The 235,809-nt window shown below is 39.3% G+C and overlaps 4 protein-coding genes and 2 long non-coding RNA genes across 14 annotated transcripts; 1 reads left to right on the forward strand and 5 right to left on the reverse strand.

Annotated features, from left to right (window-relative positions):
- Nucleotides 1–14,145: 14,145 nt before the first annotated feature.
- LOC130905104 (uncharacterized) lies at nucleotides 14,146–52,115 on the reverse strand. Its single transcript, XR_009061033.1, has 5 exons — nucleotides 52,022–52,115; nucleotides 35,215–35,322; nucleotides 35,106–35,156; nucleotides 34,755–34,889; nucleotides 14,146–14,457 (listed from the first exon to the last, which is right to left on the reverse strand). It is a non-coding gene; the product is annotated as an uncharacterized LOC130905104 (long non-coding RNA).
- A 2,615-nt stretch (nucleotides 52,116–54,730) lies between these two features.
- On the reverse strand, nucleotides 54,731–112,765 carry pnpla7a (patatin-like phospholipase domain containing 7a). Of its 8 annotated transcripts, none has more exons than XM_057818875.1 (36): nucleotides 112,648–112,765; nucleotides 112,168–112,222; nucleotides 110,822–110,905; nucleotides 110,659–110,746; nucleotides 110,465–110,547; nucleotides 110,289–110,395; nucleotides 110,072–110,212; nucleotides 109,638–109,797; nucleotides 108,187–108,267; nucleotides 104,715–104,843; nucleotides 104,531–104,611; nucleotides 98,037–98,166; nucleotides 97,883–97,954; nucleotides 97,728–97,801; nucleotides 97,482–97,637; nucleotides 94,687–94,764; nucleotides 91,018–91,223; nucleotides 90,804–90,935; nucleotides 90,552–90,675; nucleotides 85,813–85,926; nucleotides 82,673–82,739; nucleotides 82,444–82,593; nucleotides 81,961–82,024; nucleotides 81,692–81,860; nucleotides 77,866–78,048; nucleotides 77,679–77,797; nucleotides 75,617–75,773; nucleotides 70,549–70,665; nucleotides 70,366–70,435; nucleotides 66,219–66,335; nucleotides 65,978–66,126; nucleotides 65,703–65,855; nucleotides 65,495–65,614; nucleotides 62,614–62,698; nucleotides 61,882–61,997; nucleotides 54,736–59,316 (listed from the first exon to the last, which is right to left on the reverse strand). In XM_057818875.1, the coding sequence occupies exons 2-36, from the start codon at nucleotides 112,219–112,221 to the stop codon at nucleotides 59,203–59,205; spliced, it is 4,044 nt and encodes a 1,347-aa protein (XP_057674858.1). In that variant the 5' UTR covers nucleotide 112,222; nucleotides 112,648–112,765; the 3' UTR covers nucleotides 54,736–59,202. The 8 variants fall into 8 exon arrangements, with proteins under 8 accessions (XP_057674856.1, XP_057674854.1, XP_057674853.1 ...); XM_057818876.1 differs by having other exon boundaries at nucleotides 61,882–61,994; nucleotides 97,883–97,957; XM_057818874.1 differs by having other exon boundaries at nucleotides 97,883–97,957.
- Nucleotides 112,766–118,408: 5,643 nt separating this feature from the next.
- clic3 (chloride intracellular channel 3) lies at nucleotides 118,409–138,081 on the reverse strand. Its single transcript, XM_057819794.1, has 7 exons — nucleotides 137,970–138,081; nucleotides 137,849–137,899; nucleotides 133,215–133,324; nucleotides 128,384–128,509; nucleotides 128,187–128,293; nucleotides 123,918–124,093; nucleotides 118,409–119,999 (listed from the first exon to the last, which is right to left on the reverse strand). The coding sequence occupies exons 2-7, from the start codon at nucleotides 137,888–137,890 to the stop codon at nucleotides 119,829–119,831; spliced, it is 732 nt and encodes a 243-aa protein (XP_057675777.1). The 5' UTR covers nucleotides 137,891–137,899; nucleotides 137,970–138,081; the 3' UTR covers nucleotides 118,409–119,828.
- A 33,174-nt stretch (nucleotides 138,082–171,255) lies between these two features.
- Nucleotides 171,256–194,850, forward strand: fut7 (fucosyltransferase 7 (alpha (1,3) fucosyltransferase)). 2 transcript variants are annotated; one of them, XM_057819662.1, is made up of 3 exons: nucleotides 171,256–171,394; nucleotides 183,875–183,960; nucleotides 188,369–194,850. In XM_057819662.1, the coding sequence occupies exons 2-3, from the start codon at nucleotides 183,937–183,939 to the stop codon at nucleotides 189,422–189,424; spliced, it is 1,080 nt and encodes a 359-aa protein (XP_057675645.1). In that variant the 5' UTR covers nucleotides 171,256–171,394; nucleotides 183,875–183,936; the 3' UTR covers nucleotides 189,425–194,850. The 2 variants fall into 2 exon arrangements, with proteins under 2 accessions (XP_057675645.1, XP_057675644.1); XM_057819661.1 differs by lacking the exon at nucleotides 171,256–171,394 and having other exon boundaries at nucleotides 183,836–183,960.
- An 8,613-nt stretch (nucleotides 194,851–203,463) lies between these two features.
- LOC130905791 (uncharacterized) lies at nucleotides 203,464–204,011 on the reverse strand. Its single transcript, XR_009061152.1, has 2 exons — nucleotides 203,836–204,011; nucleotides 203,464–203,713 (listed from the first exon to the last, which is right to left on the reverse strand). It is a non-coding gene; the product is annotated as an uncharacterized LOC130905791 (long non-coding RNA).
- Nucleotides 204,012–205,473: 1,462 nt separating this feature from the next.
- On the reverse strand, nucleotides 205,474–218,493 carry pou5f3 (POU domain, class 5, transcription factor 3). Its single transcript, XM_057818063.1, has 5 exons — nucleotides 215,596–218,493; nucleotides 215,418–215,529; nucleotides 213,332–213,462; nucleotides 212,955–213,119; nucleotides 205,474–208,340 (listed from the first exon to the last, which is right to left on the reverse strand). The coding sequence occupies exons 1-5, from the start codon at nucleotides 216,343–216,345 to the stop codon at nucleotides 208,077–208,079; spliced, it is 1,422 nt and encodes a 473-aa protein (XP_057674046.1). The 5' UTR covers nucleotides 216,346–218,493; the 3' UTR covers nucleotides 205,474–208,076.
- Between the last annotated feature and the right edge of the window lie 17,316 nt (nucleotides 218,494–235,809).

Below are 235,809 nucleotides of genomic sequence, written 5' to 3' on the forward strand. Positions count from 1 at the left end.
CAGTTGTCATACAATTAATTTACAATTTCACTATTGAGGTCAAAAGCCAAAAAATAAATTCAACTAGGGACAATCTGGAGTAGTGCTATCGCACTTCATATTTATTACATATTATATATGTATGTAGTGAGAGTGCTATCGCTAAACCATATAAACAATAAAAGCCCTAGCTCCGTTGACAAATGACATGAAATACATTAGACTTGACAGTGGATGTTAGCAAGAACAAAAGATTTTGAATTGAAAATTTCGTAACTCACCCTCCCGAGCACAAGATAGATTCCTGCCGAATTTTCGTGGACGAGGACCTGTTTCACCCAACCAGCAACGAAGTATTTATAAGCCTCCAAGCTCTTAAAGTTTTTCAAACTTTCGTGAGAATAGGCTGATTTTGTGTGGACAAGATCAGGGTAGCAGATGTCAGGCTTAAACGGCGAAGACAGCGGGTCGAAAAACATCGATTTAGGCATCAAATATGGATCTGGCGAATGGATAAACTGAAGCTTTTCCACATAACGCCTTTTATGCAACGCATCCAATGAGTTTACAGCGTCAGATAACACCGGGGCTTCCATGAATTGCTCTATAACTTGCACGACTAATTGAATACAATGAGAATAGGTCTAAAAAATACGGACAATATGGCGGCAGGATACAGCGACACGTCATTTTGTGACGTAGGTGAGTAGGGTCTATAATCATTACTTTAACCTTATACACAGCAAAGTCATTCACTTATGCCAGTGCTTCCACATTTTTTTCCCTCATCACTGTCTATATCTCTTTTGAAGGGCAGATTTTTCTTGAGGAAGATCAACTGATCCACATGTTCATGTTTAAGTAGACTGCGTTTTGTGGAAACAATACTGTATCTCCAGCAGATCGTGCTGCCCTTTCCACCATTGTAGTAGGTTATTTTTCAGGGTTAAAAACTCACGATCTCTGTACCGCTTCAAACTTCACACTAGCTCTGTCCCATGCGAACAGATCTGGCTGCCTTCGTCACTTCAAAGTCCGACTTTTGTTTTCCTGGGTGCGTTGAAAATCAATCGCTGCAGGTCGCTGGCGTAGTGCGCAAACTGTCCACTGTTTTAGCATGTTGCTTCGTTCCCACTACTAGTTTCATTTTGGGTTGTGAAGAAAACGCTACGGAGCGTGCGTTACAGTGGTTTTGTTAGCTCTTGCGTTGTTATGACACGCCTGTGACGATCGGGTAATGACGGCGACTACTAGCGGTTCTGCTAAAATGAATGGGAAGTTGAGGCAACCACGACGGCGGTCAAATTCTAAGTGCGCTGTGTGGTGAATGACACAAGCGCAGCATGTGAGGTAAAAGCTAAATTATTATCATATTAAGCAATGGATTGAACTAGGCATTAGAAGCCGATTCTTGTGCTCGCGATAGCCGAATTCTATCTCTACTATCGATTCAATGAATATTTAATGGCTAATTACTGTCGAATGGTAACTTTACTATCGATACAGCTGTATCTCTCACCTTTAAAACCAGATACCCGGTCGTATCGGTTTATCGTTCTCAAGCTTAGTTTTTACATTGGAAAAAATCTCGCGGCACACCACAAATTAAAAATGTTCCAAAATTATTTTCTGTACAGTATATTTAATTATAAAATAATTTCTCAATATGTATACTTACTCAGTGTGAAACTTGAGCCTGTTTGGATGAACAGAGTCGATATCCTTATTCTTCAACCGCTCTCAGTCTATGTTTTTATTTTATTTTTTTATAGCAGTTAGGCTTGAAAAAGCTCCAAATTATCAGAAAGGGGCACTTGAGCAATGTCTTTAACCACATCAGGGCCGAGCATCTCGCAGACATAGGCGGATCTGCTATTCAGGCGAAGTAGGCGATCGTCTTAGGCCCCCAATCAGTAGGGGGCCCCCAACCAGCTGCCCTTGCCCCAACGAGCAAGGGCTTGGGCCACCGGAGCCAGCAGCACCCCCAACTATTCGTCACGTATAATTATGTCAGCATACCAAACAACCAAACAACAAATAAAAAAAGAAAGCCATTTGAATGCTGCATTTATATTAGCTCTCCCCCACACACACGCACGCACTACAATGGACTGTTCCACGACGACGGACTGAGTATCAGTCGCTTAGCTTCATTTAGCACCGTTTAGCTTCGCTTAGCTCCGTTTAGCATCGCTTAGCTCCGTTTAGCATCGCTTAGCTCCGCCTAGCTGTTCGTTAGCTTCACTTAGCTCTCCTGCGTTTTTCACGCCACTAAGCTCACTATTTTTACAGCTCACTTGCTACTTTGCACGTCGGCTATTGTTTATTTCGAACACATGAACGAACATGCTCTCCATGAGAGCCAAAGTGCAGTGAGGGAGAAGTTGAGAACAGACCGCTAATGCCTCTTTTAACTTTCTTCTTCCTCTTCACACCGAACGTAAAATACACGACAGCACGCCCTTAGGCGAAACAATGCAGTACAGTTCCAATCAGTCATACAATAACACTCAACAGCTGGTTAACAGCATTTGCTCACGAAAAAAAAATTAAATCTATTAGTGACACCACAAGCAATGACGAAGAATGTTTTTTTTACGGAGTGTAAAGCTTTCGGTTAGCGGTTTAGCGAACATACCTCTGGTGAACATTTAAAAATAAAAGCACATCATCTTCGTCATATAAATAATGATTTCTGGAGTTAATCCCACATACCTCAGAATTAATATTATAATATGTAGAGTAAATACTACAGAATACAGATTGTACACTAAGAATAGCTTTCAAATGACACTCTTTATGACAAATATGATTGGCAATGAATAATTATTATAATTATTATACTACTATTATATATAGTAGTATACTATAATAATAATAATGCTCAATTTTTTTTTTAAAGAATTGTTATGAATAATGTTGGAAAGGCAAAGTCAGTGTTCTGAATCTGTTTACTTTCCATTCTTTTCCACTAGTAAATGCTATCAGCATTTAACCTCATTGCTTATTTGTGATTAATTATTGTTATTTACATGATTATTTGTACTTTAATAAAAAATGTAAGTGCTCCGAAATGGTTTTGTGAATTAATAAGCGTCAACCAAAATTTCATTGCTAAATTAGTAAAAAAAAAAAAAAAAAAAAAAAGAAGAAGAAAATTATTAGATTAGTCGACTAATCATAAAACTAGTCGGCTGACTAATCAGGAGAAAATTTGTCGTTTAGGACAGCCGTAGTGTACCGGAACATATTTCCTCCACACCCTTCTCACCTTTTTAACCCCTGACTCATGAAGAGGGCCTCTGGATATGTTCGCCTTAGGCCCCAAAATTGCCAAGTCCGCCATTGCTCGCAGACAATGGCTTTGCAGGCAGGTAGCATAAAATGTCTCTGTCACTGTATGGGACTTTTTGGATTCAGCAACAAGGTAACTGGCTTTGAGGGCTTTCTCATTTACCTTTGTACAGTTTTTATCAAAAAGTTGCCTGTTTCTCTGCGTTTTCACAGAGGCAAACAAAATAGTCCATCGACTTGTTTTGAAGTGACAGGTGTTTCGTTTGGAGATGACGTTTAGACTTGCTTGGTACCATGGCGCTGGTTTTGGATTGCTGCTCGTGTCGCGTTAAAGAACTGCTCGGATTTTTAGCCATTAGCTACCTTGCTGTTTTCAACAATGTGTTGGAATAAAACACAGGGGGAGGATTGACGGTCGTCACATATGGAAATAATAGAAAGGACACTTTGGAGTACATCAACACATGAGGAGTCTAACCAAATGATGTGCAGTAGACGTGCTGGGGTGCACTTTGTCGCGGACAGCAAGGTCATTGATGGCTAGAAATCCGAGCAGTTTTTGAACGCGACACGAGCAATACTTTTGCTCATCTGCACACGACCGTGAACTTTCTACCTACTCCTTCCTTCTTTCTGCTGCAACTCCGCTCGACGACGTAAAAAAACAATATTGTAATAGCCCCGAATGGGGAAATAGAAAGGAGAGGAGTCAGTGAGATGTTTTTTTTTTTTCTGTCACAGAAAACATGCACATTTGAACCAATCAGAGCTAACCATCTCTGCTGATCACATGTCAGTATGTCAGCTGATTGAACGGATAAATGAGTCCAGGCGTTTGTGCATTTGCACATTGACGAGACACATCATCGTCAGACTCAGATAACTGCAGCAGCTGGGGAAACCTCCATGCCGTCAGTGGAATAAAATCAATAATAAATATTGGTGGAAAAGGATTACACTACACAAGCACTTTATTATGTTTGTTGTTAACAATTGTGTTTGTAAATCTGATGTTGGTAGATTGTTTTCTTCTTGGAGCTGAAATGCATATGTGGCGGCTTAGCATGTTTTAGTTTTTTTTTTTTTTTTTTACATAGCGTTTTGACGGTTGCCTTCATATTTTCGGAATCGAAGCACCGTGTACCGGAACAGCATTCCGACCCTAAATCTGATACCGGGACAGAATTCCAGCCCTGAATCTTATACCGGAACTGCGTTCTGGCCCTGAATCTGATACCGGAACTGTGTTCCTGACCGTTCTGGCCCACTTTCACCCCTGCTTATATGGTATGTAAAACATTGCTATTGACCCTGAAAATATAGGTGATTATCTCTGCTTTTGGTGATTTTTGCGCATTTAGTGTAAAATTTGAGAATTTTATAGCCATTTTAAGTTTTATTATACTTGTATAAAAAGTAATTAATCCGAATTATATTAATTCAATTCAATTCAATATTATTTGTATAGCCCTAGATCACAACAACATTGTCTCAAAGGGCTTTCCAGAGGCAATATGATACACAATCAGAAACAGCAAATGAAGCAACAAAGATGAATAAATAAATTCAAGTCCTGGGTTTCCCCCATCCTTAGACCCTCCATGTCGGCAAGGAAAAACTCCAAAAACTCCAGTCTTCGGGAGAAAAATGAGAAACCTTGGGGAGTACCACAGTCAGGAGAGATCCACTCCCAGGACGGATAGACAGGAAGCCTCAGGACCGCTAATAGGAATTAGCAGGTTAAGTTACAGTCTGTAAAGATGTAGTGGAGTAAAGGAACAAGAAGCGGTCCATCTAGCCAGATGAGATGGGGGTAGCAACGAGGACGTCCATCCAGCGTGGGGTCCGGAAAGTCAGGAGGCTGCAGCTGAAAAATAGCCCCTCCCCAGTGGGGAGGGGGGAAAGGGGACACCGGGTGACTAGTGATGAAGAGACTAGACAACTAGATATTAACATTGGAAAATAGAAATAAAGAAAGATAAGTGGTAGGTAGAGTGAGAAAAAGGAGATAGAACTCAGTGGCTGTACTTCCCCAGCTTTATAGCTTCTAGTGCAGCTTAGACTAAACTTTGAGTCTACTCCGACTTCAACTAGCCTGACCATAAGCTTTGTTGAATAGGAACGTTTTCAATCTAATCTTAAATGTACAGACTGTCTCGGCTTCTTTTATATTAGCTGGAAGCTGATTCCATAAAATAGGGGCTTGGTGGCTAAGGGCTCTAGCGCCGACAGTACTTTTAGAAACCCTGGGAACTACCAGTAGACCTGCATTCTGAGAGCGGAGTGTTCTGTTGGGGCGGTATGGAACCAGAGCATCGGAGAGATAAGATGGCCCCAACCCATTAATTGTCTTAAATGTAAGAAGGAGGATTTTAAATTTAATTCTAAACTCGACTTTCAACTTTTTGATGTCGCTGCTCATGGTGACTCATATACAGTGCCTTGCAAAAGTATTTGGCCCCCTTGAATCTTGCAACCTTTCGCCACATTTCAGGCTTCAAACATAAAGATATGAAATTTAATTTTTTTGTCAAGAATCAACAACAAGTGGGACACAATCGTGAAGTGGAACAACATTTATTGGATAATTTAAACTTTTTTAACAAATAAAAAACTGAAAAGTGGGGCGTGCAATATTATTCGGGCCCTTTACTTTCAGTGCAGCAAACTCACTCCAGAAGTTCAGTGAGGATTTCTGAATGATCCAATGTTGTCCTAAATGACCGATGATGATAAATAGAATCCACCTGTGTGTAATCAAGTCTCCGTATGAATTCACCTGCTCTGTGATAGTCTCAGGGTTCTGTTTAAAGTGCAGAGAGCATTATGAAAACCAAGGAACACACCAGGCAGGTCCGAGATACTGTTGTGGAGAAGTTTAAAGCCGGATTTGGATACAAAAAGATTTCCCAAGCTTTAAACATCTCAAGGAGCACTGTGCAAGCCATCATATTGAAATGGAAGGAGCATCAGACCACTGCAAATCTACCAAGACCCGGCCGTCCTTCCAAACTTTCTTCTCAAACAAGGAGAAAACTGATCAGAGATGCAGCCAAGAGGCCCATGATCACTCTGGATGAACTGCAGAGATCTACAGCTGAGTTGGGAGAGTCTGTCCATAGGACAACAATCAGTCGTACACTGCACAAATCTGGCCTTTATGGAAGAGTGGCAAGAAGAAAGCCATTTCTCAAAGATATCCATAAAAAGTCTCGTTTAAAGTTTGCCACAAGCCACCTGGGAGACACACCAAACATGTGGAAGAAGGTGCTCTGGTCAGATGAAACCAAAATTGAACTTTTTGGCCACAATGCAAAACGATATGTTTGGCGTAAAAGCAACACAGCTCATCACCCTGAACACACCATCCCCACCGTCAAACATGGTGGTGGCAGCATCATGGTTTGGGCCTGCTTTTCTTCAGCAGGGACAGGGAAGATGGTTAAAATTGACGGGAAGATGGATGCAGCCAAATACAGGAACATTCTGGAAGAAAACCTGTCAGTATCTGCACAAGACCTGAGACTGGGACGGAGATTTATCTTCCAACAGGACAATGAACCAAAACATAAAGCCAAATCTACAATGAATGGTTCAAAAATAAACGTATCCAGGTGTTAGAATGGCCAAGTCAAAGTCCAGACCTGAATCCAATCGAGAATCTGTGGAAAGAGCTGAAGACTGCTGTTCACAAACACTCTCCATCCAACCTCACTGAGCTCGAGCTGTTTTGCAAGGAAGAATGGGCAAGAATGTCACTCTCTCGATGTGCAAAACTGATAGAAACATATCCCAAGCGACTTGCAGCTGTAATTGGAGCAAAAGGTGGCGCTACAAAGTATTAACGCAAGGGGGCCGAATAATATTGCACGCCCCACTTTTCAGTTTTTTATTTGTTAAAAAAGTTTAAATTATCCAATAAATTTTGTTCCACTTCACGATTGTGTCCTACTTCTTGTTGATTCTTGACAAAAAATTAAAATTTTATATCTTTATGTTTGAAGCCTGAAATGTGGCGAAAGGTTGCAAGGTTCAAGGGGGCCGAATACTTTTGCAAGGCACTGTATGTCTAAGGGAGGTGCCTGTTTTGGTTTTAGGTCGCTAGTGACTTTGGTTTTGAAAATATTTAAATTGTAAGTTTTTCAAAATAGGCCCCCTACGGATCGGCCCCGAGCCCAGTGTCCCGTCAACTGATAGTGAAGTCTGTGAAAAAACATTCAGCAGCGTGTCAAGAGCCAATGTTTTTTGTGTCTTAAAAGCATTGTTGAGCTTCTTATTTGGGGGCAGGGTCATTCAAGTTTGAAAATATGTTATTAATTAAATTAGCATGCGCTGTTAATATTGTAAAATTATTTTAGGTAAAAAAAAAGTGAAGTTCACCTGCGTATGATGAATGAGCAGCACTAACGCTAACTCAAGTATCACTTCAGTACTGGAAGCCCACAATAAATATATTCCTGTAATCTAATTCATTCAAGTTAATTTGAGTACTGCCAACTCAACGTAAACAATTTACTATAATCCAATAATTAAAGTTAATTTGAGTCATTAAAACTTGAACTAATTAAGCATCTAAGTAACATAAGGTAACATAAATTATGTTTTCTAAGGCAGCAAATTTGCTTTTTTCTTTTGTCTTTTTTTCTTTGGGATATATAATATTTTACAGTGTACACACACATGCGTGCAGAATCGTCATGCAAACATATAACAGGCTAAGCAGAAGGCAAATTTGACTGTAACGGCCGATTAGCCTTCAAACCTCAGATCAATTGCCCCTTCAACCTGATGCGCAATTGAACAGCATCGCCAATTCATAAGGTGTCCTTGGGTGTCTTATAGACATATATATATAGATATTGATATGTGCACAGCAAGCACGCACACAGAAACGCAGTCATACACAGAGATTTAAAAAAAAAAAAAAAAAAAAAAAAAAAAAGAGGAATGAAAAACAATAAATAAAGCAAGACGCCACTGGGCTGGTGTGACCATTAAGTAATAAATTATTCCAGACGACATTGGCCGAGACTGAGGGAGAGTGTGTGTCGATTGACTGTAGATGAGGGACGCGGACGGGAGAGATGAATGAGGAGTGGAAAAACCTCCCCCCAAAAAGAAAAGGGCACGGGAAATGTGAATGGGCATCAGGGGGACACGGAGGAAATAAAGGACAGGTGTTGTTTTCCTGCTAAAAAAGGGTCACACATGAAAAACGGAAGAAATGGAAGGCTCGTAAAGACATGCTAGTCGTAAATTCACATCTACCAGTGATAGGTATCAATGCCTCCTTTGACCCTGACAAATTGCAAAACAGATCAATGGCAGAGTTGGCAATAGTCAAAATAGGTTTTGTTATGTGTTTTTTAGTGCAGCCGCTTTTAGCTTCATATATATGTAGAAACACACGCATTCTCTCCACCCTGCCCCCTATGGATTGCCCTATCAATCATCCGCCCATGAAAATCTCTCCTCCCACCAGTGCACTTCATTTCTATGCCTCGCTTGTGTCACTTTACGGCCGCCATCCATCTCGCCTAACCCCGTCCCCCCATGGCAGGTGAGCATGCATGGTGCCCTCTCTTTCATATGCCGCGGCTTTTCAGACTCAAAACTATAGTCACCTAATGGTACGCCACTCCTCCTTGTCCCCATATTCGCCAAAACATACATCGCCCTTCAACCTTTTTTAATCTTTATCTCGTCTTTGCAAATGCTTATCATTTCACATCAGTATTCATCACAGCCCTCCTGTATCATTAGAAAGGGCTTTATCGACAAAGTGATAGGCTCTATGTGGAGAATGTTAAAATCAGTGGAACAAATAAAGCGCGGGTGGACAGGTTAGACAGACCTTCATTTTTGAGATGGCAGTCAACTAAGAATGGGAGCACGACTCAACTTTCTTAGAATAAGCAGCTGAAAATAACAATACAATGCCATGTTTTGTTTTCTTATTGTTAATTGCATAAAAAAAACCTTTACAGATGAAAGGAATGAAAATGAATTGAATGATTTAATTTTCCCCATGATTTTATGTGTTTCAGAATAAGAAGGCTGTTTTGATTTGGCATCTATATTGGTATGAAAAAGTATCTGAACATTTTGGAATTTCTCACATTTCTGCATAAAATCACCATCAAATGTGATCTGATCTTTTTCAAAATCACACAGATGAAAAAACAGTATCTGCTTTAACACTAGAAGTCCCATGGGTGTCCCATTTTGGGACACCCTGACTGACTAAACCTGACTGACTGGTTTGGCCCTTCCTAAGTCAGGCTACTTTCTCTTTACTTGCAAATTCAGCCATTAGCTGAGGAGGGGGTTGGGTGAAACCTTCCTGAGTCAGGCTACTTTCAGACACTGTTACTTCTAACTTGACACTAAACTGCTAAACTTCTGAGGATATTCTAATAATAGTATTTTAATAATTCTAGTTTATTCGGATGTATTTGTTTGAATACCCTCTACATGTTAAAAAAAACCATTGTTGAAAAGATCAATTAACAATTTGCTGTGGATATACATTGATATACATAGCTATTTAGAAATACTACAACTAAGCACACCAAGCAACAGTGGTAAAAAGAAAAGCATCTGGCATGAAATTGCTGAAAAAATATGCAAGATTAGGAAATACCATTCTTGGTTCAGAAACAAACCATCATTCAGGTTTCATACAATGGTGTAAATATTACATTTCATTTGAAACCAAATTAAATTAAACTGAAGTAGTGCTCCACATCTATGTGCATGTGTTGTGGACCGTTCCATTAGTTACAAGTGTTTGTTTTGTTTGCTTTGCTTAAATTAAATGAAACAAGCTTGATACAGTACATCCAAATAATATTCTAAGAGCTGATGACCAGTATTATCTACTCTCAATGTGTTTCTTCAGTCAGAAAAGTAATAGTTGAAAAAGATTAATCACGATAAAAAGTGCACTAATTAGCAGGGGTGAAAGTGGCTAGAATTTCTTGCCGGAACTCCCCGACGAGAAGGTCGCCACGGAGCCAGAAATTTTATATATTTATTAGGGCTGTCAAAATTATCGCGTTAACGGGCGTTAATTAATTTTTTAAATTAATCCCGTTAAAATATTTGACGCAATTAACGCACTATACCCGCTCAGACAGATTTAAATGTCAGTACAGTGAAAGGCCAACTTGTTAATTGTGTTTTATGGAGTTTTTCCGCCCTCTGCTGGCGCTTGGGTGTGACTTGCATATGTTATGTGGCGTAATGTCGCCCTCTGCTGGCGATTCAGTGCAGCGGATTATTTGGGTTTTGGCGCGCTTTTCTGACGTGATTATATGTCGACGTGAACTCACACTAATAGACAGTGCTATTCAGACCAGCTAACGTCCGCATCCAGTATTCAGTGACAGTTCTCATAGCCCCATCACACTGTTTGTGTCTAATACATGCATCGCTGAGTCATATTCCTCCTTTGTTTATATTCATGAGCATTAGATAGTTATTGATGATGTGTATTTGAATTTGTTCACATATATGGTGAAATGCAGTTACATTGTTAGATGCTTGTGAGCTAATTGGCTAGTGCTACTGCTCAAATGGACACGTGTGTGTACATTTTATGTTATTTTGTGATTTATGCAAGTTATTGACACATTGCCTTGTTATTTTCAGTTTTACAAAAATACAAGAAACGTGCTCCTGTCAAAAAGAGATGACTTCAGTAAAGCCCATGCAACTTTGCCACACCGTCTGATTTCTTTTTGGAACTTATGTTCGCTATCTGTCAATTTGTGTACTCACACACATTGAGGACAGAATAGGGCTACTAGTTTATTTTTTGATTGAAAATTTTACAAATTTTATTAAAACGAAAACATTAAGAGGCGTTTCAATATAACATTTTATCCATGGATCACTTTAACAGAATGTTAATAATGTTAATGCCATTTTGTTGATTTATTGTTATAATAAACAAATACAGTCCTTATGTACCGTATGTTGAATGTATATATCCATCTTGTCTTATCTTTCCATTCCTACAATAATTTACAGAAAAATATGGCATATTTTATAGATGGTTTGAATTGCGATTAATTGCGATTAATTACGATTAATTAATTTTTAAACTGTAATTAACTCGATTAAAAATTTTAATCGTTTGACAGCCCTAATATTTATTTATTTTTCTTTCATTTTTATTGGTTTTGGCACAGTTATTTCTATAACACATACAAAAACTGATTTTCATTCTAAATTGTATTTTTTTCAATGATTTGCAAAATAAAAGTTAACAAAAACAGCAATAACCCCAACTCCCATCTCCTAATTTTTATTTTCTCTATATTTCGCCTAACATAAATGAACAAATAAAGTGCACATTGACAGCTAAGATCTTCTGAACCTCCCCAACAGAGCAAATAAAACTAAATATGATAAATAAGCCTCCTCATCTCTTTTCTTGCTCTTAAAGATTTGATCCATTTTATGTTGCATTGCCCTTTTTTTGTTGCATCAATTCAACAACTTTTTTATTTATTTATTTATTTATTTATTTATTTTTTGCTGTTCCAGAAAACATGCACATTTGAACCAATCAGAGCTAACTATCTCTGCTGATCACATGTTGTCAATGCACCATGTACCAGTACAGCATTCCGGCCCTGAATCTTATACCAGAACTGCTTTCTGGCCCTGAATCTTATACCGGAACTGCGTTCCTGACCGTTCTGGCCCACTTTCACCCCTGGTAATTAGGGATGTAATAAATAAAAAAAGGACAACACTTATTGTAATGTTAGTTTATTGTTCATTGTGTTTATTCATTTGTAATGTTTGTTTTGTTTTTCAGTTTTGCCAAACACACAAGAGCACTTAGTGCACTTTTTATCGTCGCTTTCGGTTACGTAACAACTGGCCGAACGGACTTATGACGTACGTGAGTGTGAAGGGGTGTTCCAATTCGTAGGGCTGACGCTTCAAGCCCTACCCCTTATTGCTCCGTTTGACGGGCCAAGGGGTAGGGGTAGAAAATAGAAATGGGATTGGGCCGGCGGTGCATCAGTAATGGCCCCATTTACAAAACAAAGGCTACGATAGGCTTGGGGGTGATCCCAAAATGGGACACCCTTGGTAAGATTAGGGAGCACCAAAACCCCTGGTTCTTCTAGTGTTAACTAAAACCACCCAAACATTTATAGGTTTTCATATTTTAATGAGGATAGTATGCAAACAATGACAGAAGGGGGAAAAATGAGTAAGTGAATCATCACATTTAATATATTGTCGCCCCCTCTTTTGGCAGCAACAACCAGACGCTTCCTGTAGCTGCAGATCACTTAAAAGTACAGGCGTGCAAAATTGAGTTGCTAATAATACTACTACTACTACTACTAATAATAATAAAAACACATATCAATTGCATATTAAATACAATTTAAATAAAAATTAAATGCCTCCTTTCTGTTTGCAGCCTTCTGAGATAAATGTCAAAATTAGCTTCGTACACAGGCAAATAAATTTAAAAATAAAAAACAATGATGAATCAACCAAACATTCAGGCCTTGGAGTAGCTAGAAAAAGTGCATAGAAAATGTATTTACTGCTCATTTGGGACGCACTGATCTACTCTGATGTGCCCAAGCCAGACAACTGGCATCTTTTATTGGATGCCAGTTCATCAATGTCAGGGCTCAGGGTTTGAGCTGAGGAAACCTTCATTATCGAACAGAGGTGTTCGTCAATCAGACGTCTCCTGTGAGACGTTTTCGTCATCTTCATTGAGGAGAAAAGTTGCTCACATAAATGCTACCAAACATGAAGAGCAATTGAGCCGTCTCTCACCTGTCCAAAAACGTTCTATTTTCTGCCTTTCTTTTCACCATTTCTTGGTTGGGTAACACAGTGACAGCTGTAGTTTGAGGTCGCAGTGTGGTCCAGGGGAGATGAACGGTGATACAGAGTCCACCAGGGGTTTTAGCCGAAGGAGTGTGCACGACCACCACCTTTTTAATACATCCATGACCGCTAACATAGACTCTACTGACACAGAGGAGGGGGCGTGTCTCCCTCTGTCGCGTTGTTTAAACGTGCCAAAACGACAGCAGAGCATCATGGGATTTGTTGTATAAGTGGTAAATGTGGCATTACAGCGCTGCCGCCGTGTAATACCGGTGGGCCAGCTCTAATATTAATTTGAAATTGCCTCGCGGGCCAAATATAAATACACTGTGGGCCAAATTTAGCCTGTGGGGCAGAGTTTGACACCTATGAATCAATGATTGTAGGTTGTCCAGGCCCCGAGGCAGCAAAACAGCCCCAAATCATGATGCTCCCTCCGCCATGCTTCACACTGGGGATGAGGTGTTGATGTTGGTGAGCTGTTCCATTTTTGCTCCTCCTGATTATTATGCACTGAACTCTTGGCATCATCTTTTGTGGACGGCCACTCCTTGGGATAGAAGCAACAGTGCCAAACTCTCCATTTGTAGACAACTTCTCTGACCATCGTGTGATGAACATCCAGACTTTTAGAGATGGATTTGTATCCTTTCCCAGCTTTATACAACTCAACAATCCTTGATCGCAGAGACAGTTCTTTTGTTTGTTTTATAGTGGGCAGGGCAGCTTTAAACCACTTATCAGTGATTGAGCACACACCTGATTTAAATTGTTTGGTAAAATTGGTTTCAATTGCTCTTCAAGTCTCCTTAGGCAGAGGGTTCACTTACTTATTTTCCCCCCTTCTGTCATTGTTTGCATGCTATCCTCATTGAAATATGAAAACCTATAAATGTTTGGGTTGTTTTATTTAAAGCAGACACTGTTTTCACAACTGTGTGATTTTGACAAAGATTTTAGGCAGAAAAGTGAGGAATTCCAAAAGGTTCAGATACTTTTTCATACAGTACAGTAGGAACCAAGAACAATAGTCTTCACCCAAATGCCAAAGTAAAAGAGCAATTGCATGAATACCACTAGGGGCTAATTATGGCTCTTTCCAGGACGGGGCAGAAAAAAATCAATAAAGTTGGTTTTAATGACATTGTTTGGTCATATCATATAATTAAGTATATAAAAAATACAAAGAACAATGTACAGACCTTAGTTCTTGCAAAAATTAGCCAGCCAGATCTGTCTCCTTCAAGTGAGCATACTTGAACTGTACCGCACCACATATGCTGCTTGGTTAATGGTGAGTCCACCCTGTCATGACAACAAATGTAAGACGTGACAGCAGGGACATCTACATTATTTGCTAGAACAGAGCACACAGTGGAGAAAAATGCAAGTGCCATAAAAACAATACAATAATGAGTTTTTGTCGTTATGCCTCAAGCCCAAACAAATGTACATTTTTCGCCAGGATGAACATGGATGAAAAATGTTTGAGTATATATTTATATATTTTTTACTACAAAAGTTATTTAGCCTATAAGCCCATTAAAGGGAGAGTTATGCTTCCGCGGCAAACCTGCGCCGTCAAGGAAGACCCGATTTACGACCCTCCGCCGTAGCCTCTCTTGTTCCTTCACAATTTTCTGACTTCACATCGCATCAACGCGTACCACGTGGTCGAAATGGAGTGTGATTGGTCCGCTCAGGCTGTTCTTTCCGGTTCAGCGCAAAATCACCGCCATTGTCAAAAATGATTTTTCTGCACGCAAAAATGTACCAAGCCGACGAGAGCGTCAACGAAGAGCAAGTACGACAACTTCTACAATGTCTCGTCAAGACACGATGAAGATTGCCAAATGGCAAGCAATTTGTGGACAGAGATAAGGGGCTAGAGGTCAGCGAATGCATAAAAAAATGGAAGAACCACCGAGACAAGTATGTGTGTGTTCGGAATCGAATGGCCACACAAAGCGGTGACCCAGTTGGCCAAAAACTGCCAGCTTTTTATCACTTAATGTCGTATTTTTGGTTGGTGCACTTCATCATTTATTGTGTACGTATGTTTGCTGTGAGTCTGTGACCTATTTATGTGTCACACTTCAAGCATGTGAAGAATAAAGCACAGGTTTGGTGTCAAATGAATTGTTTTGATGTTTAATTTTCAACTAGACCAGACATGTCCAAAGTCCGGCCCGGGGGCCAAATGCAGCCCTTGGTCAAATTTCATCCGGCCCCCAGCTTCTGTGATAAAATCAATAACGTCTGGCCCGTACTTAATAAATTGGTCAGCAGAACTGTTACCAGCATATGAAGTAGCTTAGACACTAAATGTACCCACTAAAAGGCAGGCAGCACTCTAAGCAACATTACCCTGTGTGACCCTTGACTTCCAATTTTCTAAAATGGCAACAATCAACAACAAAAACGTTGACTGCGACGGCCGACGCTTCAAGGATAGGTGGAAATTTGACTACTACTTCACTAAAATATGTAACAACTGTGTCTCAGAGACACTCGCTGTTTTTAAAGAGTTCAATGTGAGGCGATATTACCAAACAAGACAAGCTGACATGTACGACAAGATTACAGGGAAGATACGCAGCGAGAAATTGAAGCAACTTGAAGCTAGTTTAATTTAACAGCAGCCGTATTTCACAAGAGCCCGATTATCGAAATAGAACGGCACAAAGGCTAGTTGTGAGAATGTTGAAATTATTAATTTAAAAAAATAATAAAGCAAATGTGACACACAGAATGGTTTGCTAAAATTTGCTTAAATATATAAGTAATATAATAATAATATAATACGGAAAGGACGTCAGCCAAGGTCGGCCCCCCTCAATTTTACCACACCAAATACGGCCCCCTTTGCAAAAAGTTTGGACACCCCTGAACTAGACAGTTCACACACTTGATACATCATCACTGATTGAGAGTGCCTTGGTGCTTTTATGATAACGTGTTTACCATCAAGGCTTACAACGCAGTTTGGGAAGTTCCACCGCCACTAGAAATCTGCTTCCCACTGGTTGGTTGTAGGCAAAAAAAAAATCGGGCTGGAGGGCTGTCCACAATTCTTTGCAGACCTTGGACAAAACGCAGCACACAGTGCTAGACGCCAGTTTGAAGCTAGCCGCCACAGCTTGCTGGCTTCCACCCGAGGCATCAACAGACCGCCTCCAAAACGGTCCTCTCAGTCGCCTGTGCCTCAACATTTGTAAGATCAACATTTGTAGCTCAATGTTGATGAGCTAAAGATCCACATTCAAATGTTTTAGCTCCGTTAGCATTTTAGCATAGCAATGTAACCGGAAGAAAACTAGAACTCGTCAATAGTCCCCCAGAATCCTACAAACACAACACCACACCGCTCTAGTGGCTTGGCGGCGAATTATAGAGAAACGCCGCAGAACTATCGAATGCTCATTGACGCCGTAGTCGCTTTGCCGTCACTGCAACGCAGTAGCATAACTCAGGCTTTACAATAGGGGTTGTGCAAATGCTGAGGCCTTAGTCTAACAAGCACACGACCATCTTTGCCTCTATTTATTTTGCCTAGTTCTTTTCCTCCTATCCCGTGACAGTCCAGCTGCAAAGAAAAATCTCAAACAAGGTCAGCCAGCAGACATTTATCCCCTTCGAGGACTCGCGCCGGCATGTCAATTCAACATAAGAAGCATGAGTGCATACAATTACAAAGGCAAACCGTGATGGATAAACGGAGCATGAAAGCGTCTGGAGGCAGGCAGTAAGCAGGCTTGCGATAAAATAAAGTGCCGTACAGGCAGATCCTTATCAAGAGCTGGGAGCGTAGTGTGCTCACACTTCATGTTTAGTAGGGTATCTGCCACCAGAAGCAAAAAAACACCCCAAAAAAAACAACCTACTTTGAGGTGCGTGTAATTTATGTTAACCTTGGAAGTAGGTTGGTGTCTTGTTGCGGGATCCACTCTCTAATTACATGTCTTTGTGATTACTTTATCTACCTGGACTGTTGTCTCATTTGTATTTATTAGTTTTTTATACTATGCCCAAACTGTGTCACATGGCAGCTCTATTTTTCTCAAAACTTGCCTTGTGAGATTTTGAATAAGGAATTCTCGAAGGTGTACGCAGGTTTAGTATAGTTTACTTAAGTGCATATGGCAAAGTAACGGGTAGATATTTCCCAAAAAGCAGTTTCATCACAATTCAATCACATCAGCTGCAGTCGTTCTGCACACTGTGGGTCCTATTATTGTAGACCAGGGTTGCTCAAGTCCAGTCCTAGAGAGCCCCTATCCAGCTTGTTTTCCATTTCTCCCTCCTCCAACACACCTGACTCAAATAAACAGGATCATTATCAGGCTCCTGCAGAGCTTGCTGATGAGCTGATCATTTGATTCATGTGTGTTCAAGGAGGGAGACATGGAAAACAAGCTGGATAGGGGCTCTTGAGGACCGGACTTGGGCACCCCTGCCTTAGACTTATGCCATGTCTACACCTAGCAGCGTGGATCTTGCCCTCATAAGACGTGAAATAATAATTACGTCTACACCACGTTTTTTAGACAAAAAAAAAGAAAAAAAAAAGAAAAGCATCCACAGCCAACCATGTTCATTCGCTTTAAAGTACATTCATGAAAATGCGCGAAAAATAATTGTCCATAAACTCTGTCATAATCCCCTTCACATGTGTTCCTCAAGTTGGAGCAATGCTAGAGTTTGTACATAAATGGTAGCAAAAAACACCAGTTATTTTTTATTTTTAATTTTTTTTTAACCAGTCCTGTTCAGCTGCTCGACACGGAGGTCGGAGATTTGAGTGTCCGATGGATCTAAACAGTTTTAATGTATCACATGGGTGTATGACATACATCCATTGTGATCGTTCAGCGTACCTCGTTCATTAGGAGAAAGCAGCGAACAGGAAAAGGGTTATGGGGGAACAAAAGAAAAGAGGGAGAGAGAGACAGAAAAAGGAGGGAAGTGACGATCGGCCCGCCATGATATTAAAGTCATCAGCCATCGTGCTGTGACCCGGGAATTTAACGCCTGCTTTCACGCACACCGCTCCCCGGGAAAATCCCGGACATGATACTAGGACGCGACCGGTGAAATGTCTGCTGAATCTCCGTGTCAGTCGACACGGGAAATTGTTTATACACACAACTGCTGCACGGTTGAGTCCTGCAATATTCCCGGTGTTTCGGAGTATGTGAAAGGGGCTAATGCCTCCTCTGTCAGCTTTTTCAATGATACCCGGTAGCAAGCAAGGTGTCAGGTGATGATGTTATTAACAACAACAACAACAACAAACTTTTTCAACATACTACATATTTAATCCCCGAAGTTAAATATGCTATAGTTTCAATATGTTTCATTTTTACTTATTTTTAATTCATTTGCTCCCAAATTTTTAATTGTTTCAGTGTCCCAAAGACCTATTAATGCGTCTTTTACGTTTTTTTTTTTTTTTTTTTTTTTAACAAGAGACATCTCTGGGTTCTGATTCAATTTAGCTCCAAAGCACAAAGCTGAAAATCCATTTAAAGCAATAAAACTGGCCACTGGATGGCAGTAGCGCATTTGGTAAGACTCGCAACCCGATTCAACGGTAAAGAATGGCCGGGCTGCTCCAGCGAAAGACGACCGAATGGAGAACAACCTAGAGGAGGCCGGGAATGCTAGGTGCTGGACGAACGAGCAGAACGCCATGGACCACGAGCGCAGCGGATGATGCAGTTGAGTCCGTGCTGCTTGCCGAGCAGACCCCGCAGAGACTCAAAAAAATCCATCTTTATGAGACAGGCGGCGATGAGGGAAAAGTTTACCCGGCTGTCGCGGCGTTGTCTCTCAGTTAGTTTTGTGTAAATAAATAGTTACTTTGCTATCAAAAGCTCTATTTGTCTTGTATGTTATTTTGTGAAAGGAAAACAGTATTCAGATGTTTGGGATGTAACTAAAGCAAAAAAAAGCTGTGTTAAAGTCAAAGTTATGTTTGAAATGTATGCTTTCACAAAAAGCTCAATTTCTTTGTTTTTTCATCAGAAATTGGAAAATTGCTCAAACTAAGCTATTTTCTAATGCAGAAAAAAGATAATAAACTTACTTTTTTCGTGCCGAAAAAAGAGCCTAATCTTTCTTTTGGTGGGTTCCATGTTCATAAAGCAATAGAACAGAATTTTCTGTGGGCCTTGCAAAATCAGTCAAAATCCAGTAAAACGGCCGGGAGCGAAGGGGGTTGCACCGGTTAAAAAGGCTGGGAGTGAATGAGTTAACAACAACAACAAAAAAGAATGTACCAAAACACTTCTTTTTCTCTCCTCAACACTGGGGGTTCTGCAGCACCCCACTTCCCGCGCCCTTGTCTGTGCCTTTTGAGACCAGGCTCTCCACACCACAGACTCAACGCCTCTGGGACAAACTGGTTTAATTCCTACCCTCGCTATCGCACATACCTGTTTTGGGGTTCTCAGCCCACGATCATAACAGAATGTGGGGTGGGGGAAAGTAAACAAGTATTGGTCATGCCTGGGTCTCAGCCAGCCTGAAACGCTGCATGTCTGAAAATGTCCGAGTCAAGTTATGGCTAGCAGCTCTGCGATCACATTACACGTTAATGTTGCAGTATTTTACGTGCAAAAGCGGGTCTTGTTTCATGTACTTCGGAATTTGGTAGACCAGCCAGCACTCTTTTACTATGCCTCCAAAGAGGAGGTAAGTTTGCTTCACAAATTCCCCAAACCCGGTCTAAAACACCCATTCGTTTGGCATAGGCTCCATCTGACAGGAAGTAGATACCTACCAAAATAAAACTGGTAACAACACTTCTGCTTGGTCATCCACATATTTTCTAGTGATCATCGCCTATTAGCATGTAAAATAAACACTCGACTACACCAAAAACACAACACAATTCTAGCTAATAATATATTTAATAGAGGCATAAAAGCTCATGCATGGGTGAAATTTAATAATGAGAAGTAAAAGAATATAATTGGAGCACAGACTCGGTGTCATTGTCTAACACCTCCAAAATGCCTTACTCACACAATCTTCTCCCCTGCAGATTGGGAGCTTATCTCTCAGTATTTAATCATCATGGACAGCTAACCTGAACTCCCTCTCATGATGGTGACTCATCTTTCTCTACCGTTCTCTCTCCTCTGTGCTTACCAAAAGTCGTCTGGATGGTAATTGTCATTCCGCCTGGTTAACGGGAATCCCCGCAGTCACGGAGGCCGCCCACCCCCACCCAGGTGACATTCAGCCAACTGCGATAAATGAGCCTCGGAATCCCACGGTTGATGTGGGGAAAATAAAAGGTTCTAATTGGTCGGCATGATTAGGGCTGGAAAAATGACAATGAATGTACATCCATCCTTGATACTGAGCAATTGAGTTAATACCACTCAGATATTCAAATCAAATTTATTTATAAAGCCCTTTACAAAATCCTGAGATATCTTCAAAGAGCTTTACAAGCAAAATAAAGTACATGATAAATAAAAGGCAGGAAAGTACTACACAGTAAAATTGAGGGGAAAAAAAGAAAACAATGCATCACACTAAAGGCATTACATCAAATAAAACAGATGAAATCCAGTTTTCCGATCATGCACTTTGTTTTCATGAATCTTTTAAATTTCCATTCATAAGATTATCCAAGGCAGTGTTAGCTAATTTATAATGAACCACCTTAGAGTTGAACATACATGTATGGATTACGATCAGAATATTGAACAGGTCATGGTTTTACAATCGTCAACGCAGTCATTTTCTAATGGCTAGTTTATGCTTCTGCGGCAGCCGTACGCCGTCAAGGCGGACCTGATTTATGACCCTCTGCTGTAGCCTGACGTGCACCTCCACAAAATCCTGACTACACGTCACGTCGTGGTGACGTGACACAAATAGACTGTGATTGGTCTGCTCAGATTGTTGTTTTTCATTCAGCGGGAAATCAACGCCATTTACCAACATTCTTGCGCTACACTCAAAAATGGACCAAGCCGACGAGAGGAAGAGCAAGTACGACCATCTGTACAATGTTTCGTCAAGCCATTATAAAGATTGCCAAATGGCAAGCAATTCGTGAAAGGAGATTGCTGAAAATACGGGGCTAGAGGTCAGCGAATGCATGAAAAAATGGGAGAACCTCCGAGACAGGTATGTGTGTGTTCGGAAGCAAACTACTGCCAAAAACTGCCAGCTTTTCATCACGTTGTATTTTTGGTTGGTGCTCTTCATCATTTATTTTGTTCATATGTTTGATTTGAGTCTGTGACTTATTTACATTTTACACTTCAAGTATATGAAGAATAAAGCACAGGTTTGGTGTCAAAAGAGTTGTTTTGATGTGTAATTTTCCACAACAGACAGTTTAAACACTTGATACATAATAGAGTGCCTCGGTGCTTTTATGATAACATGTTTACCATCAAGGTTTCCAACGCAATATGGGAAGTTCCATAGCCCCCAGAAATCTGCTATAGCTTCCCACTGGCTGGTTGGAGGACACGGCAAAGAAATCTGACAAAACGCTGGACACATTGCTCGAAGTCAGTTTGTAGCTAGCTGCCACAGCTTGTGGGCTTACATTCGATGCTAGAATTCGTAATACGACTGCCAGTCTCTGTGCGGCATCAACAGTCAGACAGACCACCTCCGCAACAGTCTTCTATGTCGCCTGCACCTCAACATTTGTGTGATCAACATTTGTTGTTGCATGTTGATGAGCTAAACATCCACATTCAAGCGTTCCATCTCCGTTGCCATTGTTGTCTAAACGGAAGAAAATTTGACAAGAGTCCCCCTAAACCGCACAAACACAACGCAACACCCCCATAGTGGCTTGGCGGTGAATTACAGAGCAACGTGTTCCCTTGACACAGAACTTCAAATGCTTGTTGACGATGTAGGGTTCAAGCCGTCACTACTCCGTCACCGAAACGCAGAAGCACAAATTACGCTTAAGTCAGTTGGGAAAGAAAGAGAAATCCCTCTTAAAGGGACAGAACACCTAGTATGAATAACCATGTGAAAGCTGTTTGCTCAAAGTATTCAAGGATGCAAATTGCGTATTTCCTAGTAATCTGACAATGGAGAAAATAATGCTTCAACACAAAAAAAAAGACACCACCATTGTGTGATGATTGTGACGTTTTACGCGCAACAGGAAGCACATAAAGTCTGATAGACTCGAACACAGGTATAAAGAAGCCAAAAAACAATTGGCACACACTCTTTATTGTAACATTACCAGTTCAATCTGTCTTCATTTTCCTCCATCTGAGACACAGACGAAGACAAAGACTTCTTGGGTCTCTTTACCTCACACAGCAATTTAAGCATACATCCCTCAATGCCCTGTGGGTACATCCAAAGGCCAAATACTGTGGCATACTGACATTGGATTCATCATTTTAAGCAAAATCCATGTACATAATTACTAAAGTGAAGAATCATGTGGAAAAACTGTCATTTTTGAAGTGATAAGGAAGGGCAGCAAAACTGGGATACTTTCATTTGACTGTCTAAACAGTTCTGGCATTTAAAAATGTCTGCCACCATGTATAATGGCCACTCCCAAGAAATAATAGCTTTTACACGCAAAAAGAAATCGTGAGGTGTAAGACCTGGTTACATGAGAGGACAGGGCATGAGGACACGAATGTCTTTTCAATTATACAGTGGAGCAAATAAGTATTTAGTCAACCACTAATTGTGCAAGTTTTCCCACTTGAAAATATTAGCGAGGCTTGTAATTGTCAACATGGGTAAACCTCAACCATGAGAGACAGAATGTTGGAAAAAAAAAAAAGGAAAATCACGTTGTTTGATTTTTAAAGATTTTTTTGCATATCATGGTGGAAAATAAGTATTTGGTCAATACCAAGAGTTCATCTCAATACTCTGTTATGTACCCTTCGTTGGCAATAACGGAGGCCAAATGTTTTCTCTAACTCTTCACAAGCTTTTCACACACTGTTGCTGGTATTTTGGCCCATTCCTCCATGCAGATCTCCTCTAGAGCAGTGATGTTTTGGGGCTGTCATTGGGCAACACGGACTTTCAACTCCCTCCACAGATTTTCTATGGGGTTGAGATCTGGAGACTGGCTAGGCCGGGACCTTGAAATGCTTCTTACGAAGCCACTCCTTTGTTGCCCCGGCTGTGTGTTTGGGATCATTGTCATGCTGAAAGACCCAGCCAAGTCTTATCTTCAATGCCCTTGCTGATGGAAGAAGATTTTCACTCAAAATCTCGATACATGGCCCCATTCATTCTTTCCTTTACACAGATCAGTTGTCCTGGTCCCTTTGCAGAAAAAACAGCCCCAAAGCATGAGGTTTCCATCCCCATGCTTCACAGTGGGTATGGTGTTCTTCGGATGCAATTCAGTATTCTTTCTCCTCCAAACACGAGAACCTGTGTTTCAACCAAAAAGTTCTATTTTGGTTTCATCTGACCATAACACATTCTCCCAGTCCTCTTCTGGATCATCCAAATGCCCTCTAGCGAACCGCAGACGGGCCTGGACGTGTACTGGCTTCAGCAGGGGGACACGTCTGGCAGTGCAGGATTTGAGTCCCTGGTGGCGCATTGTGTTACTGATAGTAGTCTTTGTTACTGGTGTCCCAGCTCTCTGTAGGTCATTCACTAGGTCCCCCTGTGTGGTTCTGGGATTTTTGCTCACCGTTCTTGTTATCATTTTGACGCCACGGGGTGAGATCTTGCATGGAGCCCCAGATCGAGGGAGATTATCAGTGGTCTTGTATGTCGTCCGTTTTCTAATAATTGCTCCCACAGTTGATTTCTTTACACCAAGCGTTTTACCTACTGCAGATTCAGTTTTCCCTGCCTGGTACAGGTCTACAATTGTGTCTCTGGTGTCCTTCGACAGCTCTTTGGTCTTGGCCATAGTGGAGTTTGGAGTGGGACTGACAGAGATTGTGGACAGGTGTCTTTTATACCGATAATGAGTTAAAATAGCTGACATTAAAGGGCAACTGAAGACCTTTCCATATTTTGGTGTAATTTTACGAATATAAACTTTGGACGAGTTCGTCAAAACAACCATGACATTATCAACACGTAATTGCAAGGATAATTTGCGTTTTTTTAGTTTTTTTGCACTCCGTTAATGGTCCCTTCGCAAACCCGGAAGTGTGACGTAGGCAACAGAAGACTACCCACAGCTAGCATAGCAGCAACAACAATGTCAGTGATATTTCCACCAAAGGCAACCATTCAGGATCGCTCTTTCGTGACGCTACCGATGGCAAAGGCTCCCAGGAAAGATGAACTACAATTAATCCCTACATGTTTGAACCTGAGGCGTCAGATGATGGAGATTTACTTGACACAGCAGATGACAGCTCGACACTTCACGAACGGGAGAGTGAGTGGTAAGTCCAGCATCGTGATTTTTTATTAGAGAGAATGCGATTACATGGTTGTATATTTTTCCACGCTCTCCACATAGCTAAAACTGGATATTAGGTAATGGGACAGCTCCTATCGATCTAAATATGGTAAAGCTAGCCCAAATGTGGCTAAATGAATGATATGTTATTGATTTTTCAAAATAAATGACAAAACGATTTTATTTTCCAGGTGTTGCTGTAAACCGTCAAGTAATTACCCTTCCAACATTATGCCTGTGTCGTCAGGAGATCCCAGACGTGAGAGCCAAACTTGAGGAGGCTGAAGCACTGACAGGGGCATGAATTACATTGAAAAAATAAAACCATAAATTGTTAACAACATTGACACATTTTGTTGACTGTTTAATGTATTCTATTGGTATATAATATATTGTAATTATTTTACATTCTGAAAAAATATTCAATAGGCCACAATAATAAATGATACCAGATTTATGTTGAATCAGCATTAGCATTCGTTGTCAGATTGTGACACAACATATAAGTTAAGTTATACCAAGCACACAATGGCACACATCAAAGAGCATAATTTTAGTAAACAACACAAAGTTAGGATAGCAACGGACTAGCGCAACATTGAAAAATGATAATGGCAGTGGGAAATATGTACTTATTCTTTTCTGTAGCATTAAGTGTTCTCTATACAAAGATAATGCATTATCATTAAAATATGAAGGTAACTAGATTTGTCTTTTAAAAAATGTCTACTGTATATATGACTAGTTTATGATTTCATGTCATCAAAATTTGCTACATTTATTTCTCCTAAGTCATCTGATGTCGCAGACAGAAGAAATTCAGCATCTGGCGGGCCTCATAGGATCTCTTCAGTCGTCATCGCTGGACACCGCATCACTTGGGTCATCATATGATTCGACCCACTCTCTCTTGATTTTGGGAAACTGGGTGGTGACTGACTTGCAACGCTTTTTTCATCATGTTGAGGGTTTCTGCCGCTTAATTTTTTATGTTTGGCTTCCTGGAGAAAAAAAAAATCACAGCAGCATGAAAATATTGGATTTTTTAATTTTAATTTAATAATAATTTATTGGTGATCAAATAATAATGCCCTAGTCAAAGCAGCATCTATTTGATGCTATTGTTCCCTCTTCAAATAGGCAGACCTTGATGTTGAAGTCTAATAGTTATTGTTTTATTGAGATGTATTTGATGCATTAGGGCCTGGCAGAGGATTGCTTTATATATAGGCTTTATATTTACCCTGTGACAGGCCAAAAAACAACGAGCCAAGGACCTATTTGGTGCTGGGAACATTTGAGTTTACATAATACCTATTGATATAGTAATAAAATCACATGTGTAGACGACATGGCCGCCAACCTATCTACTTATGACAGGCCAACAGCAACAACAAAAAAATGTCGCACTTCAACAAACAGGCAGTAGGAGTCCCCCTCGTTTATCAAAAAAACCTAGTAATGTTCTACTTACGTCTTTGTAAAACCAAGGTTGCATTGTTGTAGGTTTTCAAAGCTGTCGTCGCTGAAATGAGTAAAACAATGAGCCGATTGGGGACCTGTATGCATACTCACAAAAACGGTCCAAACCTTTGCAGGAGAAGTGTTTTTGGACCACTCCTAGAGTCTCGAGTCTTCCTGTGAGCAATTCATCGCTACACATCGAGATGGCATGACGAATCCCGCGAGTAAAACCCAGAAAATGTTTGCAATATATGGCGAGGATAGCGTAGTGCTATATTTCCGTGTTCAGAGTGGTGGCGAGGCTTCCTGGAAGTTACGTCATGAGGTAGCAGTCGGCAGGACGGCGCATCCCTCATTGCTATGGTGTTGCTATGGCCATAACTCAAAAACTACGCGGTCAGTTATTTTTTTTTTTTTTTAATGTGACTTTTTGAGACAGCGAATGATGCATTTAATACAATTCAACTGAGTAAAAAACTCAAGAGCGAAATCCGAAAAGCTCTTCAGTTGCCCTTTAATACAGGTAACGAGTGGAGCCTTGTTAGACCTCGTTAGAAGAAGTTAGACCTCTTTGACAGCCAGAAATCTTGCTTGTTTGTAGGTGACCAAATACTTATTTTCCACTCTCATTTCGAAATAAATTCTTTAAAAATCAAACAATGTGATTTTCTGTTTTTTTTTTCCCCCACACTCTGTCTCTCATGGTTAAGGTTTACCCATGTTGACAATTACAGGCCTCTTTAATCTTTTCAAGTAGGAGAACTTGCACAATTGGTGGTTGACTAAATACTTATTTGTGACTTCCTGGATAAATAAATGGACCAAAGCCAGCACTGACTGTCCGCCATAAATGGCTTTTCTCCATAATTACACATTAGAAAATGAAAGTTTGTGTTTCTTCAATTTATCAAACAAGATTTTTGTTTATATGCATATGATAAAAGTGTTGTCTTTTCCTTTATCACACCCCATACCAAGGGCTGCAGACAAACACTGAGTTTTCCAGTGGCCCAAAAACTGACAGTTTATGGGTGCTAAATGTCGGTATGTGAGTACTCCACTTAAACAGACATGCATTTAAGGCAGAAAGGCTCAAGCATCTACAGGCGTCGCTTGTCGTTTTCAAGTGGCAAGTAGTAACACACTGTCTCGGTTACACTCTTCAAGTAATTTGCACTTTTTAACAGGGCTCTGCATTCGAACTACAGTAAATCACTTAAGAATATAAGACAAAGAAAAGCCCTCTAATGGGTAACTGTCCTTAAAGTCTATAAACTTCTTATTTTCCCCTGTTTTTGTTTTGATGTAATATAAGGAATGTTTGGCCACTTACTCTCTTTCATCTTACAATGTCCTCAGTTGTGTGTACAGTCGGTCACTTTACTTGCTACGAAAAGCACTCCATCTGTGCATGATCGCTGACAGTGAAGCGATAGATGGCTACAAATACGGCTATTACAGTCTCCTCTGTCATGCGAACACTCCCGGACAAAAGCGAGCTCTGCTCTTCTAAAAAGCTCCTTCGGCTTTAAGGTCAAACAAGCACGTTTCCTCGGGGGTGCTTTTGTGACAGCAGAAGCTCTTAATTCACGCTGACAGCTCCTGGCTTAATGGGAGGTTCACGTAGAACTACCCCCGTATTTTATGTGGTTACAAGTACTGCATTTCATTTTACCATGAAAAATATTATAATCCATTTTACCCCTCTAGCTTTACTTAATCCAATCATAATGGCTGGATTTTACACGATGCCAAAATTGGCAGCACTCAAAAATACTGGGGAGACCCTAACTAGAAAGGCACTCAGCGGAAAGCAGACTTCCACGGGCAAATCAAATAAATATGGTCTTCATACCCAAGAACACCTTCAAAACTTGGCATTGACATTATTTATTTATTCCAGGTTTAAAATACTATTCACAGTAAAACCTAGGGCAGGCTCAATACAAAATGTTCACTGGAAAAGAAAAAAAGGGAATGGAAACATAGTAAACAGGGGCATATGTTTGGTCTCAACATTGCTATATAACAGCATAACCTGCATGTACACTTTTGCTGTGGACAGGACATTAATAAGACCAAAAAGACTGGGTAAATGGGGGTCAGGGCTACATTTACCACGAGTATGCTGATGTATTTCCTACGTAAAAATGGAAAAAGTTAAAAATATTATTTTCGTAGGAAGGGGAAGTCCCCCTTGCTTCATATAAAGGAAATTTGCAGTGGTTGTTTTTTTTTTTTTTTGGGGGGGGGGGGGGGGGGCTGCTGGGGGAGATACTCCTGAACCTAAACATGGAACTACATGTTAGCCTACATTAGGGTTGTTCCGATCATGTTTTTTTGCTCCCGATCCGATCCCGATCGTTTTAGTTTGAGTATCTACCGATCCCGATATTTTTTTTGCTCCCGATTCAGTTCCAATCATTCCCGATAATTTTTCCCGATCATATACATTTTGGGAATGCATTAAGAAAAAAATGAATAAAACTCGGACGAATATATACATTCAACATACAGTACATAAGTACTGTATTTGTTTATTATGACAATAAATCCTCAAGATGGCATTTACATTATTAACATTCTTTCTGTGAGAGGATCCACGGATAGAAAGACTTGTGACTTTGTATATTGTGACTAAATATTGTCATCTAGTGTATTTGTTGAGCTTTCAGTAAATGATACTGTAGCCATGCCCAAATGCATGATGGGAAGTGGAACCATGACTGTGCGTAGTGCTACCAATTAATATATCTTCTCTGCGTTCCCCACATTGCTTCACATGATATTTCTAATCGCAGTGAGAGGGATTGTAAGGCTTTAGCCAATTAAAAAAAGGCTCCAAAGGCTGCCAAAATTCACTCTACTCATTTTACGCTGCCTTTTATCTCTCTATATAGGTAAAACGGCGCCATTACAGATTGAGTGCGACTGCGTGAGTGGGTCGTGCAGCGCATGCATTAATTGCGTTAAATATTTTAACGTGATACATTTTTAAAAAAATTAATTACCGCCGTTATCAGGATAAATTTGATAACCCTACCTTAAGCCTAAACTAAAGACTGGATGAGTGTAACATATTATGTCTGTAACGTTAAATACAATTACAAAACGATTTAACCCTTGAGAGTCGAAGGACGCGCCGGCGCGTCCTCAGCGCACGTCGTCTTTGAAGTGCCCTCACGTTTTAATTACGTCACCCACATGCCGTTGGTTGGTCTCGTTTTAAAGTGCGGAAGTTGCGGTTTACTCTCGTTATTATTTGAAGTCAATCGACCAACTAAAACGTGAGATATTGTCATTTAAGTTTTATAGTTTTATTGTCCTCTCAAAAAACATTAAAACGCTGCATGGATCATTTGTTTATGTCTATATTTCCATCATTTCTTGTCCTTTTTCAAAACGGAAGCTCCATGAAAAAAAACACAAATCAAACGAACCCTTTCGAAGTCACAGTGGAAGCACAAAATGCGTCTTTTTTTTTTATAAATATAACTGCCGTGCGAGGTTCCACCGAACGAGAGGGAGGAGTGTTCTGAAGCAGCGAGGTGACGAGCGACGGCCGTTTGGATCGAGCAGCGACTAAATTTAGCGCAAGCAATTATTGCGCAATTATTAATTTTTGATCAACTTGAGGAAGAGGATGGTCCAAATTCGTCGTCATCGTCTTCTTCGGAAGAGTCCTCGAGTGAAGATAGAGACTGATTTGAACACGTGGGTGACGCCATCGATGAGCGGAGGTAAGCAAACTCACTTTTTTTTTTTTATGCTGAAAAAGTTTCTTTTGAAAGTTTCTTTTGATATTGCAAGACAAAGTTAATTTTGATGCAATATAAGTGTGTGTTTGTGTATATAATAATGTGCATAACAGATCAAAGTCGTAAGTGCACTGTGTGTATCCCAGGCAGGAATTTATCATTTGTGGTGTTCTTCTTTCTATATGAAGATTAGGGATGTAGCACATATTCAGCTATGGTATTTCTTCTATTGTCATACATATAGATTTCCATTATTATTTATTGCTGTATATATTTTTATTTTATACTTTATTATTTTCATAAATACTGACTTTTTTCATGTACATTTATAGTGAAAATAAAAGTAAAGTGAAATGAAAATGGAAGGGTGGAAAGAGGACCGACACCCCATGGAAGTGTGGGCTGTGTGATGTCGCCCTATGTCTAATTCCAGGACGAAACTGCTTTTCGGAGTGGCATGCCTGAACATTTTTTAACTTGTTTATTGTAAATATTTTTGAAAATACTTTTCCCCCCAATGTTATATATATATATATTTTTTCCCCACAATCAGTCTTCTCAATTTGTGTATATAAATGTGTGTTCAAGAAGCTTGATTGTGTGTACATAGTTTTCATCAGGTGATGGGCCGCAATACCTAAACTCATAAAGAGATGGGCTCTAAACACTTTTTGTGTTAGATGCTATACATTTTTTCACTGTTCTTCACTGTTTGGTTTGCTGTATATAACCTGTTTTGACTAGAGCATGAATAAAGGCAAAAAACGCCTATGGCTATACCTGTTGTTTATGTTGAATTGTCAAATATAAGACTATTTGTTCAAAATTTTTTGGGTTGAATTTTCATCCTAACATGTTGAATAAATATTACAAAGTTTCAAAACGGTTCGTTACGCATGTTTGGTTGTCAATTGGACATCAATATTAAAAATTTTGACAAAACGATTTTGGAATTTTTGGTCTTTTTGGGCCCAAAATGATGATTTATAATTGGTCAGTGAAGGACACAACAGTTTGGACATGAAGTTCAAGGTGTCACAAAAAAAGGGACCAAACCAGGCCATTGTAAACAATTCTTTCTTTGAAATATAAAGGCAACTTCAAAGGCATGCAAAATCAGACAAAATAGGCCCAGACCTTAAAGGGTTAATTAAAAAATATATATATATATTAAAAAAAAGGCATGGCCAATATTTTTTTGCCAATTCCGATACTTTGAAAATGACGTGATCGGACCCGATCGATTGGGATCTCTAGCCTACATTGTCCTTCACCACAAGAGTCATAGGTTGCTTTAATTGGTTGTCTTAAATCTTCTTTTCCCTTATTTAAATCTCTAAAGTGCATCAGTGGATTGAAAAAAAATTCTCAATCATGATTCAACTTTTTATCTCGATTATGATTAATGTTTTATTATCTGAAAATAATGTCTGCAGAAGCTGCAAATAAAAATATTTTAAATAAATACAGTAGAAAAAAATGAATACATTTTGATGAATGCACTAACAGGTATTTGGTTTCAAAAGTGTAAAGTCACAACATGCTCTAACCTTCTTTCCTTCTAAACCAGGTCGTTTACAAAAAGAAAAGAAGCAGCATGTGGTTTTTTGACTGTCAACACTTTTCTGTGAAACAGACACTGTGTCCTGGAACCTCTCACTAAGCAGCGTCTTGCTCACGTTTCGCTGGTTCTATAGTTTCCGGCAGAGTTCACTACATTTCTCACAGTTCAATTAAAGATAACAGTAGAAAACACACTGCAAATTTATAATTAGACCATATATAAGTCTGTCAAACTTACTTTCAGCTAGCTATTTTCCTTATTTCAAGAAATATGAGTAAAATTTACTTGAAGCACTGAAAGATAATTTCACTTATTTCTAGAAGATTTACACAGAAAATAAGGGAATATAACTCGTTTTAAGGAGGTGTATTTTTGTTTACACAGTTTAATGCTATGCTAAAATTGATGCAGGTCGAACTGTCAGTAACAAAATTAGTGGCGTGTTCGCCACTGTCCACAACATTGACATCTTTTTACATTACTTACAGTTGCTGCTGCTGGCTGAAAAGGACTTCTAATATCCTTCCTCTTCGAAGGGGGCGGAGGAGGCGGCATGTATTTCTGTAGGAGTTGTGTGTGCGCGTTTGAGTTGGGAGGGGGAGTAAGGTGGGGGTCTAGTCATCAGCCAATCAAACATGTTTGGGGGGGGGGGGGGACCAGCACATTCAGCAAGTGAAAGGGGGTAAATGTAAGTCTGAACATTCACTTAATAATGGTAGGGTCAATTCTATCCATACAACATATGGAAAGACAATCTAAATGACCTATATACAGGGGTGCACATAAGGACTGGACGTAGACAAACGCGCTGGCCCTCAACGGCTTCTATGCGCTTTTGCGTACCGATGGCTGACCGCTGTAATCGCGGCGGACACGAGAAAAGCACTTCTCAAAATGTCAAAGAGGCCGGCCCCACTAAGTAATTATTTCCGTGTTCCTTAACCCCCGTCAAAAGACAGACGACAGAGACGTCACCGGAGCTACCAAAAAAAAAAAAAGGACTTTTGCTGAAAAGTGGCTGCAGGAGGTACCATGGCTAGAAGCAAATGATGCTCGCACGGAAATGTAGTCCAAAATTTGCCGTGAGAATCCCAATTTCACTGATAAGAGCAGCGCATTTTACGCAGGGTCAAAGAATTTCAGCCATCCAAACTTTGAAAAGCACGAAAAAAACAGTATGTGGCAATTAAGCAAACTATCAATGTCGACAGGACCCCACTCGCCCTATGGACAAGTGGCGGAATAAAGTTAAGAACAGCGCCATGCACTGACAAACGTGTTTTTGCTCGCATTTCACAAAGCTAAACATACACGTTCAATGAGCTCTTAGAGGAAGACAGCCCACTTTTACAAAGGCTTGGAGTTAATGTGGGAGCCGCATAATGCCCTTTATTTTGAATTAGTGCTTTTATGTTTATTTCTTTACATTTCACTTCAAAGTAATGGCAATTTTGTTGTGCCAGTTGATAATCAAGCATTAATTGTTACTATAATTAATTCAAGTTAATTGGCTCTAGGTAAAGCTTGTCATAATTTTATCGCATCAGGCGGGTCGGCTCTCAAGCTCAATGAGGACCAAGTCACATCTCCAGGTCCTCCTCTGAGAACCTGCGCAAAAAAAATATGTGCACCCCTGCCTATATAACTGAAGTCATTATTTAATGCAAATAAGATTGCTTTAAAGTTGGTGTGGACAATTTGAGCATCCTGCAAAGTTGGTAGTGTTTTGTCCCGCCAGTCCCTATGCAAACCTACGCCATCGATAGTGAAATAGCTATAAAAATATCCGTAGGTATCTATCGTAAGATTGAGTATAATAAATGCATTAAACTCCACACATCATCAAAAGAACACCAGGTCTAGAGTAAAGTAAAATGACAGAAAAATCCCCCTTTAGGTTCGTTTTTTGCCGTCTAGATATGTAGTCTTTACTCAAGGTAAAGGGAATTATGAATCAGTTAGCATTAGCACAAAACCTTCAGACACTGACTTGAAAGCAAAAAAGGAAAAAAAAAATGGTCAACCGTTTCTGCAATTAACTACACTTATTTCACAGGCTTTTAGTGTGTGCACTTGAATCAATTAAAATGCAAAACATCGATCAACATCGTCAAATTTTATACCGTAATTTTCACACAATAAGGCGCAACTGACTATAAGCTACCCACCAAATTTGACACGAAAACGGCATTTGTTCATAGATCAACCGCATTGAACTATAAGCCGCAGCTGTCCTTACTGTATCATGGGATAGGGTAACACTTTTTTTTTTTGGATAAAAGTGTCATAAAACTGTCATAAGACCAAATGAACCCCATTGGGCTTTGAACCAATTGGCCACAAATCTTCATTGCTTCAAGAAGCTTCATTTGACCATAACTGCTCCCTTGGGGGGGACAGTCAACCTCTGCTGCCACCTGCTGTCAATACTGTTGTTGTCCAACATGCCTCTTAGCATGCATTGCAGCGCTACTGATGTAAATAACAATCAAAATTCATGTTCAGTGTTATTTCTTCAGTTACTGTTCCAGTTGTTTCATTAATTGCTAGTTACGGTATCTAATAACACTTTATTTGACAATTTTTTTTTAATTGTCATTAGACAATCATAATTATGACATGACAATGTCATTAGCATTAATGAATGCTTTTGACGTAAAAGATCCGAGCTGGACATAAATGGAGTTAGTGACAAAATTTGTCAGATGACACTCAGCAATCAGTAATGCCCATGACAGTGTCATGTCATAATTATGATGGTCTTATGACAGTCTTATGACAGCTCTTTTAAATAAAGTGTTACCTACTAACCCAAATAAATCAACAAATAAGCCGCACTACACTACAAGCCGCAGGATTCAAAATGAAGGAAAAAAGTAGCGGCTTTTAGTCCGAAAATTTCGGTATATGATTTTGTGTTTAAAAAATGGTTTTCACTATAATGTCTGAAATGTTTCAGCCACAAAATTGTGAAAAAAAAAAAACATTAAAACTTGTATTTTTCATTGCTTTTGGTGAATGTAACTGTACAATATGTACTCAACGTCGTATTAAATCGATTAAAAGGTTTTAATTGAAATCAAATCGTGGCAGACTCTGTAATGGGAAAATATCGTCAAATATTGTATAATCATCCAAAGAATCGATATTGTACTGCCATGAAATTGGTGATTTACACCCCTAATATACAATAAGTGGTCATGTATGTATGCTGACTGCAGCGTAAGCGAATTGAGCAGGTTGTTAGTGGTGACACAACTCTTCCTAACAGGGCAGCCTTGGAATCTCATTACAGGTTCAGAATCACCTCCGAGACTAACGACATTCGCATTGGCTCTCACTTCAACTTGCTTGTGCACGTGTGTGAGGAAAGGCTTTCCTACTACGTGACATCCATGTCTATCCCCACCTTGGTTCACCTTGTTACTGCAGCAGACCTCGTTCCTTCCAGTTTTCCTCTCCTGACTTCATCGTCCTTGTCCCTCCCTCCCAGGTGACGTACACCCACTGCGAAGCTGAACCAGGTGAGTCAGCCAACTGAGAGCTTCGTGGAAAGAAGGTTATAGAGTGAATGCAAATGACAGAAAAGTGGAAATAACAGGGATAAAGGTTAAGTTTTGCATGGTAACAACATGGGACCAAGTTAAGGTATCAAATAAAAAAAACATAATTGAATTTTGGGCCAAATAGGAGGAGATGCAAACAGATAGCACTTTCGTCATACAGTCAAACAGATACTACCCATCCATCCATTACATACCGGTCTTGCACTTAAGGTCACAGCTGAACTGGAGACTTCCTGGAAACCATCCTTTAGGCAAATACTGGGTTAAAACGTTGTCTAGTCCAGAGTCGGGGCACATACATACTTGTCAGGAAATGCTGGGCAGGCAGGTGTGTGTGGACCCAAACGCAGGAAACAAAAATGCAAGGCAGGAGGCAGATGGCGATGAACTCAAAAAACGTTTGAATGATATCTAACAAAAACACAAAGTACAACCAAAACCACTGGGGATCAAAAGGGCAAGATTCAAACAAAACTTACTTAAATCGGAGGGAGGGATACACGAGGGCTTGGACAGGATCTTGGCTTTTACATGGACATGGACGCTGACATTGACATAGACAATGAGGCAACAAGGAGTGACAAGAAACTGGGTCATTATATACGCAGACAAGGGGTAACGAGACGAAGAACAGCTGGGTAACACAGGTGGATGCAGATTGCAGGATACACTGGGAAAACACACACAGGTGAGAGCAATGGGTAATCACAGGGACAAGTCACACTAGGAGAAACCAACACAAAACCTAACACATACTAGTCAGGGCACATACAGTGCTGCTCAAAAGTTTGTGAACCCCCTCAACATTTTGGAATTTTCTATTATTTCAACCTGATTTCCTAATCAATCAATTCAGTAGTTTTTTTTATGTTTTTTTAACAGTTGTGTTGTCGAGACTAAATTAAAAAGAGTTTTCATCAACTGGTGTAGGTGCAAAATTGAACTGTTTGGTCACAACCAAAACCGCCATGTCTGGCGAAAAGTCAACACTGCATACCACCAAAAGAACCTTCTCCCAACAGTGAAGCATGAAGGTGGGAATGTCAAGATCTGGGCTTGCTTTTCATCCTCAGGACCTGGACAACTCCACATAGTCCAGGGAATCATGAATTCTGAGGAATATTGTCAAATCCTAGAACATAACCTGACGCCATCTGTTTTGAAGTTAAAGCTTGGCAGAAGGTGGATCATGCAACATGATAATGATCCAAAGCATTCCAGCAATACAACCAAGGAATGGCTGAAAAAGAAGAAGATTCGTGTTCTGGACTGGCCCAGTCAAAGTCCTGACCTAAATCCCATTGAAATGCTGTGGCGGGACCTGAAGCGAGCAGTTCATGCCAGACGCCCATCAAACCTCTCTCAACTGACTGCGTTCTGCAAGGAAGAATGGGCAAAAATCCCCCAAAGTAGATGTGAGAGGCTGATTAGTCACTACAGAAACCGTTTGGTTGAGGTAATCTCTGCAAAAGGAGGCGCAATATCCTATTAACTGAAAGGGTTCACATACTTTTGCACACATGATATCTGAGTTTTTCTTAAATCAACCACTTTTGTTAAATAAAGAATGACAATATAACTATTTCTTTTGTTTCAGTCCATTATTTGGAATGTCAGTATTGTGGATTTGGGTATAACTTAACATTTAATAAGGTTATTTTAGTTTTTTTTTACAAAAAATCTGACCATCGCTGTGGGGTTCACAAACTTTCGAGCAGCACTGTACATTGGTATAAAACAGTATCTGAACCTTTTGGAATTTCTCATATTTCTGCTTAAAATCACCATCAAATGTGATCTGATCTTTGTGAAAATCACACAGATGAAAAAACAGTGTCTGTATTAACTAAAACCTTTCCTGGCACGACCAGACTGTTCTCCCTGTATTTTTCAAACACTGAGAGAAAAGTCTGGAACCCAGCCCATTAACAGTCTCTCAAGCAGGTACAAAATCAATCGACAAATCAGATTCATTTATTTGCGTGACGTGTTCTTAACGAGCAACGTCATTCTTGCGTGTCGAAAGTCGTCTCCACAACAACACAGATGGTGAACAGGAGAGCTGAGAATATGTTCCAATCCATGGTAAAATCAGTTTTATATTACCAAAAACACATCGACACGAGTCATTGACAACAGTCTGTCTCGCGCTAGCCATGTTGAATAAACTCCGCTCTCCTCGTATGTTTACTTCTGCGCGCAAGTCCCTCGTCCTGCCCTCGTCGTTTTACTAACGTCATGTCTTCCCGTCACTGGTCCACTCCGCTGTCTGTTTGCTGTGGCTTGCTCCGCCCTGGAAATTGTATCCGCTGAATGGTGGCCAGACTCAATAGCTGGAACAGCGGTGAGTCTGGTGTACCAGGCAAACTAAAACCACCCAAACATATATAGGTTTTCATATTTTAATGAGGATAGTATGCAAACAATTACAGAGAGGGGAAAAATAAGTAAGTGGAACATTACATTTAGTATTTTGTGGCCCCCTCTTTGGCAGCAATAACTTCAACCAGACGCTTCCTGTAGCTGCAGATCAGTCTGGCAAATCAATCAGGGCAAATTTTCGCACATTCTTCTCTACAAAACGGCTGTAGTTCAGTCAGATTCCTGGGATGTCTGGCATGAATCACTGTCTTTAGGTCATGCCACAGCATCTCAATAGGGTTCAAGTCTGGACTTTGACTTGGCCTCTGCAGAACGTGTATTTTTTTCCATTCTGAAGTTCATTTACGTCTGTGTTTTGGATCTTTTTTTTTTTTTTTTTGCTGCAGCATCCATCCTCTTTTTAGCTTCAACTGTGACAGACAAACCTCAGGTTTTACTGCAAAACATCCTGATAAATTTGTCAAAGAATTAATCTATTAATGGTTGCAAGTTATCCAGGCCCTGAGGCAGCAGAACAGCCCCAAATCACGATGCTCCTCCCACCCTGCTTCACGGTGGGGATGAGGTGTTGATGTTGGTGAGCTGTTCCATTTTTCCTCCACACATGACGTTGTGTGTTACTCCCAAACAATTCAACTTTGGTTTCATCAGTCCACAAAACATTTTGACAGAACTTCTGTGGAGTGTCCAAGTGCCTTTTTGCAAACATTAAATGAGCAACAATGGCTTTTAGACAGCAGTGACTTCCTCCACGGAGTCCTCCCATTAACACCATTCTTGGCCATAGTTTTAGATATAGTTTATGTGTGCAAAGAGATATTGGACTGTGCCAGTGATTTCTGTAAGTCTTCAGCAGACACTCTAGGGTTCTTTTTTACCTCTCTGATTATTATGCGCTGAGCTCTTGGCGTCATCTTTGGTGGTAGGCCTCCTTGGGAGAGAAGCAACAGTGCCAAACTCTCTCCATTTGTAGACAACTTCTCTTACTGTCGATTGATGTACATCCAGACTTTTAGAGATGGTTTTGTATCTTTTCCCAGCTTTATACAAATCAACAATCCTTGATCGAGGTCTTCAGACAGCTCTTTTGACCGAGCCATGATACACATTAGACAATGCTTCTCATTAAAGATACACGATAATATCGGTCACCGATAATTATCGGCCGATAATGGCAATTATGACGTCACACAGATAATCCAGATAATAAAAAAATTCAACCGATAATGCAATCCGATAATTATATACTTGATTTAGCCTCCAAATGTGCGCAACCGAAGAATTCAGCACGCCGCCTCCTCAACCCCTCCCCTCTCTGAAGCCCCTGAGGGAGGAGGGATTGAGGAGGTGGAGTTACACGACAAGAAGTCGTTGAATATTATGGCGGCTGTTACTAAAAAAACGACGCTCTCGCCATCTGCGAAACGTGTACCGTAGAAGTTCCACGAGGCAGAAAGAAAGCGTCCTCATTCAAAACCACTAACCCAGCAGCCATTTAAAACTGCATCACAAAGATTTTTGGAACGAATACGAGGCTGCTGCTAGCGGGAATGCTAAAGCTATTGTAAACACTAACTAAGTTAATCTACAGGGCTTGTGACGATACAGAGTCGGGCTGTTTGGGAATGCAGCCCAAGGCGGGTGGTAAATACGCATCTAAGGCTAAACACCGGCACGACTGGAGACCGATAGTCGGCAAGTAGCCGTCTTCCGACGGAGCCCGCCGCTCTGGCCGGTCCAGCAGGCCGCCGCCGCCTCGCCGTAGGCCTCCTTCGGGACCTCCGGCAAACACCCCGGTTTCTCAAGCGTTCCCCCACGGCGTGCGAGCAGAGCCAGGACCCGAATACGCCGCAGCGAACCGGCTGGGGCGGGCGGATTATCCGGTACGAACGTAGCTGCCGCCGCCGCCACCACCACCGCCGCCGAGGCAAGACACGTTTTTTTTTTTTTTTTTACCTAAATGACCCGAGAACCAAAGCCCTGGATAAGAAAAAATAATGCAGTTTATACGACCACCATTCTTCATGAAAAAGTGATGTCCAGTAAGCAAGTTTATCATGACGGCACAGTGGTTAGATGATCATTTAAACATGGAGAAAACGAAGTCAGCCAGTCAATAATGCATTCAGTATGTAAAATGATGAGCGGTCAGATGACTTTGTAACGCTGCCTTTATTTTCGGCTTAACAAAACTCAGGCACAAAACAACACGCACGCGGATGCGAGCTCCAACTCCGTCCAAATAGTACTGCCGTGTATCAGTTTAGCTGCTGTAAAGCAAATGTCGTGAAAGCCGCAAATGTAAACAAAGCGCTGCAGAATGGGTACATGACATCTCGCTCTTTTGAGTTAATTATTTTCACAGTGTGCAACAAAGCATATAACATTAGCAATCACTTTTCAAATTATTTAACTTATTTCTCTGATCAATTATAGTCACAGTAGATAATCAAATTCTTAAATCAATATTCTGTAGCCACAAATATTATTCAAAATCTTTCCTTCTTCCAAGTTTTTTGTTTTTTTTTAGGATTAAGTATAATAATGTATTGCTTAAAGCAAGGCTGTTAAGATTATTTTCAGCTAGCTATTTTTCTTCCAAGAAATCTGAGAGAAATACACTGGAAGCGATGGCAGATAATTTCACTTATTGCCAATAGATTTGCACTTAAAACTAACTAGTTTTAAGGAGGTGTGTTTTGCAGTGTATTAATGTTATATATGTTAGGAATGGCTTACTTTTAAAGGCATTTTTGGGCAACTTAGGTATTTACTCTTTAAGTAATTGTTGCCAAAAGTTTACCATTACACAATGTCAGACAATCTGTCATTATTTTAATGTTTGAATTGACGACTTGTTCATATTTTATGTTGAAAGAAAGAGGAATAAATTATATTTTTGCACAGTAATATTTTCTTTTGTGTATACTTTAAAATTTTACATAAATCTTTTAATAGAATTATCGGCTTGAAATCATCGGTTATCGGTTGGAATGAGGAGGAAATTATTGGTTATCGGTATCGGTTGAAAAATGCATTATCGTGCATCACTACTTCTCATCACGACAATTCTTACCAGATGTGTGTTTTATGGTTGACAGGGCAGCTTTAAACCACTCATCAGTGATTGGGCACACACCTGACTTAAATTGTTTGGTAAAAATTGGTTTCAATTGTTTAAGTTATTAAGTAAGTAGTAAGTTTGTTATTTAAGTCTCCTTAGGTAGAGGGTTACCTATTTTCCCCCTTCTGTCATTGTTTGCAAGATATCCTCATAAAAATATGAATACCTGTAAATACTTGGGTGGTTTTAGTTAAGGCAGGCACTGTTTTTTTTCCATCTGTGTGATTTTGACAAAGATCAGATAACATTTGATGGGGATTTTATGCAGGAATGTGAGAAATTCCATATGGTTCAGATACTTTTTCAAACCACTGTAATGTACAGAGATATTCTATACTTTGATTTAGACTTCCCAACTATTAATACGGTGCATATCATTACCGCTAAGCCTGCTCTCTATGAAGTTTATCAAGGCTTTAAAATCGCTGTCCCAAAAGAAGCATTAATACTCTCTAAATCAACAAAACAGTTGTAACTGCCATAAAAAAGGCTGACTCTTCGTTGTATATTTTTGACTGCACTCTGTATTGTTTGTATTCCCTGAATGAATAAATGGAGCAAAGCCAGCACTGGCTGTCCTCCGGAAAGTGGGGAGATGAATAGCCTAACACTGGCCTAGTTGCACTCTTGCTTTACTGAAAACTAAGCACACACTTGCTGGAGTTATTCAAATCCACTGTAGCCAAAAATGAAAGTGGTAAATAACGTTTTTATTATTATTGTGCAGTATGATAAAACAGTGTAGAGACAAAACATATGACAGGACAGACAGGCAAGTGACAGGGGGTGAGTGCATGAATGTGAGTAAGTAAAAGAAAGGACAGTACTGTAAGCTTATCTGCTATGGAATCACAGGAGTGCCAAACTGGAAAAAAAAAAAAGAATAAATAAATAAATATAAAAAGAATTGAATGAATAAATAAATACATGACAATTTAAAAGTGTATTTTGCCATTTATTTTTACTTTTGTCATTGAAAAACAATGAAAATTTTTGTCATCGACTTTTTTTTTTTAGATATATTTTAGATATATTATTATTATAAATATTCAGATACTCCGGCTATAATCTCAATATTCCATCTTGAACGATAAACACTATTAAAACCCAGGCGACCAACATGTTTACTGCTTATCAGACAACGTTATTATCTCGCAATATCATCAATATCCTATTGTAGTCTTTCGTGTATATACGTAATTGCTTAGAGTTTAGTGGTCAAAAGGCACTACAAAAAGGATATTTAAAAACATATATTACTCGCAGCAACAACTACAGCAACGACGGCGTAGTCAAAATGGTGGATGAACCAGAAGGACATTTGACATGTGATAACCCCTGGAGGGGCATGGTTGTCGTGCGCATGCTCAGTAGCGCTTTGGATATCAATTCGGCCGGGATACTCATTCGTCAGAACACCGGCATTAAGTTTGGTTTTCTTGGTTATGTTGGTACGACGGTAGTTGGCCGCGGCGACCCATCCAACGTGTCAGCTGCTTCTAGAAGCAGTTGTGAAAAGGATTTTTCCATATCTTTCCAAATAAATGAATCAAAAACCGCACTTGACGCTGATTTTTCTCCCCCATCGCTCCGAGATGTCACTTTCCTTCAGGTAAAGTAGAAGTTAGGGATGGGCGGATTGATACCAAAATATCGATATTTCCATCCAGCGCATACATATACATATATGTATATATATATATATATATATATATATATATATATATATATACACACACACACACAGTATATATAAAAAATTATGAACTTCCGGTATCGATATCACATCGGGATCGCAATATTTGGCCTTGGTATTACTTGGTATCGGATCGAATCCAAAATCACTGGTATTGCCCATCCCTAGTAGAAGTTATCAGCTATCGACAACTATTCCTGTTCGTAAAGCCCCTCCCAACGCCACTTGATTGACAGACCGTTCCTTTCGGTAAAAGCCAACACAATTGCAAAAGAGAAAGGTAAAGAAAAAAAATTGCCATTGTTTTTAACGTTCATGTTTTTCAATGAGAAAAAAGTAAAAGTCAGTGACAAAAATTGCCAGTTTTTTTTTTTTTTTCCCGTTTTTCAATGAAAGAAGTAAAATTCAATGGCAGAAATGTTCAATTTCAGTTTATTCATTTATTTGTCTTTATATTCATTCATTTTTATTTATTTATTTTTTACTTTTGGCACTCATGTGATTCCATAATCTATGACTATTATAAAGTATTTAATAATAACACAATTCTAGGCTTTGTCGTGTAGTTTCGACATTAAAAATCCCGAAAACTATTAAGGATATAAACATGCATCTGATATACAGTAATCTGAGAGTTTGAGTTTCTTTTTATGGAATGTTCAAAGATGTTCAACGCGAACACCTTTGGTCACAGGGCACACACCAAGCCGATGGTCCAATTTTTGCCAAACCCCTTCAGGCATTCTGTTTTCGATGGTTTCAACAACTTATGTTATTCTTGCCTTAAGTTCATCCACCTCAAGCAGAGGCACATAGACCAGTCCTTTCATAAACCTCCACAAAAAGAAATCGCAGGGTGCAAAATCTGCAGACCTGAGAAGATTGTCTTCTCCGTATATTTGTGACTGCTCTGTCGCATGTGTTCCCTGGATGAATAAATGGAGCAAAGCCAGCACTGGCTGTCTGCCGTAAAGTAGCGAGATGAATAGCCTAACACTGGCCTAGTTGTACACTTGCTTTACTGAAAAGGGGGAAAAAAAGCACACCGTTGCTGCATTCATGTCCACCGTAACCAAAAAAGAAACTGGTAAATAGCATTTTTCACTTCACAGTGACCTTGCGCATTTTCTATTCTTCACACAATAATCTGCCATTTCTCCTTTTCAGCTCATAAGACTGTCACTTTGTGGGTTCTCCATGTACTGTAGATGTGGTGGTTGATCATTTGGCCCACCTTGCATTGCAAATAGCTTTAGCTAAATAGCTTATACAATGAGCTGTATCAAAATCCTGCAATAATCATTTTCAGTGAGGTTTCACACATCCATCCAATTCATCCACTGTCAAAATACAGTGGTACAAATATATATTTAGTCAACCACCAATTGTGCAAGTTCTCCTACTTGAAAAGATTAGAGAGGCCTGTAATTGTCAACATGGGTAAACCTCAACCATGAGAGACAGAATGTGTGTGTGGGGGGGGTCACATTGTTTGATTTTTAAAGAATTTATTTCCAAATTAGAGTGGAAAATAAGTATTTGGTCACCTACAAACAAGCAAGATTTCTGGCTGTCAAAGAGGTCTAACTTCTTCTAACGAGGTGTAACGAGGCTCTACTCGTTACGTGTATTAATGGCACCTGTTTTAAGTCATTGTCGGTATAAAAGACACCTGTCCACAACTCGGTCAGTCACACTCCAAACTCCACTATGGCCGAGACCAAAGAGCTGTCGAAGGACACCAGAGACAAAATTGTAGACCTGCACCAGGCTGGGAAGACTGAATCTGCAATAGGTAAAACGCTTGGTGTAAAGAAATCAACTGTGGGAGCAACTATTAGAAAATGGAAGACATACAAGACCACTGATAATCTCCCTCGATCTGGGGCTCCATGCAAGATCTCACCCCGTGGCGTCAAAATGATAACAAGAACGGTGAGCAAAAAAGTGAATGACCTACAGAGAGTTGGGACCACACTAACAAAGGCTACTATTAGTAACACAATGCGCCGCCAGGGACTCAATTCCTGCACTGCCAGACGTGTCCCCCTGCTGAAGCCTGTACACGTCCAGGCCCGTCTGCGGTTTGCTAGAAAGCATTTGGATGATCCAGAAGAGGATTGGGAGAATGTGTTATGGTCAGATGAAACCAAAATAGAACTTTTTGTTAGAAACACAGGTTCTCGTGTTTGGAGGAGAAAGAACACTGAATTGCATCCGAAGAACACCATACCCACTGTGAAGCATGGGGGTGGAAACATCATGGCTGTTTTTCTGCAAAGGGACCAGGACGACTGATCTGTGTGAAGGAAAGAATGAATGGGGCCATGTATCGAGAGATTTTGAGTGAAAATCTACTTCCATCAGCAAGGGCATTGAAGATGAGACGTGGCTGGGTCTTTCAGCATGACAATGATCCCAAACACACAGCCAGGGCAACAAAGGAGTGGCTTCGTAAGAAGCATTTCAAGGTCCTGGAATGGCCTAGCCAGTCTCCAGATCTCAACCCCATAGAAAATCTGTGGAGGGAGTTGAAAGTCTGTGTTGCCCAACGACAGCCCTAAAACATCACTGCTCTAGAGAAGGTCTGCATGGAGGAATGGGCCAAAATACCAGCAACAGTGTGTGAAAAGCTTGTGAAGAGTTACAGAAAACGTTTGGCCTCGTTATTACCAACAAAGGGTACATAACAAAGTATTGAGATGAACTTTTGGTATTGACCAAATACTTACTTTCCACCATAATTTGCAAATTAATTCTTTAAAAATCAAACAATGTGATTTTCTGTTTTTTTTTCCCCACATTCCGTCTCTCATGGTTGAGGTTTACCCATGTTGACAATTACAGGCCTCTCTAATATTTTCAAGTGGGAAAACTTGCACAAGTAGTAGTTGACTAAATACTTATTTGCCCCACTGTATGTATTCATAGTGGGGAACAGGCGACTCATGCTGGATGCTGAAGTGCATCATTGGAAGCCGTTTCAGCCAAGCCTTAAAACTGAATTGGTACAAAGCAGCTTCACGCTTGTCTTTGCCTAACCCTTCTCAAAACAGTATGATTAAAAAAAAAAAATACAATTCACTGGGTCTTTAAATAGCACTATTTACACTATTTTGTTGGATATAGTTGATGCTCTCAGTAACAAGGTATTTGTTTTTTGCATAGAAAAACTAGAATTATTAATCCAATTCGTAATGAGCTATTTCAACCTCCCAACTTCTCTGGGGAAATGCATCATCAACTAATTAATGTGCAGAGCTGGGGGAGAATAGGCCACTGTGTTGAGAGAGAGAAGGGAAGCAGAGACACAAAGCTGGATCAATACCCCCCAAAACAAAGAAAAAAAAGTGGTGGATTGACTTGCAGGAAATTTGTCTTTTTCGCCCGAAAAACAACAGCAGTAAGCACAGGATAAATACAAGCGTCTTTTTTGTTCATTTTTGTATCACTGTGACGAAAATCTAGCAGACGAATAAAACTCCCAAAGTATACACTGCTGACCAAAAGTATTGGCACCCCTGCAATTCTGTCAGATAATGCTCAATTTTGCCCAGAAAATGATTGCAACTACAAATGTTTCGGTAGTAATATCTTCATTTATTTTTCTTGCAATTCAAAAATACAAAAGAGAATGGGGAAAAAAATTAAACCATTATCATTTTACACAAAACTCCAAAAATGAGCCCGACAAAAGTATTGGCACTAGAGGTGGGAATCTTTGGGCACATAACGATTCGATTACGATTCAGAGGCTCCGATTCGATTATAAATCGATTATTGATGCATCACAAATCCCTCCGCTTTTAATTTTTTGTACACTAGTTCCAAAATCCTCTCAGGCTAAACAAACTACTATTTCAGTATCAAGTTAACCGTTAAAAACAGTAAATAAAATACTCAAGGCCCCGTTCTGTATCGGCAGTTTTAAACTACATTCAATTAATTTAATGTTCGACGTTTCGACGTGAAAGTTTTAAAACTGTTTCATCATTTAAAGATAGATTCAAGTCAAGATTTTGGCGATTTGGGATTGTTGTTTTTTTTTTTTTTTAGATTAAAAGTAATTAGGTCCGCTACAACAGAGCCTTCTTGAGAAGTCTACCGCTTTAAAATGGCGCCTGTTTACAAGCGCGGCAAAGTCTGTCATTTCGCATCTAGTTCTTGGTATGTGATCTAACACGGCCGTCGTCTGTCATTTCACATCTAGTTCTAGAATATGTGATATCTACCATAGCCGTATGTTGCCGTATGTTTGTAGCAACTAGCAACTTGGTGCTGTTTGTAGCGGCTGACGGCCACATTCAGGTATTATTGTTTTGTTTTTTTTTAATCTAGCGCCATGAGTTGAACATGATATTTACTCTCAGTTCGTTCCTCATAGCGTCCTGAAGGCCGCACTGACTGTGTTTTATTTCCGCTTTACCTGGTATAATTCAATAATCGGAATTTGGATGTTTGTGAATCGTTCTCGAATCTTCCACGGCCGAATCGCGAATAGTCTAAGAATCGGAAATTTCGCACCCCTGTAATTGGCACCCTTTGAAAAATCATGTGATGCTTCTCTAATTTGTGTAATTAACACCACATAACAGGCGCATAACAGGTGGTGGCAATAACTAAATCACACTTGCAGCCAGTTAAAACGGATTTAAGTTGACTCAACCTCCGTCCTGTTTCCTTGTGTGTACCAAATAGCGCATGGAGAAAAGAAGACCAAAGAACTGTCTGAGGACTCGAGAAGCAAGACACACACACACATTGTGAGGAAGCATGGGCAATCACAAGGCTAAAAGTCCATCTCTAAAGACCTGGATGTTCCTGTGCCTACCATGCGCAGTGTCATCAATAAGTGTAAAGCCCATGGCAGTGTGGCTAACCTCCCTAGATGTGCACGGAAAAGAAAAATTGAGAGATTTCAGTGAAAGATTGTGGGGATGGTGGATAACACATCCTATTTACATGATAGGGATTTCTTTGTGTCAATCCGAAACCATCAGTCAGAACGAACCAAATTCACGTGTGGGTCAATTCTTGGACCACTCTTATTTAACATCTATATGCTTCCCTTAGCTCAGATAATGGAACAGTATGACATCTCCTATCACGCCTATGCAGATGACACACAACTGTACATTTCTGTGTCCCCACATGATTATAGTCCCTAAGTCTCCCTTGAGTAAATGCATTCATCAAATCAATGAATGGATGTGCCAGAATTTTCTCCAGTTAAATGTAGAGAAGACAGAGGTGATCATTTTTGGGCCAAAAAAGGAAAGGTCAAAGATAAGCAGGCAACTTAGCACAATGTCACTTACAGCTACAAATCAAGTCAGAAACCTTGGTGTAATTATTGACTCAGACCTAAAATTTGATAGCCATCTAAAGTCCGTCACTAAATCTGCTTATTACCACCTAAAAAATATAACCAGAATTAAGGGGCTTCTGACTCAACAAGACATGGAAAAATGTATGCATGCATTCATTTTCAGCAGATTGACTATTGCAACGGTATATTTACGGGTCTTGATCAAAAAAACAGTCAGGAAGCTGCAGCTAGTACAGAATGCTGCAGCCAGAGTCCTCACAAATACAAGGAAGCTGGACCACATTACACCGGTTTTGAAACCGCTACACTGGCTTCCAGTGAGTCAAAGGATAGACTATAAAATACTACTGCTCGTCTACAAAACACTTAATGGACTTGGACCAAAATACATGCTTGATTTGTTAGATTCCTATGAGACATCTAGACTCCTAAGGTCGTCTGGAACCGGTCTCCTGCATGTTCCAAGAACAAGAACCAAGCAGGGTGAGGCAGCATTTAGTTATTATGCTCCTCACCTCTGGAACAAGTTACCTGAACGTCTGAAGTATGCTCAAACTGTTTGCTCTTTTAAATCAGGGCTAAAAACGCTTTTGTTTAGCACTGCATATCCATAACTGTCTATATATTTCAATCTACTTGCTTTCTATTCCTCTTGTGCTTATCTCCATTGCTGATTTCAATTATTATTAGTAGTAGTAGTTTTTGTTTTATTTTTATTCATGTATTTTTATTCTATTTGTGATTAAATGCGATTTTTATGTATAATTTTATTTCCGATTTTGATTGTCTTGGTTTTTACGTTGTATTGATTTAAATGTGATTTTTATGATCTTCATGTGATGTAAAGCACTTTGAATTGCCTTGTGTTGAATTGTGCTATGTAAATAAATTTGCCTTGCCTTGCCTAAAGAACCTCGACTAAAATCCAAACAAGTTCAAGCTGTCCTGCAGTCCAAGGGTACAACAGCGTCAACCTGTAGTGTCTACTACTATGGTAGGATACCCAGAAAGACCCCACTTCTAACCCAAAGTCAAACATTGTGGAGGTTCCCTGATGTTTTGGGGTTGCTTTGCTGCTTCTAACACTGGACTGCTTGACCGTGTGCATGGCATTATGAAGTCTGAAGACTACCATCAAATTTTGCGGCATAATGTAGGGCCCAGTGTGAGAAAGCTGGATCTCTCTCAGAGGTCATGAGTCTTCCAGCAGGACAATGACCCAAAACACACTACAAAAAGCACTAGAAAATGGTTTGAGAGGAAGCACTGGAGACTTCTAAAGTGGCCAGCAATGAGTCCAGATCTGAATCCCATAGAACACTTGTGGAAAAGTGGAGAAAATGGCAGTTTGGAGAAGGCACCCTTCAAATCTCAGAGACCTGGAGCAGTTGGCCAAAGAAGAATGGTCTAAAATTCCAGCAGAGCATTGTAAGAAACTCAGTGATGGATACCGGAAGTGGCTGTTCGCAGTTATTTTGTCAAACAGTTGTGCTCCCAAGTATTAGGCTGAGGGTGCCAATACTTTTGTCTGGCCCATTTATGGAGTTTTGTGTAAAAGGAAAATGATTTAAATGTTTTATTTTATTTTGTGTTTTTTCATTGCAAGCAAAATAAATGAAGATATTACTTACCTAAGCATTTGTAATTGCAATCATTTTCTAGGAGAAATTGAGAATTATTTGACCGAATTGCTGGGGTGCCAATTCTTTTGGTGTACGTGCCTAATTATAGCGGTACAATATCTTAAATTTTTTTCATCTTAATTGTATATTTTTTCTTCAGTGGAGGCTGAAAGTGTTGCTAGATGCAGTGGAAATATATACGTTTTATACTTTTCACTAGGGATGTCTCGATCGATCACGTGATCGGAAATCGGGCCGATCGCGCCATTTTTCAGAGGATCAAAATCGGGTGAAAAGGATCGGGTGTTTCATTAAAAAAATACAGTATATTTATATTTCTCTGCTTCATGCTCGTACAGCGACACAAACTCTCATCCTCCCTCCTGCTGAGCAGTGCGGTCAAACTGTCCAGATTGTGTTTAGTACTTAAAGTGCGTATGAAACGAGAAAAAAAGTCTTAAATAGGATTATTATGTGAATTAGAATCATATTTTGAGACGATCTGACTATATACAACAATTTAGCAAAGCGCAGATGGCGAGAAATTAGTCTTTTAATCTGCCGGTTAGCCACGCCTAACATTATAGGGCTCTAGCGTCCCAAGAGGTGGATGACGTCAGTGGAGTCACGATTTCATCTGATTTAGTATGCAGCCCACTGAGTGGGAATTATTCACAACGACGAAAACACGACGAAGAGTGCCGCAAAATGTCATTGTTTCAGTCTCTCTACTCCAATATTTTTACAGGATTTTCTTTTTATTGAAATATTTTCCCCAATAGCTAGACAAATGGCTTGAGAAGGAGCAGTCAGCCCGTTGACGGGGAATTATTCAGAATGAGGAAAACGTGACGAAGAGAGCCGCAAAATGTCATTGTTTCAGTAGCTCTACTCCAATATTTTTACAGGATATTATTTTTTTTATCCAAGTATTTTTCCCCAATAGCTAAATAAATGGCATAATCATGAGAAATAACAGTCTTGTGCTATATGGACTATGAAATAATAAAAATCCATTTATTTAAGACGACATGGCAAAATTACTCCATAATGGTCAAAACTGTCGACTTCACCTTTACTGTCGCACCTCCCGAACGATATTTTATGCCACCTAAATCGGGCTTATGTCATTTCCCTTCCCCGGCTTCGGAGAATGTAAACAAACCAAGAGGTGTGACAGCAAGCCGACATGCTAACCCATACCGAGTGATGTTTCAAAGTCTTCGAAGCGGAAAATTACACGTAACTAGCACGGATCATTTCACATGACGACTGGGTTGTTGATTGTCTTCGCGGATCGGCAAACCATCCGGGGGAGAGCAATTTACAGCTAGTTCCTAGCTACTACGGACAGGGGAGCTCGCTGGGGAAGCAGCTGGACAATCTTGCTAATGTGTATGAGGAGAGCTTTTTACATGCCCATTCATGATCAAACGTAAGTATTCCTTTATTTAAAGAAAGTTTGTACTATTTACTTTGTAATCGCTGTACTCGCGGCTATTTTTAACACAAAGTTGCAATTTCTGATCGGTTGGAAAATTTGACTGAACACCGGGCACTTGGATGAAGAGGGGAATAAGCAGAGTATACTAGTAGTGCTCTCCTCGCGGGGGGATGTGCGACAAGCCGCCGGTCGTCGGCCGAGGGGACTAGGAGCATGTCACAAAATGCAAGCCACCTACATATTAAAATGATACCAGTATTTGACATAATACAAAACACAATGTTTACTCACTTCCTCGTCAGTCCCATGGTCCCCCAGTAGTAGGGCTTGTTTTGGCCAATATCCACCGGTGAATGGTAACCTTTTGGAACCCCAAAAAGGCGCACACGCCTTTCCCTCCTACAGCAAGATTTTTCTGCAGCCGTTTGGCTGGCGTGATGCAAAAAATAAACATATAAATCCGCAAAATCAGCTGAATCCTTAGTCCTCATACAACAGTACGGCTGTATAGTGAAGACGACTCCTTCCTCCGAACACGTCATAGCGCCTTCTTTCTCAACTCGAGACTGTTGCCGGAAGTCACTCATTTTCATGGCGCGGGATTTTAAAAAACTAAATAATCGCTTCCACACATCCAAGCGGTCCATTTCATTCAGGAGCATAAAATACCGCGTGTATTATGAAGTAAACATGCTTTTTCGTGTCACAGGCACGTTAAAGTTAATGATGATTGACAAGTTTTTAGCTTTGATCTTGCCAGAGAAGCTTGGTAGCTCTACGATGAAAGGCACAAATCTGTCAAGCATCATTAAACTTGCATAAGTGAGCTGTGACAACTCACTGTGTAAATAACAGTGTCAAAGCGTGAGTGAACTCACTCTATCAAGCACTTAATAGACACAAGATTTTTTTTGTCACATTATTCTTGTTTCAAAATAATTCACATTTTGAAGGCAGCACGGTGGGACAGTCACATTTGGAACTTTTGTTTAAAAAAGACTTTGTCAATATCTGATCGGGACGGTATTGGCAGATTCTCAAAATCTGGTGACTCGGGTGCAAAAATATGCGATTGGGACATCCCTACTTTTTACTATCTTGTAGTTGGACATCGGAAATTCTTATGTCGGTGTTGTCCCAAAAGGCTACTGATTTAAGAGCCTTTGGGTGGGGTTGAAGTAAAACTGTATGCAGTCAGATTTCTAACAGAATCAGATTTTTACATTATCAAGCATGTGCCAATTATACACTAACATTAACTCAAATAGGATACATATATTGCAGTTTGCTTGATCACTTTTGAGTTTGCGTGTGTGAAATGTGGTAGGGTCATAGGCACCCACTGGTGATTTTGTCACATTAGCAGCATGCAGTTGGAATATGACTTCACTGCATCGAATTCGTGGAGACGGATTTTGGAAAGTGAAATGGGTTTGTGGCCTTTCAAAGATAGCTTGATTTATAGAAGGTTAAATGGAACAGCGTAAACACACATAAATATCCCTTTGTCTACCTTTCTTCAGAATGCTTTGTCGTCCTCCGCCTGTGTTGCATTGCCTGCTGTCCCTCTTCTTGTGCCTACACGCTACCTAGGAAACGTAGACAAATAGGACTGAAGCAAGTAAATGGGTCACACCTTTGTTTGAGAATTAATGTGATGTGGCCAACATTAAAAAAAAAAAAAAAAAAAAAAAACAATGTATATTTCATAGTACTTTTGTATTTATGAATAAAAGCTGTTACCTGTATGTGCGAGTGTTTTTTAGTGAGAAATGCTACATAAAAGGTTAACAAATAAGCAGCATTTGCTTGGTTGAATACACTTGTAATGTTACATCAGTCTCGACCAATGTATTGATTGGTTAAGCACAATCAATTGAAAAAATTAACAAAACGATAAACATATCAACATTGTCATCTTTTAGATTTGTCATTTTGTTCAAATGAATGGTTTTCATTCAAATGTCTAAAATGTTAGACCGACAAAACCGTCAAAAACATCCACATTGCATATATTTTTTAATCGTTTTGGATGAAATGTAACCCTTAATGTTAAACGTGGACATTAAATTGATCAAAAGCCCTTGAATCGAATAAAAACTGACTGTAATATCGGCAAATATTGTAGCGCTGTCCAAGGAAACAATATTACTGTATATCCCCATGAGTCATGACATTGATTTAAACACATAAATCAGGGGTGCTCATCGTTTTCTTTGCTCTTTTTCAAGAAGACAGCCTCCCGCGATCTACCTTAACAGCTGGGGGGCGGGGCGGGATTGCATAACCACATATGTTGCTCACACAAAATATCTATGTACATTTTAAAAAATAAAATACTTTTCCCTTGATGCATTGCGATCGACTGGTAGATGACAATCAACTGGTAGATCGTGACTAACGTAATGGGCACCCCTGCCCTAAAGCTTTAATGCGAGGGGAGAAAAACCTTAATTTTGCCCAAATACCGTAAAATTACAGGCTTTAAAAAAAAAAAAATATATATATATATATATATATATATATATATGTTTCTATTTTCAAAGTAACGTTTGATCATATTTCCCCATTTACAGTAAAAAAAACAAACAAACAAAAAAAAAAACAGTCCCTCCATTTATGGTTCTTCAATGTGTTAAATGCAGAAAAAACATTTTTGGTTTTATAGTATAGTTCACTGTTGCGGTCTTACAGTATTGTGCTGTATTATTATTATTTTTTGTATTGATTTAATGTAGATTGATTGAAAGAATAAAGCAAAAGCATGTTTTGAAGACCATTTTAATCGTGCCAGTCAGTGGCCTATATTGTGGTCATGTATCAAGTAGAGGTGTAGCAAAATATCAAAATGGTGATATACTGTATTGGCCCGAATATAAGACTGTGTTTTTTGCATTGAAATTAGACTGAAAAAGTGGGGGTCGTCTTATATTCGCGGTCTAGATGTTGTACCCATTCACGATGCTAGATTGCGCCAGATATCATTGAAGCGATGTTCTGTCATGACAGATCTCAGCTACTCTCAAGTTTAACCAGTTTGCATTATTTTATTGCAATGTTTTTCCTTATTCAGATTTGTTTCAAGACTACAGTTACAGTTAAGACTTCACTTTGATGTTTAATGCAGTTATTGCAATTTTGCTGTTTTATCACAATAGATTGGTTTATTTATATTTCAAAAACCAGAAGCCATTCATTTACAAATGGGATTGCACTTTAGTTTACATATTTAAATGTTCATATATTAAGATTTGATTAAGGCAAAATAACATGCTCCCCCCCCCCCCCCCCCCCCCCCAAATATGTTATAATCATTTTTTTCAGATGTACTGCAATTGTTTTCTGTATAAAAATTAATTTGGTGTTAAAAGTCTTTTTTTCAAACTTGAGTCTTGAAAAATAGGGGGTCGTCTTATAATAAGGGCCGTTTTATATTCGGGCCAATACGGTATATCGTGATACTTTGCAACCCAAAAGGTTATCGAGATGCTCGTGCCAAGAATCAATACATTGTTTTAAAAAATGTGTCAGTTTTAAAAAAGGAACCAACAAGTTGCTACCAAAATCTTTCAGTAGAATATTGTCTCTGTTGAATGAATGGCTGCCATTGACTGTATTAGACTGGGAGGGAAGAACGAACGTTCGTTCTTTTGAAACCAGAGTATTCACAGCCAGTCTTTCTGATTTTCGGGGCATTTACAGGTCATTTTCGGTTGAGTTTGAGTCACTGCCTATTCATTTGGGGATATTCCCAGGTCACTTCCTGTTGTGTAACCCAAAATGAACAGGGAGTGACCCAAAATCGACAGGAAGTGACTTAAAATCGACATCAACCTGAACTGCCCTAAAATTAAACTAATTGGTTGCCATTGCCCGCCGCAGACGTCCAATCTGTTTGAAATGGAAAGGATGGCAGCCACCCTACCAGTTCAAATGAATTGGACATCTACTTAACTCACTTCAATTCACAGCAGATTAAAAAAAAAAAGCTTGTTTTTCCGTTGACTACTTCTTTAGTAAAATATTGTAAATTATTTCCTGACCCATGTATCGATAATTGTTATATCGCCATATCGGGAACCTTGTATCAACATTATCGTATTGCATGTTACCGAGAGTTTCCCATCTCTAGTATCAAGGCAAAATCATACAACCTGTATGATTTTCCAAAGACTGTAAATGCCAAAAACCACATGGTCATTGCTTTCTTTAATCATTTATTTATAATAAACAAAATACAAACTACACAATAGTGGTTTGTCAGTAACAAATGATTCATACACATAAAAATACAACAAAAATACTATTCAAGCCATGGCGTGAAGGCATACTGGTTAACATTGTGTGCTTATCAATCAAAGCTAAAAGCTGAAGTTTGGGTGTTTGTTTCAGTCACCTGGCATGCTTCCACACGTAGCCTCAGTGCCTAATCCATCACAGTTTCAAACAAGCTGTAAAACATTCACTGTGGCCCAAAACATCAATTTCTTTGTCAGTTCTTTTGAAAACAGCCCAAATGTACAAAACACACCACGAGTAACAACCCCTTGGCTCCAATTAATTGGATGGGGAGAAAAAAGGTTTACATTCCTGTTCGAATGCTAGGATTTAGTGATATCAAAAATTGAGATATAGAAATTATTTGATATTTTTTTGCAACTTTAACAAATCAGATAACATGTTCAAGTGGAACTGAATTAACGAGTACGCGTCTTTTGATAAGTATCAACCTATCACATTCCTATGTCCACTCCGAAAAAAACAATACAATTGCGTTGTACCCTATGTTACATAAATGATTGAAAACATTTTCTATTTATTTCGTCTTGTTTTTTTTCTCCATATCACAAAAACCTACATTAGGTTTGTTAGATCCACCATGCCAAGCATCAGATGCGATGTTTTTGACAGCGCAACCTCAAAGGTCGGAGTCTCTGAAGGTTGCACATTTTTGAGAGCGTATACGTTTCTAAAAATCACATAAAAAATTTCTTGAGTTTAATACCCTACTTGATAACAGTTCAAACATGTCAACTTCAAAGACTTCATTGTAGCCTTAGAGTTAAACAGATTTGCTTTTGGGGCAGTTTTTTGGCACAATGTACAGTAAAATAAGAACAAACCAAACCACAACAAAGGTGCTAATTAGGATGTATATGATGAAATTAGAGATAGTTAACAAAATGAAGCAGTGTTCATCTTTTACTGTATATATAAGGCAATAACCATCCTGTGAAAACTGTTTTAACTTTAGAGCTTATGCTGTACATAGACATTAAGGCATTTGACACATTAACGTAATGAAAAATATACATACATTCGTCATCGCACTAGAAAGAAGAAAGGACTCGAAACAATTTAACAAGTTAGTTGTGTTAGACCACTCTTTTCCCCATCCATCTTATCAAGAGACAATTCTACACTTTCTTTTCTCGGAACAATTTGAACAAGTACCTTGCTTCGTGTTTTTCTAGATCAGTGACAAGTGAAAGACGAATTCCACCTCTTCTACCCCACTTTCTGTAACTTTTCGACATCCCAGTTGTTGTGTCGATAACTTATTTTCCTTTATCGAAACTCAGGAAGCTAGAAACCCTAGAAATGTAATCAGCATTAAAGTCTTGAATTATATATTACTTAGAGAGGATTACTGCAGCAATCAGACTTCACTAAATGATCAATGATTGCGATGACAAATGTTACACTGTTCTACAAAAGCCACTAATGTCTATCAACATTTGCATTGAAGTGCATATCTGGAATGATTTAAAAGCTACTTGTGCATAAAGGCTGAGGTTCTATGTTTTCTGTACAGATTCTTCACTATCCCCACCCATCCATTGGTGCTGTTGGTTGGAGGTTGGAACAATAAATCTCGCATGGCAAGTCGAGGCAACGCAGGAGCGTCAAAGACTGTCCAGTAAATCCAAAGCATTTCACAAGTAAAATTGTCCAAACAGCCAAATCTGTGTGCTGTGTAGGAAGATATCTTTTCAGGCAAGTCTGAATCTTATAATAACACTTAGTTCATTAATAGGCAACAGCAAGGCATTTGCGTTTTCCTGCATGAATTCTGAGATGAAGAAAAGCGAACTGTGCCACTGTTCCTAACAAAACACACATATAGTATAGCTATCAGAAGACACTTTTCAATAGGATTTTGAGAGGATCATCACAGGAGTACTAAGGCCATACTGCACAGAGTATACAGAATGGAAAATTATGAGACTAGACCAAATGTTGACTGATTTGAGTGTTATAAAGTTGAGGTTAAAAGCACTTATGAGACTAAAAATGTAATAGCAAAGAGCAAAAAATTGTAATATCCAGTCATTTTCTGTAGCGCTTTTCATAATCATAGTGATGGCGGTGAGCTGGAGCCTATCCTGGCAGACTTTGGCTGAGGCAGGAACTGGTCGTCAGCCAATCACACTTATCGACAAATAATCATCCGTACTCAGTTTTAATTGGAAAAAAAAAACAAAAAACAAAAAAATGCAGGCATAAGGAGAGATCTAAATCCACACAGGAATGTAAACGCCTGAGTTTAAAACACTAAGAAATAACGGCAGTTGTTTATAAGAGCTTATGCCTGTGAGCATTGTTAAATTGTCCGCATCCATGTTGGATTTTAGTGTTGTTCAAATAACGATTTTTTTAAAGGGGTTACAACAACGCAACTGTTTGTGCATTAACCTAACAGATTTTTTAGGGCACGGTTATTTTTGTTTTCTCTTTGTCTTATGTTTAGTTTGAACGTAAGCTCCAACTGATTGTGACAATGAAATAGTTTGAAGCCTCCTTTTTTGAGCACGTTTCAATATCTGCCAAACTGCTGCTTTTTGTGAAAAGTGGAAGTCATTGCCTCTTTACAGGGATCCCATCTCAATGTTTTGCTCATAAATTAAAGCAAAAAAAAAAAAAAAAAAAAAAAAAAAAAAAAATCCTTCCGATGACGTCACTCAGTCAAATTCCAAATCACACTCCATAAGGGGAGTCACATCAGCCATCAGCCTCTTACTATCGGCAACGATGTGGTGGAGAAGGTGAGAAGCTTCAAATTCCTGGGGGTAACGGTGACTGAGGACCTGTCCTGGGGGGGACCACATCTCCACAGCGGTGGGCAAGGCACAACAACGGCTCTATTACCTGAGGAAGCTGAGGAGCACTCACATCCCCAGACCACTGATGGTGAACTTTTACAACCGTGCCATCAGCAGTGTTCTGACTTATGGATATTTAGTGTTATTTCCAGCTGCACAAAGGCTGACCAGCAGGCGCTCCAGCGCGTGGTGAAAGCTGCCGGGAGAATCACAGCAATGACTCTCCCTGAGATCAGCACCATCTACTCCGCTCGCTGTTTAAAAAGAGTGCACAACATCCTGCGGGACCAGCACCATCCTGCTCACAACCTTTTCCACCTGCTGCCATCAGGGAGAAGGTATAGGTCCATACAGCCCAGAACATCACGACTGGCCAACAGTCTGTACCCACAGGCTGTGAGGCTACTGAACTCTGCCCCTCTCCCCTCTCTGCCAGACAGTAATCCACATCCACCAACAACATTAACTCTGAGCTGGTTTGCATTGTTGCAGTATGTCATTATCCACTATTTCCTCCTCCTTGACCCTTACCCATTGGTTGACAACCAGTAGGCTATACTTGATTGTACTTGATTAACTTATCTGGGTTTTGGTTTTGATTTATGACTGTTTTTAACTGGTATATTTTTGCTCTGCACTTTAGCACTGACATGACCTCATGCTGCTGTGGAATCCTTGTTGTACATATGTCCAAAACTGTGTCAATGTTTACACTGGGTACTGACGGGTATTTATTTTATGGGTTTTGCACTTTACCAACTTAGCTGCATGAGCTGTATGGATGCTCCAAACAAAGTTTCATTGTACTTTTTGTAACAATGACAATAAATATTCTGAATCTGAATCACACTCTCAGAGTTAAATAAATATTGGTGCATTAGTTCAAACATCTGACAACTAGTGTGCAATTCTCCGGTAGGATGTTTAAATGACAGTGTGATTGGCTATATAAAGTGTGCCAGGTGGTTGACGGCTGAATAGTCCAGGGTGTTCTCGCAAAAACAAAAATAATTATACAAAATTGATAACTACAAAAATTGCTTTATATAGGTTAACGCTAATGAGTGACAGGCTCATACTATATGCAGACACGAAACTTACAGTATGTGCCCACACTGTTCTACTTACTCCCAAAAGAAATGTTGTACTTTCCCCCCCTTCATTTATTCATAACATTACAACCTAATTCTGGAATATATAATGAATTACGTCATTAAAAGCTATGTTTCTTCTCCCTAATGTATAATATTTTCGTAATAATTTATAAAATAATTTAAATTTATACATTTTTCAATGATATAATGACTTTTTCTGGTAGTATTACAACCTTTTACTTCTATACTAAAACTTTTTTTCCCCCCTAGTTTTTTGGTTTTGGCCTTAATACTTCTTCATACCTTGTGCCACTCTGGAAATTCTTGACTTATTTGACCCATTTAAACCTCAACTATCTCAATGTGAGAAATGATGGTGGTTTGAAATGAGTGGGACTTGAAGCTGAATGAAGATTAATCCTCAATCCTTCATGTGGTAGAGGCAGGAGTGTAATTGAGGCCCAAGGCGGTCTAGTTTTCCTTTGTTATTGCACTCATCACTTGACGGGTCCTTTGGAAACTACCTCCTGGTTGGTTGAGATGTTCAGTGACTGTTCGTGGCTGGTGCCTGCATTGGCAGGTCGGGTACTTCTTTCATCCAGCTCTTCATCCTGAAAATTTCAAGGTCGTAATAATTTGAGAGTAAGAGTGTAAAATGAAATTCATAGTGTACAGTGGTATGAAAAAGTATCTGAACCTTTTGGAATTTCTCACATTTCTGCATAAAATCACTGTCAAATGTGATCTAATCTTTGTCAAAATCACACGGATGAAAAAAAATCTCTGCTTTAACTAAAACCACCCAAACATTTATAGGTTTTCATCTTTTAATGATGATAGCATGCAAACAATGACAAAAGGGAGAAAAATAAAGTAAGTGAACCCTCTGCCTAAGGAGACTTAAAAAGCAATTGAAACCAATTTTTACAAAACAATGCAAGTCAGGTGTGTGCCCAATCACTGATGAGTGGTTTAAAGTTGCACTGCCCACTATAAAATGATGTCCATCATGGCTCGGTCAAAAGAGCTGTCTGAAGACCTGCGATTAAGAATTGTTGATTTGTATAAATGTGGGAAAGGATACAAAACCATCTCTAAAAGTCTAGATGTTCATCAATCGACAGTCAGAGAAGTTGTCCACAAATGGAGAGAGTTTGGCACTGTTGCTTCTCTCCCAAACAGTGGCCGTCCGTCAAAGATGACGCCAAGAGTTCAGCGCAAAATAGTCAGAGAGGTAAAAAAGAACCATTGAGTGTCTGCTAAAGACTTACAAAAATCACTGGCCCAGTCCAATATCTCTGTGCACACATCAACTATATGTAAAACTATGGCCAAGACTGGTGTTCATGAGAGGACTCCACCGAGGAAGTCACTGCTGGGACAAAAAAAAAAACGTTGCTCATTTAATGTTGGCAAAATGGCACTTGGACACTCCACAGAAGTTTTGGCAAAATACTTTGTGGACTGATGAAACCAACGTTGAATGTTTTGAGAGTAACAATATCATGTGTGGAGGAAAAATGGAACAGCTCACCAACATCAACACCTCATCCCCCCAACATCAACACCTCATCCACACTGTGAACCATGGTGAAGGGAGCATCTTGATTTGGGGCTGTTTTGCTTCCTCAGGGCCTGGACAACTTGCAATCATTCATGGAAGAATGAATTCAAAATTTTATCAGGATGTTTTGCAGGAAAACCTGAGGCCGTCTGTCAGACTGTTGAAGCTAAAAAGAGGATGGACGCTGCAACAAAACAATGATCCAAAACACAGAAGTAAATCAACTTCAGAATGGTTTCAGAACAAAATACATGTTATGAAGTGGCCAAGTCACAGTCCAAAATTGAACCCCATTGAGATGCTGTGGCATAAAGACAGCGATTCATGCCAGACATCCCAAAAATTTGACAGAACTACAGCAGTTTTGCAGAGGAGAATCGGCCAAGATTCGTCCTGATCAATGTGCCAGACTGATCTGCAGGTACAGGAAGCGTCAGGTTGAAGTTATTGCTGTCAAAGGGGGGGCACAAAATATTAAATGTGATGGTTCACTGACTAGATTTTCTTTCACTTATACCTATTTTTCCCCCTTCTGTCATTGTTTGCATAGTATCCACATTAAAATGTGAAAACCTATAAATATTTCGGCGGTTTTAGTTAGAGCAGACACTTTTTTTTTTCATCTGTGTGATTTTGACAAAGATCAGATCACATTTGGTGATTTTATGCAGAAATGTGAGAAATTCCCAAAGGTTAAGATACTTTTTTATACCACTGTATGTCAAGTGACAGTTACTTTAAAACAAATCAATTCCCTAATCCTTTCAGTTGGTTTGTATGCATCAAATATAACAATATAACAAAATCAAATATTATTTTTGTATATTCCTTAACAATATTATCATTTTAAAAATATTTTTTTTTAAAAGGTCAAATTACAATTATGATAACATTTCAGTTTTATGCATTATTATTAGAAAAATGCATTACTAATAAAATATTAAGAATATAATTAAAACATAATGAGGCAATTTCAACCAAGCCACCATCTGTACAAAACACTACATAACAATATTGAATGTCACAGAAACCAAATGGTAAGATTTAACTTAAATTTGAATAGCGATGTGAGGGAAGTTGTAACGCCATCCATCTATTTTCTATATTAGTTTTGCTCACAAGAATCACGTTTTGCCAAAGCTTTTAACTTGCCAGCCAATTGTGCTGCACTATGATTATAATAAGAATAAGATAATACAATATTAAAAGAATTAAGAATAAAGTTGTATTCCCCATTATCCTTACGATATATTTGAAGAATTTGCGTTAAAAATGACTGGGGGAGGGTAATGTAAAAAAATAAATAAATAATAATTTCCATAAAATCACCAAAACAATGCTTCAGGAAAATTAAGAAAAAGTTTTTGAGTTTTGAACATCAACTATTACAAATTTTATGTTAAAACTTTCAACATGTGAACAATCAAGTGTTTTCTCTGGTCTCACCTTTTTTTTTTTTTTTTTTTTCGCAGTATGATGAGCTTGACATTTAGTGCATGTGGTGGTCAATTCCTTTTTTAACTTTAACCATTTGTTGTCTAATGTGTCTGTCATGATTCAGCAGTAGTAGTGTTTGAAAGAGATCACCCGCCCGACAACCGGAGGCCCGCACCGTGTCCGCAGTCTCCTCCCCTTCAGTATGCTCTCCATAGTGACCGTATAGCTCCAGGTCAGACAGTGCGCTCTCCACTGCCTCCTCGTCATAGTCAGTGTGGTAGTCTGACTCTTCTGACGGGGAGGGAGGTGAGGACAGGAGAAAAAAAAAGATCACATTGTGAAGCTATCGGAAAAGAGGAGAGGCGTGGCGGAGAAGACAGATGGAAGTGGCCGTGCAAATGAAGGGGTCGCAAGAGCAGAGAGAAATGCGAAACAACCTGGGATTTGATGAATGCATACAGTGCTGCAGTGATACCAAATACTTAATTTGTAAATAGAGTCGAACCTCCAAAGTCCAGCGCCCATGAGGTTGTAACCATTTGATGTGAAAATACAACCTCACTTACTTTAAATCAGCTAGCATAATTGGAGTAACTGGTTGTTTCTTTGCTATGCTGGAATGGACTTTGTTTGACCTTGGTGGTTCCACTACAGAACGTTTCAGTTTATTTACGGTACACATAGTGGTTGCAAGAAGTTGGAAGTGAATGATTCAACCTCTCCATTTAGAATGAAGAAATGAGCATGTAGAATAGAATCAGCTTGCTAGCATGCTTGGATGGATAGATGGATGTGTAATATCAATGTAAGCACCTACTGGGGTTTTCACATGCTAAAATGAAAAAGGAATACTTAATATATGGCAAAGAGAGCATGTATGCATATGTATGTATGTGTGTGTTTTTACCATCCACCAGGGCAGGTTTGACAGGCTCAATCCGGGAAACAATTTCAGCCAAGTCAGTGAAGGAAGCGTTTGGGCACGTCAACACCTAAGACAGAATCTTAATGAATGTGGAGATCTGAACATATCTTATTTGGAGGGGTGCTGGAGATAGATTCCAGTTGAGTTTGGGTCATATTAATAGTCCCCAAAAAGGTTTTGAGTATTTCAAAAAAAGTACAAGTAATTCAATCTTCTCAATATCTACAAATACCAGTTGAAAACAAATGATTATGGCATTGTAATTCTTGATCATTGCAACTTTCTGCCTGAATATACTACATATCGGTGTCGGGATGCACCCTTACTGAATTTTAAAAAATTATTTCTCCCACTTTTCCTGACACTGGTCACGCCATTGTCGCCCTTTATCTTCATGGCAGGTTTTGAGTAAGACTAACTGAGTGATTGGGTACAGTATAATTTGCGTAGACCTGTTGTCACTTTGGAGTTACATTTCAATCAATTTGCTAATTCACGTTGGCTAACTTTTTGAAAAAAAATAAAGAAAGAATTCTGGGAACTAATGAGCCATGTTACAGTTGTGTTCAAAATAATTCAACCCCGACAGTGGATAAGTGTTTTTGCAAGTTTGACATTCATTTTTCATCTTGTTTATAATCACATCAAAAAATGACATGCCAAATGGACAAATACAACTGCAATAACAAAACTATTTTGGGGAATATTCCAATTAATGTCCTTTCTGTGATACCTCATTGACAAATTATTCACCCCCACTCCCCTCATGTCCACCACTCCTAAGAACAAAGGTTTCCATCAGGCGTTGTCAAAAAGCGGATGAAAACATCTGTAGATGTGAACAGAACCCTAATGGGCAGCAATTTAGCAGATTTAAAAGGACGGTGACACATGGCTCTTCTTGGCGGTTAATGGCATCTTCAAAAAAAGGTCATAAAAGTTCAGAGAGGAGGTCATTTCACTTCATAAGCAAGGATATGGATATAAAAAGATAGCAAAAGGACTAAAAATTTCAAGGGACACAACTGGGAGCATAGTCCACAAGTTTAAAGCTAAAGGCACAGCGGAAACGCCACCTGGGCGTGGTAAAAAGAGGTTACTTGTCTGCAACTGCTGTGCAATACCTGAAGTGAAAGGTGAAGAAAAATCCCCAGGTGACAGCTCAGGAACTACGACAGGACATTTCATAGGAAGGTATTCAGGTTTCATCCCTGAAAATAAGACGCACACTGCGAAATGATGGCTTCCATGCAAGAACTCCCAGGCGCACCCCCCTGCTGACTCCAAATGGTAAATGGTAAGCACAAGAAGTATGCCAAAAAACCATGTGGACAAACCACAAAGGTTTTGGGATACTGTTCTCTGGATTGATGAGACCAAACGAGAACTTTTTGGGCCAATGGGTCAACGGTACGTGTGGAGGAGAAAGAATGATGCCTATAACACCATATCTACTGTGAGGCATGGTGGGGGGTCAGTCATGCTCTGGGGTTGTTTTTCTTCTTCAGGTAGAGGGTATCTTCAGCGTGTGCAAGGTATTATGAATTCAGTTCAATAACAGGAGATCTTGGCAGCAAATGTCATGCAGTCATTGACAAAGCTGAGGCTTGGGTGAGGTTGGATCTTCCAACAGGACAATGATCCTAAGCATGCCTCAACATCCACCACATCTTGGTTGCAAAAGACGTGCTGGGAGATTCTGGAGTGTCCGTCGGAATGACCAGACTTAAATCCCATTGAAAATCTCTGGTGGTACTTGAAGAAGGCAGTTGCAGCACGCAAGCCCAAAAATGTTAATGAACTGGAGGCCTTTGCCCATGTGAATGGGCAAAGATACCTGTGGATCAATGTAAGACACTTGTGTCAAGCTTTGCTTCACATCTAAAGGATATTATTGTTGCAAAGGATTTTGTACTACGTACTAAAGTTATACATACCTAAGGGGTCGAATAATTTTGTCAATAAAGTAATCACAGAAAGGCCATAAATTGGAATATTCCAAAATATATTTTAGTTATTTCAGTTGTATTTGTCTATTCGACATGTTATTATTTAATGTGATTATAAACAATATGAAAAATAAATGTAAAACTCGAAAAAACGTATCTACTGTGGGGGTTGAATAAGTTTGAACACAACTGTAGCTTGTACTGTAAGTCATTGTCAAAAAACAACAACTAAATGTCAATTATGGAGCTGCAAGATACAGTACTGGCAGGCCACAAGTTTGAAACCCTTGCAAAACCAAGAAAATATTATGAAACCACCATATACAGTATCTCGTTTGTTTCCCCCAGAGAGTTACAATTGTCTCATTAAATGCACGCGTGGGATGACTATTGTTTGAAATAAATGTGTGGCATAAAGAATAAGACAACAGTTTATACATAAAACATTCTCTGGGAAGATTGTGTCTTAGCTTGCATTTCCACATTATTATTCATTTCCTGTAGTTGTGGTAAAAACTGGAGTCTACTTTTAGTCTTAAGGCATCAGAAAAAGCAGTCATAACACTTGGCTGACTTGACATTTGTAACGAACAAGTGTATTTCTAGTGCAGTCTGATAGCAGGTCAGATAATAATCTTGTGATTAGTGATGTTAGAATAAGAAAAAGCAACTGTGAACCTTAAAACGGAGAGCCGCAAGGCACTTTTGGCACAAAAACAGTGTACAGCATAAAAGCTGATTACAGTGGGTCTCAGAATGATGGAAAAAAGCCAATTATTGATGGAATGCTTCATCAAAATGTCAGATCTGCTTTATCGTGCCGGAATTCTGTATTAAAGCACAGCACTAAAAATCCAGCCGTGATTGTGATGTAAGACACAGGAAGAAGTTCAAGTGACCAAGTGGGTTCTCACATTATTCTTGCATTGCGTGTTGTGAAACTCTTCCTGGTGTCTGTCTTTCAGCATTTTCTCCACCACTCCACTGCGACGCCACACATCAAACACAGTCTTGCCGTGCTGGTATCCGACCTCCTGACAAGACACAGACGAGATGTGATTTTTCTAAATAAAATGATCGGAACAACAAACCTCAGTATATTAAGTTTTAATTTAAACCTACTGCAATCTCATCGAACTTCCCAAACTCCAATGTCCGGTATCGGTCAATGGGAGGTCGGATATACTCGCAGTAGTCACTGTTTTTCACAGACTCCAGGTGTCGAACGCAGCACACATAGGCCAAGCGAGTCTGAATCTCCGCCATGTTCAACACCTGCGCAATGAGAAACCCCTTGAAAGGAAACCTTCCTACTGTGAAAACTCTCAATGACTCATAAAGCCTAGGTAAGATCTAACATACTGGAGCTGGCCTTTTATTTCGAATGACTCCATTACCTTGACTTTCTCTGCCAGGGGGTTGAGGCGTTTCCATAGCAGCCACCAACCTGACAGAGAGTCCCCATAATTAGTGAGGTTGGTTTCATCACGGCTGCCCACGTCAATTGCTATCACAACTTTGGCTCCCATTGAGCGTGCCACATCAGCTGGATAAAAAAATAAAGGAAAATAAAGGAAGTGTAGGAGTTGAAATTTGAAAAAGTCTAAGGAAAAATGAAAATACAAGGTAAGTCCAAACCTGGCAGGTTGTTAATGTAGCCTCCGTCCATTAGCAGATGTCCATCTTTTGGGTCACAGAGAGGGGGCAGATACCCTGAAAGGGACATGCTTGCACGGACATACCTCCATAAAGAACCTTAAAAAGAAAACAGAACACTGTAATGTGGACAACATGAAAAACAAGTATATTATGCTAGTCTCAATAAGGCGATATCTTTTACACTTCAAAATACAATCATGGGAAACTTTTAGTTTTTATCATTTATAATGAAAAACACTTCATAGGACAAAGGAGTTGTTTTGCTGATGCAAAGAAACTTAACGTGTGGCCTAATACATGACTCAAAATTTCATGTCCACATACAGTGGGGCAAATAAGTATTTAGTCAACCACCAATTGTGCAAGTTCTCCTACTTAGAAATATTAGAGAGGCCTGTGATTGTCAACATAGGTAAACCTCAACCATGAGAGACAGGATATGGGGGGGAAAAAAACAGAAAATCACATTGTTTGATTTTTAAAGCATTTTATTTCCAAATTAGAGTGGAAAATAAGTATTTGGTCACCTACAAACAAGCAAGATTTCTGGCTGTCAAAGAGGTCTAACTTCTTCTAACAAAGTCTAACGAGGCTCCACTCGTTAGCTGTATTAATGGCACCTGTTTTAACTCATTATCGGTATGATAGACACATGTCCACAACCTCAGTCAGTCACAGTCCAAACTCCACTATGGCCAAGACCAAAGAGCTGTCAAAGGACACCAGAGACAAAATTGTAGACCTGCACCAGGCTGGGAAGACTGAATCTGCAATAGGTAAAACGCTTGGTGTAAAGAAATCAACTGTGGGAGCAATTATTAGAAAATGGAAGACATACAAGACCACTGATAATCTCCTCGATCTGGGGCTCCATGCAAGATCTCACCCCGTGGCGTAAAAATGATAACAAGAACTCAAATCAAACAATGTGATTTTCTGGGTTTTTCCACATTCTGTCTCTCATGGTTGAGGTTTACCCATGTTGACAATTACAGGCCTCTCTAATATTTTCAAGTGGGACAACTTACACAATTAGTGGTTGACTAAATACTTATTTGCCCCACTGTATGTGGACACCAGGTCTCATTTCAAATTACTGTATATTAATTTTCGACCGCCTAGAGCTAAGTGTCAAATTTTCATTCACTCAACTTCAACTCATTGAGAATCTATCTCCCTTTTTAAACTGCCTTTAAGGAGGTCACAAAAACTATTCTACTTGTTGTTCTTCTTCTTTGGGGGAACACTATTTAAAATCGCTATTCCTCAATTATTCGTGTACATATTAGAATAAAATTTGGCAGGTTTAGTCTAGGACTGGGGTGGGCAAACTATTCCACAAAGAGCTGCAGTATGAGGGGGCTTTTGCTGCAACCCATCAAGAGGATACTTTTTCACCAATCTGATGTCTTAAGCCTGAGTTATGCTTCTGCGTTGCAGTGACAGCGTAGCGACTACGGCGTCAACAAACATTCGATAGTTATGCGGCAACGGAACACGTTGCTCTGTAATTCAACGCCAAGCCACTGAGGGGTGTGGCGTTGTGTTTGTACGGTTTTGGGGGGCTCTTGTTGACTTCCTCTAGTTTTCTTCCGGTTACACAACAATGTCAACAGCGATGGAACGGCAATCTTTATAATACCTTGACGAAACATTGTACAGGTGGTCGTACTTGCGGACCTCTCCGATGACCCTCTTGTAGCATAGCATAGCATAACATAGCATTAACTTTCATTGTTACGCTGAAGACACACAACTGTATTTATCAATTAAAGCTGAGCAGATAAACTAAGCACCTGCGTCCGAGATATAAATACCTGGATGAGCACTAATTATCTTTGACTTAATCCTGAAAATACAGAAGTCCTTATAATAGGCCCAAAAAGTGTGAGAGACTCTCTAATTGTCCAGATAGTCACTCTGGACAATGTAAGTGTAGCCTCCAGCAGGGGTTCTATTTGACCCATACTTATCATTTAAAGCTCACATTAAACAAACCTGCAGAACAGCCTTTTTTCACCTGCGCAACATAGCCAAAATTAGAAATATTTTGTCTAAAAACGATGCAGAAAAATTCATTCACGCCTTCGTTACATCTAGATTGGATTACTGTAACTCCTTACTTGCAGCTTGTCCTAAAAGTTCTCTAAAAGGTCTTCAGCTAGTCCAGAACGCAGCAGCAAGACTTTTACCAGGAACTAATAGAAGACAGCATATCACCCCTGTGCTCCAGGCCCTTCACTGGCTTCCAGTCGAGTTTAGAATTCAATTTAAAATCCTCCTTCTTACATTTAAGACCATTAATGGTTTGGGTCCATCTTATCTCACCGATGCTCTGGTTCCATACCGCCCCAACAAAACACTCCGTTCTCAGAATGCAGGTCTACTGGTAGTTCCCAGGGTCTCTAAAAGTACAGTAAGAGCTAGAGCCTTTAGCTACCAAGCTTGTCTTTTATGAAATCAGCTTCCAGCTAGTATTACAGAACCCGACACAGTCTGTACATTTTAGAGTTAGACTAAAAACGTTCCTATTTGACAAAGCTTATGGTCAGGCTAGTTGTAATCGGACTAGACTCACAGTTCAGTCTAAGCTGCACTAGAAGCTATAATGCTGGGGGAAGTACAGCCACTGAGTCCTATCCCCTTTTCCTCACCCTTACCTATCACTTGTCTTACTTTATTTCTCTTTTCTAATTCTAATATCTAGTTGACTAGTCTTCATTACTAGTCACCCGGTGTCCCCATTCCGCCCTCTCCTCCGGGGAGGGGCTATTTTTCAGCCGCAGCCTCCTGACTATCCTGACCCCTGGCTGGATGGACGTCCTCGTTGCCCCCCTCTTCTCATCTGGCTAGAAGGACCTCCTCTTGTTTCTTCATTCCATTGCAGCTCTACAAACTGAACCTCCTGCTGCTAATACCCACCATCAGTCCTGGTGCATCTATAGCCTGTCCGTCCTGGGAGTGGTTCTCCCCTAGGTTTCTCATTTCTCCCAAAGGGTTTTTGGAGTTTTTCCTTGCCGACATGGAGGGTCTAAGGATGGGGGATGCCCAGGACTTGAACTTTATCTAATTCATCTACTGTTTCTGACTGTGTATCACATTGCCTCTGCAAAGCCCTTTGAGACAACCTTGTTGTGATATAAGGCTATACAAATAAAATTGAATTGAATTATAGGATTGGTCCATTTTTGAGTCTAGCGCAAGAATGTTTGTAAATGGCGGTGATTTCGCGCTGAACCGGAAACAGCAGTCTGAGCTGACCAATCACAGTCCATTTGCGTCACGTCACCACGCGTTGATGCTACGCGCAGTCAGAATTTTGTGGAGCTGCACGTCAGGCTACGGTGGAAGGTCGTAAATCGGGTCTGCCTTGATGGCGTAGATCTGCCGCAGAAGCCTAACTCAGCCTTTACAAGTACAATCAGTGGATTGCAGTCAGGTGCTTCTTGTTTCCCCTCACTGGTCCAGATCAGGTCCCACTACGGATCCTTGATGACTGGTTTGCCCACCCCTGGTCTAGGGATTTTGTCTCAGCTCTGATTAATCAAAGTAATAAATTGCAGACTTAAAATTGTGACTCCATCATTTGATGAAGTCTGGCGCAGCTTCTACGAAGCCTTGTCGGCTTTAGCGTAGCAGCCAAGAACCATGCAAAATTTTTATATTCATTCTTTTAAAACGGGGTTTCCAACTTTCATACACTGAGCAACTTTCAAAAAAGATTGCAGGCCCTACACTACATCCATACGTTTGACATGACCCCCAAAATCATAAATCGCAATGATTTTAGGTTTGGATGGATCCTCTTAGTGTTGTTTCTTCAAATGTTCCTCGTACAATTCTTCTGTTGTTTACTTTTTGTTTTTGTTTCATTCTTTTCATTTGTATTTTCCACTTTTTCTTACATGCCAGGGAGTGCAGATGAAAGGTAGCCTTTGGCCAATTCTAGCACATTACTAGTACATGATCATTAAAAGGCATTTGTCCCTTTTAATTAAATTAAATGCAAACCTAAGTAGTATTATGAACAAACGTTATAAAAAACAGATGGTTTGAATGTCAGATTTTTTCTACCTTGGAATGGGTACTAGAGGAAGCGTGGTCATAGCATTTTGTAGATACCTACCATCAGTGTGCACTCTCATTGCAGAGGCACTAATGTCAGCTGTTATATTGAAATATGGAATCCAAAGGTCCTGCATGCACAAACACAAACAGGTAACAGCTAGAGGTCTTAAACATCACAGTCAATTCTCCTTACTGCAATTTGTTTCTCATTGTCAGTGGGATTCAAACCACCTCATCTCACCTCAATTTGTTTGCCCTTGAATACATTGCTGATGCTAGAGTTGAAAGCCGCGCCAGAGAACATTGAGGTGACCGGATATGTTAAATCTAAAACCTTCTTGAACACCGAAGTCATTTCCTGCAGAGGAAGCATGAAAATTAGGTTTGCATTCTTCCTTACCAAATATAAAGATGAGCATTTTTATTTAAGGTAAAGTAGAATGTTTATGGTATTTTTCCCTCATTTCAATTATTGTTGGGCTTCTTGGAATACTTTCACTACACGCATGAAAATATCCCTTCTGTTTTTTGATAAAGGTGTTTCAGAGCAATCTGTTCAGATTATTATTTGGCCAACCCCCCTGGCTGTTGGTAAGACAATCCTGCTAAGGTAGATATGCTATCACGTTCATAGATCAGCACCTAGGACAGAGCCATAGACTCAGATGGCCGACAAAACAGACATGCGATTTCTATACATTTACAAAGGGTGTATCACAAGAATAATTTCAACCTTTACTTTTAGTAAAGGGGCATACCGACTACAGCGAGTAGTTATGAAACAGTGTTGTTTTCGTCAACAATGATGATAACGAAAATAGATTGTCAATGAACACCTATTTTCATGACGATGACGAGACGATAACGAGCTTAAAGAGTATTTCGTGAGACTAAAACATAACGAGATAAATGCCAGTTTTCGTCTGACGAGACAAGAACGTGACAAAAATGCGAAACAGTTTCTGTCATATGTTCACAATGTGTGATATTTTATGTGTAGTTAGCCTGCATCGTAGCAGTGTTTGTGTCACTCATGTGACATGCTGCGCCCCACCACCCCTCAGTGACTCACCAGTGTGTAGTCCCAAATTTCCATGCAGGCTTGCACACACTGTAAGATTTATTTTCTTATCTTGGCCGGAGAGAATATGCAATGTTGCTTTAGCCTTTAAGGTGATCATAACACACTAAATGTAACTCATAGTGTTAGCGTAGCATTCCCGTTCATGGCAAGCGCCCGCTTAAACTCTTGGACATTTTTATTTATTTATTTACACACAGTTCGTGGCATCCAGGTTGGTATAATTCACTGAAAATAATGTGTTTTCCTGCTGAGTGTGCACTATCACCAAGTTGGCGCAGTACCGTATTGGCCCGAATATAAGACGGCCTTGATTATAAGACGACCCCCTCTTTTTCAAGACTCAAGTTTGAAAAAAAGACTTTTTGAACACCAAATTAATTTTTATGAAGAAAATAATTACAGTACATCTAAAACAAATAATTATAACAATATATTTGAGAGAAAAAGCATGTTACTTTGCCTCATTCAAATCTTAATATCTGAACATTTAAATATGTAAACTAAAGTGCAATCACATTCGCAAATGAATGGCTTCTAGTTTTTGAAATGTAATTAAACTAATCTATTGTAATAAAACAACATTATTGCAATAACTGCATTAACTATCAAAGTAAAGTCTAACTGTAACTGTAGTCTTGAAACCAATCTGAATAAGGAAAAACATTGCAATAAAATAATGCAAACTGGTTAAACTAGTAGCTGAGAGCTGTCGTGACAGAACATCGCTTCAATAAAATCCGGCGCCATCTAGTGTCATGAATGGGGAGAGTAGCTGAGATCTGTCACAACAGAGCATCGCTTCAATGGTATCTGGCGTCATCTAGCGTCGTGAATGGGTATAATGTCTAGACCGCGAATTTAAGAGGATCCCCTCTTTTTCAATCTTATTTAAATGCAAAAAACACCGTCTTTTATTCAGGCCAATACGGTAATTCGTCATTGTAGATGCTACAATTTGTGCTCGTCTGTCAAAGTTAATTCGAAACAGTTGGAAATAGTTATTTATTTTTGGAGTAAATTTTTGAAATTTTACAGACGAACATATTTTTTTATTAAAGGTCAACTAAAATTAGACAAAATTAGTCGAGTTTTCCTTAACAAAAACTAGATGAAGAGATGATTAAAATATGACTAAGACTAATAAGTATTATCTTCCAAAAGACTAAGACAAAAATTAAAAGGGCAGCCAAAAACAACACTTTATGAAGAAAAGAAGGGGGGAAAAAAATCATGTGAAATAATGATTAAGAATGAATAATTTAAAAAAATAGAAGGGGGATAGTAATATTAATGTGCTCAGTCATCAGGGGCGCTGGAAGTCACTCAAGGCAGGGGGTGCTGAGGATCTTTTTTTAATTTTTCCCCATTCAAAAACAGCTGTTTTGGTCCAAATTTGTCTTGCTCGAGCGTTTACTCCATACAAGGCGTGCACAATGACAGTATACACGCATGCTGGATAGTTTACGTACTACTACTTGGCTACTACAAAGACACCGTTCTATTTCACCTACAGTGTGTGCGTGCGTGTGTGTGTGTTGGAGTTTTTGTATGCTCGTGTATCAATGCAAACTAAAAAGGTCAGTAAGCCTCGGTTTAACACCCCCTTTTCACAACAGTAAAATAAATTGCACATAAATATCCAACAGCGCTCTGCACAACGGCAGTCAAACATCAACACCAAATATGGCTATAATGCAAGCATGTCTTACTATACCTAAGACACCAAAGGAAAATCATTCTCATTTTCAACCTCAAATTTTATAAAATGTCACTGCAAAATTGCTAATTCGCTGTCAACAGTTTACTTTTCCATTCCAATAGCACCTTAATCAGCATGACTTGGTAGCAAGCAAGGTGTCAGATGGTGTTATTAACAAAAAAATAACTTTTTCAACATATATCAGGGTTCACTAAATGCGGACCTCGGAGCCACTTTTCCTGTCGTGTTTTCCATGTCTCCCTCCTCCAACACACCGGAATCAAATAATCAGGATCATTATCAGGCTTCTTGAGAGGTTGCTGATGACATAATCATTTGATTTAGGTGTGTTAGGGGAGAGAGACGTAGAAAACACGACAGGATTGATGGCATCGAGGTCCAGATTTAGTGAACCCTGACATATATATTTAATCTCCAAAATTATATCAATATTGCTTCATTATGTTTTTTATTTATTTATACCCCCCCCCCCCCCACCAAAAAAAAAAAAAGAATCTATAAAAAAATTTCCCCCTCCCCAACACCACCCTCAGCACCCCACTTCCCACGCCACTGTCAGTCATGTCACATAAACAACTTGTTTGCTGCATTCATCCTCATGGACAAGATTTCTTGTATAACATCAAGAGAAAATGCCCAAGCCCTGCAAGTCAAACAGCATGACGCAAATTCTAGAGGATGATGTGATCATCACCAGTTTTTTTAAAAGCTAATAGATTGTAGCATCTCCTTAAATGAGGATGGAAGTGGGGCTTTAAATGGCCTTTTGATGAAATCTGGAATATGATTTGTGATGCTCTCCGGTGGCATGATTTAAATAAGCCGTCTTCAGTTTATGACTGTACTGACATATGCTTTATGGTTACGAATGGTGTGCAATGAACTAATTTGCTCAGCAGGATAGGAATATGTCGTCATGCAGAACATGGAGGCAAACTCAGCTGTGCAATTGTTCACTCTTTATTCAACTACCGTATTTTTCGGACTATAAATCGCACCTGAGCATAAGTCGCACCAAGCCCAAAAATGCACAATGAAGAGGAGGGAAAAAAATTCGCACCGGACTATAGGTCACATTTTGGTGGAAATTTACTTGATAAAATCCAATACGTAGAACAGATATGTCCTCTTGAAAGGCAATTCAAAATAAAAACACAATAGAGAACAGCATGCTGAATAAGTGTAGAATATGATAATGTTACATGTAGGGCTGTCAAACGATTAAAATTTTTAATCGAGTTAATTACAGCTTAAAAATTAATTAATCGTAATTAATCGCAATTAATCGCAATTCAAACCATCTATAAAATATGCCATATTTTTCTGTAAATTATATATATATTCTGTAAAATAAATTGTTGGAATGGAAAGATAAGACACAAGATGGATATATATACATTCAACATACGGTACATAAGGACTGTAGTGGGCATTTCACTCTACTGTCATTTAAATCTGTCTATGCTGTCCTCACTCCAAAGCGTCTACTTTTTCCAAAGCTAGACAGCTAGTGAACGACACCTTAATAATTAGACTTCTTCCTTTTTCATCTGATTTATTAATAAAATGGCCTCAAACCATTGTCCTCTTTAGACCGTCGTAAAACTACAAAAAAAAAAGTACACAAGCATTGCATTAGCAACAACGTTAGCTTAGCACGCTATACAGGTTCACTAAACATAAACAAAAAGCGTCTCATACAAAAAATACAACATTTCGCTTACTAACATAATATGTATATTCTTTACAACAACCATACTTACGGACAAATCTTGTCCAAGGATCATATAAGCACAACATTATCAGCCCGAGACGTCGTGCAGCCATAATGAACTGGCAAGAAAACAATAAACCATGTCGTAAAGCGACCACAAGAGTTCGCTGTTGGACAGCACAAAAAGCCTTGCTGTAAAACTTACCAAAAGGCAGAATACTTTCTGAGCGGGACATGTGCGTTAATTGCGTCAAATATTTTAACGTGATTAATTTAAAAAATTAATTACCGCGCGTTAACGCGATAATTTTGACAGCCCTAGTTACATGATGGATGAACAACGAAATGCGAACGTGGTCGGTATGTTAATGTAACATAGCTATTAAGAGTTATTCAGATAACTATAGCATAAAGAACACGCTAACAAGTATACCAAATTATCAGTGTCACTCCAAAACACCAAAATAACATGTGAAATTATATAAAAATGATAAAATGATGATAATAATTTCACACATAAGTCGCTCCTGAGTATAAGTGGCACCCCAGGCCAAACTATGAAAAAAAACTGCGACTTTTAGTCCGAAAAATACGGTATTCCTTATTAGCAGCTAATTTATTTTGCACCCCTTCTGAAAGATTCCAAGATACCACTAAAGCACAGTGTAAATAGGTAAGAAGCACAGTATACCAAGATTATATCACTGTACTGTTTGAGATGAGGTTAATAGCACTTTCAGACTTATTTTTACATTATGTAAACGCCACAGAAGGAATGGTAAAAGTCTTACCATTGACCATTCTCGGGCTCTCATCCTCATGCGGCTATGGCTGCGGTCTTCGGCATAGAGCGCCCCCAACAGGGAACCGATAGAAGTGCCGCCAATGAGATCGACGGGTATGCCAGCTTCACAGAGAGCTCGGACAATCCCCACCTGGGAACAACCTCTAAAAGAACAAATAAACACAGTCAAACAAAAGGACAGAGAAACACAAGAAAAAGATACAAAGATGAAAAAAGATATCCCAAACATCTGGTTTGAGATATCTAATGATCAACATGCATAACTGCTGTGCTAAGCTGTGACCAACCATTGTACAAAGGCACATTCACATTGAAAGCAACATGCACTGATGTCAACAATTTTCAATATTATTTTGAAATGCTTTTATCGGCCGATATTACCGGCTACCCAAAAATATCGAGCCTGAAAATATTGAACAACTCTAATGAACTATGGAGAAAAAAAAAAAGTTTTTTTAAACTGTGGCGTTTACGGACAGGTATTCTTCGGGTTACGAACGAGTTGCATTCCTATGCTAGCAGCATAACTAGCACATAATTTCCGTGGAAGTTGGAATTAACCCTTTAAGTACTCCCAAATACCCCCTAAATCTCAAAATAACTATCCAAAAACATGTATTATACATCATATTAATAAAATTAAGTAAAAAAGTAAGCAGAAAATGGCAGAAGAGACTCTGTTACGCCATTAAAAAGAAAAAAACACGACCAGAGACAAAATGGCAGACGAGAGCTGGCGTTGCAAAGTCGAAATCACGTAAGTCGGGTACGTGGTACCATAACACCATAACACCATAGCCTGGGACTACCTGTAATTTTTAATGTCTCAATAATTTAGTTTAATGGTTTTTAAGGCATGAATTTTGACTAAATCAATTTAATTACATCTACAGTTTTTTAATGACCCGCATAATCCCTGTTGGTCGTTCACGATTTGGAAAAGGGTTGAAACCAAAAATGGAGCCATACATGAAGAGAAGAAATCTGAATGTGCCAGAGTCTATTCCTAACCATAATACAGAGGTCAAAATGACAGTAAATATTTGAATCAACTTTTTTAGGCCATGAAAACAAAATGAATGGGGGTGAAAAAAAGTAGTAAAAGTAGTAACTGAGCGTGTGCTTCGAGTCACCTGTAAAAAAATCAAACACATGCTGACAGAGTATGGTTTGATACTCAAGGAACCTAAAATACAGTGTGTCATAAAAGTGAGTACACCCCTCGCATTTCTGCAGATATTTAAGTATATCTTTTCATGGGACAACACTGACAAAATGACACTTTGACCCAATGAAAAGTAGTCTGTGTGCAGCTTATATGAAAGAGTTCATTTATTTTCCCCTCAAGATAACTCAAAATATAGCCATTAATATCGAAACCCCTGGCAACAAAAGTGAGTACACCCCTTAGAAACTACGTACATCCCTAAATGCCCAAATTGAGTACTGCTTGTCATTTTCCCTCCAAAATCTCATGTGACTTGTTACAAGACTGCTGTTAGCATTGCTGCAGAGATTAAAGAGGTGGGGGGTCAGCCTGCGTATGGTCTGAGCACTAACAGGCTGACCCCCCACCTCTTCAATCTCTCCAGCAATACTGACAGCCCTCATGTAACGAGTCACATGACATTTTGGAGAGAAAATGACAAGCAGTACTCAATTTGGACATTTAGGGATGTACGTAGTTTCTAAGGGGTGTACTCACTTTTATTGCCAGGGGTTTCAATATTAATGGCTATATTTTGAGTTATTTTGAGGGGAAAATAAATTAACTATTATATAAGCTGCACACAGACTACTTTTCATTGTGGCAAAGTGTCATTTTGTCATTGTTGTCCCATGAAAAGATATACTTAAATATCTGCAGAAATGCGAGGAGTGTACTCACTTTTGTGATACACTGTAGGTCTTCAACGTTTGTTTTAATGCCTCGCATGACTGTGACTTGCGAGACAATATTTTTCAAAACTTGATATTTTTAGAAAACCTCAAATTGTGTAAGTGTAAAACATCAACTCGAGGTTGTATAAAACCATGCTGAGTTTTACCTGGCTCCGCCTCCACCCAAGACGAGGGCAATGGCATTCCCCGTGAGGACTCGGGCTAGTCGGGAGAAATCTGCGTGGCGGTCTGGTGGCTTCTCAAATACACGTTGATACAGCTCCAACTAAAACCAAACAAGAATCGGAAAGATGTGGATGTGAAGTCTATTGAACGTAGTCAATTATTGCCCACCAGTTTGGGCAGGCTCCTCTTCGAGAAGACCCGTCGTGGACATGATAGATGGAGGTGTCTGGAGATCCAGCTCCGCATGTTAAGCCAGTCCACAGTCCCCTTTGGAGGTGGGCCATCTTCTTTGTGCAGCAGTACCAGCTGCTTCTGGGCACGCACAGCACTTCCTTCCAGCATGCGTTCCAGCTAGAGGGACGCCATCAACATTTTACAGGTGCCGCAGTGCTCACGTGTAGAATAATGATAAGTGACTGTTTGCAGGCAAATAGTAAATGTGTTTAATATGATGAAAATACAGTTACTGCACAGGTACTACCTTGAAATGTGTTTTTTTTTTCAGGACAAAAATCATGTGTGAGTATGTGTGTGTTCCCCAAACATCAAATCCTCAGCTGTGACTCATTCTGTGTCCTAGCAAATATTGATCCGTCTTTCTGTCTCTTCCACCATCTCTTGTTAAATGTGGACACATTCCTATATTTCTGTATTTCTCCCCCGAGAAAGCAATTACTTTTCCATCTGCTGGATGCGCACTTCCTGCCTCTACCCTTTCATAATATCCTTCTGCTGAAGCCTTAAATGCCATAGGCTCAAACACAAATCCGCTATGGAAGGTGTACCTGATTTAATGGATAAATGTGTTGATATAATCACGATTCAAGAGATTAAGAATCAGAAAAACATTTGTGTGAAGCATTTTCTATGGAAACCGATTCATTTCATTTTCGATATGTATCATGAATCAAGTTGCCGATTATGTTTTTGTAGTTTTTGTTGTTTGCGTGTACACGATCTTTTTTTTTTTATCTATTCCTCAGTTATCCATAAACGGATCAAAAAGACATTTGGTAGGCATATTCTAGGTGTGTATAATCAACGCTCCTCGGAGCCCGATTTTATTTTTTTTTTTGTCTCAGGGCTCACTAGTTAGATTAATTAAATGTGGAATTATAATTGTTATTCCTCCGTTATTCGTGGATGGATAACAATAACATTTGGTAGGTATAGTCTAGGCATGTATACACATCGATCCTAGGAGTGAGATTTTTTTTTATTAATTAATTACAGATTTATTGTTGCCTGTAGGAGTGAGCCAGTAGATGCTAGTCACAGTCTTCAGCCTGTAGTAGTCGCAGGATTTTCTTTAATGTTAAAAAGGGTGTGTGAGTGTTAAAGCACTTTGGGCATGGTAACCATGTAGATCAATGCGCTATATAAGTACTGTCCATTTAAAAGGGGAATTTGTGTATGTATGTAGATAATATATGTAGATATGTAGACTACTGAATTTCACTTTTGTAACAGGCCAATTAATAACAATGTAAGGGAAAAACTTCCACCATCTTTGTATAATTTTTTATCAAACAACTAAAAATGTACAATATCATGGCATATGGGGATATAAAATAGCCCATATTGTGATACATTGAGTTTTTCCATATCGCCAAGTAATAACAATTTTAATATCTTTTTATAATGGAAATGGGTTGGATTGTGCCTTTCAAGAAATGTCAGTGTTCAGTTATCTGGAAAAATGTAGTCTATGGCGGAAAAACCTCAGGTGACCCTGAGTTCCGCTCCGAGACCCCCAATTTGGCCATATTTCAAAATTGTCCTATAAGCATTTGTGATACATCATTGGAAAGCTTAAAATCTCAATTTTCTGGGGGAAGAAAAAATTTGAAATTTTGAAAAATCCAGCTGTGGCCATTCACAGCTGGATTTTTGGGGGGGGTTTTATGGGTGAAACATGGTAATATAACAAGGGTCGCGATGCAGAAATCACAGACATCAAGGAGTGGTCGAGATTTTCATTTTCATACATTTACCCCTTTAAACATTTTTTCCCCCCCAATATTTCTTTGGTTGGATCGATTATTTATCATCTAAAATATAGGGGAAAATGCGACAGTAACAAATATAATTAAGTGATAGTTATGAGGTAGATATCCGTGACTTTTTTACAGACGCCAATTTTTTCATTGTGACGTAATTTGCTTAAAAGTTTAAAATATGCGAGTGAATATTTTGTAGTCTTTTTTTTTTTTAAACTAAATATTAGATAACAATGATTCTAAGCTAAAAATGACAGACATTTCGAATAATAAATATGATTACTTACCTTCTTTTTATGGCTAGGTTGAAACAAAAGCGGTTGCGCGACATCTGTAAACAGGGGTTTCCAGGGTAAAACGGACAAATTAAAAATAGTTCGGGGGCTTATTGCGCCATGAATCTGCTATGGCAGCATATAGACTAATTATTCTATTGAACAGAACAGTTCTTTTGGCTTAAAATACAGCAGTTTATTTTAAAGAGGGGTGCAAGAGCAGAAACTGCCTTTTCAGCTTGTCTGTGTTTTCCGCCCTATAGAATTATTCCACCATGTGAATATACACAATCAATAACTTGTTTAAGAAAAAAGAAAACATGGATGGGTGAGTCACTGAGCGTTCTGCTGATTTTGTGTTGCCGTAATGATCGGACTATAAACTGCTACTTTTTTCCCTCATTTTGAATCACGCGGCTTATAGTCCAGTCCAGTGCGGCTTATTTGTTGATTTATTTGGGTTAATAGGTAACACTTTATTTGACAGCGGCCTCATAAGACTGTCATAAGACAGTCATAATTATGACACTATCATGGGAATTACTGAATGCTTATGACAGATGTCATTCAGTCTCATCCGGCAAATTATGTCACTAACTCCCTTTATGTCCAGCTCAGATCTTATACATCCATTCAAAAGTGAGATAATTTGCTGGATGACACCAAAAGACATCTGTTACAAGCATTCATTAATGCTCATGACAGTGTCATGTCATAATTATGAATGTCTTATTAAGTCTTAGTCTTATGGCGCCTCTGTCAAATAAAGTGTTACCAAACACCATAAGTAGCAATTAATGAAACAACTGGAATAGTAACTGAAGAAATGATTAGCACAGAACATGAATTTTGATTGTTATTTACATCTGTAGCGCTGCAATGCATGCTAGAAGGCATGTTGGACGACAACAATGTTGACAGCAGGTGGCAGCAGAGGTTCACCGTCTCCCCCAAGGGAGCAGTGATGGCCAGATGAACTTCTTGAAGCAATGAAGCTTTGCAGCCAATTGGTTCAAAGCTTCATGGTGGTTCATTTGGTATTATGATATCTTGAGTCAGCTTCCAAATAAAGTGTTACCGGTTAATATTTTTTGGTGTAAATATTCCATAACAAAGTGAGGACTGCTGCGGTTTATAGTCCAGTTCGTCTTATCTATGAACACATGCCATTTTCGTTTCAAATTTAGTGGGTGGCGGCTTACAGTCATGTGTGCCTTATAGTCCAGAAATTGCGGTGTATATCAGGGGTCCCCAAACTACGTGGGCTCCACATATGGTCCGGCCCCCTGAACAATTTTTTTTTTTTTTTCTCCAGTAGTGTTATTTATTTCCTGGCTTTTTTTTTCTGTGAAGAACCCAGAGAGGGTTATTTGGTCATTATCTATTTAATTAATAGTGTTATTATTATTTATTAGTATATTATATTATACTATTTTTTTATTGTTTTATTTATTTTTTTTTTTTTTACTTTTGTTCCATGAAGCATCCAGAAAGGGTTATTTGATTGTGGCTTTCTGAAAAACAAAAATTTTTTACATTTAGGCACTCCTGCAATTGTCACACCTTTTCTGTTACAAACTGACCCCGGCCCCTCATCAGAGAAGGGAAAAGTTATGTGGCCCTCACAGGAAAACGTTTGGGGACCCCTGGTTTATATACAGTAGCTAGAATCACCTCCAAAAAAAAAAAAACATGCAGTTTAAGGTCTTAAAACCTCACCTCTCCGACGGCTGGGTCCTGCTCGCCTAAGCCCACAATGATGATGCAATCGGCCTGACGAATGCATCGCTGAGTCCAGGGTGTCAGTGTGTAATCTGTTTGATAAAGAACTATGCGATGAATGTCTTCCTGTTGGCCCAACCAGCTGGACAGACGATATTCATGAACACTGAAGTGAAAGAAATAGGGCAAGGAATAAGATGAAAAGATGTTTGCACTGCAAACCTTATATCATTTAAATAACTTTGAAAACAGGTTATATATCATACCTGTCTAGCGCTGCAGCTCCAAGGCGTTGCTTAATTATATCGCTGGTCAACAGAAGAGTGGGACCTGAATGTGAAAGAGGTAAATGTGAGTTTAAGTTTCGGGCTGCTGCTATAGAACGTTTTGTTAACTCCTTTAGTGCAATCGACGATGATAGACATCCAACCTTGTGGCTCTTTTCATCCTTCTAATGTTCATTTGCTGCCATGTCCCCCAATTCAAATGGATTGGACGTCTATCATCGTCAATAGCAGCCATTGACTTAAAAAGTAGCTCCCTTTTTTAATTGAATGTCCTCTATTATGGTATTGTGAGAGACCTTATTGAAAAAAGATAGTCACTAAGCCTTAGAATCAATCAGGTCTTTTGAATGACATCTTCTTAAGCTCAAAGGTAAATAGGATATAGAACTTTACTCTGCTGTAAGAAAAGAGGACAAAGCAGAAAAGTCATAGCTTCCAAAAAATAATACGCAAATTTTCTACCTATTGCAAGGAGTGCATGCTGCAGCTCCAGGGTAAAAGCAGTGAGCGGCACCTCTTCAGAGACGGGTAGGACTGTCACTGTGGAGAGGTTGGACGCCTGGTTGCCTGCGTCCCATTTACTGCCAGGGGTGTGCAGCGCCAAACTGCGACCTGAAGGCACACAGTCATTGTTAACAAATAGTTTTTTTCAGTCATGAATATATACTATTTATAAAGTAAGTGCACACACCTGTCAGAGGAAGATTAACCTGCTGGAGGATCTTCTGTCCAAGCAAGTGGATGAGTCTGGTAACAACCTGCAAGGCAAAAACTTTCCAAAAGTAAGTCTCTAATCTAAAAGACTGACACAATGTTCACAATGTAGTTATTCTAGTGATCGTTGTGTGTTTTTAGTCTCAACAGATTTTATCCACGTGTGCATGTGTAATGTAAGCGTGTACATTTTCAACTATTAAGACTACAATTTCGAGTGCTGGCCAAAAGTATTGGCACCCCCTGCAATTCTGTCAGATAATGCTCAATTTCTCCCAGAAAATGATTGCAATTATAAATGCTTTGGTATTAATACAGTGATACCTCAGCTCACGAACGCTTAAGCTCACGAACTTTTCGCCTCGAGAACATTAAATTCGCGAGCATATAGTCTCTGCTGACGAACTAGTTTTCGGCAGACGAACCAAACCACGCGGTCGAACAGCGCCACGAGAAGCTGACGCACGCTCACGGCGTCCCAGTTCATCCCCTCCCTTTCGTTGAGTGCGGACGTGGTTTGTGTTTGATAGACATTTTGGACCATATTGAGTGTACTTTTGCTATTATGGGACCGAAAAAGACCCCACCACAGGCTAGTGTTAAGCCTCAGAAGACATTAAAGAAAATAAGGTATATTTTTGTGTAGTTTTAAGGCTTATTTAGTAGAAAATTATGTTTTATGGGGACCTGGGAACGGATTATTCTCATTTTAATGGTTTCTTATGGGAAATAAATGTTCGGAAGACGAACTTTTCGCCTCACACACACTTTCTGGGAACCAATTATGTTCGTGAGCTGAGGTATCACTGTGTCTTCATTTATTTTGCTTGCAATGAAAAAACACAAAAGAGAATGAAAAAAAAAAAAATCCTTATCATTTTACACAAAACTCCAAAAATGGTCCGGACAAAAGTATTGGCACCCTCAGCCTTATACTTGGTAGTAAAATCTTTAGACAAAATAACTGCGAACAACCGCTTCCGGTATCCATCAATGAGTTTGTTACAATGCTCTGCTGGAATTTTAGACCATTCTTCTTTGCCCAACAGCTCCAGGTCTCTGAGATTTGAAGGGCGCCTTCTTCAAACTGCCATTTTTAGATCTCTCCACAGGTGTTCTATGGGATTTAGGTCTGGACTTGTTGCTGGCCACTTTAGAAGTTACCAGCTCAAACCATTTTCTAATGCTTTTTGAAGTGCGTTTTGGGTCATTGTCCTGCTATAAGACCCATGACCTATGAGGGAGACCCAGCTTTCTCACACCGGGCCCTATATTATGCTGCAAAATTTGTTGGTAGTCTTCAGACTTTATAATACCATGCACGAGGTCAAGCAGTCCAGTGCCATAGGAAGCAAAGCAACCGCAAAAACATCAGGGAACATCCGCCATGTTTGACTGTGGGAATCGTGTCCTTTTTTGAAGGCCTCGTTATTTTTTCCTGTAAACTCTATGTTGATGCATTTTCCCAAAAAGCTCTACCTTTTGTTTCATCTGACCAGAGAACATTCTTCCAAAACGTTTATGGATTTCTCAGGTAAGTTTTGGCAAACTCCAGCCTGGCTTTTTTATGTCTCTGGGTCAGCAGTGGGGTTTTCCTGAGTTTCATACCATAGAGTCCCTTTTCATTCAAACGCCGACGGATAGTACGGGTTTACACTGTTGTACCTTCGGACTGCAGGACAGCTTGAACTTGTTTGGGTGTTAGTCGAGGTTTTTTATCCACCATCCGCACAATCTTTCGTTGTAGTCAATTTTTCTTTTCCGTCCACATCTAGGGAGGTTAGCCACAGTGCCATGGGCTTTACACTAATTGATTACACTGCACACGGTAGACACAGGAACATTCAGGTCTTTTGAGATGGACTTGTAATGTACTTCCTTGATCTACGTACATGTAAGGCCGAGACTTGAATGGAACAACACTTCTTTATTCAGTGTGCTTCTCAGCATATATGTCACAGAGACATAACTTAGATTCCTTTTTATACTGTAATACCCCACCCACAGGAAGTGCACACTATGGCAACAGCAGTGTGACATAAATATGTCACATCTCTGTAGCCTTGAGATTGCCCATGCTTCCTCACAATTTTGCTTTTCAAGTCCTCAGACAGTTCTTCTTCTACAGGTCTTCTTTCTTTTCTCCATGCTCAATGTGGTGAACACAGGACTGAGGTTAACTTTAATTCATTTTAACTGGCTGCAAGTGTGATTTAGTTATTGCCACCACCTGTTATGTACCAGTAAGTAACAGGAACTGTTAATTGCACAAATTAGAGAAGCATCACATGATTTTTCAAAGGGTGCCAAGACCTTTGACCGGCCCATTTTTGAAGTGTAAAATGATAATGATTGAATTATTTTTCCCATTCTTTTTTTGAGTTTTTTCATTGCAAGCAAAATAAATGAAGATATTCCTACCAAAGCATTTGTAATTGCAATCATTTTCTGGGAGAAATTTGGCATTATCTGACAGAATTGCAGGGGTGCCAATACTTTTGGCCAGCACTGTATGTAAACCTCTCACCAGTCATGTAGTAATTCAGGATATATTGGATACTTTGATACATTTGTTTCGCCTATCGCTGACTTAAAGAAGGAAAAAAAATAGCAAAAAAAAAAAAAAACAGCAAAAAAATACAATTTACAGAGTTGACATGGAAGACTGAAAAAAGCAAAATACTTCAGGTTTGCTAAATTATACCAGTGCTACGAAAACAGCATCACAAATTTTGTTGATTTAATAGCCTTTTCGTCATTTTAGCATGATAAATCAGTTAAATCAGAACAAATATAGTGTTTTAGAGAAATAGTAGTGGGGTTTTGAAAGAAACCTTAACATATATGCAAGGATCTGTGGGGAAGCAGGAATTTGACAGGAATTATTACAGGAATTATTTTTAGAAATATTAAACAAGCAACCAATCATATACATTCACACCATTAAATAATTTGGTCTTGAAAAAAACCTTGAGAAGCCAAAAAGACAGCCATCATAAATAATAATGAATAGGAAATACAGATATGGATACAGATGTGGAATATTGCATAAACTGTACTGTGAGCAACTATTTCACTTGATGTACAGGAATATGTTTTAATTTTGTGAGCCACTACCTGCGGGAACTTCCTCTTGATAGAGCTTAGGGCGCCTTCGGGCAGTTTTGCAAGCTCAGAGTCTCTAACAGCATGGACGGTGGTGGCTCTGTTTTGATGGGTTAGGGCCTCCACCTGCGCAAAGAATGACAACACTGTAAATTGCATAACACGAAAACCTTTGTTATCTACTTTAATTTTCAGACTATTGTACATGCCGCTACTTTCCCCCTTGCTTTGAACCCAGTGGCTCTTAGTCCAATGCGGTTTAACAAATACAGTTTACTAAATACTGTACATGAAACCCTTCGGTGGTCAGGCAGCACCTTCTTATTTTAAAAGACAATTATACCTCATAATTCATGTTTAGACAGTAACAGAAATGTGTGAACATAACTCCTGCAAATTGACAGATTCTCGCCTCCAGGTAACAGTAACCATAGGATTCTCCACCTCAGGTATTTTTAGGTCTACCATGTCAGAAAGAAAAAAAAATCCATTTACAGTATAACATTGCTAATGAATTCTGACAGATTGTTGGATGTGACTCAATTAAACACAAACAATGTGAAATGTACACCCACGTGGCAAATTATAAAACTAATGCAGGAATGAAAAAAAACAACCCACTGCAACAAGTCTCCATTAGGCTTCTTAACACAATCAGCTGTTCGTGTTTTGCTTATGAAAATATTTTCCCATTTATGTAAATGTTGTAAACAGAGGGTTTTTTTTCCCTTTTACACACATTTTCTTAAATGATTTATCAGAGATACATCAGATTTTGTGCTAAACAATCTAGGGATTTTTTGGGATTGGGTTCCGCCATCAGTCAGAGGCATTTTTTTCCCTCCAGTGGCGGTTCTAGGATTTTTCTGAAACAGGGGCCACATGTAACCCTCAGAGGCCAAGTGTCGCTGTCATCTTTGTCCAGAGTTAGTTTTGGTCAACATGTGGCAGTAAAAACATATTTGCTGGACACTGTCAAGAAAAAAATGAACCAGTTAAGTTTGTAACAATTCGTACGTAATCATACTGTGTGCAAGTATGGATATAATACATGCAACAATAATTTTTTGAAAAGCCATTTTAAACAGAAAACGAAGCATTAATGTTTAAAAGTGCACAATGTAAGATTTGCACTTCAATTATTCATAAAATGGCCATAATATTTCAATAAACATTTAAGAAACATGTTTTTTTGGAAATACTACTAAAATGGATCTCTATAGTTAAACAGAAATTTCCCCATTTTAAAAGACGGTTTAACGTCACAAATTTGCTCCTCTCTTGCTTCAGTGTTCATTATTAGCCAATCACCAGACCAGTTACAGTCTTCGTTCGAGTTGCCACTGCTCTGTATTCCCTGTAAACTATAAGGCTGCGTCAACTTTGACAAACTGTCTACCACTCAAGCAAAACAAGTACATGCATTCATTTGGCTTGGTTGTGCTATGTTATTTAGCATGTGGATCCCTTGACCAGGGCAAAGATAGTCACAAAGAAGTCTTTACGTGTGTATATATTTAGTTGGTAATGGAAATTAAAATGGATGAAGCAATTTAGGCATGTGCCGATGGTATGAAAACGTCAAGGTTTCAAAACCGCAAAAAATAAGGTATAGCTAAATAAGGTATTAGCTATTTTTTATGTCCCAAAAATCCATGGAGAAATCCCTCGCTTGCAGCTGCAAGGCTCAACCCTGCCCCGCCAGTTGTTGCTCAGTGTCAGTGAGTCAGCTGTGCTACACGCTATCTGGAGGAGGTGAAACTCCTAACTTTTCCTCCTTATCGAAGAAAACAAAATCGCTGGTATGGGGATACTTCAGCTACAGAAGAGTTACAGACAGCTGAGGCTTGGAGTAGGAGGGCCAATAGACACGTAAAACATGTTTGGTGTGGGTCGCTGCCGAGGAAGCAATACCTCCAATATGATTTTGCATTTATACAAAATTAAAGGTTAGTAAACACTGTCGTGAATGTTTCCCACTAGCTACGGGAGTTAACAGATTTTTTTCTCTCTGGCAACTGTCTGTGTTGAGAAAGAGTGTATAATGTAAACATAATACGAGTCATACACATGTGCTTTTTATGGAAAATAATTCAATTTTTTTTTTACTGATGGTAATAATGTTGAGGTGTGGCTGTGGGCTTAGGCTTACCTAAAGGACTGCATTTATTTTAAATGTTATACATATATATATATATATATATATATATATATATATATATATATATATATATATATATATATATATATATATATACACATACATATAAAATTTATATCATACAATATACTTATGCTCAAGTTTACCAATATGTTTTGAAAAATTACAATCCTGTTTAATGGAAAAAAAAGTTTTTTTTTGTTTTTTTTTTTTGGGGGGGGGGGGGGGGGGTTTAAACCCCAGATATCTCAAAGTAACACAGAGCTGTAATTGCAATACCGTAATATTTTGGCTTAAGGTTATCATACCGTCACAATATCATACCGGCACATGCCTAGCGCAATTAAATAGTCTTTGTGGATGCTGTCAATGCATTACCATACGATATATTCCTTTTCCAGTGTGATTATACATTGAGAAAAGTAGCCCTCCCTCATTTCGGTTATGGTGACATAAACTAACCTGGACCTCGTATCACAGCTCTTTTAATCGTCATTACTAAAGGTTGCCATTATTACATTGAAAAATTAAAAATAAGATATACCTTCTGCAGAGCAGAGGACTAGTCGCTTTCCAAAAGTTCTTTTTCTGCAATTTCTCCAATGTGAAGCAGTATTCTGGCAACCCAAAGGGGGAGGGCATTTGGTGCTAGTCGATAGACCCTACCCACATGACGTCACAACCACGTCCCCGCGCCATATTGTCCGTCAACTCGTCGTTGTTGATGCATTACCGCTACGTAAATTCCTCCTATTATGGCGTGTTTTTCTGCTCGTTAACATTAATAATCAAAATGGTGAAGGCGTGTGTGGCGGTCGGTTGCAATAACAGAGAAGATAGACTGAGAGTCTTGAGGTTCTACCGTATACCGAGAGACCCGGAGAGGAGAGCGAGATGGACTGCTGCAATTCGACGAGAAAACTGGGCTCCAAACGATTACCACGCATTATGTAGTAGTCATTTTATATCTGGTAAGATGCACTTAATATATATTTAGAGGGTTTTGGGCTGACAACCACAATTAAGATCATTGCTAGGCTAATCGCCGACAACATACCGTTTCAAATTCAAGATGCTTATTTCTTCCACCATCTTTATTTTTTGAATAATATTTAGCTGGTAACAAGTGAAAGAAGCTGGCCTCGTCTACGGATCATCGGTTAAACAGGGGTGTCCAAACTTTTTGCAAAGGGGGCCAGATTTGGTGTGGTAAAAATGTGGGGGGCTACCTGGGCTGATTTACGTAGAACAATACATTTAAAGAAATTTTAGCAAGCCCTTCTGTGTGTCACATTTGCTTTATTATTATTTTTTTTAATTCATAATTTCAACAATCTCGCCTTTGTGGCATTCTCTTTCGACCCTCGGGCTCTTGCGAAATACTGCTGCTGTGAAATTAAATTAGCTTCAAGTTGCTATAATTTCTCGCTGCGTATCTTCCCTGTAATGTCATACATGTCAGCGTGTCTTGTTCGGTAATATTATCGCGTCACATCGAACTCTTTAAAAACAGCGACTGTCTCTTTGCAAATGAGGCAGACACAGTTGTTGCGTGTTTTATTGAAGAAATAGTCCAATATCCACCTATCCTTGAAGCGTCGGCCATCGCAGTCAACTTTTTTTTTTTTTTTTTAATTGATTGTCGCTATGTTAGAAAATTGGGTCACACGGGGTAATGTTGCTTAGAGTGCTGCTCTTAGAGTTTTTCTAACTTTCGTGAGAATAGGCTGATTTTGTGTGGACAAGTTAGTTGTAGATATCAGGGTAGCAGATGTCAGGCAGAGAGGGCGAAGACAGCGGGTCGAAAAATATCGATTTAGGCATCAAATATGGATCTGGCGAATGGATAGACTGAAGCTTTTCCACATAACGCCTTTTATGCAACACATCCAATGAGTTTACAGCGTCTGAAAGCACCGGGGCTTCCATGAATTGCTCTATAAACTGAACGACTAATTGAAACCATTGAGAATAGGGCTAAACAGAGACGGACAATATGGCGGCCGGATACAGCGACACGTCATTCTGTGATGTTGGTGAGTAGGGTCTATATTTTGATCTTGTTGCAGTATCATTTTTGGCCAGCAAGTCTACATTGTGCGTTTTCCATGCTTGGTGCTAAAATGGGTACAGGGGCGCTTCAGGGGACATTCAAATTAAAGGTGGGACCAGAGCCCCTGTGGCCCCACCCCTAAAACCGCCACTGCCAGCCTAAAAGTTAAGGTTGATTAATAAGCCTGCCAAGTTAAAAAAGCAATTGAAATGTTTTTCTTTTTGTTTTTGGGATAAGGCAAAAACCACATACGTAAACATAACGGAGGGGTGGGGGAAAGCCCAAAATTGTATAGTAATCTATGGTGATAATCCAAATAAGAGTGGGAAAAAAATGTTTTTCCACCCTTTTTGCCAAGATTGTGCCAAATCAACAATAAAGTGACGAGAAAGGATAACAATGACAAGACTCTTGTATATCATCAATGCAGAATATTCATGACAATTTGAAGACAATTTAAGCCTACCACTATTTAAGATTTTTGTTTTCAGCCATTTGTTCATACCACTCCTGCTTGCTGCCCATCTTGGTCCTTACCACTCCAATCAGGTCACCGCGTCCATACTCTCCTATCAACTCCTTCTTCCCATCCTCCTTCAAAATTACAGAGCGCAGTCGTCCACTGAGCACGATGAAAGTGCTGTCGGATTTCTCTCCCTGCCTGGATAATATACCTCCATTAAAGGCAATTGAACATAACAAGCTCAAGAGCCTAGATCAGTGTTTATCTCTTTGGAAAGGGGCGCCAACATGGCAGGGCTATAATAAGTATAACTTTTCTGAAAGTACCTGTAGACAGCCCTGCCGGCTTCCACGGCCATCCAATCGAGTGCAAAGTCAATCTGTCTGACGAAAGAAGACATCCTCCTCACCACCGCGTGTGCGACGTTAAGTACTACTTTTGGCTCCACTCGCATTATCCTAAATAGAAAAAATAAAAATTATGTCGGCGCACAGAACAGAAATACTGTATACAAATATAACTTAATTCAGGAGGACTAACTCATAGAAATGGGTTTTGGAAATAGAGAGGAAACTGCAGTCTCGCTGAGCACGGACAGTAAATATGAGGGGCTCTCCGGTCAGGACTGCAAGCTGCCCAACAAGCTCTCCAGGATGCGTCACAAAAAGACGGGTGTCTTCCTCGCGGTCAATCATTCTTTGGTAAACATGAAGAAGGCCCGAAATCACAAACTGAATGCTGACATCCTATAAAGAAAAAGGGCAGATGAGTGACTTTTAACTTATTTGCTGCTAGGGATGTCCCGATCGCATATTTTTGCACTACCGGATTTTGAGAATCTGCCGATACAGAGTCCGGATCCAATATCGAAAAAAAGTCTTTTTTTTTTATTTTTTTTTAACAAAAGCTCCAAACATGCTACAGCACTGTACTGTTTACAGCACTTCATCTTCTGTTTTTTTCTGGGAGTGTTGCAGAGTATAAAACAAATATTTTTATTTCGTTTGGCAATGACATTGAATTTCTTGATTATTTTGTTACTTCTTAGCCCTTAAAAAGTGAGTTATCTTGAACACCAACATACAAACAGAGAAATAAACAGAGAAACGGAACCGAAAACATAGCCACCGCTTCTGTAGGTTTCACAAACTGGCTCAGGGGTTCAGTGAAACGCAGAGCCCTTATTTGTATGCTGACTAAATCTAGGCAAAATGGCGTTTTAGACCACGTTTTGGACTGGTTTGCAGGCTTTATTCCATTTCTTTCAACTGCCATCCCTCTATCTAATGGGAGGTGAGATCGGTTTGCTCAGTGGAAGGTTGACTGACACTTGATATGAGGAAGTATAACGGACCTACAGATAGCGTGACCTGTGTAGATAATTAAAAAAAAAAAAACATTTGCGTAATTTTACGCTAGGGCTGAATGATATTGGAAGACACACATTGCGACATTTTGGGGGTTTGCGATATATTGCGGTATACAGTTTATTGCAATAATAAAACTAGAAGAATTTTCAACAGATGACTTGAATATCTTAGTTTGGGAAGACTTTGGTTGACTCACCATTTTATTGTATTAGTGTATTGCATTCAGTATTTTATGAGATGAGTTTCCCCTCTCGTTTTTGCGTCTTAGTTTTATTTTCTTTAAACAATTAATCAAATTCAAAAAAATCATTGTCAAAATGTCATCTTTGTTTCTGTATTTTTTTTTTTTATATAGTTGCGTTATAGATTTAAGGTGCATCAATTTACGTTTATTTATTTATGTATTTGTTAATCATTTAAGAAATTTTTAAAAATTGCAAAACCGCAATATATGATTGTATTCCTATAATACCATTTAATCCAGGCTAAAAGGGATTATCTGTGGATGATTAAGATTGCTGTATATAAAGGAATACAGGAAGCTACAGTGCCTTGCAAAAGTATTCGGCCCCCTTGAATCCTGCAACCTTTCGCCACATTTCAGGCTTCAAACATAAAGATATGAAATGTAATTTTTTTGTCAAGAATCAACAACAGGTGGGACACAATTGTGAAGTGGAACAACATTTATTGGATAATTTAAACTTTTTTAACAAATGAAAAACTGAAAAGTGGGGCGTGCAATATTATTCGGCCCCTTTACTTTCAGTGCAGCAAACTCACTCCAGAAGTTCAGTGAGGATCTCTGAATGATCCAATGTTGTCCTAAGTGACCGATGATGATAAATAGAATCCAAATGTGTGTAATCAAGTCTCCGTATAAATGCACCTGCTCTGTGATAGTCTCAGGGTTCTGTTTAAAGTGCAGAGAGCATTATGAAAACCAAGGAACACACCAGGCAGGTCCGAGATACTGTTGTGGAGAAGTTTAAAGCCGGATTTGGATACAAAAAGATTTCCCAAGCTTTAAACATCTCAACGAGCACTGTGCAAGCCATCATATTGAAATGGAAGGAGCATCAGACCACTACAAATCTACCAAGACCCGGCCGTCCTTCCAAACTTTCTTCTCAAACAAGGAGAAAACTGATCAGAGATGCAGCCAAGAGGCCCATGATCACTCTGGATGAACTGCAGAGATCTACAGCTGAGGTGGGAGAGTCTGTCCATAGGACAACAATCAGTCGTACACTGCACAAATCTGGCCTTTATGGAACAGTGGCAAGAAGAAAGCCATTTCTCAGAGATATCCATAAAAAGTCTCGTTTAAAGTTTGCCACAAGCCACCTGGGAGACACACCAAACATGTGGAAGAAGGTGCTCTGGTCAGATGAAACCAAAATTGAACTTTTTGGCCACAATGCAAAACGATATGTTTGGCGTAAAAGCAACACAGCTCATCTCCCTGAACACACCATCCCTACTCTCAAACATGGTGGTGGCAGCATCATGGTTTGGGCCTGCTTTTCTTCAGCAGGGACAGGGAAGATGGGTAAAATTGACGGGAAGATGGATGCAGCCAAATACAGGAACATTCTGGAAGAAAACCTGTCGGTATCTGCACAAGACCTGAGACTGGGACGGAGATTTATCTTCCAACAGGACAATGATCCAAAACATAAAGCCAAATCTACAATGGAATGGTTAAAAAATAAACGTATCCAGGTGTTAGAATGGCCAAGTCAAAGTCCAGACCTGAATCCAATCGAGAATCTGTGGAAAGAGCTGAAGACTGCTGTTCACAAACACTCTCCATCCAACCTCACTGAGCTCGAGCTGTTTTGCAAGGAAGAATGGGCAAGAATGTCAGTCTCTCGATGTGCAAAACTGATAGAAACATACCCCAAGCGACTTGCAGCTGTAATTGGAGCAAAAGGTGGCGCTACAAAGTATTAACGCAAGGGGGCCGAATAATATTGCAAGCCCCACTTTTCAGTTTTTTATTTGTTAAAAAAGTTTAATTTATCCAATAAATTTTGTTCCACTTCACGATTGTGTCCCACTTGCTGTTGATTCTTGACAAAAAATTAAAATTTTATATCTTTATGTTTGAAGCCTGAAATGTGGCGAAAGGTTGCAAGGTTCAAGGGGGCCGAATACTTTTGCAAGGCACTGTATGTCTCAGCACACATGCTGCTTTTATGAAGCAAACCAATAGTTTACTTGCTCAAAAAAAAAAAATAATAATAATAATCGCACATCCTGCGACAGGACTACCGCGCATCTTACGATGGCGGTGTTTTAAGCATATTTCACGCCATGAAGATAGTTATGTGATGCAAGGATGTGACAATATAATGAAATGACTTTCATTTTATGTTCCATGTGAACGTCAACAGCAAAAGGCAAAAATATTTGTAGTAAATTTGAAATCTGGAAGAAATTTGAACATGATTTTACTTAGATGTTAGCTTTCTAGGTTTTGAATTAAAAAAAAAAAAAAAAAAGCTTTATTGTGAAATTCTGAAAGGTTTGGTGAATGCACCTGAAAAACTTGTGGGGTTCGGTACCTTTAGCAAGGTTAAGAACCACTGCTCTAAAGGTTTTTTTCTTTCTTAGATCTCTTTCCGGTCATTGACAACAGCAGATAACCAATTTATTTAAACTTGGAGGAGTTGCTACGAATGCTCAGGTTTTAATGGCAATGCAAATGATCGCTGCGAGCCCTCCAAGTCAAAAGGGATTGGATGTCTAGCGCCTCAATGGTAGCCAGGGTTAAGAAGAACAATTACATGTATTATCGATATAGGAAAAATGTAAGAGTTTTAATTAGATTAACCTGATCTCCCTGACGAGCCACCACAGAACCAGCTTTTACTTGGTGCAGGGTCACTCTTCCCTCAAGTAGGCTTGGATCCTGAAAACAATATACAGAAAATACCTTAAATCACGTTCATAGCAATAAATAGATATAATTTAAAACTGCTGGAAAAATCATTAGCAGTTCTGTGGCAGAATAAATCTCAAGGAAAATAAAATCCATTCTTCCATTCATTTTTTGTACCACTTGTCCTGTTCAGTTTCACAGCAAACTGCAGCCTATTGAGTTGACTTCAAAGAAAAGGTTGAGTACACTCTAAACTGGTTGCAAGTCAATTGCAGTGCACACATAGACAACCAGTATTGTAGCTGAATAACTTCAATGAATGGAACTTCAAGAACTAGTTCACATTTTGAGCGAACATGAATTTAACATAGCATATTTTGGCTTTGTTAACATTTTTAAACAAGTTCATCGTTGTATCAACGAGTACATTTTGGACATCAGTCGATTTTCAAATCAAAAGTACCAGTTTTCGTTAGACTCCAAGGTAAAATTTACCTGAACACACTGTAAATGAGCCTTAAATTACAGGAGGCTAAATGCCATCTAGTCTAGGGTGACCATATTTTGATTTCTAAAAAAGAGGACACTCAGCCCGGCCTCAAGATACTTGAATTTTACTCAAAGTTCACTCAAAGATGCCTGTATCACTTTAATATATTTAAAGTGTGCCCCCTCACTCTGGAAAAAAAAAAAATAATAATGACTTTAAAAAAAAGAATATATATATATATATATATATATATATATATATATATATATATATATATATACACGTATATACGTATACATATATGTATATGTATATATATATGCAGACCCACGAAAATGTAGTCCAGTCAAAAAACATACACATTTTGGTAAATACATATATAAGTAAAAACTCCTCTGTGCTTATGTGTTTTTTAGACGCTTCCAAGGCTTTTGACCGTGTCAACCATGGAAAGTTGTTTAAGAAATTAAGCCAAGCGGGTGTTTCTAGCGATATTTTAAGAATTCTGTAATATCGGTATGCACACCAAACAATGCAAGTGAAATGGGATGACTGTGTGTCTGCGCCTTTCCACGTAACCAATGGGGTTAGACAAGGGAGCGTTTTATCTCCAATTTTATTTAATTTTTATATGAATGATTTGTCAAAGCAGTTAAGTAGATGTAAAACTGGCTGCATGACTGGTGGGTTGGTGGTGAACCATCTTATGTATGCTGACGACTCTGTGCTTTTTAGTCCAAGTTCAGCTGGTCTCCAGCAGCTGCTCACTGTGTGTGCCAGGTACGGGGAGCTACACGATATAAAATATAATGATGCTAAGAGTGTCGTCATGATCGTAAGATCAAATGGGGATAAACATATGGTCTTCCCTGACTTTAAGTTGGCTGGTCAAGAATTAAAGTCCTGCAGTCAGGTGAAATATCTCGGCCATATGATCACCGACACGCTGACAGACAATGAGGACATATTTCGCCAGTGCCGTTCGTTATATGTCCAAGCTAATATCCTTTCCCGTAAATTTGGTCACTGCTCGGATGAGGTCAAGGTGGCCCTTTTTAAGGCTTATTGTACACCACTCTACACTGCGCATCTGTGGTCTAATTATAACAAAGGACATTTTCAGAGACTACAAGTGGCATATAATGATTCACTAAGAATTTTGTTAAAAAGGCCCAGATGGACCAGTGCTTCAGCAATGTTTGTAGCAGCTCGGGTGAATACCCTCCAGTCTGTTTTAAGGATATACATGTTTAAGTTTATCAGTCGTCTGAATGGTTCAGAAAATGTGATTGTGTTGGGCCTGACCAACATTTTGTACAGCTTTACACGCTACTTGTCTCGGTTTTGGAAGCACTGGTATACGTGCCTTTTAAATGTGGGTCGTTAGGAGACCCAGTGCTGTGTTATTGTTTTACCATTTCTTTATTTTATTTTGTCTTTTAATCTATTGTTGTGTTGTGTTGTTGGACCTTGAGTCTGTTAATAAAAATCTATCTATCTATCTATGTGCCAACTAAACATTTTATAATTACTATAGCAACAATTGTCCTTTACAAATTGTTATTCCCATTCAATTGATATTCCCATTCAATGTTCTAGATTGCACACAATGACTGAAAAAAAACTGACAAACTATTCAACCAGCATGTTTCCAAAAGTAGCAGTTCAAAACCACGTTTCCCATAATGCCTAGCGCGGTTTAGCTTACTGATAGCTAGCTGAGGCAAAAATCAAACTTTGCTATGAAAGTTTACAATCATCAGCAGCGCGCCGATGCGACACCAAACGGGATTTTACAGTCAAAGCTCAGACAGAAGTCAACAGTTGCCATTATATACGTAATTAAAAAAAAAAAAAAACCGGCATTGTGGCCAAATCGTCAACCCAGCAGATGGCGGTAATGCCTCATGATAGGTGTAAACTGCCAACAAAAACCAGAAGAACTACTACTTCCCTCCATTCTAGTAGGAGCCATGTCAACTGCTGCCACCCAGCGGCCGGAGGGATTCTCTTCAAATTGGTCCCGTGAAAAATCATAAAAAACGGACATTTTTATGATTTCATAACACCCGCCCGGAACACGAGGACACTACGTGAAAGTAGGACTTGTCCGGGCAAAAGAGGACGTTTGGTCACCCTAATCTAGTCTCTAAAGAGGTTGATTTATTGAAGGAATAGTAGCTATCAGCGGGTAGCAACCTGACAAAGAAAATAAACGCTTTTGGATGAAAAGGTAGAGGTCGACTCTTTCTCCCACCTGCAACTGGATAATTTCAAGCAGGTCTTTCTTAGCAGCCTGGAAGATAGTTCCACTCTTGCTGAGGTGGATGGCGTCAGACTGCCCTCCGCTGTCCGTGTAGTGAAACACCTCAGAGGGCGTATGCTGCATGGTCACACTCTTCTTGAGACTAGACTGCATGTATCAATGTTACGTAGGTGAATAACAGCAGCAAAAGTAAGATACAGTGTGTTGATTTTTAATATGATAGAACTGGTATTTTACCTTCTGAGTAGCAGGACTGGGCGGAGTCTCATCTATGTTGACCCGAGCCCGTTCGCATGCCATGGTCATATCGCCTGCAAAATATAACCAGGCGCGTGATTAGTATGCATAATCAGTGTGTGAGTTATACCCTAAAGTTTATGACAGTGATGAACCTGCGCTGTCGGGGAGTATCGAGATGGATTTCTGCTTCCTGTGGCTGTTTGAAGGACTATCCTTTACACCATCTGCTTCATATAGAGTGAGATAGTGCTGGATCAGCTTCAATACTGGCGAAAAACATTTAATTAATTTGTGTGTATGAGAGACCCGTCTCTGGAGGGCTCTCTTCAGTCCCCACAGTAAACTCATCCTGAAAGTGCAAACGGCGAATTGTTTTGCCCGTTATTGCCTCACTCGCCACGCTGTTGACGTTGGACAAAGGCACTGCATGACTCTCCTGTCAAATGAAAAAAAAAAAAAAAAAATTGTGAACAGCACTTCAATTAAAAAAATGAAAACAATAACTGTCTAGTGACATCATTGTCTGGAAAGGGTAATAATACTAGCACTGCAACGATTGATCGATTAACTCGAGTAGAAAAAAACAGTCGAATTAAACTGTATTGCTTCGCGTATTCATTCAATTGAAGTGACATTGTAATGGTTTATTTTTTTAAGTGTCTGCATTTAGTTTTATTGATTAGGGTGGATACAATGCCCTATGATCTGCCTCATTTCACATGGCTGAATCCAACTGATCCCTGTTCAGACCAACGTGAGTTTTTGTTTGAGCTAATGTGTTTTATGCATTCATAATTTACTTTATATGGATATTTAGCCGTTTTTTTTTGGGGGGGGGGGGGGGGGAATATGTGTCTGATCCATTTGTTAAGAGATTTGTAAAAAAAAAAAAAAAAAAAAAAAAGTTTGAATTTTATAGCATATAAGCTAGTGGACTTTTGCTATGTAAGTTAGCCAACTGTTCTTTTGCTGTTCATAGATCCACATTAAACAAACAAAAACAAAAACAAAAATAATACCGTTTGAGGCTCCGCTCAGGTATTTTAATTTTTCATGTTCCTTATCCGTTTAATCGATTATTCGAACTAACTAGTTCATCGATTAATCGACTGCTAAAATAATCGATAGCTGCAGCCCTAAATAATACTATAATTTTTTCAATCAAAAGACACACCTGACTATAACCCGCACCCACCATATTTCACAAGAAAACTGAATTTGTTCATATACTACAAGCCGCAAATGACCATATTGCAGTATAGTATATTTTACATCACAATGCATGCCGCTAATTAGCTTGTAATAAATACATGAATAAAGCCGCACTGGAGTATGAGTGACGGGGCTCAAAAAGGGAAGAAAGCAGTGGTTTATAGTCTTAAAATTATGGTAGTACAAATTAGTAGTTACAGTAACATATGCAGTAGAGCCGGGCGGTTTACCGAAAATTTACTGTTACCAAGACGGTTCACCATAACCGACGTAATTTTGAACATGTCGGTAAATTCGTTTTTATAATGAAATGAAAACATATACATATATAACGTATATACATAACACATTTCAGCTTGTGTTGACTATGTGTTGTTCGGCTATTCTCATTCCCCTTTAAGAAAGTACAGCCAGTGTGCTTACAGTGGTATGAAAAAGTATCCATAACTTTGGGAATTTCTCACATTTCTGCAAAAAATCACCATCAAATGTGGTCTGATCTTTGTTAAAAGTCACACAGATGAAAATACAGTGTCTGCTTTAACTAAAACCACCCAAACATTAATAGGTTTTCAGAATTTAATGAGGATAGTATGCAAATAATGACAGAAGGGGGGAAAATGAGTAAGTTAACCATCACATTTCATATTTTGTGCCCCCCCCCCAGCTGCAATAACTTCAACCAGATGCTTTCTGTAGCTGCAGATCAGGGAATTCAGGACTAATCTTGGCCCACTCTTCTCTACAAATCTGCTGTAGTTCAGGCAAATTCCTGGGATGTCTGGCATGATTTCTTTAGGTCATGCCATAGCATCTCAATGGGGTTCAAGTCTGGATTTTGACTTGGCCACTCCAGAACGTGTATTTTGTTCTTTTGAAACCATTCCGAAGTTGATTTACTTCTGTCTTTTGGATCATTGTCTTGTTGCGGCATCCATCCTCTTTTTAGCTTCAATTGTCCGACAGACGGCCTCAGGTTTTCCAGCAAAACATCCTGATAAACCTTTGAATTCATTCTTCAATTAATGATTACAAGTTGTCCAGGCCCTGAGTTAGCGAAACAGCCCCAAATCATGATGCTCCCTCCGCCATGCTTCACGGTGGGGATGAGGTGTTGATGTTGGTGAGCTGTTCAATTTTTCCTCCACACGACATTATGTGTTACTTCCAAACAATTCACTTTTGGTAAATATTTTGCCAAAACTTCTATGGACTGCCCAAGTGCCTTTTTGCGAAAATTACACGAGCAACAATGTTGTTTTTAGACAGCAGTGGCTTCCTCCTTAAAGTCCTCGCATGAACACCATTCTTGACCATAGTTTTACATATAGTCGATATGTGCTTAGAGATACTGAACTGTGCCAGAGATTTCTGTTAAGTCTTTAGCAGACACTCTAGGGTTCTTTTTTACCTCTTTGACTATTTTGCGCTGAATTCTTGGCGTCATCTTTGGTGGACTGCCACTCCTTGGGAGAGAAGAAACAGTGCCAAACTCTCTCCATTTGTGAACAACTTCTCTGGCTGTTGATTGATGAATCCAGACTTTTAGAGATGGTTTTGTATCCTTCCCCACCTTTATACAAATCAACAATCCTTGATCGCAGGTCTTCAGACAGCTTTTTAGACCGAGCCATGAATCACATCAGACAATGCTTCTCATCAAGGCATTTCTTAGTAGGTGTGTGTTTTGCAGTTCTAAGCCACTCGTCAGTGATTGGGCACACACTTGACTTAAAATGTTTGGTAAAAAATGGTTTCAATTGCTCTTTGTCTCCTTAGGAAGATGTTTCACTCACTTATTCCCCCCCTTTCTGTCATTGTTTGTATGCTATCCTCATTAAACTATGAAAACCTATAAATGTTTGGGTGGTTTTTGCTAAAGCAGACGCTGCATTTTCATCTGTGTGATTTTGAAAAAGATCAAATACACATTTGATGGTGATTTTATGCAGAAATGTGAGAAATTCCAAAATGTACAGATAATTTTTCATACCACTGTAAGTGTGAAATGACGTGACTATCACGAAATCAAACAAACAGAAGGCCGTTGCTACCAACGGGTACGCTAACGCTACAAGTGAACATGATGAGTCAGATAATGGTGAAACAGCGAACGGTAGCCAGGCCACGGGCATTTCGAGTATAGCATTAGTTGATGCTCATAGTGTGGTGTTGGTGCCAAGACAGAACTTGACATCGGTTGTCTGGAAAAAGTTTGGACTCGAGAAGGACAATGAACCATGGAGCCATACATTAGTTTGACTGTACATTTCATATACAACATGTGGGAGCTGTGCAGCTGCTGAGGGAGTTGCTGGATACAACCTATTTCTCGGATGACCACACGGGTGAAATGATCGCTCTCACCCTGAAACAAACGCTCTCTGCGTGGGACGTGAAGTCGCCATCACCACCTGTGACAGCGGCTCTAACCTTGTCGAAGCAGCTGAACTTAATGAGTGGACTGGGCAAGGACTGTATCATGTAATCATTATGTAGCGATATTTAGTATCTCTGTGTATGTGTGACTTCTCTGATAGTTTATATGATGGTATAATATATTATTTACAATCTGCTCAGCATTCAGCATAAAGTATAATCCAGTGTAGCCTATAATATGAGAGTTGAATGGCCACAGCTATTTTACTGTATGTACTTGCGTTAGTCTGTGTCATTACTGCCATCATAAAATCTTAAATATTTCAATGGCATAAGAGTTACAGCAGTACAGTTTAATGTGTGCGAAAGTGTATTTCAGAAAATGTTCTGTAAAAAACATGAAACCTTGAACACAGGCATTATGCACATTGGCCATATTTACAAGGTTGTACATTGTGTGAGTCATACAAGCCGATCTAAATATTTATACTTGAATGCTTATTGTTTACAAGATATTTTATATACTTAATGTTTACACTGAATGTACAATTGTTAAATATGTTAAATTGAAAGCTGGTTAAAAATAAATTAGGGCTGTCAAACGATTAAAATTTTTAATCGAGTTAATTACAGCTTAAAAATTAATTAATCGTAATTAATCGCAATTAATCGCAATTCAAACCATCTATAAAATATGCCACATTTTTCTGTAAATTATTGTAGGAATGGAAAGATAAGACAAGATGGATATATACATTCAACATACGGTACATAAGGACTGTATTTGTTTATTATAACAATAAATCAACAAGATGGCATTAACATTATTAACATTCTGTTAAAGTGATCCATGGATAAAATGTTATATTAAAACGCCTCTTAATGTTTTCGTTTTAATAAAATTTGTAAAATTTTCAATCAAAAAATAAACTAGTAGCCCTATTCTGTCCTCAATGTGTGTGAGTACACAAATTGACAGATAGCGAACATAAGTTCCAAAAAGAAATCAGACGGTGTGGCAAAGTTGCATGGGCTTTACTGAAGTCATCTCTTTTTGACAGGAGCACGTTTCTTGTATTTTTGTAAAACTGAAAATAACAAGGCAATGTGTCAATAACTTGCATAAATCACAAAATAACATAAAATGTACACACACGTGTCCATTTGAGCAGTAGCACTAGCCAATTAGCTCACAAGCATCTAACAATGTAACTGCATTTCACCATATATGTGAACAAATTCAAATACACATCATCAATAACTATCTAATGCTCATGAATATAAACAACGGAGGAATATGACTCAGCGATGCATGTATTAGACACAAACAGTGTGATGGGGCTATGAGAACTGCCACTGAATACTGGATGCGGACGTTAGCTGGTCTGAATAGCACTGTCTATTAGTGTGAGTTCACGTCGACATATAATCACGTCAGAAAAGCGCGCCAAAACCCAAATAATCCGCTGCACTGAATCGCCAGCAGAGGGCGACATTACGCCACAAAACATATGCAAGTCACACCCAAGCGCCAGCAGAGGGCGGAAAAACTCCATAAAACACAATTAACAAGTTGGCCTTTCACTGTACTGACATTTAAATCTGTCTGAGCGGGTATAGTGCGTTAATTGCGTCAAATATTTTAACGGGATTAATTTAAAAAATTAATTAACGCCCGTTAACGCGATAATTTTGACAGCCCTAAAATAAATAAATAAATAAAATCAACAAGAAACTTCATTTGTATTTCATGCACTGATTTAGATTTTCAATTTATATAACAGTCCGCTAGGGCGAATTAATCGAGGTAAATCTGCTCAATTTACCGTGATAAGTACAAAAGGACATATCGCCTAGCCCTAATATGCAGGTATTTATAGGTTTTCATGCAGGTATTAACTGCATATTAGGGCTAGGCGATATGAAAATATTAGGGCTATCAAAATTAATCACGTTAACGAGCGGTAATTAATTTTTTTAATTAATCCCGTTAAAATATTTGACGCAATTAACAAACAAACGCCCCGCTCAAACAGATTAAAATGTCAGCACAGTGAAAGGTGTACTTGTGTTTTTCGGAGTTTTGTTGCCCTCTGCTAGCGCTTGGGTGCGACTGATTTTATAGGCTTCAGCACCCATCAGCATTGTGTAAGTAATTATTGACATCAACAATGGCGGGCTATTAATTTATTTTTTGATTAAAAATTTTACAAATGCTATTAAAATGGAAACATGAAGAGGGGTTTTAATTTCTATAACTTGTACTAACATTTTTGTATTATCTTTTAAGGACTACAAGTCTTTCTATCCATGGATCGCTTTAACAGAATGTTAATAATGGTAATGCCATCTTGTTGATTTATTGTTATAATAAAGAAATACAGTACTTATGTACCGTATGTTGAATGTATATATCCATCTTGTGTCTTATCTTTCCATTCCAACAATAATTTACAGAAAAATATGGCATATTTTATAGATAGTTTGAATTGTGATTGTGATTAATTACGATTAATTAATTTTTAAGCTGTAATTAACTCGATTAAAAATTTTAATCGTTTGACACCCCTAGAAAATATATATTTTATTTTATTTATTTTTTTTTTCTGCTATAACCCACGGAGTTTAGATGTTCTACCCTAATGAGGGTAATTGCTATAATCGCTGTTCAACAAAAAATGTGAATTGTTTAAAACCTATTAAATGAGATGGCCTGTGAGTAGGGTTTACGTACATTAGCATGATCATAATTTGATTTGATACATTTGTCAATTAATCTGCCATATTTATTAATAGTAGATTAGTGTAACCTGTGCTTGTGAACAAATTTTAGACTTCAGCTGAGGTATTATTTATATTTGCAAGCACAACCAATACAATATATTTTCAATTCTTTAGCAATTGGCCACCAAAGGCCCTTTGAGTGTTCTCTTGTGAAAGGTATTTCTGGTCATAAAGTTTCTTCTGAAGAGGTTATTATGGTTTATCCGTTTTGACCCGTGTGAAGGACAGTGTTATGATGCTGTGCTTAATGTTGTGTGAAATTAGCTTGCACGTGCAGGACTCAGGGTTTATGTCGCTTTGCGTAAACGTGCAAGGATGGTTTCCTTCCAAGCAGCTGCTAATGTCAGTGTCTCTGCATGAAAGAGCAAATAGACACACAAGCCAACACACACATATATATGCAAAGGAATAATCATCCTTCCTACCGGATTGAAGAGCTCGGTTGTAAGGCCTAGGTAGTTATGTAATGCCAAGAAGGTGACTCTTTGGAGACGCACCATTATGATCTTAAATTTAAAAAGTCAGACAAATATAAAAAAAAGAATAAATTAAACATATTATATCTCAAATATTCCACGTATTTAGACCAAAAACATGATATTGCTTTACCTGAATGACACGCACAAGTGTCTCAGGGTATTTTTTGAACACAGACTCAAAGGCGGATGCAGGTAAACGTAAGATGGTAGAGCGGGTGGCTGCACGTGCCGATACTGTCTTATAAGGAGCTGGAAAACCCTAAAAAATAAGGAGAAATTTGGACAAATGTTATTTTTCAGAGAGGTTAAATATTACATACATTAGTAGTACATTAGTACATTACATTAGTACATTAGTTATTCATTCAGTAAGTACTTAGTTCCAATGTGCAATGCCAGTACATCTGATTAAAAACTGACCACCATATATACTCGTATATGCGTCGCTCCGGCAGACAGGTTGCTCCCCTAGTTTGCGCATATAAAAGTAGGTATTTTCAGTTGAAACTCATATAGGTCGTGCCACAATACGGGAGATTTTTGGGAACATTTTTGGACAAATTTTTGAAACCAATATGACTGACACAAATAAAACTTGGTACATTTTATCATTTATTGATTGTATTTTATTCAGTAAAAACGTACTACATAGTAACAACTAAAAACACCAACAATGCCAATGTGGTAAATACAGTGGAATGGAAAAAGTATCTGAACCTTTTGGAATTTCTCACATCTCTGCATAAAATCACCATCAAATTTGATCTGATCTTTGTCAAAATCACACAGATGAAAAAACAGTCTACTTTAACTAAAACCACCCAAACATTTATATGTTTTCATATTTTAATGAGGTAGTATGCAAACAATGACAGAATGGGGGAAAATAAGTAAGTGAACCATCACATTTAATATTTTGTGCCACCCCCCTTTGGAAGCAAAAAGTTCAACCAGATGCTTCGTGTAGTAGCAGATCAGTCTGGCACATCGATCAGGATTAACCTCGACCCATTCTTCTCTACAAAACTCCTGTATTTCAGTCAGATTCCTGGTATGTCTGGCATCCTCCATGCTTCACGGTGGGGATGAGGTGCTGATGTTGGTGAGCTGTTCCATTTTTCCTCCACACATGACATTGTGTGTTACTCCCAAACAATTCAACTTTGGTTTCATCAGTCCACAAAATATTTTGCCAAAACTTCTGTGGAGTGTGCAAGTGCCTTTTTGCAAACATTAAACGAGCAACACTTTTTTTTTTAGACAGCAGTGTCTTCCTCCGAGTTCCTTGGAGTCATCTATGAACACCATTCTTGGCCATAGTTTTACGTATAGTTGATGTGTGCACAGAGATCTTGGACTGCCAGTGATTTCTGTAAGTCTTTAGCAGATACTAGGGTTCTTTTTTACCACTCTGAGTATTCTGCGCTGAACTCTTAGCGTCAACTTTAGTGGACAGCCAATCCTTTGGACAGAAGCAACAGTGCCAAGCTGTCTCCATTTGTAGACAACTTCTTTGACTGTCAATTGATGAACATCAAGACAATTCTTACCGGGTGTGTGTTTTTTAGTGGGCAGGGCAGCTTTAAAGCATTCATCAGTGATTGTCAGGTGTGTGCCCATTGATTGGTAAAAATTGGTTTCAATTTTCTCTGAGTCTCCTTAGGCAGAGGGTACACTTACTTATATCTCCCTCTTTCGTCATTGTTTGCATGCTATCCTCATTAAAATATGAAAACCTATAAATGTTTGGGTTTTAGTTGAAGCAGACACTGTTTTTACATCTGTGTGATTTTGACAAAGATCAGATTACATTTGATGGTGATTTTATGCAAAATTCCAAAAGGTTCAGATACTTTTTCATACCACTGTATATTAAGTTTCTAGTTTACGTTTCTCAACTGTCTTAATTGTCTTACAGTAACTCTTCCTCATCATTTTGGATGGAAGCCAGCAAGGTCCTCTTCATCACTGTCACACAACATTTTTTAAGTGTTCCTAGAGCACTTCTTTGAGGACGCTTTGCGACATTGTTTGTTGTGAAAGTCAAGATGGCTGCAAGACGAACAGTTGCAGCTTCAGCGGTGATGTTGGCCAAACTTTGTTCATAAGTACCGTATTGGCCCGAATATAAGACGGTGTTTTTTGCATTGAAATAATATTGAAAAAGACGGGGACGTTTTATATTCGCGATCTCGACATTATACCCATTGACGACGCTAGATGACCCCAGATATCATTGAAGCGATGTTCTGTTATGACAGATCTCAGCTACTCTCCCCATTCACGACGCTAGATGGCACCAGATATCATTGTAGCGATGTTCTGTCATGACAGATCTCAGCTACTAGTTTAACCAGTTTGCATTATTTTATTACAATGTTTTTCCTTATTCAGATTTGTTTCAAGACTACAGTTAGACTTCACTTTGATGGTTAATGCAGTTATTGCAATTTTGCTGTTTTATCACAATAGATCTGTTTATTTACATTTCAAAAACCAGAAGCCAATTATTTACGAATGTGATTGTACTTTAGTTTACATATTTAAATGTTCAGAAATTAAGATTTTAATGAGGCAAAATACCATGCTTTTTCTCTCAAATATATTGTTATAATCATTTGTTTCAGATGTACTGTAATTATTTTCTGTATAAAAATTAATTTGGTGTTCAAAAAGTTTTTTCAAACTTGAGTCTTAAAAAAGAGGGGGTCGTCTTGTAATCAGGGCCGTCTTATATTCGGGCCAATAAGATACTGTGTGTCTAATAAGGTACAGTGCATATTTTTGTTGCTGTATGAGATGTTGTATTTTTTATACTATACATTTTTAGATTATTTTTTGTGTAACTTGTCTGTATAGTTAGCGTACATAGCTAATGCTAAGGTGCATGTTTTTTCAGTTTTACGACGGTCTAAATTGGGCAAAGGTCAAAGTGAGGACAACATATTGGGCTAATAGGTTGCACCCGTATTTTGGGGCGAGAATTTTGGTTAAAAATTTTAGACCAGTACACGAGTATATACGATATTAGCAAAATCTTAAAGGGAAATATGAGTACACAATGTTCTGGAAATCTATAGCTATGGCAGCTATAATTAAAATAAATATGTTCCACAAAAATTAAGCTGACAACACAAGTTACACCTATTGGACAAGTAATTTACCCATGATTAGTCATCTTCATCAAACGTACCTACAGTATTTTTTCGCACTATAAGGCGCATCGGAGTATAAGGCGCATCTTCAATAATTGGCCTATTTTAAAAATGTTGGGGTTGTGTTATACATCCACTAGATGGAGCTGTGCTAAAGGGAATGATTACCAATTATTGGTCCATATATGAGGCAAATCAGATAATAAGGTGCACTTTTTGAGCAAATTTAAGGCTTAGGCTCGCCTTATGGTGCGGAAAATACAGTAGTTTACTTCTCTAAAGTAGGGTAATATGTAAAGGCATTGGGAAAAGTGAAGGCAATTAGGACATTTCATTTGCATGGATGGTGAGAAAGTGTGAAGAAAATGCATCAATGAACTCCTTGACTGGGAGGAGAGAGCAGAAGCTGACAGATCAGAGAAGTGACTGTGTAATGAAGTCCCTCACTGTGATGATGTCCAGAATACTGAGTAAGCTGTGTACGCTATCGCCTGGAAGAACATCCTTCACCACTACTTCTGTACCATCCTACAAAGCAGAAAAACAACATCAGGTGTACTGTCCATGGCAAAACTAAAATATCTATTCACATTGCGGGTGTAACGGTACACAAAAATCTCGGTTCGGTACATACCTCGGTTTTGAGGTGATGATTCGGTTCATTTTCGGTACAGTAAGAAAACAAAATGCAAAATATACTGTAAATGTGCTAGTTGTTTATTACACACCTTTCAATATTAGGAACGTTAGCCTATACAAAGCTAGAATTCTGCTCAAAAAGTAGCGGGTATTTAAAGATAATCCAACAACAATTTGCCTTTCAGACCCCGCATATTGGTCAGCTTTCTTTCTGAAAGAAAAGAAAAAAAGTCCTGTGCTAAAGAGAAAACCAATCCCACTGACAAAGATTTTAACATGTATTTTACAAATGAAATGCCTCAATGAATCTTTTCTTATGAATGGTTTTCAAAAGCTTTATTGGTGGATTTTCTCAAGTTAATCTTATTAATTTCTGTGTGGCGCTTTAATTGTGTAAGCAGGATCTGTGTATTATTCTTATTATTTAATTACAGGTGTTTTAGCTCATTTCAATTTATTTTATTTAAATGGGCTATTATTTATTATGTGTATATATTTTACAAATGTGATGTAGTATTCATTTATATTGTATATTTTATGTTGTTTAACTTTAGTTCCTATGTGAATATTAGTTCCTGCTTGTTTTGTTGTGGTAGGAGGGCTTTGTATTGAACACGGGGCCATGTTGGTTATTATTATAGTAGAGAAGACAGCTGTAAATCAACAAAGACAAGTCAACTGTGCCCCGATCTACCACTCAAGAGATCTGATGGACTCAAAAAGTAGGTTACGATTGCATATAAGTTTGACAATCGACCGGATCCACCGTATTTTTACACGAGTGACTTCCACCCAGATCCTGGCTACCGGTAGTAGTATTGACGCATGAGGGCCGCGTCTCACGTCAAATAATAAACTCTGCCATTCTTTACGCGTGTGTCACGATGAGCCGCTTCTGGGACGCATCTAACACACGGCCGCACTGTGACTGGTGTGCATTGGCGTATTGACTCCGCGTTTCACTGCGTTCTCGCGGCAGCCACGTTGTCGCGCCGTTGACTTTTCTGGGTTATACTGTCCTACCGTGTTGGTCCTCATAATAGTAGAGAAGACGGAGTAAATATAATCTACACAAAGAAACTGTAACCCGATCGACTCACAGCCTCGAAAAGTAGGGTTACGTTACATCAGAAACTCGTTCGGTACGCCTCCGTTCCGAACCGAGCACCACGTACCGTAACGGTTCAATACAAATACATGTACCGTTACACCCTTAATTCACATTTTGTGCTTTAGTTTTTTTTTTTAAGGGTACCCACACTCTCAAAAATGCAGAGCTCAAGTCGCCCATCCTGGACTACGTAAATGCTGTCATCATCATCTCCAGGCTTGAAAAGACCTTCACCCTCCTGCAGCTCAACAAATACCATGTGGCGACACAACTCGAGGAAGAGGGGTTTATCAAAGTGTCCCAGGACTCTAAAGGAAGTACAGTTCAGCATAAATTGCAACGTCTATATCTGAATAGCCTTAAAGTTGTACAGACACACAGGAACAAGCTGTTAACATTATCCTAAATGGAGTTGGAAGAAGATGAATGGAGACATTTATGAACACACTGTGTTCTGCTTGTAACCTTGGAACTTTGCATGTATGCCCAATTTTACACAGAGTACGCCCCACACAAGAGCTTTGCTGCTCTTCTTGTTACGTGGGGGGGGGGGGGGGGGGGATGTGTAACTATCAAACCAACCTGACATTCTTCAGCATATAGAGCACCTCAGAGGGCAGATTTGAGCTCTGCACGTCAAACTCAGTCAGGTCAGCCTCTAGCAGTGAGGGCGGCGGTTCTTTAGGCTGTAGTGTAGGCGGATCTTTACGGATGCGAAGGATTCTGTTTAAGATAAAATGGTCACTTGCTTAACACTTTCACACAGAAGGATTATCACTTCCTTTCCTGTGGATCATACTTGCGAGCAATGCTAAGAACTTTGGTTCTCTTGCGCACACGCTGTGGTTGCTTTGACACGGAGTTAGATGATGAAGAAGGAGGAGGAATTGAGGACAAAGTCTGGACCTTAAAAAAGGAAAATCAACTTTAGAAACCAAGTCTAAATGCAAGAGTTGTAGGACGAAGGAGACAGACCTTGCGCATGATTTTTCGGCCGTAGAAGAGCACTTTATCTCGTTTTCTGAAGCGATAATGAGGTACACCAGGCTGCTGTTCACCTTGACAGAAAATCCAAAGACCAAAATCGTGAACAAGTTCTCCGTGAGATACTTTAAACAATATTGACATTGAGACTTAAGAAAAGTCATTATAAACATGCCGAGACTTACGGGCATGCTTGTACCTCCTGTACAAGAAAAGCACCACAATTCCAATCATTGTGACTGCAACGGCGGCACCTATCAGTACACCTGTGAGCTGAAAGATAAGGCGGAAATCTCTGAAATGACCATGAAAGTAATAAATCCCAATCCTACGCAACATTATACATACCATTGTGGTCTGCATCCTTTCCTCTACAAACTGTTGTACTCGTGACGTCACTGCCGTGATGTCATTTTTGCCGTGTACCAGCATCTACACACGAGTTTACACAATCTTTGTGAAACAACACGTTTACCATTGTGAAAACGGATTAATCATCATTGCATATCCTGTTGTTCATAGTGCTTTCTGTGACCTTTGTATGGCCTCAAAATTTGAAATGCCAATAATCAGTTGCATAACATGATAGATGTAACAGCCAATCAACTGCCCTCCCAACACAATGCAGAGCAATCTGGAGTATATAAAAATGCATAGGAGAAAATTAAACCACGAAAGTAAATTGCGTGGTACCTCAAGTCATAGAGGTGTGCAATCAGTTTGACTTCCATAACTTTTTTGCGTGTCAAAATTGTTGAGTTCCCTGGTTGCGGTTTTAGACTTCCAGGAAATATATGCAGTGCCACACCATGATTCTATTAGTTATTTTCCAAGTGGTGAGCGAGCAACGATTTTAACATACCAAGTAACGATGTCAAGCTTTCGTTGTTGTTTTCTAAAGATTTATTTCAATCACAACTCTGCGACTGCTTGTAAAAGCCGAGCGTGCCCTCACTCTCCCGCATGATGCGTTCAAATGCGTTTATGTAAAAAAAAAAAAAGTTAGCACAAAGCCGACTCGGACAAGCTGGCAACAGAATATATACTGTATATTAGACACACACAAACTGTGTGGCTCTCGTGGAATCATATTTTAAACTATGTTGGGGGTTTTGCCTCTCTTGGTCAAAAAGGTTCCTGACCCCTGCAAGAATTTATCAAACAGTCTTACATAAACAATTACAATAATCAAGCTGTACCATACCTTAAGTCATTTTTTCAGATTTTTCAGTTAACAAAAATAACCATTTTTTTGTATCTTTAATTTTCACGAACAATTTTAATAGTTTTGTATTTGTTATTTTAAGAGGGTCACAAGATACAGTAAGTAATTTAAGTCCTGACTTCTCAATGTTTCGATTTACATTGCCAACCTTTTAAACAATATAAAATTCCTTTTAAAATACGTGGTTTTGCAAATACTGTATCCACAAAAACACTTCAATCAATGAACCTCCTACCACAAAATAAATAAAATCAAAATACAGCCAGGTTGTATTTTTTTTTTTTTTTTTTTTAAATCTAGCCAGGATGTGTCTGGGTCAAAGGCAGAGACAAAAAATAGAGAAATGAGAAAGGGAAATGATCCCTGTAAGAAAAGCTTTTCTAGCATCTATTCTGAATACATGACGAATCACTATAAATGCTGATGCTGCACATCACAAATACACCCTTAAATCATTTGCAAAACTTACTGAACTGGCCCATCCGCAGATGTCTCCATCGTCACCTCCAGTGTGGCAACTCATCCTGCATCATAACGATACCTCAGTCACGTTTTTTGCTTCAAATGTCCATCCCAGTATTCTTAATTTGGTTTACAAGAGCAATTTTCTCTGACGAGGAGCATCAAATTTAGGGTGGCTGGTTAGGGTTACTTCTACGAAAATTATATTGAACATTAAAGTGCAACACAATGCCAATCATTAATGTTTTTAACCCGTATTTGCTATACTCAAGTACAATGTCGCACAACAAATAATACGCTGACTGTTCTTGGCATATGTTGAAACGACGGCTCTCCATCACGGACGCAATGGAACGTTAGCACAATAACATTAGCGAGCTAGCGAATAGCTGAGGATCATCTCATCCCGGAAGATGAGCGAACACAAAATAATATCAGATAATGGTTTGTGTGTGTCTGTCTGTCTGTGAGCGTAAAAACAACAAACCTGCTTCAAGATCGCTCCCAGGTAGTGTGTCAAGTTTACGGCATTTTAAACAAGAACGACGGAGCAAAATTAGCTCGTAGCTAAAAAAGTTTTCGTCTCTCTGTCACTTGCTTAGCCCCGCCCGTATTACTGCATCCACCAATGGGAAAGCAGATTTATTGTTTCCATGGAACCAGCGATTGAGTCATCCAATCAGAGAACGATTGTCACTTCCGTGTGTTCCTCTTCAATCTGCCGAAATTTTGTCAAGAACTATCACCTCACACATCACATCACAATTTTACATGTCGTCTTCCAAAGGTGGAATGACAGCAACTGTATATTCCCGTTTTCGTCTTATTTTTGTAAAGGTTACTTTGCTGTAGCCTACAAACAACAACTGAATGCTAAATATTTTATTTCATGAGGAGGATGGTCAAACAATAAGTGCAGCCATTGAATGTTTTTTAATTTATTTATTTATGTATTTATTCATTGATTTATTTATTTCCAATAATGAGTGCTGTGTTATAAAAAAAAAATATATTTTTTTTTTTAAATCAAGTGCAAGAAAACACTTCACGGAGCCTTTAAGCTTCATAATTTAGTGATGGTAAACTAAAGCATCATGAAGCTATGAGGCTTTCCATCCAACTGGTTCGCTCTTGGGCCGAAACATCACGAGGCTTCATTTGTTCTATTGCGCCTTCATGTGGAAAATACATGCCATGACAGAGAGAGTGATTAAAATGATACTATGGTTTTGATGGGGTCAAAAGGGCAGGGAGTTGCGATGTGAATGAATGTGCGTGTGTTACTTGAAAGAATGATTGCGTTATTTTAGACATTGACATATAAACAAGGAACAAGACACACCTTTCATTCGTTTTTATTGAGGAAAACTAGCATTTCCAAAGTTTTTGGCTTTAAACTGTTTCTTTTTTTTGGATAGACGATTTTTAAAAGCAGGAGAAATCCTTTCACAATGGATGGATGAGGCCGGGGTACAATGCCTCAACATAGATGAAGTGTTGTCTTGGTACCCAAGTTCTTTAGAACAAAGTTTACACTTCACCTTTTAAAATATTGGCAAGTAGAAGACATTAAAACGAGGGATACACTGTGTTGTCACAATAATTTACAATATATATATTCACACTGGTTATTATAATTTATACCTTTTTAGGAGAGATCTGCTCAAAATGATCCCAGACAGAGGATGTTCTCTTCTTTTTCGTTGTGGACGGTGCGTCCATTGCAAAACGAATCTGATTGAATTGAGATTTGAAGATGCGAGTTGGGTGTGTCAGTGTCACCTGTCAGCTCATTGCCGTCTCAGTGCGCCATATCATTTCGAATCACCCGCAAAACTGTGTGTTGGCGATGACGTAGGAAGCCCGTCTCGCGAGGCTTCGGATGTAGCAACGCGCGTTCTGAGGCTTCGGGCATGGCCACAAGCGTAATCAACACATGACTCGAGCCGCGCTTTGCAGATTTTTTTCTAGTTTACTCGGCACACGCATCGGCGCCTCGGCACAGTAGGGCACATCACTACTTCATATTGTGTTGAGGTCAGAATTGACCTGTTTTCAAAATTTTGTATGCAAAGATTTTTGACATACCCAAATTTGAAAACGGGTCAGTCTTGACCCAAAAACAATCACCTGTACTGCAAAGGTTTAGTATTTTTGGGCCAAGTTAATTTACAGATTAAATTGAATTCACCAGTAAAAGCATGGACTGATTTCTAACACAAGACAAGGGATATATAAAATACAGTTACTGAAAGTATTTAATTATGCTAATAGCAAAGTTGTTATAATACTATAATGGGATATAATGTTATAATACTATAATGGAGAAAATTGTTAGAACAAAAAATGACACAGCTAATGGGTTTAGCCAAGCTGTAAAGTCAGTTATACCCTCTAGCAAACACTAAAAGACTCGAGAATAGGTGCATGTCATAACAGTATTAATAACATACCAGGGAAAGGCGGTTAATTTACACACATTTAATACACACATTTAATTGTAAAAAGTTTGCCTGGCTCTGCCAGACTATTCTCCCTGTATTTCTCAAACACTGAGAGAAATAGTCTGGGAACCATCCCATTCACGGCCTCTCGAGCAGGTACAAAATCAATCGACAAATCAGATTTGTTTATTTGCGTGACATGTTCTTAACGAGCAACGTCACTCTTGCGCGTCGAAAGTCGTCTCCACAACACAGATGGTCAACGGGAGAGCCGAGAATATGTTCCAATCCACGGTAAAATCAGTTTTAAATTAGCAAAAACACATCGACACGAGTCATTGACAACAGTCTGTCTCGCGCTAGCCATGTTGAATAAACTCCGCTCTCTTTGTATGTTTACTTCCGCGCGCAAGTCCCTCGTCCTTCCCTCGTCAGTTTACTAACGTCACGTCTGCCCGTCGCTGATTGGTCCACTCTGCTGTCTGATTGCTGTGGCTTGCTCCGCCCTGGAAATTGTATCCGCTTGAATGGTAGCCAGACTCGATAGCTGTAACAGCGGTGAGTCTGGTGTACCAGGCAAGTAAAAAGTAGGAGCATTGATAAAATGTCTGCCCCAATGTCAGAGGGCCACTTCTCGGAAATACTGGCTTTTATTTACATATTCCTTCACCATTACAGATTTTAAAAAATGAAATTAGTTTTTTTCATTCTATTAAGCAGGGTTATTTCTGCAAATCTGGAGAAAAAAAACAACAACCACAAAAAAGATAAAAATTGCTGATTCCAAAGGTCACAGCACAAAGACAAAAAAAAAAAAAAAAAGTATATAGGCTATATGACTAAAAACTAAAGATGCACCGATACCAGTATCGGCAGCGGGGCCGATGCAGCATTAAAATAGTGGTATTGGTATCGTCGAGTATCAACAAATGTACGCTGATATTTACCAGTCCAGTATTGTAACACTTAACCGCAGCCTTCTTTCTCCTGACGCTCACTACACTGTCACTACAATGTCAAGCAGCTACTATTGACCTGCTCCAGACCAACGAGAGCGAGTCAATAGCTGCTCTTAACCAATGCTGGGGCAGCTTTTTCATATGGCGGAAAAACAAACTCAAACTAGGAGAGGAAAATGTCGGCGGTCTGGAAATATTTCAGAATCTCTGTCGAGTACAATGGCTGCATGCAACATTTGGGGCCTGAAAGTTTCGAGAAGTGGAGTTAAATCGGTCAGTTTCAATACCTTGAACCTGATAAAACATTTGAAGACGAAACATGTGAATGGACACCAAGTATAAAGCTCCAACAGCAGCAACTGCGAGCAAGAGAAAGGGGAATGGACCGCAGCAACAACACCCTTGTCAATTCACTTCGCAGAAAGGAGCAGTGGGACGAGAAGAGTGAAGCAGCAAGACAGTTGTCCGAAAATAAATCACCAAAATGACTGTTCTCTGTAACCTGCCCGTTGCCTTCGTTGAAAGCGTGGGATTCCGGCGTTTTGTGCCTCAAGCAATACCTGAGTATAAGGTCCCAATTGCAAATACGTTAAGGAGACGACTATCTCGCAGTAAAAAATAAGTAACGAAACATGTTTTAGAAAAGCTGGAGAAGGCAGGGGCTAAATTGTGGCTGCGTGTGTCTGAGAGAGAGTCTCACTCGTGTGCTGTTTGCATTTGTGTGTTGTTATAAATAGAGTTATGTTGCTGCAGGTGCACAAAGAGGGAGGCTATTAGAGAGACAGGATGCTGTGGTCAATTATTATCACTTATAATTTCATGAAAGTTGCATTGTTTGGCCTTTTAGAGCCAAAACTCTGGGTTTTAAAAAGTTTTATAGTTCATTCCTTGTATTTATACTTTCTTACTGTTGGGCTAGTATTATACATGTTTTAATTTCATGAATTTAGCACTATTTTGGCCTTTGAGAGCCAAAGGTTTATTTAACTATTGTCACCCATACCAGGTATGCAATAAAAAGTTCAACTGGATTCATTTTGTATTTAAGTCTTTTTCTTGTTTCACAATGGTAAGCAGCAGCCTGACAAAGCTACGATAGCAATTATTTCTTATCCAAGTATGTAGCTCTTCATTTATACATGGTGGAAAACACAGACAAGACTGAAAAAGCAGTTTCTGCTCTTGCACTCCTTTTTAAAGAAACTGCTGTATTTTAAGCCAAAACAACTGTTGTGTTTGATAGAACAATATGTCTATATGCTGCCATAGCAGATTCATGGCGCATGAAGCCCCCGAACTATTTTTGTCCATTTTACCCTGAAAACCCCGTTTACAGACGTCGCGCAACCACTTTTGTTTCAACCTAGCGATAAAAGAAGGTAAGTAATTGTATTTATTATTTGAAGTGTGTGTCATTTTTAACTTTGAATCATTAATTGATGTCTAATATTTCATTTGAAAAAAAAAAAAAAAATTTCACTGCCAAAAAATTATTCACTGCCATATTTTAAACTTTTAAACAAATTACGTCACAATGGAAAAATTGGCGTCTGTAAAAAAGTGACGGATATCTACCTCATAACTATCACTTAATTGTATTTTTTTTGTTCCTGTCGCATTTTCTCCGATATGTTAGACGATAAATAATCGATCCAAAGAAAAATTGAAAAAAAAAAAAAACATTTAAAAGGGTAAATATATGAAAAAGAAAATCTCGACCACTCCTTGATGTCTGCGATTTCTGCATCGCGACCCTTGTAGTATTACCGTGTTTCACCCATAAAATCCGTAATAAATCCAGCTGTGGCCATTCACAGCTGTCTCTTGACACTCAGTGATACATGCTACATGGAGTTTTTGGATCGAAAACAGGTAAGTACGCGATGATATTTCGTTAAAGTCATGGAGTCTGTAATTCTGCTCTCGCGTGCTCTCACATCCAGATAGGGTTTTGCTAATGCCAGCAATATGATGCAATTATCAGAGAATCCCCAAATTTGAAAAATAAGGTCCTAATGAAACCTTTTTTTCAAATTTGTGAAAAGTCAAAATGGATATGTGTAATAAGCGCTCAGATATCTATAACCCTTGCTAAATCCTGTTTGTTTTTTTAATGGAACCTGCAGATGCATGTGTTGACTTGCATCCATCTTTTTTTTTTTTCAAAAAGAAATGTCAAAATTCTGCATTAGTCTGAAATCATGAAATTTTAGGTGTATCAAATGTGATACGTTTGGCAATATAGGGTTAAAAAAAAAAAAAAATACATATATATATATATATATATACTGTATATTTATATTTCTTTTTTTAAATGCCCTCCTGTTCAAAATTTTTCTTCCCCCAGAAAATTGAGATTTTAAGCTTTCCAATGATGTATCACACATGCATATTGGACAATTTTGAAATTTGGCCAAATTGGGGGTCTCGGAGCGGAACTTCAAGTCACCTGAGTGTTTTCCGCCACACACACACACACACACACACACACATATATATATATATATATATATATATTTCAAACAAAGTGTTATCGGTATGGTATCGGTATCGGCCAATACTGCACAGCCATGTATCGGTATCGGGGCCAAAAAATGGTATCGGTGCAACACCACTCAAAACCCTAGTTTTGAAAATGTAAATAAAGTTACCGTATGGTCTTCATTCTCAAATCAACAGTTCTTTGTGTTACATTTTTACAATTACAAGTATTAAATACTCATTGGTAAAACAGGCACACAAATGCATATTTGTCCGAATCTTGTCAGCAGTAAATTCATTAGATGCTAAATTGTGTTACAATCAGTCAGTCATATGAAAATAGTCAAGCAAGAATTTGGTTTGTTCTGCTCTTTATTTATAGTTTATATAGGATACAGACTGGGGAGACATGAAGACAATAGAATACATATAACATTAATTAAGAATGCAATTACTGCTAAAAGCTATGTACTTTATATAAGAGGTATTGCTTTTTGTCCAGAAGGCTATGTGCAAAAATTCCAAGGAAAATATGCTGTAAATAAAATAAAAAACAATGTTTCAATGAAATATCAGTATATTAAGTTTTAAGATTTATGTATATGAATGCAATAATTGCAGTTTACATAAAGTAAATGTCTAATACATACAGTAGATACATTTTCAAATAGTAATATGTGGGTGCGCACATGTAAATTTTGTCGCTAAAGGAATGTCGGTGCTTCCATTTTCTTTTGTGCAGGAGGTCCACAGCCATAACACAATATGACACAATTACTGTAGTGTGTACATAAGACATTTAAAACTTTGATGCCTATTGTCGCGACTCGCGAATTACATTCCAGATCAAACAAGCCTCAGTGCTTTTCACTATCGATGCCTGTTGTTCCTAATTTGCGTCGTACATAAATTAAATGTATTTTACTTTCATTTCTATTTTTATTGATTATTCCATTTTATTATTATTGTGTGTCTTTATTAACATTCTCAACTTGATTCAGCATTTATTTGAAAGGAAAAACCCCATGTGGAAGATTTAAAATTCTGTATTTTAAATTTTGGCATCAAGGGGTTAAAATTAAATGCGTGGAGTTAAATTGACAATTTTAATCTTAATCGAACAATGTGGCAGCTGTCAAAGACAAACTTCCTTCTATTTTATGTATTGCTCAGACAGATGTGAGGCTATCAGTTGTTGATAACTTGCGATATTGTGACCATATCCTTCAGTTTTCTGTCCTTGTCTGCAATTTAGCCCAAGTTTTATAGCCATCACACTGCTTTAACATGTAATACAATTTACACTGTCAATGGTACGTTTCTCAAAACTTGCAAAACCATGCAGCGAGAAACCCTGCAAATACACCACATAAGAAAACGGCTATTCGGCTGGCTGCAAAGGAACGTTGTATAGATTTAAATGTTTTCTTGATCCAAGGCTGATGGACTTCACCTAACTTTGCATGAATTCATGGTAAAAATAGTTCATTATTTTTGATCAACGGTGGTAGTAAGAGGATTCTGTTTTGAGAAACGTGCTATGAAAAATGTAAATTGTGCAGTAGTATGAACATAAAGCTTTTCAAACTATTGCTGAACGACAGTTTGGGGCAGCAATTTTAAAAATCAGCTCCAATTTCATGAAGTGAGTAATCAAAAATTCCAAAGCCATGTCAAATGTTGATCACCTCACATCTGTTGCAATGCTACCTTTTCATATTTGTTTTTAAAAGAATATCCAGGGTTACTATACTGTAAAAGCACCATGAATAACTCTTTGTTCATTAAATCTCTTCCTTGAGGTACTTGGCTACGGATTCATATGCATTATTGATCTCTGTATCATTTGGACAAGTACAACGAAACGGATCCTGTTTGTAGGCGTTGTCCAGATAACGTTTGAGGCCTTTCAGATATGCAGGAATTCCAAAATCACGATACTTCTTGCACACCACCTGGGGACGAAAGAGGCTTTTAGTTTCTGTTTGTTGAACGATATAAGGAGATATTCAGCAATTGGCAATTGGAGACAGTCAACTTTTGTCCATCTTTCTGTAGATCTACACCCAGAATGAATTGTTGAAATTAATTGTTACCTTGGGCTAGGTTCAGACTGCAGGTCTTAATGCACGAATCGGATTTTTTTGTGTTTTTCCGACCCAAGCGAGCCATTAACTTGACGGTCTGAACGGGACAAATCACATAGAACTGGACCTGTTAGGGCCTACGCCCCTCCTTCCTGAGCCCTGCCTCAGGTGAGGGGAATTTGCCTGATTGCAGGTCGAACGTCAGAAGGGTGGAGCGGCCAGCTGAGAGCAATCATCACCAGCCATCTTAAAAGACCAACAGACGCACCCAGAGGCGTCGCGTCCCATTAGGCAAACCAGGCAATTGCCTAGGGTCCCCAGCCAGCAGGGGCCCCCAGAGGGCCAACATATTTATTTAACACTCGCTCTACACTCACCCCCCCCCCCCCCCCACCCTTCCCTCTCATGACTCAGAGTGAGAGTGAGCAGCGATTTGGCTTTTTTTTTTAATTGCCGTATATCTAAAATGAAGAGAAGTTATCCTTCTGGAAGAGACAAAAGAAAGAAAGAAAAAAAAAGCAGAAGAGGACAAAAGGAAGCAAGACAGCGGTGCGTGTACTATGTTACTGTAGTTTTATGTCCTAATGTAGTAGAAGCCAGGCACTTCGAGTGTCCTAAAAAGCGCTGTATGAGACTCAAGCGTTATTATACTTTTATTAAATGTGCTATTGCTCCAAGTCCAACTATCCCCCTTACTTGCACACGCTCGAAGGGTCTCATGTTGCTTTTTGCCTGGGGCCCCCGGGGACCCTTGCTACGCCTCTGGACGCACAACCACCTTGCCCGATCAACTTTTCTGGTTTTCTCGTCAGTTGTTCTTGTACTTCTACTACATACCTTGATTTTGACACCCGGTTTATGACATTCTTTTTCGCCTCCAGGACTTGATCAGCGTGCCCCTTGTTGGATACCTCCACTTACCAGTGAACCGTCAAACCAACAACCGCCTGCTACCCACGGTAGCAATAAATGAATAAACTTGGCATCGCTCCACTGCTTCCCTATTGTCTGCGTTGGGACCCCCCCACCGGGTCCGCGATCCTTAACAGGACCATTTCAAATCCGATCTGGATCACTGTCGTATGTGGTTTAAATCCCATTTGGGCCACATTTTTCCAGAATGTGGCAGCGGTCTGAACTGTCAAGTCTCCCAAATATGAAATTTATTCAGCAATTACGTCAGCAAAGAACGAGAGCGGGAGGCAGGACGGCAGCGATGTAGCTGTGCATTAATGTTAGCACCTAGTTTGACATCAGCTTCTACGCAAGAGGCGGGCTTGACAACATTCATAAATAATAATAATAGTAATAATAATAATATAAAATGAAGTAAAGGATAAGCCTGATAATGCTCGGTTTTCTTTCTGTGCGCCACATAAGCAATATTTCAGGATTGCTTAGGTGGCTGAGTTGGGGCAAACTGACGCACATACAAAAGGGTGTTCGTCATGCTATCAATCCATATAAACTTTGAATATAAGACAACAGGGATTGTTAATGTCCGTTATTTGTGTCCTCTTTTTGGAAATCAAAACATGATCGCTCTGGAATGACGTACATCCAGCATGTGTAGTAATTAGGGCCCGAGCACTTCGCGTGCGAAGGCCCTATTGTTCTTCGAAGGATTTTTTTTTTTTTTCATGGCAAATGAAAATGGCCATTTTGAAGGCCTGAACATGCTCAAAAACTCACCAAAATTTGCACATACATCCGGCTTCGCGAAAATTTCGAAAATCTAGCATCGTTTTAAAAAAAAAATCAAAAAATGGCTCAGTGGCGCCCCCTTGAAATTTTAAAAATGTCCTTTGCTTTGATGTTTTTCAACGTAGAGCGATGAAATTTGTGGAGTGTATACGTTGTCCAGAAATGCTTCAAAAAGTCTGTAGCACCCATATTCCAAACCCAACAGGAAATCGGATATTTTGGATTGAATGTTGAAAAACATGGCTTTTTCGGCGAAAACCAGCATGCACGTTTCAGACCATTGCGCCAAGCCAGTACGTTGGATCTTCCTCAAAATTGGTGTAAGTGTTCATGAGTCATATGAGATACTAAGTTCTGAAAATGGTGAGTTTTCATCCACGGGCCTGACCTGGGCCGAGTACCAAAGTCGGGTGTTTTTTTGGCAACGCGCCAATTTCAGTAAATGACTAATAACTTCCTGATACAATGTCCAATCTTTTTCATATTTGGCATGCGTGTAAGGTGTCTTAACCTGAACACGACTGCATTGAAATATTTTCCATTAGGCCTGGCGCCCCCTTGTGGGAAGAGGAAACATCCTTTTTTACAAGAAAGGCTCCTCCTCCTTGGGAAAAAAATCAATTGACCTCAAAGCTGCTTCAGGGGAGCCTTAAGACATGTGTTCAGGTATCTGATGAAAAATATTGAGTTTTCGTTGAAGCGGCGGGGCCCAAACAGGAAAGTGAAAAGACCCTCGGCATTTTGTCTCAAAATGGCCAATTTCAAGGTCTGAACATGCTCGAAAACTCACCAAAATTTGCACATACATGCGGCTTAATGTAAATTTCATGAATTTAGCAACATTGCCAAAAGATGTAATAAAATGGCTCAGTGGCGCCCCCTTCAATTTTTAAAAAAGGCCTGTCCTATTAGTTTTTTTCCATGTAGAGTGATGAAATTTGGGGAGTGGATACGTTGTGCAAAACTGCTCCAAAAAGTCTCTTGCACCAATATTCCAAACCCAACAGGAAATCGGGTATTTTGGATTGAATGTGGCAGCATAGGTCATTTTAGTCAAAAACCAGCATGCACGTTTGAGACCATTACGCTGAGGCAGTAAGTTGAATGCTCCTCAAAATTGGTCAGACTGTTCATGACACATATGAGATGTTAGGTTGTCAAAATGGTGACTTTTCATTCACTGCCCTGACCTGGGCAGGGGAGCAAATTCCGCGTTTTTTTGACAACACGCCAATTCAGTAAATGACTAATAACTTCCTGATTGAAGGTGCAATCTTTTTCATATCTGGCATGCATGTGAGGTATTTCAGCCTGAACATAACCTTAGTGAAATATTACCCATTACACCCGCCGCCCCCTAGTGGGAACAGGAAACACCTTCTTTTTTTTTTTTTTTTTACGAGAAAGGCTCCTACTTCTCAGGGGAAAAAATCATTTGACCTCAAACCTGAATCAGGGGAGCCTTAAGAAATGTTTTCAGGTGCCTGATGAACAATTTTGTTTCCTTGAAGCAGAGGGGTCCAATAGGAAAGTCATAATGACCGTCGCCATTTTGTCTCGGCACTAATTCTGAACATTCACACATGCAACATATCTGCCTGTATATCTGTCTGTTATCGAGTGCCACCGCCCCGACCTGCGTGCCGTCCCACTTTGCGTGAGCTCCGAGTTGCGCCATACCGCGAGGGCCCGTTCAGTCCTGCTTGCAGGGCTAGTTTGTTTTGATGCTTGTGCATATGCAGGTCAGTTTGCTCAGCGCATGTCTGACAGCGAATTAGTGCGCATGCGTAATAATTGAACTGGCTCAATGGACAAAGGCAGACTGTGAGCGCCAAAAAAACTGATATGACAAAAAAATCGGAATTGTGCATTAACACCTGCAGTATGAACCTAGCCTAAGAGCCATGCTACTTACCAATTTTTTAATATACTGTATATTATACTGTTACACCCCAATTGATTAAATTCCTGTTGCTTCCCCACTGTAAATGCCAGTGTGCCTCATGATGAAAACAAGTTTTACACCCTTGGCCTACCGAGACAAAAGCCAGAGGCTGGATGAATGTTTACAAAATTTCTCACCTTGACAATGTTGAGTTTGGGAAGCAGGTTACAGTCGGCTAAAGTGAGAGAGTCTCCATCGAGGTAGAGACGTGAAGACTCTGTGGCGTTCGGGCTCTTGTCCAATTCATAAGGAAGTGGCGTCTCAAGGTAAATATTGAGTTTCACCAATGTTGCCAGGAATTTCTTCTCTAACCCTAAAACAACACAGGCTTTTATTGGTAAAACTATGGTAAAAAGCTTGGCAGCTGGGCGAAGTCAGTCATTTATTAACTAGGGCTGTCAAAACGATTAAAATTTTTAATCGAGATAATCACAGCTTAAAAATTAATTAATCGTAATTAATCGCAATTCAAACCATCTCTAAAATATGCCATATTTTTCTGTAAATTATTGTTGGAATGGAAAGATAAGACACAAGACTGACCTAAACATTCAATATACTGTACATAAGTACTGTATTTGTTTATTATAACAATAAATCCACAAATGGCATTAACATTATTAACATTCTTTCTGTTAAAGGGATCCACGGATAGAAAGACTTGTAGTTCTTAAAAGATAAATGTTATAGTTACAAGTTATAGTAATTTTATATTAAAACTAGGGCTGTCAAAATTATCGCGTTAACGGGCGGTAATTAATTTTTTTAATTAATCACGTTAAAATATTTGACGCAATTAACGCTCATGTCCCGCTCAGACAGTATTCTGCCTTTTGTTAAGTTTTACAGCAAGGCTTTTTGTGCTGTCTAACAGCGAACTCTTGTGGTCGCTTTGCGATATGGTTTATTGTTTTCTTGCCAGTTCAATATGGCTGCACGACGTCTCGGGCTGACGCCTACGTTGTAATGTTGTGCCTATATGATCCTTGGACAAGATTTGTCCGTAAGTATGGGTGTTGCAAAGAATGTACATATTATGTTAGTAAGCGAAATGTTATATTTTTTGTATGAGATGCTTTTTGTTTATGTTTAGTGAACCTGTATAGCGTGCTAAGCCAACGTTGTTGCTAATGCAATGCTTGTGTACTTTTTTTTGTAGTTTTACGACAGTCTAAAAAGGACAATGGTTTGAGGCCATTTTATTAATAAATCAGATGAAAAAGGAAGAAGTCTGATTATTAAGGCGTCATTCACTAGCTGTCTAGCTTTGGAAAAAGTAGACGCTTCGGAGTGAGGACAGCATAGACAGATTTAAATGACAGTAGAGTGAAATGCCCACTACAGTCCTTATGTACGGTATGTTGAATGTATATATCCATCTTGTGTCTTATCTTTCCATTCCAACAATTATTTTACAGAATATATATATATTTTACAGAAAAATATGGCATATTTTGAATTGCGATTAATTGCGATGAATTACGATTAATTAATTTTTAAGCTGTAATTAACTCGATTAAAAATTTTAATCGTTTGACAGCCCTAATTTAAACCCTTCTTAATGTTTTCATTTTGATAAAATTTGTAAAATTTTCAATCAAAAGTAGAGTTAATATAATAATAAGAGTAAAAATAACAATAATAAGAATAGAGTGAACAAGGTCTGAGTAAGTTCAATGTGTATTTTGCATAGCTATTTTGATTGGGAATGCCAGTTCACTTTGCATTGTTGTTTAACAGTGTGAGAATAGGGCCTCATTACTACAGTGTACATTAGTATGGAACGGCGCTGCCCCCAAGCGGCCGGTGGCATTCTCTTCACTCTCAATGTACATAAACGGCGTCATTGTAATCTGTTTGAGGCAATGCGTGAGCGGGTCATTGTGTCCATGCGTTAATTGCGTCAAATATTTTAACGTGACTAATTTTTAAAAAAAATAATTACCACCCGTTAACGCGATAAATTTGACAGCCCTATTATTAACCAAAACCAACTTAGAGCAAAAAAAGTTAAGAGGGCAGGGAAACATGACAGGACTGAGAACAAGACGTAAATACACTGACAACCTTGCAAAAAGTCAGTATCAACTTAATTTTGCTTAGTACCTTACTGCCTCCTGGTCTTGTAAACGTAATCACTGTACTACGGACAAGTTAAATTGGACATTAATAACATGACCGTGTACAGCTGGACACATTAAAGTGGGAAAAACATTAATAACATGTTTCATGCAAACCAGAACTGTGTTCTGCTTTCTGAAACTAAAACGTCAGTAGCAACTTTTTGTTCTACCATGTTCGCATTTTCTGCCGTTCTTGCATCTGTTCTTCTATTGTCTATAGTGTTCTATTGTCAACTCCTCACTGGCCACCTACTTTACACCCATTTACACGATTAGTGCCCCACAAACAGGACAGTAAAGATTATGTACTGACACTGACAATAGGATAAATCCATTATGTGTGTTGTAATAAAATATCGATACTTGCTGTGAGTCTATTAACTATTATTTGTAATAGTAATTTTTTCCCCGCACCACAAGTCTAAGAGTAACCGTAGTATTAAGATGCAGCTGTTTTATTTATTTTTTTAAATCTGATATTCCTTTGCATGCATAAAAGAATAACCATTCATAATTCACAATTTTAATGAATGGTAACCATTTTTTTCATAGTGGTCCTGGTCCAGTTGTTTATTGGAGTTGTGCGAATACTTTCTCCATTACTATGTGTTTTATAAGAAGAATTAGTCATTCACTCAAGCTAGAAACAGAAGTGTTTAAAATACTCCACGCGAAATCCATCTGGACCCGGTGTCTGACCAATTTTTTTAAAGTGTCTCATAGGTCAACAAGGGTTCATATTGCAATTGCATCTTGCAATTGTCTCTTATCTAATAATATTTTTGGGATCTTGAGGTTCCCGAAAAATTATTGTTTCTATGACAGTTATTACTGTTATCTTCGTTTAAAAAAAAAAAAAAAAAATACCAGAATGGATTTTTGTTGTAAAAAATGTTTTAGTGTGAGGATCAGGGCTAAAGCTATAAATTATTTAGTTTATCTAGTTAAATTTTATTATTTATTATTGTAGATTAGTTAATTCGAATAATCAAGTAATCGGATTTCAGACATTTAATGCTTTGCAGAATAGATTTTTGAAGATGTAAAATGAAAGAAACAAGTGTTATGCCTGAAATGATACTTTTTTGGCTTGGTAAGATTGTACTTTCAAAAGAGCAATTAATGTGAATACAAAATTTTATAAAATCCTGGGTGTTTCTTCAAACTATGAAGAATTGCACTTTCATTAAAAAATCAAAATACCTGAGCTTAGCCTCAAATGGTATTGGAAAAATAGATAAATGAGGATCTAAGTACAACAATAGAACAATTGGCTAACCTGCAAAGCAAAAGTCTGCTAGCTTAAATGCTATTATATGCCAACGTTTTTTGTTTTTTTTGTTTTTTGTTTTATTTTTAACAAAGCTCTTAACAAATCGTTCAAACACATATTTTCATAAGAAAATTCTAAATATACTTCTAAACTCAATTACAAATACATAAACAAACATATAAGCTCAAACAAAAACTTGGGGACAGTTGGAGTTATGCCATATTTACTGTTGCCACTACAGGGGAGTGTATCCACTCAAATCCGTAAAACTGAATGCAAACCCTTTCAAAACAAACCACTACAACGCCACTCTAATTATACCAATACTCGAAGCAGCAAAATTTGATTCAAAGCTTTTTTCTAATTGAATTACTCGAGTTAATTGATTCATCGTTGCAGCACTAGTGAGGATCAAACAATTTAATGGCATTTCCATTCCTTATGAAGAGAAAAGATCAACTAGGTGTTGATTTACAAACATGGTCACGGAACAAATTGAACTCGTGTCTCAAGTCATCACTTTACTGTATTTGTGACCAAATTACTTATTGAATGTATTATACACTACTGTATAATGTAAACCTAATTGATTGAAGTTTTCACTGTTCATAAGAGGGGCACATACACTATTCCATAATAGTTTTAAAAATATAATTCTGGATTTTCAAACTTAATTTGTCAAGCGCAGTTCATTGTTGACCGTTCTTGTTTTAATAATGCCAGATTGCTCAGTCTTTAGACATATTAAGCTTAAAAATGGCACATAAACAACTACATAGTTTACATGAGGGACTAAAAAAAGAAATGAAAAAATACCAACGGAAAGGTTTTCATTAACGTTCGTGGTTTTTCAATTAAATTATTGACTATACTAATTAATTTAGCATTAGAATGGTTAATTCGTTTTTTTAAAAAAAGAAAAAGAAACTGTAATTCTAGGAATGCCTTCATGTCTAAAGTTAAGCCCCTGGTAGAAAATCAGTATAATTACAATGTTGTGTTTATCTCACTTGGATTTAATCCGGGCTTGTCATTCTTTATATATGATGAGAAATTGCGAAAGATATCTTCTCCAACAGACAGGGACTCCTTGTATCGACAGCACAATTTGGGGTATCTGTCAATGGGAGGTCAAACAAGAAGTTCAATGCAGTCCAAAGATGAAATATGTAGAGAATCAAAGCTGTCTGTGCTGCGCTTGTCTCACTCGGGTGGCGCTAATGTGTCTTCCAGGAACTCCTCAATCTTGTTAACGTCAGTTTTGATGTCATCATTAACCCTCAGGAATGGAGGTTGAGAACCTGGAGCCAGGTCCTTTAGCTTACACTGTGGTCTGTTATGCAACAAAAAATAATTAAGTCACTCATACAGTTAAAAATAAAAATAATAAGTGCTCAGTGATGACACTAACAACACAATGAGTTTCAGCAATAGAATCCGCTGAAACTGAGTCAGTTAATGTGACATTCTAGCCAAGGTGGTCCATTTTTTTTTTTTATTTACTAACAAATACATCTTATTTTTGCGCAGGAAATCAAATCGGCAGGGTGACTTAAATCCATTGTTTTTTTTTTTTTTGGGGGGGGGGGCGACAAAACAGCGTATGTAAAAGATAACACTGTTGATCGATGTTTTTGCGTTTGGATAATTTTGATTCAACTGTTGCTTAACCAGTTGATATATCAATTCAGGTCGATGTAGCACCCCTAATTTCTAATTATACCAAATTCAATCACAGGAGAATATGTCAACAATAAGCCTCTTCGTGCATAAATAGACCGTGTGTATGCTCCGACCGAGTCAGCACTATGCTGGACGTCACTTACGTCGCGTATGTCAGAAAGGTGAGCAATCATCACCAAAATATACTGTATGTGTACTGTATATCTTGACTTATACCAACTTCAGATATGCACATGAATTTTTGTTTTGTTTGGCACCGTTTGTAATTTGTGGGGCGGCTGTGAAATGTCATAGCCAGCCGCAGCAGTTAAAATGGACTGTTCGTCTATCACTGTCAATGGCAGCCAATGGGTTAAATACTAACTATAATTGAACCGGATGTTTGGTTGGCAACCAGTTCAGGGTGTACCACTACCCAGCCTTCGGCCCATAGTTTGCTGGGATAGGCTTCAGCACCCTGGCAACCCTCGCGAGGATAAGCAGCTCGGAAGATGAATGAATAAACCATATGCATGTACATTCCCTGACAAAAGTCTTGTCGCGTATCCATTTTGTAGAAACAATTGCTAATAACCTGACTTTTAATTATTCAATTGGTTTCAGAAATGGCTCATATGAAAGTTAAGACCCTCCCAAATGATGTTGAATGTACAAAAATATATTTGTTTCACTGAAAAAAGATTTATCGAAGACATAAAGGTCAAATTTTGGCGAGACAAAAGTTTTGTCGCCTACAGAAAGTAGTGTGAAAATTGAATAAAAAATGTACTTCAAATACAAAAATATGTTACATAACATAAGCGAATTAAGTAGTGGTGCTGCGAGATCCAAATTTAATATTTTGTATGACTTCCATGTGCTTGAAGGACTGCATCCATGCGGTTTGGCAAGGATTGATACAATTTATTGATGAAGTCATCAGGAACATCAAAGAAAGCAGTCTTGCATGCCTCCCAGAATTCATCAACATTCTTGAGTTTCGTCTTCCATGCTTCCTCTTTCATCCTACCCCAGACATGCTCAATGATGTTCATGTCTGGTGACTGGGCTGGCCAGTCCTGGAGGATCTTGATCTTCTTTGCCTTGAGGAACTTTGAGGTAGAGATTGAAGTATGCGATGGAGCACCATCATGCTGCAGAATTTGTCCCTTTTTATGGTTAGGAATGTAAGAGGTAGCTAAGATTTGTTGATATTTCAGTCTATTTATGTTGCCTTCCACCCTGCAGATCCCTTGCACACCCCCATACTGGATGTAACCCCAGACCATGATTTTGCCACCGCCAAACTTCACTGTTTTCTGAGTGAATCTCGGATCCATGTGGGCTCCAGTAGGTCTCCTGCAATATTTGCGGCGACTGTGGTGTAATTCAATGAAAGCTTCAACTGAAAAATTCACCTTTTGCCACTTTTCCAGCGTCCATCCTTTTGACAGGCTGTGGGCCTTGGCAAATGCCACATGTTTTTTTTTTTAATTGTCTGCACCCTGAGAGATCTGCAGGCTTACATTCCTAACTATAAAAGGGACAAATTCTGCAGCAGGATGGTGCTCCATCGCATACTTCAATCTCTACCTCAAAGTTACTCAAGGCAAAGAAGATCAAGATCCTCCAGGACTGGCAAGCCCAGTCATCAGACATGAACATCATTGAGCATGTCTGGGGTAGGATGAAAGCGGAAGCATGGAAGACGAAACCCAAGAATGTTGATGAACTCTGGGAGGCATGCAAGACTGCTTTCTTTGATGTTCCTGATGACTTCATCAATAAATTGTATCAATCCTTGCCAAACCGCATGGATGCAGTCGTTCAAGCCCATGGAAGTCATACAAAATATTAAATTTGGATCTCGCAGCACCACTACTTAATTCGCTTATGTTATGTAACATATTTTTGTATTTGAAGTACTTTGAAGTATTTTTTGTTCAATTTTCACACTACTTTCTGTAGGCGACAAAACGTTTGTCTTGCCAAAATTTGACCTTTATGTCTTCATTAAATGATAAATCTTTTTTCGGTGAAACAAATATATTTTTTTACACTCAACATCATTTGGGAGGGTCTTAGTTTTCATATGAGCCATTTCTGAAACCAATTGAATAATTAAAAGTCAGGTTATTAGCAATTGTTTCTACAATGGATAAGCGACAAGACTTTTGTCAGGGACTGTATACATAATCTTTTCATTTTGTGTTCCTTGTTGGTGAATAGCAAGTTGCGCAAACAGCAATGAAAAATTTGAGCAGTTTCATTGTATCGCAGATCATTTTTCACGCACTGTATCACACTTTTTCACGCACTTGCAAATAAGAGGTTATGTCGACTGCAAAGCAGAACTGGCCTAACTAACAGCGTGTCTAAGATTGTTGACACAAAGTAAACACTGTGAGAAAATTTACAGTAATAGGTTATAGCCAATCACACCTCGTTAAAACAAATTGTCATCCCTTAAAATGCAAACAAGTATAGACACAACCACCACTGCAATTTGTTGTGCAAACGTGTTCAATTGTAGTTCAACTGGTGGCAACAAAATAAAATGTATCATCATCAACATGAAATAGCCAAAAATTTAATATCCCCAAGTATTGTAAGTTGTGTACTAGTATATTACAGTGCTATGAAAAAGTATCGAAACCTTTAGGAATTTCTCACATTTCTGCATAAAATCACCATCAAATGTGATCTGATCTTTGTCAAAATCACACAGATGAAAAAAACAGGGTCTGCTTTAACTAAAACCACACAAACATTTATAGGTTTTCATATTTTAATGAGGACAGCATGCAAAAAATGGCAGAAGGGGGGAAAAAAAGTAAGTGAACCCTCTGCCTAAAGAGACTTAAAGGGCAATTGAAACCAATTTTTACCAAACAATTTAGGTCAGGTGTGTGCCCAATCACTGATGAGTGGTTTAAAGCTGCCCTGCCCACTATAAAACACACACCTTGTAAGAATTGTCTTGATGAGAAGCATTGTCTGATGTGCATCATGGCTCCGTCAATAGAGCTGTCTGAAGACCTGCGATCAAGGATTGTTTATTTGAATAAAGCTGGGAAAGCATCTACATCTAGCATCTAAACCATCTACAAAAGTGTGAATGTTCATCAATCGACAGTCAAAGAAGTTGTCTACAAATGGAGACAGTTTGGCACTGTTGCTTCTCTCCCAAGGAGTGGCCGTCAACCAAAGATGACGCCAAGAGTTCAGCGCAGAATACTCAGAGAGGTTTAAAAAAAAAAAAGAACTTTAGAGTCTGCTAAAGACTCACTGGCACAGTCCAATATCTCTGTGCACACATCAACTATATGTAGAACTATGGCCAAGAATGATGTTCATGGGAGGACTCCACGGAGGAAGCCACTGTTGTCTAAAAAAAACAATGTTACTCGTTTAATGTTGCTAAAAAGGCACTTGGACACTCCGCAGATGTTTTGGGAAAAATTTTGTGGACTGATGAAACCAAAGTTGAATTGTTTGGGAGTAACACACAACGACACATGTGGAGGAAAAATGGAACAGCTCACCAACAACAACACCTCATCCCCACCGTGAAGCATGGTGGAGGGAGCATCATGATTTTAAGCTGTTTTGCTGCCTCAGGGCCTGGACAACTTGCAATCATGAATGGAAGAATGAATTGAAAAGTCAATTAGGATGTTGTGCAGGAAAACCTGAGGCCATCTGTCAGATACCTTAAGCTAAAAAGAGGATGGATGCTGCAAGACAATGATCCAAAACACAGAAGTACAAATCAACTTCAGAATGGTTTCAGAAGAACAAAAAACACGTTCTGGAGTGGACAAGTCAAAGTCCAGAGTTGAACTCCACTAGGATGCTGTGGCATGACCTAAAGACAGTGATTCATGCCAGACATCCCAGGAATCTGCCTGAACGACAGCAGTTTTGTAGAGAAGAATGGGCCAAGATTAGTCCTGATCGATGTGCTAGACTGATCTGCAGCTACAGGAAGCATCCGTTTGAAGTTATTGCTGCCGAAGGGGGGGCCACAAAATATAAAATGTGATGGTTTACTTACTTATTTTCCCCTTCTGTCATTGTTTGCATACTATCCTCATTAAAATATGAAAACCTGTAAATATTTGGGTGGTTCTAGTTAAACCAGTTTTTTCATCTGTGTGATTTTTACAAAGATCAGATCACATTTGATGGTGGTTTTAATACAGAAATGTGAGAAATTCCAAAAGGTTCAGATACTTTTTCACATCACTGTATATTGTGTTATTCTTTTAAAAGAAGTCTACTTCCGTATTACAAATGACTTTTTTTTTTAAATCAAGTGTTAACTGTTGTGTAAGACGTTTATTTATCTATTTATTTAATGGTATGGTCCTTACCTCTTTGTGTCTACAGTGCTGACTATAAACTTAGCTCCTTTTAACCAGAGAATCATGAAGAGTCTCTGAGAGAAAGGACAGTTACCCACACCTTCAGCATCACTGCTGGCCTGCAAGAGGAAAATTGACAATATTTACAAACTAATCATTTCATGAATGTTTCTTATCCTTCATACCATTTTCCATTTGCCGAAATTTGAAAGGAAAAACCACATAGCAAGCATCTCCGCCTACAGTGCATTCCTATTTGCCACAATTGCTTTGAGATGTAACCAACTACGCCTACAGTGCATTCTTATCTGCAACAGTTGCTTTGTGATGTGATAATTCATCAATTACATGCAATCAACTGCTACTTAACCAACAATTAATCAACTATTATGCCCATCCTTGACAAAAGCTAATGAATATTCACAATACATGGTGTTGGCAAATTGTAAATTACGTTGTACAGCTGAGTACTGGGCATCCTTTCTTGGGTTTTTGTTGGATGTTCTTCTACTCATGCTTACGTGGGTTTTCTCTAGTTTCGTCATACATTCCAAAAACATTCATTGAAAAAACTGAATTGCTCATTGGCATGAATAATAAGTGGCTAGTTGTTTCTGTCTGCAGATAAATGGCTGAAACTACTGGGCACTAATTAAAAAAGGATCAACTTTAATAATCACGATAAGGTCAACTTGAATCGTTACGGAACAGTGTAATGAACAACAATAAACTGCTGTGATGAATGAGATTGTTGACCTCGTTGTCTGATTTTAAAAAGGCCTAAGTATCAAGATTTTTTTTTTTTTTTTTTTGCAGCAAAATGAAACAGGTTTTCTTTTACCACAAAATCAATCAATTTGGAGGAATTTGCGCATACCTGATTGCCTCAGGAAATAAAACCTTTCAAAACACCAAAATCATGGGTGACGTAACAGACTGCCATTGGAAATGTATGCGCTCTGGTACTCTCCAAACGTTCTGCAACTCTAGGCGTTGTCGAAGTCAACCGTCGTTATTCAAAGTGTCACTCACAAGTGGCAATAATATCATTGCAGACTCACATCAACACAGACTACAAAACAGATGACATAAACAATTGACATTTATTACATTTTAAACCAAAAACTAAGGACTATTATAGGATGACATTTTTGGGGACGTGGGGGTTGGGGCGGTCTGCAATAGGCCTGAACGATATTGGAAAAAACTATTGTTGCTATTTTGGGGGGGTTTGTGGTATATTGCGATATTATTATTATTAATTTTTTTTAAAAGAGATTTTTACTAGATGACTTGGTGTGTGTGTGTGCTCAATGTATTTATTCACATCTAGCACTGGAAAGAGATACATATAAGACATGTTTTTTCTCACTTTTCTCCCCCAAAGTATGATTTTTAAAAATGTGTATATTATATATATTTATTTATTTATTTATGCGTTTTAAGCACTTCAAATGTAATAATTATGATCAGTTTTAAACATAACTGTCCCACTGAATCATTTTTAAACAAGAATAAAGTACTGTAGTAGAAAAATGCTTGGCTTTATTAAATGCTTCTGTTTACCTAACATGGCTGTGACTCTTGGAGTGACATGTAGAAATTACAAACTCCTCATAATCACTTCTGGCATTTATTTTATATGTATCGGACGTCTCCAGATTCTCCCCCCACAGACACACACACATTCATTCCAGCCCGCGCTTCCTTGCAGAAACTGTTAAACAAGTTAAACGATGATTGACAGATTGCTGGCTGGCTTCTTTGGCCAGATCAAAGCCATCATTAACTTTAATACGCAAGTGCCCAAGTGACTGAAAGCTGGGAAAGGGGGTGAGAGAGGTTGTGAGAGTGAATGGATTGGGTAAAAAAAAACAAAAAACTATCGCACGTCCTTGCGATGGGACTATCGCGCATGCGCACATCACGATTGCGATGTTTAAACGATATATCCTTCAGGCTTAGTCTGCAATCAAGGTTGCTTTAATTCTGGCACTATAAAATAAACGCCAATGTTTGTTGCATTTATAATGAGCCTTCAAGTCAGAGGTCGGGAACCTATGTCCCGTGAGCCCATATCTGGCTCTTTTGATGAGTGCATTTGGTTCTCTGCCAACCCGTAACTTTTATATAGGTAACCGGCCGGCTCGTTTCACATGAACGAGCTGTGATGAGTTGATGGTCCATTCACACATTTTTCTTCGACCTTCAAACATAAGTTGCAATAATATGCTTCAATTCAGTGTCCAATGGTGCTCCTCCCGTCGCGGATTACACGGAGATGGGCGTTAGTATAGAGCTCGTCTTGTGCCTTAAGTCTCTGCTCAGCCAGCAGCGGGGTTGGCCCCGCCCAACTCAATGCCGAGCGATCAGGAGTATATAAAAATGCGTAGGGGAAAATTAAACCACGAAAGTGAACTGCGTGGTACCTCAAGTCATAGAGGTGCGAAATCAGTTTGACTTCCATGACTTTTTCGCCTGTCAACATTGTCGCCACTTTCAGGAGAGCGAGACTCACAAAATAGCTGCTCCGAGAGGCTCCACCTGTCTCGGCCACTGTTATTTACAAGTTCCCTGGTTGCGAAAACAGCGATCACGAAGCCAACTTGGACAAGCTGGCAACAGAATATGCAAATATATATATGGCGGAAAACACAGACAAGGCTGAAAAAGCAGTTTCTGCTCTTGCACCCCTCTTTAAAATAAACTGCTGTATTTTAAGCCAAAAGAAATTTTGTGTTTGATAGAACACTATGTCTATATGCTGCAATAGCAGTTTCACGGTGCATTACGCCCCCTAACTATTTTTAATTTGTCCGTTTTACCCTGGATACCCCGGTTTACTCACACCACGCAACCGCTTTTGTTTCAACCCAGCCATAAAAAAAGGTAAGTCATTATATTTACTATTCAAAATGTCTATCAGTTTTAGCTTAGAACCATTAATTGATGTCTAATATTTAGTTTTTAATTTTTTTTTAAATAAAATTATGCACTCGCATATTTTAAAGTTTTAAACAAATTACATCACAATGAAAAAAATAGTGTCTGTAAATAGGTCACCGATACCTACCTCATAACTATCGCTTAATTGTATTTTTTGTTACTGTCGCATTTTCCTTGATCGATCCACACAAAGAAACATTTGAAAAAAAAAGTTTTAAAGGGTAAATATTTGAAAAACTAAATATCGACCATTCCTTGATGTCTGTATTGTGACCCTTGTTATATTATCGTGTTTCACCCATAAAATCCCCAAAAGTCCGGCTGTGGCCATTCACAGCTGTGTCTTGACACTCAGTAAGACATGCTATACGGAGTTTTTGGATCAAAACGAGGTAAGTACGCGATAATATCTCTTTAAAATCATGGTCTTTAATTGTGCTCTCTCATGCTCTCACCTCGATTTAGGGTTTAGGGGTTTATTTATTTATTTATGTTTTTTAAATGCCCTCATGTTCAAAATTTTCATTCCTCCAGAAAATTGATATTTTAAAGCTTTTCCATTGATGGATCACACATTTCACTATTTTGAAATTTGGCCAAATTGGGGGTCTCGTATGGCTCTCGTGGAATCATATTTTAAAATATGTTGGGTGTTTTGCCTTTCTCGGTGAAAAACGTTCCCGACGCCTGCTTTAAGTAGTACTTCTTTTACATTTTAATGCTAATAATGTATTATCGCAAGGGCTGCATGAATGTAAGTCATCCTCCAACTACAACTTTTTTTTTTTTTTTTAAACATTACCATCTCAGAGTCTAGAGAGAAAAACTTTTACTTTTTTTTCATTATTATTTATTTATTTAGCACCTAATTCAACTTTTTACTCTTAAAAAAAAAAACAACAACAAAAAAAACCCCGTCACATTGAAGTTAAATGTCACGGTCATTAAATGTGTTTTTCACATTCCACCGGTCCAACAGACAAACCAACTCTACCCATACCTTGAATTCTTTGGCTGAGGTATCAAATAAATGGCAAAGGCACGCCAACCTCAAAGGCCAATCGGGCTTGTGCATCTGACCAAAATGCCATTATATCTTGCCAAGCCAGCTCCTCTCAGACTACGGAGGGTCCAATGTGAAGAGTTTTACGTAGAAGGATTACACACCAGTGTTTAGCAAAACCTAAACTATCTTAGTCATAAAGTTCTTTGCATTTAAGTTAAATATGTCACACATACTGTATTTCACAGCTTTCCTGCTTGTACAAATGGAGACAAATGTTGTGGTTGTGAAATATTCAAACTTCATATGTTAATTGTGCTACAAAATGACGAGCAAAAACAGTATAAAAGAATATCAACGTATGGCCAACACAGTCTGTGCCTTTATCCCACCAAAACATTTTATATCTCAAGATTGGGATTAAATAATAAATCAAAGCACTTTGTGTATTCATGTTGTTATTTCTGTCCTCAAATTTAAAATAAGTAGTCAATAAAAATGTGAATTAATATGAAGTGTAATATTGCGGTTTACATTAACACAAATGTATTTGGTGTTCACGTAATATTAATGCAATATTTGTGTCATGACAAGATAATGATAATGAAAATATCTAACGTAATATTAATGCAACATTTGTGTCTTGACAAGATAATGATAATGAAAATATCTAAAAAGAGAAATAATATCCTACCTTGACAAAGAGTTCAAGAGTAGGTTTTTCTTCTTGGGCCATATGCTCCCTCTGAGAGCAAGGTATCACTTTTAAAAATTAGTATGTAGCTGGTAAATATTTGATGAACTGCTGTACTCACAGTAGAGGTCACACTCGTCTAGGGTTCCTGTTATTGTTTTCCCAAATGCTTTTCAATGCAATTTTGCACCTCTCTCTGCTGTCCACTTTTTTCTGGCTGTTGCGGGTGGTATTTAGTAAGCAGCAAACCACACCTGATAATCTGCAGCTCCTCCCAGCCCTACCTGTCTGACTGGTAAATCTGGGTTTCTCCTGGCCTTACAGTGTGTCAAGCAAAACAAATCTCAAACGGTGTCTCACTCTTTGCAATTTTTTTTGACAACCTGTCCATAAAGTCTGGGTACATGGTTATAAAACATACTTTTTCAAACCAAACAATTGAATTAAATTGTAATGTTGATAATATTTTCCACATGATTTCCATTATTTTCAATGCATAATTTGATTAACTTTGCAAAATTCAGGTGATCTTGATCTTTTTTTTTTAGCTTGTTCAGTGCTCTTTGAAAAAGAAAAAGAGCATAACTGACGTTGTCAAGTTGTATGAAAGTATGTCAAATATTGACTGCCCGAATGCTGCTAGCAGACTTGCTCGACCAACATCCTTCCTTCCTGCAATGACTAAGCAAGAAAACATACTATCACGCTCAGACTATACTATTACAAACACATGAAGATGGAAGAGTGTGAATTAAGGGTTAAGCCTACAATTGGATTCTTGCACAATGACAGTTTTGCTTGAATTCAATTATAGGCCAATTACATATTATATTATCCAAGGTTTAGTTTTTAGAAACCTTAAAATGACAGGTGTGGCATCAAATTTTGCATTTGTCAACATATCCACACTTACAGATGATTTACATAATACTGGGTCCCCCACCTCACATTGCGAGAATTATGTACGCTCCACCCTGCCTAAACACGCCTAGTTTTGACCTACCTTCCCTATTCTCCTTGGTTATCAGTAGTGTTGTTAGTAGCGCGTACGTAGTCATCTGTAATCTGATTACTTTTTTCAGTAACAAGTAATCTAACACGTTAATTTTTTTATACCAGTAATCTGATTAAAGTTAGTTACCTTAGTGCCTGTGCGTTACTATTTTGTTGTTGCCTCATAATGTATATAGAATGAAGAATACTGTAGTCATGTACGAAGAGCATTTCGGATAGAAAATGTTGCTGTTGAGTTTGGGAGTGACATCACATCTCACGTTTTCTCATCAGAAAAAAACGGGTCATGTGTAAATGGTAAATGGTGTTGTACTTATATAGCGCTTTCCCACCTTTCAAGGCGCTATTACCGTGCTGTGTGAGTGTGAGCGCTGTCTGCGGTGAGGCCAACAGCATAGCCTGGCAACATCGTCAGGATGCTAACACTGGAAATACAGCCATTACTTCACATTTCTGTCTAGTAAAGATGACAAAAATATCTCCATGCACTGCAAAATTTGCGCTGGCTCAAAAAGACTGTCAACCGCTAAAAACTAGAACCAGTTTGGCTGGGGGTGCGACTTATACTCTGAAGCGACTTATGTGTGGAATTATTAACACATTATTATATCATTTCAGATGATATTTTGGTGTTTTGGAGAGACACTGATGGTTTGGTGAACTTGTTAGCATGTTCTTTATGCTGTTGTTATATGAATAACTCTTAACAGCTATGTTACACTAACATACCAGCCACGTTCGCAATTGGTTGTTCATACATCATGTAAAATTATCATACTGTACACTTATTCAGCATGCTGTTTTCTATTGTATTTTTATTTTAAATTGCCTTTCAAGATGACATATCTGTTCTATGTGTTGGATTTGATCAAGTAAATTTCTCCCCGAAGTGCGACTTATACTCCGGTGCGACCTATATATGTTTTTTTCCCTCTTCGTTGGGCATTTTATGGCTGGTGTGACTTATACTCAGGTGCGACTTATAGTCCGAAAAATACGGCACCTGGCAAAAAAGTGAAATAACTGAAAACAGGTTTTATATTCCACATTCTTCAAAGTATCCACCCTTGAGGTGTCTCCAAACTTTTGGCCTATACTGCATATACATATACTTTACATATTATATATATATATATATATATATATATATATATATATATATATATATATATATCATATATCATATATCTAGTCGAACGTCGCCCGGGTTAACAAGGTTCGCGTCAGGTGTTGCGGGACCAGGACAACCTGATGTGAAGTGGGCTACTGGAACAAGACACAGATGGAGCAGGACGGAGAACAGGGTGTTAATGGAGTGCTACTACAGCAGCAACCCCTGCGAAAGGGGGTACATGCAGAGAATGTGGGAAGAATGGTTACTTCGAAATCTCACATCCACACTGACCAAGAAACAACTACTAGCTCAGTGTTCTAATATCTGCAAGAGGAACTTGCTATCACAGTTAGAGATTGATGAGGCAAAATGTGTCTCACTCAAGGTACAAAGATGCTACGGCAAGGGGGAGCCAGGACGCCAGGTCAAGTGGGGGGTTTCATCACCACCCCCCAACATTGAGATTGGGTACCAAGCCCCAAGAGCAGCGGAAGAGACTGAGAGAGCAGCAGACCTGAGAGAGAAGATCATGAAGTCCTGGGGGAACTCAACTACCTTCTACCTGCCAAGGCTAACAAAGTACCATCACCATCAGAATCTCTACTGGAGGATGTAAACACAGCACTGCTGAACATCCCTACCGTAAACATCACTGAGACCAATCAGCTGATATATGCAGCAGCATCAATCATCCTAGAGTCACTTGGCTACAAGAGAAACAGCGCCAGTAGCCGGAAGGAGCCACCATGGAAACGAAGGCTAGACGCAAAAATCATTGCAACGCGGAGAGAAGTTAGCCTCCTAACAGAGCTGAGCAAAGGCGTGAAACCTAAGAAAAACCTGCCCAAGAAATACAGCAAGCTGTCCACAGTTGAGGCACTGGAGACTGCTAAGCAAAGGCTCACAGCCCTAGCTAGCCGCCTATAGAGGTACACGGAAGAAGCAGAGGCCAGGAGAATAAACACTATGTTCTCCAATAATCCAGCTAAGGTCTACTCTCAGTGGCAGGGTAGCAAGACCACAGCAGACCCATCCAGGGCTGAGACTGAACAATACTGGAAGAGTATCTGGGAAAAAGAGGCGTCTCACAACACTGACGCCCAATGGTTGGCAGACCTGCAGTCAGAACATCGCAACATTCCAGAGGACCCAGTAGTCATCACAACAGCAGACATCCAGACAAGCCTGTTAACGCGATACTTTTGACAGCCCTAAAATATATATATATATATATATATATATATATATATATATATATATATATATATATATATATATATATATATATATATATATATATATATATATATATACGTACATACATCTTGACACTGTTTGTGTTCAATCCTCTGTTCGAGCTCAGTTGTTATTGGTAGTTTTTGAAAGCTTAGTTTTAAAGAAATTCTAAATATCCATCTGGCCTCCTCAGTTTTGGCTAAACAAAGGAAAGGACAGTCTCTAAGGTGTTAAGGCTGAGGTATACTTCCGCGTCAGACCTGCGCCGTCAAGGAAGACCCAATTTACGACCCTGCGCCGTAGCCTGACGCGGTCCTATTGATTTTTCAAACCCTAGCGTCAGCTTAGCGTCACGTCAACGCCTATAACGTGGTGGAAATGGACTGTGATTCGTTAGCGCAGACTGTTGTTTCCGAAATCACCGCCATTGTAAAACACTATTTTTCTACACGCAAAAATGGACCAAGCCGACGCGAGTATCATCGAAGAGCAAGTCTCATCAAGACATTATTATGATTGCCAAATGGCAAGGTCGGCGATTGAAAAAAAAAATGGAAGAACCACCGAGACGTGTGTGTTCGGAATCGAGTGGCCACACAAAGCGGTGACCCAGTTGGCCAAAAACTGCCAACTTTTTATCACTTTATGTTGTATTTTTGGTTGGTGCACTTCATCATTTATTGTGTACATATTTTTTGCTGTGAGTCTGTGACTTATTTACGTGTCACACTTCAAGTATATGAAGAATAAAGCACAGGTTTGGTGTCAAAAGAGTTGTTTTGATCTTTAATTTTCAATAACAGACAGTTCACACACGAAACATCAGTGCTTCGGTGCTTTTTATGATAACGTTAAAATCAAGGCTCCCAACGCAGTTTGGGAAGTTCAATAGACGCCAGAAATCTGCTATGGCTTCCCACTGGCTGGTTGTAGGACACGGCAAACAAATCGGGCAGGAGGGCTTTGCAGACCTTGGACGCAGTGCTTGACGCCAGTTTGAAGCTAGCTGTCTCCACCCGAGTCTAGAACTCTCTGTGCGGCGTCAAAAGTCGCCTCGAAACCGTCTTCTGCGTCGCCTGCCCCTCAACATTTGAATGATCAACATTTATTCAATGTTGATGAGCAGAAGATTTACATTCACGCATTCCATCTTGCATTGTTTATTTTTTCTCCGTTAAACTAGACTAGCGGAAGTCAACAAGCATGCCCCAAAACCGTACGAATATAACGCCACATCCCTCTAGTGGCTTGGCGGTGAATTACAGAGCAACGCGTTCCCTCACCGCCGAACTATCGAACGCTCATTGACGCCGTAATCACTTCGCCATCACCACAACGCAGGAGTATAACTTAAGCTTTAGTCACATGATCTGTTTGAAAAATGATTTTGACCCATTATGAAATACTTTGAGCGATTCTTGTTCATTTTATTCATTTTTGTTGTTTTATTGCTTTACAACTTTTATAGACAACATTTTAACAGCTAGTTCTTCATTTTAAAGGGTAAGTTCAGAATTTTTGACATAATGCTTAATCTTCGAGTTTAATTAGTCGTTGGAGTTGATTTGAACAAATTCCATGCAATTTGTCAGTTATTTGTTAGTTTCAGGGCCCCGAAGTGGCTAAGCTAGCGCGAGTCAATGGTGGTTGAAATTAACTCGATCGACTAATTAAACCCCTGCAAACTATAAGATTAAACTTATGTAAAAAATTCAATTACATGTGATGACATTTTTCTGTTGTTTTAATGTTGAGGCAGCAAAAGGAGAAAAAAATGTAAAAAGTAACTGATAAGTTACTTTTAAAGTAACTTACTTTACTTTGATAACAAAGCAATAAGTAAAGTAACTAGATTACTGACTACACCTAAAAAAAGTAGTCAGTAACTAAATTACTTTTTCAAGTAATCTGTGACAACACTGGTTATCAGGCCCCCCACCCCCACAAGTCTCAACGGGTAAAGATAATAATAGCACCACTATGTTCATAGATTGTTAGGTTTTGTGTTTGGTTTCTCCTTGTGTGACTTGTCCCTGTGATTACTCATTGCTCTCACCTGTGTGTGTTTTCCCAGTGTATCCTGCAATCTGCATCCACCTGTGTTACCCAGCTGTTCCTCGTCTCGTTACCCCTTGTCTGCGTATATAATGACCCAGTTTCTTGTCACTCCTTGTTGCGTCATTGTCTATGTCTGTCTTTACCAAAGTCAAGACCCGTCCAAGCCCTCGCGTACCTGTCCATCCGTTTAAGTAAGTTTTGTTGATCCATAGTCCTTTTGTTTGTACTTTGTGATTTTTGTTAGTTATTATTAAAACGTTTTTTGAGTTCACTGCCTTGCTGCCTTTTTTTTGTTTCCCTGCATTTGGGTCCACACCACCTGCCTGCCCGCTCATTCCTGACATAGATAGCATAGGCGTTTAATAATGTATTTTTTGTTGTTTGTTCTTCTCCTTTTGTACAGATCACAAGTACACTCAGATTCCTATTCTCCGTGTCTAAGCAGCTGAACAGGATCGGTTAAAAAAAAACAAAAAACACTGCACTTGAAATTTCCACAAAAGGAGATATGCTTAGTAAATAGCAACTTCCTTATAGTCAGGGGTGAAAGTGGGCGGGAACGGTCAGGAACACAGTTCCGGTATAAGATTCAGGGCCGGAACGCAGTTCCGGTATAAGATCAGGGCCGGAACGCTGTTCCGGTGTCCGGTGCTTTGATTCCGAAAATATGACGGCAACTGTCAAAACGCTATGTAAAAACATAAAATAAAATACAAAGCTGCCACACATGCATTTCATCTCCAAGAAGAAAACAATTTACCAACATCAGATTTACATAAACAAGTGTTAACAACAAGCATAATAAAGTGCTTGTATAGCGTCATCCGTTTCCATGGATATTTATTATTTATTTTATTCCACGGACGGCATGGAGGTTTCCCCATCTGCTGCAGTTATCTGAGTCTGACGAGTCACGTCAATGTGCGAATGCACGCAGCAAAGCAAAACAACTGGACTCATTTATCCGTTTAATTGGCTGAAATACTGACATGTGATCACCAGAGATAGTTAGCTCTGATTGTTTCAAATGTGCATGATTTCTGAAACAGCAAAAAAAAAAAAAAAAGGGCAATGCAACAGAAAATGGATCAAATCTTTAAGAGCAAGGAAAGAGTTTTGGTTTTATTTGCTCTGGTGGGGAGGTTCAGAACATCTTAGCTGTCAATGAGCACTTTGGACTTATATTTCTTCATTTATGTCAGGCTACTTATTTCCTTCGCATTTAAAAAAGTCAATGTTTTGGGATCTTCAAAATATATTCCATTTCACTCTGCATACTAGTCTTTTGTACTTATTTTATTGAATGTATGTTCCTTATATCTTTATTATTTAAAAAAAAAAAAAAAAAACACACAACAAAGTAAATGTTAACATGATCTTCAATTTTATTTTAACTTTTATTTTACAAATCACTGAAAAAAATACAATTTTCAATGAAATTAGTTTTTGCAAATGCAATAACTGACCAAAACGTGGCGACCTTCACGTCGGGGAGTTCCGGCAAGAATTCTAACCACTTTCACCCCTGCTTATATTTAGTCCAAAAACCCTCAAACTTCACTGCTGTAAGAAACTCAAATTGAAGATTTTTGCTGTGTAAATGGCGCCACCAAGTGGCAGCTAAAAGTTCTTTTGAAACATTGAAATTTATACTCACTGCAAGCACACTGACTAAATTGACTTGAAAAGCGTCGTTGTGCCAGCCATAGGTGGATAGTGAAGCCAAAAGATTTACTCAAGTAAGAGTAGCGTTACTTCTAGATAATATTAATTAAGTAAAAGTCATCCAAAAATGTACTCAAATACAAGTAATAACGTATTTGTTGAAAAAAATACTCAAGTAATGAGTAACATTGTAAGTAACTGCTTACGTTAGATTTTTTAAAAATCATGGTATATTCCTTTTTCTCAGCAGAACTTCATCAAAATGACCGTCATTTTTATACCGTATTATAACCTATTACGTACCATATTAGGCCAAAATGATGATACAAAAATCATCAAATTCAGGTCAGAACAACAATATGAAACATCACCCATCCAAAGAGAATGATTGCCCTCTAGTGGAGAAAAAACATTGTTAACTATGATTTGTATAATGGAGTCATGTGGTTATTGTTTCGACATCTCTTTGGTGAAACTGAGACGGCCACTGTCGGCATCTCTGGCAATAATAAAGTCAATACCTAGAATAAAGACGAAAAATGTAACGACTCTAAGTAGTGAAGTAAGAGGAGTCTTTCTTCTCAAATCTACTCAAGTAAAAGTAAAAAGTATTGCGTGGTAAGACTACTGTAAGAAATACATTTTTCTCAAAAAGTTACTCAAGTAAATGTAACTGAGTAAATGTAATGCGTTACTTACTACCCATCTCTGGTGCCAGCACCATCAATTGTGGTGAATTGTCATGTCATAAAAATCTGTTGAAATCGTACGCAAGCGGATTAGGGACAGTGTTAGGGTGAAAAAATAGGTTGGTCAGAATAAAGTGAGAATTCTGACCAAATTTAAAGTGAGAATTCTGCCTTATTTACTTTAACCTTCACTTTGTGACTTTAAAATCATAATTATGACTTCATTTACGGAATGTGGTGGAAAGATGGAATGACAAGGCGATCCTACCTGAGATGTTTTCAATGGCACATGATCTTGGGTTCTAAATTGATTGCTTACTTTACAATACAATTCTGGAGGAATAAACTGAACAAAAGTTCTTCACTAAGGAACAGGTAGAATTTCACCAATGTTGTTAATAACAGTGTTTTTTTTTTTGTTTTTGTTTTGTTTTTTTGCAGTAGTATCCCATCTTTGCAATACCGTTACTGAGGATGTGAAGGGGCGCGTTACTATTTGGTTGAATGAAACGCGAGTGGTCTGATTTCGTCACAGCTTCCTCGGAGAGAGCAGGGCGGAAAGAGGTGGTGACGCCATAGGAAACGCGATGATGATTGGCTAAGTGGCTAGGAGCGTTAGCATAGTATTTTTCATTACCATTAGCATTTAGAGTGGCGAGCATCATATGAAACTCTCGGGCAACTCTTTTTATTTTTTTTAAAAACAGTTTGTGGTTGGGTACAATTAATTGAAAATAATGTGCAATTTTCCTGCTGAGTGCATCATCACCAAGTTGGCGTTGTCCTTGTAGACGCTACAATACAATTATACATTTTGTTTAGTTTTTAAAAATAGTCACTTGCTCTAAAGCTTTCTTGAACGACAATCCATGAACCTTGTGTGATGTTTTTTTTTTTTTTTTAACCAAAACAACTAGAGCGAAGATAGGAGATTCAGAACCCCACTTGAATATAATAGAGGTGTGACTATACACACAAGTCACGGTTCAGTATGTACCTCGGTAGGGAGATCACAGTTCGTTGCGGGTTCAGTACAACAGGAAAAACAAAAAGGCTTTTTTATTTCTCACAGCATTTTAAAGATAAGTTTGTATGACGTTACACTTTTTTTTTTTTTTTTTTATGAAAATCAGTTCAATTCCGTTAATACAAACATCTTTGATGTGAAAGATGTTATAGAATGTATACTGTAATAATGTGTAGAACATGAAAATTAATGCCAGTTACTTTGCTGAGAAACTAATTAATCTTACAATGAGGCAGCTGAGTAATCAACTCAATTACTTTTTGAGTTAAGTAATTTGTAACTACCGATATACTTTTTAAAAGTAAAATTAACAACACTGAGCTTCACTATAGCTTACTGTCCTACAAACATTTCCCCAAAGTATTGGACTCAAATAAAGAAACATTGGTTGTTTGGCTCCCTCCAGTGGCCAAAAGCGGATCACTGTGTTGTTATAATTCTGGACAAATTGCCCTTTCGTTCTTTTAAATAAGAACACAAGTAGCGGTGTTACCAGGATGCCAGGTGTGGGTGGGCATTAGTCTTACCTGGGGGCGTAGGAATACTGCACCTTAAAACATGTTTTGTTTTCTCCTTGAGATAGCTGTTGCTGTGATTTGGTCTAAACAAATAAAAGTTGATTTGATTTGACTTCGAACACATCCATAACTAAACAGGATGGACATGCAGGTGACAGTTTTTTTTAGGTAACCTATTGTGGTTCCTCGGTTTTATTATTTTTATTATAGTTATTCTTTGTTCCGCAGCCCAATTTGACCCCCTTAGAATGGTTGAAAATGCACCAAAATCGGAAGACAGGTCAATACAGGTGTAATATTTGATACCGTGTAAAGCAGACACGTCCAAAGTCCGGCCCGGGGGCCAAATGCAGCCCGTTGTCAAATTTCATCAGGCCCCCAGCCTCCTTCATAAAATCAATAACGTCTGGCCCGCACACAGACTTAATAAATTGGTCAGCAGTACTGCTACCAGCATATGAAGTAGCTTACACACTAAATGCTGCTCCTCATTTACCCACTAAAAGGCAGCAGCACTCGAAGCAACATTACCCCACGTGACACTTTACTCCTAATTTTCTAAAATGGCGACAATTAACAAAAATAAAGTTGACTGCGTTGGCTGACGCTTCAAAATTGGACTATTTCTTTACTAAAATACGCAACAACTGTGTCTGCCTCATTTGCAAAAAGACAGTCGCTGTTTTTAAAGAGCTCAATGTGAGGTGATATTACCAAACAAGACACGCTGACATGTACGACAAGATTACCGGGAAGATACATTAATAGCGAAAAATTGAAGCAACTTGAGGCTGGTTTAATTTCACAGCAGCAGTATTTTGCAAGAGCCCGAGAATTGAAAGAGAAAGCTACAAAGGCTAGTTGCGGGATTGTTGAAATTACTAATTAAAAAATAATAATGAAGCGAATGTGACACACAGAATGGCTTGCTAAAACTTGCTTATATATATTGTTCTACACACAGGACATCAGCCAAGGTCGGCCGGCCACATTTTTACCACACCAAATCTGGCCCCCTTTGCAAAAAGTTTGGACACCCCTGGTGTAAAGACAAATTCCAAATACACTATGTAGCGCCCCCTAGCAGTCATTTTTTGTCCAGCCGACGCTTTGAGTCCTACTTTGACCCCCTCAGAATGCTTCAAAACTCCAAAAACTCAACAGCCAGGTGAACACTGGTGAAAACTTTAATTAAAAAGAAAAAAAAAGAAAGAAAGAAAAAAACTATGCGTACATTTTTGTAGCGACCACTAGGAACAAAACCAACATTTCATTTTATTTTTTTATTAAGGTGAAAGAGGAGGTAACAACGCAAAGGTTAAAACTTAGAACACATCAGCACTATATGAGTGGGATACACCAGGGGTCGGGAACCTTTTTGGCTGAGAGAGCCATAAATACCACATTTTAAAAAATGTAATTCCGTGAGAGACATACAATATGTTTAAAACTAAAAATACGAGTAATGTGTGCATTCAATGTAATTTCAACATTTTAAAAGTACAATAAGTCTCTGAATTCTTTTTAATAACATTGTTATGCTGTTGCGAATCAATGATGAGTATTTCTTACCATTAATGCGACTTCTGGTGCTGCATTGTGTTGCTGATGGCTTTGTAGTCTGGTTGATACTTGATGAGGTTAAGCGTCATGCAGGCATTGAGAAACTTAGGATACGTCTCTTTGAATGTTCACGAAGAAACGACACGAATCCTCTGTTTTTTCCAACCATACACGGAGCACCGTCAGTGCACACCGAAAGAAGTTTGTCCATTGGTAGATTTTTTTCTTTAGGAAATTCAATGAAGGGCTTGAATAAATCATCCCCTCTTGTTGTCCCTTGCATAGCCAAAACTGCCAGACTTTCCTCATGTAGTGTGTCACCGACAACATACCTTGCGATCACGCTGAACTGTGATAAATTGCTTACGTCCCTTGACTCATCCAAAGCGAGTGAAAAAAATGGAGCCGAATTTATGTCCTTCATGCGTTGCCTCAATTTGATTTGACATCATGACGGTATGATCGTTAACAGTTCTTGCTGACAGGGGCATGTCTTTTATTCGTTTAATAATCTTGTCTTTATCCAAAAAGTTGTCAAGAAGTTCATTGGCAACATCAAGCATGAATGCTTTGGCGTACTCCCCATCTGTGAATGGCTTCCCGTTTCTCACAATTGCTAAAGCGCCAGCAAAGCGAGCCGAATTCCAGTCACCTTGTTTGGTCCGAACACGGAGTTGCTACTGAGTAGCTTGCACTCTTGTAAGAAGCTCTTGACATGCTTTCTTCCTGTTGTCCCCCACCGGATATTTCGATGCAAATGTAGTATGGCGGGGGTCGAAGTGCCGCTTTATATTTGACCTTTTCATAGATGCAATTTTATCATTTAAATTTATCATAAAATTACTACGCACATGCGCACATCGGCCGCTCTTTTTGACAACAAAATACGGCGACCCCACTCAATCAGTGTATGCCTCATCTGCTTTGCCAATGCGATTGATAGACAGATAAATAGATAGACGCAACGACATGTATTTTTGCCACTTTCCCATTAAAATATCGGCGAACCAGCTTTCTAGTCGCCGGAGATCGTCGCCGTTTTGCACAATGCGCAAAGGAGTATAACAAAGTTTTTTTTTTTTTTTTAATAATTAGATTTGTCTGTGAGCCAGAGGCGACCGCCAAAAGAGCCAGATATGGCTCGCGAGCCATAGGTTCCCGACCCCTGTCATACGCGGTGCCCGGACTGCCTTTAGTACTACATTGAATTTTCTTTGGGTGGGCAGAGCGTGTCCATAGGTGGGCACTGCACACCCCTGGTAACACCCCTGGACACAAGTGTCTTTAATTCAATAGAGTAGCAATGTCTCTTGTGCAAACACAAATGAGATCTCTACAGTATATTTAATAAACATTTGAAAAAATAAATGCTAAAGCATCTACTTATATCTCTTGTGAAACAATTGCAAACAATAGATAAGAGCACCGTCTCTCCAATAAATAAAATGGAGAGTTACAAGGCTGTATCTACAGTATATATAGCTATGTCGATCTCTTTAATAAACAGTAATACAGTGGACCTATGTCACTTGTGCAGATAAAATAACTGAAATAAGAGGCATTCAAATATACACAGTAATACAGAGGACCCAAGTCTTGTGCAAAACATTCTAGAACTGTACTTGGCTTTACTTTCTTAAGTTATATATTGTGTTTGAATTTAGATAACTCCTTTCAGCACTTGTCACTGTAGCAGGAAGAGTGGCACTGTACCGCGTTTTAGCCCCTAGATGGCAGCAACAAGCTCCAGCTAGCCAGGGTTTCGTTGGTTTAGCCAAGAAGCATGCAGCTTGGTTAGGGAAGAGTTTTTATATATGGCAGAAAACAGACAAGTCTGAAAAAGCAGTTTCTGCTCTTGCAAAAAAAAAAAAAAAACTTTTAATCCAAAAGAACTGTTGTGTTTGATAGAACAATATGTCTATATGCTGCCATAGCAGATTCATGGCACATTAAGCCCCCAAACTACTTTTAATTTGTCCGTTTTACCCTGGAGACCCCGTTTACAGATGTCATGCAACCGCTTTTGTTTTAACCCAGCCATAAAATGCAGGTAATTAGTATTCATGATTCAAAATGCCTGTCATTAATAGCTTCGAATCATTAATTGATGTCTAATATTTAGTTAAAAAAATAAATAAAATAAAAAAACTTTACAAAATTATTCACTCGCATATTTTAAACTTTTAAACAAATTACGTCACAATTTAAAAAATGGTGTCTGGATATAAGTCACGGCTATCCGTGTCCTAACTATCGCTTAATTGTATTTTTTTTTTTTTTTTTGGTTACTGTCCCGTTTTCCCCAATATTTTAGATCAGGGGTCATGAATTAAAAATCCTCTGGGTCCAAAATTTAAAAAATTACAACAATCTCAGGTCCGGAAATATTTTTAATGCTTTTTTCCAAAAAATACAAATATATCTTTACGTGGCCATGCTGATAATTACAACATTCAAAAATGTAAATAAAATATAAAAGGTGCATAGAACTAAAAAAAAAAAAAGTGCTTTAATTGAATCATTAAATAGCAACATAAGAGCATGTTCAAGAACAATTAGAACATTTAACATTATTCACATTTTCAACGTTAGTAAACTAACTTACTTTTATTCAAGTAGGCCTTAAAACCAACATGTCCTATTGGCAATGCAGGGAAAAAAATACAAATGACTGAACAACTGATGTTTGTTTGTTCAAGTTAGTGAGAAAATGTGCATGCAGCTGCCCTGCAAGGATTGTAAACCTAGGTTTGAAGGGGGACAAAGCCATTCTCAAGCACATGTCAAGGTGCTCATTGGTGAGTCTGTTGCGATGTTTATTTTTTTATTATGTTCATAGTTTCACAGCAATAGGAAGATCCAAACATAACCAAAATGTGCAAAGCAACATTTCTTAAAGTTGGGAAAGTAGTCTCTGAAACCATTTGGATCCAAAAGGATGCAGTGTCACCGTTTCCAACTTGCCCTTTAAGAACACCATTGGCCTGAAGATCTGCAGGTTTGAGCTGAAGAGATCCCTCCTTTGCCCATTGAAAGATGCCACTGGCCTACTTAGAAAAACCCCTGATGTCGGTGATAAGGAATGGGTCACATCACATCAGCATACTTGTCAGACAGTATGGCACACAGGACTGATTGGTGAATTATACAGTGGTAAGACATAAGGTCAGGGTGGTCCTCTTTCAATTTTGCCACAGCTCCCCTTTCTCTTCCCAACATAGCTCCATCTGTGGTTATAGACACCACTTTTCTCAAATCAATCCCTCTCTCAGTTAACATATTTTTTATTGCTCTGTAGATGTCTTCTCCTGTTGTATTGCTTTCCAGTGATGATACACCCAGAATCTCTTCACACATTTTGTTTTCTTCTTTGTTAAAAAAATCTTACAAAAATCACAAGTTGCGCCATGTCAGTTATGAAAATTGCTAAAGTTATACCAATATTCAAAGGCGGGAACCCACATGAGCTCAACAACTACAGACCTATTTCCATCCTCCCCAACTTTCTAAAATACTTGAAAAGCTTTTTAACAACCGACTTGACAAATTCATAACAAAGCATCATTTATTATACGACAGTCAATATGGATTTAGAAAAAACCATTCCACTGTGCAGGCCCTAGCTGAGTCAATGGAACTGATTACGGGTGCTCTCGACCAAAAAAAATACTCTGTGGGAATCTTCCTAGACTTGAAAAAAGCCTTCGATACAGTCAACCACGACATCCTACTGGACAAACTACAGAGACTTGGTTTGAGAGGTAACGCTCTAAATTGGATAAGAAGCTATCTGGAGAGGCGCTGGCAATATGTATCATATGAAGGGTGCAGATCAACAACTCGTCCAATTACATGTGGAGTGCCCCAAGGCTCCGTCCTGGGGCCGAAACTTTTCATCCTATACATAAATGACCTGCATCTAGCTTCTAATCTAAAAATGGTGCTTTTTGCGGATGACACAAACATCTTCTGTTCCGGAAAAGACCCCCAGAGCCTATTTAAACAAATAAATGTGGAATTAGCTAGATTGCAAAAATGGTTCGATGCAAACAAATTAACTCTTAACCTCGAGAAAACTAAATACATAGTATTTGGAAGAAAAAATTTGGATCCGAACCTAAAGATACTAATAAATAATGTAGAGATACAAAGGGTACAACAGCACAAAGTGCTAGGCATAATTATTGATCAACGCCTAAACTGGAAGCCTCATATAGATAGACTAAGAAACAAAATTGCTCGGAGCATCTCAATTCTCTATAGAGCACAAAACATGCTAGACACGAGGGCTCTCCAAACCCTATACTGCGCACTCGTCCTTCCACATTTCAGTTACTGCTTGGAGATCTGGGGACGAACTTATGAAACGCACCTCAACCCACTCTTTGTTCTCCAAAAGAAAGCCATTAGAATTATTCATGGAGCTTCCTACAGAGCACACATCAACGAGCTTTTTATCAAGTCCAAAACGCTGAAATTTCATGACTTGGTCGACTACAAAATAGCTCAAATGATGTATAAGGCCAACACAAACAGTCTTCCAGCAAATTTGCAAGCTTTATTCTGCATTAAAGAATCCTCCTACAATCTGAGAGTATCCCGAACTTTTTCCTACCAGTCCATTAGGACTAAAATGAAAACTTTTTCCGTTGTAAACACTGGGGCTCGACTATGGAATACATGTGATGCAGCACTAACGAATATAAACTCATTAAACTTCTTCAAAATAATGTATAAGAAAAGCAAAATAAGCCAGTACATTGCCCAGACATAACAATAACAGCACACACGATACAGATAAGAATGTCCTCACACCAAACCAGGCTTAAGGCCAGGGACAACTAGTGATGATATAACAATTCTGGGACGCGCCCCGCATCTAAATCACATTACGGACTCTGCTTCTGCAACGTACAAGCTGAGCTTCCTCCGGAGGAAATTATGGAACTGGTTAACTGGGCCCTGAGTTCAATGGATGGAATATTCTCTACAATGCGACCCTCCTCTGGACAAAGACCTTGCCCGGTCACCACCTTCACGTCAGGATATGTGGAGGACGCTTGGGGTAAATGGAGACCGCTATGCCTAACGTCCCTCCTGATAGAAGACGCTGAAGATGTATACATCTTTGGCACACTGCTGGCGCTTGCCTTCCTGATGCTACTGGCTGCTCTCTGGGTTCGTCGCTTCTCGATCAGGATGAAAAACCAACTCCACGACGCAGCTGAGATTGTTCGACGCAACGGCGACCAGTTGGCCCTGTTAATGAAGGAACAGGCGATGCTAAGCGACGCTGCCACACGACTGGCCGCAAAGATTGACGTGGAGCTGCGTGATCAAGAGAGATTCGCTCGTGCCAACCGGGCCAGAGATGACGATGACTAAACTCCTAATGGGATGCTGACTACAAATCAAAGTGGATGCAACACAGGCGAGCCTCCAAAACACCCCTAGCTGTCACCACTCACCAATCAAGGACATGGACTGATCGAAGTTACATAAATTTAATTGTGAAATCGCCATGCAAATTAATGACTTTTTGAACAGTAGGCGCTAGACTGTCATTGGACTGATCATGAGCTGTTGCTTGTGCGACCTTGGTGGAAGGGGGACGGGTCCCGATAAGCTTTGGCTTTTTTCCGTTCCCTTTGTCATGTCTCTTTTCATCTTCTTGGATAAACAAATATTCTTTTATTTTTTTTCTTTTTCTTTTCTTCTTCCTTTATCACATGATTTAATGCTGATGATGATGATGATGATGTTGATGATGATGATGACAAATGACAATGACAATAAAAATTCAAATTCAAATTCAAATTTATGTCTGTAGATTCGTCGACAGCCAGACTTATGAATTCTGCTTTTTGAATGGTATTATCAAGCTGAGTCCGCACATCACGTGTCACCAGTTCACTTTTCGCGGTTATTGTGGGTACTGACAGGGGGATTTGCTTTATTTTTTGACAGACCTCTTCTTGCTTTCCATCAAGCAAAGTTTCAGCAACTGCACTCATGCAATCTTTGACAATCGGTGCGTCACTGAAAGACTTTTTGTTTTGACCCAATATCCACGCTATTTGGAGGGAGCATTCATTTGCGCGTTGCTGTGCAGTGAATGAATGAACCATGAGCCTTGAGGTGCGATCATATTGAGCCCTTAATTCCGCTATTTTTTGAGAACGGATGGCAGAGTTCATGGGAAAAATTTGCGAAAAAGCTGTGTGCTTCGTCTCATAGTGCCTTTTCAAATTGCTGCTATTTACAAGTGCTACCGTCTCTGAACAAATGAGGCATAATGGTCTGGTGCTGCCGCCAGGTAAAATGAACAAAAATGTGTTGGTCCACTCCTCCTCAAACACTCTGTTTTCTGCATCACTCCTGCGTAGTTTTGGGCACGCCATTTGCCGTACCTTTTCGCCTCTTCCTCCAACTTCATTCGGCTCAGTTTTTGGCTGTTACTCCGCGGAGTCTGGAAAGCGAGTGTGAGACATGCTGTTCTAAAAATAACTTTCAAATGCTTCACTCCCATTGGCTGGCCCACGCGCGTCACCGCTAAGGTTTTGTTTGTTGCCCACCTCCGCTCTGTAAACCCGCAGAAAAAAATGATTTTTGCTGTTGCAACGTGTATTAGTCCGGACAGCTTGAGATCCGGTCCAGATGGCTTGGGGGTCCGGAACCGGACCGAGGTCCGCGGTTCCGTGACCTCTGTATTAGATGATAAATAATCGATCCAAACAATTAAAATTGGGGAAAAAAGTTTAAAAGGGTAAATATAAGAAAAAGGAAAACTCGACTTCTTGATGTCTGTGATTTCTGCATCGCGACCCTTGTTATATTACCGTGTTTCACCCATAAAATCTCCCAAAAATCCGGTTGTGACCATTCACAGCTGTGTCTTCACACTCAGTGATACATGCTACATGTGGAATTTTATCGAAAAGAGGTAAGTACGCAATAATATCTCGTTAAAATCCCGGCGTCTTTAATTATGCTCTCTCATGCTCTCCCCTCCAGTCTTAAATTTTGCTGTTTAATTTTTTTTTTCTTTTTAAATGCCCTCTTGTTCAAAAATGTTGTTCCTCCAGAAAATTGAGATTTTAAGCTTTCCAATGATGTATCACACATGCATATAGGACAATTTTGAACTTTGGCCAAATTGGGGGTCTTAGAGCGGAAGTCACCTGAGTGTTTTCCGCCATATACAAAGGAAGTAGGTTTGGTCTCAAAATTGGTAGGGACGATAACAGCATAAACTGCATGTACATTTTTTGCTGTGGACGGGACATTAATAAGACGTAACAGATTGGGTGAACGGCTGTCAGGGCTACATTTGTCACCAGTAAGAACCTAATTGATAGGCTAAATGGTTAATGCAATGTAAATCTATTGACTCATACCAACTTTCACAGCGCAAATTTATAACGTCTTAATCTTTTCTTAAATCTAGTCGAATGATTTTCTTCATCTTAGAGTTTTAAAGGCTAGTTAATGCATTAGATTCTTCCACTTACTTTTAGTAAACATTACCATTTGTTCTTATTAAGCCCATACATCTAAAACATCTAATCACCTAAATCAAGAAAAAATGCTTTCAAATAATGTTTTCAACAATAGCTATTCTTGATGTTACAAGTACCCCTGGTGGTCAGGGGCCGCGAGCGTAACATAAGACTGCAGGTGTGCAAGGAGGAGGCAGTGACAAATCAAAATTGCAAATAAAAAGTTTATTTAACAGAGAAAAAAAAAAAAAAAAGTCAATGGACACAGAGCACACAAACATTTACCCAACCCCCTGCACTATGCAGCAAACACCAAATAAACAGTTCCAAAAACCCCAACTAAACCTAGAACCCAAAACAACCCCCAAACTAAATCACTACTGTGGCAGGCACCTAGTGTACCCCAAAATACATGGGTGGTGTTGCCGCTCTATCTAATGGACTAATACAGAGAGTTAGTACCTACGTGAGGTGGGAGACACGTGACGTCACAACTCCACCCTCCTGACTGGTGCCGCCCAATTGTCCGTCAACACATCGTGTTTACCTGTTACCTCTACGTACATTCCTCCTTTTTACGGTGTGTTTTTCTGCTCGTTAACATTAATAATCAAAATGGTGAAGGCGTGTGTGGCGGTCGGTTGCAATAACAGAGAAGATAGACTGAGAGACTTGAAGTTCTACCGGATTCCGAGAGACCCGGAGATGAGAGCGAGATGGGCTGCTGCAATTCGACGAGAAAACTGGGCTCCAAACGATTACCACAGATTATGTAGTAGTCATTTTATATCTGGTAAGATGCATTTAATATATATTTAGAGGGTTTTGGGCTGACAACCACAATTAAGATAATTGCTAGGCTAATCGCCGACAACATAAACGTATGTATGTAGTGAGTGCTATCGCTAAACCATATAAACATTAAAAGCCCTAGCTCCATTGACAAATGACATGAAATACATTAGACTTGACAGTGGATGTTAGCAAGAACAAAAGATTTTGAATTGAAAATTTCGTAACTCACCTTTCCAAGCACAAGATAGATTCCTGCCAATTTTCGTGGACGAGGACCTGTTTCACCCAACCAGCAACGAAGTATTTATAAGCCTCCAAGCTCTTAAAGTTTTTCAAACTTTCGTGAGAATAGGCTGATTTTGTGTGGACAAGATAGTTGTAAATATCAGGGTAGCTAGCAGATGTCAGGCAAAGACGGCCAAGACAGCAGGTCGAAAAACATCGATTTAGGCATCAAATATGGACCTGGCGAATGGATAAACTGAAGCTTTTCCACATAACGCCGTTTATGCAACGCATCCAGTGAGTTTACGGCATCCGAAAGCACCGGGTCTTCCATGAAATGCATTATAAATTGCTCGATCAATTGAGACCATTGATAATACAGACACAAAATGACGGACAATGGGGCGGAACAATACAGCGATCACGTGATTTTGTGACGTCGGTGGGTAGGGTCTATACCTGCAGGTGTCTAACTAAAGTCCCTACCTCTGTGCTCTGCGCCAGCCTAAAGGAAAAAAAAGACAAAAGAGATGATTAATAAACAAGTGGCAGAAAGCAAACTTCACAAACAAAGTCAAAGTCAAAACATAACAGGCTTCAACAAACCAAGACAACCAAATTGAGAGCTGCCACCGCCTCTCCTGAACAGAGCAAACAATTCAACTTATATAGTGGCAGGATGAATAGATGATTGGCTAATGAGGAAGTGGTTCCAGCTGTGGAGGCCTTCTGTGATCACACAGGTGGAAACTACTGCAAAGGAAAAAAATACAGGTGAAACCCAACATAAACCAGTATAAAGTGAAAGGGAAAACATACATACCTGAACAAAAAAATTAGTCTCCATCTGTAACACTTGAATTAAAAACATTTCTGACAAACAAGTTGTTTTAAGATTAAATGTACAAAACCTTTGCTTAAAATGAGTCTGTTAATCTTATTTTCAGCTAGCTATTTTTTTTATTTCAAGAAATCTGAGCAAAATTTAACTAACACCATATAATTTCACTTATTTCTAGTCGATTTACACTGAAAACAAGGGAATTTAAGGTTTTTGTGTGTTTTTTTTTTTTTTTTTGCAGTGCATATTCATTGGTTCAGGTGGTACACCGTACGATTCAAACCTTTGTTTTCAAAAACTACTAAAGAAACATTTTGATATATACACATACGTATATACTAGGGGTGTAACGGTACACAAAAATCTCGGTTCGGTACGTACCTCGGTTTTGAGGTCACGGTTCGGTTCATTTTCGGTACAGTAAGAAAACAAAATGCAAAATATAAATGTGCTAGTTGTTTATTACACACTTCTGTGCTTTCAACAAAAGGAACATTAGCCTATACAAAGCTAGAATTCTGCTCAAAAATAGAAAATACAATATTCTGAAATGTAGATATTTAGAAAAACAAAATAAAAATAACTTTGGCTAAGACTTTTTCTTTAAAATAAATATCTGATGTGCAAAATTGAACAGTTGCAACACTGAAGTAAAGAGTTGTTCCATCTATATTCTTTTTTAATTTGAATTCCCCACCCAGAGGGCCAACCATCTTCCATGTTAACATTTAACCCTTACCCACGCTGCTCACTGCACCTCTGAGTGGTGCGACGGCCCTGGCCGTTTAATTGTTATCTTTTTTGAGACTGTCAGTCATCTGATCGCCGCGTCCGCCAGCTGGCTGCCTCCCCTCCCAACGTGGCGTACTCTGATTGACGCTGGACGGGCTGACGACGTCACCGCCGCTGACGGGCCACCCGAACTAGCCGCTGTCTGACATGTATCCATTATGCAGCGCTTTGTTTACATTTGCGGCAATGACGACACTTGCTTTACGGCAGCTAATCCGATACACGGTAATACGGCTCTGGGTAATACTATTAGGCCGTTGTTTGAGCTTGCATACCCGCGTGTGTGTTGTATTGTGCCTGAGTCTTGTTAACCAAATAAAGGCAGCGTTAACAAAAGTCATCTGACCGCTCGTCATTTTACAGTCAACACTCAGAGATCGCAACTTCGCATTTGACAGCATACGTGTCGCGTACCTCCTTGCCAGCTGTTTGCTCGCTATTCATTCACCTGTGCATTTGATCGCTATTTTGTTACCCTCCCGCTTTTTCGGTGAGGAATTTTGTGTTCATTCGTTATTGGATCGTTTGGATCGTGTTCACCACTGTAAATAAGAGCACCGCAGCAGTAGAGGTAAACTGCCGTTTTCGTTCAACCCGTTTTGTTTAGTGCAGAAGCCAGGTTAGTGGCTGTATTGTTTTTTTCTTTTTTACAATCAGGGTTTACTTAGCGGGTGGGGTTCAAGTGTAGTTTCATTTTGTTTGTTGTTTTGGCCTGGGCTTACGCTGAAGCCAGCTTCTTCCGCATTTTGTATATTTTGTTCATTGCGAGTACGACTTGTGTGAATAAATTTGTGTCCACTTGCAACTTGTGTGCGTGTCTCGTTTTATGTTACGCCCTTAGCAGCCGTCCGTGGGACGTAACAGTGGGATTATGGGAAGCATGAGCAGGCATTCTGCGCTTGCGTTAAATGCGTCAAATATTTTAACGTGATTAATTCAAAAAAATTGATTACCGCCCGTCAACACACTAAATTTGACAGCACTTTACATTTCGTTAGAAACTCGTTCGGTACGCCCCCGTACCGAACCGAAGACCCCGAACCGAAACGGTTCAATACAAATACATGTACTGTTGCACCCTTAGTATATACACATAACATATATACACTGCTGGCCAAACGTATTGGCACCCCTGCAATTCTGTCAGATAATGCTCACTTTCTGATTGCAATTACCAATGCTTTGGAAGTAATATCTTTTTTTATTTTGCTCGCAATGAAAAAACACAAAAAAGAATGAAAAAAAAATTGAATCATTATCATTTTACACAAAACTCCAAAAATGGGCCGGACAAAAGTATTGGTACCCTCAGCCTAATACTTGGTAGCACAACCTTTAGACAAAATAACTGCGAACAACTGCTTCCAGTTTCCATCAATGAGATTCTTACAATCCTCTGCTGGAATTTTAGAGCATTCTACTTTGGCCAACTGCTCTAGTTGAACTGAACTAGTTGAGTTCAGGAGTGTATAGATTTCTTAAATTTAGACATAGCCCCTTCACAAGACCAATATTTTTTTTTACTCATTCCCTGCCTTTGACGGTGATATTTGCCAAAAACAAAGCCAGTGGTTGCCAATTAGTCATTTTTTTTCTTTTTAAAATACAATGTAGGCGATATAGAGAATGTGGTCACCCCCAAGCCACTGTTTACAGGACAGGTGTTGGAAAATCTCTCCTTAGTCTCGTAGCTCGTGCATAGGTCTTCTCCAGCTATTTTGGTTTTCTACATACAGTGCTGGCCAAAAGTATTGGCACCCCCGCAATTCTGTCAGATAACGCTCAAATTCTCCCAGATAATGATTGCACAAAAGAGAATGAAAAAAAATTGAATCATTATGATTTTACACAAAACTCCAAAAATGGGCCAGACAAAAGTATCGGCACCCTAAGCCTAATACTTGGTAGCACAACCTTTACACAAAATAACTGCGAACAACTGCTTCCGGTATCCATCAATGAGATTCTGGAATTTTAGAGCATTCTACTTTGGCCAATTGCTCCAGGTCTCTGAGATTTGAAGTGTGCCTTCTCCAAACTGCCATGTTCAGATCTCTCCACAGGTGTTCTATGGGATTCAGGTCTGGAGTCATTGCTGGTCACTTTAAAAGTCTCCAGTACTTTCTCTCAAACCATTTTGTAGTATTATTTGAAGTGTGTTTTGGCTCATTAGGCGCTTTCGCACTGTTGTAACTATACGCAGTTCCTCGACCCTTTTGGGGGTGGATGACGTCATTTTGTGTGTTTGGATATGTAGGAACCTAGGACGCGGACCCCGTCTTCCGAGCTACATTTTAGCGCCGACTCTGAAGTGAGTACTTTCCGCGGGGCCGCAGGAACGATATTACGTAGCTCTTTGGGGATTCGCTGAAATCAGCGCAAACACGCCCCTTAATTTTCGCGCATCACGTGAACACTTACATCCTTAGTAAACACGTCAAATACATTGTTTTACACTTACCCGTAGCCTCCTTTGTCTTCTACGGTCGTCTGCTACCCTTTCGGTCTCCATGAAATGAAGAAACATTGCTTGCCTTTGGCTCTGTTGTCTTTTAATGTGCGCTACCAGTCTCGTCGTTAGACGCTGGGATTGCTCGCTGATGGAAACGATTCCCTTCAAACATGCAAGAATTGCTGCGGTGTCTTCAACGGTCTCCATTTCGTTGTCTTCCGTTTAGCTTATGCGCCGCTGCTTGGTGTGGCGACTGGCGAGTAAATAATGCGTCACTGGCGCAGACTAAAACGTCACAGCAGGTCGAATTGGGCGTAGTACCCCACGTGCGAACACGACTGCTTCGCGAAGGATAGCTCCTCGAACTACAGGAGGGCGGGAGCCAAGTACTCAAATTCCTACAGTGCGAAAGCGCCTATTGTCTTGCTGGAGGACCCGTGACCTCTGAGGGAGACCCAGCTTTGTCACACTGGGCCCTACATTATGCTGCAAAATTTGTTGGTAGTCTTCAGAATTCATAATGCCATGCACACGGTCAAGCAGTCCAGTGCCAGAGGCAGCCAAACAACCCCAAAACATCAGGGAACCTCCACCATGTTTGACTGTGGGGACAGTGGTCTTTTCTTTGAAAGCTTCGTCTTTTTTCCCTGTAAACTCTATGTTGATGCCTTTTTTCCAAAAAGCTCTACTTTTGTCTCATCTGACCAGGAAACATTCTTCCAAAACGCTTTTGGCTTTCTCAGGTAAGTTTTGACAAACTCCAGTCTGGCTTTTTTATGTCATTAGATCAGAAGTGGGGTCTTCCTTAATACCATACCATAGAGTCCCTTTTCATTCAGATAGTACGGGTTGACACTGTTGTACCCTGCAGGACAGCTTGAACTTGGATGTTAGTCGAGGTTCTTTTTCCAGCATTCGCACAATCTTTCGTCGAAATCTCTCGTCAGTTTTTCTTTTCTGTCCACATCTAGGGAGGTTAGCCACAGTGCCGTGGGCTTTACACTTATTGATGACACTGCGTACGGTAGACACAGAAACATTCAGGTATTTGGAGATGGACTTGTAGCCTTGAGATTGCCCATGCTTCCTCACAATTTTGCTCCTCAAGTCCTCAGACAGTTTTTTGGTCTTCTTTCTTTTCTCCATGCTCAAAGTGGTACACACAGGGACACAGGACAGAGGTTGAGTCAACTTTAATCCATTTTAACTGGCTGCAAGTGTGATTTCGTTATTGCCACCACCTGTAATGTGCCACAGGTAAGTAACAGGTACTCTTAATTACACAAATTAGAGATGAGTCACATGATTTTTCAAATGGTGCAAATACTTTTGTCGGGCCCATTTTTGGAGTTTTGTGTAAAATGATTTTTTTTTTCAATTCTGTGTTTTTTCATTGCAGGCAAAATGAATGAAGATATTACTACCAAAGCATTTGTAATCGCAATCATTTTCTGAGAGAAATTGAGCATTATCTGACAGAATTGCAGGGGTGCCAATACTTTTGGCCAGCAGTGTAACTAATAGTGGTGTCAACAATAATCGATGCGGCGATGCATCCCGATTTGATGCGGGCAGCAAGCCGAATCGATTCAGGGCATTTTAAATTATATAAGCACGTTCAAAAATCTTCCCTGCGCACTTCCGGTGATGCGACGGATTTGGTTTCCCCATTTGTATTATGATTCTCATGTTTCATTTTTTACACACCGCATAACTCTGGTCAAGTTTCCCACCAACCTCGTAGAAGCCAAAATGTCTCCAGATGTCTGCTTTCAATGTCTTAGGTGCATCAATAATCTTTCTCGCTCCCTCTTTCTCTGCTTCAGCCATTGTAATGTTATTTCCTATCTCTTAGAGCAGGGGTAGGGAGCCTATGGCTCGCGAGCCAGACCTGGCTCTTTTTACGGCTGCATCCGGCTCGCAAACAAATGTTTAATTATTAGAAGGAAAGAAAAAAAAAGTTTCGTTATACTCCTTTGCGCATTGCACGACACGGCGACGGTCACCGACGACTAGAAAGTCGGTTCGCAGCAATTTTAGTGGGAAAGTGGTACATGTCGTTTTGTCTATCCATCTATTTATCTATCAATCGCATAGGCAACGCAGATGAGGCAGTGACACTGTTCAAATGGGGTTGTCGTATTTTGCTATTGAAAATAGCGGCCGATTTGCACATGCGCGTGAGAGCAGGACGTAAACTTCCCTCGTTTTCAGTCTCGTTTTCCGGCTTGTTAGAAACCCTTTTGAGAAGATGGCAAAAAGAAAAAATGACGAGTATCGCACTTTTCAGCAGGACATAAGGACATAAATGCGGCACCGCTTTTTTCTTAAGCTTTGGATGAGTCAAGAGACTACTTATCCCAGTTCAGCGTGTTTGCAAGGTTTTGACTATGAAAGGGACAATAAGAGGGGTGGATTTATTCAAGTCCTCCACTGAGTTTGCTAAAGAAAAAAAAAATCTACCGATGGATAAACTTGTTTCAGTGTGCCCTGATGGTGCTCTGTGAATACGTTTCTCAACGCCTGCATGAAGCTTAACCCCACCAAGTATCAACCAGACTACAAAGCCATCAGCAAAACCAAGCAGCACCAGAAGTCACATTAATGGTAAGAAATACTCATCATTGATTAGCAACAGCATAACAAAGTTATTAAAAAGAATTCAGAGACTTATTGTACTTTAAAAGTGTTGAAATTACACAAAAGGCACACATTACTTGTATTTTTAGTTTTAAACATATTGTATGGCTCTCACGGAATTACATTTAAAAATATGAATGTTCATGGCTCTCTCAGCCAAAAAGGTTCCCGACCCCTGTCTTAGTGGTTAGATCTTGTGCCCGAACCCGATTAACATTTTGGGCCCAAAATGTTAAGCATTCACGTTCGGGTCGGGCCGCCGCGCCGGACTAATAAATTATGAAAAAAAAAAAAAAAGGGATAAATCCGAGAGCAGGCTCTCTGTATTGTGCCTTTGCTTGCGCACGCACATGAACGCCGTGGCCCGCATTTTTTTTTTTATATTAAACTTTCCCAGTGTTATTTCGTTGTGTAAATGCTTTTATAATGATCATAAAAATATGTAGACTATTTAAACATTAAGTAAACTTGCGTTTTTTTCTGCCAACTGAGAATTCGTTACGAAAGACACTTTTATTTATGCACACAAAGGCAACACAAATGTGATCCTTTTGAATCTTCTCCTCTGTGTGTCTGCAAAACCGCATGTTTTTTTTCTTCCAATATTAAACTTTCCCGGCGTTATTTGGTTGTGTAAATGCTTTTATAATGATCATAAAAATATGTAGACTATTTAAACATTAAGAAAACCTGGGTTTTTTTCTGCCAACTGAGAATTTGTTACAAAGGACACTTTTATTTATGCACACAAAGGCAACAGAAATGTGATCCTTTTGAATCTTCTCCTCTGTCTGCAAAACCCAAGTTTTTTTTTTTTTTTTTTTATATATTAAACTTTCCCAGCGTTGTTTCATTGTGTAAATGCTTTTATAATGATCATAAAAATATGTAGACTATTTAAACATTAGGAAACTTGTGTTTTTTCTGCCAACTCGAAGAAATGAAAATAAAAATGAAAATAAATTGCTGCTGCTGCTGCTGCTGCGTTTTTTGGACATGACTGCGGGGAGTCTGCTGGCGGGACAGGACTGCAGGGAGTCTTCTGGCAGGACAGGACTGCGGGGAGTTGGCGCGGGCACAGGACTGCGGGGAGTCGGCGCGGGCACAGGACTGCGGGGAGTCGGCGCGGGCACAGGACTGCGGGGAGTCGGCGCGGGCACAGGAATGCGGGGAGTCGGCGCGGGCACTTGACTGGAGGCTAGATGGCGAAGCGCCGGGACGGGCAACTTGGGCAGCCTGGACATCTGGACGGGAGCCACGGGAAGGCGCGGAGTCGGGACAGGCGCACGCTGTTGTCGTTGACGTCCACACCGAGACTTCTGGCGAGCGCCTTTAGTTGGCAGGGGCGGCAGAACACCGCCAGCCTCAGCAGGCTGCAGTGAACCTGGGAGACCCCGCAGACCACCACGGTGGGGTCCCCAATAGATGGCCCAACGGGATCCCAGGTGTGAGTCTGACTTGGATCTCTGAACGGGACACAGAGAGCGGAGCGTGGGAAGAAAAATAACCAGGGGAGACAGCGGGCGTGAAAGTAAAATCCGGGTCTGAGTCAGAATCTGAGTCCAAAAATATGTGCCGAGGGAACACAAAATCGGGGGAACGGGCGGACAGCCGCCGGCGAGCTCGCCAGTGCTGGATATTTCCCGATGGGTCCACAACTGGTTGTTGCGTCATTCTGTCAGGAAATGGGCAGGCAGGTGGTGTGTGGACCCAAACACAGGAAAAGGGAGGCGAGGCAAAAAAAAAAAGGCGGTGCAATAATGTTTTAATTAATGCCAACAAAAAACAAAGTACCAACAAAATGACCGGGGAATCCAAAAAGTCTTAACAAACAAAAGTCAGGCTAACAAATCAACTTACTTTAGAAGCTGGACAAGGAACACGAGGAACTGGGGAAAACGCTGTCATGAACGTGGACACGCAAATTGAAAATGACGCAACAAGGAGTGAAAAGAAACTGGGAGCTTATATACACACACAGCAAAGGGTTAACGACACAACGAGGAACAGGTGAGGCTGCAGATTAAAGGATACACTAGGAGCAGGTACAACAGGTGAAATCAATGGTCAATCACAGGGACAAGTCACACTAGGAGAAAACCAACAAAAAACCTAACACAATAAAAAAATAAACTAGTAGCTCGCCATTGTTGATGTCAATAATTACACCATACTCGCTCATTGTGCTTAAACCCATAAAATCATTTGGACCCAAGCGCCAGCAGAGGGCGCCAAACACCAAAAAACAAGTAATAAGCGGACATTACACTGCTGTCATTTTAATCTGTTTGAGCGGGGCATGTGCGTTAATTGCGTCAAATATTTTAACGTGATTAATTTAAAAAATTAATTAACGCCCGTTAACGCGATAATATACAGTATATGGGGGGAAAACACTCAAGTGATTTGAAGTTCCGCTCTGAGACCCCCAATTTTGCCAACTTTCAAAATTGTCCGGTATGCATGCGTGATAGATACATCATTGGAAAGCTTAAAATCTCAATTTTCTGGGGGAAGAACAATTTTGAACAGGTGGGCATTTTTTTTTTTTTTAGAAAAAATGTTTTTTAAACAGCAAAACCCTAACTGGAGGCGAGAGCACGCGAGAGCAGAATTAAGGACGCCACAATTTTAACGAGATATTATCGCGTACTTACCTTGTACCTCCAAAAATTCCATGTAGCATGTATCACCGAGTGTCAAGACACAGCTGTGGATGGCCACAGCCGGATTTTTTTGGGATTTTATGGGTGAAACATGGTAATATAACAAGGGTCGCAATGCAGAAATCACAGACAACGAGGAGTGGTCGAGATTTTCTTTTTCATATATTTACCATTTTAAACGTTATTTTTCAATTTTTCTTTTAGTTTGGATCAAATATTTATCATCTAAAATATTGGGGGAAATGTGACAGTAATGAAAAAAATTAAATTAAGCGATAGTTATGAGGTAGATATCCGTGACTTTTTTACAGACGCCAATGTTTTCATTGTGACATAAATTGTTTAAAAGTTTAAAATATGCGAGTGAATATTTTTTTAAAGTCGTTTTTTAAATTTTTTAAAAACTAAATATTAGACATGAATTAATGATTCTAAGCTCAAAATGACAGACATTTCGAATAATAAATACGATTACTTACCTTCTTTTTATGGCTAGGTTGAAACAAAAGCGGTTGCGCGACGTCTGTAAACGGGGGTTTCCAGGGTAAAACGGACAAATTAAAAATAGTTCGGAGGCTTCATGCGCCATGAATCTGCTATGGCAGCATATAGACATATTTTTCCATCAAACACAACAGTTGTTTTTTCTTAAAATACAGCAGTTTCTTTTAAAGAGGAGTGCAAGAGCAGAAACTGCTTTTTCAGCCTTGTCTGTGTTTTCCGCCACATATATATATATGTACATATATATATATATATATATATATGTACATATATATATGTATGTATATATATATATATATATATATATATATATACATATATATATATATACACACCGTTTATTAGCATCAGAACGTACAACAGGAAAGAAAAGCGGAAAGTAGAATTTCAAACTCGTGACCACAAACCCAAACTTTTTGGGAACCTAAAGCGTTTTTATACGTCAATGCAACTAAACAAACTAGGAAACACCACTTAGAAACTGGGAACAAAATATGTGTTACATGGTGTTACTGAGAAAGGCTGGCTATTAAAAGCCAACGCTTTTTGGAATATAGCAAGTAAGTGTTGTCAAAACTGCTGTAAATTTATGAATTGAATGGGCCAAAAGGTAATGAAAATTTAAGTTTGGCCATTGTGAGCACAGCCATACCACAGCTAGCAAAAAGTGTCCCTCAGTGGGGATTCTCATTGTTGGCAACCCTAGTGGCAGCCTGGCAGGTTTTTTTAACATGAGATTTTGAAGGTTGCCATCATATTTTTGCGATCAAAGCACTGTTCCGGGCCTTAATCTCTTGCAGGAACGGCGTACCAGACTGTTCCAGTCCATTTTCACCCCTTGATTTCTGCCTATGACATTGGCGAGCACAGACCATTTGAGGGGCAGGTGCTCAGAGGGAAAAAAGGGCACCTTTTTTAGCATATGTAAAGCAAGCCTGGCTGCTTTGTTCGAACAATATAAATTAATAAAAGAAAGAAATTACATTTGTATTATTTCATATTTATTTTTTCATTTAAATAAATATACTGTAATATAAATATCAAATTGAAAAAAAAAAAACATGTCCGCTTGGTGACAACAGGGCACACACTCTACACAGCTAATTTTATGTTTGGTATTTAGCAAATAAATTATGCCTATAGCCTGCTTTAAACTAAGCTTGAGAACGATAAACCGATACGACCGGATATCCGGTTTTACGGGTGAGAGATACAGCTGTATCGATAGTAAAGTTACCATTCGACAGTAATTAGCCAAAAAATATTCAATGAACCGATAGTAGAGATAGAATTCGGCTATTGCAAGCACAGGAATCGGCTTCTAATGCCTCGTTCAATGCATTGCTTAATGGAATAATAATTTAGCTTTTACTTCACATGCTGCGCTTGTGTCATTCACCACACAGCGCACTTAGATTGAGACCGCACGCATGATATAATATGGACAAGCACAACTCACGGTCGTGGTTGCCTCAACTTCCCAAGACTTTCGGCAGAACTGCTACTAGTCGCCCTCATTACCCGATCGTCACGGGCGTCATGACAACGCGAGAGCTAACAAAACCACTGTAACGCACTCTCCGTAGCGTTTTCTTTACAGCCCAAAACGAAACTAGTAGTGGCAACGAAGCAACAAGCTAAAACAACGGACAGTTTGAGCACCGACGCCAGCGACGTCCAGCGATTGATTTTCAACGCACCCAGGAAAACAAAAGTCGGACTTTGAAGTGAGGAAGGCAGCCAGATCTGTTCACACGGGACAGGGCTAGTGTGAAGTGTGGAGCGGTACAGAGATCGTTTTCGAGAGAGTTTTTAACCCTGAAAAAAAAAACAATACAATGGTGGAAAGGGCAGCACAACCCTCTGGAGATTTTTTTTCCCACAATATTTCCCACATATTTTTTGTTTGTAAGATGTTTATGTTGAAAGTTTGCACTTAAATTACTTACCTCTTGTGTTCAAAACACCAGGAAATACAGTAATTGAATTAATGCACTTTATTGTTGTCTGTCACTGGAGTTTTATTATCAATCCCATCCAACAAAATGACGGTCATATATTTTTTTGCTGTTTAATTTTGCTATTAGAAATGTGGTCTTTTTTTTTTATTTGTTTAAAATACTGTACGAACACACACAGCAAATGTTAACTATCGTATCGTTTTCACTCTGTATCGAACCGTATCGTTCTTAAACTGTATCGAATCGTATCGAATCGCTCGGCCATAAAATTGTATCGTTTTTTAATCGAATCGTAACCTGTGTATCTAGATACATAACGAATCGGCTTCATGCCAGAGATTCCCAACCCTACTTTAAACCTGCACTGTTGTCATAAAAGGGTATCTGTGTGTCCATACTCAAGCAAGGGAGCTGTGTACGCCTTTGGCTGATGAGAACCATGACATTCATCATTTTATCTAAAACTTTGACCTCTTGGGTACGTTCAGGGGCGTTGTCAGCACCCTCTTATGGTGTCTACACTACTCTACACCAATTCAAATGAATGAAGAAATGGTGTCAAAATCTGCCCAAGGCTTTTCCAGTAGCTTGGCAAGCAAAACTTGAAAAGGTAGCCTTTACATCCAAATTTCTTGAAAGAAAGTAGTATATTTGTGTTAAATAACATCTCTAGGTTGATGTGGCATAAAAAATTGGTACAATATCAACGGTGGATACCTAAAAAATGCCTTAAGAAAATACTTAAATGTAGTTATATCAAATAAGGACGGTTTAAATACGCTACGTGACTAATGTGGTCAACAGATTAACACTGCCACCACATGATAACACAAACACAAATTATGAATGGGAAATATATGCAAAATTATTTTTGAGGCAATGAAAAGAGAATAAAAAAATATATATACAAAAACAAAAAGTGTGAGTACTCGCTGCTTTTAACCGATGTGCGCATGCATGCAGATGCTTGCACAAACGCACTGATCATTGTGTAGGACGTCTCGCCACGTAGAAAGGAATTGCAGAACACCTCTTTTTCAATGAGGGGATGCTCAAGTGTGTCCGCCTGCAAGTGCTTTGTGAAGGTGGAGGGGCTCAGCAGCCTCAACCATACATACAATTTGAAGCATTCAATCAGCCTCCCATGCATGTTTTTGGGATGCTGCAGGAAGCCAGAGTACCGGGAGAAACCCCACGCAAGCACAGAGAGAACATACAAACTCTAATTGAGAGGCCAGAGCCAGGATTGAACTAACAAACAACATACTGTGAGGCAGACGTGATAACCACTCTACCACCACGCCACTCTACTCTGCTTTGTAATACACACACACACAAAAAAAGTGCTGTACTCATTGATATGTTTCTCCTTCTTATGGGTTAAAACCTCACTTGTTTCACTTTTTTTGTTTACTGTGACATTAGGTCATTTTGTATTTCAATAACCAAGCATTATTTCCTTTATTTTTTTTGTTTACTGTGACATTCGGTCATTTTGTATTTCAATACCAAGCATTAGTTCCTTTATTTCCGTTAGATTTATTGAATAGCAGATGAAGAGTTCAATTCCTGAGCGTTTTTACTCGGTTGAATTGTACTGAATGCATCATTCGCTGTGTCAAAACTCATATTACCAAAAAAAAAAATTGTTTAAAATACTGAATTGGCCACGTAGTTTTTGAGCTATAGCCATAGCAACACTTAAGCAACGAGGGTCCGCGCCTCGCTGTTGGCCGCTATCTGATGACGTAATTTACAGAAGACCTCACCAGCTATCCAATACTGAGGTATAGCACTATGCTATCTTCATGTAACAAAATATGCCAAAAACGAGCAGAAAAGCACAGAACAGTTAAAGCACAAGATATTCTCTTATTAAAACCATTGTTAGACAAACAAATGAAAATTGTGTCAATGTTGCATTATTCATCAAGCCAAATGTAAATTTAACTGGGTGTTGTCTACATATACAAACACACTGATTAGCATGCTTACAGTCGACTGAGTGAGCTGTCTTTCAAACAGTATCATTTCCAATTTTTAAGTGAAGGAATACAAGCAAGTATTGCAACATGTGTTGCGTTTTCCTCCACACTTCCCCATCAGCAGCCTCTCAGTTTTAGTACACAAATTACACTGGGTAAGATAAACAGGTTTCGGGCTCAATGATGTGGTAGTCTGTGCACTTGATGTTCAGTGGACTCCACCCCTTCATTTAGTTTTTTAAAAAGGACATGTTCTCAGGAAAAGGCAGAAGGACGGTGAACACCTCTCAGCTCGCCATAAGGTCAGTGGAGTGAAAGAAGTTATGCATGTGTGTATCCTTATAGAATTTGTGTAAAATGAGAGCTGGGTAGCTTCCTAACTGAAACGGCAAGTGACACATGGGTGCCACTGCCAACATAAATCTCGCACCACATCCTGTTCAAAATTTCTATAGAGGTCTCAAACTGTAGAACCTCTGGTTGTGAAAGATTTTTCATGATAATAGTCTTTGTCCGGTCTATGAGAATGGAAGAATTCAGTTCTTATTGGGTACTTGCAGATATTCAGTTTTGGTACTGTACAATGACCACTTGCAATACTGAAATAACACCCATCTGAAAAAAAAAAAAAAAAAAAAAAAATCAGCCTTGAAAAAAAAAAATTATTCATGGTATTGATTCAACTTTATATATGTTGTGGAGCTTTGCATCTTTTTTTTTTTTCTCTAAATCTATCTTCCAAGATCTTTCAAGCATTCAATTTCCAAATAATTTTCATGACAGGCTCTCATAGACATATTAAAAAAATATTTAAATAAATTAATTAAAAAAAAAAATTTTAATTAAAAAAAACAAACTAATCTGGATGCCATGACAGTTAGTGACTATAGGCAAATATAAAATCTGCCATTCCCAGGGGAAATTATTGAAAGGGTTGTTTTTTAGCAGATTCAGGCTTTTATGACCACAGTCCCGAGTCTGTGCGTATCCAGGTCCTAATTTAGATGCATGTAAATCATCTGTTCTGGTATAACTGGATGTCAATGCCGCATTCGACAGTTGATCAGTTTATTACTCAGTAGCTACTGCTCAAAATTTATTTATAAGAGAGAGATTTCTTTCTGTCAATCAGAAAGCATGAGTCAAACCAAATTCACAATGTGGGGTTCCTCAAGGATCCATTTTCATACCGCTTCAATTTAACATCTTTTTGCTTCCTTTACCTCAGATTATGTAAAATATAACATCTCATATCACACCGATGCAGATGACGCAGCATTTTACATTTCCGTGTCCCCACAGACTATACTTCTTTTAGTCTTACTGAGTAAATGTACAGTATTCATTAACTCAATGAATGGATGTTCCAGAATTTTCTCCAGCTAGATGTATGAAAGACGGAGGTGATCATTTTGGGCCCATAAAAAAATAAAATAAAATAAAAAAAAAAAAGGAAAGGTCAAAGATCAGCACTCACCTTGGCATAATTTTAATTACAGCAGTAAATCAAGTCCGAAATCTTGGCTGAAATACTGACCAAGACCTACACTTCGACAGCCATCTGAAGTTTGTCATTAAATCTGCCAACTACAACCTAAAATTATGGGAAGAATTGAGGGGCAATTGTCCAAACGACATCGAACAACTTATCCACGCATTCATTTTTATTAGCTTGGACTACTGCAATGGTGTACAGTGCAAAAACGCACCTTGAAACTAGTTAAATTCCCTTATTTTCAGCGCAACTCTACTAGAAGTAAGAAAAATTGTCTGACAGTGTTTCAAGTAAATTTTACTCACTTAGGTTTCTTGAAATAAGAAAAATAGATAGCTTAGAATAAGATGAACAGGCTTATTTTAAGATATAAGTCTGTATGTTAATTCTTTAAAAAGCTTGTTTGTCAGAAATGTTCATAAGAATATGTATTGTTTAAGACATTTAATTTACTCACTTTTTGCTTATGTCTGTTAAGCTTATTTTCAGCTAGCTATTTTTCTTATTTCAAGAAATCTGAGTAAAATTTACTTGAAACACTAGAAGATAATTTCACTTATTTCTATCAGATTTACACTGAAAACTAGGGAATTTATTTAATTTTAGGGAGATGTGTTTTTGCAGTGTGATTAAAAGAATCCTTATGCCAATGTCCTTCGAAATACAAGGAAACTGTACATCACATTTCTTATGAAACCATTACACTGGGTTCCTGTGAGTCAAACGATAGACTATCAAATACTACTACTGGTCAACAAATCACTTTTTGGCGGAATCCAAATGAAGGTGCAGGCAAAGGATATCCTGCGACAGGAATAAAATCCTTTTTCATGAATACATACCACAAAACACATGCTGCTCCTCTTAATGCTTCAGGCGACTTTGAAGAGACACACCACCACCAATCACTCCCAATGTTACCTAAATCAAATTTTAAATATGAAACCAACCATATGTAACCAAATTTTCATCAGGAATTTTTTGGCGAGATTTGTCTAGCAAAGTCATGTCTTTTCTGCGAGCTTGCCTTCTCGTAAACGGTAAGTTGTGTTAGGCTTGTATTGTGCCTTTTGCCCTTTCAAGGCCCTCAAAGAGCTTTACGCTACATCTTCATCCACCTACTGGTGACGCAGGACCAACAGCAACGTGGGGCTCAGTATTTTGCTCAAGGATACTTAGGCGAGTCCACCAGGGTGGAGAATTGAACCCACAACCTCTGGGTTGGGGGACAACTAGTCTACCACTGAGCCACACCACCCCCCAAGTGTGTAGAAATGAATGTCTGATAATGTAATAACCAGTTTTTCAATATTTTTCTTCAATAGTCATGCATCAAAGAGAACCGCGTTCTATAGTTGTCTGGGGTGTGGTTAGACTTGAAATTGGTTCAACAATTTATTAACGCTGATGAGCAGGTTTAGCCTGACAGGCATAACAGAATAACAGTTTGCTTGAGGTAACAGTTCACTTGAGGTAATAAATCCATTACGATTTGAAGGTAAAGTCGATTTTTTCTTTTACAGGTTTTTTAATTCTCTTAACGAACACGAGATGATGACACACAATTCAGGAACAAAAATAAAGTACCAAGTTTACATTTAGTGAGGAATAGACCAGAGAGAAACCGGCCGGGACACACAAAATGTGTCCCTAATCTCGGCGCGGATACCGTTTATCTCTGCTGGCTTCCAAGAAACTGTAGAAGAAAAAAAGCCAGCCTAGCGCTACCTCTCGCTAGACATAAGTCCTTGTATGCAAATAAAGCATACAGATTCAAAGATATCATGTACAACCATGTGCAATGAAGATACTGTATGTATTTGTGTGAATAAATGGAAATATATATCTACAGATTCATTCAGTAAAAACATTCATTCAAACAAATCACTCAATCAATCGTTCACCCCCTTCATCCCCACCACCAAATGAATCATATTCATGTGTTGTGGTCCTAGCACACACTCCCCTCTACTGGCTTTTATTGTTGTAACACTTCCTGTTTTATGTGGCGCGAGTTCAACCTTGGCAGGTTGGGAGTGCACCTGCAGCTCACAATTAATCAACATTCCTTTTAAGGAGCGGCCTGGGCAGCAAGCAGGTGCTAGATGATTCTGCCAGTCACCATTGGTACATCGGCCAACTAAGCTCGTCGGTTTTGACGAGCTTGTTTTTTTTAACGTGTGACTACTTCCGTTTTTACCGTAAGGACAACCCATCCATCCAAGCCCTCGCAGCTGCAGCCATTTACCAAACAACCCATCAGCCGCTCAACACCGTGCCACTGTTCAATAAAAATTCTTCACTCCACACCTGTTTCCTGTTCGCACTTTGGTCCACATAGACTTTGCCTGCCTTTTCGTAACATAATCATCTGGCCAGCGGAAATGGACCAAGCGACCGCCGACACTTTCCAAATGGCCCTCGGACACCAGGGAATCCTGCCAGGCAAGCCTGAGCAGGTGCAATGTAGCCTTGGAGAAACGCTCCAGACAATTTCTATGGATTTGCAACAGGTCAAGACACAGCTCTCGCAATCCCCCACTTCCAGGGCCGGTCCTACTCTATCTGTGAGTAGTCCCCCTGGTGGCCTACCGACCCCCCCTTGGCCAGACGTGTTCATTTCAACTCCTGAATATTTTTCTTGGGAGATGGAGTCTTGTGGTCATTTTTTGCTAAATTCCAATCTAGTGTTTAATTTACAGCCTTCTACTTATGCCCCTAATGCTACTCCAGCACTGACGTCCCCTTCTCCTCTGGAGGAGCCCATTCAACTTGAGCGAACCCAGTTATCTCCAGATGTGCGCCGCAGGCACCGCAAAGAAAACCTTTGCTTTTACTGCGGACAGATTGGACATGTTGCGATATCCTGCCGAGTACAACCAAAGGACAGGGCTCACCAGGTAAAAAGCACACTAGTGAGCCAAACTTCCTCAGATCCTCGTCTTCTGTCACGACTCATACTTCCTGCGGCATATCCCATGGTTTAGACGCTAAGCCACTTCAGGTTCTCATTGATTTAGGTGCTGACGACAGTTTCATGGACGAAAGATTTGCTAATGAAGCCAAAATCCCTCTCGAACCCCTCGGGGTCCCCAAGGTAGTAGAAGCCATACTCTGTAGAAAGCTGTTTTCGGTAACCCATCGCACCATCCCTCTCATGCTCAAGGTCTCGGGGAAATCATCATGAATTAATACAATTGTTTATTATCTCCTCGCCAGTAGCACATGTCATCCTTGGTCTCCCCTGGCTTAAATTCCACAACCCTAGTATCAACTGGACAGAGGGAAAGATCGTGGGATGGAGCAATCACTGCCACTTGGAATGTCTTTGCTCGGCACACCCACTTGGCAGACCGGTAGGAGACCCAGCCTGTCTGCCAGTGCCTCCTGACCTCACCAATATGGCCCCTGAATACCATGACTTGGTGACGGTGTTCAGCAAGGACCTCGCCCACACTCTGCCTCCCCATACCCCCTATGACTGTGCAATTGATCTCCTGCCAAGGGCTCCCCTTCCAACAAGCAGACTCTACAACATATCCGGTCCTGAAAGAGCAGCTATGGAAGACTACATCAGAGACTCCTTGGCTTCTGGTTTCATACGACCCTCTTCCTCTCCTGTTGGTGCCGGTTTTTTCTTTGTGGAGAAGAAAGACTCTACTCTCCGCCCCTGCATTGATTTCCGTAGCCTCAACCAGATAACAATAAAGGATAAGTAATCTTTGCCTCTAATTGACCCTTCTTTTGACCCCTTCTGTCATGCCAGGTTGTTCACCAAGCTTCATCACCAAAATGCATATCATCTCGTCCGAATCCGTCAGGGTGACAAATGGAAGACGGTGTTCAACACTCCTCTTGGTCACTTTGAATACCACGTAATGCCCTTTGGTCTAACAAATGCCCTTGCTGTCTTTCAAAGACTCATGAACAACCTGTTCAGGGATGTTCTGAATCGCTTTGTTTAAATACCTTGATGATATACTTGTTTTTTCCCGTTCCCTAGAGGAGCATCGCCATCGTGTCGAGATGGTCCAGTAGCGGCTTTTGGAGAACAGGCTATTCTTGATGAACCGGTGAAGTTTGTCCTCAGTAAGCTTTTTGGGTTGCATAATCGCCCAGGGGCAACTCAAACCAGACCCGATAAAGGCAGTCATTGATACGCCCACTCCCAGTATCCGCAAAGAACTACAGAGATTCTTGGGCTTTGCCAGTTTCTATCGTCGCTTCATCATGGACTACAGCAAAGTGGCTCTCCCTCTGGCTCACTTCCACCAAACACCCCTTTGCCTGGTCTGAAGCCGCTGGTAAGGCTTTCTCACGATTAAAGTCCCTCTTCACCTCTGCCCCTGTCCTGCAAACACCCTGACACCTCACATCAATTTGTTGTGGAGGTCGATACGTCAGACACTGGAGTTGGAGCCATCTTGTCCCAGCGGAATCCCACTGACCAAAAGTTGCATCCATGTGTCCTTTTCTCTGGCGGCTCAGCCCTGCTGAGGTATGGCCAAAGATGCTTGGGATTTTGTCAATGCCTGCACAGTCTGTGCTCGAGGGAAGGCCTCCCATCAGCCACCCGCTGGACTGCTATGCCCCCTTCCTGTTCCCAGTCGACCTTGGTCCCACATTGCAGTTGATTTTGGAACCGGTCTGTCCCCCTCTAAAGGTAATACAGTTATTCTATCCATTATCGATCGTTTTTCCAAGACTGTTCACCATGTTCCCCTTCGCAAACTACCCTCTGCTCTTGAGACCACCAATCTCCTGGTCAACCATGTTTTCAGGCTTCAGGGCCTCCCCTTAGACATCGTTTCAGATCGCGGTCCCCAGTTCTCTGTGGTGGACCTAGCCCACACTCCCCTCTACTGGCTTTTATTGTTGTAACACTTCCTGTTTTGTGTGGCTTGAGTTCAACCTTGGCAGGCTGGGAGTGCACCTGCAGCTCATCAGCATTCAACATTGCTTTTAAGGAGCGGCCTTGGCAGCAAGGAGGTGCCAGATGATTCTGCCAGTCACCATTGGTACATCGGCCAGCTAAACTCGTCGGTTTTGATGATCTCGTTTTTTGACGCTTGACTGTTTTTACCATAAGGACAACCCATCCATCTAACCCCTCGCAGCCGCAGCAACAGCTACTGACCAATCAACCCACCAGCCTCTCAACACCGTGCCACTGTTCAATAAAAACCCTTCGCTTGTTTCCTGGTCGCACTTTGATCCACATAGACTGCCTGCCTTGCCGTAACAGTCATGGCTCATGCTTGCTTTTTGATTTTGCATGATCTTGATCAAATACACAATATTGTCGCTACCAGCCTACATGACATGCTTGCTGCGGCATAACTCAAATTTTAAAAAATCCAGAAGTTTAATTTATTAATATGGAACGACCAGCACATCATATTTACCTCATTCTCCATTGTATTTTTGTTTCTATGCTCATCAGTATTGTTTTTTGGTAACTCTAGTTAAAGTAGCCGGCTGTCAAATTTGTTGCTCTGAAACGAAAATAATCAAACAATACTAAATTTTTATATAAAATCGTTTCATTGCAAATCAGTATTAAGATGATCATATTGAAATGTCATTTTTGCACTGGAATAAATAAATAATTCCATCACCTCCCTGCTGTCGTCCCATCATTTCAAATCGCCAAATGCTGACGAGAGAATCATTTCTTTACAATACGTCACCTTTCCAATCTCATTAGTCTGTTAAGAAAATGCAGTTTTCATACTTTATCTGGAGTGGGAATGTTTATTTATTTTGGTGGCATGAATGGACTTCCATAAGAACTAGACTGGCTTTAGAGTGCAACTGATGATTTGAACATGAGTCTGTATCATCGACCATACAGATACTTTTAAAAGTGGGTGGGGTGTCTAGTCAGGGCTCAAGGAGGTGCAGCAGAGGACCTGACACGTTTATTACTTTTCTGTTGTCTATTGTGCTCTATCGTAGTAATTTGTTTCCCTTTTCTCAATTCTCTCATGGATGTTGCTGCTGTGTATGCGGGTAGGCACTCCCTGTGATGTTATGCTGTCAGTTATTTTTTTTGTTTGTTTTTTCTTTTGGGGAGTTTTTTTTTTTTTTTTTTTTGCGCTGCTCACTCTAAGTGTTTCGGTATTTATATTCTCATTAAATAGCAACTTTATTATTGACTTTTTGTACTATTCTGACAACTTCCGTAAAAATGACATTTTTAATATGCTATGTTAGAATTTGTAGTATTAAAGCAAATTTCAATATGTTTTAGTGTTGTAACTTGTGGTAATGTGTTGTGATATTTCTAACAGTATGACTGTTTTTTTTCACTATAGTGTGATTTTTGTTCATTGTGTGGTAGGCTTTTTTCTTATTACAGCTTTATTCACTTAACATTAAGACTGCAATACATAAGAAATGATAACTTTATTCCTTGACACATTCACAACATTTTCTCTGGTAAAATTATGATTACTACATCATGTAGGAATTATTACATAATTGACTTTTCTTCTAGTATACCAACTTACGTATTTGTTTAGCAAAAAAAAAAAAAAATCTTTAAAAAGAAATATACATATGACAGATTTTTTTCATACTATTCTGCAAAATCATGCTTTTTTTTGTTGTTTTTTTGGAATATGATATCCTATATACTTTTTATTTTGTAACATTATGAATATTATGTTTTGATGACCTAAATGAGGTATATATGAATATGCTGTAGGATGACATATTTGATCACCTATATTCTCCTTCGTTAACAAACAACTGAAAAGCATGTAGGCTAAAAAAAAAAAAAAAAAAAGTAAATAAATAATAATAATAACAATAAAATAACAAATCCAAGCTATGTATGAAATTTTCTGAGTTCAATTTAGTTAAAGGGTATTGTTGAAGACATATGTCATTCACAGAAAAAAATAATTTTTCAATGTTTGTTTCTGGCCTGTAAGATATAAACTGTATATATTAAAAAAAAAAAAACAACGTCTCTTTGGCATAAAGAGATTAGAGGCAACTGAACAACTGATATCCTCTCCAAATTTAGAAATGTTGAATGAAACAAAAAAAAAAAAAAGGGGGAAAAAGTGTCAGAGAATTTTTTGTTGTTGCATGGATTCTAGACATTTAAGAGAACCGTCGCCTCAAGTTCCTCTTTTTTGTATTGCGTAAACATTCGAACTTGTGGTTTCAAGAAAGCCGTCTATTGCATAATCAATTTTTTGTCCCTGCTTTACTTAGTGATTTTAATGTTTTCCAGAGGACATCAAATCAATACTATAAAGAGAAACTGACCCCAGATCAAGAAATGGTCATTGTGGTCTTATCCAAATTTCTAGTTTTTCAAGCAATCATTATTGTAATGTGACAGGATGAAATAGCTGGAAGTAAGATACAGTATGGGTGGAATAGTTACTATAATTTTTGATACATTTATCCTTTTAACCCTACTGTTCAAAAAGGCACATTCAACCAGCTTTGAGTCTGAAGTCAAAATAGTGGTGTTGATGAATAAATACAGATTGTAAAAGCATACTGTACATGGTCAGTGTAAAATTTATGTATTTCTATTCTGTTGTCAAAATGACCCAAAATGAGTAAAAACTCAAAGTATAGGACTTGCAAATTGAATTGGGACCTGTCAGTCTTGACTTGGGACTTGAATCGGGTCTTGAGGGCAAAGACTTGAAACTTACTTGTGACTTGAAACAAAGACTACCTCCAATTTCATTTCTAGTTTTTGCTTTACGAACTTGTTCTGAGTTTTATCAACTCCTTGTTTTGTCTTCTGTATCCAAATTTCTTTCCAATGTTGGTGTGTATTTTTTTTTTTTTTTAATCATTCATCTTCCGTGCCGCCTGTACCTTACAATGGTTTTGAGGGTGCCGGAGCCTTTCCCAGTTACCAAGGGGGTACAGTATATCCTGAACTCGTTGCCAGCCAATCGCAGCCCTGATAGCAGGTGACTGTTCGCCAGATCCGGTGTCAGCTCATCAGATTTACATAGCAATCACGTCCGTTGAACGTCAGTGCACCAGATGCGACCAGGATCATCATCAATCCGACTGTCCAAATGATAGGTTACACACTGTTCCGGGGCGGACCGTGCAGACCGGATGCGCTCAAAATCTGAAATTTAAAAGTCAACGTGTGACGTCACAACAGTATGCACCTTGACGGCGGGCATCCGCGCTGCGACACTAAACAGAAGAACAGGCAGGAGTCAGGACACAGCATCTTGGTGGCAAATTCTTATGGTAAGAGTTTTATTCAAAGTCATAGAAGTCACTGCTTGATAGTTATTCAATCGAGAGTTAATAAAAATGGCCGGTGTATTCAAGTGCTCTGCCATGTCTGCAAGTACGTAATTCAAAAATTTGTTGCAGAACAATATATGGAGGGAGAAAGCATTTACTCTGTTTTGCTGTAAATGTTTCAATGTTGGAATACTGTTAGGGACCCTGCCCCCTAAGCCCCACGCCTCCTCGTGTTTGTGTATATGTGTCACTTTCTTGATTGCATGATTGGACCGATAGGTGAGCCTGGGACCAGGTGCCAGTGATCATCGTCAGCAGCTTACTTAAACCGGTCCTTGGCCTCACATCATCGCCAGATCAACAACTCAACTACAAGATTTTGTGACTCCAGCTTTCAGCTAACAAAGTATCTTGTAATCCTGATACTGAGGTCATTTTTGTTTCTTTTCTCCCTAGGTCCTGTACTGCTTGCCTCCCAGAATGCCTGCCTGCCCTGTTCTATCACCAAACTGCCCACTGGATTCTTGAGGCACTATCTGCCACTCCCTCTAATCGTCAATAAACTCTTGTTTACCACTGCCAGTTTGCCTCCCGTCTCGTTTTGGTCCCCTGTTACCCCAGAACCTTAACAAATACTATATGTTGTATATTGTTGTATATTGTGGAGTTGCTTGTTCCAATTATGAAAAAAATTGTAATGTTACGGTGCATTTGCATTAATATCCATCCATCATCTTCCGCTTGCTCCAGGGTTGGGTCGCGGGGGGGTGGGAGGGGGGGCAGCACCTGTTACAGGGAAGCCCAGACTTCCCTCTCCCCAGCCACTTCAACCAGCTCCTCCAGCGGGATCCCAAGGCGTTCCCAGGCCAGCCAAGAGACATAGTCGCTCCAGTGTGTCCTGGTCGTCGCCGGGGCCTCCCGCCGGTGGGACATGCCCAGAACACCTCTCCGGGGAGGAGTCCAGGAGGCATCCGAACCAGATGCCTGAGTCACCTCGGCTGACTCCTCTCAACGCGGAGGATGACCGAGCTTCTCACCCTATCTCTAAGGTAGAGCTTGGACACCCTGCGGAGGAAACTCATTTCGACCGCTTGAATCCGGGATCTTGTTCTTTCGGTCACGACCTACAGCTCTTGACCATAGGTGAGGGTAGGAACGTAGATCGACTTGTAAATCGAGAGCTTTGCCTTTCGGCTCAGCTCCTTCTTCACCACTACGGACCGGTGCAGAGTCCGCATTACTGCAGATGCTGCACTGATCCGCCTGTCGATCTCCCGCTCCCTACTACCCTCACTCATGAACAAGACCCCAAGATACTTGAACTCCTCCACTTGGAGCAGGATCTCATCCCCGACCCGGAGAGGGCACGCCACCCTTTTCCGACTGAGGACTATGGTCTCGGATTTGGAGGTGCTGATCTTCATCCCGACCGCTTCACACTCAGCTGATAACTGCTCCAGTGAGATTTGGAGGTCCCGGCTCGATGAAGCCAAAAGCATTACATCATCTGCAAAAAGCAGAGATTCAATCCTGAGGTCACCAAACTGGACAAAGCGCAGCCTTGGCGGAGTCAGACCCTCACTGGGAACGAATTCGATTTACTGCCGACAATGCGGACCAAACTCTGACACCGGTCGTACAGGCACCGAAAAGCCCTTATCAAGGGTCTCGGTACCCCGTACTCCCGGAGCACCCCCCAAGGCACACGATTGAACGCCTTCTCCAGATCCACAAAACATATCTAGACTGGTTGGGCGAACTCCCATGCACCCGCGAGGACCCTGTGGAGGGTGTAGAGCTGGTCAACTGTTCCACGGCCGGGACAAAAACCACACGGCTCCTCTTGAATCCGAGATTTGACTTCCCAACGGACCCTCCTCTCCAGCACCGCTGAATAAACTTTACCGGGGAGGCTGAGGAGTGAGTTCCCTCTATAATTGGAACACACTGTCCAGTCCCCCTAAGAAGGGGGACTGGACAACATCCAGAGCCTTTAGGAACTCCGGGCGGATCTCATCGACCCCCGGGGCCTTGCCACCAAGGAGCTTTCCAACCACCTCAGTCCCCAGACTCTGCTTCCTCAGGAAGGCGTGTCGATGGAATTGAGGGCATTAAAGTATTCTCCCCACCGACTCACGATGTCCCGAGTTGAGGTCAGCAGTACCCCATCTTCACTATACACAATGTTAATGGTGCACTGCTTTCCTCTCCTCAGACGCCGGATGGTGGACCAGAATTTCCTGGAAGCCGTCCGGAAGTCGTTTTCCATGGCCTCGCCGAACTCCTCCCATGTCCGAGTTGTTGCCAAGGTGACCGCCGAAGCTTCTGTCTGCTTGGCCAACTGGTACCTGTCAGCTGCCGCCGGAGTCCCACAGGCCAAAAAGGCCCGATAGGCCTCCTTCTTCAGCTTGACGGCATCCCTTACCGCCGGTGTCCACCAGCCGGTTCGGGGATTGCCACCACGACAGGCACCAACCACCTTACGGCCACAGCTACAATCGGTCACCTCAACAATGGAGGTGCGGAACATGGCCCAGTCGGACTCAATGCCCCCCACTTCCCCCGGGACAAGGGGGAATGTCCTCTGAGGGATAAGTTCCATCGGAGGTGGGTGTTGAAGCGCTTTCTGACAGAAGATTCTGCCAGACGTTCCCGGCAGACCCTCACAATAAGTTTGGGCCTGCCAGGTCTGGCCAGCATCTTCCCCCGCCATTAGAGCCAACACACAACCAGGTGGTGATCAGCTGACAGCTCCGCCCTTCTCTTCACCCGAATGTCCAAAACATGTAGCTGCAAGTCCGATGACACGATTACAGAGTCGGTCATCGAACTGCGGCCTAGGGTGTCCTGGTGCCAAGTGCACATATGGACACCCTTATGTTGTAACATGGTGTTCGTTATGGACACACCGACGTGAGCACAGAAGTCCAATAAAAAAACAGGACGGGGAGACCATGCAAACTTCACATACTATATTATTATTTCATATCATATCATATTATGTATATTCACCTAACATCTAGTGATTCATGTGTTCCTTCAGGACTTCTCAACAATCAAGCCAGATTGGTGTTGTTTGACTTCATGTTCTTCTGATCTAACAGGATGGCAATGCTGTTTGATCTGTTGGTGAGTCCTCATCGGAATTAAGCAATGCGATTCCATGAAATATTCAATTTTATTTTTCTTGTCAACTCAAAAAACATTTTCATTGACCACCTAAAAAAGACAGTTTGTATCAGCTAATTGGTACAAATTGTGCATCTGAAAGATTACATCCAGTAAAAGGCATGGCGTAGGCAAGGGCGTAGGTTTGCATAGGGACGGTAGGGACATAACACTACCCATATGTTGTAAGGATATAATTGACCCTACCATTCGTATTAAGTGAATTATTTTCATTATGTTCAGACTTAGATGTACCCCTTTTCACTCGCTGAATGTGCCGGTCCATTTTTGCCCTCAAACGTACGTTTGATAGGCTGATGACTTGCATTTATTTACATTATTTATTCAAAAATATTTTTATTTGCAGCCTATACAGACATTTTATTCCAGATAAGCATACATTAATCATAATTAGGTAAAAGTTTGGTTGTGCTTGTGCGCGAAAGCAGTAGTGTTTTACCTAAAGAAAGGCTCCATTTTTATTTATTTTAATGTTAATATAATTCATGTTCAAATATTGTACTTTAAATTTTCTAACAAAATCTAGACATTTATTCTGGAAATTTTAAAAATATTTCTTTAGTAATTTTTGAAAACAAAGGCTTGAATCGAACGGCACCTGAAAGTATAATTCAATATAGATTTATTTTGCATTGATCATTTAGCACATCAATTAATTAGGTTCATAATCGTGAGAAATGTAGTCCTGACCCCCGCTCACTCAATCTGTTTGGTCTTATTAATGTCCCGTCTCCAGCAAAAAGTGTACATGCAAGTTATGCTGTTATATCGTCAATGTTGAGACCAAACCTATGTCCTTCTAAGTCCCACAAGGCACAATCCTTCGACCCCTTCCTTTACTATATTCTTCAACTAGTTCAAATACCAGATGACAATAATCACATCTCTTTTTGACTCACCCTCCTACTCAAACTATGTTTTTTTTTTCTCTCAGCACAAACTTATCTAAATGAACTGTTGTTATAATGATACTGTACAATAACCCATTACATAACCAAATTAAGGGGAAAAAAACATTAAAGAGAGAAAAAAAAATAGTATTGAAGCATTATTTGTCCAAAGAGCATGAGTGCCCTGCCCCTCTAGTGGAGAAAATACTTCCTAGTTTAAATAGTGAATACTGTAGTTCTGCCGTAGTTACTATTATGAAATTAAAAGGATCATATCCCCGGTTTTCTGTGGTCAATCAGTGCCAAATAAAAACTGGGAGAGTTTTAAATCCGCGTTTTTCGATTTATGTTGAGGGGAAATATGTCAGGGCAAAGTCGGCAAAGTCGATGTGGACCAAAGTGCGACCAGGAAACGGAAGTGGAGTGAAGGGTTTTTATTGGACAATGGCTATGGCTATGGCTGCGGATGAAGCTCTGGCTGTGGCTGGGGCTCAGGCTGTGAGGGCTTCATGGGTGGGTTTCCTGATGGCAAAAAAACAAGATTACTCTAGAGTTCGTTAAACGATTGTCAAAAACTACAGGCGTAGTTGGCCAATGTACCCCTGGTGACTGGCAGAATTATCTGGCACCTGCTTGCTGCCCTAGCCGCTCCTTATAAGCAGTGTAGATCGCTGATGAGCTGCAGGTGCACTCCCAGGTGAGCCAAGTTAGAACTGATATCTTACAAGCCAGCAGAGGGGAGTGTGGGCAAGGACCACCACAAAATACTTCATTTGTTACGGTGCTTTAAAGACATGTGATTGAACAGGCTTGCGTGATCATACAACGGCGAGCTTGCGTCTGATTGGTGTAATGGAATCATGTGATTATTGTTGCGACGTCTCATTGGTGAAATCGGTAGAGCTACTCTTAGCATCGCTAGCTGAAAAAAATTATAAATTTGATATGTAGAATAAAGAGGAAAAATGTAACGACTTGTGTAGCCCAAAGTAGCGGATTAAGATTAGCGTTTTTTCTTCACAAATCTATTCAAGTAAAAAAGTATGGCTTAGTAAAACTACTCTTAGAAGTACATTTTTCTCAAAAAGTTACTCAAGTAAATGTAATGGAGTACATGTAACGTGTTACTACCCGACTCTTCATTTAATCTATTTCTTGTTTTTTGTTCTTCTCCTTTCTCCGTCTTATCTTCTAATTTCCTTTCTGCCATCCCCATAACTTTTTCCTGCTCCCTGCTTTTTTCTAAAAAAATGAAACACAATAAATGTGCACAAATTTTTTTTTTTTAATAATATCATACTCCTATGAGATACATTAAAATTGTTCAGTCCATAAGGACACTCAGATTACCATTCTTCGTGTCAAAGCAGCTGAACAGGATAGGTTGAAACCTTTAAAGGCCTGCAACAGGAAGCAATTGTCAGAGAATCCCAAAATTTAAAAGTCTTAATGGAACCTTTTTTACCAATTTGTAAAAAGAGAAAAATCAAAATGAATATATGTAGGAAGCATTCTAATATTTATAACCCTTGCTAAATCCAGATTTTTCTCCCCTTATGGGACCTCCACATGCATGTGTTAACTTGCATCCATCAATTTTGGCAATAAATGGTTAAAATAACAATAGCAACGGCAAGGAAGTTGCCGACATAGTTTCATGTTGATCATAACCAGAGGTGGATAGAGTAGCCAAAATTTTTACTCAAGAGTAGTGTTACTTCAAAATAATATTACTCAAGTCAAATTAAAGGAAGTCATCCAAAAAATTGTACTGAAGTACAAGTAAAAAATTATTTGGTGAAAAGAATACTCAAGTAATAAGTAACACTGTGAGTAAGTGCTTATATTTATTGTTGGATTCTTTTTTTTTTTTTAAACAATGATATTTTGTTCTAAACACAAAGGTATCTATATGGACTATTGTTATAATGAAAATGTACAATAACCCATTACATAACCACATTAAGCCAAAGAAATACAAAATAATAAAAAAATAAAATAAATCATTGAATGGCGTACCGCAAGCAACACGTCACTTTTGCTCATTAATATTCATGACGTTAGCAATTGTTGCTAGGCGGGTCAACCTCCCGCTTGTCCGTAATAGTAAATACATGGAAATAGTGTACGAATGAGATGTTTATTGTTCTAAACCTACCAATTATTTCCGAAAATGATGTTCACTGGTAAAGATGTGGATGAACATACAAATGTTCAGTTAAAGAGATGGCTTGAATGTCGAGGGGTGAAAAAGACAGGAAAAATAGCTGACCTGATCCAGAGTTCGCTTTTTTATCATCACCTTTTTCTTGTGTGCATTGCCTTACGCCATGACAATGACATTCTTCTGTTTCAAGAATCTACCCTTTACCACCATATGCCCTGTCTTTCTTATATATTATATCCTCTGGTTGTCTTGCGTCTCTGACCATTCTTGAGGGTAATTTACATTGATATATTTGTGTAGCGATCACAAATGCTACTCAGTGACAGCCAACGAACACTTTTAATTTTTTCATTAATAGCAAATCTTAATTCTATAATTTATTTACACTTCCCCCCATACTTAAGTTATTTTTTTAAAACAGAAAAGGTAACAGTGGCAGTTAGATACCATTTTAATTTTTTTCAGGTCATTCATTGTCAGACAGAAGCAGTATGGCAAAACGCTGCGCTAAAAAATAAGTACAAATATCATAATAGCTTACCTTTTCGTCCTCTGTAGGACCATGGCCCCCAACAAAATGTTTACTGCATGTGAAATGTTGAATGGCGTCACCTTGCTGCCGTTATACTGGTCTTTCTTTACATTTTTTGGTTGCGGGAAACATATGAAGAAAACATCCTTCATATGTCGTAATGTGTAGAGTCGTTTCTACAAGTTCCATAGCAGCGGTGATTTATCGGCATGTTCTTTTTTGAAAGATTACCAGAGAAAACAAGCAGAAATAACATGGACTGTATGCAAGGGCGTGTCTATAATGAGTCATGTTGAGGGCAGCGCTCTATATCAAATACTTCATTTTTCATGGTGCTTTAAAGATACCTCATGATTGAACAGGCTGGCATGAAAATAAAACAGCAAGCTTGCATCTGTTTGGTATGATGGAGTCACATGATTATTGTTGCGACGTCTCATTGATGAAATCCGTAGAACTACCCCAGTAATACACCAGGCACATCTCTATTCTTGGCATCGCTGGCAAAAAAAAAAATCTAATATGTACAATAAAGAGGAAAAATGTAACTATTCTTGTGTAGCCCAAAGTAGCGGAGTAAGTAGCGTTTTTTCTTCACAAATCTACTCAAGTAAAAAGTATAGCTTAGTAAAACTACTCTTAGAAGTGCATTTTTCTCAAAACGTTACTCAAGTAAATTTAACAGCGTACATGTAACTGTTACTACCCCCTTCTGATCAAAACAGTAAAGCAAAAACCATTTTCTTCTTTATTTTCCAGAATTGTAACCGTACCAAAAGGATTTCCTTCATGAAGAAGTGTCTTCTCCTATTTCTCCTCTGTGTATTACCTCTGGCTTTTCTTAAACTCCAGCACACAGAAATAATCGTAGACACAAAACAGCACAATTCTGTGACAATTCTACTGTGGCACCGACCGTTTGGCGCGTCTTATGACATGAGTGGTGATCCATGCTTGGGCCTCCACAACAACACACCGCTCTGCAAGGTCACAGAGGACAAATCTTTGTTCCCCAAGGCAGATGTGGTGGTTTTCCACAACTCTGAGATTGCCAGGGGGCAGGTGAAACTCCCTCTGAATCGTCCCAGGCCGCTGGGCCAGAGGTGGGCCTGGCTGTCGCTGGAGTCCCCTGCTAACAATGGAGATCTGAGGAAATTTGCCAATATTTTCAATTTGACCATGAACTACAGGAGGGATGCCGATATTACGACAAACTATGGCGAGCGGGTTGAGAAAGTGACGAGTGAAGACGCTCACCCGGTGCAAAATGTTACACGGAATAAAGAATTCTTGGCGTGTTGGGTGGTCAGCAACTATAACCCTTCTCACAGAAGAAGTAAGGTGTACAAAGAACTCAACAACATAATACCCGTGAAAGTCTTCGGGCGCTGGACAAAAACTCCCCTAAGCACAGAAGCACTCCTGCCCACAATCTCTCGCTGCTACTTCTACTTGGCCTTCGAAAACTCTGAATTTAAAGATTACATCACAGAGAAGCTTTGGAAGAATGCTTATCTGTCCGGGGCAGTTCCTGTCGTCCTTGGAGCGCCGGTACAGGATTATGAGGCCGTGGCACCGCCTCACTCTTTCATTCATGTCGACCAATTTAAGTCTGTAAAAATGCTGGCTGAGTATTTGCTGCAGGTAGCAGGAGACCAAAAGCGCTACAACGAGTATTTTCAGTGGAAGCAGAAGTGGAACGTGAAAGTGAGGTATAATTGGATCGACAGTCTGTGTAAACTCTGCTCCCACTATGACCATTTGCCTCCTAACAAGGTTTACAGTGATCTGGCAGCGTGGCATCGCGCAAAGTAAGGCTCATTCATGCACAAATATCACAAAATGGATGGGCCATTTTATCTGAATGCTGACGTAAACGTATGCACTTTTGCTTCATATTTAATAACCTTTTCTACAAAGTTTCTAGAGGCCTACTTGTAATTGTTTTGAATATAAAACTTGATAGAAAACAAGGAAAATCTTTACATAACATCCTGTAGCTGTATATATTTTTGGAGACTTTGTGCAATACGTTAAAATATCTGTAAAATTAGTCATGCATGGGTTGTATTTTATGTGAATTCCTGTTTATCGTGAGCAGTGTTGTCACAGATTACTTGAAAAAAAAAATTTAATTACTGCTTATGCCTCCAAAAAGTAATCTACCGTATTTTTCGGACTAAAAGCCGCTAACTTTTTCCCAGCATTTCTACCCTGCAGCTTATATAAAGAAGGATTTTTAAAATTTATTTACAAACGAGCTTCATAATGTTTTGTTAAAAGTAACAAAAAATGGATAATCAGACATATTTTAAAAGAATGGCTTTCAAATTTTGCCATGACACAGCTCTCAGCCACTACGCTAGCACCAATAAAGCTTGCCAGAAGCTCGTCAGTCTTCAAAACTCAGGATTTTATAGATCAATATGACTTCATCTGATACTGTATACTGCTACAAAAGAACAATTTTATCTGGATGGGCATTCACTATTTGCTAGGACAAGAGAACGGGATGCTAGCGTTGATTAGCTGTTTTCAACTGGCACTCAGAGGACTTTATTGCCATAGTATGCTACAACAAAGTTGTTATATACGGGCTAGCGCTAGCTGTTAACCGTTTTTAAGAGGATTTCATCCATATCAAGTTTACAAGTGGATTACTGTATATATCTTTGCAAATGTAGCAACCTGTTTTTTTTAAAGTTAGTTTGTTTTGAAGCATTCAGAAAACACGGGTCGGTGTTGTTGATGCGTGTTTATCTGGTTAATACATTGTTGCTCAATCAAATATTTCTGTGTAACATCTATGTAAATATCCAATGGTAAGATATGGACACTTGCGGTTTATAGTCAGATACGGCATATATGTGGATTTATTTCTAAAATTTTGTGAAATTTTGTTGGTGCGACTTTTAATCAGGTGCACTTTATAGTTCAGAAATTACGGCACTTTATTGATTACTTTACTATAAAAAAAACTAAGTAACTTTAAAAGTAATTTATCAGTTACTTTTTTACAAATTTTCTCCCTTTGCTGCCTCAACATAAGAATGACAACTGAAAAATGTCATCACATGTCATTGAATTTTCCACATAAGGCTTAATCTTTGAGTTAGTAGGGGTTAAATTAGTCGATGGAGTTGATTTCAACCCCCATAACTCGTGCTAGCTTCGCCACTCCGGAACCCTGAAACCAATAACTGACAAACTGCATGGAAATCAACTCCAATGACTATTTGAACCCCAGCTAACCCGAAGATTAAGCCTAATGTCAAAAATTCTGATCGTCCCCTTTAAAATAAAGACCTAGCTGTTAAAATGTTGCCTATAAAAGTTGTAAAGCAATGAAACAAACAACAAAAATGAACAAAATGAGCAAGAATCCTTCGAAGTACTTCATAATGTAGGGTGACCAAACGTCCTCTTTTGCCCAGACATGTCCTCTTATTACGTGCTCTTCGAAGGGTCTGGCCGGGTTTCATAAATTTATGAAATTGTCCGGTTTTTATGATTTTTCACGGAACCAATTTGAAGAGAATCCCTCCGGCCGCTAGGAGGCAGCGCGTACCTGCATTGAGGTGGCTCCGACTAATAGGGGCGGGAGAAGGAGTACATCTTCTTCCTGTTTTTTGTTGGCAGTTTACCCTTTGTTTCATGTGGAATTACCACCATCTAACGACGGTTAACAGTTTGGCAAGAAATCAGACTACAGCAAGGAGTTTTAAGACGTGGCTCCATACACCTTTCTGTAGGTTTCTCTCCTGTTAATGTCGATCACGTGTGTTGAATATTGGGTTATATGTGTAAACAGAGATGCAGTATATTGTATTAGTCTTGTATTAATTATTCTGCGTTCGTGTATTTGGTTGAATCTTAGTATATTTTTAATAGGAGCGCCTGCCAGTTTTTTACGATAAATACGTATATAATGGCAACTGTTGACTTCTGTCGGAGATTTGTACTGCCGTAATCTGTAAAATCCTGTTTGGTGTCGCATCGTTGCGCTGCCGATGATTGTAAACTTTTATAGCAAAGTTTGATTTTGCCTCACCCGATACTCGCTAACAGGGTAGCTATCGGTGCGCTCAGCCACGCTAGGCATTATGGGCAATGTAGTTTTGAACTGCTGCGTTTGGAAACATGCTGGTTGAACAGCTTGTCAGTTTATTTCAGTTATAGTTTGCGAACACTGAATGAGAATAAAATTGAGTGGGAATAACAATTTGTCAACGACAATTGTCGTGATAGTAATTTATAAAAATGTTGAGTTGGCACATAGCCTACTGTGTGTGCGTATTGACTGGACTACATTTCCATGGGTCTGCATTATATATATGTATCTATATATATATATATATATATATATATATATATATATATAATTTTTTTTAATCAATGTTCGTTTTTTTTTTTTTTTTTTTTTAAGAAGAATAAAGCCTGTTGAGTAAAAAAATATTTCCATATAGTGTATAATATATACTAAATACTGAATTTTTCTAACCAGACGGAGGAGGCACACTTTAAATATATTAAAGTTATATAGGCATCTTTGAGTGGACTTCGAGTAAAATTCAAGTAACTCGAGGCCGGGCCGAGTGTCCTCTTTTTTGGAAATCAAAATATGGTCACCCTATCATAATGGGTCCTAATTATTTTTCGAACAGATCATGCGAGTAGCACCTTAGAAACGGTCCTTTGCTTAGCCAAAACTACAGGTGAAGAGGCAAGATGGATGTTACAAGAATTTCTTTAAACCAAAGCTTTCAAAAGCTTCAACAACAACTGAGCCTGAACCAAGGGTTGAACACACACAGTGTCAAGATGTACAGTCAAGTGAAAAAAATAGGACACCCCATTAAATATTCAGTTCTTTTTTAAGAATTGTTCTCACACCAATGTCCGATCTCGTTTTTCTTTATCTCTGGAAAAGAAACTTATTTAATTGCAGGGAACAACTAAAATGAACTTTGTATTACTCGTTAAAGCAAATATTTCAACAAAAATGCATATTCTCACTGAGGAAAAAGTTAGAACACCCTGCCACCTAATATCTAGTTTTACCCCCTTGGCTGAAATAACTTCAGTGAGACGCTTTTTGTAGCCATCTACCAGTCTTTGACATTGGTCTGAAGAAAGTTTGCCCCACTCCTCAACGCAGAATACTTTCAGCTGTGAGATGTTTGAGGGGTTTCTTGCATGTACAGCCCGTTTCAAGTCACCCCACAGCATCTGAATGGGATTAAGATCTGGGCTTTGACTCAGCCATTCCAGGACTCTCCATTTCTTCCTTTTCAGCCAGACCTTGGTGGATCTCCTGGTATGTTTCGGGTCATTGTCATGTTGCAGTGTCCAGTTTCGCTTCAGCTTCAATTTTTTCACAGATGATCTCACATGTTCCTCAAGCAACCTCTGATACATGATAGAATTCATGGTGGATTCTATGATGGTGAGCTGGCCAGGTCCTGCTGCAGCAAAGCATCTCCAAACCATGACACTTCCACCTCAAATAATTCAATTTTAGATTCATCTGTCCAAAGAACATTATTCGTGAAGGCCTGGTCTTTGTCTACATTTACTCGGGCAAACTTCAGTCTGGCCTTCATGTTCTTCTCGGAGAGCAAAGGTTTCCTCCTTGCACACCTCCTATGAAGGCTAAACCTGTGAAGCCTCTTTCTGATTGTAGAGGCATGCACTTTCACATCAACAGTAGCAAGAGCCTGCTGTTAGTCCCATGATGACAATTTAAGGTTTTTGGAGACTTCTTTTAGCATCTTGCAGTCTGCTCTCGATGGGTGAACTTGCTTGGACGGCCAGACCTGGGCACGTTGGCATTTGTCTCACCATGGTGTTTTCTCGGTCTTCAACAGTCAGAGGCACACCAAACTAAATGTAAGGTTTAAATAAGGCAAGCCTCCTTCAAAACACTGGGTAATGGTGTTCTAATCATGTGCACCTTATGTGATACCCGTGTATGATTTTAGCCATTTTAAGAGGGATTCAACGTGGGTGTGTCCTAATTCATTCTTTAACAGAAATTGCATTTATTTAAAATTACATTTTACAGAAAATTATTCAAAATCTTTTTTTTTTTCTGTTATAATTGTTTAGTTGTACTACTTGAATCTCTCAAGATTGTTAAAATTGATATTAAATATCTGTATGACCAAATATGTTAGAAAACACATTTTTTTCCACATGACTGTATATATCGTAAATATAGTACAGGCCAAAAGTTTAGACACATCTCATTCAATGCTTTACAAATGATGGTCCAAACCCCATTGAAAAGGCAACAAATTCCACTTAATAACCCTGATACGACATACCTGTGAAGTCAAAACATTTTCAGGTGTCTGTATCTTGAAGCTCATTGAGAGAGTGCCAAGTAATACGGGCAAAGGGTGGATACTTTGAAGTAGAATAAAAAAACGGTTTTCAGTTATTTCTCCCGCAGAAGTTAAATAGCCTGTGGTTACAAACTGTAACTATCAAATGTACGTAACGGCGGGTTAAAAACTGTAGAAGTGCTGGCTGTCTCAATACCTGTAGGCTTTGTTTAAAGCTTTGTCACATTGTGCTGTAATTCCAATTGGTTCCTTGAATTGGATGTGGAGTTTGGGCAGTGCTTTTGAGCCAGTGCAAATTTTGCAATGCGCAGAGATATTTTTGTCATATTTACTGGACAAAAATGTGAATTGGAAAATGTGAATGGAGCATTTGCTCCAGTGAGCAAATGCAGCCATTTGTGGTATCTCTCCTGCCTCTTTCATTGTTCGTGTCCTGACGAGGTAGCTAGGCTATGTCGTTTTGGCTGCCGCCGCCACAGACTCTCAGCGCTCACACAGCATGGTAATACACGTGACCCGTTATTTTGTCCTCCAATTAGAAAACGTGACATGTGATGTCACTCCCAAACTCAAGAGCATTTCAAATAGAAATGTTGCTCTTTGTACATGACTACAGTATTCTTCATTCTACATACATTATGAGGCAATAACAAAATAGTAACGCATAGGCACTAAGGAGACTAACTTTAATCAGATTACTGGTTTGGAAAAATGTCTTTACAGTCCTCGTTACTGTAAGAAAGTGATCGTATTACAGTGACAACACTGATCGCGAGTAGGTGAAGGCAAAAAACGGTTTAAGGGATATCTTGCTATGTGTGTCAATATACTCTGGTGTTGGGTGTATTAGGAGTGATTTTTTATTTGTCTCACATCAGTAACTGTCATTCTACAATGGTGAATGTAACTTTTTCAATAAACATCATAAGTGCTTTCTGTTGTGTTAGTGTGGTCAACGCAAGTTCGATTGAGCAGCGGCCAAAGGTGATTGTGACATTAATCACAACACCGGCCAATTACGGTGGTGTGAAAAAGTATCTGAACCTTTTGGAAATTCTCACATTTCTGCATAAATTCACCATCAAATGTGATCCGATCTTTGTCAAAATCACACAGACGAAAAAAACAAGTGTCTGCTTTAACTTAAACCACCCAAACATTTATAGGTTTTCATATTTTAATCAGTATAATAGGCTAATAATGACAGAAAGGAGAAAAGTAAGTACGTGAACCATCAAATTTAATATTTTGCGCCCCCCCCCCCCCCCCCCCCCTTGGCAGCAATAACATAAACCAGACCGCTTCCTGTAGCTGCATATCAGTCTGGCACATCGATCTAGACTAATCTTGGCCCATTCCTCTCTACAAAACTGCTGTAGTTCAGTCAGATTCCTGGGATGTCTGGCATGAATCGCTGTCTTTAGGAGTTTAGGTCATGCCACAGCATCTCAATGGGGTTAAAGTCTGGACTTTGATTTGGCCACTCCAGAACGATGCGTTTTGTTCTTCTGAAACCATTATAAAGTTGATTTACTTCTGTGTTTTGGATCATTGTCTTGTTGCAGCATCCATCCTCTTTTTAGCTTCAACTGTCTGACAGACACCCTCAGGTTTTCCTGCAGAACATCCTGATAAACTTTTAAATTCATTCTTCCATTAATGACTGCAAGTTGTTCAGGCCGTGAGGTAGCAAAACAGCCCCAAATCATGATGCACCCTCCACCACGCTTCACAGTGGGAATTAGGTGTTGATGTTGCAGAGCTGTTCCAGTTTTCCTCCACACATGACATTGCGTGTTACTCCCAAACAATTCAACTTTGGTTTCATATGTCCACAAAATATTTTGCCAAAACTTCTGTAGAGTATCCATGTGCCTTTTTGCGAACATTAAACGAGCAACAATGTTTTTTTTTTTAGACAGCAGTGGCTTCCTCTGTGGAGTCCTCCCATGAACACCATTCTTGGTCATAGTTTTACATATAGTTGATGTGTGCACAGAGATATTGAACTGTGCCAGTGATTTCTGTAAGTCTTTAGCAGACACTCTAGAGTTATTTTTGACCTCTCTGAGTATTCTGCGCTGAACTCTTGACTTCATCTTTGGATTGATTTACAGAACCACAAAAATGAGAACTGTAACTTGATCAAAGTCCACATTTAGGGCTTTTAATTCATTTTTCCAAATATTGGTACAGTAAAAATGCATAGTTTTGAGTATGGGCGTAGTCAAAGAGGTCCACTACTAATATTCACCAACCCTAGACAATACTTATTCTGATTTGTGAATTTACAGTGCAACAAAAATGAGAACTGTAACCTACCATCTACTAAAATGACCCGTTGCTCAGGGGAATCGCATAATATTGTATTGATATGACAGCGCATGTAACGCACATGTAGATGGAGTGGTTTTAAGATCAGGCTACTTTATTTAATTTTTAAGCGATGACAATGGTGGTGTTATATACAGTATTTGAGTGTTGAGTGTTTTTAAGAGTTGGGAACCACGCAAGCACACGGAAGTGCCTTGCCCCTCGCTGCATTTACCGTAATGTTTGGATTACGCAGGTGCGCTACTTTTAGGGTTCGCTCATTTGACCACGGGCCTTACCAGTCGGCCTTTAGCAAATATACCGCGGTTTCACGGTATCACAGAATTGCAATTATAGCTCTAAAATGGGTTATTTTGAGATAAATGGGTTTAAAAAAAAAACTTTTTTTCCATTGACCAGGACTTTATTTTTCACATATTTGCAAATTGGAATATCAACGTGAATATAATGTTAAAATAAACAAATTAAATAAAAAATTAAAGCAACACTTGGCAACTTTTCAATTTCAGTTGATTTTAGCGAGCACACGGAAGTGCCTTGCCCCTCGCTGCATTTACCATAATGCTTGGATTAAGCAAGTGCGCTACTTTTAGGGTTCGCTCATTTGACCACGGGCCTTACCAGTCGGCCATTGTACATGAGTAACAAGTTGTGTTGAATGTAGAGCTGCTGCTTCTTACACACGCATAACGCACTGTGCATAAGGCACCTTATGATCTGAGGGGCAACACAAGTAGGCATGTGCCGGTATGACATTTTGACGGTATGATAACCTTAAGCAAAAATACCGCGGTTTCACATTATCACAGTATTGCAATTATAGCTCTAAAATGTGTTATTTTGAGCTAAATGGGTTAAAAAAAACTTTTTTTCCATTGACCAGGACTTTATTTTTCACAACATATTTGCAAATTGGAATATCAACGTGAATATAATGTTAAAATAAATAAAATTTGAAAAAAATTTTTTTAAAGCAACACTTGGCAACTTTTCAATTTTAATGATTTTAGCGATGCCTGTGGACAAAAGCTGTAGTGTTTTGCCTTAAGGAAGACCGTTTCCCATGAGGACCAGCGCACACCCGCATAGTGTCGTAAAATCATGATGGTCGCCTGCAGATGGATGAAACAACACTTCTGTTTCCAGCGGCTGTGTGAAAGATGAAAAGTACCGTATTGGCCCGAATATAAGACGGCCCTGATTATAAGACGACCCCCTCTTTTTCAAGACTCAAGTTTGAAAAAAAGACTTTTTGAACACCAAATTAATTTTTATACAGAAAATAATTACAGTACATCCGAAACAAATGATAATAACAATATATTTGAGAGAAAAAGCATGTTATTTTGCCTCATTCAAATCTTAATATCTGAACATTTAAATATGTTAACTAAAGTGCATTCACATGCATAAATGAATGGCTTCTGGTTTTTGAAATGTAAATAAACCTATCTATTGTGATAAAACAACAAAATTGCAATAACTGCATTAACCATCAAAGTGAAGTCTAACTGTAACTGTAGTCTTGAAACAAATCTGAATAAGGAAAAACATTGCAATAAAATAATGCAAACTGGTTCAACTTGAGAGTAGCTGAGATCTATCATGACAGAACATCACTTTAATGATATCTGGCGCCGTCTAGCGTCGTGAATGGGTATAATGTCTAGACCGCCAATATAAGACGACCCCCTCTTCTTCAGTCTTATTTCAATGCAAAAAACACCGTCTTATATTCGGGCCAGTACGGTAATAAGGTAATGAATCCAGTGTGGCCAAACAATAGCATATGACGGTTAGCAACCGTGTGGCTTAGTGTGACGAACACCCACACCCCATCCAAACTCATCAGCGCTGACGAGTTCAGTTGGATGGGGGGGGGGGGGGGGGGTCAAGCCAATAAATACAACATATAGACCAAACCCACAGTCACAGCTCAAGTTACTCAACATTAGAACAAAAGTTTTGGTAATATAGAACTGGACTTAAACAATATATGATGCAATTGATTTTCAGTAAAACACATACCACTACTACTATTAATATGAATTAGTTGAATATTAATGGAGAGCGAGAGTAAGAGACAGAGCTCGTGTGTATTCATTATTTACACATTATACACATACACACACACACCCACACACACACGCCCTCTCTCAACACAGAAAGTCGCCAGAGAAAAAAACACCACCGGCTGTTTTATGAAAATGTTATTTATACCAGGTGTTTACAATGGCGGAAGACTACAAAAGTAGGCTACTTGTAGAGCGGAAACTAGTTAGCTGTCTTGGCGTGCCAAGTAGCCACGTTATCTGTCCCGTTAACAAGCTTACGTTAGAGTATTTGTTTTACCATCGCTGGACACACTAAATACGCAGGAGTGAACTCTCATAGCTAGTGGGAAACTTCATGACAGTGTTTGCTTACCTTAAATCTTGTGTAAAGTGACGGATGATGGTCACGTAAATGTGTAAACCACCCTCCGCAAGCATGTCTTGCACGTCGTCTGTCCCTCCTCCTCTAAGCCACGGCCGCCTGTTTCTTTTCGGTAGCTCAAGTACTCCCATACTAGCAGATTTGTCTTTTTTGAGGGGGGAAAAGCTCAGGTGCAGGGTCACCGAAAGACACAGGACAGAGCAACAACCGGAGGGGAGGAGTGAGTGCTGCTACTCTAGATACAGGAAAATGTTTACAACATAATTGATGCCTGTTGGGCAGCTGTTTGTGAAATTAAAATAGGAACATTTGCACTCTTTCTCAGAGTGCTGTTTTTTGTTTGTTTTTCCGAAGTAAGGTTTTGCTCCAATTTAATAGTTGAAAATGTTAAGTGAATATTGAAACAATACTACAGTGCAGTGTTGTTTTTGGCAGCCATTTTAATTTTCGTCTTAGTCTTTTGGACGCAAAATACTTATTAGTCTTGGTCATATTTTAGTTATTTCAAAATGTGTTCTTCTTCGTCTAGTTTTAGTCGACAATAGACCCCACTCACATGACGTCACAACCACGCCTCCGCGCCATATTGTCCGTCAGCTCGTCGTGTTTACGCCTTACCGCTACGTAAATTCCTCCTATTATGGTGTTTTTTTCTGCTCGTTAACATTAATAATCAAAATGGTGAAGGCGTGTGTGGTGGTTGGTTGCAGTAACAGAGAAGATAGACGGAGAAACTTGAAGTTCTACTGTATTCCGAGAGACCCAGAGAGGAGAGCGAGATGGACTGCTGCAATTCGACAAGAAAACTGGGCACCAAACGATCACCACAGACTATGTAGCAGTCATTTTATACCTGGTAAGAAGCATTTAATATACTGGACTGTCTCAGGAAATTAGAATACACAATATTCTAATTTTTTGAGACAGTCCTGTGTATATATACAGGACTGTCTCAGGAAATTAGAATACACAATATTCTAATTTCCTGACTGTCTCGAAAATTAGAATACACAATATTCTAATTTTTTGAGACAGTCCTGTGTATATATACAGGACTGTCTCAGGAAATTAGAATACACAATATTCTAATTTCCTGAGACAGTCAGGAAATTAGAATAATGTGTATTCTAATTTCACAATTACACAATATTCTAATTTCCTGAGACAGTCAGGAAATTAGAATATTGTGTATTCTAATTTCCTGAGACAGTCCTGTATATATACACAGGACTGTCTCAAAAAATTAGAATATTGTGTATTCTAATTTTCTGAGACAGTCCAGTATATTTAGAGGGTTTTGGGCTGACAACCACAATTAAGATCATTGCAAGGCTAATCGCCGACAACATACAGTTTCAAATTCAAGATGTTTATTTTTACCCTCATCATTTTTTAAATAATATTTAGCTGGTACCAAGTGAAAGAAGCTGGCCTCGTCTACGGATCATCAGTTAAACAGCAGTGTCCAAACTTTTTGCAAAGGGGGCCAGATTTGGTGTGGTAAAAATGTGGGGGGGCTACCTTGGCTGATTTACATAGAACAATATATTTAAACAATTTTTAGCGAGCCCTTCTGTGTGTCACATTTGCTTTATTATTATTATTTTTTAATTCATTTCAACAATCTCGCCTTTGTGGCGTTCTCTTTCGACACTCGGGTTCTTGCGAAATACTGCTGCTGTGAAATTAAACTAGCTTCAAGTTGCTATAATTTCTCACTGAGTATCTTCCTTGTAATGTTGTACATGTCAGCGTGTCTTGTTTGGTAATATCGTGTCACATCGAACTCTTTGAAAGCAGCGACTGTCTCTTTCCAAATGAGGCAGACACAGTTGTTGCGCATTGTATTGAAGAAATAGTCCAATATCCACCTATCCTTGAAGCGTCGGCCATCGCAGTCAACTTTTTTTTTTTTTTTTTTTTTTTAATTGATTGTCGCCATTTTAGAAAATTGAAAGTAAAGGGTCACACGGGGTAATGTTGCTTAGAGTGCTGCTCTTAAAGTTTTTCAAAGTTTCGTGAGAATAGGCTGAGTTTCTGTGGACAAGATAGTTGTAGATATCAGGGTAGCAGATGTCAGACAGAGACGGCGAAGACAGCAGGTCGAAAAATATCGATTTAGGCATCAAATATGGGTCTGGCGAATGGATAGACTGAAGCTTTTCCACATAACGCCTTTTATGCAACGCATCCAGTTAACAGCGTCTGAAAGCACCGGGGCTTCCATGAATTGCACTATAAATTGCACGACAAATTGAAACCATTGAGAATACAGATAAACAATGACGGACAATATGGCGGCCGGATACAGCGACACGTCATTGTGTGACTGTGGTGAGTGGGGTTTATTCTCAAAACACTTTTGTTTATAAACATTGTCTTTTAAAATTTTATTCCATGAATAAGTAAATAAACAAAAGGTTTCCAACAGTTTCGAATGAACATTGACAGAAAAGCACATTATTGTATAGTCTACAATGACACCACGAACTGTGTGTAAAAAGTTTTCCAAGAGTTTGAAGCCACTCACTGAATCACCGCGTTAAATGCTAATGCTAACGCAAACACTATGCTAACGCTACAAGCTAGTTTAGTGTGTGATAATCACTCAGTACAGACCTTTAAAGGCTAAAGCAACATGCCATAGCCAAGATAAGAAAACAAAACTTACCAAGTGGCACCTGATACTTGTTTCATAAAAGGAGCCTGGAATGGGCACAGTTTACTAACTGGCCGGTGAATAAGCCTGTGTGTGGGTCGACAGGGTAAGGGACAGGCGCAGCATGTCGCATGAGTCACACAACCAAACACTGCTAAATGCCTGCTAAATACACATACGAGAAGAAAATATCACATTGTGAATTTATGAAGGAAACTATGGCGAACTGTAATCTCGTTCTAGTCTCATCAGACGACAACTGGCATCCATCTCGTTATGTTTTCGTTTTGGTCTCCCAAGACACGTTTTTAGCTCGTCATCGTTATGAAAAAAAAAATGTTCAGTGACAAAATATATTCATTCATCATCGCTTACAAAACCAACACTCCTGTAGAGGTTGTTGATATATATATATATATATATATATATATATATATATATATATATATATATATATATATATATATATATATATATAATAGGGCTGTCAAAATTATCGCGTTAACACGTGGTAATTAATTTTTTAAATTAATCACGTTAAAATATTTGACGCAATAGGGAATGGGACGTACTACGTCATTGTTTGGACCCGCCTCCATGCTGGCAATATAATTCACTTCCGGGCCGGCAGAGTCAATGCGGATTGTAACGTGTGGTAGTGCTAAGCTAACTCTTTCGGTGTTTTAGAAAGAAAATATGGGTGCTTATTGTTGCGTTACCGGGTGCAACAGCGTCTCCTACGACAAAAAAAGGGGTTAGGAAAAATGGACTCACTTTTCACCGTTTTCCTGCATGGAGGACCAAATATCAGATCACGAAGGTACGACGGATGGCTGGATTGCAGCGGTTCGTCGGAAAAGCATTTCTTATGATCATATTTCTGCTGGAATGAGAGTGTATTCCCCTCATCTCTACTCTTGTAAGTTGAACGATTTATCCGTTTGGTTTCAATACGTTTTTTTGTTTTTTTCTTTACTGTTGTGTAAATCTGCCTCAGTAGCAATGCTAATCTACTCCTCCTCATCACCTACCTGTTGTGTTACTAGGAAAACCTGCATATGAAATGCTGACAACACATCCCGATTGGTCACCATATCTCTTCTTGGGTTATTCTGAGGTCAAGCGCACCACATCGGAGCGTTGAGAGGTTGGAAAGGCGAAGAGTGCACGCTGAAACTTCAGTTTGCTCTGCTCTTACAAACACGATCCCAAGTGTTATGAAAAGTCAATAAAATATGAATACCAAAACATGACTTGAACAACTTCTTGACAAACTGTAACTGCTTGTTGTTTACTTCAGGTCTTCATAATAAACAGGTGTAATAATTACAAAGTCAGGTGACTTAATTTTGTTATTCTATTTGGAATATGCATTGACAATTTTTGGACAGTGTTGTAGACAAGAACTGGGACTGATAAGTTGCAATAGATTTATTTCAAGTAATGCAATTTCTCCAATACGATATTTGAATTGACAGTTTAAAATCTTTAAATTAGTGCAAACAAGGCCCACCCTCTGACGGTGGCAGCAAATATTATATAAGTAATACACAAATACAAGATCACAATAAACGTGTCTTTGTCAAAGCAGTTTAAAACACTATTTACTGGCCTTGGGTAAATTGCCAGACAGGATAAATATGTGCTTTAAAGTTCTTGCATTTCCATTTTAAGTATTGCAAGTACTAGTCTCCAACACAGTATTTGAACTGACAGTTTAAAATCATTTTAGTACAAAATGGCCCACACTCTGGCAGGGGGCAGCAAATATTATAATACATAATACATTATAAAAAGCTATATACTATATAAATACAAGATCACAACAAAACCTGTATTTTTCAAAGCAGTTAAAAAACATCCAGTGGCCTTAGGTAAATAAAGGTGTATAAATATGTACTTTACAGTTCTTGCATTTCTATTTTAGGTATTGCAACTTTTCCAACACTATTTGAATTGACAGTCTGAAGTCTACATAAGTGCAAATAAGAATATTATAATTTAAAAATAATAATAGAATATATAAATTCAACATTACAATGAAAGGTGTCTTTGTCAAAGTGGTTAAAAAAAAAAAAAAAAAAACGTCACTGGCCATAGTTAAATAGCCAGGCAGAATAAATATGTGCATTAAAGTTCTTGCATTTTCACAAGTTAAAAGCCCGCAGTTCATCGACGAGAAGGGCAGACCCAGATGGCGTCTGCTGCAGGGGCTTGTTTGAGTCCGACACAGGACAAATGGAACCACTCCATTGAACAAATTTTCTTTGTCAAATGATCCAAGAAGAGAGATGGTGACCAATCGGGATGTGTTGTCAGCAGGTTTACCTAGGAACACAACAGGTAGGGGAGTCGTAGTAGGCGAGCATTGCTACCGAGGCAGATTTACACAACGGTGTAAAAAAACAAAAACGTATTGAAACCAAAAGTGGATAAATCGTTCAACTTACAAGAGTAGAGATGACAGGAACACACTCTCATTCCAGCAGAAATATGATCATAAGAAATGCTTTTCCGACGAACCGCTGCAATCCAGCCATCCGTCGTACCTTCGTGATCTGATATTTGGTCCTCCATGCAGGAAAACGGTGAAAAGTGAGTCCATTTTTCCTCACCCCTTTTTTTGTCGTAGGAGACGCTGTTGCACCCGGTAACGCAACAATAAAGCACCCATATTTTCTTTCTAAAACACCGAAAGAGTTAGCTTAGCACTATCACACGTTACAATCCGCATTGACTCTGCCGGCCCGGAAGTGAATTATATTGCCAGCATGGAGGCGGGTCCAAACAATGACGTAGTACGTCCCATTCCCTATTAACGCACATGTCCCGCTCAGACAGTATTCTGCCTTTGGTAAGTTTTACAGCAAGGTTTTTTGTGCTGTCTAACAGCGAACTCTTGTGGTCGCTTTGCGACATGGTTTATTGCTTTCTTGCCAGTTCATTATGGCTGCACGACGTCTCGGGCTGACGCCTACGTTGTAATGTTGTGCTTATATGATCCTTGGACAAGATTTGTCCGTAAGTATGGTTGTTGTAAAGAATGTACATATTATGTTAGTAAGCGAAATGTTATATTTTTTGTATGAGACGCTTTTTGTTTGTTTAGTGAACCTGTATAGCATGCTAAGCTAACGTTGTTGCTAAAGCAATGCTGGTGTACTTTTTTTTTGTAGTTTCACTACGGTCTAAAGAGGACAATGGTTTGAGGCCATTTTATTAATAAATCAGATGAAAAAGGAAGAAGTCTGATTATTAAGGCGTCGTTCACTAGCTGTCTAGCTTTGGAAAAAGTACACGCTTCGGAGTGAGGACAGCATAGACAGATTTAAATGACAGTAGAGTGAAATGCCCACTACAGTCCTTATGTACCGTATCTTAAATGTATATATCTATCTTGTGTCTTATCTTTCCATTCCAACAAGTTATTTTACAGAATATATATATAATTTACAGAAAAATATGGCATATTTTATAGATGGTTTGAATTGCGATTAATTGCGATTAATTAATTTTTAAGCTGTAATTAACTCGATTAAAAATTTTAATCGTTTGACAGCCCTAATATATATATATATATATATATATCTTTTTTTTTACTTTGTAACAGAAAATTTGTCAATCTTTACTGGGGAGTCCCGTTTAACAAAAAAAAAAAAAAAAAAAAGTTTTTTTTTAATGAAATTTCCTGTCATATTGAATTTGCCCTAGTTATTTACACAAATGGCTTATGCAGCGGTGTTTTGCAGGCTGAAGATAAGATGACTTGCATTTATGCAACGTGAGCAAATTTTGATGAAATGTGATAGGAAATGTGCAATATCACCAGTTAAACTTGAAGCCCATGACCACATCGCTCTGTTCAAGTTGATAACTCCTTTCCAGTCCTCAGGCCGAAGCACTTGGTTTCAACCTTTTGTAAAGATACAGTATGTATACTGTATACAGTATATACTGGCTTTTTTTTTTTTAACTCAAAATTAACTGCATGGTTTAATATTAACAGCAGTAGACGTCCAATCCATTTGAACTGAGTGGAAGGGCAGTGACTGATAGTTTCAGTGCCACTGACAGGTAGGCCTATAGGAGTTTAATCCATTCGAACTGGGAGGGATGCAGTTATCATTACATGCCTGTTAAAATAAATTGGACAACTAGCTCTGTCAATAGCAGTGAATGAGTTAACATAAAAAAAAAAAAAAAAGGTCCTGAAGCACCATTACTGACACAAATTACACCAAAATGAAACTGACGCACACAAATTTATGGTAATGTAAACTTTTACCTGGCAGCTGGTGGGCAACAATTAGTTTAAATCATTAAAAAATATAGGGGTGAAAAAACTCACGACTTGATGTTATGGTGAGTTAAAATGCTGACCGTTACATGCATTGTGAAGCTGTGACCCATTTACAATCTGATATTGTTTTTTATCAAGCGTGGCTAAAATGTTTGAGTAAAGATAATGTCCATTTTAAAAAAAGGCCGTTTTAACTCAGCCTTTGACAGTGACAGATGTCAACTCCATTTGAACTTGAAGGGGCTGGCAGTTCCCAGTTCAAATGGATAAGACGTCAATGAGATATGAACATCAGAGGTTGGACAACTTATTTTAAAAAGATGCACAATGGTGTGGAAAAGGTATCTGAACCTTTTAGAATTTCCCACATTTCTGCATATAATCACCATCAAATGTGATCTGATCTTTATCAAAATCACACAGATGAAAATAATGTCTGCTTAAACCAAAACCACACAAACATTTATAGGTTTTCATATTTTAATGAGGACAGCATGCAAACAATGAAGTGAACCCTCTGCCTAAGGAGACTTAAAGGCCGATAGAAACCTATTTTTACCAAACATTTTAAGTCAAGTGTGTGCCCAATCACTGATGAGTGGTTCAAAGCTGCCCTGCCCACAATAAAACACACAAATTGTCTCGATGAGAAGCATTGTCTGATGTGCAACATGGCTCGGCCATAAGAGCTGTCTGAAGACCTGCGATCAATGATTGTTGATCTGTATAAAGCAGGAAAAGGATACAAAAGCATCTCTAAAAGTCTGGATGTTCATCAATCGACAGTCAGAGAAGTTGTCTACAAATGGAGAGTTTGGCACTGTTGCGTCTAAATGGAAAAAAAAAAAAAAAAAAAACCTTGCTCGTTTAATGTTCGCATAAAGACACGCCACAGAAATTTGGCAAAATATTTTGTGAACTGATGAAACGAAAGAATTGTTTGGGAGCAACACGCAACGCCATGTGTGGAGGAAAACTGCTCACCAACATCAACACCTCATCCCCACCGTGAAGCATGGTGGAGGGAGCATCATGATTTGGTGCTGTTTTGTTATCTCAGGGCCTGGACACCTTGCAATCATTAATGGAAGAATGAAGTTCCTCAGGATGTTTTGCAGGAAAACTTGAGGCCGTCTGTCAGACAGTTGAAGCTAAAAAGAGGATGGATTATTCAACAAGACAATGATCCAAAACACAGAAGGAAATCAACTTCAGAATGGTTTCAGAAAAACAAAATACACGTTCTGGAGTGGCCATGTCAAAGTCCTGACTTGAAACCCATAGAGATGCTGTGGCATGACCTACAGACAGCGATTCATGCCAGACATCCCAGGAATCTGACTGAACTACAGCAGTTTTGTAGAGAAGAATGGGCGAAGATTAGTCCTGATCGATGTGCCAGACTGATCTGCAGCTACAGGAAGCATCTGGTTGAGGGTGCTGCTGCCAAAGGGGGGCCACAAAATATAAAATGTGATGGTTCACTTATCCCCCTCCCTTCTGTCATTGTTTGCATACTATCCTCATTAAAATATTAAAAACTATAAATGTTTGGTTGGTTTTAGTTAAAGCAGTTTTTTTTCATCTGTGTGATTTTGACAATGATCAGATCACATTTGATGGTGATTTTATCCAGAAATGTGAGAAATTCCAAAAGGTTCAGATACTTTTTCATACCACTATATGCAACTTTCATTTGTTCACTAGGCATCAAAGGAGGTAAAAAAACATACATACAACATGAGAAATATAAAAGTTGACACTTAGCTGTTGTTACAAAAATTGTCAAGTATAGGATAGGAACAGACCTTCACCTGAGATGAAATGTTGAAAATGTGCAATAAAAGCAGAGGAAATTAGCAGCAAGGATCATTTTGTTACCAGATCCTTAAAATATTGCATTCAAACTCCTGGGGAAAAACAACATGTTAAATAGCCATTATAGATGATCAATTACTGAAACTTTTCTTCAAAAAATGTCAAAAAGGCACTTTTTACAATATGAAAATACTGTTTTCATCGCGATAGCTTTCCCCAACAGTCTTTTTTCCACCAAAACACCGGAGTTGAAAATTAGAATAACTCAAACCACATTTCCCCTCATTGACTGTCAAATGACTTTTCTGACCTCCAAGAAAAAAAAAAAAAAAAAAAAACTCATTCACAGGACACAAAAAAAAACTAAAGGCCACCTTGCGTCAAATGCACTTTCGGAAATCCGGCCTACAGAATGACATAAAAGGTTATAGTAAAATACTTCCAAAGTTGCTGGCATGGAATAATCAGTCGCACACAATAACTGTGATGGGGAGAACCTTCAACTGTCCCGCAATCCGTGGAGGTAGTTCCGGTAGTTTGGACGGAGCTCGTCTTCTGCGGGGTCTGTAGCATCTATCCAGTCATGTGACCAACCAGTCCAGGGTGCAGCGCTTGCTTCAGGACGTCAGGGCGATGAAGCGCTGGCATATAAAGCGTGGGCGGCGGGCCTCCGGGATAGGTAGCTGGCGGAGGAAAGCCCTGGCTGGGTACGGGGGAGGCAGCCATGTTGAGGGGCGAAGGGCTCTGCTCATAGTACTGGCCGTCACATTCTTCATCCAGCGGGAGAGCCAAACGCTTTCCCTTCTGTCTCCGGTTGCAGAACCACACACGGACAACCTGCATGTGACAAAGTATGGTTAACAGAGTAAGCATGCTTCTGTGCATTTTTGACTTGTTTGATTCTATGTTCCAATGGAACGAGAAACAGACATACTGCAGATTACATCAAAAAAGAATTTACATAGTCTGTGGCTCATTTACAGAGGATATCAAATTTAACCTTTTGGTTTAGTTGAGCACAAGAAAACACCACAGGCAGCAATGGTCCACATAGTCATCAATAGATTGTCACGTCATTATCAGAAGGCATTTTGGGTCGTCTGCCGAGTGATCGTTTTGCATAACGATGATTCATTTACTTCAGTGAGGACAAAAGGCTAAGAATTGATTGTCACCCGAGGAGAACGACTCATCAGTGGAGCAACTTTCACCTGATAAAAACTGTCCTAGAAGACAACAGCAATCAATTTCAACTTTTCACCGATTATTATAGTTTACTGCGGTGAACTGAACCGTACAGTTTGATAGAAAATTGGCTTTGGTGACATGCAAATGCAGCTAAAAGTCCCATTAAGCTCATCCAAGATGTAAGAAGGGGATAGAAATACACATTGGTAACCATAATGATATAATCAATGAATATTTGTACATACGTATTTACATAAATCACGTTTTCCATCCACAACTAGGGCATGACTTAACTGCTTTTCACCTCACTCAAGAAGTAGCATTTGCAAGCATGTGACCTACATCATAAAATGGAGTGCTTGTAAGTCAAGGTACCACAGTGTAAGGCTTAAAGCGGTAGTTCAGAATTTTTAGAATTTTTAGTTGGTGGGGTTGATTTCAACAAATTCTGTGCAGTTTGCAAGTTATTTGTTAGTTTTGAGGCTCCGGAGTGGCTACGCTAGCACGAGTCAATGCCACCTTCCTAGCATGTCAATAAAAGAACGATACAAATCTACTAACAGATCCAACAAAGTCAAATAAATTCAAAACACAGATAATTTTTCCAAAACACCTATGTGGCCAAAACAATATCACACCAAACTGCTGTGATTCATTTCACTGTGCAGGACAATTTTTTTAGATGCGTAATACGACCGCAATAGAGAAGAGTGCTTCGGCCATTTGTGCTCACGCTACCTCCGAAAAAAGGTGGGAAGTCGGACTTATACCACTCGGAGGGTACAAGTTGCGACCTCAAAGCATTCCAAGCCATGTAAACATCAAACATGGCTTATAGCGACAAGTTGTTTTTATTTTTACCATCAAGAAACATTTTGACCTCCAGCAAACCTGCCTTCTCGAAAGCGATCAAATAATGATCCAATGATATTTTTGCAACATGGAGAAATGTGCATTTAGAGGCTGTGAAAACAGACAAAAGAAGTGGGCAAAGGAAAGTTTCCACAAATTCCCTATGAAGAACGAGGAACAATATAAACTGGTTACTTGCTGCTGGCTACGACATTACTCTGCCCTGCTCCTCTGCAGAGCTTCTGGATTACAAATGTTGCTGTTCATACTGCATTTATTTACATGCAATGGTAAGTTTTAATAATTTTATCCTGAAAACATAGTCAGCAGCAGGGGCGGACTGGTAATCTGTGGGTTCTGGAGGATCACAGAACGGCCGGTGCCCTGGACGGCCGGCGGCCGCCATTCATTATGCATCACTGTTTTTATCCCCCCTATCCTCTGATTATCTACAGTTCGCATCCAATCCGACAGGTGGCAGCAATGCGCCTGGCTTTTCACCGCCAATCTGATAGACTAGGAACGACGAAAGCACAGAGTAGCCTTCTTTGGTTCCTTCCTTGTGGAAGCAAAATAGCGACGAGTGTTAATGCACAATATGGATGGTGGTGGCAAAAAAACTGAAAAGAGCAGGGTGGCGCGGAGAAGGTTAGAGAGAAAAAATTAAAGAAACTGGAGAGTGAAGCATTAAAATGTCATAAATCGACAAATATTTTCGCAAGCAGCAGTCTGGCTGCAACGGCCACGTCGGGTAACAACAGCTCAGCTCCCGGCGATGGTGAGAGGGAGCTGCAGCCGCTCTGACGTGCAGACGGTGCTGGGAGAGAGAAAAGAAGAGGGAGGGGGCAACGATAAACTGTTGGAAGTTCCCCAGACAAGCGCAGGGCAAGTAAATTGGGATGAAGAGGGTTACTTGCTCTGTAAACTGGCAATTGTTATCCATCAGGTAGCTACATTTTAAATCAAATAAATGACAATTAAAGGGTTAGTGCCAGCTAGTCGATGTACCCGTTTGCAATCGTGTCAAGTTACAGTATGCTAGTCCTACTATCCCTCTCCTAAGAAAAAATATTTTAGCCGTAAAACAATGTATGCACACGCAGCATAGCAATATTAATTCAGAAGAAATATAACAAAATATTAATAAAATGAATGGTTTTACTTTAAAGTTTAGGTAGTTAAATTGATGTTATATACATTATTAATCATTTATATATCGTTTTGTTTTCTGGTTAATACTTTCCAATGAAGTTTATGTATACAGGATTTGTCTTGAAATGTGTATTGTATTTTCATTGAAATTTATTATTTGTATGGCAAGATTAATTATGGCAGGGGTCTCCAAACCGGTCCTCAAGGGCCGCTGTGGGGCCTGGTTTTTGTTTTAACCGATCGAGTACCGACAGTTTAACCAATGAAGTTTCTGCTAAAACAAGCAGCACCTGACTGCAATCAACTGATTACACTTGTAAGACACCAGATTGGTGCAGAGGTTTTGTCTTGTTTTGTTGGAATGAAATCCTGCGCCCGCCGCAGCCCTATGTGGAATAGTTTGGAGACCACTGAATTATGGCATAAACAATGAAGTCATTTTATAGACAGAGATCTATAGAGATATATTATAATTAATTGGATACGTAAAACTTGCTTTGAAAAATAAATTCTTTCATTTGTTTATTCAGGTTGATCATAGAGCTAGTACAGAAAATGAATCCAACTCCAGTTCAGCCTTGCAGTACTTTGAACGCCCGTAGTCAGACAGTCACAGTCTCGACACATTTTCTTCATTTTTCTCTCAAAGTGCACGAAATTGGTGCATTTTACAATAAAATGTAAAAAAAAAAAAAAAAAAATTCTCCCGGGAGGGGCATTTTCCCGGACCCCCCTATGGGGTCTGTGTTTCCCTTCGTATAGCGATTCTTATGGGCTGGGCTGAGTCAAAGTCCAGGGCTGCTTTTTAGTCCCAGTCCGCCCCTGGTCAGCAGTATTGATTGCATGGGTGCATATGTTGTTTTTTATTGGATTGCTAAGATGGCCCAATTGACTCGTGCTAGCTTAGACACTCCGGAGCCCTGAAACTAACAAATAACTAACAAACTACACGGAATTTGTTGAAATCAACTCCACCTAATAATTAAACCCTCGCTAACTCAAAGATTAAGCCTGATGTCAAAAATCCTGAACTTCCCCTTTAAGGGGTTGTTCTGCTTCTGGGTCGGGGCGATGCCGTAGCCATGCCTTTGACAACGTACCCTGCTTGGACCCTACACCGTAGCCTGACGTGCGCCTCCTAAAAATCCTGACTATGCGTGGCTGTGACTCGTTGCTACGTGAATGGCAAGGACCGTGATGTGTCCACATACTGTACAACGTCATTGCTTTCGTGGCTAGCTGTGTTTGCTGGTGTGATATTAAAGGCTGAATTCAGCGAAGAAGATCATCAAATCTGCCCGCTGATATCTGAAAATATTGAAAGTGCATCTCTTGGTCCTTGCCCCTCACTGGGTAAACAAGTGTGGCAAATTCACCCGTTCTCTGCCTCGGCAAGTTCAAGGGTCGGACAGACCACCTCCGCAAATGTTTTCTTCATCTCCTGCGTTTCGCCATTTGAAGTAAAAACAATTCTTGAGAAGCAGCTACTCTGTCTCTGACATTAAAGAAATCAAGGAGTTCTATCTGAAGCCCCGCAAAATCCACATAAAGATAAGGATGCACCCCCCCCCTAGTGACTGGGCGGCACACGACAGCGCAATGAGTCACTTCTACGCAGAACTTCAAATGCTCATTGACGGCGTAGGGTCGACGCCGTCGGCACGACACAGAAGAATAAACAAAGCCTTAGAAGTAGTGATGCACGATAATACATTTTTCAACCGATAGCGATAACCGATAATTTCCTGCCCCTTCCACCCGATAACCGATAATGATAAACCGATAATAGCCGATAATTCTATTCAAATATGTATGTAAAATTTTAAAGTATACAAAAAGATCAAACGTTACTGTGCAAAAATGTAGTTTAGGGGTATTTTTTCCACATCAAATGTGAACAAGTAGTAAATTCCAACAACTAAACAATGGCAATGACGTGTAATGGTAAGCTTTTGGCAACAATTACTTAGAGCGTAAACACCCAAGTTGCACAAAAATGCCTTTAAAAGTAAGCCATTCCTAACATACATCACATTACTACACTGCAAAAACACCTTAAAGCTAGCAGAATTGGACAAAACTGTTGATTGCACACATTTGGAGGCTAAATCAAGTATACAATTATCGGATTGCATTATCGGTTGAATTTCGCTTTATCTGGATTATCTGTGTGACGTCATAATTGCCATTATCGCCGATAATTATCGGTGACCGATATTATCGTGCATCTCTACTTAGAAGGGAAAAACAATAACTTACATCTCTCTCCAGTCCCAAGTCATCTGAAATGTGCGTGATCTCTTGAGTGTTGGGTTTTGGACACTTGACAAAGTAAGACTCCAAAGCCGAGCGAACGGCTCCTTCAAGGCTGGTCCTCCGTTTCCTCTTCCTGGTGTCCACAAATACCCGTTCGATCTTGTACATCTAAATGAGAACAGGAACACTTTATCACCACTGTTACCTGTAAGGCCTTCAGTCAAGGTCAAGGTTCGGAAGGCTTTACAGGCAGTCACAATGGCAGCTAGGAGTTTCCACTGAGGCTCTCAGCAGGACGTTTGCCCACTGTGAAACCCCCCTACAGATGTGTTCGTCTGTTGTCTTGTAAAGTAGATGACAGATGTCGAAAGAGGACTTACATCCTGGGGATTTTCCGACGTTTCGGCCTCATTCAGCCATCTCTGGAGGAGGGGCTTCAGCTTGCACATGTTCTTGAAGCTCAACTGGAGGGCCTCGAAGCGGCAAATGGTCGTCTGGCTAAACATCTTACCTGGAGCCATCCCACCCAAAAGACAACATGACATCACTTAAGCAGTGTACACGCATAGCTACAAATCGGGATGAATCAGGGCATTTTCCTCCTTTCCACTACAGTACACTGCATGTCCTGTAGCACCATGCTGCCTCTCATAGGTCAAATGTGGCACTACACCATACTTGGTGGGAGATTGAAAATTGGAGGTTCAGACTGTGGTGGTCCAACAGGTTATTATTTAAAAAAAAAAAAAAAAAAAAAAAGGGGGGGGGGCAGTGAGTTGCTCTGACAACTGCAATTGTGTTAACTTTTTATAGGGGACCTATTTAAATCAGTAGCAGCAGCCAATGACAGCACTAGGTGTCCAATCCATCCCCAGTTCAAAATGGATTGGATGTCTTGCGTTGTCAATTTCACTGAAAGATTAGTTTAAATAAATAAGGCGTTTATCATTGTTATTTTTTATTTATTTATTTATTTTTTTTAATTTTTGATTCAATCATAAAAATATCCAAGAAAAATATTGTACTGTAATAAAAAATTCAATAATGATTGAGACCTGTGCACATTTTGGGTCATGTAGGCCATACTAGAAAGCAAATGTGCCCACGTATGTGGACGCCAGGTCCTAATAGTTTTATTTTATTTTAATGAACAAAAAGTCTCATTTGCCACCGGAGGATTAAAATTAGATAAATTAGACTTCAGAATTAGATGAAGAAGCAATTTTTTCAAATTCAAAACCAATAGATTTAAGTTTGCGAGCTAATAATTTAGCAAATTCCCATTTAAAATTCTTCTCATTTTGAAAGCATGTTTTATAAACGGCTCAAAACTTGAGACCACGCTGTCCATTGGTCTGTTGTATTCCCTCATACCAAGTGCGAGTCAACCTTCCACTGAGCAAACCAGTTCCTCCTCCAAACAGATCGAGGATTAGCAGTTAAAAGAAATGGATTAAGCCTGTAAATTGGGAGAAAACCAGTCCAAAACCTGGTCTAAAAAGCCACTTTGCCTAGATTTAATCAGCATACAGCATAAGGCTCTGCATTTCTTCACCTTCACTGAACCCCTTAGACTTACTCACCAAACCCCTAGGGTTCGATTGAACCCTATAAACTAGGAGTGGGAACCTCTTGTTACCTCATGATGCGACATGATTTGCGATACAAAGCTCACGATAACGATCTGACGATACAACGATTATCAATACATTGGTCAGGAAATCATTCCAGGATATTCTACAAACAACTAAAAAAACAGAAAAACAAGCTCCTCCTGTAAATTGGAATGGGTTTATCACTAGTAGACGTCCAAACCATTTGACGGATTCAAATGGATTGATTGTCTATGCCCATCAGTGACAGCCAATGTCAGGCAATGAGGTAATTTTGGGCCATTTAAGGTCATTTACCTGTTGATTTTCAGTTACTTCCTGTTGATTTTGGGGTATTTCATGGGTCACTTCCTGTTCTGTAACTCAAAATAAACAGAAATCACCCAAATGAATAGGTAGTGACTCAAACTCAACAGGAAATGACATGTAAATGCCCTAAAATGAACAGCAAGTGACCTGTAAATGCCCTGAAAATCGGACAGAATGACTGTGAATGCTCTGGTTTCCAAAGAACAAACATTCCCAGTCTAAATGGATTGATTGTCGAGCACAGTCAATTGAGTTAGTTAATTGAGACACTATTATGGTGGAAGATTTTGGTAGCAACTTGTTTTTTTTTTGTTTGTTTTTTAAACATTGACACCTTTTTAAAATGATATCTCGATTCTTGGCAGGAGCATATCATAACCTTTTGAGATACAAAGTATCACGATATATCACCATTTCGATATTTTGTCACATCCCTACTATAAACAGTGGGAAATTTCTATATTGACTATTTCTCTTGCCTGCAACAGCCAACTGTTGCTACTATTGTTAATATGACATTTTTGGTTTTAGTGTAACAACTTACCATAAAGGTTACCTAATGCAAGGCCAACATCAGCTTGAGTGAAACCCAGAGTGATGCGTTTGTGCTTAAGTTCTTTGGCAAACTGCTCCAATTCTTCAGTAGAGAGGTTTTCCTAAAGTACAGTGTTGAAGCCAGAATTTTAGTTGAGTTAAAGATGCAATTTTGAGGGAAACCTTACCTCTTCCGAGTCACTACACCCGCCGCTGGACGAGCCGCTGCTCCGCGTAGACGTGGCCGGGTTCTGGCCTTGAGGCCCGGGGGCGCCCTGGGCAGGGTTGGCGCCGAAGAAGGCATTCGCCGGCACGCCGTTGCTGGGCGGCGAGGGTGACATGGACGGCGAAGACGCGGAAGACGTCGACGGATTCTGGTTGCTGCTCCCCCCGCTGCCGGGCGGCGTGAGGTGGCTGATACCTGGCCAAAAGGACGGGTTCCAGGGGCTGGAGTAGAAGACTCCAGGCATGGCGGCTGAGGCCGGCGGGTAATGTTGGAGCTTCACCTCGCTCGGGTACTCGTCCCCGGTGTCTTTTTCCGTCTTGATATCGGTGAGCTTGATTTGCTCGCGGGTCTCGGCAATGGGGGGGCTCAGGTTAGTGGGATGCATGGCCGCGGCCATCCCGGGAACCTGCCCGGTGTACTCGGGCGGAGCGAAGGCATACCAATGTTTGGGCTGGCCGAACTCCCCGGCCTGGAGCTCGGAACCTCGGTAATCACCGCCGCCCACCGGGAAGGGGAAAAAGCTCTGAGCGGCGGCGGACGGCAGGCCACCATAGGCGGACTGCTTGTAGAGCACGCTCGCTTCTGGCAGGGGGAGCTGGTGGAAGGGCGAACCCCCGAGGCCCTCGTGGCCCAAAATCTGCGAGCAAGCCCGGCTGAAGTCATACGGGCGACTTTGACACTCCGTACCCGGGCTTTGGGATCTTTCAGACATCTTGGCACTGTAACAAACACTCCTCAATGGAGACGACACCCCCCCCCTCCCAAAAAGTTCTTAGTCAAAACTAAAGTCCAAGAGAGTCGGTGAACAGGTGACTTGGCCCAACATAACCACGGAAAGAAGGCTGCAAATTAGTCCATTAAAGCCGGCTGTCGCGTAACCGGTTCAGGGCTTCAGGCTTCGACTGAGAGTGCTGGCCTCCAAACGTTTTGCTAATGTTGGAGATCATTAGCCTCTTCTCTCATTGGCTGACGCACACAATTATTCAGAGTTGAAGGTGAAGTTGTTAATGACCTTGGTAGCCCCTCCACACCCAATCAAAAACCCGTGGGCGTGCTTTCCCTTAACCCTTCATAAGGCAAGTGACTATTTTTGCTAATTAAAAATAAATAAATGACCACATTGTGGACATCACATTTTCCGTCAAGTAGTCTGCGATATAAACATATGGTATCCAAGTGTGGCCTTCATGACCCCAAAATGTGATGTCCATGTTAGTGGATGCCAGGTCTCGAGTATAGTTATAGACTTTATTAAATATGATTGTATTGTAATATATTTTAAAATATATATTTTAAATATAAATAGAATTATAAATTGATAAAATGGTAAAAATAACAAAATTCTTTTAATTATAAAGGATAGAAATTTAAATACACTCCTCTTGCGGCCACCACCAGTTTTCCCACCCCATAGTTTTTAAAACATTGCCTGGCATTGACAACGATAGACGTCCAATAAATTTAAACTGTGAGGATTGGCTGTGAACGGGCATGTTAAAATGCCATTGACAGCGCTCGACGTCCAATCCATTATGACTGGGAGGCTTGGCAGCGACACTCACACTGCTGTCAATGGCAGCCAATGAGTTAAATGAGTGCCCTATGAACGGTTAAGTAGCAGCAACTATAATCTAAACAAGTTTTCTTAAATCACTTACAATGCTAAGCATCTACAAGTATGATTCACAAATATGTTCTAATGACTGTTTAGACAACCCATCTTTGCACAAGACGGCTTTGATATTAAAATACACTAGTACATTATTCGGCCTTTTGGTTACCTAGCTTGAGAAAATTGATTGCAATTCTGAAACATTCATATTGAAATAACCATTTTTTCCCAAAGACATTATGGTGATTTTGTCTTGATGTATGTTTTTACGCTATAATGGTTGCTCAAATGATTTATATCACTTATTTGATCACATTCTGAAGGCATGTGTATATATATATATATATATATATGTACAGGGGTGCACATAAGTGGTCCGCATGCGCGCATGCAGACTGGACGTAGACAAACGCGCTGGCCCTCAACGGTTTCCATACGCTTTTGCGTACCGATGGCTGACCACTGTATTTGCGGCGGACACTGGAAAATAACTTCTCAAAATGTAGAAAAGGCAGGCCACACTGAGTAATTACTTCCGTGTTCCCCCACCCCCGTCAAAAGACAGACAGACGACAGAGACGTCACCGGAGCTACCGAAAAAAAGGACTTTTGCTGAAAAGTGGCTTCCAGAGGTACCATTGCTAGAAGCAAATGATGCTCGCACGGAAATGCGGTACAAAATGTGCCGTGACAATCCCAATGTCGCCGATAAGAGCAGTGCGCATTTTATGTAGGGTCAAAGAATTTCAGCCATCCAAACTTTGAAAAGCACGAAAAAAACAGAGAGCATGTGGCAATTAAGCAAACTATCGATGTCAAACAGAATCCCACTCGCCCTATGGACATGTGGCGGAATAAAGGTAATGAACAGCGACATGCACTGATAAACGTGTTTTTGCTCGCATTTTACAAAGCTAAACATGCACGTTCAATGAGGTCTTATGAGGAGGACATCCCACTTTTAAAAAGGCTTGGATTTAATGTGGGAGCCGCATAATGCCCTTTATTTTGAATTGGTGCTTTTATGTTTATTTCTTTACATTTCACTTCAAAGTAATGGCAATTTTGTTGTGCCAGTTGATGTTAATCAAGCATTAATTGTTAATATAATTAATTAAAGTTAATTGGCTCTAAGTAAAGCTTGTCATAAATGTATCGCATCAGGCGGGTCGGCTCTCAAGCTCAATGAGGACCAAGTCACATCTCCAGGTCCTCCTCTGAGAACCTGGGCAAAAAAATTATGTGCACCCCTGTATATATATACACATATATACATATATACATATATATATATATGGCGGACAACACAGACAAGGCTGAAAAAGCAGTTTATGCTCTTGAACACCTCTTTTGAAATAAACTGCTGTATTTAAAGCCAAAAGAACTGTTGTGTTTGATATAACAATATGTCTATATGCTGCCCTAGCAGTTTCATGACGCAGTACGCCCCAGAACTATTTTTAATTTGTCCGTTTTACCCTGGAGACCCCCGTTTACAGATGTCGCGCAACCGCTTTTGTTTCAACCAAGCAAAAAAAAAAAAAAGGTAGGTAATGATATTATTCAAAATGTCTGTCATTTTTAACTTAGAATCATTAATTGATGTCTAATATTTTGCTAAAAAAAAAACACTTCAAAAAAATTATTCACTAGCATATTTTAAACTTTTGAACAAATTACGTCACAGTTAAAAAAAAAAAAAAAAAGGTCTGTAAATCAGTGACGAATATCTACCTCATAACTATTGCAAAATTGTTTTGTTTTTTTTGGGGGGGGGCTGTCGCATTTTCCCTGATATTTTAGATGATAAATAATCGATCCAAACAAAGAAAAATTGAAAAAAGACGTTTCTAAGGGAAAATATATGAAAAAGAAAATCTCGACCACTCTGTGATGTCTGCGATTTCTGCATCGCGGCCCTTGTTATATTACCATGTTTCACCCATAAAATCCCCCCAAAATGTGGCTGTGGCCATTCAAAACTGTGTCTTGACACTCGGTGATACATGCATGCTAAATGGAGTTTTTGGATCGAAAAGAGGTACTGTAAGTGCGCGATAATACCTCGTTAAAATCATGGCGTCTTTAATTATGCTCTCTCATGCTTTCACCACCAGTTAGGGTTTCGCAGTTTAAAAAAATATCTATATATTTTTTAAACGTCCTCCTGTTAAAAATTTTTCTTCCCCCAGAAAATTGAGATTTTAAGCTTTCCAACAATGCATGCATATCAGCCATTTTAGAAATTTAGCCAAATTGGGGGTCTTAGAGAGGAATTTCAAGTCACCTGAGTGTTTTCCGCAATATACATATATATGCATATGCATACATATTCAAATAAATGTCAACTCATGCTTTGTGTTTGTTTGTTAGCGTGTTAAAAAATTGTGACGGTCTTTGAACTTTCTATCTTTTCTGTTGTTGTTAATTTCACATTTTATAGAAAAGCATTTTACTTTTAACTTAATTTTGTTTCAAAGTGTCGTGAAAAAAAAATCTGCTTTTGTTCATTCTATAGTTAAATGAAATGGAACATTTTGTATTACAATGAAAGAATACAAACAAGTTTTTAACCAAAAATAAACTCCGTGATGATTGCGTTAACCTTTAAAGAACTTGATGGGGAGAAAACCTTATGTAATTATATACATTAATCCAGATTATTTTTATTGAAATTATGCAAAATGCAAATTAGAATTGCAAGTTTGAACCTAGTCTAATTTCCACAGATTTCCACATATAGGCTGCGTTTGCACTTAAATAACATAGAGGTAAGTAACTAACAATTTGAGTATGATACAAGTGTATGTCATCAGTATGTGTGTGCGTGTGTGTATTGATTAAAAAAATGTATATGATATAAAGTATGTATATAAAGTGCTCTATACAACCCCAACATAAAAGAATGTAACATATACGTTAGGAGCAAGGTGAAGAGTATAAAGAAATAAATGAATAAATAGATAAGTTAGCATTAATATAATAATAAGTACATGTAAATATGTGAAGGAAACAGCAAAAACAAGATTTGTAAAAATAAATAAATAAATAAATTTAAAAAAAACTGAAAGTAAATATAAGTACAACTGAAAAGTTATGTCTATTTCAGGGACATTTTATAGATAGTCTCCCTGAATTTTATAAGACACTTCAAAACTAAAGTGCCAATTTGCTCCTGTTTACTCAATTTATGTTGTCACTGTGGGTATCTTTTGCGCACTCAAATGCGTGTTCTTGCAGCATAAGAACAGTAGCATTGGAGTGAACTTCTTCTATGATCGGGTCAGGGGAGTGCCCCCCCACCGAGAGACCCTCGCGGCCCAGGCCCCTGCGTGCACAGATGCGCTCCCCCCGGCGCGCGTCGTTGGCCGCAGATTGCGGCAGGAAGACGCGCCGCGGGGTGGGAGAGGGGGGAGGGGGGCGCCATTGTACCGGCCCGGCCCCGGGGGCACCCTGTGGATTGCAGATCCCGAGTTGCGATGGTCGGCCATTAGCTCCTTTTCACATTGAAACAATACGTCTCGGCCCTTTGATTTCGCCCCACACCCATCATCACCCCCCCACCAATATGAAACAAACACCAGGCAGGCTGGAGTTTCACTCTGCAGGTCTGCTGAGATGCTCAGCCAGTAAGTCTGTGTGGCATATTTCAAACACACACGGAAACACGAGAGGCGCACTCATACACTATAAACTTATCTTTGGAGGTACTTGCATCATAAATTATTTTGCCAACTGAATTTACTCTGCTTCTTCATTCGTTTAGAAATGATAAACCCATTGGGTGCCATTCACTGCCATAATACATCCATTTCATTTGAATTGTTCAAATGCGTTGGACATCTAATAGTGACAAACTAATTTGAATTCGTTTTAGAATGGTGAAAAGCTAGGCCGTAGGTTTGGTCTCAATAGTGGTAGGGACGACATAACAGCATAAACTGCATGTACACTTTTTGCAGGGGACGGGACAGTAATAGGACCAAACAGATTGGGTGAACTGGGGGTCAGGGCTACATTTCCCACCAATATGAACCTAATTAATTGATAGGCTAAATGACTAATGCAAAATAAATCTGTATTTATCTATACTAACTTTCACACTGCAAATTTATAATGTCTTAATCTGATAGTTTTTCTTAAATGTAGTAGAATAATGTTTTCCATTTTGTTTTGACTATGTCAGACTTTTCAACTTACTTTAAGTAAAAATATATATGTTTAAGCCCATTCATCTAAAGGTTGGTCATTTTTCACCTAAATCTTGGGAAAAAATGCATTCAAATAATATTTTGAAAAATATCGCTCCTTAATTAAGAACATTTCTGACAAGTTTTTCTTTCGTTTTTTTTTTTTTTTTTTTTTTTTACGAATAAATATATAAACGTTTTGCTTGAAAAAAGTATGTTAAGCTTATTTTCAATTAGCTATTTTTCTTATTTCAAGAAATCTGATTAAAATTTACTTAAAACACTGGCAGATAATTTAACTTTTTCTTCGATTCATGGATTTACACTGGAAAAAATGAAATATAAGTTCTCAAAATTGTCTGTCGAAATAAATATCACAAAAAACTTAGTCAGGGAATAACAAAGTAAAAATAAAAAAAATGTAGTGATTTTCCTTCAGGTAAAACACTACTGCTTTTGTCCACAAGCACAGCCAAACTCAACAAAAAAATGACAGCTCCTTTGGGCTGCTTTAAGACCACACAAATAGAATTTCAATAAAAACTGGGGAGAAGGGGCAAACCTTGGTTCACTACATTTCCTACAGTTTAATTAACATTAACAGTAGAAAACATACAGGAGGATATTTCTCTCAAAGCAGCTTCCTCCTCGAGTTCGAGGAATTCACACAAATTAATGTTATGCTAACTCTGATGCATGGCAGACTTTCAGTCGCAAAATTAGTGCTGTGTTCGCCATCTCCACAACATTGACGAGTCTTTTTACATTACTTACAGGCGGGAAGAAAAATCTCTCTCGGTGGAGGAGGCGGCATATTGTATTTTGGGGGGGGGGGGGGGGGGGTGTCAAGTCATCAGCCAATCAAACGTGCGTTTGAGAGGAAAAAATGGACTGGCACATTCAGCAAGTGAAAAGGTGTCAATGTAAATCTGAACATAATGAAAATAATTCACTTAATATGGTAGGGTCAATTCTGTCCTTACAGCATATGGGAAGACAATCATAAATGACCATCATAACTGAAGTCGTTAAATAATGCAAATAAGGTTGCTTAAAAGTTGGTGGGGGCAAATTAAGCATCCTGAAAAGTTGGTAGTATTATATCCCTACTCGATGCAAACCCATGCCCTTAGTGAAAAGAGCCACATAATTTGACGGATATTATCGTCAATGGCACTGAAAGAGTTCAAAATGATTTTGTGCAGTTCTTGAATACATTTTTACTAAGTTTGTGCAGCAACATCCCCAGTTAAGAGGGTGTGCACACTTGTGCAACCACATTTCCTTTGGTTATTTTTACTTTTCGTCCAGATAAAGGACTAAATAGTTCAGTTAGGTCTCTATAAGGGTGGAAACAGGCTGGACATAATTTAGCTTGGTCAGGAATGTTGGGACTTTTTTTTTTTTTTTTTTTTTTTACATCCACTGCATGCAGTGCAGTACTCTATTAGTAATTAAGTATGCATATATGTATTTCTGACAGTATGTACTGCACTGCAAAAACACTTTCTTAAAACTACATAAATTCCCTTGTTTTCAGTGTAAATGTACAAGAGATAATTAAAATTATCTGGCAGTGCATCAAGTAAATTTTAATCACTTGGATTTCTGGAAATAAGAAAAATAGCTAGCTAAAAATGAGCTTAACAGACTTGTTTTAAGCAATAAATTAGTATATTTAATCTTTAAAAAAGCTTATTTGTAAGAAATGCTCTTAATTCAAGATTAATTATACTAATTTATTGCTTAAAATAGTCTAATCTTAAAAAAAAAAAAAAAACTTATTTGTCAGAAATGTTCTCAATTCATGATTAGATATTGTTCAAAACATTATTTGAAAGCAAATTTTTCTTGATTTAGGTGAAAAATGTCGAACTTTTAAATGTATGGGCTTAAAAAAAGTCATATTTACTTAAAGTAAGTGGAATACTGTAATCCGACTCATTCATCTGTTAACTAATCTTTAACACTGCAAACAAGATGGAGAAAATTATTTGGCCAGATTTAAGAAAAATTATCTAATTGCCGTTATAAATTTGCAGTGTGTATGTATAGTTGCAGAAATTATGTACACTGCAAATTTTTGTTTTAAGATTATTCTTAATTAAAAATTATCTGACTGATGTTATCTGACATAAATTTGCGGTATGTATATGTGTACAGTTGCAACCATTATGTCCATTGCAAATTTATGTTTTAAGATCATCTTTCTTGAATCTAGTCATTTAATTTTCTCCATGTTTTATATACTTACTTTTTTATTTCATTTCAGGCAGTTAGATTCATTTTTACGAATACAGTTCTGTTTTCAACAAAAGACAAAGAACAAAAAATGCTTGAGAAGGAGTGGGACAAAGAAAACTTATTAAATCGCACCCCAACCTTTCAATTGCCATGAAAAAAAAAGTAAAATATTTTCCTGCAACCTGTTTTTGTTTTAGACAGCTACATAGTGGACATTCTTTCCAAAGGTAACGGAAGAACAGAACCCACAATGGCAATTTTCTCTGTCAGCAAAAGAAATATATGGCAGATAACACTCAGGTGACTTGAAGACCTGCTCTGTCAAGACACAGCTGTGAATGGCCACAGCCGGACTTTTGGGGGATTTTATAGGTGAAACACGGTAATACAACAAGAGTCGCAATGCAGACTCAAGTCGTGGTTGAGATTTTCTTTTTCAAATATTTATCCTTTTAAAGTTTTTTTTTTTTTTCTTTCAATTTTCCTTTGTTTGCATCAATTATCATCTCAAATATTTGGAAAAATGCGACAGTAACTTAAAAAACAACAACAACTAAGCGATAGTTATGACATATACATTCGTGACCTATTTACAGACACTGTTTATTTCATTGAGACGTAATTTGTTAAAAGTTTAAAATATGCGAGTGAATAATTTTATAAAGTCGCTTTTTTAAAAACTAAATATTAGATATCAACTAATGATTCTAAACTAAAAAATGATAGATATTTCGAATAATAAATATATTTACTTACCTTCTTTTTACGGCTGGGTTGAAACAAAAGCGGTTGCACGGTGTCTGTAAACGGGGGTGTCCAGGGTAAAATAGACAAATTAAAAATAGTTAGGGGGCTTCATGCGCCATGAAACTGCTATGGCAGCATATAGACATATTGTTCTATCAAACATAACAGTTCTTTTGGCTTAAAATACAGCAGTTTATTTTAAAGAGGGGTGCAAGCCTCGTCTGTGTTTACCCCCATTTGTATATACATACACACATGTATTACATATATCCATACCAACAGTGCCTCCTAGACGTGCCTCCTAGACCCAATCCCAACCAAACTTTTTAAAGAGACCCTGCCTCTAACTATTGACATTATCTTAAATATAATAAATACCTCATTAGTTACTGGCTACGTGCCGCAGTCCTTTAAATATGCAGTTATAAAACCGCTCTTGAAAAAACCTACTCTTGATCCTGATATTTTGGCTAATTATAGACCTATTTCTAACTTACCATTTCTCTCCAAAGTCCTTGAAAGAGTGGTAATTAAACAGCTCTGTCAGCACCTACAGGACAATAGTTTATTTGAACATTTCCAGTCTGGCTTTCGAGCTCATCATAGCACTGAAACTGCATTAGTTAAAGTAACTAATGATTTGTTACTTGCCGCTGACGTTGGATTAGTCTCAATCCTGGTTCTGTTGGACCTGAGTGCAGCCTTTGACACAATCGACCATAATATCTTATTGCAGAGACTAGAATGTGACATAGGCATTAAAGGAGCAGCCCTCTGCTGGGTTAAATCATATTTATCTAATAGGTACCAGTTTGTCAATGTAAACCAGCAATCATCATCGTACTCTAGAGTTAGTTATGGTGTGCCGCAAGGATCGGTCCTCGGGCCCATCTTGTTTACACTGTATATGCTTCCTCTTGGTAATATCATCAGAAAACATAGCATTAACTTTCATTGTTACGCTGACGACACACAACTGTATTTATCAATTAAACCTGAGCAGGTCAGGCAAGTGGAAAAACTAAGCACCTGCGTCCGAGATATAAATACTTGGATGAGCACTAACTATCTTCTACTTAATCCAGAAAAGACAGAAGTCCTTATAATAGGCCCGAAAAGTGTGAGAGACTCTTTAGCTGCCCAGATAGTCACTCTGGACAATGTAAGTGTAGCCTCCAGCACCACAGTTAAAAACCTAGGAGTTTTATTTGACCCTGACTTATCGTTTAAAGCACACATTAAACAAACCTGTAGAACGGCTTTCTTTCACCTGCGCAACATCGCCAAAATTAGACATATTTTATCTGAAAGCGATGCAGAAAAATTAATTCACGCGTTCGTTACATCGAGATTAGATTACTGTAACTCCCTACTTGCAGCTTGTCCTAAAAGTTCTCTAAAAGGTCTTCAGCTAGTCCAAAACGCAGCAGCAAGACTTTTAACAGGAACCAATAGAAGAGAGCACATCACCCCTGTGCTCCAGGCACTTCACTGGCTTCCAGTCGAGTTTAGAATTAAATTTAAAATACTCCTTCTTACATTTAAGACCATTAATGGGTTGGGGCCATCTTATCTCACCGATGCTCTGGTTCCTTACCGCCCCAACAGAACACTCCGATCTCAGAATGCAGGTCTACTGGTAGTTCCCAGGGTTTATAAAAGTACTGTCGGAGCTAGAGCCTTTAGCCACCAAGCCCCTGTTTTATGGAATCAGCTTCCAGCTAGTATTAAAGAAGCCGAGACAGTCTGCACATTTAAGATTAGATTAAAAACGTTCCTATTCGACAAAGCTTATGGTGAGGCTAGTTGAAGTCGGAGTAGACTCACAGTTTAGTCTAAGCTGCACTAGAAGCTATAATGCTGGGGGAAGTACAGCCGCTGAGTTCTATCTCCTTTTCTTACTCTACCTACCACTTGTCTTACTTTATTTCTATTTTCCAATGTTAATATCTAGTTGTCTAGTCTCTTCATCACTAGTCACCCGGTGTCCCCTTTCCCCCCTCCCCTCTGGGGAGGGGCAATTTTTCAGCTGCAGCCTCCTGACTGTCCGGACCCCTGGCTGGATAGACGTCCTCGCTGCTTCCCCCGTCTCATCTGGCTAGATAGACCTCTTCTTGCTCCTTTACTCCACTGCATTTTTTACGGACTGTAACTTCTAACTCCCACTAGCAGTTCTGGGGTTCCTGTCTATCCGTCCTGGGAGTGGATCTCTCCTGACTGTGGTACTCCCCGAGGTTTCTCATTTTTCTCCCAATTGACTATGGAGTTTTTGGAGTTTTTCCTTGCCGGCATGGAGGGTCTTAAGGATAGAGGATACCCAGGACTTGAATTGTATCTATTCATTTTTGTTGCCTCATTTCTGTAAAGCCCTTTGATACATTGTTGTTGTGATTTAGGGCTATACAAATAAAATTGAATTGAATTGAACAGTAGTAATAGACCTACACACACTTAACAAAACATTGAACACTGGTATACATTTAAGACCCTCCCTGCATATTTTGACCAAATGAAATATTTATAGCGCAATTTAAATATGTGAATATTTATACATTGTTTACGTTAAACTCAATATTTTGAGTGTTAAAGACTAGTTATTAACAGATTAATGTGTAAGATTATTCCACATACGTACATTAAATATTACTATTTGTTCTTATTAAGCCCATTCATCTAAAAGTTGGTCATTTTTCACCTAAATTAAGAAAAAAAATGCTTTCAAAAAATGTTTTGAACGATATCTAATCCTGAATCAAGAACTTTTCTGACAAACAAAGATTATATATACTAAGTTGTTGCTTGAAATAAGCCTATTTTCAGCTAGCTATTTTTCTTATTTTAAGAAATCTGCGTAAAATTTACTTGAAGCACTGACAGATAATTTCACTTATTTCTAGAAGATTTACACTGAAAACAATGCAATTTAATTTGTTTTAAGGACATGTGTTTTTGCAGTGTACACATGAAACTTCCTGAAAATATTTCTACAGTCTTCACTGCAAAATTTTAAACTAAAAGTCACCTTTTTCCTGATTTGAAATGACACGTGATGCGTGTAGGGAACGCTTTGGTGGTGGGGAGAGAGGAGACATGCTCAATAGCTTAAGACATCAAACCTGAGCACTGAGGCATTGTCCTGCAATGGTCCATGGACTTGGCTGACCAATTGTTATGCAAAAGACGAGCCTTCTCGAGAGCACACACCACTGGGCTGCTTGCTCCAGCGTTGGTGGAGGTGGGTGTTTCAGATACTTGATTTAAAAGTGGTTTCTTCAACTCACATGCTCACCATGAGTTAAAAGGGAAGTGGTTTTATTCTTGAGTTCAGACACATTTACAACAACAAAGTAAAATGAAAGTACCAATGACATTCGAAGCCACACTGGAAATGTGTATTTTTCCAAGGGCGTAGGTTTGGTCTCAACATTGGTAAGGACGCCATAACAGCATAACCTGCGTATACACTTTTTGCTGGGGACGGGACATTAATAAGACCAAACAGATTGGGTGAACGGGGGTCAGGGCTACATTCCTAACGAATATGCTGATGCCTCTGTAAAAATGAAAAAAGTTAAAATTGTTATTTTCAAGGGAGAAAAGAGGGGAAAGCCCCCATATAAAGGAAATTTGCAGTGGTTGTGTGTGTTATTTATTTTTTTTGGGTGGGGGGGTTAAAGAAATGTCTGCATACAGGCTGCAAATGAAAATATTATTTAGATGAATGATGGATAAAATAAAAAAATATATTTTAAGTAATGAATAAATGCACAGTTGAATTAACGTTAACGGTAGAAAACACAGTACAGGGGGACACATCTCTAAGCTGCTTCCTACTCAAGTTTTGCATGTTAGCAAGTTCACACAGTTTAATGTTATGCTAACTGTGATGCAGGTTGGACTTTCAGTAGCAAATTTAGTGGCGTGTTCCCCACTTCCACAACATTGACGTCTACTTATAGTGGCTGCTGCTGCGGCTGGCCGAAAAAAAATTCTAATATCCCTCTTCTTTGAAGGGGGTGGGGGAGGCGGCATGTTGACATGTACTTCTGTCAGGGTTGTGTGAGTGTGGGTGTTTGTGTCTTCTAGTCATCAGCCAATCAAACTTGCGTTTGAGGGGTAAAAATGGACCGGCACATTCGGCAAGTGAAAAGGGGTAAATGTAAGTCTGAACATAATGAAAATACAGTATTTCACTTAATAATGGAAGGGTCAGTTCTGTTCTTACAACATATGGGAAGACATTATAAATTATTAATAGAGATGGCGACCGATCGGGTCCGATCATGTCATTTTCAAACTATCGGAATCGGCAAAAAAATATCGGCAATTTTTTAATACATATATATATTTTTTAATTATATCGTTTTCTAATTGTATTTAACGTTACAGACATAATATGTTACACTCATCCAGAGTCTTTAGTTTAGGCTTAAGGTCGGGTTATCAAATTTATCCCGACAACAGCGGTGATTAATTATTTCAAAAATGTATCACATTAAAATACTTAATGCAATTAATGCATGCGCTGCACGACCCACGCACGCATTGTCGCGCTCAATCTGTAATGGCGCCGTTTTACCTATATAAGGATATAAAAGGCAGCGTAAAATGGGCAGAGTGAATTTTTGCAGCCTTTGGGGCATTTTTTAAATTGGCTAAAGCCTTACAATCCCTCTCTCTACGATTAGAAATATCATGGAAAGCAATGAGGGGAAGCAAGGTAGCAATTGATCTTTTTCGTAACACCTTATTTTATTCCCCAACGCAGAGAAGATATATCAATTGGTAGCACTACGCACAGTCATGGTTCCACTTCCCATCATGCATTTGGGCATGGCTACAGTATCATTTACTGAAAGCTCAACAAATACACTAGATGGCAATATTTAGTCACAATATACAAAGTCACAAGTCTTTCTATCCGTGGATCCCTCTCACAGAAAGAATTTTAATAATGTAAATGCCATCTTGAGGATTTATTGTCATAATAAACAAATACAGTACTTATGTACTGTATGTTGAATGTATATATTCGCCCGAGTTTTATTCATTTTTTTGTTAATGCATTGCCAAAATGTATATGATCGGGAAAAATCATCGGGAATGATTGGAATTGAATCGGGAGCAAAAAAAAAAAGCAATCGGATCGGGAAATATCGGGATCGGCATATACTCAAACTAAAACGATCGGGATCGGATCGGGAGCAAAAAAACAAGATCGGAACAAACCTAATTATTATCATTAATAATTATCATCAATTATAATCATTATATAATTCAAATAAAGTTGCTTAAAAGTTGGTAGGGACAATTTGAGCATCCTGAAAAGTTGGTAGTGTTATGTCCCTACCGTCCCTATGCAAACCTACGACCTTGTATTTTTCTAAAATTAACACACACAAAAAACACATCGTGAGAATAAAGTTGGATTTGATTAGGCAAATATTTGAAACATGATGAGCATAATGTCAAGACTGTAAATGTTATCGTGATGAAGTTTTAAATATTTTTCATATTTATAAGAAAAAAAATAGATCAACAAATTTATGGGAAAAATTTTTCAAAAATAAAGTCAATATGAAATTTTGCACAAGAAAAAATTAGATTGAAAATACTAATGAAAGTCCCTTTCTCTAGTATTTTGCTATGTCAGAAAGTACCTAACAAACAACAAATGACAGTAAGAGTTTTTTCATTTGAAAATTCAACTTTCCTTTTTTACATGGATTTAGCACAGGGCAACACGTGTCAGTCCCAGTCATTGTTTACGTGGTGGCTGGATTAACGCCAGTGAAATCTGCACTGACTTTCAAGAGCTCGGAAGAAGTAACAGCTTATGAAGCGCTTTCTTGTACGACATACTGTGAAAGTCGACAGCTAAAAGAGCACGTGTCTCTCCAACTTTCTAACCAGTGGAGAGAAAACCTCTTTGTCCGCTCGGAGGCCTAAATGTAAAGTAGCTGCCCTCCCGTTGAGCGGCAACAAACAAGTCTGATGGCTTTTTGATTTTCTTCCTTAACGGCCTTGCCTTTGACGCCCATCTTCACAAGGCCTCCACCCGGGCCTGCTTTTCATCCAACCACCAATGGCTGCCTTCCTTCCACTGTCCACGCGCACAATGAGTCATGATGGCCCTCGGCATGTGGCTCAATGGGGACAGGAGACTGAACCCCCCTACCCCTTGCACACACATTCCCCCACGACTCGTGAGCTTTCTCTGTCCCCCACCAGCACGCAGTCGTCGTGCGGATTGGTATTGGGAATACAGTGGTGGGGCTTTGACTAGTTTCGGTCTTATAAGTCCAATAGACCCTACTCACCTACGTCACAAAATGACGTGTCGCTGTATCCAGCCGCCATATTGTACCTATTTTTTAGACCTATTCTCATTGTTTTCAATTAGTCGTGCAAGTTATAGAGCAATTCATGGAAGCCCCGGTGTTATCTGACGCTGTAAACTCATTGGATGCGTTGCATAAAAGGCGTTATATGGAAAAGCTTCAGTTTATCCATTCGCCAGATCCATATTTGATGCCTAAATCGATGTTTTTCGACCCGCTGTCTTCGCCGTCTTTGCCTGACATCTGCTAGCTACCCTGATATTTACAACTATCATGTCCACACAAAATCAGCCTATTTTCACGAAAGTTTGAAAAACTTTAAGAGCTTGGAGGCTTATAAATACTTCGTTGCTGGTTGGGTGAAACAGGTCCTCGTCCATGTAAATTCGGCAGGAATCTATCTTGTGCTCGGGAAGGTGAGTTACGAAATTTTCAATTCAAAATGTTTTGTTTTTGCTAACATCCACTGTCAAGTCTAATGTATTTCATGTCATTTGTCAATGGAGCTAGGGCTTTTAATGTTTATATGGTTTAGCGATAGCACTCTCACTACATACACATATAATATGTAATAAATATGAAGTGCGATAGCACTGCTCCAGACTGTCCCTAGTTGAATTTATTTTTTGGCTTTTGACCTCAATAGTGAAATTGTAAATTAATTGTATGACAACTGTCTGATTATCCCCTTATGATTATATATTTTCAGGTAGTTCATTCACAACGTCTGAGTGTATGTTGTCGGCGATTAGCCTAGCAATGATCTTAATTGTGGTTGTCAGCCCAAAACCCTCTAAATATATATTAAATGCATCTTACCAGATATAAAATGACTACTATATAAACTGTGGTAGTTGTTTAGAGCCCAGTTTTCTCGTCGAATTGCAGCAGTCAATCTCGGTCTCCTCTCCGGGTCTCTCGGAATACGGTAAAACTTTCTCCGTCTCTCCGTCTATCTTCTCTGTTTTTGCAACCGACCGCCACACACGACTTCACCATTCCGATTATTAATGTTAACGAGCAGAAAAACACGCTATAATAGGAGGAATTTACGAAGCGGTAATGCATTAACATGACGAGTATACGGACCACATGGCGCAGGGGCGTGGCTGTGACGTCACGTGAGTAGGGTCTATAGAGGTGTTTCTGTTAGTTTTGCCAGTCGAAGAACAGTTAGTCAACAGCCACACTTGCAACTGGAGTACCCCAAGGTTCTATTCTTGGTCCTACAAGTACCCTAATTTTCGGACTATAAGTCACATTGGACTATAAGCCGCCGCCCACCAAATTTGACGCGAAAACGGCAATTGTTCATAGATAAGCAGTACTTGACTATAAGACGCAGCTGTCCTCACTGTACTATAGACCCCACTCACATGACGTCACAACCACGCCTCCGCGCCATGTTGTCCGTCTACTTGTCGTGTATATGCATTACCGCTACGTAAATTCCTCCTATTATGGCGTTTTTCTGCTCGTTAAGATTAATAATCATAATGGTGAAGGCGTGTATGGCGGTTGGTTGCAATAACAGAGAAGATAGACGGAGCGACTTGAAGTTTTACCATATTCCGAGAGACCCGGAGAGGAGAGCGAGATGGACTGCTGCAATTAGACGAGAAAACTGGGCACCAAACGATTACCACGGATTATGTAGTAGTCATTTTATATCTGGTAAGATGCATTTAATATATATTTTGAGGGTTTTGGGCTGATAACCACAATTAAGATCATTGCGAGGCTAATCACAGACAACATACAGTTTCAAATTCAAGATGCTTATTTTTTTCACCATCATTACATTTTTAATAATATTTAGCTGGTACCAAGTGAAAGAAGCTGACCTCGTCTACGGATCATCAGTTAAACAGGGGTGTCCAAATCTTTTGCAAAGGGGGCCAGATTTGGTGTGGTAAAAATGCGGGGGGCTACCTTGGCTGATTTACATAGAACAATATATTTAAACAAATGTTAGCAAGCCCTTCTGTGTGTCACATTTGCTTTATTATTATTTTTAATTCATAATTTCAATTTCTTTGTGGCGTTCTCTTTCGACACTCGGGCTCTTGCGAAATACTGCTGCTGTAGCTTCAAGTTGCTATAATTTCTCGCTGCGTATCTTACGTGTAATGTTGTCGTACATGTCAGCGTGTCTTGCTATTATTGCGTCACATCGAACTCTTTGAAAACAGTGACTGTCTCTTTGCAAATGAGGCAGACACAGTTGTTGCGTGTTTGAAGAAATAGTCCAATATCCACCTATCCTTTGAAGCGTCGGCCATCACAGTCAACTTTTTTTGGGGGGGGGGGGGATTGTCGCCATTTTAGAAATCACACAGGGTAATGTTGCTTAGAGTACTGGTCTTAATGTTTTTCAAAGTTTCGTGAGAATAGGCCGAGTTTCTGTGGAAAAGATAGTTGTAGATATCAGGGTAGCAGATGTCAGGCAGAAAGGGCGAAGACAGCGGGTCGAAAAATATCGATTTAGGCATCAAATATGGATCTGGCGAATAGATAGACTGAAACTTTTACACATAACGCCTTTTATGCAACGCATCCAATGAGTTTACAGCGTCTGAAAGCACTGGGGCTTCCATTAATTGCTCTATAAACTGAACGACTGATTGAAAACACTGAGAATAGGGCTAAACAGAGATGGACAATATGGCGGCCGGATACAGCGACACGTCATTCTGTGACGTCGGTGGGTAGGGTCTATAAGGCACATCAGACTATAAGCCTCCACCCACCAGATTTGACGCGAAAACGGCATTTGTTCATAGATAAGCCTCACTTGACTATAAGCCGCAGCTGTCCTCACTGTACTATGGGATATTAACACCAAAAGATATTAACCGGTAACACTTTACAGTAGTATGAAAAATCATCAACCTTTTGGAATCTCTGACATTTCTGCATAAAATCACCATGATGATTTTTGTCAAATCACACAGATAAAAAATGTGTCTGCTTTAACTAAAACCACCCAAAAATTTATAAGTTTTCGTATTTTAATGAGGATAGTATGCAAACAATGACAGAAAGGGGAAAAATAAGTAAGGGGCCATTTACATGGTGACTCTCTGAGAATACGAAAAATTTCAAATTTGCATTTATATGGGCCCGTCTCCATTTGAACAATGTCACAATTCCGCATGAAAACAATGTAATAATCATGCCAAGTCCTAGGGGGCAGTGCAGATTTACAAGGTGACAGCAAATGATGCACTTTGACCCCACCAAACTCCTCAACACGGAAAAAAATACATCCACCCACTAGAAGCAATGGCATTTTTTTTTTGTTCAAAAAGGCACAAAAATGGAAACATTCAACATATTTAATTTAAAAATATTATTATAACAGTAAATTAAAGTCGACATTCCGCCATATTTGCTTTTTTTAATGTTTAGTAGCACCGCTGCGCCCGCCCAATGTGACGTGTACAAGCGCTGACGTTATTGGCGCGGTCTCGCGCCGAGGGAGCCTTTGATATGCATGCGGAGCAAGCCCCCCCTCAATCCCCTGTAATCGAATTCTTCCACTTTGGAGGCAGGTTTCAGAATTTTTCGTCTTCGCCTTCAGTCTTCGCCGACACCAGATGCACGCGAGGCCATTCCGCTACTCAGTCATTGCGTCTTTGTGTTGCAGAGTCGCCATGTAAACTGCCCCTTAGTGAACCATCAAATTTCATATTTTGTGCCCACACCCCCTTTTGGCAGCAATAACTTCAATGTAACTGCCTGTAGCTGCAGATCAGTCTGGCACATCGATCAGGTCTAATCTTGGCCCATTATTCTCTCCAAAACTGCTGCAGTCCAGTCAGATTCCTGGGATGTCTGGCATGAATCGCTGTCTTTGGGTCATGCCACGGCATCTCAATGGGGTTCAAGTCTGTAGTTTGACTTGGCCACTCCAGAGCGTGTATTTTTCTTCTGGACCATTCTGAAGTTGATTTACTTCTGTGTTTTGGATTATTGACTTGTTGAGGCATCCATCCTCTTTTGAGCTTCAACTACCTGACAGCCGGCCTCAGGTTTTCCTGCAAAACATCCGAAAACATCCAGAGAAACTTTTGAATTCATTCTTCCATTAATGATTGCAAGTTGTCCAGGCCCTAAGCAAAACGGCCCCAAATCATAATGCTCCTTCCACCGTGGTTCACGGTGAAGATAAGGTGTTGATGTTGGTGAGCAGTTCCATTTTTCCTCCACAAATGATGTTGTGTGCTACTCCCAAACAATTCCACTTTGGTTTCATCAGTCCATAAAATATTTTGCCAAAATTTCTGTGTCGTGTCCAAGTGCCTTTTGGCGAACATTAAACGAGCAACAATGGGTTTTTTTTAGACAGCAGTGGCTTCCTCGTGGAGTCCTCGCATGAACACTATTCTTGGCCATAGTTTTACATACAGTTGTTGTGTGCACAGAGATATTTGGACTGTGCCAGTGATTTCTGTAGGTTTTTAGCAGACATTCTGGGGTTCTTTTTTACCTCTCTAAACGCTAAACTCTTGGCCTCATCTTTGGTGGACGGCCACTCCTTGGGAGGGAAGCAACAGTGCCAATCTATCTCCATCTCACTCCTCTGACTGTTGATTGATGAACATCCGGACTTTTAGAGATGGTTTTGTATCTGTAGATCTTTAGACAACTCTTTTGCCCGAGCCATGATGCTGATCAGACAATGCTTCTCATCAAGTTATTTCTTACCAGGTGTGTGTTTAATAGTGGGCAGGGCAGCTTTAAACCACTCATCAATGATTGGGCACACACCTGACTTAAAATGTTTGGTAAAAATTGGTTTCAATTGCGCTTTGAGTCTCCTTAGGAACAGGGTTCACTTAATTATTTTTTTTCCCCTTCTGTCATTGTTTGCATTGTATCCTCATTAAATATTTTAGTCAAAGAGAACAATTGTGGCTTATTAGAGCCTAAAAGTGTTTAGCTCTGTGGTTCTCTTTAGATGAGTGATTTTGCAATACCAGCACACAGGGCTTCTATCTCAAATTTTTGAGCTGCAAGTTAAAAAATAAATCAGCTAA

Source organism: Corythoichthys intestinalis, chromosome 17 (genome assembly GCF_030265065.1).
Source record: "Corythoichthys intestinalis isolate RoL2023-P3 chromosome 17, ASM3026506v1, whole genome shotgun sequence".
NCBI lineage: Eukaryota > Metazoa > Chordata > Actinopteri > Syngnathiformes > Syngnathidae > Corythoichthys > Corythoichthys intestinalis.

What these genes read in the sequence shown, in the direction of transcription:
- pnpla7a (XM_057818870.1), bottom strand. Translation starts at nt 112,221, where the DNA reads ATGAGTTGCCACACTGGAGGTGACGATGGAGACATCTGCGGATGGGCC. An exon ending in AGAGGAGCCTGCCCAAACTG is followed by an intron (nt 77,798 to 77,865) that starts GTGGGCAATAAT and finishes GTTTGGTTTTAG; the next exon opens with TTGGAGCTGTATCAACGTGT. An exon ending in CTACATTAACAACCTGCCAG is followed by an intron (nt 66,127 to 66,218) that starts GTTTGGACTTAC and finishes TTTTTTATCCAG; the next exon opens with CTGATGTGGCACGCTCAATG.
- clic3 (XM_057819794.1), bottom strand. Translation starts at nt 137,890, where the DNA reads ATGGCCCAAGAAGAAAAACCTACTCTTGAACTCTTTGTCAAG. An exon ending in GACACATTAGCGCCACCCGA is followed by an intron (nt 128,294 to 128,383) that starts GTGAGACAAGCG and finishes TCCCATTGACAG; the next exon opens with ATACCCCAAATTGTGCTGTC. An exon ending in CAAGCCCGGATTAAATCCAA is followed by an intron (nt 124,094 to 128,186) that starts GTGAGATAAACA and finishes GTGTTGTTTTAG; the next exon opens with GGTTAGAGAAGAAATTCCTG.
- fut7 (XM_057819662.1), top strand. Translation starts at nt 183,937, where the DNA reads ATGGCAATGCTGTTTGATCTGTTG. An exon ending in CAATGCTGTTTGATCTGTTG is followed by an intron (nt 183,961 to 188,368) that starts GTGAGTCCTCAT and finishes TTTATTTTCCAG; the next exon opens with AATTGTAACCGTACCAAAAG.
- pou5f3 (XM_057818063.1), bottom strand. Translation starts at nt 216,345, where the DNA reads ATGTCTGAAAGATCCCAAAGCCCGGGTACGGAGTGTCAAAGTCGCCCG. An exon ending in GGTGTAGTGACTCGGAAGAG is followed by an intron (nt 215,530 to 215,595) that starts GTAAGGTTTCCC and finishes ACTGTACTTTAG; the next exon opens with GAAAACCTCTCTACTGAAGA. An exon ending in ACTTGGGACTGGAGAGAGAT is followed by an intron (nt 208,341 to 212,954) that starts GTAAGTTATTGT and finishes TGTCACATGCAG; the next exon opens with GTTGTCCGTGTGTGGTTCTG.